Source organism: Actinia tenebrosa, unplaced genomic scaffold (genome assembly GCF_029948245.1).
Source record: "Actinia tenebrosa isolate PJP-AT-01 unplaced genomic scaffold, QUT_ActTen_1.0 PGA_scaffold8__29_contigs__length_14323225, whole genome shotgun sequence".
In the NCBI taxonomy this organism is placed as follows: domain Eukaryota; kingdom Metazoa; phylum Cnidaria; class Anthozoa; order Actiniaria; family Actiniidae; genus Actinia; species Actinia tenebrosa.
Window position 1 is genome coordinate 12173103 of NW_028292585.1, and position 236018 is coordinate 12409120.

A 236018-nucleotide genomic window follows, 5' to 3' on the forward strand; every position below is an offset into this window, starting at 1 on the left:
CATTGACATCAAGACTTCCGGTATTTGCACGACAGGTTACAAGTACTGTTTGATTCATCGGAATAATAATATCTTGTTTAGCAGTTTTCAGGTTACACAGTTCCGTTTGGCTAGTAGATTGTATAAAGTCAATAAGTCCCGCAACATTTTTACTTGCATTTCCAATGAATGAAGAAGATAACACAGAATTCAAGATATTTACATCAGTTCCATTTTGACTAACAAAGTTATTAACGACTTCTTCGATTATATTAAATCCAATGATAGGCAAATCAAGAGGTTTTTGTGATACCAGAAATGGTGTAGCTACATGGCAGGAATCGTTCGAATCATTCAGTTCAAAATCAATCTCTACCCATCCCACAAATGGAAATTGGGTTCCGTTAGCGGCTTTTAAGTCTAGTTTTGAATCACCAATAAGTTCTGACAATGGACGTATTTCTGCTGTCGGATAATTGGTTATCACAAAATCTTTTGACACTACAGACACTTGGGCACCAGTATCCCACAGTGCGTTACAAGGTACATTATTCAAAGAGCAAGAAATTGTGCACTTACTTCCAACCAGTTTAATCAGTGATGTCCGTTGCTTTGGTGTTAGATGACTGACGAATATTCCACTTTCCCACTCGGCGTCTTCTTCATTACTCGCTATCGTAGAATATTGGGACACGTCAATATCTGCTACTCCCTGTCCCTCGGTGGCAGCGGATGTCCGTTTCCCTGGTTACGCTGTTTACATCCACGAGCCAAATGGTCGCTCGAACCACATTTGAAGCAATGGTTACATTGGCTGATGTTTCTTTGTTCGCAATCCTTACATGTTTTTCTTCTTCTTTGATGTTCTTTCGCTGGCTTATCATTGTTAGGCGACGCACTAGATTTTGACTGTTCTTGGACCTTGGCATTTAACTCGGCTATTTGCGCCTGCAACGCTTCAAGAGTTGACATAACCTTTGACATTTCTCTGGCTGATTTTTGGCTGTTGTCATTTATTGAAGACACAGTTACTTTGTTTCCCGTGCGACTTGTGTTGAACTTTAGTTGCCTCTCTCCCTCCACGGAAACTATTTTATTGAGTGTCTCCATGAGTTCCTCGTCGCTGGATTCGCCAGTTTTAAGAACAAATCTGAATTTGTTGCGAACAGTCTCGTCACGCAAGCCAATTTCAAGTGCATGAGTAAACAGAGATTGTACCAAAGTTGCATCGTATTTCAGTGAGTCGTCAGCTTTAGATGCGAAGATTATTCTTTCCCTCAGTGAAAGCGCTCGTAGCAGAAAGTCTTGTGGGCTTTCTTTTGTGTCTTGTACTAGATTTGTTAACTCCTGGTATAGTTCCGTTGACGATTTCTCCCGGTAGTGTACCCTGATGATCTGACGAAGCTTTTGTAATGTGATCTCTGTCATCATTTCTAAATAGTCTTTCAGCTTCGAATTCGGGCTTATTGCTCGAATGACTGCATCGACTATCTCGTTTTCCTTATGTCCCCTCATTAAAGCATTGTCTATTTGTCGCATTAGTCCAACAAACGATACTCTGTCCTTACTGTCCCCTCCAATCGTTCCGGCTATTTTAAAATCTCTCCTCAGGTTTAAATTGAGTAATTCTCTCATGGCATTGTTTACACTATCCTGAGTCATTGGCGTTGACGCATTAGCAACGTTGGAATTGGTGATTTCCTTCGCGCTGTCTCCAGCTGCTAGTGGCGTTTCTTTAGATACAGAATTGGTGTTTTCCTTCACGCTGTCTTCAGCTGCTAGTGGTGTTTCTTTAGATACAGACTGCTCATTTTGAATCTCAGCATGTGTATTTGATTCCTGAGTACTGCTCGCTGCAACATCCACGTTACTCACGTTTTCGGACACGATCCCCCACACATCGTTTAGGAATTTTTGCAGGTCGTCCCCTTCAAATTCCTCGGTGCCCAACTCGAATCGTTCCCTCAGCTTCTTAACTTTATATCGGCGACTCGGTTGGCCGCTGATATCCACTTTAAGAAACTCCCCAAGCGTTGCGAGTTGATCCGCGTTCAGTGTGTATAGCTTCTCCTCGATCTTAAGCTCTAATTCCTCCATAGTGAATGTGTCCGATGATCAATCCTTATATAAATGGTTTCCAATACGTCTGAGCCCCCAAAAATATGTTAGCACCTCCAAAACGTACACAGATACTAACAAATTATAGAATCTTCTTGTCTCCTTTAATCGTACTTTTTTTGGTTCTTTTTGAGTCTACACGTGTCTACATGTATATAATATCTCATTACCATTTACGTCATTTTCACCACGTGACAGTGGCATGGATGGGGTAGTGGTTTACCGCTTATGGTTGTAAAATATGTTATGTTTATGTTCATAATTAGTAGGGTATAAGTACAAAAATGGAAAAATCGCGTGCGTTTGTCTTTAAAGCTGAGGAGAACTACTGGTTTCGATCCAGGACATTAGTCTAAATCGCTTCAGATTGGACAAAGTAATCAGATATGATCGATCGTTGCCATGATTACCAAATACGTATTATACGATGCAGTTATGAGCAATCTATTAGTTATTTATTTCGTACTTTTTGTTTTTGTAATTTCAGGCCGGTATTAGATATTTGATGAAAAAGAAGCCTCTGAATGTATCGTAATAATACATGTTTCGCTTGTATGAGCGTTGTTATGGATACAAAATGAACCTAATCAGCAAGTAAGTTTTATATTGGTAGTAAGTAGTACGTGAAGTAAATAGTGGGGAATATTTTGACGGCTTGCAGTGGGTTGTAAAATCAAAAGCAGAACTATTTCAGAACAGCGGAGCGGTCATAAACTAAAAAGTCTAAAATTTCAAGCCAATGCTATAAAGCAAATATTCTGGAATTGCATAAAAAGCCTTTTTTAGAAAAGATCATTATTTGAGTACACAAAAGAAGACAGATTTTAGATTATTAAATTTATTATGTTTGTCCCTACAAGTTACTACCGTTTATAGTAAAGAATGAAGCTGTATGACTGATGGGGGTATATGACCCACTGATTAAGTCAACACGGAGACAACTTTCGTCAAATTAGGGACTGTGCAATAATTATCGGGAGGGGGGGCTTCTAAAATTAATAGGGGGGGTCAAAAGTTAAATTGGGGTGTAGGGTAGGGGGGGGGGGGTTAAAAGCTAATTGCTTAAATATGGAGAGGAGTACTGAGTATCCTTTGTAATAAAAACAGTACAAGTCACAATTTTCTATACTGTACTGTGGTAAAGTTATGTCACATTTATTGACTGTATATAAGACAACTGACTATGTCATGTCTTTTTTGTTTTGCTTTGTAATAATTCTTCTAGCTTTATGTTCACGATATTTAGTGCTATGTCAAGGGTAAAAACAGAAGCTCCTTGGCTTCCCCAACAAAAAATCTCAAAGAAAGAAGATCCCTTAGGGGCAGGATTTGTCAGTTTGAGATGTAAATATTACTAGTGTCCTCATCAATATTGTCAAGTTGAGTTGTCGGATGCCATATATCTTGGCCAGGGCTGTATTCTTTTGCTGAAGGATTTCCTCCTAAGGAACTAAATATAACACATGCCCTTTTCTTTCTATGTTCTGTTGCCGAGAGGCGTTGGTGGCGATGTATTGGGGGGGGGGGGGGGGGGATGTAGTTATTTCATTTCAAAAAATGGGAGGGGTGGGAAGTTATTTTACGTTTAGCACAGAGGGGGGGGGGGGGATTAGTGAAGGTTTTGTTGCATGTTGCTTACCATATGTGCTATATTCATATATAAATAATGTAAACAAAGAAGGTGAAAAATATGCTGACCAAAACAAGCAGACACTTTTGGGAAAGATTTTATTTTGATGTGACCTGATTAAATTCACTTCGCAAATAATGTATTTCGCTCTTAGCATGCAACAAAACCTGTTTGAAATCGCTGAGTAAAAAGTGTACACCGTAGGCGGTTTTATTCAAAGCAGTAGTCTGAGTAGTCAAACACTGAACCCTGCTAAATAAGACATCTGGTATCTGATTTCAACAAATAAGCGGTATAGGTGTTTGTTTAGCAAAAGAAAAGAAGTGTCGATAAAATAACGCCATAAAGCAAGACATCACACCCTTGGGATTTGCGATGTAAATATATTCAAGCTCTTCATGTAAGTGGTATGGCTTTGCATAAATAACATAAACGATTTAATACTAGACCACACACTCAGTCCCCGGCAAAAAAAAGGTCTTAGATCAATACATTAATTAATATTTGCATCCCTGAAGCCCTAAGATCATTGTCGAGCTTCTGCTCCGCTTGTAATTCATTTAGATAAGGTAAGTGTAACTCAGTGTAACTATAATCTGGTAATATATAGTCGTTGTATATACCTTTATATTTGAGTAGCAACACAGCTGCAGTAATGGTGATATACTGAAACTCACGACTCTTTTAAGCTTCAATGCAACGATTCTAGAAAACCTAGCAATTCTAAATTCGGCAAAGATTATTGAAATAGAACGACAGGAATAAGAAACTGAAGATAAGCAAGATTGGCCGGCTGAAAGTTTTCAGAACGCAACAACTCAGTTTTAATTAAAATTCAAAAAATTTTAAATTCGGTACAATTCTTTTATGATGTTGAAGCGATTATTTTCATCTTATTTTCCAACAAACATTTGAAAACTGAGTATATATAGATCAGAGAAGGACTCAAAAAGCAAAGACATTAAATGAGATATCACTAAGGAGAGATAAATAATCTAATCGGATCAAGAGTGTTATTATAATTGTATTGAATTAAAACTTGGCGCGACATGGATTACTCATGAGTCACATGGCGATGAGCAGATGAGCCGGATCTAAAAACACCATAATGCAGTAGTCTGTTAATAGCTAGGGCTGATAAAAATGAGTGGGACTATAACTTGCAGAGAAAAGGGGTGGTCACTCAAAAAATGTACTCAAGATAGGGTGGTCAATTAAAAGGAGGCTGTGGGTAGCAGCAGTTAGGTGGACTCGCGAAGCGCCGACAATGCCAAAAATCACAAGTCGAAAAAACCCACCCCCCCCCCCCCTGGGGTTTTTGGGGGTCGGTAACCCGCGGAACAGGGGGTCTTGCGCGATCGGCCGACAGCGCGAAAGGTGCCTAACTGCTGCTCTGTTGGGGTCGCAAATGGAGGGAAAGATATTCTTTAGATATACATGGCATCCGTCAACGACATTCAAAACGAAACTGTGCGCAGGCTGGGAAATCAGGTGATGGATAACTCAGATGCGGATTTTGTCTTTGCGACGTTCATGGAGGGCAAGACAGACAAGACTATGAATCACGAAATGGCTGAAAGGATAATCGACAGAATGCCGGACGGCGACTACCGTTTGGAGTTGACGTTCGTGAAGTATTTGGATGGCGAGTGGGTGATAGAAAAGGGCCGTAATCCCATCAGGGCGTCTGGTAAGCAGAGTTTGTTCGTCTTGAATAAGCAAACGAGACCAGGGGCATTAGAGGGGATTGACATGTTATTCTATGAGGTCGCTTACCCGGTTACCGTTGTCATTTACGGCGCGTACGAGATTAAGGAGCCAGACGTTAAGAAGTTGCGACCAATGCGACATCCGGGTAATTGTGTTGCGAAGTTGGTAAGAGAGTTCTTTGAAGATTCCTCTCGTGGCGGTAAGCTTACGCCAAAAAGAAGAGAAGCCATCAGGAAATGGGAAAGAGATACTAATAGGACTGGAGGCTCCATTGAGAACATCAAGAAGTTAGAGACGGCCTTAGAACGCCGCATACACGTGAAGGACATTACTGACGGTCTCATTTACGAAGGGACGAAAAAATATGGAGGTAGAGGTGCCCCCATAATCATCTACCAACACAATGGACACGCTTGGCGAGAACTTAGGTTCCCCAAAAAGAAGGAAACTAAGGTTTATAAAGCGTCGCCGTTGGCAGAATTGGTCCACGAGAATTCCGTTTGGTTGATGGACGCGGAAGGAAGTCAGTTTATGACGCAGGATGGTACTCTTTACAGGCCTCTAGTAGAACACCAACGCATTCAAAGTGCTTGTGAAACCTTAGGGGAAGACTTCTCAGACGAGGTCCTTAGCTCTCGTAGTTTGGACTTCTTAGCCGCAAAGAAGAGGAACGGATGGAAGTCCACGCCTAAGGAATTCGCCGACATAGCCAAAGCCTGCGTAGAGCACGGCCATGGAGGTCTGTGGAACATGGAGTATGACGAGAACGAATACGTCTCCTTAGACATGAAACATTGTTACCCTGCCAGTTTTAAAGGCCTTGGGGATTGTAAGGAGTATTACGACCGCTACGGGCATCCAGACTCACAATTCTTTCGTGTGTCTTTGCCAGGTAAATACGACGCCCCAGCTACGGGGTTCGTGCGGTTGACCACGTGGAAGTTAGCAAAGGGCTTACATCCAATAATTTACGCGTGGTATGGGAAACATCTGCAGGAGAAAGAATGGATTCCCATACCCCTGCTGAAGTTTCTCGAAGAGCGCGAGCTTCTCACGTACGCAGCGCATGAAGCCATACTTTGTCACTCTGCATTTACGCAATGGCTTCCGGAGCATAACCCCACCGCCAGAATCGTCATAGGAAAGTTCACCCAAGGCGCAAAAGAAGGAGAAAAGCACATGCAGCGGCGTTTGATAACCGATGACGGAGAGTTGAGCTTCCTCGTAAAACGTGCACATGAGCAAGGAACTATGGTGTCCGTAGAGAAGTGGAATTATTTCATAGAAGGCCAAGGGGAACAACAATGGAATGCGTTGTGTTATTACCAAGATCATCGCCCGCAATATTACCATTTACGCGCCAGCATGCTCGCATATGCGCATATTAATCTATTGTCAATGCTGTTGCGGTTTGACAAAGAGGACGTTCCACGCGTGGCCACGGATTCTTTGTATGTGAAGCCCGAAGTGTTAGAAAAAATGCAAGAGTTTTACACGGAGGACGAACTCGCGGAAAGTGGTCAATGGCGTATAAAAGATGAAGAGATAAAAGCCTGGAGAGAACGTGTGGAATACCACGGGGAACACGTAAAAGGTGCCACCGTCCCCACCGTGGAGCCATTGCCATCCGTCGACGACCCCATTTCTTACCAACGCTTTTCGTACCTGTACGGGCCGGGAGGCAGCGGTAAGACCACCAGGGTTTTGGAATTATTTCCTCGCGTGAAGGTGTTAACGCCGACACACCGCCTTGAAAGAGAATTGACGGAGATGGGTTACGACGCGCAAACGTACCACAGCTTCTTTCGCTGGAACGGTCAAAAGTGGGTGCCGGAAGCAATACGCGACATACCCCCGGTGATATTATGGGATGAGATTTGCACCGTGCCATTAGAAATCCTGCAGGAATTTGTAGACTTCCTCCGCGGAAAGTGTCAAGTTATATTTGCCGGAGATCCATGCCAACCTCCTCCCATTTGCGGAGAAATGCCCCATAAATGGTTAAAAGGAATGGTAGACCATGCAGAGGAAATCAACGCCGACTACCGCAGCAAGGATCAAGTAAGAAACTTAAAGGCGGAACTTCGGGGCCTCAGTGATGCCGAGCAAAACAAGACGCTGCGTAAACGCATCCGAGCGAAGTCTTACGAGGACTTCCTTACCGCGTGGCATCCAGCGGATTTGGTGTTGAGCAGCAAGCGCGCAGCACAATCGCGAATACAGAAAGATTTGTTAAGCGTACACCGCGAAAGATTTCCGGGCCATTTGGTGCCCGTTTGCTACAAGCCTCGCGATACCCGCATGCAGAAGAGAGACGTGTGGGTGCCGGGCACCGACGTCCAACTGCGAAACGCGGTAACGCACGATAAAGCCTGGGTACCCATAGAAAAGGTGGAAAAAATAACCTCCCATCCAGATTGGCGCTTGGGCTATTGCATGACAGTCCACAGCGCGCAAGGGCTTACCATAAAAGAAACCTTATGGATCATAGACCAGCGGCTGTGTTGGAGCAACCTTATCTACACTGCCGTAAGCCGTGTGGAGTATGCCAAACAGTTAAAGAGAGCCTGGGGTCCGCAATTGCGTTACGATAAGACGCCAGAAGATATAGCAAAGGAGAACATTGCTAAGAAACTCCTTCGCTACAAAAGACACGACGAAGAAAAAAATATGACGTTCGACCTATGCGTGGACGACGTCTATGAGAAAGGGGCACGGTGTGCCAAATGTAACATACCTCTACTATGGAGGTTTGACCCAAATGACGATCAGCAGTTCTCCGTGGATCGCATAAATAATAAACGCGGGCATTGCAGAGGCAACGTAAGACTGACATGCCTAGAGTGCAATCGGGCGCGTGGTGCTGCGCTACTCTGAGTCTTTGGGGACTATGAGCAGCTCTTCCTTGACGAATCCACGACTTGGGCCATTTAGGTAATACAACACGGGTTGCCCTTCCTTGGTGACGGACTTCGAAATCTCATACGTTTCCAAAGACCAGTTAGGATCCGTGGCTCTCTTACTGCCACCTTCGAGTTCCCCCGGCTGATAGAGGTATCTGACCGCTATGTTGCGGGGTAGCTTTTTTTCCTTCAGTCCGACCGCCCTTGAACTTCTGACGTAGGACTTGTGTTCCACGTGTTTCTTTTTTATGGCATCCTTGGGTTTCATTCCCGTAGTCCTGGCCGCCTCGTTGTTCAAAGCCGCGATGACCTGGGGGAGCCGCTGTGTCCATTCCCTGTTGCGCTCGGAGGGATCTTCCAGCTCTTTCCAATACTGGTACCCAAAGAGGCGCTCGGCCAGGGTCTTATTGAATCTTTCAACGATGCTCTGACCCCTGTGGTACTCGGCTTCAGCTCTCCTAATCTTGGTGCTGTGGTCTTTCAGGGTCTTGGTAACCGCGCCCATGAACTCTGTCCCCGCATCCACTTGCAGCAGCTTAGGCCATTTCAAAACGCGCTTATAAATCCTACCTAGGGCTTCTGCGACTTCCCCAGAATCCTTGCTGGTTATGGGTTCGGCGTCCTTGTATCTGCTTGCGATATCAACTACGGTCAAAGCGTATCTATAGGTCTTTCTTCTCACCTTATCGTGCGGTAAGAAAAGCAAATCCGCCTGATGAACTTCATTAGGGGTATTTACGGTAAAGCTGGGCCTGGGAATGTACTTAGGCACGGGAAGATAAACCTGCCAGAGGGTTTGTTTTCTTAGCCAGTTCTTAGCCGTTTCTTCTGATACCCTGGCCGCGGTCGCGAGTTTCTTGATAGCTGACGCTCCTTTCCAATAGCCTTCAGGCCCATAGTAAATCCTTTTAAGTTTGTCCTCCAGGCGGCCCATTATATGAATTCCAAAACGAGATTGATATTGCGTCCGTTGAAATCCACCGTCTTTCCGTCCACCTTAATGGTGATGTTTATGCTTTCTACCAAATTAGACAAATCATAGCTCAAAGAAATGGGGGTGTATTCTACTGGGTCAAATGGATTACCTTTGGGCAGAAACTTGGACATAAGAGAAGACTTTTCTCCATTGTTGTAACTATGGACTAAATCGCAATAGACTTCGTAAGAGGATGCGACTTTCCATTTCACAGGTATGGCTGTGTTGGTAATCGTCTTGCCTGAGGCACATAATAAAGATCCCAATGGGTCAGACTTTCCAAAAGTCATTGAATAATTTGACATATTATGTTTGAGGGTCATTTCGTGCGGCAATCCTGTGGTGAGAGTATAACCGTGTTTTGCTAATTCCTTGGCCAGTGTGATTGGTGTATAATGTCCATCGGGCAGCAATACGGCTTGATAGTTAGATCCTCCTGTATGCTCAGTGACTATGCCCCTAATCAGGTTATACCAAGAATTGTACAAAGAGCAACTTATGAGCCGAACCTTATGGGCTTTGATGGGGGGATTCAGATAAGTGGTAAAGTTATTCTTGTCGCTTTCCAAAAAGACGATCATTATATTAGGGGCATTTTACAATGCCCACGCCAAAGCTATGCCTCCCGCCAGCCCTGCGACTCCTACAAATACCAGCTCATTGTCTTTTTGTTTCTTAGAAGGCTGGTAGTAATCCTTAAACTGAGGCTTTCTTAACCTAAAGTCGGGGTGTGCTTGCGCATAAAGTTTAAAGGCGTAGTCTGTATTTTCGAAGTTCTTGTCTGCTTGCATTTTGTCTTGGTAATTCTTGTCCAACCAATCCCTGTAAGCTTGTCTTTTTTCATTCCAAGCTGCCACGTCTCGCTGATATTTCTCCAGCGCTAAGTCGTGCCTCTTCCTTTCGGCGTTAGATTCTGCGTTTCTATCACCGCTAACTAATTTATCCAGATATCTACCACCATAATTAGCCCCTGTAAATGCTAAAGCTGCAATAACTCCACCTGCGACTAAGCTAACCATTATATGTTAGGCAGGTACTTTTCCTTCCGTAGGTAATCCTTTAGCATGATAGCCCCGCCTACGGCAGCGGTCATTTTAGCAAAATTAGCGAAGCTCTTGCTTGGGTCTTCAGTAAAGTCTTCTTTGAGCACTTTCTTACCCACCCAACCAATACCCGCAACGATGGAAGTAATAATAGCTGCTTCTTCAACAGTTTTCAACAACGCGGTCGACATTATATTACAAAGCGAGAAGGTTATTCCATTTCAGGGATCTTACTTTTTCTAACCTCCACGGGCGCGTGATATGTTGCGGCCTCCCACTTTACTTTTGGCTTCGTAGCCCGCCATTGTAAGTAGAGGCTGCCTGCTGCTATAGCAACTCCTAACGCGCCAATGACGTAGCCGGGATTCCAAAAGGATTCCTCTTCTTTCTCTTCCACCTTTTCCTCTTTCTTTGCTTTGTTCTTCCTGTTCATCTCCGCGAGCTTCTTTCCGGCAGCGACTCTGCCTGGAGATTTAGCCTTGGTAATCTTCTGCTCGGGCTGCTCTGCCTTCGACTCTGGTTCACTCATTTATATCTAAGGACTTGAAGGACTTGATAAGTACTTGAGAATGACTTAAGGACGACTTGACAATGACTTGACTAAGTACTTGACAATGACTTAAGGACGACTTGACTAAGTACTTGAGAATGACTTAAGGACGACTTGACTAAGTACTTGAGGTGACTTGACTAAGTACTTGAGGTGACTTGACTAAGTACTTGACAATGACTTGACTAAGTACTTACGAATGACTTGACTAAGTACTTGAGGCGACTTGATCAGGTACCTCAGTAAGTGCTGCCTGGAAGGCTTCTCTGTCCTTCTTGAAGTCCTTCCAAGATGTTCCGAAGGAACCTAGTACCTCCTTCAAGTCGACATGCTGAGCTACGTGCAAAGCCACAGAGGCGACTGCCATTAACTTACCGCACTTCAAAGACAACCAGCCGCAGGTTATCTTAAGTTCTTGGGCGATAACATAGTCATCTCTTATGTCCTTCTGTAGTTGCTCCACGTCGTCTATGGGCAGTGCAAGTCCAAGCAATTTAGTTGCAAGTCGGATAGCGGAGTCTGCTACGGCGTCCGTGGTCTTACTTGCAAGGGCGGCCTCGTACCTCTTATGGAACTTCTTAACCTCCTCTTCTGACAACTTATTAACCTGCTCATGGGTAAGTTCCTTGCCTATCATTTCTTTGCACTTTCCCGAAGACACAAGGACGTTAAGTTGTTCCTTAAGGTTACTTTCATCTAGCTGCGTGGGGACTTCATCTAAGAGCTGCTCAATGTCCATATATGTTAATGGAATACGGAAACCTCAAAGAAAAGATCATTTTGGAATGTTGGTGCGTCTTTAAATGCCGCATGTATTCGTGTAACTGTTCCTTGGATATCTCACCCCCATAGTCGCTTAAGATGGTTTCCAGGTCACTCCGGCTCGGAGTATAAAATACGACCAGGGAGCCTATGTTTTCCCTAAAGGGTTTAGAGACGCTGGTAAGCTGCTGGGAAAGCAACCAAACGCTGATATTGTCATGCCTACCGCTGAAGGCGAGTTTAACGAGCTCGGAAGTGCGTCTTTTTACGTCGTCCCCGCAGGCAATGTCATCCAATATGAGGAGTGTCTGCGTATCTTTAGGGAATTGCTTGTGCCAGAACTTCAAATGGCTGGATAACTCGTTAGGGTCTAAGATATCCACAAAGAAGTCGTCATCTTTCACTCCTATGCCCGTCCAAGTGCGGTTATTCACGTAGGTGGGGCATAATAGCACTATGTAGTCAAAGCGGTATCTAAAGGGTCCTAATAGCTGCTCTACCACGAACTGGGTCTTTCCGCAGCCCGTGGGTCCTACTATCAGAGCATTGCAGGGAATATGGTTCGGATCCATTATATATACGATGGACCCAGTGGAAGCAGTAAGAAGGATTGCCGCCGACGCAAAAGATAAAAGAGACACCATAGAAATGCAAAGGGAGGAGATCGATCGGCTGCGGGAGCGCGTGCAGGAATTGTATGATGAAATGTGCGGTCTGAAGCGCGCGGAAAGGTTTGGCGCGCTTTTGACGATGGCCGGTTGGGCGAAAGAAAGCATTAAGGACTTTATGCGATATCCGCTGTAGAGTCGTTTAAAAGACACCTCAGAATGTTAAGTATAAGGTTGTTAAATTGTTAAGGATGTGTGCGTGAGCTGCTTTAAAAGACACCTTAGAATGTTAAAGATAAGGTTGTTAAATTGTTAAAGATATACGTATGAGTCATTTAAAAGACACCTTAGAATGTTAAAGATAAGGTTGTTAAATTGTTAAAGACATATGCATGCTGCTTTAAAAGACACCTTAGAATGTTAAAGATAAGGTTGTTAAATTGTTAAAGACATATGCATGCTGCTTTAAAAGACACCTTAGAATGTTAACTATAAGGTTGTTAAATTGTTAAGGACATATGCATGCTGCTTTAAAAGACACCTTAGAATGTTAAAGATAAGGTTGTTAAATTGTTAAGGACTATTATTTCTTCTTTTATGAAAATATACCTAAGGATAAGGATATTTCTTTCCTTAAAAAAAAAGAAGAGATAATAGTCTTTAACAATATGATAACCTTATCTTTAACATTCTGAGGTGTCTTTTAAAGCAGCACGTGCAGACATACTTAACAATTTAACAACCTCATCTTTAACATTCTAAGACATCTTTTAAATGACTCATACGTATATCCTTAACAATTTAACAACCTTATACTTAACATTCTGAGGTGTCTTTTAAAGCAGCATGCAGACATACTTAACAATTTAACAACCTTATCTTTAACATTCTAAGACATCTTTCAAATGACTCATACGTATATCCTTAACAATTTAACAACCTTATCTTTAACATTCTAAGACATCTTTCAAATGACCCATACGTATATCCTTAACAATTTAACAACCTTATATTTAACATTCTGAGGTGTCTTTTAAAGCAGCATGCAGACATACTTAACAATATAACAACCTTATATTTAACATTCTAAGACATCTTTCAAACGCAGCTGTATGCTCCCGTAGACCTGTTTTAAAAGACACTGCAGAATGTTAACAATAAAGTTAAAAATACGTTATATTGTGGTTAAGGTACACTTAAGTATAAATGAACTGTTCAATGTGTAAAAAGGTGTTCAGCACCAAGCAAAGACTACAATACCACGTTCGTCGTGGCGTTTGCACAAAGAAACCAATTAGTAAAGTTTGTAAGGATTGTGGTAAAGAATTCAGTACCGTTCAAAAGATGCGACAACATCAAGACAAACGCATTTGTGGGCTTTGCAAAGGCTGTAATAAGGAATTTCCTAACACCTCCGAGCACCTGAAAAGGGGCGTCTGTGAACAAAGCAGACAGTGTGGTTTCTGTAATAAGATACTAAGCAGTCGTCAACGTTTACAAACGCATCGGAAAACACACGAAGTCAACTATCGATTTCTCTTTGGGAGCTACGACTTGGAAGGCGTGGATTGCTACCAATGTGCGGATATGATGAGTCGCTGCCCGCATAAAGAGGATTACTTAAGGAATCGCATAGATTACCATAAGAAGATAGTCCGTACTTACCCCTCTTTCGAACGCGCCGAAGGCGTTCCGTGGACTAAAAGGGAGTATTGGAGGCAAGAGTGCGATCGTTGTGGTTGCATCAGAGAAGAGGAACATATCTTCAACTGCCTCGACAAATAAACGTCCTTAACAATATAACAACCTTATACTCAACATTCTGAGACCCTTTTAGAATGGGGTTTGCGCAAACCCCATTCTCATTTATTATTAAGGATAATGAATAAAAATAAGAACCCCTTTAAAGGTATATGCTAGCCTACTTTGTGGCATTTCTGGGAGGATTCCTAATCACCCTTTCAATATATGGACTGTATTACGTGCGAACTACCAGCCGATTGCATTACGCCGCCGCGTAAAAAATACACCTGCCTTCATTGCGGCAAGGTATTTCTTGAAGGATCCCATCGGTGCTCCGCGGCAGACATTATGAATGCAGAGGACTCTCAGGCTCATACTTGACTACGTCAAATACCCACCTGCCATCCTTTTTACCATGACTCATAACATGGGTAACATCCTGCCCTTCGATGGCGTACCTTATCCTATCGGGCGCCCAAAGGGTGTATGTTCTTTTTTTATTCTTTAAGACCAAACGCAGGCGGTCCAAGTCTTCAAAGACCACATAATTCTTTATCTCATAAATCTCCCCCACCTGCAAATCCCTCCAGTGCGTTTGTATAAACTTTAACTCGTTAAATTTATCCTTGTCCATATATTCTATGAAATATCTTTAAGTGTGTTGCCAAAGTCTCCGAGGTTTTAAAGCCCTTACAACACCACCTGCAGGGAATTCGTAGGTGTTCAGCATACGTAGTGATCTCCCTGCAAATGACATCGTAGTCGCTGCTTATGAGCACCTTATAGCCGTTTTCTTCATACCTCTGTAAGAGCAGTTGCTGATCCTCAGATAACCTGCCATTGCCTTTCGGGGTCTTTAGCTCTATGCAGAATCCACAGTAATGCGTATGCGCATTCAAGATCATTAAGTCGGGTTGACCGCGTTGATATCCTTTCTGCCAGCACTTTATACGTTTGCCGTCCGAATCCTGCAGTTCACCTAGACCAGGGGCTATGAGCATTTGGGGGTAAAACTTGCGGATGTAGTCCACCACCTTTTTATGCAGGTCAAACTCATTTTCTATTTTGAATACCAACTTGTTTGGACCGTCGAAGCGCTTGTCCATCGCATACTTACCCGTCTTACGCAGCGCGGGTAGGACTTCCTCAAAGATCCAATCACGAAACTCCACAGCTTTGGGTAGTTTGGAGCTAAATATCAGTTCGTACAAACCAGGTTCGGATATAAACACGGAATGTGGCTGTGCGTTAGCAAGGGAGCGGTGATTTGGAGCCCCCCTTAGCTCATCCAACCTTTTCTGGTATTTATCAGAGACGTGTGCTCTAATTGCATCTCTGGGGCGCTCATAGCCCAACGCCAAAGCCACCTCCTTCGCTTTGAAGTACAAAGTTTCGCCTTGCACTATGCATTGCAGTTTCGTACCGTTGTTTTCAAATATTTGCAGCATGTATATCTAAGGAATATTTTAACCTTAATATGCAACACTCTTAAGTTGGTTCATTTCCACGCTCAGTTGCGCGTCAGACACGACGAAGACGTAGCAGTTTATCTTGTCGCTGTCGCCGGCACTGGTGTTCTTGGTGCGCTTGATCTCCAATGTTATGCCATCCTGGGTGTTTACTAGACGTAAACCCTGACCATGCAGGTCTTCGTCGTTAATGGTGCGCATATCAATCCACAGCGTGTACTTATCCTTAAAGAATTCCTCGGGGCTAATTTGGTCGCCCAACTTACGCTTTGCCTCCCTGTACACGTCTGCGGGCTTTATTCCCTGCGAGTAGACCTTGTTTGGAACGCCGTTGACATTCACGTTGACGTTGGTAATGTTGGGGTTATGAAAGGCCTCGGAGTCGCGCTTACCGGCCTCATAGGGTTTGGCAAACACCAGCATTAACCCTGTGAGACTTCTTCGGGGGAGGTTAATGCTTTGGTTGATAACCTCATCCGTCTTATCCAGGAAGCTGAACGTCTTATACATCACTACGTGGTCGTATAAGAATGCCTTCCCGGAGCTGTATTCCATGCCGGCGCTACGGGCCAGCTCTTCGCTGTACACGGTCTCATACTGTAATTCTAGATTAGTGATAGAATAAGGATCAACAGTCCCGCTAATTGCGCTGTCCATGCCTCCTAGAATGTTCGTAGTGTCCGCCAGGGTTACTTCAAACTGTAACTCTGCCAATTGTCTGGGGTAATACACGCCATGGTTCGTAATTACTTCAAAGTCCAAGGGGATAACGTACTTGGTACCGTACGCAGTTACTACCCTTGTTGCGTCTGCTACTGCGGTTGCTCCGCTGGAGTCAGTAGGCGCCGGGTTAGTGTCGCTGCGAAGCTTACGAAGGATAACGCTTCCGATTCCCTGCTCTATCTTTTGTGCACGGTCAAAGGCTGTTAGCCATAAATCTTTGTACGTGGTGTACAGATCGTACCTATTCAAATCCAAGAGGGATTCCCCGGCGAACTTGATTCTCATCTTAGAGACGAGGTTCCTACCCACGTTATTGACGGTATAGCGCTTGTCCTTGGTGCTTGGTTGTATTGCTAGGTCAAACCTTAACGCCAGGGTGCCAGGAACCAATACTAGGTTATCCGTTAGGCGGGGAACGCCCACATACAGCGTTTCTCCAGGCTTTGCGCTGCTGGGCGTGAATGTGACCCGGTGAAAGGTGCGTTCTGCTTTCAGTCCGCCAACCTGCTTAGGTAATACGTTGGGGTTTAACTTTGAGCTTATCATATATAATGGAAGTAGAAGGAACGGATTTTGATCCCCTTACCGAAGAAGGTCAAGTTGATATTAATGACGAAGAATATGAAACCCTGCTTCCTGATGACAATGTAGACCCCCGAGGCCTTTTTGATAAATTGCTGAGCAAGTATGGCGTCAGGGCCCGCGATGCTATGCGTTCTTTGAGAGATAAATTCAAGTCTAAGAACCCCCACACGCCCATTCCAGAATACTTACAAATGGAATCCCTTGGCGTGCGGTCGGACTTAATAGCGAACATCATCGAGGACCTAAGAGAGCGATACCCAAGCCTAAACCTGGCTCTTTTGGACATCCAAATAGGAGACAAAGGGCAAGTTCAAGTTAGAGAATCGGGTAGGGAAAAATGGCACAACCTGTATCAAAGGAAGAATTCCAGCCTGCTTAACAACCAGCTTCCAAAAGGAGTCACAAATGCGCTGGGAGCGCCCAACTTGACGATGCTAAGCACTTCGACTCAAAGGGATACAGAAGTTGCCAGGGAGGCCTTTGTTAGTCGCCTTTCACTGCCGGGTAGCGAAGATGCCCTCAGATCCGCAATCAGACTGCAAGAGGAGCGTCAAGAAAGACTTAGCCAATTGGGGAGCGACGAGACTGCTGAAAAGGAAGCACTTAAGAAGGAAATACAGGAAAATAACATAACCATCGATGACCTTACGCGACAACTCGACTACGTAACCAAGGAAGAAGGCGGTATCGTCAGTCGCTTCGAAGCCGTCCAAGAGGAAAACCAAGCATTACATGAACGTATAAGAGAATTGGAAGACGAATTCATGAAACAAAATAAACTAACTACTAAGAGCCATGCCGACGAAATCGTAGACTTTAGGAATAGACTTTCTAAGGCGTTGGACGAAAAAAGCGACGCAAGGAATCAGCTAAGGGCTGCTTTGAATGAAGCGGCGGGAAAAGACACGGAACTACAGCGCTTAGGACAAGAATTAATGGAGTCTGTTGACAGAGAAAGGCAATTGATGGTGGACAAGGCAGTGGCGGAGGAACAAATATGGCAACTTCAACAGGCCGTCGAAGACTTGGAGTACGAAATAGATCGACAGCGAGTAATAATCGAAGATCAAACTCGCCCTGAAGAAGAAAGGGAGGCAGCCCAAAAGGAAGTAGAAACCCTTCAGGAAAGACTGGCGGAATTACAAACGCAAATAGAAGGTAAGAAAAAGGAGCTGGGGCTTACCACCAAGGAAAAGATAAAAAGAGCCCTTTTGAAATATGGTCTTCCGCTGGCATTTGCGGTTGCTATTTCGAGCGTAGTAGGCGTGATCTTGTCCGCGCTTAAGGCTACAGGCGCGGGCGTAAAGAAATTAGGCAATGGACTAACGGACTTAGGGGAAAAAATGGCAGCCGGTCTTCCTGGGCTGCTGGGTTCGGTTGTTTCCTTGGCACTTAGGGCCGGCGGAGAACTGTTGAAGTTTGTGGGGAATAACATTTGGATCCTCGTAGTAGCTATTGGAGTGGTACTCCTGAAGAAGATGAAGGGTTAATCTTATCCTTGTATGTTATGTCGGGCTTATCGTTGTCGGGTGTCCGAGGCGTTCTCGACTGGGGATAAGTAAAGATAGTATTCGCGCCGCCCTGATAATGCGGAACTAGTGGTATAGCGGTCATAGTACTAATGGTCTTATGATGCCAGGTCCTGTCGGGGGTGTTAGCGTATCCGTCCGTGCTATTTATGAAAGCATAATAACCAAGATTGCTACTACCGTCAGGGTAAATCTGTAACTTAGCATACTTACAATTGACTACCATTTGAAACGTAGCCACGTAAAACGCCTCATTACTAAATGGATATGGCTGCGCCGAGAAATGAGTAGGACTTCGATTGTTGGTCAATGCCCTATAAGGAGCTAAGGGCTCATCATTCTCGTCAACCAACCTAAACCCTATGATTCCCGCCCGCCCCGAGGTAACGTTAATGCTACAAACGATCAACGCAAGACCTCCAACTTCAACCCACATCCCAATATCGAGCCAGGTGTGATCAGTATACCGCTCATCCCTTAAGTAATAAGCGTAATGGGCTTCCTTCCAATGTGGATTCATATATTTAAAGGCTAAGCACCGTAAGAGTGCTTATGGTCTTGTGGTTATAGGTCGTATCCCTTTGATTTTCTATGCTATTTACGCAAACGCTCCCAGTGTCGTCTACGCGTATTTGCAGCTTTACCTTCCCATGGCAATCAGCAACCATGTGAAAAGTCCAAGTCGTAAGATTCTCAGCGCTATTCGTTGGCGGCTCTACGGAGAAATGCGCAGGCTCCCTGTTGTTCGTTTTCGTACGCATAGGCTGCAGTACGCCATTCTCATCCAGGAACCTAAAGCCGACGTTGGCATGGCTGCTCGTGCCAATGCAAATACTACAAAGGATTAACTTCTTTCCCGAGTAGTTCAAATTCACGGACATGCCCGTGACATCAACCCAAGAGCTCTGGGTGTATTTTTTCTCGCCTGTGTAAGTCGTATAAGCACAATCTACTCCAGCTACGTAAGGGTTGTTCATCGCCATATATAATAGCTCAGACCAATGCTTGCAGCTGCTAGGCCGGCTTTTAGTAAGTTATGGTCATATTCCTCCTCCTTTTTAGGCGCTCGGTATGCTTCTTTCGTTGGCTGCACTTTCTTAGGTGGTCGCATATGGTGCACGTTTTTAGGCTGTTCGACTAAGTGCCTCCTAATGGTGTCAGAGTTCACGTCATTCACCCCAAACTTCATATCCTTAGTAGCTCGTTGAAGTTTGTTGTTGTATCCTACTACAGAACCAGTATTTATAGATAAATTACTAGGCATTAACCAACAACCCGGGGCTACTGCATAGTCCAACCTCGCCTTAGAATTTTGTATGGCTAGTTGGTAACGCTGTACGCCCTTGCTAATGTCGCCCTCCAAGATTGAACTTTCGAATAAGATCAAGGCTTCGGCTCGCGTTTCTTCTGCGGCGCCGGTATTTCCAATTATACTTGATCGGGTATTTACTTGGGCTCCAAGGATAGAATAAACGTAAGCTTCTATGCTGCGGTTCAAACGGGCAAGGCCGGCTCTAGTTAGTCCTTTACCTTCTGGGGGTATGAAATTAAGATATTGCTTCGTTTGCTCGTCGTTGGTAATCTTGATAATCAGCGGGTTAGCCCCTGCATACTTACCACCCTCGTCTTTGAACAGAGGTCCGTCTCTGACTTCCTTAGTGGTCTTAGCATTTGGTTCAAAGAAGGTGCTACTGTCGTGAGTTTCCTTATGATACCCGGTGTTCCATCGCAACTGCAGCGAATGAACTTCCTTATCACTTAGCTCGTGCCCACCAATCCCCCAATAAGCCCAAACGTGTCCTAGACCATTGTTGGCGCCCGTAGTGCATCGGACATCCTTCCCTACAACACCAAACTCCTTACAAAGTCTGTTATAAGCCGGCACGCTGTATTTGTTATCTCTAGGATAAAACGCAGCATCTCCCGGCAGCGCAACCACCCCCATTTCATGTAGTATTCTTCTAACCGTGAAGTGAAAATGAAACATAAATATTGAATTCTTCATCAAGTTTGCACTTACACCACAGCCGCCAGTGGCACACCAAACCGCAAAGTTCAACTGCTGCGGCCAATAACGCATGTTAGGACCACTTAACCATTCATGAGATTCCTTAGCGGTGGTATGATTAATGGGCACGTTTTTGAAGATATCTCGCACCTTTAACGGAAAGGAATGGTTGTTAGAGATCCGCATGTTCAACGTTAGGTCCAGGCTTGGATGTTTATTGAATGACACCGCGGGTATTGGATAAGTACTGGTACCCAGCAATAATTCCTTTGACCAACCTTGTACGGGTTTAGGCCTAGGCGTTACCGTGGGATGCTGCACAGATACCGTAGGCGTGGAATGCTGCAGCTGATTGTCTATTTGCCCCACCAGCGTAGGTTTCAAGTCCGCATTGCTGTACATTCTGGAGCCGTTATAGTAAATACCGTCGGGTCTTCTTTCAAACTTACTAGGGTCTGCATGTGGAAACATCTTCCTAAAGGCCCTCCAGTTCCAATAATCCCTGTTGTCATGATGCGGCTGCTCCTCTACGTTATTCCCAAAGGCGTCGTACATTAGTATATATAATGGATGTTATACCATCAGCACCTCCACTTTATCCCGATTTACCTAGGGAGGGACCTAACGAATTAAACGCCGAGAACTTCCGCTTGAATAAGGCAAATCTAATCCTCGCTTACTTAGAGGGTCAAACGAAACACTATGAGGAGGTCAGGAAAAAGTATGCTAGAGCCCGAAGCATGCTACATAAAATAGCGATAACTTCCGGCTCCATGTCCGTGGCGTTAACAGGCACTGGCGTTGCTACTTCGCTTACCGGGCCTGGAATAGTCATTGGCATTCCTTTGGCAAGCGTTGGAGCTGTCTGCGGCATTGTTTCCGCTGTTACGACAGGCATTATAAAGCAATTGTCCGGTAAGATATCCAAGCACGACACTCATATAGCCCTGGCAAGAGCAAAGGCTAACACCATCGCCGACTTGGTCTCCAAGGCTCTGCGGGACCGCCGCATAGACGACACGGAGTTTTCTTTGATCCTCGCGGAGGAAAAGAAATACGGAGAATTAAAGTCAGGCAATAAAAAAACCATAGTGAAAGATCTTTCCGAGGAATCTCGCAAAAAGATCTACCAGGAGGCAAAAGAGGAGCTCCAAAGAAAACTCGCTCAGTAGACATCTGCTTTGAAAAGAACGTAGGGGGATTTCGACTGCACATTTCATCTTCTCGGAATCCATTCTAATAGGGGGTGGTTGGGGTCTATTTTGTAAAATATTTCGTAAATTACGTCGGGGTAATAAGGAATATCCTTATCCAGCCGACAGAATAACCACTCGGCTTTTGTCATATCAGAAACCTCGGGAATAGACTTACCGGTAATTTCAGACAAAAGATAGGGAATAGCTTTGTAATATTTCCCTAGCTTTAATTTTTTCAATGTCTTTCGTAGACTTTGTGGGGTTGGCTCTTCTAAGTGGTCTATGATTTTCTGCGTGTCTAAATATACCGGATGTAAGCCTTGGATATGACTCATCCAGTCCCTGAAGTATTTCAACCTCTTATATGGCGTTTTCGTGCGACCTCCATTGGCGTAATACTGTTCTTTGGTAACATTTGGCACCGCGTTACGAATATTCTTACCACACTCGTAACACTGTGCTGACGTATCCTCCTCTATCTGCATTTTTTTACCACAACACCAAAAGGATTCTGGCTTGGGTACGATAACTTTAGGTCTTAGACAAATCACACAGAAGTCATTAACAAACTTCTTACATTCATGCATCGTATATTTATAAGATATTTTTACCTCCATTTGCGACCCCAACAGAGCAGCAGTTAGGCACCTTTCGCGCTGTCGGCCGATCGCGCAAGACCCCCTGTTCCGCGGGTTACCGACCCCCAAAAACCCCAGGGGGGGGTGGGTTTTTTCGACTTGTGATTTTTGGCATTGTCGGCGCTTCGCGAGTCCACCTAACTGCTGCTTGGGTAGTTTTGGTCTGGCACACCTAGCCGCATTGAAACGGCTACAACTTCGTCTTCAATAGCTCGATCTGCAAGCGCTTTTCACACATTGTCAGGAAAGGATTAAAGGTTTCAAAAATGATAAATTAGTTTAATGGTGACACCATAGAAATCGTTTACCGTATATTTTCTCGAAAACTAGACCTAAACTTTCAATGCGACTTGCATCAGTCGATAGTATTCATCAAGGCACCCAACATATTGCAATATGAAAAAAATGTATGAGAGCGTTTTCCAAATATTATGGATTTTTACTATTATTTCCAACGTGTCAACTTTATACCCTCAAAATCGGGACTTTCATTTAGTGGATTCAATATTTTTAGTAGCTAGAATATAGGTACGGATATAGACCCTGTTCTTATTGAGTATGAATCAAATTGTGACTTTCTTTCTTACGTTATGGATTTTTTTATATGAAGCTAAATGACCCCATTCGCTGTCAAAAGCGATGGAAAATATCGATGAAAGCGGCATTCAAAAAATCGTCGAAAGATTTTTTTCTAAATGAAGTCACTAAAAGATGTATCTTTTACGAATATTCTTCTTTAATTTCATATGCATTGATGGGTCTTAAGGCAGTAAAATAGAAATAAGTATGCTCACGACTATTTTCGCTCACGGCTGCTTGTTGATTATTCACGCTTGATTTCCGTGTTATTCCTTGTTGCGCACTGTTACGGCTGGCCGCACCGCTTACACTTTGCTGAGCTCTGTACAAAGTCTTTGCCGAGCTCTGTACAAAGTCTTGTAACGCCAGCAAAGCGTAAGCGTGGCTAAGTGTGCCAGACCAAAACTACCCACAGCCTCCTTAATAAGTTTTTTAAAAGCACACAGAAACATTGGAAGGGGTTCATCTTTATTTTTTTAAATTATGAATAATACGTGTGCAACAAATTAGTTTTAATTCTTGGTAGCACATCGTCCGTGTGCTAAGATCTTGCCATAAATGTACCATTGAAAGCTCCCTGCCTGGCGTCCTACGGTTAAAGGGCGCCGAATGTCTATTGGGCGCGGCTTTTAAATCGAACTAACTCTCTACTCGATCACAAAATCCTATATTTACTCTCCCTGGACGCCCCATAATGTATTGCGATTCAAAATTTAAAGTTGGCCGTCGTATCGTCGAAGTAGACATTATTACCACCCAATAATACTCGCTGATAAATAGTTCATGTTTGGATATCCTTTGAATTTCAGCTGTGAACGACACTTGAAAAAACAATGGCAAGAATGCTACCTCGTTCCAAGAAAACGATATTCATTTTCTTACTTATTGGCAGTAGTAGTTTTTATGTGTATCAGCAATTTGGAGGACAGAACAGCACTAAAAAAGAGCGAAGCCCTGGTATTCAACAGGACACATCAGGCCAAGAAGAATCGTTAGGAATGTCTTCTGTGAAAAATGGCCGGGGATATGTTGGTGATAAACATGGGATGAAGTGGGGTCCAGTATTAAGGAAAGGTGCTCATTTTGAAATGGATAGAAGTAATCTTGATGGGCGAAATAAGGCGGTTCCAGTTAAATTGGACTCTATAAATAACCAGGCAAAGAAACTGAAAGCAAAATATACTGGAGGAAAGAATGTAGCTGAAAAACGAACCCATCGAAACAGAAATGATGAATTCCGAAAAACCAAGCCTAACAGAGTTAATAGAGGGAGAAAACAATTTAATAGATATAGTAACGAGAAGAAACGTTCCCCACGTAGAGGAAGGGAGGGGCGAAAATACCAGAAAAATCAACCTAACGGGGGAACTGACGGTAAGAATCTCCCGGGTAGGGAGAGAGGTGATGTAACGAATTATAGCGGGGAAACCCATGACAAAAGCCGGATACATATACAATACGGAGAAGTAAATACGAGGAAAGTTAAACCAGTAAAACCTATCAATGATTTACAACAGGACTCTAAAATAGAAAACAAACAACAGAATAAAAAATTGTGCAACATTACATTCGAGTACGGCCAAATGTGTCCGACTCTGTACACGGATCTCGGCGGATACTGCAAGATAGACAAGAAAGTACCGGGAGGATTTGACTGCCCTGATATTCGTAGAAAAGGATATAATGAACTACGAAGCACTCAGCTCGTCCTCACGAGACTTCTAAAGATATTTGACCTGGTTGCTAGGAAACATGGCATCAAATATTGGATTACATCCGGGACTTTGTTAGGTGCTGCAAGACATCGAGGCTTTATACCATGGGACGAAGATGCTGACATTGAGATGACACTGGATGAGTACATCAAACTCTTCAAATGTTGCAAAAATGAATTCCCAGAAGGAATATTTTTTCAGAGCTCGGAGACAGATCCTTATTTAAAATCACAGAATGAGACGGAAAATCGCCTTTTGAGACACCCAGTGGTTGGGCTTTATCGACGACTATGGAACCCAAGGCTAAGAGACACGAAGAGTTGTACAAAGTTTTGTCTGGCATATGGTTGTGGATGGGCCGACGGTCTAATGATTGACATATTCATCGCAGAAGACACCATGCATCCATATCACTTGAGAAGAGTTTTCCCACTGAAAGAAATGTTGTTTGAAGGATTTCGTTTCCCCGTGCCGGGTAACTGGAGAAAAATACTGCAATACAAGTACGGGGATTACGACAAGGAGTTGGGAGAATATGATGAGAGGATACCTGAGGATAATTCTGATCCTTTATACAGTTGTGAGGAATTGAAGCAAGCGAACAACGACTAAGCATTCGTGAAAATACTTAATGATAGTCAATTAATGGTTTTCACAGCCGCCATTTTGGATGAATTTAACAAGATTCGACGCTAGTCTCTTTTGTTGTAGCATCCAACTTTACCACCGTGTCTTTTGTTATTTTGAGCCCCTGGGAATGCCTTGAAAACCAGCAATTGCAAAGTCATTGTTGGGTTCAAAAACTGTAGAAAATAGAAGCCGAGACCAAAAGATATGCTGGGAAATGACATCATTCACCATTTTCCATACATTGGTTCAACGGTCAAACACAAAGCGCTCAAGCGAGGCGCCAAGGTACTTTCAAAGGATTATTCAAATCTGAACCTTGCAACCTCGACTGAATGCTTTGTGTTTGACCAGTGAACCGATGTATGGAAAATGGTGACTTTTCCTCTGATGTATTCATTTGAGATACGCAGTCGATATAAAACATGTTTTAAAAGCCTCCATACCTTCTGTCAGTGTAACAATTTATGAACATTCTACGAGTTGTATCACTAGATACTTCTAATTAACATACTTCCCATGGACCATTTCAGTCTCAGCTTGTATGTTTTATATGATTTTGAACCCGACAATGATTTTTCAGTTGAGAGTATAACATAGAGTTAGCCTCCTTTGAAGACATTAGGGACCGACACAAGGAACGTCTGTAAAGGAGCCTAACATATGATAGGATCTTCCTAAGACAGACTAATTATTTATAGTTGCCTCAGGGGCAGATGCAGGATCTTGAGTGGATCTTTTCAAAATGTTGAACATTGAGAAACATTTTAGTCAAATTGGGCATTATTAATAGGCAAGAATTCTTTCGAGGGGAGGGGGGGTGGGGTTCGTTCACGAGAACCCTGTGACCACCACCTGGATCCGCCAACGTCCTTATCGTTTATACAACGTATAAAGAATAAAAGGAATCAAATTTGGGCTTTAATTGACCTTTATTCGTGGTGTGACAATGCTTTCCCAATTCAGCGTGACGCACCTCCAGGGGATTCATTTTCATTTGTTTTTACTCTTCGAAAAATTCATGAGTATCCCAAAGGATACGAAAGGAATAACGATGATATCCCGACGAGTTTCAAAACAATAGCTCTTCATTCCCCTAGAGGTTTGTCACGCTGAATTGGGACGGTCTATTGAGGTTTTGATAATCAGACTAGGAAAGAGTACACATTTTACCATATCTTTTACATCTGCATTCGTGCATCTATTGTTGGGCTGCAAGCATTTTCAAAAGAATCAAAAGACAAAAAATGGCGGTCATCTTGGTGCTTGTTGGTATCCACCAACATAACCGCAATGACGCAACGTGCAATCGAAAAATACTGTGTCTATATTGTTCAAAGTTCTATTTTATTTGATACAATAATATATTACATACTATATGTCTGTATGCTGTTACCAAACATGTTCAGTGTAGTGCTAGCTGTCTATGTTGGAATCCAGCTCGTCCAGGAACAAACGACATTTTTCCTTTAAACATTTGATGGCTTCGCACATCAGAATATCGGGGCGCAATGCTCCTGTCGACTCTATTGAAACTGCAAAATGAGAATAATAATGGTTAGTAAAACTAATGATACATATTCTTCCAACCCACAGAGACTTCCTTCGACTCCTGACCCTCCGCTCCCATCACGGAATGGATAGAGATGACTGTGAAAAAGGCAGTGCCGTTTGCGCGATTTTTCTAGGATTTTAATTGGGGAATAGTTATCTCGCGCAATGTGATTGGTCTGGCAGTGCCGTGACCTTGGCGTGACCGTGTTCGCGCCGTGTTCCGGGTTTTTGATTGGATGGGGAGTGAATTCTTGTGCTATGTGATTGCGCTGGCGTATGCTTTGCCGTGTCACGACCGTGTTCATGCCGTGAGCTTTTTACAGTCATACAAAAACTGCTCTAGCGTGCATCTCCTAGTGAGTTAGACAGTGCCAACTGGTTCGTCTGACGATCCCCCTCCCCTCATATCATGGGCCTTAAACACGCAGCAGCCAAGTGTATTCTCATGACAATAAAAACCTTTGTTTCACCCGCATAAATGTATTCTCAAGCGCTTGAATGCAAGGCTATACGCGTGGGAAAATCTGCTGTTCTACTGAGCTACCGCCTGAGCAAAGTATATAGACCTCTTCGGCTTGGGGTAATGTTTTCCCATTTCAGACCACGTGTCATTCCCTTGAGAATAAGATTCTTTGTTTGAGCTGTATATACATATTCATGTGTCCAGGCATCCCAGCCACTTTTTAGACAAATTTGATAGGAAATATAGGCTGTGCAAGTTCTAAATATAGGAAGTGAAAATATAGGAGTTTTTCCCAAAAATATACGCACTTTATAGGAGCTAAAATAGCTTTTCGGTGGCGTAACCAGGGATCTTGCAGGGAGGGTGCACAGGCAATGATTTATTTGCAGAACCAAATAAGCCATAAAAAAGACAGAACCAAACAAACGAAAAAAAACGCCCAATATGCTAAACAGTGTAAAATGTAAATGTATCACTCAGCAGTTGTCCTATTTATAGGAAATATAGGAGGTTTTCTGTAAATATAGGCTCTTTATAGGATCCTATACAAATTATAGGAAATATAGGATATATAGGAGGTCTGGGATGCCTGTGTGTCTTCTCATGTGCAACCGAGCGCAAACCTTAAACAAAGAAATGATACTCTAGGGAATGACGTGGTCTGAAATGGGAAAACATTACGTCAGAGCCGAAGAGGATTATTTGAGGGAAAACGAATGGCAAGCAACGGTTTATTCGTAGGGAATTTTGAGCCAGCAACATTAAATTACAGTGCCCGAAAACCTGCTGTTTTAGAAGAAGCCTTTTGCAGTTGCTTTTTTCCCTGTTACACTTGTTTTAGCCTTTGTATCAATTCGGATTTATTTTGGTTTTCGGTCTGTTTTTCAAAAACGTTTGCTAGGCTTTCCACTAGAACCGCCCACTTGATCATCACCCGTTTTACTCGCTACCAATTTTCTGAGAAACCAAGGAATGGATAAATTCTACCATCGTGACTTTATACTTACAAATAAAGTGATCCCGAATACGGGACAGTCGTACACGGTCTTTGAGATCGTCATGTCTCAGTACTTCTCTACTACATGTATCCCGTCTGGCATCAGCAACGTACGCACTTTTTACTCCTGTAAGACAGCAGTAGATAGTCGTTACCATTAGAGTGAAGGCATTTAACCCGTGAAATAAAAGATAGTAGTCAACGTGTAATAGTCAAATAGACACAAAAGAAAACAATGGAATTAGGGTCTACTAAAGTGTATTAGTCTAATATCTACTTCACGGGTTTAGTGAATTCACTCTATCAGTGTTGGTGCTGAGGTAACCACTTAAAATTCAAGGACTATTCAAGGAGTATACAAGGACCCAAAAATGAATTTTCAAGGAGTATGTTCAGCTAACTATGCCAAGGTTTTACACGGTGGTTGCACATGACCGACTTTCAGAATTTCCAATCTTTCTGACTAGATCTATTACAGAACCATGCAAGTAATGATCAAAGCAAAAATTCAAGGAGTTTTCAAGGAGTTTCGCTAAAATAATAAAATTCAAGAGCTTTCCAAGTGCCCTTGAAAACGTGAATTAAATTCAAGGAGTTTTCAAGGAGTTTAAGGAGTAGCACCAACCCTGATTAATTATTTGACAAGACTTCATTTAAAGAATTATTTTTCTTCCAGGTATATTTACAAATGTTATTAGCCAAGTATTCGCACGCAACTAGTGCATAATCAGGGCAACGGCTAGTGAGACAGTTTCATACGTTAACTAGAAACTACTCACATGCACGAGCAATCAGCCAACAAACGAATAACAACGACAGCAAACTACGTAATGTGTGCGTGGGGGGATTTTAAAATTCTTAAGCTTGGAGGATCTTCAAGGTTGTATGTTATCTTCATTCGTGATAGTATTTTCATAAGTTTTGACAACAGTCGCTAGTTGCATAATAGCGACTTTAAGATTTGCAAAATCTTCGACGGCGACGTCAACCGGAAGTGTAAATAATATCTCTTTAGGGTTCTGCTCATTGGAGATTTCATTCAAAATATTGTCAGTAAAGTCAACTCATCCACAGGGAAGATAGACTTTGAAGGCGCGAAACCTAAAAGTGAAATTATTTACACTTCCGATAGACGTTGCCGTTGCATAGTAACACTTTTTTACCATTCTCAATTGCTATCTTGATAACGCCTTCCGAGAAGCAAGAAGCGAGTTTGTCTGCGAGCTCATCTTCACAAGGTTTTGTGATCACTATTTCTGGAAGAAGTCTGTACGACGCTGTAGCTGTGAAAACAAGACGAAGGATCAGTACCAGGTATCACAAGCAAGAAGGGAGTGGGGCAAAAGAAGAGGAAACTGGAAGAGGGGGTTAGGTTGCAATAGTCCGCTTCACAGCTCCTTGCGCCATCTTGAAAGGTAGCCGTGGCTTTGCATCGAAGCGAGACAAACGGTGAGCTTGCAATAATAATAATAAATAATCTTTATTGAGGTTATCGCTGTCACCATAAGGTGATTTACAAGAGAGACCTCTAAAATAAATATATAACAAAAAAGAAAAATGAAGACTAAAATATAAATATATAAAAAATAACAAAAATGTAAATTTACAAATAATGACAATGTTAGAATGCAGACACTAAATGTGTGCAACACAGAAGCTAGGCATATTACCACTGAACTTTACAGTGCTCAGTAGCAATAGAGCAGAGTGTTGCACACATTCAGTGTCCGCATATCAAATAGTCAAATATTAAAAATAGATATTATATATGAGATATGAATAGGATTAATTAAAAATTATTAGTGTCGATATTAAAAACTATTTAAATTTCTTAAAGCTCTTTTAAAACTAGCTAATGATGGGCTTTGTCTAATTGATAAGTCTAATTCATTCCAGTCGTTTGAGGCAAAATTTGTCGATGTCCAGTGACCCCAGTTTCTAGTAGAAGCACTCTTACGGATATTGTTCTTAGATCTAGTGTTATAATTGTGTATGTCTTTATTAAATACTAAGTTAAAACGATGTGAAAATAAATCATTTAAACATTTATAAAGAAAAGTTGCCCTATGCTCGGCCCTACGTCTTGCAAGAGTTTTCCATTTCAGTTTATTCAGGGCCTCATTAGAAGATGATCTCATAGGTAAGTCTAGAATTATTTTTGCAGCTTTGTTGTGTAAAGTTTGAAGCTGCAACATTAGAGTGGAATTGCCCCTATCACCCCATACAATGTCTGCGTAATCAAATAATGGTAATACATAGCTGTTAAAATACAGCAATCTAGCATCTAAAGGTAGACAATAACGAATACGTTTAAGTAGACCTAGCTTCTTATTTATCTTGGAGAACATTTGATCAACATGATAGAGACATGTGAATAATTGTCAATGTGTTTAAAAAGGTCTCTATCATTGCAAGCTCACCGTTCGTCTCGCTTCGATGCAAAGGCACGGCTACCTTTCAAAATGGCACAGGGAACCGTGAAGGGGACTATTGGTTGTGACTCAACTCAACTTAACTGACTTGACTGAACCGACCGTAGTGTAAGGCGAGTTTGTTTGATGTGTTGTTCTCCCTCGTCACAAAGATTTTTCTTCGGATTCTCATTCTCTAGTATTCCTCCCACCGTAAAAAATTAACATGTATTAACTGAGTTGAGTGTTGTATGTGTAGTGGTAGTGAGTGTTGAGCGAAACTCATTGAAGAGAAGATTCTCTTCGGGGAGTCGGTTGTAAATTCTGTTTTTTACTTAAGGAGGCTGGAAAGTGTTTTGTGCCTTCACATTATGAACTAAAAAAATTATTATGGCTATAATATGAGAGCAAGTAAACCCGGAAAGCCAAAGACCATAAACTAAACATCACAATGAACATGAAAAATGACGCGAGACGTTGCTATGACAACATCAGAACCCTTGGTGTGCCATCAAAAATGTTTATTTAAAAAATCACAACTCAGGAATGGTGAATTTTTTAAAAACGGGAATACTTCAACTTTGTATCGTAATCTTCTTTTTGACAAAAAAAGAAAAAATTCTGTAATAGGGAACTATTCCAAACAAATTTTATTGATTTTTACGAATTCCCTCTTAGCCTCCTTAAATTATAAGACGAGATAAGTTCACTAAGGGAAAAGGGTGGAGCACAGGGGGTAGGTTGTGGATGAGGAACACTCACCGACAGGAGAGAACTTGGCATGATCTCTACCAATCCCCTTCACGGCATGCATCCTGATATCAAGTTCCTATAAAACGAACATTTGTTTTAAGGCTGGTTTAGACGGTACGACTTTCGCCTACAACTATCGTATACAACACGCTCGCGCCATCCTGCAACTCGAGTCGTAGCGTGTAAATCAAGCCTACAACTCGCCTACGACAGACGCGAGCGTGTTGTATACAATAGTTGTAGGCGAAAATCGTACCGTCTAAACCGGCCTTTAGATAGGATAAAGGTGATAGCTGGTGATACTGGAAAGCTCAGATTTATAAATTTAAAAGAAATAAGAACGTTTATTTTACTGCTGCACAAAATCAATCCCTTTATGAAAAGTCTTTTTTGAGATGATTGGATCTTTTTTGTCTAAAACCACAGGATACCGACAGCAGGTGTTAAGTTACATTGACTAGTAATAATGAAATGTCCCTCACCTGTCCGGGGCGCAGTTTTGCAATTAGAATATCATTATGTACTGGTCTGATATCTTGTGGTCCATACTGAAACATTAGTGAGACAAGTCTATCAAAATCCTGCAGCTGAATGCTGGCGACTCCCAACCTGACAACCTTTCTCGTGTTTGGCTTGTTAGTGAATTTTTAATGTAGGAAGTGATAATTAAAAAAAAAAGAAAGAAAAAGAAAAAAAAAAAAAGAAAGAAAAAAAAAAAAGAAAAAGAAATAGAAATAGAAAGATATTAAAAAAAAAAAGAGAAAAGATTATATTTGGCCCTGCGTCTTTGAGTGTTTTAGATATTTCATATTTGGTTATCAAACGAGGTATTTTCAACATTTTCTCATCAGCCTTAAGCAGAATAAGTGCAGTTTTTTCTCTGGTTACGCAAAGTATTATGTATGGGGACAGTTGAGAATTTCAAACATTTTGAAACATGACTTGACTTTGTTAGAATAATACTCAGATAAATGAAGTTCTGAGATGGAAAACCGATCATAGCAAATGCAATCCGCGTGGGTTATATAATTGTATCGTTGTTAAATATTTCATAACGCTGCGACTAATGACAATTTTCCTAATTTAATTTACGCTCGTGGCTCCAAATAAGAGAAATTAAGTGATATGCAGTTATTTTTGAATATTCCGGCTGACTTAGTTCACAGGGAGCCCAAGACAGTAATTGTATATGGTTAACGATAAACCACATTCTTCGAGGACTTTTTCGTATTTATTAATTCAAGAGGACAAAACAAATAACATCACTAGCGTGAAGAAGGTTTGCAAATGTGATCTTAATTAGCATTACAAAATGTGGGCAACTCATGCTTTGAATTTATACAAGAATCATTAATAGTTTGAAAATAATAATAGTAATAACAATAATAATAAAAATAATAATCATTATAATGATAATAATGATAATGATAATATTAATAATATTAATAATAATAATAACAATAATATAATAAAAAGAGGGTTTCATCCTCTATCCAAACACCTCGAAGTTCATTTTCGTACCCAAAGCTTTCTTAGCTTTCTATTCTAACGAAAAATCGATTTTTTTGGTGAGAAGTGTATGGGTACGAGAATGCTCGAAGACTCGAAGTTAGTTAAAAAACCTCGGCTCCGCACCGCACCTTCCAACTCACTTTTCGGTGTTTGAAAAATCGGATGAAACACTATTTTCATTCTTCCTAGCCACCCGCTTGCCTTAACGCCCGCTTCATGACAATAAAGATAAACATCGATATAGGTAGGGTTGCATTGTATGATGTACACGCCTCGTTCTTTACTCACTTCTCGGTGCTTGGAAATTGGATGAAACACTCGTTTCCACGCTTGATATATTTACTAGACGTAGTTCACTCTTCCTCTAAGGGGTTTCCTCGGTGAATTTCTACCTTTCAGTAGCAGCTCTGAAGCTGTTCAACACACTATTCAATTCTGCATAATCAGTTTCTATAGTTTTAAACCTCTGCTCATTTATCTAAACAACTTAAGATTTCTAGGTTTATGTCACGTAGAGAAAGTTGGGAAGTGATACTTTCCCAATCGCAAGTCGGTCTGTCTTCTGTTAAGGTTTTATTCGACTTTCTTGTACAATGCTTGTTTAGGCTTACTGGGACTGTAACTGTAGAACTGGGGCTAATTCTATATTTTACTTCTGCTTCTGTTTTTTCTTCTGCTCTTTCTGCTTCTAACTCAACTCTAAACTGAACTCTGAGTGAGCCCGTATTTAATGACTGAATTAAAATAATACGTCACATAACTAGTTTGTACTAGGTCAAACTAGATTGAACCAGTTAGCCACGCATGACGTAAGAGTTTGAAACAGGTGTTGACTTAAGGAAAAAGTACGAGCTACTCAGTTCTAGGAGCTGACCCTGAAAATCGGTCAATGGTGCTCGCTAGCCTAACTAATTGAGAACCGATTGTACTAGGAAATATTTTGAAGTTACAATTGGGGTAATTCTGAACAAGAGAACAGAAAAAGGCTTAGAAAGTAAAACATCCCTGCTCTTTTCTAGTGCGCATGTGCAAAGTTGTACATGACCAAAACCTGTTTTTACTGGAAAAGTACAGTAGATTTGCAGCTGGTGTTTACTGCAAAAAGTACTTCCCAATTAGAAGTGAAAGGCTATGTCAATAAACGAACATCCTTGACCTTCAGGTTCATTATGAATGACTCGCCATTGGTCAATGACAGGTTGTCTATCGACAAGTCATTAAAATAAAAGGTTTCACTTACTAACAATTATTGTTATTTGAAGAAGGTTTAGCAAATAAGTTTCTATTTTGAGATTTCGATTTCTGTTTTTCCCTAATATTTTCTGTTAGTAATATTTTTCCCTTCTACATTTAATGATTTATTTAAAGCTTAATATTTTAAACTTATCAAGGCGACCGAAATTTGGTTTTAAGAATGTCGTCGTGGTTCTCATAGTCAAAATCAGACTTTTGAAATGAAACGTGGGAGGTGTTGATTGGCGTTTTGGAAAACCACAGACCTCACCTTTCAGTCCTAGAGCGTGACTGAATATTAGAGCGTTTTCGTATGACTGTTAAAGGCTCAGCGATACCGTATTCGTGACTTGCCAGCGATAGTGATATTTTCGAGAATTGTGATTGGCTGATTTCTCTCTAACGCAATGTGTTGGTCCGGCCGATGCCATGACTAGTGTTTATGCCGTGTTTCGGGTGGGTGTCTGATTGAAGAGAGAGTAAACTCTTGCTTAACGGTGATTGGTTCGGCATTGCTGCAGCCTTGGCGTGGCCCTGTTGTGTTCGTGCCGTGTTTCGGGTAGTATCCCTCGCATCCGTTTTTAGTGTCGGTCGTCACGCAACGCTCCAAAGCGTTGCGCGACGACCGACACTAAAAACGGATGCGAGGGAGACTATGTTTCGGGTATGTGATTGGATAAAGAGCAAATTCAAGGACTAAATTACGGCTCAGTCCCGTATAAACGGAAGCCCTTAACAAACAACATTTTGATCGGTTAAAAAATTGGTCCGGTACTATGTAAACCACTCCTCTATTGATAGACTGTCACACATAATTAAGAATAATCGTTTGGGCCCAGAAACGTGTCAAATAAGACTTATATATTAGTCATAACATGAGGCTTCTGCCACATGATTTTAAATGAATTTAATCCAACCTTTCGTATCTACTATATCGGCGTTCCATCAGTATATGAACAGACGAGCACGCGCTATCCAAGCGCGCGCCATTAAATCACAATTCAAATCAGCCTATAATCAGCTGTAAAAATTGCTGTACAAATAAGCTTTAATTGGCTAACAGAGCTTCAGGTAGCAAATGAACGAAGAGCTTCTTCCCGCTTCTTCCCTGACACGATGTTATGACCAAAAAACGTTTTTATTTAGAAGCCTAGAAACCTCGGTAACCTCGGGGTTCTGTCCCTCCTTTTAACTAGTTGTCCAGTACAGAACACAGATGGAGTTGCTTAATATTAAAAAAAAAATTGAATTGGCCAAGTAAGCTTGACGTAGCCAATGAGCGAACGGCTTCTTCCTGTCCTCGTTAATGATTTACCCGCAACCGGAAGTTGAATTCGATTCCGCTCACATAATCATTCCGAACTGTATATTAGCTCGCATGGGATTTGAAAGGCAAAAATGAGGCTAAGAGTATCAATTCTGCTTAGCTTTTGTCTGGTTTTTGTTGTCTTTTTTATCGTGTTTATGGCTTCAGAGAGTAAACTGAGTTTTAATGCGTACACTCCTGTATTTTCAACGAATAATCCACTTGTGGAGCGGCTTGATACGCCTCGTGATTATAAGAAACCAGTGATTCAGCCTAAATGAATCCCAACTGCCAATCAACGACACCAACTTCGCCTGCACAGGAGAATTACTATTTAAAGAGGACGTTCTGCTCCATGAAGTTTAAAAATGGCGAGATGTGTCCACCACTGTATACCGATCTCGGAGGACAGTGTAGCGGTAACAGCAGTGGCTTCTTCAACTGCGTTGATGTCAGGCGTTTGGGGTCACACAGTCTAAGGCAAGCACAACTTGCCATCACAAGAATGCTTGGATTATTCGATAATATCGCAAGAAAACATAGTATAAAATACTGGATTACTTCTGCCACTCTTCTTGGTGCTGCTAGACACAAGGGGTTCGTTCCGTGGGATTCTGATGCCGATATTGAAATTCCACTAGACGAATATGAGAAGTTCTTTAGAATTGGAAGCGTCGATTTGCCAACAGACGTTTTCTTTCAAAACACCGAATCGGATCATAACTTGAGACCAAATGCCCAAACATACAAGGCTCATAAATACAAGGATATAGGGATGTATAGTTAGGTACTTGGAATCCAAGACTTCGAGATACGAAAAGCTGTTATAAGTATTGTTTGGCTCATGGATGCAAATGGCACGACGGCCTAATGATAGACATGTATGTCGTTGAATCTGTTCCTACAGGCTCATACCCTTTGAAAGAACTGCTGTTTGAAGGGCTGTCTTTACCAGTCCAAAACAACTGGAAAGATGTTTTGAAGAGTAAATACGGCGATGATTATATGGTTGTACCAGAGGAAGGAAATAAGAACAGACACCAGTGGGATTGGCCGGACCCACATCATAGCTGTGAAGAAATTCAGAAGCAACGATAACAAAAGATTTATTAAGACATCGTAAAAAAACAGTACGATTTTGAATATTTAGCATTGTTCTCTTTTATATAGAAACCTTTTTATTAATCAAAGGTGATTGGCGATGAAACTGAAAATAAACTGCAAGGCAACATACCACGACGAGAGGCGACGATGAAGTCGAGTACGAATTTAGTCTTTAAATAAAATAATTCTGCATGGAGTCCTCGAGAGTGTCTTAGTTTTCTCTCAAAAGTTAGGATTTGTTTTTGATATCATGTCATGGCCTTACTTTTCGTCATTGTATCATACATATCAAGATTCAGCGCTCAGTTACAACAAGAGTGAAGCTTTTGTTTCAGCAAAAACGACGGAATATTAATCTCATATCTACGGATTCTTTATGTTTTTTTTTTTTGTTCGTTTGGATCATTTGCTGGTGAAAATAAATCAATAAACCAGCCATACGCTACAGAAAGAAAATTTTCAAAAATCATACCTTCGCGAGTTTTAAACTAAGTACCTTGAAACTTCACATTTTTCCTGATTTAGACATGGTTTTTCCGGCTAAGGTAATTATTTTTTAGTTCAAAAATCGCGATGAAGATATGAAAATAAAAATAAAATCGAAATTTTGTATGAAAACATTCGTTGGAGGCATCTCTTCAGAAAAGGCTTTAATTCCTACAAAATTCACAATTTTCAAAAATCATGCCTTCGCGAGTTTTAAACTAAGTACCTTGAAACTTCACAGTTTTCCTGATGTAGACATGGTTTTTCCGGCTAAGGTAATTATTTTTCTATTTTACCTGATAAAAGCTTATTTTCTTCTTACAAAACATTTTCATTTTCGACACGTTAAAAACAACAAAGCTGCATATACACACAAACCTATGATTAGTCAAAATTATATTGTATCGAAAAAAGGAAAAGACCACTATAAGACTACTAAGACTTTTTCGCAAAGGACAGTTAGTCGTATCATGGAAATAAGGATCACACTAAAAACTCTAGCATTCGAAATGAGATCCCGTAAAATACACGAGAATTCGAAGATCAATGATTTGGAAAAACGTATTCAGGTTACATAGAGGTGTGTAAATATTATCATAGCTAGTTTGTAAAATACCCAGCTGAATGAATTAAAGATACAATTTGCATAACAAAAAAATGAAATGATGGCACACTCGAGTGGTAGCACAGTCAAAATGGTTATGCTTAAAAAAACGTAATGAGAACAGATAAAATATGAATGAAAAACAAGTGGCAAAATGTGAAAAAAGTGCACGCATAAAAAAGTGTTTTTAAAAAAGAAGTTTGGTTCAATTTCATTTCTGATTCAAAGATGATTTATACATATATACTTTTTAACTTTAAACGATCACAGCGCAAAATATCTATAATAGGTTTATGTAAGCTGTCATATCCCCTTGTTATACAAATACTGCTGATAAAATCAGCTGATAAAATTCATAAGTACGGCACATTTTTTGTTACTGAATACTAGATTGAACAGTAATTAACAACATACCATTTTAGCTTGCTGTGGGCTGGGAATCCATTTCATGTGTTCTGTAGTAACTGCACAATAACCAATAAGAAAATTTTAGAATTTTTATATTACAGGTAGTGGGACTGTACTGTAAGGACTAATATTTATCAACATCATATAAAATCAATAGAGGACAAGGAACCAAGTTGTCAGTGTTTCCATTGCTATGTGTTGCGACAAGCAGGTTAATTAACAGTATACATAGTAGCATTGATCAAATAAATCATTAGAGTACAATTTCCTTTACATACTCTCATGGCTTCCTGGATTGAAGGTAGATTATCGCTGATCAACTTGGCATACATAACTTTTGTCTCAATCAGCATAGCAATGAAAATAGTGGTAAAACAGTTTTACAATAGAAAGCTAGAAAGCAAAGAAGCATAACATTAATCATGGGATGATCTAAGAATTGACTTAAACACTGCGTATAAAAAACAAATATTGCAGTTTTCCATATTCTGCGAACTTGGTAGTTGCGAGCTGAACACTAAAATTTGTTTTTTTTTTGCTGCCGTCAATCAAAAATAATCAGTCAGCGCCTTTTATGTTTTTGAGTTGCGGCAGTGATAAAGCAATATCACAACAAGCAGTTGAACAACAACAGAATATTGAAAACCATAGTAGCTGACCATTTGGAAGTTAGACTGACGAAGGATTAGATTCATCATTAGTTCTCTGAGCTCCATGAGTCACATAAAGCATTAACATTCTTTATCTATTCCAGTTTATCTTTCACTCACCATTTTTGAAAAAGTTTAGTTATATTACTCCACCCAGCTTTCTTCCTGTACGCTTTTACTGTTCTTCTCCACGTTGTTTTTGGTCTCCACACTGATCTTCACTACACTGGCTAAATGCCACTATACAATCACTTTTTTCTCCTTACAACACTTCACATCCAATACCATCTTCACCTTCTTATCTCGTCACTCATTCTATTCATGTCTGTTTAATTTATTCATTGCTCACTCTTGCTGGCCATCTTATTGTCCAGATCATTTTTGAGCATTTTTTAATTTAGAAATTAAAATATTTGTCAGTTTCTTTTCAACTTTTACATTTGTTTGGTCATCTTCCAAGTTTTACATTCATGAAAGGGTTAATTTGTAAAACATAACTAAATTAATTATGCACTACACAGCACAAGACAGAGCTATGTCTATTGTTTGTCTATTGTTTCATTAACGTTACTTAGTACAAATTAGTGCTAATTATATTGTACTGTTTCAGATATATAATGTTGCACTCTATAATGTCTATAATGCACAACAGTTAAGTATACTTTCATTATTACACAGTGTTCAAGCTACTAATATTATTCATACTACAGTCAAACCACCTCAAGTGTGAACACGTAGAGGTCATTAATGACTTTATCTTTGGATTCTTGATTTCATTATTCGATTTGAAGATTCATTAATTAAAACGAATCTTCAATATCCAAAAAATAATAATAATTTGAAAATTCGATTAACTTGGCTTGTAGGCTCTTGTTTATAGCGCAAACAGAAGGTAAGTCATTAATATTACATATTCCTTGCACAAAAAGTTGTTTTTGCATTTTAGTTGCATATATGCTTGGCTTTTGTATACGCCATGCTTTGAAGATTCGTCTTCAATAATGAATGTGTCGAATTGAATAATGAAATCAAGAATCCAAAAATAAAGTCATTAATGACCTCTATGTGTTCACGCTTGAGGTGGTTTGACTGTAAAAACTTGACAGGTTTCATTTTTGTTGTTTTTTTGTTTTCATACTGAAACAGTTTAACCTCTGCTCACACTGACCCACATGGTAAACAAGCCAGACAGTCAAGATCATCCTACCTTTTGAATTAATGTATAACTCATCAGGATCTGTTGCATCTTTTGGTGCATTTTTATTTTTGGTACATTTGACTTTTAATTCAAATATTAAAGTTGAATCATCCTTGGGGTTTTCGTCGTCTAAAACATTAAAAATAAAATAAATATCTTTGCACTATTGTTACATCACTCTTGATTTTCACATCCAATCAATCAATATCAAATTTGAACTTCATTTACCTTCTTTATGAAATGAGAATTCTCTTGCATCAGCAATGATGGGAATAAGCCCCAATCTATGAGCTAAGACCTGTTATCAACAAGGAAAAAAAATAAAAAAATGAAAAATCTGATGCTGAAGTTCTAGTAGTGTTTTTCTAGAAGATATACATTAGACCCCTACTAACTGGAAATTGGTTATTGGTTAAGGTAATACCCTTGAAAAATTTTTGCCAATAACTTTGTCCTAAAATTTTGCATGGACATTAATATTATTTTATGGATATTCATAAACTGCAATAAAAATATGGGGTCACTATTCTCGTTTTTTTGCTAGATGCTCTCCAAATATGTTAATTTATGGGTTTTATAATAAAATGTGGTAGCAACTGGAAGCTGTAATCAAGAACCTTTATTTATAGTTAAAAGCACTTTTATATAACAAAAACACTTATAACTCAAAGTTTATACTTATAACTCAAAGTTTACTAGATAATCTATGCTATTAAATCCATCAAAGTCATTGGATGACTATATAATAGTGATTCTTGAACTATTAGTGAAAAATGCAGGTATGTGTGTGTCTATGAAAAAAATTGCACGTCAACTATTCCCATCAAAATATTTTAAAATCTATCCAATAAACTTTCCTTCATATTTTCATATGATGATGAGCATAACAATAATTCTCAAAAATCTGAAATAAAAAATGGGGTTCACCATTCTCATTTTCGATTTATCTTGGAAAAAAATCTCAAAATATCCAAGTGGAGACTGGGGCGAGTCTGATAAAAGTCTCAATCTCTCTACTCAAAAAATAGAAAAAAGTGAAAATCGGTTTTGAACATGTTTCTTATTTAGTTTCCGAAAGAAAAATGCCTAAACTTTGTTAGTTCCATGCTTTTAGTTGCATGCAAAGAAAAATGCGCAGTGCAAAACAAGGGAATTACCTTAATTCAAGCTTCCTGCTAACTTGGACTATATCCAATTTTCCTTGGATTTCACCTATTTTTTTTACTCATTTACTATCAGCTAACTCAAACTCCTCTCACTTTCTCTTGGCACAATTTACCCAATAATGATTGAAATTCCATGTTAAAAAATTTGTATAGGAAATTGCATAATCTCGAGTACATTTAGGTGTGATTCCAAAGTTTTCAAAATTGGACGAGCCTGTTATTAGGTGAGTTCAATTTGAGAACTTTAAAAAAATCATGAATATCTATAAATTCCGAATTGTACGAGAATAGACCCCTTGACAGAGATGTAGGAGCATAATCTTTAGTTGGGGTGGGGTGGGTTGTGAGGCTAAAAAGAAACTGTGTGAAAATTCAAAATGAGGTCAAATCTGATCACAATAAATGACGGCTAGGACTGCTCTCAAGCTATTAAGAGTTAGGAATTGGTCTGATTGATACAAGCTAACGTTGCAAATACAATTATCATTTTTAGGCTTTTCTTTAGGGTTCTGTTCATTGGGCAGGAGATTTAATTCAAAACATTTTCCTTAAAGTGAACTCATGCACAGGGAAGACAGACTTTGAAGGAGTGCAATCCCGAAATGAAAATATTTACGCTTTTGGTTGATTTCGCTGTCATAGATTTTGCAAATCTTGAAGTTGCTAATGTAATATCAAAATTCCGGGAATTTTAGGATAAAAGAAGCAGTATGAATGAATGCTGATAAGGAATTACCTCATCTTGAATAATTGATGTATTATTAAAGATAAATACTTTTTCCACAGCCATTGTAGGAACCTAGAAAATAGTGAAAAATTATGTTATTTATCAGAGTTATTATTTATTGTTATTGCTTCATATTACTGTAGCTTTAAAGTGTGCAATTAATATGGATAAGTAGTAGTCTCACTCACTAGTCTCTCTTACTAACGTACATGTACAACAAGGACATGTCATACTGTCAACAGACAATGGCAGACAATTTACAGCATATTCCAATAACAGTCCATTGAATATCACAACTATTAGTACTACTATTTGCTTGCTGTGATTCTCATCATTGCTGTCCTGCAGCTTAAAATCCCTTATGAATCATAATGATATTGATTCATAAACCTTGCTTTTTGATTGGCACCTGACATCACACAGCAGGTGCATGTTTTTTATTTCTTCATCTGTTCTGAAAAGAACAGCTATGTATTTTGTAAAAGAAATAAAACAAAATGTACCCACTGTGCATTGTGCAATTGAAGCTAAAAGCACTTGATGACTGATATTCACTTGAGAAGTGTTGAGAAGCAATCATCCCTGTGTGCTTTATACCTACACAAAGCATTTGCATGCTTTTTTTCCCTACCAGTGGCTTGCAGCTTATTTAAGTGTGTTGCAGTTGTAAATTGATAGATTGAAGAATGCAAAATCAGGGACTGCTTAAAGAGGGTCATATCCACCCACCCCACTTTTTCCTAATTTGCAAGTATGTCAATGTCATATGTGTTTAGTACCCCTCCCCCTACCCCACCCAACACCCTCACACATGTACACACTTTTTGAAAAGCTCCACAATCCTTGAAACTAATAACTGATTCACACACTCAGGGAAGGACGTGTAAGGTACCTACTTCCGCTATCAGAATCCTTCTGAATGCATTAGCAATGGATGCATCAATGCCTATCATATCAAACTCCATGTCATTGGATGTCATGCGGATGATATCGACTTTAAACTTCTGAAATGGGAAAACCATAAAATTGTTTTCTTTAATCTCAGAATGATCTTAATATCTCTTACAAGTAGAGTCTTTGACTATTTATTTGAACTGAAATAAGATATATTTCTTGGATAATCAAGCATTTTGTATCAAACAAAGAGGGCAAATAGACGTGCAATACATACTTCTTCAAACTTTTCTTCAGTCCACGTGTCGTCGTATCCAGAGTAACTACCAGGGAAATCCGTGCTGTGCGTCTAAATATCACAACAAATATACCTAGTGTGAATATATGGCGCATAAAGAATGTATAAAAATGTGTAAATGATACTTATTAGGTTTACTTACATTAATAACACCATGTTCTCCAAGACGAACTCTCGTTCTAATATCTTCGATGGCCGCCATCTTGGATCTGTAGAGAAGGGCTGCAAGATTTTGACGCGAGGAGACTGGTGCGGTGTGTTGATATTTGTTGACTTCCGGTTTAACGCCAACAACGAAGTCGAAGAGAAATAAGGAAAAATGAAATTATAAAAGATTGAAAAAAAGAAAGACAAAATTATTCACCTCTTTCAAATCGACGTCTGTAACAGATACTGCTAGAGATAACCTGTAAGTGCGGTCTGGGGGCCGTCAAGTCTCTCCCCCATTGCCTTCAGCTGATACGTACGATCCATGATACATATATTAAAGTATAGGTTTTACGGGAAACAAGTATCCCACGTTTTTTTCTCCCTTCATAGGGAAGAGTATTGCATATTTTTGGCGTCTTGAAAAATTTCCCCTAGACGTGCATTCGATACTGGTAGAGAAAATCGTACACTTTGTCATTTTTCGTTTCTTTTAATCATTAAGTCCACAGTTACTTTCTTTCTGTTTGATAAACTATATCTTCTACTTTTTCTCGTATGATTACGACAAGGAACTTCTACCAGCTGCTGGCAACTATTTTTCTGCGTTCTTTCCATCGTTCTACGTTCTTAAAAAACTATTTTTTAAATTTTATCTCAACCTGTGTATAAAATTTCAGAATGTTGTCATTATGCAGTCACTCATCTCCATACGGGACAATTTTGACTGATTTTGATACAAAGATGGCCCACCGAATAAAGTGTGACAGTAAATCACAGGTATCCCAAGCGCATGATTAGGCATTCCGAGGTCGAGGGAAAGACTGGGTCGACTTGGCTTTTTCAATTTTGGGGCTGTTTTAGGGAACTAAATAGAATTTTTCACTTGGAATTATGTCCCCCCCCCCCCCCCCCCCAAAAAACAGACCTAGATTTAAGGGCGGATCCAGCACAAAATTTTAGAGGGGGGCGAGGGGGAGGGCTAATTGAGTTTAGGGGGGGGGGGGGGGGGCTAATTGAGTTTCTTCCGTCAACACAACGGAGAACGATTAAAAGAAACTTCTAATTCTTCAGTTTTTTTGTTTTTTTTTCTGATGAAGGGGGGTCTTCAGCTCCCCTTCCCCCCCCCCCTCCCCGGATCCGCCCTTGAGATTTCAGGATAAAAATGCACTGAAATGTCAACTCGACCCAGTTCGACCCAGGAACGATTTTTGACTTATATTTAGTATGCTCATTACGAAATATCTTGATTTATATCTAACTCACTATGAATCTATCCCTATAAAAAATTATAATACGCGGTGCGAAGAAAAAAGATTAGTTTGAAATTATTTTTCACCGACAAAATTGTTTTGAGTCATGCGATTATTGAGTTGTTGATTCATAAGCCTATTTCAAAAAACGCTGTCATCTCTAAAGGCAATAGGCGATAGGTCATTCCGAGACGGAAATCCGTCGACTACGAATAACATTGCATTAAATCATTCTCAACACGAAGGTCCATTTTCTTGACAAGAATAACAAGCAAAAGCTGCAAGTCGTTCCAGCTATTCTTGGATCTTGGGATGACCTATCTTCTATTGCTTTTCGCCTATCGCCTTTGGGTATAAGAATGTTTTTTTGAAATAGCTCAGTATTATATTAGCCTCTATTGAATTCTGCTTCTAACGCAACTGAATAACGCCAGTATTTTTAGAACTAAAGCTTTTCATCAAATATTTTAGAAATTCATATAAACTCTTTTGGAAACCGAAGATTTTATCATGATACAGATATCGAATTTTCATTGAAAAGCGTTTTAGATTATTTCCCATTCTGCTTCAAGAGAGCTGTAGGTGCGCTCTTTGAAAGGAGACTGGGTACCATAAAAATGTTTCGTTTTACGGCGAAACAGCTGACCATTCAGATTGATGGCCCACAGTTCTCCATCAGGTGTAATAGAAATCAGTTCGAAGTTCCCGGGAACTTTCTTCCAATAGTTGCCCAGCGGGTAGCTTTCACTAACTCCATATCGACAAGCTATGTCCCCATTGGCGCACACAGCCCATACCACGTGACCACCACTGATACATACATCTTTAACATGCGTACCTGGCACAAGCTCCCAGGATGTTCCAACCTGGAAATTAGGAGCCACATTTCTGCGGGCATAGACATTGAAACGGTCATCTAATGCCCATACAATGGCATCATCAGGACTGACGGCTACTTTAACGAAGCGACAGCCTATAGATGGTTCTCCGTCGACTTGTAACCATACTTGAGACACAGTGGTGTCTGTCTTCTCTAGGTCTCCTATGCGCAACCAGACTGAGCCCGATTCGTCAACAGCCCATGTACACAGTGTTCCTGAACTAATATGGCAAACACGACCTACTTGGAAACTTGATAGTTCGACGACCTTCCAGTTCACGCCTTGTGGACAAAGGTCTTCCATGATCCCAAGACGTTGAACGACGCGGAAATTGTGTGAGATTCCCCACACTGTTCGATGTGAAGCAGCAACAAGTTTAAGCACGGTGTTAGATGACTCCACCGCGATTGCTCTACTGCCTGGCTTGAAGCATATCACGTCTCCACTTGGTTGCAATGCCCATAGGTTACCGTTACCCTGTACAGAGTAATACCCTCTGGCTGATATACACGACCAGAATACTGACTTAGCTGTACCATTTGGAGTAATAGACTGCCAATGACCACCCAGAAGGTGACCGCGCGCAGAATTCAAGGACCCATTCTTTCCCAATATCCAGATCCCTGCTCTAGGACTTGCTGTTATTAGCTTGGTCTCATCCACTCGGCGAACCCAAGACCACAGGGTGTCCAATAGGGTTTTATCTTGCATCAAGTATTGACCGAGAGAGACTTGATACCACTCACATCCCATTGGACTTTCGTGTGTTACTTTATTTGTGAACCATATTGATCCTTTGTTGTCTACAATCCATGACCAACCGTAGATCTTTAGACACGCCCATCTCGTTGGAATCCCTACAGTCAATCAAAAATATAAATATTTTGAGCGGGCATTAATCTTTTTAACTTGATTCTAATGTTTTCCCACTTCAGACCATGTGTCATTCCCTTGAGGATAAGGTTCTTTGTTTGGTTTGAATCCATATTCATGTGCCTTCTCATACACAACCGTTAACTAAAGAAATAAAAGTCACGTGCTTTGAAAACAGAAAATATTACGCCCAAGGTAAAGAGGTGTATGGAAAAGAAGAAGTGCGCTTCTCTGATCACTTCAATTCAATAGGACTAGCTGTGGAGTTGCACAACCTTATTTTGGTAGAAAAAAATTAAACTTTTGATGTATGATGAAAAGCTTCATGCTTACCTTTTACCACGTGCCAATTCTCCTTGTCTTTAGGATCGGTTCGGTTTAATCCTGTGATTTATCGGAATAAAAATATCAGTCAGTTGTCTCAAAGATTTGTCTTGCTGCCTTCATAAATGAACCTAGAAAAGGGTGAGATTGGGGTGTGAAAGTACTATGTCGTGTGAAAAGTGCACATGCATGTGGGCCAAGATATTGGTGGGGCAGGATGGGTTATGTAGATTCTTCCTCGCAGTCGTCATAAGCCTAGTGTCAGCCCCAGACCCTTTATCAAGGCTATACCGCTGCGAGTAAGACTAAGCATCGACCCATCCTTAGGTAAAGCTATTACTTTGAATCAAGTTTTACCTTTGTAGACATGAATGGAGCTGTTACTATCAACAAACCAAGCCAATCCATCCAAACAAGATGCTTGCATAAAGTTAGTGTTTTCAGCGATGGTTTTTCCTGACGTGCCACCTGGCTTGTCTTTCGACACGTCAGTCCTTATGAACACATCCCCATTCATCAGTATCATTAACACAACTGTATCATCAATCGCAACATGTCGTACGTTCTTCTCAACTGGCATCCAATCTGAGCCAGTCAGATTGCTATCCCGAATACCGGTACGAGCATATGCCTGGTATCTTCCATCGATACACCATATGACGTCACCAGCATTGTTCACAGCGATTGTTTTGGCTTGGCCTCCGACTTTTGTCCAGGAAATGGTCTCGAAGTGAGTTGGACAAAAGAAGATACTTTCATTGTTAGTTACGACCCAAATGTGCAAGTCTGACACACCAAGCGAGACAACATACCCAGAAGATGGAGTTTTGATATCAGACCAGCTGTCAACCAATAGATGAACGTTTTGACTGGCTGCTGAAGTGTCACTTGTTCTGGATTCCTGAGACGTCTGTGTTGTGTAGGTCCTCTCGATACCACGAATAAAGTCCAAGGAAACGCCATCAAAATCGCTGAACGTCCGAGAAGAGGATGTCCAAGACACAGCATCATAGAGTTCTTCTGCACCATCTACATCTAGACACACTGGAAGAGTTTCTTGTGAATCTGCCCTTGTTTTTTCCAAGGACAAAGACTCAGAACCAATGACAGTCATGCTGAAATCATCTGGTCTTTGTGTGTATTGCTTCCTTTGACCTGATGTTAATCTGTCGAATGATTTTTCTGACAACGAGAGATCAGACAGGTTTGATGGTGTGGTTGAATATATCTGGGGGAAACTGTGAGACTCATCGAGACCAACTGGACTCTCTTGATTTGTTTTCTCCGTTAAACTTTCATTACTACAAGACGTTGGTGTTTCATATTCTTGGCTTAATTCTCTGATGGGTGACAAAGTTTGTGAACAAGAATCCAAAGATGCTGTTCTCTCAATCGTTTCTGTTAAGCCCGTTGAAGGAGATAAATGCTCAGTTCTGCTAGACAAATCGTAGGGATCACTTCTAGTTGGTGGCTCAAGCTGATCGACAGATGATGGTTGTTGTGTAGTCGTAGTATTTGGATGTCCATCTCGTACATTAATGAGGGTTACTACATTAGGACCTTTTGGTGAATCATTATCGCTCGAGTTGTAGTTAGAAACACTTCGATCAGCAAAGTCTAGTTCGGAAGATATATCAGAAGTTTCATCATTTGCGCTGTCATCTTCTTTTTCGGGGGAGCTTTCGTTAGGTTCCACGAAAGAATCTGGTAAAATATCAAAAAATCTTCTCAATTTTGTAAACTCGATACCACAATGAAGGATCTCAGCAAGGCACTGACGATTACTGGGAATATTCCATTTTACAGTTCCGTTCAGTGACCACGAATAATAGATCCAAGTTGAGGTTGGAGTTGTCGCGCATGATATAAACTATAGTTTTGATATGCACTGAAACTCCAGCCTCGACTTGGAACTATTATTTGTGGTCACTGAACGCAACTGTAAAGAGAAGTGTTGCCCTATATTACTATGACGTCACGTGAAAATGATATTTTGCTTTCATAACACAACTAAGAAAACTGCGAAAAATTAGAACTATCAATTTAGGTGCAGGGTAAATTTAGTCCAAATTTATATCGTTCTTTGCCATATTTCCATTCTCTTAAAAACATGCTGTGACGTCATAGTGATATAGAGTAATTCCTATTGAGGGCTAAGTTGATGTAGGTCACCTAGAACCTTTTGAACTGAGATTTTTTTGAGTGGAGGGGTAGTATTTTTTATCATTATATCAGTAGTAAAAAATAAATAAATAAACAAACAAACAAAAAACAAAGAAAGAAAGAAAGAAAAGAAGAAAGAAAGAAAGAAAGAAAGAAAGAAAGAGAGAGAGAGAGAGAGAGAGAAAGGAAGGAAGGAAGGAAGGAAGGAAGGAAGGAAGGAAGAATATTACCATTCAGTCTATTGTGTTTCTTCTTGCTCGCACGCTTTGGTTTAAAGACAATGTCTCCATAGTCTTCTTCAACAACATCTTGGAGTTTTGAAGCCAGTATATCAAGTTCATGACCTTCTGCAACTGTCTTGTCTTGTGTTTCCACCAGACCAGATCTGCTTGAACAACTACTGCTATCTTCATCTTTAGAAATACTAGGATCACTTGTCCTGACAACCACACTATTTTCAACATATGAAGAATCCATCTGTCTACTAGTTCCAAGAATCCTTGAAATTTGAAGAAGTGGATTTGGCATTTTTGGGATGAGAGAAATCTTTTTTATGAGTCGTGGACCTTTCTGCAGGATATAAATTTCATGTCCTATAGTACTAACATCGATAATATTCCCATGGTAACTGAGATGGAAACAGACCAAGGCACATGGTGATGTGTCTAGTACCCACAACCTTTGACAATCCCAAGTGATGACAAACTGTCCATGAAAGATCTCAAGCCTGCCAAACTGAGGTGCTGTCGCAGAAGAGGGTTCAATTTTTGTAGCATCTGCTAAGGAGGGGGAGGGGAGAGGAGTAAGGGTGTGTATTCCAGGGGGGTAGTCATTCATCAACCCTTTGTACATTAGTGTTGCTAACACTTTGCCATTAATATCAGCTGTCCATAATCTGAGACCAGGTCTTGATGAATAGATGGTCAGAGGTGGCTCCTTTTCTTTCTCAAGTAAGAGCCTTGCTGGTGGGTAAAAACATGCACCATAACTTCCAGGGCTGATGAAAAGAAAAAGAAAAGATAATATACATAAATAACGAAAGAGTAATAATTGTCAGGGAGCATCAGATGCATGTAATGTTTGCCAAGAAACAATAGATCTTGTAGAAAAACCTTCAAATTTTATCAATACTCTGAAACAGCCTCTAGCTTGACATTATTCTTTAAAAGTCCAGGAATTCTTAAGCAAATAGCATTGCTTGACAATGAGAAATCCATGTAGGGACAGCTAGCTTTTTTTTACCTTTTCCTTTCCTTTTGCCCAACTTGTGTTGGTTGCTCAGTAGTAAAATTCCACAGAACAGTTCTTTTAGTCGTTGATACAAGAAGATTGGAATATGAGTAGGACATCTGGACAATAGGTGCATTCTCAGTGAACAAGAGAGCTGTTTGTATCAACTTAAAAAATAATCAGTTAAAATTTAATTCTTTGAATTTAACTTTATCTAGTATTAGTAAAAATACACAGGTGATTATTGAAAATCTCACATGCTGGTTGGTGGAGAAACTCACACTATCACACGATAATCACCTCCAGCGATAATCCAAAATGGCGGCCAGGTGTTACCAGAAAAAAATGTCTTTTATCTTCTTTTTTTTGAAAGAATCACCTGTGTATTTATACTAAAACAATTATTTGCCTCGGCCTCGGTGAATATCGGAGCATATTTACCTCGCCGCTCGAAGACTTGTGTCTTGGTAAATATTCCTCGATATTCACTTCGCCTTCGGCGAATAATTGTTAATTAATGCCCTTGACAATGTGGGGGGCTGGATTTGAAATCATAGTAGACTAGTTAGTAAGTATGCGACTGCATTGCTTATAGTAACAGCCAGTCATCAGACAATGTTTGGCAAGAATTGGAACTTATCCAGCCAAATCTTTGCCTTGCTGGTCATTTTGACCAGTAATGTTGAGCCAGAAATGAGGTATGATTAAGCTTAAACTAATTTTGTGATCAGTGATCAACTGACAAGCTGTTATTTTAAGCCCTGGACTGGGCCCCTCCTTTATCATAGTCCCTGGCTTAAGGATGATGCTGAAAAGGGAAAACAGATAAGAGGAGTGCAGTATAAGAACTTTTTAGAAATTACCATAAAAAGAAAATATTAGCTCTAGCAGTCGACTTACCTCAGGAGACTTGACAATGGAAACAGCTATTTGACCTGCTTCATCTCCACTGTACAAGATAGTCCCATCAGGACTCCATTCAACACAGGTTATTGCACTGGTATGGATACCAGACACTGGATAATACTCTGACTGTAAAAGAGGAAAAGGCTGTATTCATTGTTCATTCCCATTGTGAGTTTACGAGAAGAACTTTTCGATCTTTTGGTAGTTAACACTAAGAGTCATTCCTCATTATTTCAATTTTTTGTCGTGGAGAGAGTAAATCAAAGAACCAAGAAAAGAAAATATTTGTAACAATAAAAGAGAGAGCATATCAACACATTTTTAGTGCGATTGAGAATTATTGTGCAAATTTATAAACAATGTAAGAGTGGAATGGAAGAGTGGAATGGAAGAGTGGAATGGAAGAGTGGAATGGAAGAGTGGAATGGAAGAGTGGAATGGAAGAGTGGAATGGAAGAGTGGAATGGAAGAGTGGAATGTGAAGGAGGGAGTGGGGTGGGTGGGAATGACCAAAAATGATTTCAGAGTCCTGTAGTGATGCAAGTCAACTTTAACTACATTAATTAGCATGGTTTTCATTACCCATGAAAGAAAGTGTACTAATTAGAGTGTTATAGTCACAAAAAGACAATAGAAAATAAAAGGGTTATCGTGAAGTAGTGCTTAGTAACGCTAAAGTGTATTTCATGGGTTAATGAAAACCACAATATTATGCCCTATTTAGACATTTATACAAATATACATAAAATTATACTGCAATTTTCCATTTTAACTGTAAAATGATTATTACCTTTGGTAGTGCCTTTGATGAGAGGTAGTATGAGAAAATGAGTATAGCACCATTAGAATGACCACTTGCTAAGAAGCATTGTAAAGGTAATAGTTTGATGCAAGTTACTGGTTCATGGACAGCCTGCAAGATGGATAAAGTATAAAATGGGCCAAAAATGTTAATTACATATTAACCCGAAGAGCAAAAACTCATCAATGGGGTGAAAAGAACAGTAATAATAACAAATACATTAGCAAAATAGAAGATGATGAAGTTAAATTATTAAATAAGGACAAAGAAATACGTTTAGAGCCTTGTACATATTGTTGCATGGCAAAAACTAGATTGTGCAGTTTTGCTTATTCTTAGTTGCAGCTTAATGATAATGTTTTTGTATATTTTTATGCATAGTAGGCTTTTGTACATAGATCTTCTTTAGTTTGTCACTAGTGTTGAAGCACTTGTGATAGTGTATGCATGAGTTACTGCAGAGTCCTGTGTGAGAGTAACTTTTGACAAGGTATACAGTATTTACTCACATCACTAGAAAATCTTGCCAGCTTCTTAACATTACGATCAAAGAAGAAGATCATTCCTAAATTACTTCCTAAAGCCACAACATTGTGAGAAACATCAAAGCAGGTATACACAATGTCTACATTCCCTAGGTGGCTGTCATGTGCTTTTTCTTTCAGCGAACTGAATAAATGCTGGAAGCCATGCTCTTTCAGTCCACGTACTTGATCAACTAAGCCCTTTGGGCCAAGTTGGGCCTTTAGTGGTAAAGACTGTAGGAGATCTTGAAGAGCTTCATATTCTCTAAATACCACGTCCTTACCAATGATAAAATCTGCACAAGGAAAAGATAAATTGAGACATACAAAATTGGATTGCATTTTCAACCAATCAAAATATATGAAAAACAAATGCAATGTGATTGGCATTTTGCATTTCTATTAGTATCATTTGTCAATACCAGAATCCCTTGTACACTTTCTTTTGTTCAGTTTACAAAATGTTTAATCATTGCTATGTGCTGATTGAGACAACAGTCGTGACTGGGAAATTAGGCAATATGCTGCCATCAATCAGAGTACCTGTGAAGGTATCAAACAATACTCCAATTTTACAGTCCCATTGTCAGTGATCATGAATAATAGTTCCAAGTCAAGGCTGGAGTTTCTGCGCATAGAAAACTATACTTTTTATCATGAGCAGCACCTCGGCATGGAACTATCATTCATGGTCACTGAACGGAACTGTAAAATGGAGTATTTGTTTGGTTAATAGTAGTGTATTGATTGATTTCCCATCATGACTGTTGTATGGATCAGTGTGTCGCAATGAAAACGTTGCTAATTACACATTGTTTTGTTACTATGCTGTGAGGGTATAATGGTAATGTGTAGTTCCAGGAATATCCATACCCCACCCACTGAGGGGAATTGGAAATTCTGGAGGGGAGAGAGGTCAGAGAAAGAACAAAATTACAGAGTTTGTATGTAAGAGATTGGAATTTCCTGGGGGTAGTGGAGTACTTTTACGAATTCCCTCAGTGGCGGGGGTATGGATATTACCACACAATGCTTGTCGAATTCCAACACTTTGCTTTGCTTTTCTAATGTACAACCACTATTTCTACCATTGGACCTTTTTGTGGACCCTCTTCTTTGGGGTTAACTATTTTACTGATTTATATCATGACATGTTAAAACATGCTGTATTTGCACAGTAAACCAGAATATCAATGCCTTAAAATCCAATAAATATCAATCAACTATAAATACCATACATCACCATCGAACTTGTAATTAAAGCTTATTGCAATTAGACGTTATGTTTACTAGTAATCAACAAACATTTTATGGAGTTTTAAGTTAAGCTTATATCAAAAATTATACAATCGTACAGTAGCTGCAAGACAACCTGAATTCATTGTACCTAATATAACATGATATAGAAACTGTTAACCCTAAATATAATGTTAGTTTGTTAACTTTAATATCTTAAAGGGAACAATTAGGATCTTAGTACATACATCTCGTTAAATATTACCACATGACGTCGTCTGTAAAGCTATTATCCGTAATACTGCTATGTTTCTATGTCTCTTATCATTTTAAACCTTACCTTCCATTGTGGAAACATTCACAAATAAAGAAAAGTGGATTCTAGACCCTCAAAGCGTCAAGTTATTTTTCCATGAAGGTATTATGAGTACTTTTTTGAGAATAAATTTGATATTGTCTGGACGCCATGTTTGTTTTCGTTATACCAACTGAGCCCACAGATGGATTGGTCAGTGGAATGTGGTTCGTGCGCAATCTCCCTTCTGGTCCGATTAATTATTACGATAATATTAAAACTATGAATATTGATTTCTTTTCACTTTCGTTAATTTTTAAAAAATTAGTTCCATTTTTAATATGACTAATACAAAACTTATGGTGCTCCTACTAGTTCTAAACTGCTTACGAAAAGCCTTAGAATATCGAACAAAGGTGATCGAACAAGACTCCAATGTTGCGTAATTTTGCTAGCGGATGTTGCGAGCAAACTTGTGCCCAGTGTGTCCTAGCCGTGTGTTGGGACTGAAATCTCCAGCATACATGTATCTGCAAATGCTAGAAATATAAGAATTTCGTTTCAAAAACCTCTTTTTCCAAAACCAGTATTGACCACTCCGATCAGCAATACCGCTAATTGACCTTTTTTTTTAGAAATTAGTCATATACATGAATACTCCAGTTTCGAGTTCTCGTTGCTCAGCCTTAGTCTCGGTTTTGCGTTAAAATATTCAGCTATTCGACCAAAACCCGTGGCATTTTAATCAACTCGTATTGTTCCGTAGTGCGTACATTCCTTACTACACAATGGACCTTAATAAAAGAAAAGAACACATTTGTACACAATCAAGGCTAAGACTGAGCAGAGGCGAACTAGAAATGGGAGCATTGGTTGGTGCGGATTTGTGAGAAGCCATATGCCGTCCTACACAAAGAAGGAATATTTAACAAATTAAAATAATCAATTTTAATGTTGTTCATAAAATGTTAACTTCATTTAAAACCACCACTTTCAATTTAATTATATCTTTGATGAAAATCAAAAAAGTTCCCTTGTCTGAAATATTCGTCGTAAATTAACAGAATCAACTTTTGTTGTTCATATAATTTTGACTTAGTGATCATTTACAACCACCACTTTCAATTAATTTTATTATATGAATTTGATAAAAATTAAAAAGTACATATACATGATGTAATCTTAATGTTCTTAGTATCATTTCGACGAATTAGAATTAACGCTTTCAGTTTCATTATTTCTTTTAATTCATGATTTAAAATAGTCCCTTTTCTGAAAAATTTGTTGAGCCAATTAATTTATGCAGCTCTATTCTAGGACCGTGGAGAAACCCTAAAAGTGTGCATGGTTGGACTTGAGCATTTAGTAGATATTGTGTCTCTAATAGTGAAATGTGCAGCCCACGCGTCCCTTTGTTTGCGCGTTTATCAATTATTTATCGTTATTAATCTTTGATAGCTGATTTAATTTTGTTTTCGTTTTCAAGGAATCTCTGGGTGTGTTTATTATGGTGAACCAGCTCCCATCTACCCATCCAAGGACCAATGATGATAGGTTCCAGGTCATCTTCCTTTTCCTGAAATACAACACAAAGGCATTAACAAATCACGTGACCACTTCTCGTCAAGTTGAATACCAGATGAATGTATTCAAGTCGTGACCAGCCTCAGGGACCCTAATCTCCAGGCAGTCCAAACAAGGTTCCTGTGTATGGTTCATAAGGGAATGTGTCTCAGGAGAGAAAGCCTACTCAGGGGAGAAAGCGTTGCGTGACGACACTGAAAACGCCTGTGGGGGAGACTACAGAGACCCAAGCATGACGTTTTTTATATTATATTCTTTTACAAGTGATTGCTAACCAACCAATATTAATGGGGATATAAATAATTTGATGGAATTTCCTTTCGGTAATAATCAAGTATCAAGAGATCAGAACGCGTACGCAGAACGCAATTCGTCCGTAAATCACCTTATCGTAATATCTTTTGTTTAACTTTCTTCCTTACAGCTGCATTCATAATCAAATGACCGACGGCTATTGTGTGCAGCCTAGTTAATATTTAACTATGAGCGCAGTTCCTACACAAGACATCATCATTATCCTGTATGCTACGTAGGGCCGACACCGAGCACTTCATGGTTATCATTTGTGTTAGTTTCCGTAGCAATAAATAATATGTGAAGGGGTTGCTGGCCTCATGCACTCCTACACGAGTATTTCTGTGAAAAAACATTGTTGTCGCATGTCTGTTTTATAGTCATTGTGCTTGCGCATGCGCAATGGGAAGACTACATTATCATATTAGTTCTATTAAATACCCCTTCTTTCTTTCCAGCTTCTAGAGCATGTCTGTCTGTGTTAAACTTGTCCCAGTCAATCTTGAGGTTAGGATCTTTGGACGTGCGCATAAGAACGCTTTCCTAGTGATATAAAAAGATGACACGTGATTGTGAGATCAGATAAAAACAAGACAAACAAACAAACATGAAGGAACAATCCAAGACCGCTGAAATAACCGGAAAAGAGCGATCAATGGTCTACTTCGACGATAAGGTGGTCATCTTGCCAGGGGGCGAAACAAAGCAAAGATGGCGGGAAATATAGAGAGTTTCGTGCGTTTAATGAATATATATACATATATTTGTTTGAGAAGAAAAAGTCACGACAACATTTTTCCCGACAAGCCTGTTTCGTGAATTGCTTCACTCTTCAGGGGATTTAATGATAAGAATATTCGTTACTATCATTTATATAGAAAAAGTATACATAATTAATTAGTGGATGTAGTTTAGCTGTTGCGTAATAATGCTTTGTTTCTGTGGCGGCATGAAGATACAAGTTCGTTGCGCTTATTTAATGATGAGAGTTCCGGTCGATAAATTATTAGAAACTTTTCTTTAAGACAAAGGTTACATCTTTTGCTAGAGCTGTTGTAGGCGGAGCTTGAAGATAGGACGCGCCATAAAATGGAGTAGCTGATATTACCGTTCTTGAGAGTCCAGATGTATTTGCTGAGTTCAGTCGAGTTTTTATGTTGTTCGTGGCGGAATGAGGCGGTGTGGTTTCTGTATCGTGTTTTGAAGTCGTTTTCTGTGAGTCCTATGTATGTTGCGGTAGTGTTGTTGTCCTTTCTTGTGACGGTGGCTTGGTATACAACTGATGATTGGAGGCAGTTGCCATCCAACAACGGACTACGCATCACCATCGAAGCCAACAAGCAGATCATCAACTTCCTAGATGCTACTTTCAACCTAAACCAAAATACCTACCAGCCCTACATAAAGCCTAACACTACACTGCAGTACGTCCACCGTGAGAGCAACCATCCACCAATCACTACCAACAACATACCTGCCGGCATCAACAGACGACTGTCATCCCTTTCATCCGACAAAGCATCCTTCGACCAAGCTGCCCCTCCATATCAAAAAGCACTTGACGAAAGCGGATACCAGTACATCCTAAACTACGAACCAACCGCGACCACAAAACGCAAAAACAGACAACGAAACGGCATACTCTGGTACAACCCCCCATTTAGCAAAAATGTCAGCACCAATATCGGACAGAGATTCCTTGGCCTAGTTGATAAACACTTTCCTAGAGGCCATAATCTTAGGAAAGTCTTTAATCGTAACACCATCAAGATCAGTTACAGCTGCATGAACAATGCCAAACAAATCATTGACAATCATAACAAGCGCATTTTACATCCACCGAGAGACGACAACGACACCGCAAACAACACAAAGGACAAGAAAACATGCAACTGCCGACAAAAGAACAATTGCCCGCTTAATGGCAACTGCCTCCAATCATCAGTTGTATACCAAGCCACCGTCACAAGAAAGGACAACAACACTACCGCAACATACATAGGACTCACAGAAAACGACTTCAAGACACGATACAGAAACCACACCGCCTCATTCCGCCACGAACAACATAAAAACTCGACTGAACTCAGCAAATACATCTGAACTCTCAAGAACGGTAATATCAGCTACTCCATTTTATGGCGCGTCCTATCTTCAAGCTCCGCCTACAACAGCTCTAGCAAAAGATGTAACCTTTGTCTTAAAGAAAAGTTTCTAATAATTTATCGACCGGAACTCTCATCATTAAATAAGCGCAACGAACTTGTATCTTCATGCCGCCACAGAAACAAAGCATTATTACGCAACAGCTAAACTACATCCACTAATTAATTATGTATACTTTTTCTATATAAATGATAGTAACGAATATTCTTATCATTAAATCCCCTGAAGAGTGAAGCAATTCACGAAACAGGCTTGTCGGGAAAAATGTTGTCTTGACTTTTTCTTCTCAAACAAATATTCTGCTCTACTTCTATCGATGTATTGAGCACTGTTTTACGGAAAATTGATTCACAGATTTCTTATATATATATATATATATATATATATATATATACACTCGATTGCAGAAAGGTTGTAGTATACATTTATATAAATATCTAATTTATTCAGTATATTTAATGATATTCAAAAAAGAAAACTCGCTTAATTTATTATTTGTTTCATTCAATGAACGTCAAAATATTTTATTCTCGTGTTTTACATCCTACAGATTATAAATCAATTGGTTTTGAGGGTTAAAAAAGTAAAATTGCAATATGCATCTCATTAGGTATTTGTATACTACAACCTTTCTGCAATCAAGTGTGTATACATATATATATATATATAATGAAAAAAGAATTTTAATGATCATGGTTTATGATTTATGTAGCGCCCTTTCTATATGAATATAATCAAAGGCGCTTTACATTGAGTTGTGAATGACATTGCTTTTATGCAATTTACAAGCATGAGAGATGGTTAGTATGAAGTGGAGACACTGAGGGTGGTCACTGCCAGGGTTTCTTTACGTCCTTAGTGGTTCTTTTACGTCCCCCCGATGTTGGCTAGCAATGATGAGTGTGGAGAGACGGGACCGCCATTTAAAGTGGTCATCGTATTGTATGTGTGTCATCGTATTGTGTGTGTGTGTGTGTTTGTGGGTGTGTGTGTGTGTGTGTGTGTGTGTTTGTGTGTGTGTTTGTGTGTGTGTGTGTGTGTGTGTTTGTGTGTGTGTGTGTATGTATGTATGTATGTGTGTGTGTTTGTGTGTTTGTGTGTGTGTGCATATGCATGATTATGATAGCTTTACCTTTAGATCATAATATCCATTTGGTTTATCTGGGTTACACCAACGTAGATCTACACTCCAGCGGATTATGTTCGAATTATTCATCAAACTTATGAAAAATAAATATAATCAAAGAAAAATGAATTATAATGAGCTCCTGGAAAATGCGCGTGTGCATCATTTTTGTATACAAAGGTACGCGCGCTTTCAACTGTTATTGCTTTTGCAGGTTAACAGAATTTATCTACTTTTCCAGCATGGTTGCATGCAGCCAATAATTTTTACATGTAGACTAACCTACAATACTACCTGTAATGGCGCCGACAAACATTTAGCGATCCTATAGCGGGCAGCGAACTAGGTATCTCACGTGCACGCTCTCTGATGATTCTAAGTGACTATTGACCTTATGCTAAAAGCCACAGGAAAGGAAAAAGCATTTCCATTGCATTGTTTGAATCATCAATAGTCAGGATTTGAAAAAGCATGCTCACATTATAGTAATTTAGCAACATTTCATTCACTCTAACACAAATATATCTGAAAGTTACAGCGTTTGGAAATTAGGAGGATTCGTATGAAAATATAACAAAGAGATCATAAATAACAGAGGGAAACTTCTTAATAACGCACGCGCCATGTAAATTCCCGGTTGGGCTATCTTTAGTAACCGGATGCAGTTTAAATTTCACCTTACCATACGCCCGTGTGTCATCAACTTGCGCATGTGCTCTCCTTCCGTTTCGTTTTATTAGTTTTATTATTTTTGTGATCACTAATAAAACGAAACGGAAGGAGAGCACGCACGCAAGTTGATGACACACGGGCGTAGAGTAAGGCGAAAATTAAACTGCATCCGGTTACTAAAAATAGCCCAAACGGGAATTTACATGGCGCGAGCTTTATTAAGAAGTTTCTTCTTATTTATGCTCTCTTAATATAACTGATAACGTTGCCAGTCTTGTTTTCATTTTTTGTGTGTACATATTTCAATTTCTTGTAACTAACTTTAATTGCTTGAAACTATGCACATTTACTAATACACTAGTGATTTTTCAGCAAGAGAATATGAAGTTGGTAGCAAAACATTTATCTTGTGCACTCATACCTTCTATGTGGAACCATGTTGTTAATGAAGAGTACCCCACCAAATGGAACTTCACACAAGACTATGTCTTTCTCCATGTCAACATCTAATCAGAAGATATATTAAAACTATTTTTTAAAGATTACAAATAAAGCACAACTAATATTAGAACTAAATATATTTGTTTTAAAGGATAATGTAATCAATCCAAATGTCAAGACAGACATTGCAGAGTAATTGATGGAAGAATGCAGGAGAATAAAAAAGGAGATTTACCCAAATCTTTGACCATGTCTTCTTCTTTAAGCTCCACATAAAGAGTAGGACCAGAACAGCAATAATGCTTTGCTAAAAATCCTTTCTTGTGTCCTCCTTTTCCTACCTTCAGAAAAGGAAAATTATATATTTTGATATTTTAAAAAAGATTAAAAGAGTTTATAGCAATCATATTATTTAATAAGTGAACAGTACTTTGTATTTAATATTTTAAATTGTATATGCATCTAGGATTTTAAATTATCATTCTATCTTTACAGTGTTGGTTGGGAGGTTATTGGGGAAAGTTTTTCTATAGATCTTATTTAATCAATCTTGAAAAATTACGAGAGTTGCTCAAACTATACCAGAGAGCAGACGACTGTACTTTAATTTTCTATTATGGTTACTAGGTTTTTTCACAGCCTACTGTACCTCCATGCATCCATTCACTTTATTTGCATCTACAAATGGGATCCAAGCAGTTGCCATAAGAGTTTCATTAGCCTCATCAGACAGATAGGCATTATCTGAAAATACAAAACAAATTGATTGAAAAAAATATATGGTGGGTGAGGGGTGGGGGGACGGAAGTTATCAACCACAGGTATACCACAGCCACAACATTTCTACACTGACTTGCCTTGATGCCAGGGAACAGTCACTTGGTTATTCTTTGGAACCTGCAAGAAAACATTTAATTGAGCAATCTGAATGTATAATTTGGGGGTTTGCAGAATGTACAAAAAAATACCTTTGTTCTAAGGTTCCACACAGGGTGCCCAGCAATATCTGGTCCAATCATTTGCTCAACAACATTCAATAATCTCTCATTGGACCACAAGTCTTGAAATGCCTGCATTGGTAAGAAAAGTACATCACTTGTCTCATTATGCTGGCCAAAATCTAATAATTTTCCATTTCCCTTTTGGAAACCAATTTTTTAACTGAACAGTTTGCTTGGGTGGTGTGCACTGCTTAGAGCAATCTTTGGGAATCTTTGCATGACTGTGAAAAGCACAGTACCGTAAGCATTCCTTGCTGTAACGTTTTCTAGAATTTTAATTGGACACTGCATGAACACGGCACAGACACGATCAGGCCAATGGTCATGTCACTACCAGACCATAATCACATTGCACCAGAAATTGCTGTAATGCGTCACCTCTCACCAATGCGATCTAGTTTGAGTCCTTCATGGTGGGCCGTGGTGTCGTATGTGAGAAGAGTTATTTGTTGGTTCTCTCCTGTGGGTTTTTCCTTTGGTTTCTTTGTTTTTTGCTCTCTTCACAAAAATCAACTTCTAAATTCCAATTCGATCTTAAAGGAGTGATTACAAGAAGCAATTTTCTCTGCAACTTGTCTCGCAATGGTGTTGCAACAAAAGTTGCATGGACCATTGCAGTGTGTAGCCTACAGTAACATTGTAAAAATGTTGCAAGACAAGTTGCAGCAATTGTTTGTGTCTCAGTTGCACCTTGAAACACTCATGCAACTAGTGCCGCAAGGCTGTTGCAAGACAAGTTGCAGAAAAAATTGCACCATTTAAATGCGTCTTAAACGATATTCTTCATAGGGTTATAGCCTATCATATATCTCCTTTTAAACTATGAATGCGAATACAATTAAGTTGGTTCATGTTTATTACCTTTGGCATAAGTCCAATCTTATGGACAAGGATTGCTGCTCCGGGAAACTCTTTCTCTAACAGTGTCAATCTGTCATTAAAGGAGGCATCTTCATGCTTATCTGACACAAATAAAATTATAACAATATTATAGAAAAAGAATTAATAATTTTTGTGTACAATTAATTTATTCCCAACCCCCTCCCAAAACATCGATCATTTCGTAATTCCACAAAAAACAAGAATCTATAGTACTCTGGTCTTATATTACTTGTTATTTTTCCAGCTTTATAAAGTCTCTCTGCGACTTCATCAACGAGTGCATTTATAGCTTCAATGACGGGCTGTAACTCTTCGTCTGTGAAAAATTTCGTAACCAAAACATACCCCTGTAAAAAATGAAAAAAAAATTCAGTTACCAAGCTCGGCAAACATATGAGTACCCTTTCGTTGTATAAAAGTCTCGACTGTTCGACTACTGATTTAGGAGCATACAAGTACCTCGTCAAAATACTGCTGCAACTGCTCCTGACTTAGCTGTCCTGGTTTCCTTTCTTTAGGTTGAGTTGGAACAGTTGTGTAGATCTCTGGGGTTTTGGAAAACCGGGCCGGCATGTTGTTTTGGAGGCAAGCTCAAACTGTCCGGGATAAATAGACCACTGACAAGACGGACGGACGTTGTCACGAGACGATCACGGGACTTGTTTGAACAAATGATGATCTAAGAAATCTGCAGAGAGAGACAATAAAAGCGTTACGTACGTTACGTACTAGATTTGATATTTAAAAGCAATGTATAGTACAAAAGATAGAAAACATTAACATATGTACACAAAAAATATAAATATATAAATACACTAATTGAAGAATCGTTGTCGGGTTCAGAAACATAGAACATAAAAGCTGAGACCGAAAAGTCACATGGGAAATGACATAGTTATATTATAATTTATTCATTTGCGCCATCCATTCAGTCGGTTTAGAATGCCAAACGCGTATTAAAACAGTAGCCTCCTTTGCAGCCGTTCTTCGGCTCAAGTAAGCAGACGTTTGTGGGGAGGGAAACGTTGCGTGACGACTCTAAGAACGGCTGCAAAGGAGGCTATAAAAACAGTGGATGATGCCACGGGTCGCCGGTCACGGCATGCATCTAATTAACGTACTTCCCATGTGAGATTTCGGTCTCAGCTTCTATATTCTATGTTTCTGAACCCGACAACGATTCTACGGAAATACAAAGTATTAATTGAAAGAATAAACAATCAAAGGTACAGTGTGCCCTAGAATAACTAAAAAGCTAAACTAGCTAGGCCACAGACAAAAATTGATAGTTTTAAATTTTTAGGTTAGGGAAGGAGAGGACGATTGATATACTAGAGTACAAACACTAAAACTGTGCAACACTTTGCACTATTTAGTAGTAAATAGTGCTAATTAAAACTCACCGACTGATAAGTTTGGGCTAGGTACCAACGTGGGATCCGGTTTCGTGAGAAAACCTAACCCCCAGCAAGTAGGTAACCATGGCAACCGGGCCACAGCCCAACGCTGGTACCTGTCACACTGTGAAACAGTGGAATTCATACTTACCTATGGGGGGGGGGGGGGGGGCATACTTACCTTTACCAGAGGAGGGAGGGCAGGGGCAACTAAAAAACCTTCGCTGCAAAGATGGCATACAAACTAGCTAGCAGCAAACGCGCCCCGTGCAAGGCGCATGCGTGAAGAGGACGAGCCGCTTAAGTATTGAGCCGCAGGCTCAGACGTGGTTTTAACTTTGCCTAAATTACATCTAGCCTCATTTATACAATAGAAAACAATAGGATTAGCATGTAGCAGTATTTAGTGGTATTTATGTTACACACTTATAGTGTTTGTACTCTATAATAGAAAAAGAAAAAGGAAAATAGTAATTTTTTTTATTAATTTTTTTTTATAGAAATTATTATATCTATATATATAATGGAAAAAATGTATTAAGTCAAATAGGGAAATTAGACAAAAAAGACCCGGGGGGAGGACTCCGGGAAAAAAGTACCGGGGATGCTCGTCGGAAATTTTCAAAAAGACCCCTAAAAGATACCGATAGTCTTTAAAAAAGGGCGTGGCTGAATGATTTTTAACCCCTAAGAGCACAGGTAGCCCAAGCTTGGTTTCTGTGGTGTCCTGTCATAAGGAAATGTATGGGGATTCATCAAAAATTTCAATAAAATCATTAAAACGTGAAATAAAAGCATCGAAGTTTTACCCGATCATTGATAAATAACACTTCTTTCGCTCTGTTTGAATTTAGCCCGTTTTAAGATTTTTTTTCCTTACTGGTGGGGAAAAAATCTTAAAACGGGCTAAATCCAAAAAATAACCTCACAGAGCGAAAGAAGTGTTATTTATCAATGATCGGGTAAAGTTTCGAGGCTTTATAATTTCACGTTTCAATGATTTTATTGACTTTTTTGATGAATCCCCATACATTTCCTTATGACAGGTCACCACAGAAACCAACTAAGAGATACCACAACAAATAATATTAAATTAAAAGCGCCTAGGATAAGCCATACCGATGCACGCTTCTCTCCTTTTCCGACACCCTAAGAGATACCAGAAAATGCTGATTTTTAAAAATTTGCATTTAACACCCTAAGAGATACCAAATCGCGAATTTTTACCCCAAAGAGATACGACGAGCATCCCCTTCCACAGTCTCTCGCTCGTCCGTTCCGTCTCCACGCTTAGAGACTGTAACGGTACAATGACCGAAAGGACTTATGGACTTATTACGAACCGGAAGTGCAATATTTGAATCCTAGTTTTCAACGGAAAAAAATTAGCAAGCGCTAGACTTGACTTGGAGCAAAACTACTACCCTACAGAACATGTATCATGATATTTTTAAATAATAGTAATAATATAGTTGTAATGCCTTTTTCTCTTTGTCACATGTTATGAGCTGTGCTCTAATATGATCGTTGCACTTTTTGCGTTAGTTGCTTTAGGGTCAGGGTCACGCTATACGTGCAGGTCATAAACTTTTACTCGGACTGTCAACAGCTAGCTTTTGAGAATCAGTAAATGCGTGACCTTCGTACCGTAATTCCAAACGCTTAACTTTTGCTGCAAAAGGATTTCAGAAAAATGAATGAAGCTTTTGAATTCAACTCTGGTATCGACCTTCTTAAGGAAAGTTGCCCTACTCAGCTCACGAAATTTTATACTATAAAACGAGTTTTAATTTGACGAGTTTCTCCATTAAACCAACAGAACTAATTAATTTTCTCTTGACTATGCTGTATTGTGTTGTTGTTATATTATTCGGTAATACAGAGTTTCTTAGAGGAATTAGTTTTTCAAGAAGGGTAATATAAGTAAGAGAAAATGAACTAAGAGAAGGAATCCCCGTGCCTCATCATGTGCGCACTTTGATGCTATTTTTAGAATCCATTCTGAAAATATCATCAAATGATATCATTTATTTGATCGTTTGATTTTCTGCACGCGCATCAGTACGCGCACGCTCTACGCTGTTTGCTACCGTTTTCTTGCGCTTTTCTTATGTTCAAATGTTCAAATCTGCCCTCAAGATGACGATGTAGGTCGAAAGCTTTGGAAAATAAATGTAAAAATACTCCAGAAAGTTGAACAAATTACTACTTCCATTTCCTGTTGTATTTGGCAAGCTTTCGACGCGCACATTCACATTCAGGGCAGAGTCGAAATAACGAAAAAAAGCCCAAAAACGTAAGCAAACAGCGTAGAGCGCGCGCAGTAAATGCGCTAGCAGAAAAACAAATGGTTTAAAAATAGCATCAAACTGTGCACATGATGGTTACAAGGCTATATAGGGGGAATTCCTTTTCTTAGTTTATATTCTCTTCATATAAGTTACTAATTCTTCACAGCAATAAGCCCCCACTCACCTCGTGGCCCGCACTTCGTAGTTAGCCACTCCCTTGAAATTGTATTCCTGCACTCTACCACCATAATAATTTACCGTTATGCTTTTTTATGTATTAATTTATATTGTTGTAAGTGGAAATAAAAAACCTTGTAAACCTTATATACTGGATCGGCCATTGGAATATCCTGTTTTGTCTTTACCAAGTCATACTATAGGCTGGATGAAAAATCAGATAACCCACGTAAAATTTCGCATTAAATCTTAATGTATCGTCATTCTTTCCCATCGATCAAAACACCAAATAAACGCGAAAACTACTTAAAAAGAAACAAAGGAAGACAACTGCATAGAAAAATTTAGGATATATTCCCGAAAAATAGATGAAATTGAGGACACCAACACAATTGAAAATACGGGAAGCCTGCTCTCTTTTTTTATTTTGGTCTTCTAAATCATGAAAATCGTATAAACAATGTAGTCTATTTTTAATCTTTTTAGAATGGAATGGAAGTAAAATTTACTGTGTCTGACTCGAGTTCACTCGAAAACCGATATAGCACTCGGATTCGTTTTGCAATTCATGAATGCGATATCGGTTTCTCATGAATTCAACGTGGAATTCCCACTAATTTTACTGTAGAATCTATTTTTGTTGTTGTTGTGGTGGTGGTGGTGGTGTCGTTGTTTTTATTGTTGTTGTTGTTTGGTTGCACGATATGTATAATAATAATAATAATAATAATAATTATTATTATTATTATTATTATTATTATTATTATTTACACACGATAAGTTATATACAGCGTAGCTGATGTGGTCGTGTTCTAATCCTAGGTCCTAAGCTATACTAGTCCTCTCACTCTCACCCACACACATTCTCTCTCTCTCTCTCTCTCTCTCTCTCTCATTCTCTCGATCTTATCTACTACTAAGCTAATTATTACATAATTTAATATTTTGACTGGAAAGAGTTATTACATCTTTAGTTGAGATATGTCCTTTTTAAGTTTTTGTTTGAAAATAACGGGGCAACTCGATTCTCTGGTATTGTTGTTGAGCGCAGTTCCACAGTTTTGCACCCTGGTACCTTATTGCCTTTTTTCCATGATTGACTGTATGGAAAAGAGGCAATGTTATTTGGTTGGAACTACGTAGGGAGTAGCCAACATCTCTCTTTTTGATGTGGTCCTGCAGTTCCTGGTTGGAATCTAGGTTGTAGTAGCACTTGTGCATGAAAACACCCAGCTTGATAGTGTAAAAGGTAAGGTAAGGTATAGGTAAGCCAACCCTGTTTCGTCATGAAATCACGTTCAATATTGAACCAATGAAAGAAAAAAAATCTTGACTAAAATGTATATTCAAAATTCATCTGCTTTTGGATATTCTTTGGTTAAGATAATATCCATTTTTGTTCCTCAATTGATCAGTTCAATAAAAATATACATATTTAGGCACTGCCTAAAAGCGCAGCTCCCGATACGGAAGTCACAGGGAGAAAAATTTGAATGAAACTGAAAGGTAAAAATAATATCGGGGAAAAATCTTCAGTTACTTTTTATTCGAGATGACGATAATTTCTCCCATAATAAAAACCATGCAGTGAAATCGAATCGAAATGCACAATATTGTTTTTTGTTTGTTTGTTTTTTTGGCGCGAGTATACTCTCCCACTTAGGAATTTTGTACACAACTCACCACCACCCCCAGGGGCTAGTTTTGTTTTTGGAACATTCTTCGAAAATTTTTCCAAGGCCGACAGTTTTAGGCTTTGAATCTCTTTTACTTATAAAAATAACAGCGAAAGATAACTACAGATAATCCAATACAATATCAAGTTTAGTGAAATTTACCTTGGAATTCCCTCGTCAGCCAATGAATTTTACTATAGAATCAACTATAGAATCAACTATTTTGTTGTTGTTGTTGTGGTGGTGGTGGTGGTGTCGTTGCTTTTATTGTTGTTGTTGTTTGGTTGCACGATATGTATAGGTAAGCCAACCCTGTTTCGTCATGAAATCAAGTTCAATATTGAACCAATGGAAAAAAATCTTGACTAAAATGTATATTCAAAATTCATCTGCTTTTGGACATACTTTGGTTAAGATAATATCCATTTTTGTTCCTCAATTGATCAGTTCAATAAAAATATGCATATTTAGGCACTGCCTAAAAGCGCAGCTCCCGATACGGAAGTCACAGGGAGAACAATTTGAATGAAACTGAAAGGTAAAAATAAGATCGGGGGAAAATCTTCAATTACTTTTTATTCGAGATGAAGATAATTTCTCCCATAATAAAAACCATGCAGTGAAATCGAATCGAAGTGCACAATATTGTTTTTTGTTTGTTTGTTTTTTGGCGCGAGTATACTCTCCCACTTAGGAATTTTGTACACAACTCACCACCACCCCCAGGGGCTAGTTTTGTTTTTGGAACATTCTTCGACAAAGTTTTCCAAGGCCGACAGTTTTAGGCTTTGAATCTCTTTTACTTATAAAAATAACAGCGAAAGATAACTACGGATAATCCCATACAATATCAAGTTTAGTGAAATTTACCTTGGAATTCCCTCGTCAGCCAATGAATTTTACTATAGAATCAACTATAGAATCAACTATTTCGTTGTTGTTGTTGTGGTGGTGGTGTCGTTGCTTTTATTGTTGTTGTTGTTTGGTTGCACGATATGTATAGGTAAGCCAACCCTGTTTCGTCATGAAATCAAGTTCAATATTGAACCAATGGAAAAAAATCTTGACTGAAATGTATATTCAAAATTCATCTGCTTTTGGATATTCTTTGGTTAAGATAATATCCATTTTTGTTCCTCAATTAATCAGTTCAATAAAATAATGATTAACAGGAATCATACTAGAATCTGTATTGTCAATCCACCAATCAGCGTGAAGAAGATAGGCATTAATTGACAGGTCACGTTAGAAATCACAACGCGCTACTAAAACTTTACCCAACAACAAGAGGTCAGTGATAAATCCAGAGATAGAAGGACGAAATCACTAGGAAATGTCGCCTTTATCAAATATTTGAAAATGGCAGAGGCAAAATATAGCATAGGGCATTCAAGAAAACCAAAGGGAAAGATTGGAGTCGGTGGACAACCAGTTGTAAGTCAACGAATGCCACAAGTCGTCGTTTAGGCGTCTTGGAATGCAGTCTTGTTTGATGTTGTGGCCGGGTTTTCTAACTGTGATTTTCCGCTTCATAGCATAGCTGGGATAACGATATTGAACTTCAACCTACTAGTTCTCTTGGATCAGCTACTTCAGCTCAAAATACGAGTTATAATGGAAAAGATTCCAGCCGGCATGTGGTTGCACAAACGTGGCTTGGTGGTAGCAAAGAGGCATTCAACCCTTCAAGGAAGAAAGACAAAGATTCTTCCTTTGCTACGGCTAATTTTCTCTCGAATAAAAATGCTCCAATAAAGGTCACTGTGACTGGTGAATGGGCTTTACAAGAGTGTGAGGTAGGTACTTGAAAAGACGGGTTTTCTAGAGAGGCTTATGGTTAAACATTTTGTACAGTGTGAGTAAGCTTACTGTCAAATTTGTGTCGTGTATAGAAAGTGTAAATCGCTCTGCATATAACCACTGTTTGACTTCACTGTACTCATAAAAACAAACCCAAATCACTAGCGTCTTGACTAACCATTTGCTTAATTATTTCAAGTGGTTTCCTAGTTTCAAAATATTGTTCATATTGAAAATCGCCACAGGAATTTACAAACTGGACCAACTTGTTGATGAGAAGAGGCCGTTATCGACCTGTTTCTGATATTCGTAGATCCGTTGGTGATGGAGTAACTCTGGTTCATATGCTGGAAATACTCTGTAAGTACAGAATTCTTGACAATTAACTAATAATTTGATCATCTTAAGAAATTTCGTAATCATAATTATATAGTAAGATCGCCGTGATAAGGCTAGCAAATGTCATTATTGTAATCCCGACTTTATTTCTGTCAATAACACTTTTTTCTGTCATTGTTGCATATTTACGGTCTCTCTCGCTTCTTTTTTTGATAATGCAAGCATTATCTCTAAGATAACTCCAGGATTAGTTAGTTTACATTGGTTCAACGATAACACATCGTTGAAGCCACATCGATCTGGTTAAAGTGTTAAACACAGACGTTCTTAAAGTAAAACGTCTGGAAATGTCTTTGTACACACTAAGCAGTGGAATTATTAGAAGCTTGAGAGATCTAATATGTCGTGGTTGATTAGCCCATATGTTTATTTAGCGTTGCCGTGATCCAGCTCTTGGTTTGTTATTAAAATAAACCCCAGGAATCTAAATAAGGCCATGAGAGTCTAATTAGATATGGCAGTTGGATATTGTTTGGGGTCGACTACATGCCATGATCAGCATGATATTGTGGTAACTGACACACGTCCTAATTAATTTTTCTGCAACGCCAATAAAATATCTATAATTTGTTAATGATGATGTTAAAAAATGCGTAATATTCTTTTGTTCAGAGTTTTATAATAGATATTAATTTATCTATTAGTTAGTGATGTAATTCATGGTACCCACTCAGACAATTAACAAATAGACATCAGTTTTTTATGTGTCTGTCCTCTTATTGATGATAAATTGCATCATCAAATGGTCAAATTTATCTTGAATAAGAGGACAGACAAATAAAAAACTGATGTCTATTAGCTTTTTACAATAACAAAAACCATAAAAACTTCTGATTTTTAGCGATCAAAACAACCAATATAAAGCGCGCGCACTTGTTGACGTCAGCTTTATCTGTCTGTCCTCTTATTGATGATAAAAAGTAACCAATCAGTGCACGAGAAATTTTTAAGTTATTGTAAAATAGTTGGTGCATGCCAATCAGTTTTCCCAGTTAAAATCTCGTACCACAAACAACTACACAGTATCTGTTTTAAAGAGTTCTACTAGGATTATGAGGCAATTTTATTTTATTTCTACAGGACATACTATATTTATAATCAATTTTCTGTGATGAGAGTTCTAAATTCTGAGATATTCTAGATAATTTGTTAAGCTTGTTGGACATAGCAACGGTAACTAAGGGACTGTTCATTAATTATGCCTTGGAGGGGGGGGGGGGGGGGGGGCTGGAGGAAAAGTGGGGGGGCTTTGAAAAAAAATCAGAATTGGGAGGTTGTGAATTTTTCCAAGGTTTTTTTTCAATTTTTCCTCCAGCCCACCCTGAGGCATAATTAATGAACAGTCCCTAAGGGGAGTCAAAATCATGAATCACTGTAAAGCGTTCCAATAAAGTTCTCAAGTGGTGATGTCATAATAATTTAATTTCGCTTGATCATATTTTTGATTCTCAATTTGTATAGGAAGTCACATGATCTTGAATACAATTCTGAATTTATAGGTACGAATGATGTTTTGAAAGGTTTGAAAATTAGACGAGCCTTTAGGCGAGTTTGATTTGAGAACTTTCAAAACATCATGAGTATCTATAAATTCAGAATCAAACAAGAAGATTGTGCTATTTTTTGTTTATAATACACTCAACAAAACTGAGCAACTTAATTGGGACTCTACAGAGTACAATTTGGGAATTAATTGTCCTCTTGTCCAATCAGAATTTCAGAGTAATTGTGTTGAGTGTTTTGTAATACGAAAGAACTCAGCTTTCTTAAAGATATAATTTTCCCATGTCAATCGCTGTATTTTCAGTTCTGTTCCAAAAGTTTGGGACACATTTAGCATCCTAAACATAAAATTAAATGCAATATCAGGGAAAAAATAGGTAAGAAAGTAAGAAAAACATTTTAATAGCATTAACATAATTTATTACACAATCGCAAATACTGTAATAGAAGTGCTTGTGTAAGTAGACAGTGATATATTATATGCATTGCTATTTGCTGGCTATGAATTTGTAGCTGACATATTATTTGTATAATATTAATTCATTATGAGATATGAATTAATGATTATAAAAATTGGCATTTCACAATTGATAATTTTGTACATAGTTGTCACCTTCTAGTTAGTATGGCTTTGAATTAGATTATAATATAATATAATATAATATAATATTTATTTATAAAGCGCAAATACAAATCTGTTCTAAGCGCTAGTAAACAAACGACAAAGACAACGACAAAATAAAATAATTTACAAAGAATATGCTAATTTGAAGAGATAAGTTTTAAGTTCAGTTTTGAATGAGGCAAGACTTGATGCATTTCGGAGAGATATTGGAAGTGAGTTCCAGAGTTCAGGAGCAGCCACAGAGAAGGAGCGATGACCATAAGATTTAAGATTATAAGAATGTGCTGATAGAAGAACTTGTGATGCAGAACGAAGATTACGGTTCGGTTTATACACTGAAATGAGTTCCCGGATATAGATAGGAGATTGGCCATGAAGAGCTTTAAAAGTAAGTAATAGGATTTTATATTTGATTCTAGATTCAATTGGTAGCCAATGCAGATTAACGAGGATAGGTGTAATGTGGTCATGTTTATGGGAAAGAGTGATTATTCTGGCAGCAGCATTCTGTACAGATTGTAGTTTATCTAAGAGTTTGTTTGGTAAGCCAAAGAGCAGAGAGTTACAGTTGTCGAGTTTGGAGGATATGAACGCGTGGACGAGAGTTTCAGTTGTTTTCAAAGAGATGTATTTTCTTATTTTAGCAATGTTTCTGAGATGATAAAAAGAAGACTTGCAAATATTATTCACATGACGAACCAAAGTAAGATGCGTATCAAATATGACACCAATGTTCCGAGCATGCATTGAGGGCATTATCACATCAGAACCAAATTGAAGAGAAGGAAGAGTTAACTGTGGGCTGTGCTTTGAAGAAAATAACAGGAATTCAGTTTTGCCTTTATTTAGTTTCAATTTATTTGTAGTCATCCAAGCATCAATATCAGATAGACAGTTTTCAATCAGATTCATGGAATCATTAAGGGACAAATCATCATTACAGGAGAAAGGAATATATAATTGAGTGTCATCAGCATAAAGGTGGAAAGACATTCTGTGTATTCGGAGGATATCAGCTACTGGAGAAGTATAAAGGAGATACAACAAAGGACCAAGTACAGAACCTTGAGGTACGCCACAATCAAGTTGAAGGGCTTCAGAAGAAAAATCATCAATGGAAACAAATTGAAAGCGATCAGTGAGGTAGGACTTAAACCATTGAAGAGCTATGCCAGAAATGCCAAATTTTGTATGGAGACGATCTAGAAGAATTTGATGATCAACTGTGTCAAATGCAGCAGATAGGTCCAAGAGTAGCATGGCAACACAAGAACGATTGTCAATGGAGTGGAGGATATCATTTTGTACTCGAAGAAGAGCAGTTTCACAGCTATGAAATGTTTTGTATGCAGACTGCAATGGTTCATGGAGATTGTTCAGAGACAGATAATCATTTAGATTGTTAGCTGATAAACATTTTTGCTAGTATTTTCCTCGTATCATGTAATATAGCACTAATCTATTTAATTGTACCATTCTATGATTGGGATTAAGATATTAGATAGCTGTTTGCATTTAAATAGTATGAGAAAATACAAACATCCTTTTGTTATCTACTGAAATGTCATTATTGAATTCTTTTATTGTGTGGGATTATTTGTACACAGATGTACATATATTAAAGACATTAGAAAAAGCTGTTATGTCAGCTGCACTGATAGTGTTCTTGTATGGGTATTGCTATGTCCTTGATGAGCTTATTTCACATTCAGTCAGTAGTTTTATCATGTGGAATTTTGTCAACACACCAAGAACTGTTCATAATAATTGACAAGAAAATAAGATTTGAGTTGATCAAAAACAACTTAAGAAAATTGGTTTATCTATTAAGTATAATGTATCAATCCTTTATATCATCACTAATTCCACAGGCTAATATTTTGAAAAGCGGCCTTTGTAATTTATTTTGCTTTTTCTAGCTAGGTAGTACCATATTAATATTCAATAATTTTTTCTTTAATCGAGTTATTGTATAATTTTTGTTTGTTTTTCAAAATCTATACTGGTTAAAAGCTATGGCCAGCACATTGGGTTTCTTCGAACTGATCATTTGCTTCCATTAGTTAAGGTAGTGTCTTGTAACCAAATTTCTTTAAGTTATTTGCTTGGCTGGCAAGTGACAAAATGAGCCAATGACAGGATAATCCCTTCATTTGTTACTCAATTAACATACCCTTTGTCTTCTAATTGATTAAACCATCAAACATGACAGAATGTTTTGATGTAGCTTAGCACTGGCTCATGACTATTCACTGATCTCAAACTAAGATAACAAAGACATCTGAGATGAGAAACATGCTTCACATCATAATTGCACTTCAATACTGTACATGGTTCTTGGCATCAGAGTTATAAGACAAGTGGAGAAATAAGCAGTATGCTTTAACTACAATGCTAAAATGGGCTCGACGGAGATCATGTAAATACCTTTCATTCTTCATGATCTGACAGTACTTTTCGTGATGGTACTTGAAGCTAAATGCTCCTCAAGAACCAATCCATCACTGTTAGCTAGAGAGATCATGGCCAGCTTTAAACTTTTTGATTTTGAATTGAGTGTACTGTGGAGCCCTAGGGAATATTCCTATTACTGTAATCTGGTCAACGGTGGTTGTCATGTACCAAGATAACAATTGATGTAAAAGAATCTTGCATGGTAGCAATATTTGCTAATTGTAATGGCAGGGCTTGCTTGTTGTTAACAACTGTTTATGAAGGAAAATTTGAAGAACTTTCATAATATACAATTAAAAGATATAATATACAAATAACTTGTGTAGTGTTCTGAAATCAATATATTTTTGTTTTATCAATGAAAAAGCTGGAGAGAAGATTCCAGGAGTTTATGCTCGACCAATAACAAGAGCACAGAAAGTAGAAAACCTTCAGTTGTGTATGAGCTTTATGGGCAACAGAGGAATCAACTTACAAGGGATTTATGTAGGAGGTAAGTAGTATCAGGAATTACAAATTATCCAATTAAAAAATATTTATTACAATATTTTGACCACCAGTTATAATTTATCAGGGTTTAAACTACAGTGGTACCTCCATTAAGTGTACTTCATTTTACGTTGACACCCTTATTAAGTGGACACTAAAATTTGGCCCTAAAATGTTCTTCCTATACTTACTGTATAACAAACCTCAACAGACACCTCTGTTAAGCTCATTTGCTACATGTAGTTTCTGTTTGTTAACAAGCTTTATTAGACAGACTTACAACTCAACCCAAATGATGACTGTTTACTTGCACACTGTTTAGGTTCACTACAACAATCAATTTTTCTATGAGGTTTCCACTTTAATTTCGCTTCTTCATCAATTCTTCACCCATATTTTGTGAATCAAGCAAACCTCTGTTTCAGTAAGCAGACACCCTCAATTAAGCAGACTCCAGATAAGGTCTGGGTTATTTGCTTGATAGAGGTACTGTGATCTTTAAAAACTCCTAGAATTTGCTATCTATTTTAATTTAAACATCAGTTAAAAAGTGGTTTTTAAAAGAATTAATAGGATAGCCTAGGAAGGGCTGACAATGGTTACTGCTTAAAAAACCTGCACACAGTGATTGTGAATCAAATATCACTGATTGTAAATGCTGTAATAATCCTTGGATAATTTATTTATAACTTTACATAATATACTATAAAAAAAACCCTGGATAAGGAATCTGTTTCTCTCATTCAACTGAAATCTTTTTTTTGCAGATCTTATTGATGGAAATGTAAACTCTGTTTTGTCGTTATGTGGAAACCTAAGGAGAAGATTTGAGGTATTGTGTGTTGTTTCTATGGTAGCAAAGCTTTACAGCAATTTCTTTTCAGAGTTTTCATTAAGGGTTCAAGTTGATTGAGAATACTTCAGTAACTGAACAAAGTTCTATGGCTTAAACTATCATGGTCTTTTCCTATGCTACTTCAAAACTTAATAAGAATCCAGGGAGGACTCTTTTATTAGTATATGACAGGGTTCGTGGTACTCCTTGAAATCCTTGAAAAGCCCTGCAATTGAAAACACATTTTCAAGTGCACTTAAAAGCACTTGAAAATAGCAAAGTTGTTGGATACTCCTGGAATTCTCCTTGAAATTGTAACATATTTCAATTGTAACGTTCTTGTAGCTCCAATAATGCCAAGGCATTGGTATCTCATGATTTTTCCCATTATCTTAGTCAATGTTACTTAGCTTCAAAACTTTTCAGTCATTGTTAAAATAAAGTCATTAACTGAAATAATTTGTCTATAAATTGTTAAGAAAAAAATTGGAACGAAATGGTCCTTGAAAATAGTAATGTTAGTCCTTGAAAAGTCCTTAAAAAGTCCTTGAATATTGTGTTTGAGATGTAGTACGAAACCTGATTTGATCTTCTATTAACATTATTTCAAGACTTAATGAAAACCCTGATTTTTTCAAGAATTCATAAAAAATATGATTCACTGGTAACATTTCTAGGGAAGTCGAGCAGATACTCCAGAACAAACAAGACCAGCATCCTCAAGCTCAGTAAAAGAGAATGAACAACTAAAGTTATACAAGTTTACGAATGGTCATTTGGTAAATGGACTGAAAGGTACATTTTAAAAAAAAGTTTTGCTCCCAAAAATGCTTTGCTTAGCTCTCACTATAGACCTCTTTGTCTTGGGGTAATGTTTTCCCATTTCAGACTATGTGTCATTCCCTTGAGAATAAGATTCTTTGTTTAAGCTGTATACATATTTATGTGTCTTCTCATGTGCAACCGAGCGCAAACCTTAAACAAAGAAATAATACTCTAGGGAATGACATGTGGTCTGAAATGGGAAAACATTACATCAGAGCCGAAGAGGTCTATTGTGATTCAGTATTATTTCTTGTACTAAGTTGTTCCTCTTCTTTAGTAATAGTGTATCTCTTTCTATGTTCTCTAGTTTTTCTCTCTATGCTAAAATCTAAATTTCCTACTGGCTGATCTCAAATAGTGACATATAAATGATGTTACTGCAAAACTGAGGTGTCATGAAGTCTGCGAAAAATAAAAACATGCCTGTCAATTGCAATAAAACCATAAAACGCATTAATTTGTGGGTCACTGTCATCAAACACTTATTAGCAATATTATTATTTTTTCTTTTGGTGGGTCTGGAAATTCAGATTGTCAAGAGTAGAAGTGACACCTCCGTTTTTCGAATTTTCTAAATTCTAATTGCAAGGGTGGATCCAGGGGGAGGGTTGGGGGGTCGTGACCCCCCTGTCATTCCTGAGGTCAAATGGGCTTCCTGTGGTAAAAATGTGACTGGGATTCCTTTGCCCAGAAAATTTACCCCTGAGACCCCCCCTTCAAAAAACCCTTGATCCGCCCTTGAATTGGCTAAGGTTTTTTCTCTCTGATCAGCTGGAAAGTTTTTAAATTAAGAGCAAGAGCCTCAAGTGTGTTATCTACAGAGTATAAAAATCTAGTGATAATAATCTCTATAAAAAAGGATAATTTATCTAGGGGCTAAATATGTAATATTTTATTTTTTTCAGAGTTTGACAGTGAAGTTAAACCTCATGGCCATAGTTCAGGGTATCATTCAGAAGAACATTCTCCTACCCGGAATAGTGTTCCACAAGTTGGTTTAGAGATGCCGGGAATGATGATTGATACAGACACTACATTACGCACAGCAAGAACTGTACATCCTACAGATGTTATCGTGGTAAGATTGACTTGTTTCATCTAGAAATAAATATGTGTAAATCAATACTAAAAGCAACAGAAACACTTATGGCTCCGACAACAATAGCAACAACAACAACAGCAGCAATAGTAACAATGACAACAACAACGTCAACAACAGCAGCAGCGGCAACAATGACAGCAACAACAACAGCAGCAGCAATGGCAACAATGACAGCAACAACAACAACAGCAGCAATGGCAACAATGACAGCAACAACAACAGCAGCTACGACAACAATGACTGCAGCAGCAACAAGCAACAGCAATAACAACAGCAACAACGACAGCAACATCAAAAGCAGCAACGACAACAATGACTGCAGCAGCAACAGCAGTGGCAACAACAACAGCAGCAACTTCGATAGCAACGTCAACAGCAGCAACGGGAACAGCGACAGCAACATCAACAGCAGCAGGGGCAACAATGACAACAGCAGCAACGGCAGCAGCAGCAACAACAAAGATAAGAGCAGCAACAACGACAACAGCAGCAGTATCAAACCACATCAACAACAACATCAGAAGTCAAGCAGTGCCTTAACAGCTGCAGAAATATCACGAAAAACACCAACAACGTATGCGGCAATAGCAACATCAACAACAGTAGCAACAGAAGCAGCTTGCATAGGACTAATCCTTTTGCTTCTTCATCTTTAACAGATGTTACTTAATTAACATATTGCCCATTGTGTTGCAGTCGACGACAAAGCTCGATAGAAAGGCGGTGTACCAGAGTGGAGCTGAGCACAGGAAACATATAACATCTCCACCAATCAGACAGGTTTATATCCATGCAGTAATACCTTTATATCTTGGTTCATTGATTGTGCCATTATTTCCGAGTCTTTGGACCTTCCCTTTTGTTAAAACTGGAGTCAAATGCATGTTTTTGGGTGGCACCACAACAATTGTAATCACAATTGTTAATCCTGGGAATCACTTTAGATCCTGGATTGTATTTGGGGGGATGGGGGAATTCAAGATTTTTGTATTGAAACATTCCCTGTTGTTTATTTGAGAAGCATTTTAGATCTTCAAAATGTATTTTTTGGGTAAAATGTACAATTTCTGCATAAAAACGATTCCTGTTATTTAAATGCATGCTTTCTTTTCATGTGCATTTGTTCAAATCATTATGTTATCGGGTTTTTTCCAGGATCAAGAAGATTCAGATCTGATCTCACCTTCTGTTGAGGATAGACTAAGGTCGCTGTTGTGCACTCCAAATCCTGGGGGACAGAGCTTTGAAGAGGTAACTAAACTATACTGTTGTTTGTAGCCATATTACTTGCACGGCAATGCTTTAGGGATTTAAGTTTAATGATTCTATTCTTTAGGATACTGAGGATGAATTCGTAATTCCACCACGACGAACATCTGATAGCAGGGCGGAAGATCGTTTTGATGTGGAAGAAAGACTGAAGTCACTACTGGACGATGCTGCTGAAGGCTTCGATGAAGATGAAGATGATGATGATGATGAAGAACAGAGAAGGATTGAAACAATAAAAGAACTCGATGCTATTGGTTACATGGTTAGTATTAACTATAGCTATGATGATGATGATGATGATGATGAAAATAACGATAAGGCCAAACATAAAAAAAGTGTGTTTTCTGTTGCGCGACCAACCCTAATTTTCTTGCCGATTTTTGCCGACACTAATATTTTTTTTCATTCCCAAATGCACCACAAGGTTCTCATTAAGCTCATTTCCACTATTGTATCAGTTAAAAAGAAAAAAGAAAAAAAGAAAATCCGACCTGCCGACCCCAATTATTTTTCTCATGTAGCAGGAAACTTATTTTTTTGTTTGGCTTAACGATGAAAGTGATGGCTATGGCAATGGATAATTTTGATGGTTGTGGTGATGAAAAATGGTGATGATGTTAATGATAATGGTGATTAACGCAGATGCGAGTTATGGCGATGACAAAGTTGTTGATGTTAATGGTAATGGTGATAAACAATGGTGATGATGATGATGATGAAAATAGTGATGATGTTGGAGGAGAGTGATATTATCATAATGTTTATAATAGTTAAGACGCTTAATGATGGGACAATAGCATTTCTTAGCGCCTTGGATGTTTCAGTACCTCCTGTCAGAACATTCCTTCAGCTCACGTAACGTGTTTTCTTCCAGCCCAGCCACCCGTCAGATAAAATGCGAAACATACCTTCGAAAAACGAAAGAAAAGACAGTTTTACCGGCAGAACCAAACCGTAAGTCAAATTATTGAATATGGGTAATATTAGTAGATCAGATTTGGATGATATGCGCCTATATGCGATATGCACCGTGACGTGTCCTAGTTAACCATTGGATGATCAAAGAGCATGCGTGCTTGAGCGGATGCTGATTTTCTAACGTGGCCTTGCTGTTTTTTTACATCCATATGTGAATTACTTTGAAGTAATAGAAAACGCACACGCGTGCTGTGTGCAGTTATGAAGCACGCGAGGGTTGGCAGAACACAAGAGAAGTGTAAGGAGAAACTTTGACACTTCTCGAGTGTTCTGCTAATCCCCGCGTGCTTCATAACTACACACAGCATACCAAGCACGTTTTTTATTTCTTTTATAAAATGCAAATTACAATGACTGTTATATTAGATAGAATGGCGCAACTGATTGCTCGCGCGCGTGCTGTATGCTTTTATAAAGCACGCGCTATCAACTAATCAGAAAGCTAGATTTATAACAGTTAATTTATAAAAAATTACGCTTAGTGAGTGTACTTAATATGACCCTGTTTCTATCACAGGCGACATACAAAGCTCTCAACTCCACCCGCACTCAGAAGGGTGCAAAATGCACGCCTAAACCAATCATCTCAGGACAGAAATACAGACAGACAACGAAAAATGTCTGTCACAAAAGGACCTGGAATGTCTATGAACAGATCCACCATATTCTCAACAGAAGTACTAAAACCAGCACAACCGAACTATCACTCGCAAAATAGCAGAAGACCCCAAAGTTTCTACTCAGAGAGAGATAATAGAGGTGAAAGAACCCCTCCCCCCAGAGAAAGATCTTCGTCACATTCTGAATTCCTACAACAAGTTGCTAGTAGGCTTGAAAACGAAATGGGTTACCGGGATACGACTACGACCTCATCAGGGTCTATATCACCTGCAGAAACACCTATGTTACCAGAACTATCACCAGGCTCGTCTATAGCATCACTAGTGATAAACAGCTCGTCTGATTCTTCTGGCATGATAACGCCGGTTAGAAACTATTATAACAAACTCAAAGGGGGTCGCAAGTCTCCTCGACACAGTGGCACATCGACCCCAAAGAAAAGGGGAAGAGGAAAGGCAGGATCTAGTCATCTGTCTGGTGAGTGAAATAACCAAACGTTTGATGCGAAGGGAATGTTAAAGTTTGGTTATTAAAACTTTTCGTAGCTTTTATCGCATTTCTCTATGCTGTGCGAACTCAGAAACTGCGAGCTGACAGCCAGTAGTGTAAAATGTGCCGACTGATTATTTGTGATTGACGCAACAAAAAAACAATTTCACAACAAGGCGTTGACATTTCTGAATTCTCAGAATATTAAACCGCAGTAACTGTGCAACTACTTTTGAGTAATAAGGTTTCTTTGTTACCTTTTAGGTCATGGAAAGGCTAGAAGTACTAATGACTTAGAATCAATAAGAACACAGGTAATACATGTGACTTCATGATCATGATCATCATCTATTCAAGTCTCCTCAAGCAATCTTTTCCGTGAAGTACGCTACTGTCAAACTAACAGGATCTTATTTCTGCGGCCCCTTTTAAGGAGGTCAATGAACGTCAGTGACTGGCCCACTCGCGAAGCCTGTTCTTTTTCCTGTCCTGTCTTGTCCTTTCTCTTCCACTCTTCCCATCTTTTGATTTTTTTCAAATATCCAGGCTTTGAACGATTAAAATAAACAGTGCGCCAAAGCGTTGAAGATTGTGAAAACAGTAAACGCGTTCAAGGCTTAGAAAAAAAATCAACCTTGCTTTGCGAGGGTAGCACTATTAATAGCCAGTGGCTTACAAATCTATGACCTTTGTTCCATGATTGAATTGGAATTTAGAAGTTGATTTTTATGGAGGGAATTAAACTGGAGAACGCGGAAAAAAACCCTCAAAGCACAAAGAACAAACTAGAAACTCCACTCACTTACGATGCCGAGTCCGGATAACCGAAGCTGTGTCGCATTGGTGAGAGGCGAGCGCTCTCACCGCAACGCTATACGCTACCCCTGCTTCCCAAAGAGGAAGGCTTTAAATTCCCTTTTGCTGTCCAAGATGGCTACTGTAATGCTGTCGTGCAATATCTCTGATGAGATCTGACAAGTCTAGTGCAAGGCAAAACATAAGAATGTGCATGACTGTATAAATCAAAACAATACGAGACAGAAGAGAGCTTTGATGTCTTGTATGGTTATTTTCTCAGATCCAGTCACTGGAATCCATGTACAACGATGTGCTTTTACTGTTGGATGACGGTATTCATGATTCTAACAAGAAACTCAACGCGAAAGACAAGAGTGCTGGGAATCAGAAAACTGATGATTTGAGAGGTTGGTGGATACCCTATACCATTGTCAGCATAATCATTCCCACTGTCGTCTCTATAATCGTCATTATCATCTTCGTTATCGCGTTTATCTTCATCATCATAATCACCGTCATTTCGGTCATCATCATTTTCATCAACTTCTTACGTCTTTATCATCCTCATAAGAATTATCACCAGCTACTCCATCATGATTATCAACATCATTTTCATCATCATCATCTTTATCATCTTTATCTTAGCCTCGTCGTTATTTCTTAAGATTTATTATGAACAAACTAAGCATTTTTGACACCTTAATCATGGAATACTTGATTTGTTTTCTAGCTGGCATCGTTGCCTTCAGCAAACAACGATCAAAGGACATCAAGTAAGTACTGTACCTTTTATCGCTTGCTCAAATACTCCAATCCTAACCAACCTTTTTTTCCAGGGCTGTTAACAAGAGGTTTGTTCGACTAGAATCCCATGTTGTAACATTAGCTAGGAGCATAGTTCATTTATTTTCTGAGCTGTGATTCCTATACTGTACCTCTTATCGCTTGCTCCAGTACTCCGATCCTAACTAACCCTTTTTTCTCAGGGCTGTTAACAAGAGGTCTGATCGATTAGAATCCCATGTAGACCATTTATTATCTAAGCTGCGATTCCTATACTGTACCTCTTATCGCTTGCTCTTATACTCCAATCCTAACCAACCCTTTTTTCTCAGGGCTGTTAACAAGAGGTTTGGTCGACTAGAATCCCATGTTGTAACATTAGCTAGAAGCGTAGCTCATTTATCATCTGAGCTGCGATCCCAGGCAGCATTAAGTGAAGATCTTGAGATAATGGGTAAAGAAATCAATAGGTTGAAAACCTGGCAGGAAGAAAACCAGACAAAGATAATTGGTGGAGTCGGACAATCTGCACAGTATGCTGTCAATTTGAAGAGAGTCAATAAGTTAAGAAAGTAAGTACTAAATGTATGGGTACTTATGTGAAACGATTTTGAAAAAAGTTAACCAGTCAGTCTGAGAGCAAAAAAACAAGAAAACATTTAAGAAAATTTTAAAAATCTCTAGAGAAGAAAACTTTTGTTTTTTGGCCCCCTGATAGGATATTAGTACAAGGGGTCTATAAATGAATAGGGTGTTGGAAAATGGGAGAGCGAGTTGGAAAATGGGCCTCATTAATTTGGCAATGATTAAATAAATGGATGGGAAAAGAGCAGGACGGAAGGGAATGAATAATGGAACGATGAAAAATAACTCTCTGTCTGTCATTTCTTTCAGGATATTTGGCGAAGAACCCCCTCTACTGGTTATTTTCTTGAAGAAGCTCGGATACGAGGTTAGAATAATGGGTAGTACGTTCATGTTCTAGAAACAATAGAACGACAATAGAAGAAAAGACAAGGCATACAATATTAAACAATATACTGCTATACAATACATGCATTGTATTCGTCTAGAACGTGAACTTATTACGAATATGATAGTCACTTAATGAAGCTATCATGCAGTTGGCTATTAAATTCATCCGCTCAATCACCCTGGCCATCATCATCATCATGATAAATGATAAACAACCATCGTTATGCAAAAGCATGACATCATTATCACACCTTGTTATCACAGTGCCGTAGCACGGCTTGAAAAACTGCAGAGATGAGAGGGGGGGGGGATAAACTCCCTTCGCAGCACAAATATTTTATTCGCTGATTGGCTAATTCATTCATCACACAACACCACCATCATCAACCCGTTATACAGATCAAAGTTAAGGTTTTACTTGTCATCGTTGTTTTCAGAGATTTGCGCCTAATTTTGGAGCAGAACAGATAGGAATTCTAGAGCTGCCATACCTCAGTGAAGAAAGACTACAGAGCCTGGGGATACCTCTTGGGCCTCGTTTAAGAATAATGGAAGAAGCTAATAAATTATTAGCGTAAATTATCAAAAGATCTGAAGGGACTGAAGGAAGTATAAAGAGATAACCAAGAGAAGATATCAGAGAATTATTACTACGGCCAATCTTGCCGCGTGGTGACCATGAAAAAGTCATGGTTTTTGGAAATCAGTCCTTATATTATACAGCTAGAGTGCATTCAGTCAAACTGTTGAATAGTTTACGTCACCTAAATTAGATAAGTAAGTTACTATTTTAGCTGACGTCACATAAATTTGAAATTGCTAGTAAACAGCTACTGAGGTCAGGGGGAGAAACGATGATACAAATGAATGTCTATTCACTCATTCTCTGGTAAAACAACACCCCGAATTAGCATGATCGGTATTTGGCGCTCTTTTACTATTTTAGGTGACTAAATAGTTATCTAAGTTAGATACATTTATCTAACTAATCAACAGTTTGACTGAATGCACTCTATCATAAAAGAGAGTTAAGTAATATATCTAATGTATAATATCATTATTATTTCTACTATAAATAGTAATAAGTAAAGTTAATAATAATAATAAATAATAATTATTATTATTATTATAAGTTAGGCTTTGATACAACTCATAAATCACGTGACCTCATACTATATGGAATCAATCGACTATTTCATCTACATTACTAAAGTATGTAACATTGACCTTCAAATTGGTGCCTCTAAAATATTTGTTTCATCCATAATGGAGGTTTTGCACCATCACGTGCCGGCGCCATGATCCAGCTTGGGCTGCCTGTGGTGAGATGGCAGAACAATAAAATCCCTTTGCTCTCGGGAATTGAATTCATTTTCATGTAAAACGATTGTATTGTTCCTGGCTGTCGTCACGTGATAACGTAAAAGCTCTATAGAAGACACTAAAGACATTTGTCATCCAATATGGAGGATTGTCATCCATCTTATTTTCATTGAAATAGTCACGTGTCTAGTTAGCCTATACCGGGCCCGTATGTGCAAAGGGTTGATAGCGCTATCCAACGGATAAATCCTTATTCAGTGGATAAGTCGATGCTGTTATCCAATAAATTTATCCACTGGATAAGATTTATTCGTCGGATAGCGCCCATCCACCCGTAGAACTGAGCCCTGAATGTAATCGGCGCGATCCGGGGTGGGGGGGAGGGTTTGCACTTTGCGTAGATATAAATATATATATGTATATATATATATATATTTATATATACACTCGATGGCAGAAACGTTGCAGTATACATTTATACATATATCTAATTTATTCAGTATATCTAATGATATGCAAAACAGAAAAATCGCTTCATTTATTGTTTGATTCATTCAATGACTGTTGAAATATTTTTTTCTTGTCTATTAGATCGTACAGATTATAAATCAGTTGTTTTTAAGCGTTGGAAATGGTTATTTTGCATTATGCATCTCATTAGATATACTGAATAAATTAGATATTTGTATAAATGTATACTACAACGTTTCTGCAATCGAGTGTATATATATATATATATATATATATATATATATATTGATTAATATAAGGATCAATTGATGATAATATCTAAAGAACTACAAATGAAAGAATATGATTTTTCACACAATTTCTAAGTAAAAAAGACTATTTATTTTTGTAACATGTTTTGTATTTCACATTTTTTAAGCTGCCCGTTCTATAAAGAAAATATGTGCTCCAACTCGTAATGAAAAAATCAACTGATTTATCAAATAAAACAAAGATAGTTTACAGTGCGACTACATTAACCAAGGCACGTCTTTGACATTGAATATTACAGGATAAGTAATGTTTAATAAACGAGCAGGAGTGTTTTATCGGGTCTAAAACCACTCGGCTGCGCCTCGTGTTTTATACCCGATAAAACACTCCTGCTCGTTTATTAAACATTACATAGTCCCCTTCACAGTTCCCTGCGCCATCTTGAAAGTTAACCGTTCCTTTGCATCGAAGCGAGACGAACGGTGAGCATGCAATGATAGAGACATGTGAATAATTGTCCAAGGTGTTAAAAAAAGGTCTCTATCATTGCAAGCTCACCGTTCGTCTCGCTTCGATGCAAAGGCACGGTTACCTTTCAAGATGGCGCAGGGAACTGTGAAGGGGACTATTCTGGAATTTACTCTTAACTGTTTCGTGTTCACTTCTGATCATACAGACACGTATAACGCAAAATATATGCTTTTAACGGGGATAATGTGAAAATTAGTGCAGATTCTATTGTTTAAATACGCAATCGTGTTTGGCTAATTTGTATGAAAATTTGACTGGGTGGTCTTAGGCTTACCAAACGCTAATAAAAAGTGTTTGAGTTAGAAAATACTTGCTCAAAGAATCAGTGAGCCTTCTTTAATTTCCGTCTGGGTCAGTCGGGGAAGGAAAGTGTGGTGGGCACTCCGTGCAAGTTTTCATGTAGAAATCTTGTGGCTCGGTGTAGTGACAGTCGTTGGGCTGGCTGCAGCGTGGCGCAGGGCGAGTTGGACATCCCCAGGGTGCAAACTTCTTGGCATCTTGTATGTTCTTGGGTGCTTTCATCCATTGAATAACTTGAGATACCGTTAAGATCCAAACACCATCCTTGCTGCTAGCATAGTGTAAGAACTTCTTCATGGCGTCCATGTGTCCTGTGGCTTGCGAGAACCAGGCGGAGTGAGCGTGCATGCCGAACGGAGCCCTGTTGGTGTCGTAGTGGTAGTCAAAATTCCTTACAAGAATATCGTACCATTGGCTACCATTTGCTGTTGGTGCACAGCCATCCATCATTGAATTACACACCGTTCCGTCAGCATTCATGATATCTATGTTAGGAACAACCCATAGTCCTGGATAGGAATTGACGGGGCACTGTCCTATATTGCAGTCCTGTATAGACTTGTAGTCCAGTGTATATGGGTACATGGGTGGTTTGTAGTACTTGCCAGTCGTCCATGACAGGTCATAAGTGAAGTTGTTTAGGTAAAGCGTTTTGTATAGGTTTTCTGCAACGGCCAGGAAAGGTGCTCGAAATCCTTGGACAGCATCAAGACCAACACCTGCGAACCTAGCAGTAAACAAATCATTAGAACATTAATTGCTTCTTTGGGCTATATATTTAATTTGAATCCGAGTTAGAACAATCTTTTTTTAGTTCAGTGCACATATCTATTTTAATTGAAAAATGAACTAAGCAAAGGAGCTGGAGTAATCTCAGACAAACTAGGGTTGTATTTCAAGGGAAATCAGTAAGATTCGTTGGATGCTGAATTGCCCTATTTCACTATGACGTCACATCAAAACAATCTATTGTTTAAACGCAACGGATCACGGTCGTCGGAGGGGGTCAAATCAACGCAAATTCACCGAAAATTTTTCTAAAACCCGTATCAATCCACGAAGAGAAGTAGAATAGCAAGCAAACGCTCAGAATATTTTTTAGTACATATTAACACATATTATATCTGAAAACCAGGCCATTTTAGATTAAACTGTTTCGCTAGGAGCAAATTTTGTTGAATTTTCTATTGGATTTGGCGATTCTATCCCCCACATAAACAAGCAGTGACGTCATAGTGAAACTTCATATATAGTGGCGTATTTGTGGTGCTAAAAATCAGGAAGGAAGAAATAACAAATGAAGCAGAGAAAAAAGGAAACTAAAAAGAAAAGTGAAAAAGGAAACAGCTTGTTCGTGTCGACCTTTCACATAAGTTTTAAATTTTTAAATTTTCTCTTGGTCATTACATATGACCCCCAACCCAATAAAAAACGCACGTTCTCATAAATGTAAGCATAATTGATCACCTCGGTATTTGCTGGCGGTGCATGTTAGCGCAAGCAATCAGAGATAAAAAAACACGTTCCTCATATAAGGAGTCTATACCCTATAAGCATTTTTTTACTTTTATTTAGACTCCAATTCATAATCAAAACAATTTATAAATTACTTAAAACTATTGTAATTTTAAATATGTATTTGATTATGAATGAATAAACAATTAAAAAAAAAAAAAAAAATTATAATGGACAGCTAAAGGCCGACCTCCAACAGAGCGCGACGAACGTACGACATTCCACAGCTTGTAGCTAACTGACCTTGTATTTATTTCCGGTCTCTTTACTGCACCCACCCTTTTATTTTGTCCTTAATAAATCAGTACTGACCTGTGTAAAATTTCTCTCTCGCCATTGATTTCATTCTTCCACATTTCATAACTTCCATGTATCCAATAATCTGTGGGTTCCTGATGAGTAACTGTGTGGTCTGCTAGTTCATGTCCCTTGGAGTACATCGTCTCGGCGAGAAAATAATTGGTGTAGTTATGACAAATGAAAAAAGTACCCACACCAGGGCAGCCATTAGGATTTTTTAACCCATCAAAAGCTTCAAGATACTGCTTGTAATTCTCGGTATTGATATCATCGTCAAAAGTAATTATAATAATTTGGGGAGTGTCTTTGCGTTGAAGGCCTCCAGGAGGATCAAAGTTATTGCTACAACGACATTTAGGAGGCAGACACTTGGTAGAATCACAAGGTTTGGCTTCTTTAAACTGGAACCTTGCGTTGACTATGCAGAAAACCAAATACAGATGAAAGCCAGTGAGGATAAGAGAACCCATGACAAGCTGTGCTTACTGCTGCCTTTGCTTGACCTGCTTAGGACTGAGGGTTCTGAAAGATTTTCACGAATTTATTTTAAATCTTTTCGTGACGTAACCTCGAAATTCCTCTTCCGGCGATCCTAGAAAATGAACTTGAGAACCCTTTGTTAATGATTTTCTTGACAGCTATATAACAAGGACATTATTTGTTACGTTTCCGAAGTTTCCACGAAGAACTTCCGGTTAAAGTCTCTCACGTGATTTCGAAGAAATATTATCAAAAAGTATTTATAGGGGAGGGGAGGGAGGGAGTTAAAAATTTGTATTGCAATTTTTATTTAGAAATTAAAAGCAAGAAATGAGAACAGTTCTTTTATCAAAGTAAACTTTGAATAGGATTTTTGGGTGCATGAAAAGATAATAATCAATCGAAAGAAAATTTATTGAATCCAGGAGTTTGCGAGTATTTTTTTACCCTCCACTCCCTGGGGATGATATTATTACCGCGTAGACTTCAGCCGCCGTACCTACTAGTGCAGAGAAGACTTTTACGTTTGTCAGAAGACATAACCAAAAATACAAGATGTGCATGTATTGAATTCAATAGAATATCGAAATGTCAAGCAATAAGGATTTAGTTTCCTTCTTGCCGAGCAAAACTGCAAACGTTGTGTAATTCAAAGATCAAAGAATCAAAAGATTGGTGGCTGACATGTAGCCTGTCTGCAAAGTGAGCAAGGATTTTGGTAAGTTGTTTTATAAATTTTCCGTTTATTCCTCTATTAATCTTCTCTCCTACCTGCAACTAAGTAGGAAAGATTTGTCTCTAAGCTTAGACGAGAGTTGAACTAGCTCGCAGCGAGTCTTTAGGTTTTCATGTTTCCTATTTTGACCTCAGTATATTTATATTTATAACCAAAAATATATTGAGTAAAATAACCATTTGAGAATCTAAATCCTTTGATGATCCTAATTCTAAATATTCGAGTTCAATTATCGATATTTCTGGTATTTGAATGGCGCTTTCGCATGGCTTATTAACTTTGAAAGCTAAGATTCTTGACACCCTTGTGGCCTTACATAATAGTAAGTTGTATTTTCAAAGGAAGTGTTTATTCATTGAGTAGCTTGCTGGTCAGTAGAGTATTCTTACTAGGAGTCGAAATCTATTGCTGCTAGGGTTTTTTTATCTGAGCTGATAATCTAGAATTCTTTTCTAACTGACCATCAGTTCACTCGATAGTAAATATGAAAAATGAAAGAAATCATCTACGTTAGAAAATTATGAAAATTTGTGAAATCCCTACACACAGAAAAAGATCTGGAAAAGAATTTTAGGTCTTCAAAATTCTTTTGAACTTAATCACACAAACACGAAATGGATAAGTGTTTATATTTAATTCGAAAATTTCATCACATAAACATGAGAATGCATGTATTGAGCATAATGCATGAATATGATGAATATTATATAATGAACTGGAAGCCAATCAAAAGTCGATGTTTTATTCCAAACATAATCACACAAACGTGAGAATGAACTGGGAAGCCAATCAAGTGTTGATATTCCATTCAAAATTGAAGATGAAAACATGAGAATCCATGAATATGATATTGGCGTATGATGAGAAAATACTGGGAAGCCAAACAAATGTTGATGTTGTATTCCAAAACATAATCAAACAAACATGAGAATGCATGAGTATAATATTGGTGTATGATGAGAAGATACTGGGAAGCCAATCAAGTGTTGATATTGCATACAAAATTTTATCACACAAACATAAGAATGCATAATTATGATTCCAAAATTTTTCCATTCCAAAATTTTATCACAGTCAAGAGCATGAGAATGCATGAATATGATATTGTATTATATTAACTAGTATATAATGAGAAAATACTAGAAGATACTGGGAAGCCAATCAAGTGTTGATATTCCATTCAAAATTTTATCACACAAACATAAGAATGCATGAATATGATTCCAAAATTTTTCCATTCAAAAATTTTAACACACGAGCATGAGAATACATGAGTATGATATTGTATTATATTAACTAGTATATAATGAGAAAATACTAAAAGATACTGAGAAGCCAATCAAGTGTTGATATTCCATTCAAAATTTATCATAAAGACATGAGAATTCATGAATATAATATTGGCGTATGATGAGAAAATACTGGGAAGCCAAACAAATGTTGATGATTTATTCCAAAATTTTATCACACAAACATAAGAATGCATGAATATGATTCCAAAAGTTTTCCATTCCAAAATTTTAACACAGTCACGAGCATGAGAATGCATGAATATGATATTGTATTATATTAACAGTAGTATATAATGAGAAAATACTAGAAGATACTGGGAAGCCAATCAAGTGTTGATATTCCATTCAAAATTTTATCACACAAAATGTAAGAATGCATGAATATGATTCCAAACGTTTTCCATTCCAAAATTTTAACACAGTCATGAGCATGAGCCTTAATTAAGTTACATTGGTTGCCTGTACAATATAGAATTACTTTTAAGTTACTTTTACTTGTATATAAGGGTTTAAATGGTCTTCTGCCATGTTATTTATCTGAGTTATTAAGTTATCAGAAGTACTCTATATCATTACGTTCCATTAGCAAAGAACTTTTATCTATACCTAATAGCAATCTTAAAACGTATGGAGACAATGCTTTTGTTGTTGCTGCACCAAGACTGTGGAACAATTTACCGATAGAAATACGAAAGTCTCCATCTGTGTCTGTTTTTAAAAATTCGCTGAAGACACATTTGTTTAAGTTAGCTTTTAATTTATAATTTTACAATTAGTACAATTTTCATTGTTTTGTTTCACATATTTTTACATCTCATTTTTTATTTAGCTTAGTTAATTATATATTATTTTTATTAGTGAGCGCTTTGAGCAATTAGTGGATTTAGCGCTATATAAATAAACATTATCATCATTATTATGAGAATGCATGAGTATGATATTATATTATATTGGTATATAACGAGTAAATACTAGGCAGCCAATCAAGTGCTGATATTAATGTGAGCATATACAAAATTAATATGACTAATAAGTGTATGCTGAAATTAGCTGAAAAGCTAACATTAAGGTGTTAATATTTTTTAAAGAAATTAATCACAAAAAATGAGTGTGCATGAATACATTTTATATCAGGGTCTATATACAGAAAATAAACAGAAAACTAATTAAAGGGTAACTAGTATTTTGTCATGAAAATGTAAATATTATATAAACTGTACTGAAAGCTTTTATTTTTCTAAATAACATGAAGATAGGACATCAAAATATATAGCACGTATTAATGAATAAATAAATCATTTGGAAAACTATTTTAAGCTTAAAAATTGTTAAAAATTGTTATAAATATAATACTGTCTAGCATACGTATGCAAGAAATGAAAATAAAGTGCAAGCCTTTCTGTAGTTCACGTTCTTGCATAACAAAACAAAAAGCCACTAAAATGCAATAATTGAAATATGACATAATGGAAGCCAGTCAAGTGCTTTATTGACCTGAGCTTTATGGAATTCAAACAAAAAAATAGAATATGAATATTAGATATAGAAATATATGAATAATATTATTTTACACCTATGCTAAACAAAATAAGATTCATTATGTTAGGAAAATATTGTACTAACTTATAAAATAATGAAGCTGCTTACATGCATGTAACATCAGAAAGGGTTTTTAAAACACACTTCATAAAAATAAATAAGAATCAAAGATTGCATGAAGAAGCAGTAGAAGCCATTTAGAGAAGTGTTTATTTATGATATTCAAAGATTTTTTAAATTTCAATTTGGTCCTTTAATTTTTTTCAGGTGCAATGATTATGGAAATTGATTTACTAAAAAAATTACGAGGTCGATATGAACAATTATTTCTTCCACTTCTATCATATTTTCTTTATCATAGTCAGACATTATGAGATTGGCTTTTAGTAAGATTGACACTGAAGAGGTTTTCTTTATTTAAAAGTCTATTTGAAAAAGGCTTATTTGAGATAATCATTTTTGAGAATGCTTGAAAACCAAATGACTTGAAGTGGACTAGTATTTTATTCATTTTGATTATTTCTGGTTTTTTTCCCTCCAGAATCATGAGTGTAACAAAGAACTCAAACACTGGGTATTTACACAACCTTTGTAGCCGAGGTGCAGTAAAGGAAATTACTAAGTACCTAAAAGAATCCTTGAGCAGTGCAAACCAATTAGAAGAACGAGTTGGTTTCCTTGGTTACACGCCTCTGCATGAAGCAACGCATGGAGGACATGTATCTGTGGTTCGATTGCTACTGTTGTATGGAGCAAATCCTAACACTACAGCTAATGGCTTCTACACTTGCCTGCACATGGCTGCATCCATGGATAATGTGGAGTGTGTCGAGGAATTGATCAAACATGGGGCTAATATTGAAAGTCAGGATGAGTTTCGGAAAACTCCTTACGAGACTGCCGTCATCCATAGATGTAGACATACTGCACAACTCCTTAAAAGTGCAGGTAATTTAAGATCTTTAGCAATTATTGCAGTCTATTAATTTTCTTAGTAAAAACTATTTTTGGGCTTATCAATTTTATCGTTTTATTAATAATGTAATGATAATAAATTAGTAATGTCCTTTTCAAACTATAAGCATGCAACTTAGCACCGGACATTGGACATTTTTACGGTAAATTAGTGGTTTTGACTAGAGTGAACGTTCAATCTAGCTGGAGATGCAGACCGATTCTTCTGTTAGGACGTGGAATATAAAAAATTATGTTCACTCTAGATTTAAAAAAGATATGTTCACTCGAGATTATAAACTTTCAAGCATATTATGCCAGGGTCAGAAATAAGAGTGAAAAGTGAATCTAATCAGTGGTGGGACAGTAACAGTGTGACACATAGCAGCTTTTATTTTGTTTCAGCGATTTTCACCTGACAGAATATTGCAGTGGGTACATTGTATTTTTCTAGGTTTGTAGTATTTGAAAGAACCTTTCGTCCAACCAGACTCACTAAAGGCTGCATGTCAGGTCAATCTGCCTGATCTGACATATGACAGCCTTATAGAAAAAAATATTTGCAGCTTTGGGCTATTATTTTCCCCATCTCAAGATAGCACATTCATGTGTCATAACCTTGAAGATTATTCCATTCTCCAAATTTGGAGCTTGTAAATGACAGGTTAAATTTTGGGATAAAGGTAGAGATTATGCTGTCAAATGTAAAAGGAAAGAGGCTTTTAGTAAAAGGATTAAAGTGAGGAAAACATTTTGCTCTTGCCTTCGTTAGGGATTATAATGTAGCTTAATTAGGGGATTATATTTTCTAAATCCATTTTTCTTGTCATATGAAGGGCATGGAAGTACAACAGCTCAATGTAATTCTGTCAAATAGTAATGTATATTAACAGTAATGATAAAAAGGTAAATTATACACCGTGAAAAGACCGTCGACGAAGGACTAGCATCCGAAACGTTTTTTCGTCTTTTCACAGTGCATAATTTACCTTTTTATCATTACTGTTTCATTAGAAACACCAACGCAGCTCACACTAGTTTTTAGCTAGTTATCACTTGTAATAAGTGACTTATTATAACATTGAATAAACATGACTTATGATCTTCTTAAATGCTCAACAGAAATCAAAAAGATGGCCAAAGATAATGACCCAAGGTTAAAAGAAACAGTAAGAAACCTCAAACCAGAGGACATCTCTCCAACATGTCTACAAGAAGCCCTTGAAATCGCTTGTCAAAGAGGTCATGTTAATGCAATCAATTATATTATCTTGGCTGATGACAAAGAGACTCTTAAACTCAACGACTGCATCCAGATTACATTAAGATTCAACTATGTACAGGTATTTTAAAGCAGTTCTTAACTTATTCAGATTTCTCCAAATATTTTCTCCAAGTTCCTTCAAAGATTTCTCAAGTTTTCTCCAAACAACCTCTGGACTGATCTGAGTTGGGATACAGCTAACTCACATCTCAAATTGGGATTTAGAATGTTTGAGGGAAGAAAAATTGGGGAACATGCATGGAGAAAAAACCCTCAAATCCATAGGGGAGATACAACAAACTCTACTAAAATGTGATTTTCAAAGTACAGGAATCGAACCCTAGGCCCTAGAAAAGTGAGCTAAGCACATTTACTATGAAAGCTGTAGCAAATTTTTGATTCCCTAATAGACCCGTTTTGAATTCCAAATTACTGCTGTGTTTCTTGATTACAGACTCATTTGCAAATGAGTCTGTAATCAAGGAACACAGCGGTAATTTGGAATTCGAAACTGGTCTATTGTATACATACATGCATACATATTTATGTTATTTATTTTTTTATTGTAGGCATTGTCTGTGTTGCTAGTTTGTTTTGCAGCACAAAAAGGCTATATTGAGATGCTAGGGTATCTGTTAGATATTCCACAAACACAACAACGAAAAGATGCTTCACTTTTACAGCTTCCCCATTCAAAGATGTGTCATCCCCACATTAATTACATCAGGTAAGTATTGCAGCATTTGAATGGCTTCCATCCTTATTTACCCCAAGTTACTGCACTTACACTGTAGTACAGCTTCCCCATTTAAAGATGTGTCATCCCCACGTTAATTACATCAGGTAAGTATTGCATTTGAATGGCTTCCATCCTTATTTACCCCAAGATACTGCACCTGTACAGCTTCCCCATTCTAGTCATCCACACACTAATGACATCGGGTAAGTATTGCATTTGAATGGCTTCCATCCTGATTCACCACAAGATACTGCACTTACACTGTAATACAGCTTCCCCATTTAAAGATGTGTCATTCCCACATTAATTCCATTAGGCAAGTATTGCATTTGAATGGCTTCCATCCTTATTTACCCAAAGTTACTGCACTTAGTACAGCTTCCCCATTCCAGTCATCCCCACATTAATGACATCAGGTAAGTATTGCATTTGAATGGCTTCCATCCTGATTCACCCCACGTTATTGCACCTGTACAGCTTCCACATTCTAGTCATCCGCACACTAATGACATCAGGTAAGTATTGCATTTGAATGGCTTCCATCCTGATTCACCCCACGTTATTGCACTTATAAAGCTTCCCAATTCAAAGACTTGCTGAGTAAATAACTCACTTTCAATTATTGATATAGCAAATATCAGAATCTTCAAAACAGATGATATTATTGTTTTTTTTTCATAGGAGCTACCTAAAGGACAAAGAAATATTCAATGTTGCTGTCCCCATAAAGATAGCAACTCACAAAAAGCACAAAAATGCCACAAGGATTCTTCTTCTCTGCACCAACTGCGACAAGAACACCAAACAAATAGATTGGAGAAAACTGGGTTTACACGAGATTGATCCTTCATGGTTCAAAGACATTAGATGGGCAGAAAAGCTTTTCTTACTCCACAATATGCTTTCAACCATACCCAGTAATATCATAGACTTACACAGGCTTTGTAGGCTTGATCTTCAAAACAACCAGCTGCATCGAATACCAAGCGGCCTGCTAAAAATGAATTGTTTAAGAACTTTGAACTTGTCGAAAAACAAGTTGACAGAGCTTCCAAAAAAGTGCCATTGGTCACCGTCTCTGAACACTCTCGATCTAAGTGATAATTTTTTGGACTCTTTGCCAGAGAATATGGGCAGAGCAAAACTCAGAACTCTGTCTATTGCAAGAAATAACTTTTATGATGTTCCTGCCTGTGTTTGCAAGATTTTAACCCTTGGAAAGTTAGACTTGTCTGGGAATAGGAATCTAAGAGAACTGCCCAAAGAAATGGGTCGATTGACTGATATTTATTCTCTGAAACTGGAAAACCTTGATCAGGTGAGCTGAATGGAACTAGTGTGTCAAGTCGTTTTCAGGGGTGGATCAAGGGGGGTGTCCTGTGCTGCACCCCCCACAACGCCGCTATTACTCACGCTTTTTTGATGCAAAAGAAAAATTTACGATGCATATTATCTCTATATACATTTCTTCATTTGGTACACCCCTAAAAGATTACTGGATCTGCTCCTGTACTTGGTGACCAACTTTGTTATTTATCAAAAGCTTGTTGTCATTGGAAATAAAACGCAGTGAAGTGATAAGTTTGGTTAACGTTTGAAATCTTGTCATATAGATCTCTTTACCTTAGGCGTAATTTCCCCATTTCACCACGTGTCATATCCTTGAGATTAAGATTCGTTGTTTGAGTTGTAGCCGTATTCATTTGTCTTCTCATGCACGACCGTTAAACCTGAAGAGATCTATTGGGTGACGAATGCATGGGAAATGAGAAGCACCGGCTTAACACTCCCATATTAATATAAATTTAGGCGGAGCTCCCATTGTTTTAGCCACAGGGAGCCCAATTAAGATAAAAATGACGTGAAAAAAAGTAACATTCCCATTTTGTAACCTCTTTTGAAGGTAACTGATCCCCCAGACGAGATCAAGAAGAACGGTACCAAGACAATCATGTATTTACGTGCCAAACTACGTTCATCTAAAGGATATTATTCTATGAAGTTGATGTTGGTTGGTCGGGCTGCCCAGGGGAAAACCACCCTAATGCATCGTTTGATGCTTGACTACAATTACAACCTTAACAGCTGTACTAACGGTAAGATATGTTGGGATCAAATTTGGCAATATGCAAGGATGATAGAGCATTCGCCTCTTAACTCTAGGGCTTCAGGCTCGAATTGTGGACAAATTGTGCATCAAATGTGAGCACTATTTTGTTAGGTCTCCTCCTTGATTCGAGGGTTTTTCTCCAAGTTCTCTAGTTTTCCTCCCTCTGCACTGAAAACCTAACACGCTAAATTCCAAGTTTGATCAGCCTGATCTTTCTGATTTAGATCAGCCTAGTGGTTATGTTGTTGTTTACCCTAGAGGATATCGATAAAATGTGCAGATGTTGTTGACTTGAAGGAAAAAAGGATCTTGGCTGCGTGTTATCATGAGCGGGATTGCTCTTTGTTTAACCATAATTGAGGCACGATGACGATCATCAACCACCAGCATTGTCATTGTCATCAATATAATATTAGAGAAACAGCATCAGCATCTTGATTATCATGATCAGCCTCATCTGCCCTAGCATCACTGTCATCGTTATTATCATAGCTCATCATCACCACCACCATCATCATCCAATCAAGATCATTATCGCCATGATCAAAATCATCATCATCATCATCATCACCATCTCAATCGCCACCAAGAGAACATGAGTTCATGAGAATCTAATTTCAATTCCAAGTCATAAACTAGCTAGTAAATTAGTACTATTTATTTTCTAGGAATTTCAATGGAAGAATTTCGTCTGAGGAAGGATCTGTTCCACAAAGAGTACATCTTTAAAGTCTGGGATTTTGGTGGCCAGGAAGACTATTATGCGACTCATCAGTGCTTCTTGTCTACTCTCTCACTTTATATCCTTGTGTGGAATCTAGAAGAAGGCGAAGAAGGTATAGCCAAGCTGGAAGGCTGGCTGGACACCATATCCGCTCGGGCTCCTCGTTGTTCATCGTTTATTATCGTGGGGACGCATTTGGATAAGATTCGAAAAGACAGAGTGAAGTATGACGAGGGCTATGTCCGTAGGATGCACGCGTTGGTGGAACAACTGCAGAATCAGCCCAAGTACGCGAATATTGATTTCAAGGCCATAAAGGAGGTTAGCTGTGCAGTGGATTCAAGAGAAGGTATCAATGTTGCATGATAATATTTTCTTTATTTTTATAATTCAAAACAAAAAACAAAAACAAAAAAAACAAAAAAAACACGAGGACGACGATACCAACAGCACCATTACCACCACCGCTACTTTATAAAAACAACGATTAACCACAACAGCAATCTTTATTTTTATTATTCCAAAAACCAACTACGACGACGATACCTACAGTACCATTACCACCACCGCTACTTTATAAAAACAACGATTAACCACAACAACAATCTTTATTTTTATTATTCCTAAAAACAACTAAGACGACGACGACAATACCAACAGTACCATTACCACCACCGCTACTTTATAAAAATAACGATTAACCACAACAACAATCTTTATTCTTATTATTCCTAAAAACAACTACGACGACGATACCAACAGCACCATTACCACCACCGCTACTTTATAAAAACAACAATTATTCACCCCAACAACAGCAGCAGCAAAACCACCAGCACTGATGCGAGCTTCATTTACCCCAGGAGTAGAATCGGCAATGTTGTCATTGTCATCATCGTGTTATTGGAAACCTCAGATAATCACTCGAATTTGCATTAACGTCGTATATCCTTTCAAATTTGTCAGTCAAGATGGTTACAATTCACAAAATCCTACCCCCCCCCCCCCCACCCCCAATGCCTTGAAAAATGACTAGCCCTTATCTTTTGCTTATTACTATTGCCTGTTACAGGTATCGATGACTTAAGGATCACTGTTTATGATGCAGCTTGTTCAATGCTGAAAACCGATGGCCCCCAAACGGTAAGTCGGGATCAATATCATTGTACATTGTACCTTGCGTAGCTTAGGCGATCGAAGAGCGGACGATGGATGGGTTAACGTGGGAGTAATGCTTGGAAGATAGAGGGTCGTGTGGATGGATGAAGTCAGGTAGGCAAAAGGATGGATGAGGCCCGATCCATACGTCGCGCTTTCATGTGCCGAGCCTAATATCCTATTTTGGTCGACACAATTACAATAGGATCGACGTTGATTCATACGTCGCACCTAATGTGTTGAGCCAAATAATACTCTGAGCATGAGTAAGCGGTAAAATCAGTCAGCGGAATTACGGTAAATTGAAACAATTCAAATGAAAACAAACATGGCGGACGATCAACTCCGTGCTATTCGACATGCAAGGGCAAGAAGGCAAAATATTACGGCAGTCTATGCTGTTACTTGTTAGCAGAAGAAGACATATAGTCAGTTTCGCTGTAATGCTGTTGCTTCTTTCCTTACAAAATGGTGTTTACACTTCGGGGACCGCTGCGAGATCGTGTCGCCGCCTCTCAAGAAATGCCGGGTGGTGCACATATCCGCCGCCATCTTGGATCTCCCAAGACCGTATCGCGCATACTCATTACCAAATACCGCTGCTTTTTAGGTCCGAGCTCACCTAATTTTAATGTACGCATTTGGTTCGGCACAACAGGAGCTCGACGTTTGAATCAGTGTCGAACTTTTGCCGTGCGGCTCGACTGGCGCGGTCGAGCTCAGTAACGTGTCGAACCTAATCCAGTCGTGCCGAACTTAATTGATTCATACGTCGAGCCTTTCATGTGCCAAATAGATACTATTAGGTTCGGCACATGAAAGCGCGACGTATGGATCGGGCCTAAATTGGTGAATAAATAGGTTGATAGATTGATGAGTGACTGGGTTGTCGGTGCATGGACGGACGGGCGTGCAGACCATGTCTTAACAGTTGAAAATATTTACAAACTACAGGTCTTAAAACTTACCTTTTATTGGCACAATCAAAAACTCCCAACTATTTTCAAACATTCTTTTCAGTATGCAAAAAATATACACAAATACAATACACGTTACGCTTCAAAAGATAATTTCCATAAGCCTTTTTTTCGTACTAACACCGGCAGACAAACTTTTCTTTCAATAGCAACGATTTTTTTGCAGGATCTACCCCCTGAATTCAAACAAATGTCTACAGACTGTTTCAAAAAAAGGGTCAAACAATATCTTTTAACCAAACAAAATTCATTCTGTGGAAAAAACTAAATCATTTCACTTTCAATATTCGTCTTCCTCTTTATTTCTCGTTCTTGTTATGTCTTGTCGCTTTGCCGTTCACATTTGTGACCGCTTTTCTGCTGCTATTTGTGTGTGTGTGTGTGTTACTGTCTGAAGCTACTGAATAAGATTGTAACTTAATTGCCTAGGGTCTAACTTTGAAAACCTTACGGTTCCTTTAGCCTTTAGTCATTTCCTTGAATGTAAAGCATTTTTTCCCCTTAAGATATAATGCAAAATAAAACTAAATCAGAAAGAAAAAATGCACTAATATATATATATATATATACATGTAAATATTTTAAAATATGGAAATGGCAATAAAGATTATTATGATGTGTGGCCGAACAGACAAACGGAAAGATGAATTTCACGGAAGAAAACGTATTGATAGATGACTGGCTCTACCGGTTAGTCATGGAGTTTTGCCTGTTTTATTAAAAATAATCACGATGGCTTTTTCTATTGTGTTCAGGTATCTGTGATGGGAGAGCTGATACCTCACAGTTACTTTCTGGTGGAAGAGCTTGTCCAAAACAAGAGAGACGAACTCAAGACAATGAACAGGTTACCCATCATTCATCGAGAAGCCTTCGAGGCTCTTGTCACAGACACAGTTAGAAGAGACTCCGATGACGTAGAGGATCCTAACGATATCAAAGATGTAACTAACTTCTTAAACGAGAGAGGTAGGAAAAATGCTTTGAGTCCATGCTCATTGATTATAAAAGGAATACTGATGTTGTTTTATCTGACAGGTATTATTATGCATTATAATGACCCTAACCAAGACCTTCAAGACTATTTCTTCCTCGATCCTTCCTGGCTGTGTGATCTTATGGCTCGTGTTGTCACCCTCAAACAGGCCAATCCCCACATTGAGAACGGTATACTCCACCGCGACAAATTTCAGTTCATCTTCAAAGACGAAAGATTCCCTTACGATAACTACCCGCAATTCGTGCGCCTGTTAAACCGCTTCCAGATCGCATGCTCACTGGATGAAAACCGGCTTCTTGTGCCATCAAAACTCCCTGAAGAAAAACCCGAGAAGATAGTCGACATCTCTCTGCTATTTGTCACTATAAAGCGTAAACATTCTCTTCCGTTCATTCCTTATGGATTTTGGGACAGATTTATAGCACGATTTTTGTATTACACAGAAGATATGCTAGCGTCTGGACTTGGCAGGCTTGGCAGTCCATTAGGGCTGGAGAACCACAGTCGTTTTATCGTAGATAAAAGTTGCTGCAAGTGTCCTCTTCACACAAAGAATGGTGATTTGTTGGCTACTCCGGTCTCCCAGGAAGGTGTTTCTATCAGCGACGATGACGAAGAAATGGTCGACGAGATGGACAACGATGCGGATGAGTTTGCTTTGCGTGGTGTCTACATCAATGGAGACAGCGAGCAGCAGCACAATGGAGTCTGGATTAATGGGCAGTGGTTTGGGAATGCTGCTTCGGGCAGCAGAAGTGATTCTGATGTTGACTACAGCACCGATGAAGATGAGTGTTCTAGCTACGGTTACGGCTCACAGAGTGATCACTATACTCCGAGAATCATCCGGTGTAAGGATTCAGCTTCTGGACGGAACGTGATAAAAGGAAGTGCACATCACAAGAAAAGCAAACGATCAGACAAGAACTCACAAGATCCTCTTTCTCAAAGCTTCAACGAGGCTGCTCTCAAAAGCGGTAGCCGCATTGTATCCCCTCCTCCTTCGAAATCAAATTCTCTTCCATCGTCCTTCCCTGGTGATTTCTTCGAAAACAAAAGTGATAGTGAACAAGGGGTTCAATCAAGTCCTTCCTTTGGGGAGAGGTCTCTGAGTAGCACGAATGGCGGGATTGGTTCATTTGAGGAGGGGAACCAAGCAAGTGAGACATCAGAAGATCCAGGCCAGTCACGTGATGTTCCTACTCAAACCTCATCGTCGTCTGGTTCGAGTCTTTCAAGTCAATCATCAAACGGAAAACCCCAGTCAAATCTTTCGTATGATGAAACTTCTTTGCCTGACACTGATGGCCCGACTGGATCCTTTGAAAACAGCGATTCCTTGCATGGCAGTATTTCTTCAGATGCTTTCAAACAAGAAGATCAGTCAAGCATCTCAAATGATGTCAATTATCATGTTGCTGCAAATGGAGATCTTTCCGACCACATCCATCCTTCGACAGGTGTCCATCAAGACATTGAAGCAGTTAACAATGATCATGATACGTCTAAAAAGTTTAAAGAAAGCTCCTTGCCTATCAAAACCCAACCATTTCGTCAAGAGGAGAATCACCAGAAACGTTCTTCCAACGTTTCAAACGTTGATATCACATCATCAAATCCACTCTTGCCGAGCATTGAACGATATCTGAATATTGAAAACACTGCAAAAAGTGGTGAAACTCCACGATCGCATCCAGAAAATCATCAATTTGAATATGACGCAGAAGTCAGCGATAACATCGTGACGACACCTTCAAATGATGTCGAGGGTCGAGTAGATCTGGTTGAGAAAACTGAATCTTCTGAAATGCCAGAATCTTCGTTCGATGAGAAAGAAGACGCTTTGAAATCGTCTCAACCAATCAACCCCAAGAAAGACGAGCTACTTGTTAAGCAAGGTCATGAGATAAAGAGACAATCGAGGGGTTCCCATATTTTTCAAGACCTTGTTCACAGCGATGACTGTCCATTACACAGTGACTTTCCTTTTGACCAGATACCGGACGTTCCTACTGATCTGAGTACACTTATAGACAATAAATTCCTTCATTGCTGGCGCACGGGGATATGTCTACATCACCCAAAACTCTTCTTTTCCATATCAACCAAGCCTGATCCAAATGAAAAAGGTCGAGCATTAATTGAAACAGAAGTCAGTCCAAGCCGTGTGGGCAGAAGAGTCCTTAACTACATCGTAGACCACATAGATACCCTGACTCGGGAATGGTATCCGGATCTTTCTGTAAGTGATGGCGTTGGACCTAAAGTGAGACAGTTTATTCCATGTGTAATCTGTGAAAGACTAGGCTTTAAGCCCTATGACTTCTCTTTCGTCGAGTGCCAAAGACAGAGCTCAAAGTCAGACACCATCCCATGTCCAAATCACAGCAGATGGGACCTCAACCTCCATCTTGTGTGCCCAGATATAATGCTACAAGATGTCGATCCTGACTTATTGCTGTCTGAAGGAGAAATAATGTATAATGAAAGTGAGTCCAATCTCTTGGGTAAAGGTGGGTTTGGAAAAGTGGTTCGAGGAAAATGCCGCAACCAGTTGGTCGCCATTAAATTCTTCATTCAAAACGACGAGACAGATCCCTTGAAGCATTACTTTGAGGCAAGAAAGGAGTTGAATGTTCTCCGCCGAGTCAGACAGCATCCATATCTCATCAGTATCGTCGGTGTTTGTCTCAGACCTTTATGCTTGGTTCTGGAACTTGCTGAGAAAGGTAGTCTACAAGAGTCTCTGTTCAGCTCGTTGGTCATACATAGGATTGTCTTGTACCGAGTTGCTTATCAGGTCGCAGATGCCATCTCGTACTTACACTCACTGGGTGTCATCTACCGAGATTTGAAGCCCGAAAACGTTCTCGTTTGGTCTTTAGATGAAAGGGATGATCTTCATGTTAAGTTGATCGACTTTGGAACTGCTAATTTTGCAACGTCCACTGGTCTGATTTCTTGCAAAGGCTCACTTGGTACAAAAGCACCAGAAATGCTTGACCTAAGAAAGGAAGGATACACTATGCAAGTAGATGTGTATTCCTATGCAATTCTGTTGTATCAGATGGTACTCCGAAAACAACCTTTCCTCGAGATTGACTCGGAGGCTTCTGTGAATGCAGCGGTCACGAGAGGAGAGAGACCAAAATGGAAAGACTCGAAATTAACAAGATATGGATTTCCAAGCCTGACGGAGCTTATGCTTCAGTGTTGGGTGAGCAAACCAACAAGGAGACCAAGAGCTGAACAAATTGCTCAGCAAGTACGTATGCCTCCCTTCCAAGCGCTTCTTGGTAAACAACCTATTCCTTCTCCACAGTCTGTGCGTCATGCGTGTGTTGTACCCGACACCAAGGAGTTATGGCTTGGGTGTTATGACCATAAATTGAACAAGATCCTCATATTCGACTGTAATAACTTGGATTTGAAGCATACTTTCTCTGTAAGCAGTTATCAAGACCATGCTTTGCACCAAGTCCAGGCTTTGCACCACGTCGGTGATCTGATGCTAATTGCTTTCAGAGGTTTAGACGTGAACGTCCTTAATGCTTATTCCACATCTCCTCGCTACAAGCTTGTCTGGAGCATTCTGTTGAATGAGCAGGCCACTTGTATTGCCTCTGACGACTCATATGTTTACGTAGGGATGAACGAGGGCTATGTTCGGTGCATTTGCAAGAAAGACTTCAAAAAGCCCGAGAGGAAACGAAACGACCGCATGATCAAAGTTGAACGGCATTGCGTTCTCTCCATGATTGCCACTATCGAGAAGCTCTGGATTTCATCCAGCAAATACATATTTACCTACTTCACGAAGACTGCCGAGATGGAAGCGTTTGACATGGAATCAATGTGGTATGGGGGTCCCTTGGGGATGGAGATGAAACCTCAAACTCAAGTCTCCCATCTGACTTCATCCTTTGATAAACAAAGTGTATGGAGCACTTGTAGATCTGTGTTGACAAAATGGTGTGTGGAAAAGAGACGGACTCTTACCACGATGGACTGCGCTCCTGTGATCCAGGCTATCAGCAATAGTTCTGTGCTACAGGAGAGTGATACTTGTATTGTGTGCATTCTTCCTGTGATGGACACAATCTGGCTGGGGACAGCTGGAGGATACATTTTAATCTTCAGCTCGGAGGATCTAAAGCTTTTAACGTGGTTTCATCCCTTTGGAGAGGTTCGTACGCTTTCTTACTGTATTGGTCCAGGTCCTTGTGGAACAGAACAATGCTTTGTAATCAGTACTGGAAAAAGCGTTCGGGCTGAGGGGTTCGGAACAAGCAACCCTGTGGTCTGCCCACTTACCCTTGAAAGACTCAGAGAAGTCCCGGACGAGTTATCCTTCATGGCCACAAAAGAGGAGTCTACTAGAAGCAGGCGACGAAGCACGGGATCAAGATCTACATTCTATCATCCAATAGGAAATGAAACGGAATTAATGTCTAAATGTTCTATGCTGGTCTGGGAGGCTTTTCCGGCCAACGTGTTTGAAAGAATGGAAGCGAAAAGTGGAAGATGCCCACTAGTAATTCAACAGGAATGTCAATCCGGTGACTAAATAAATAATATACAAATAGAGTACAATTATTGTTACTAAACCTTGCATCAGACGTTTTTAAAAGTATACATGTGTGACGCAAAAAATAGTATAAAAAGATGAAGGTTGGTCACATAGTTTTATAAATGTGCAATGATTTTATGGTCACTGAGATTCCTAATAGACAAAATGCTTTGCCATAGAAAAGTGAGCAAGAGACTAAAATATGTAACGCCTTACCATCGACGAATGTTTTACGTGCCGAAACTGAAGACGTGTTTTTACATCGAACATTTAGGATTACATTTGATAGGATGAAAATAGTATGAAATTATATGATACGTTGTAGATCAGCCACGATCAGTTTTATGAATGTACAATGATTTTATGCTCTCGGATATCACAGATTCCTAATGAACAAAACGCTTTGTAGAGAACTGTGAGTGGTAGATTTATAAAATGCCATACGACGCAAGTTGCGCGCACCAAAATAGAATCATATATGAATGTATAGAGTAAATAAAACATTTAAGATTGAAATCCAAGTTGTTAATTATTCAGCTAGTCTTCTGATGTGAGAGCCAGCCTTGAAGACGAAGCAAAGCCGGGCATTGAAAAGACATGCTTGCCTCTTCTCATACTCATTAATTATTCATCAGGACAGGAGCCAATTCCAATGTTGTATTTGGACCACGTGATGCTACTGGAAACTAAGAAAAGATTCTGTAGTAACTGGAACAAAATTAATTTAGTCCTAGGACTGAATTAATTTTGTTCCAGCTACTTTAGTCCTAGGACTGAAATAATTTTGTTCCAACTACTTTAGTCCTAGGACTGAATTAATTTTGTTGCAGTTACTTTAGTCCTAGCACTGAATTAATTTTGTTCCAGCTACTCCAAGTCGAATAATTTATGAGCATGAGAAGTCATTTCAAAGCCTCCTATATCGGACTGGACGGGATTTCAAGTCCGCGCAATTAGTTCCAATTGAATTAGTTGGAACTGATTGCTTGGACTTGAAATCCCGTCCAGTCCTCATTGGAGGCTTTGAAATATTACTTCGTTTCCTGATCGCCTGGTTACTGAACCCATCTAACCTGAGCGTAGTTAAAAATCAGAGCAAATTCTAAGAATTTTTTAAAAATGAAAGATTTAGACGCTTGCAAAGGGGCTGTGTATATGATAGCATATTATGGGTTTTAAAGAAACTACTAATATAAGTTTGGCATTCAAATACTCCAGTTTCGATTTCTCTGTTGCTCAGGTTGAGACTCGATTTTGTGCAGAATATTCATGTGTTTTCCAGTGAAGGTCCGTGAAATTTCAAAGTGGTTGTATTGTTGAAGTTCATTTATTTATTTATTTAGCTTCGCCAATTAAACACCCACACACAAACACACACACACACACGTTATATATAAATATACACATACATAATTGCTGGGAATCCACTATAGCATGTGTCATCAATTACAGTGTGGTACCTTGCATATATATTTACATTTATGTAAAATAAGTTATAAAAAAAGTTTTTTTTTTCATTCGTTAGCCTGCAGAGCAGGCGTTCTTTTGATGGATTTGAGAGGAAGAATCGGGGTTTTGGGGTTCCTGTTTCGACGTATACCAAGGGCCCGCGAGAAAAATGGTTACAATTCTCGCTCGTTCCAAAGTTCCCCCAAAACCCCGGTTTTTCCCCAAACCCATGCACAAGAACGCCTGTTTTGCAGGCTATTCTTTCGTGTGTTTTTTGTTTTGTTTGTTTGTTTGTTTGTTTTTATTTTATTTATTTATTGTTTTGTTTTTGTTTTTTGTTTGTTCTATCCTTCCTTATATGAGAAAAAAGTCAGTAGCAGCCGGATGGAGGTGCTCTGCAAGCCACGAGCAGTGCTGCATTTCGAACAGATGGACTTCCATGTTCGAGGATCGTCCTGGTCATACACGCGGTGCAGGGCATGGTGGTAGGACTCCACCAGGAGAGATTTTTTGTAGGCAGTCAAAGATACGTTCTTAACTAGTAGATGTTCTTGTAGAGTATTCCACATTCTGCATGCTCTAACGAAGATGGAGCCCTGTAGGTGACTGTTCTGCATCTTTTCTGATTGAACGTTACTTGCCGTTACTCTATGCTCTTGTGGTTCTGCCTGTATCCCTCATCCCTCATGAAAAAAAAAAGAAAGAAAGAAAAACAACAATGCATGCCTTTAAAGAAGAAAATGATGTATAAATAAGAGATGGGCAACAGTTGTGCATCCTTTACTTTACCGTTGGTATTTGTGAATCTTTTGACGCTGATTCGAGACTGCCCAAGTGTAAATGAGTCTGTAAGGAACCAGGTAAGGAACAGAGGAAATTTGGAACTCCAAAAATTTCTTTTTTTCTCCGAACCTGCGCGCGCTTGAAAATGCGCGCGCTTTTGAAAATGTTGTCTGTTGCCATTTGTGAAGTGCGCGCGCTGCCTGTCTGTTTACTACTACAAATAACGCGAGCTGCGGAAAGAAGAAGGAAAGCCTAGATCCGGCTGCGATTACATAGCACAACTTGCTTGTTCTTAACGATTCTGAACTAGAAGATTTTATGGAGATCATTACAGATTTAAATGACTGTGCTGGCGATGAGTTAATAAGAAAATACAAAGAAAGTCTTCAAAGCAAAATCGTAGAGCTGCAAAATGCTGTGGACAACAATGACAAAAAAGTCGTAGAGATAACTGAGAAGTACATGAACGAGATAAACCTGAGAAAAAATGCCGAGGCAACGGCGGAGGATACCAATTCCAAGATGGAGGAGTTACAGAATGCTCTGAATTCCTTTCAACAGAGAACAAGTGCGTTAGAAAAGGAAATGGAAGCTTACAAATTAGCATTGCAGGAAAGAGATTTGCAGTCTTCCAACGGTTCCCTTGGTGAGGAATTTAGTGTGGAAGGCGATGAAGCGCAGCAGGAACAGGTATTGCAGTTTTCACAAAGCTCTCTTAATGAAGAAATCTTTGAAGAAATGGTTGATGCTGAGCATGAAGAAGCGTCGCGACAAGATGAACTCCGTGAAAAATTCATTGAACAAATGAATAGAGCAGTGCACGAACAAGCCCTAGAGCTATCCAAGTGTTCATTAAGTGATGCCCTCCTCAATCAACTGGAAGATCCAAAGAACATTAGGGAATGCGAAATCTCCTTGTCTTTGGCGGTTCTCTCTGAAAAACTCACACAAGAGCGGCAAAACTCCTTCATCCTTGAGGACAAAGTAGCCGAGCTCGAAAAAAGTTTTCACGAACTGTGTGAATTGAAAGAAAGCATAGTAGAAGAAGCCGAAAATCACGAAGAATGGCTAAAAGCAATGCTCACTAAAGAGAGAGAGCAAAATGAGAAGCTCAGTAACGAGAGTGATAGAAGGATAGATGAGCTGCAGGAAAAGCTAAAAGACGCCCTCGAAATAAACTCACAGTTGATGAAATGGAAAGATGGAGTTTGTTATTCTTCTAGCTTCCACGAAGAGACAGAACAGAGATACAAGGAGATTATTGCGCAATATGAAATTGAGCTTGAAGAAGCAAAAAGAGGGTTATCTGATATTCGTAATGAGTTGCTTGCTCTGCGCAGTGAACAAAAGCGCAGACTGGAGGAAGAACGAGAGAACGAAATCTTTACTTCTACGCCTCAGAAACACAAACCACCACCATTAGGATGTGAAGTTTCTTTAAACGAAGAAATTCGTCACGAAGAAGAAGAAGAAGAAGAAGAAGAAGAAGAAGAAGAAGAAGAAGAAGAAGAGAACGAAATCTTTACTTCTACGTCTCAGAAACACAAACCACCACCATTAGGATGTGAACTTTCTTTAAGCGAAGAAATTCGTAATGAAGAAGAAGAAAAAGAAGAAGAAGAAGAAGAAGAAGAAGGAGAAGAAGAAGAAGAAGAGGAAGAGGAAGAAGAAGAAGAAGAAGAAGAAGAAGAAGAAGAAGAAGAAGAAGAAGAAGAGAAAGAAGAAAGAGGGGGAGAAGAAACTCCAGTTATGAAGCTTAAGTATGGAAATCAAAAATATCGAGTCAAGCTAGCGAAGTTGATATGGAATGGAATGGAGAATCTGTTAAATTTGTGACAAATTATTCATTCTTCCGTCTTTGAATGGCTTTGGAAACGAAAATTGTCGTAAATAAATGGATTTAAAGCAAAACTTAAGTTGAAATCATATTTGTTCTAAAAATGAGAAAGGAAGAAAATACTAAAGAAAATAAAACCCTATCCCTGAATGACCCAAGCTGAGGCCGGCCTTTGGGTAGCCTCCTTTGAAGGCTAACCCTAAAAGGCCGGGGAAATGGGTATCCCTTCTACCAGGGACAAGTTTTCTCTAAAAATCCCTCCCCTAAGGACGCCTGCAAAAGAGGGTACCCACCCAACCGCCCCCACTAACCCCACACATTTTCATTATTCCGAGTAGGCATGGAGCGAGTACTTCCAAATATGGTGCATGTTTTCCAGAGTTGAAAAATGGCGGAAAGCAGAAGGGAAGGTTGGCTGACCTCGCACAGTAATACGGGAAAAACACACCTTTTTCCAAGGTATGTTACCAATATCTACACTGTTTTAGCTCTTTTAATGTCTCACTCGTACTGTTTGTGATTCTGAGGCCGTCACCTTCAAAAAAATAACAAAATAAAGATCCCTTGATCATATGACACCGGTTCGTGGCCAAGGAAACCAATACAAATTCTTACATAATTTTGCTCTTGTTTAATGGTTATTTATTTATTTATACATCTTTTCATGAAAATATGTATGGAAATGATTCGATTTTAAAGTATTCTTAACTTTTTAATGTATTTATTCGCTTACGCCGGAATGTTGCTAGTTTTCAATATACAGTAGGAGTATGATTGATTTTAAAACATACTGTATTAAATAAAAAAAAGGTCAGTCATTCAAATTTTTTTTTTTTTGGCTTTATAATGTTCTTATCGAATTAACCACATTTGCCAAATAGAATTGCAGCTCAGATAGGGTAAAACCGTCTCGAATTTTTTCAAGAACGAGAGCGTAGTTTTTTTCCAAGCCGGACCCACTTTAAATTATCTATGAATTTAACATATGATTTTTTATGATTTTTTAAAAATTATTTTTCCACTTGTTTTGCAATTTGCTTTGTTTATTAACAACCCATTTACCATGTGCATGCTTGGATGAGGTAAGCTTGACATCAGAATACCTGACAATGGACAGATATAGAAAATACCACCTGCTTGCACAGCCAACCAGAATACACAATTTTTAGGATACCAGACAGGTGAAAAAAAGTTGATGTACCGTATGTTTTTTATTTTCAAGGAATGCTGGTGTAAGAGGTACAAGATCCCAGATGCCTGAAAACAGGAAACTGAACACTTATGCTAAGTCACTTAATAGGTACATGCATTTAGTTAAAATCTAAAATTTCCTGGTCCAAGTAAATACTTAGCAATTGTTCGCCGAAGGTGAAGTGAATATCGAGAAATATTTACCAAGATGCGAGTCTTCAAGCGGCGAGGTAAATATTCCCCATATTCACTGAGCCTGAGGCGAATAATCGTTTTAGCATATATCAATTTGTGTTGTGTACAGGGTAACTTACTTTTATATACAATAATACAATGAAATGAACAAAAACTTTTAGTTTGCGTGACAAATTCACGCAAAACTTTTAGCAAAACTTTTAGGCCATACTTCGTTGCCTTTTTAGTATTGATAGGAATGACATTTACTTTCATTTTTCTATTTCCTCATTGGCAATTGTAGCAAAATGATTGCCCACAGGTGCCATTTTGTTGCCATCTCAATATTCCAAGATTCAGAGGTGAATATTGTACAATATTCACCTCCGATTAACCAGTGAGCGCGCACATTCTTAGGAAGTACACAAGTTGGTATATGCTAATATATTTTATACCCACTCCTCTGGAAATTCCATTCTACAGTGGGAGTACCTCAAAGAGGAAGTATTTTTTCAAAAATACTCCCATTCCAAGTTTGCCTTTGCTCTTAGCCTTGATTGTGTACAAATGTGTCTTTTTCTTTTTAAGGTCCATTGTGTAGTAAAGAATATATGTTCTACGTTACAATGTGTGTCGATTAAAATGCAGCGGGTGTTGGTTAAAGTGCTACTATGACGAAAATCGCTCAAACTTGGATTCAGCTGAAACTTTCCTAAGAATACTCTTTAAAGGTCCAATAATCACTGTATGAAGTGTTTTATCGATATTCAGTACGAAAGTATGATATTTTTACGATTATTTTTTGGAGTCTGTGACGTCATACACTCAACATCAAACATTGCTACATATATTTCTTTGTATATAAATCCTTAATTTATTTTATTCCTATGAAGCCCAAAGGGTGGCTAATGTGCTTATTTCACATTACTTGTGACTATAATCTATATTTTGGGGTGTTTGGGTATTTCTTTCTCCCTTTACTACTGATATTTTGATCATAAACTACAAAGAAATGTATGGAGCGATGTTCGATGTTGAGTGTATGATGTCACAGACTCCAAAAAATAATCATAAAAATATCATACTTTCGTCCTGAATATCGAGAAAACACTTCATACAGTGATTATTGACCTTTAAAGAGTATTCTTAGGAAGTTTCAGCTGAATCCAAGTTTGAGTGATTTTCGTCATAGTAGCACTTTAAATACGTGAATATTTTAACGCATAGACGTGACTAAGGCTGAGCAAAGTTTAAACTGTCAATGTATTGTACTATTTTCTTGTCTTTTATCCTAAAGGAATGGAATAGATGCTGGCAGGCTGGAATCATATTGGAAGCACATATGTGAACAAGAGGATAATAGTAAGAAGAGGAATAACAGTCTAATGGAAGATTTTGAAAGAATTGAGCAGGAAGTGTCATTGTTAGATACCAAGACTCAAAAGTTGAAAGACCTACGGGTGAGATATTATTAGTTAATGCAAAGAACTTTCTTTAAGGTAAACCACTGTCTCACTTGTAGTTTTCTTGTAATATTTATTAACTGAGAGGAAAGCAAGTTCCATTGTTGTGATGAAATTACAGCAACAGTTTCAAAACAATGCATTGTATCAACATGTAGTGTACAGTTCGCTTTAGTATAGTAGAGTGAAGTCATTTAACCTCTGAAATAGATATTAGACACTTGAGTAGACCCTAATTTGACTATAATTACACATTGACTAGTATTTTTCTTATTTCACAGGTTAAGTGCCTTCACTCTCCGCACCGGGTGGCTATACCAACACACATACATGTAGTGTTTAAGTCATCTCTTATTCAATTTCAAATTAACGACACCCATGTCATTCCAAGTATTTAATTGCTAGTCATTATCACTTCCCACTTATGATAAAAGCCACTTGTGTGCAATTATATTGACATTATTGCTTAGTATATAGTCACCCTAAACATATTCTCCCAGGTAATATTGTTTATTGGACATTTTGTTCAGCTTTTTTTGATTCCAAAAAACTGAATTTCCCCCCAAAAAATAATTTCATAATTTATGATGAACATTTTATTGTACTCAGATAAATAAAATAATACTATAATAATAATGTTTTTCTAGGATCAATATAACAGTTACATTAATAAAATGTACCCAAGATGGCTTGACGAGCTGAAACACCACAGGCATCTGATGCAACAAGAAAGAAATAGTCTCCAATACCAGGTATTATACTACTTAAGGCTTCATTCAGGACCATAACAATTTTTAAAATTTAGACACCAGTTACAAATATTATTGAAGCAGTTTAAAAAAATTTGAAATGGTTTGAAAATTTTGAACCCAGGTGAAATTTAAGCCACAACATTTATTTATTTGGATTAAGGCTTCAAGGAATCAAGTCAAAAGACCTGAAGGGCCAACTCAATTACCAGACCATGTAGAGCCAAGAGAGTTGGGCAGGGGGATAGGACCAGGTGTAAGGGGATCAAACCATGTGAGGTTTATCTCCCCAGAACAGCCATCTCTATACCAGCAAGACTCATCTCTATATGACAGCCAGCAAACAAGGTCCCAGGACCAGACCAGCTACTATGATCAGACCTCTACCCAAGGTTATATAGACTCCACAAGATATAAAACCATGGACTGGGATCCCTACCACAGGGACCCCAGTTTTGATTATTATCATTTTGGACAATTGTCTTCTTTGAGGAACCCACATGGTCACATGAATCAACAACCTGCAAATGTCTTGAGGTTTTCTACACCATATTTTCCTGGTCATAGCGGTCCTTTAGATCCAAGGAATGGCTTTAATCAGTCATTTGATATGTCATACTTGAATCGTGGGTACGAGAGGGGACCACACCCAAGACATCCTAATGGTGGGTCACCAATGATGTACCAGTCACCTGGTAAATTACTCTACGATGAGAATATGAGACCAGCAATGCCAGGACAAGGTACAATATGATGCCGTCAGTTATGTGGTAGTCAAATAGCAAATATTTCTGTCAGTAGATGTCAGAGTAACCATTCTGTGGAAATGCCACTGTTAAATCCTATTTATTTTGTCATTTCCTTATTTTTATGGCAAAATGGGCAGGATTTGCATGTTTATCTAAGATAGTACTTAATTGATGGGTTGGAAGCATTCCCAAGAGAGTGAAAACAAAAGAACATGGCGGCCATCTTGGTGTGGTTACTACTCTTCACAGTAGACCGAGGTAGTTGTGATTTTTTAATCGCCATCGTAGCGTCTGTTATGTTATCCGCAAGTACATTTCAAATCGACCACGTGATGCCAATGCTGTACCACGAGGACAAGTTTTTTACACCACGTGATTAAAATTTGACTGAATTTTGATCACATGGTGTAAAAAACTTGTCCTCGTGGTACAACATTGGCATCACGTGGTCGATTTGAAATGTACTTGCAGATAACATATAAGATGCTATGAAGGCTATTAAAAAATCACAACTACCTCGGTCTACTGGGAAGAGTAGTAACAATGGATGCTAATGAGAAATCTTTTGTTAAATGGTACCAACATGGCTGTGATGACCTAATGTAAAATTGAAAAATAGGTGGGCATAATGTTTATAAACATTGCCATTGTGCTGTTAATGTGCCTCCATTTTAACAATAGGTGTTGTCAATTTGCTTCATGATAATCAACCAAAACAAATCTTGTTATCATATGTCCACCTATAGCAAATATAAGTTTTGTAGGTGTGGGTCAGATGAGAATCATTGAGAATTATCAAAAATGTTATTCTATTTTCTGTTATTCTTAGGTGCTCCACTCAACCCAGAAGCTGGGGTGTCTTATTCTATGAGCTATGATGAAGGAGATGGTCCAGTTAGACAACCAACTCAACAGCAAAGGTCACCCAGTGACAGAGAACAAAACACGGTACATATATATATTTAGCAATCAGTCGTCAAGCCCAAATGGGTTATAAGAGTGAAAGGACTAAATTGTTTTAGTCAAATCCAACTAATCTAGTTTATGGGTAGCATGGATGGGGTACACTGCTAACGCATCATGTTTCACTAGTTGGATTTGACTAATATGTAATATCTTGGGCTCGTAATAAAATGTAAAATAAATTAGATTTTGAGAAAATGCATGAATAGGTGTCAGTAAGTTGTCCATAGATGGTCGATATTGTGTAGTTCCAGAAAATATTCAAACCCACAAAGAGGAAATTTGTAAAAGGACCCCCATCCCCCCAGGAACTTCCAATATTCTTCAATACAAACTCTGCAATTTTGTTCTTTCTCTAACCCCCTCCCCTCCAGAATTTCCAATTTCCTCAGTATTTTCTGGAACTTGATACATTAGTGATTTATAGGTGGTTGGTAGATGATTGGTAGATGGTCAGTAGATGTTGGTAAGTGGTTGGCAAGTAGTTGATGAGGTGTCAGTTGTATAACAGTAAAATGTATATTGGATAGTGGTTGGTAATGTAACAGTTGTAAGGTGTGAGTAAGTGGTTGATAACATAATGGTAAGATGTTGGTACTGCAAGCCAACCACTTACAGTATGTGCATTGTACGATGCGGCTTGGTCACAATTGTCAGCTGAAACTTCTATTCAATGGGGTTGAAACACAAGTTCCATTACTACTTGACTGTAAATACAAATGAACAATTTTGGTCATGTTCTTTATTTTATTCCCAGTCGCTAGCACAGTCAGAGTGTAATAGAAGCATTCATTCACCATCCACTTCCCCATATGCAAGAGATCCTCCTGAGAAGCCTCTGGAACTAACAGCTAACAAAAAACCTGTCAAACCTGTACCTTCTGAAAAAGAGAGACCACTTCAGGACCATCAACTAGCATCCAGTGATGAATATACAAGTCCTTCCCCTCTTGATCTAAATGATCTACGACCTGTTAGTGATAGTTCTGCTCAAGCCAATGGACAGACAGACAGAGGGCTTTTGGATGTATCTAGGAATGAGGGAGATGTAGAAGATAATGAAGATGATCAGCTTGATCTTAGTGAGGGATCTTTGAGTCTTAGCTTGGGGCATACTAGTGGTAGTGATATAAGTCTACCAGATGAAGGGGAAACAAAACATATCAAAACACAGGAAACCACCACTGAGGATATGACAGCGAAACCCTCACTGACTGACAAGCCAGGAGGCTTAATACACAAGGCACATGGTAAAGATGAGATGAAAAGGCCTTCCAACAATGACAAGCTACAAGAATCTGTACCACAGGAATTTCACGAGGAGAGGAAGACTAAAACACAGGGAGCCCAAAATGATGTAACAAGAAAACCTTCACTTACTGGCAACCTTGAACATATATCAAAGGGAGCCCATGATGTTAAATCTGAGAAAGATTCTAGTAAGAACATTTCTAGCAAAGATGAGGATGATTCTACAGACAGCATTAATACTGACCAGAATACCAAAGTATCAGACAAGGAGGCGTTAGAAGTAAAACAAACAATCGAACATCAAGAAGGCCAAGACAAGGCAGACACTTTTCCTGCTGAGAGCATTCCTAAAGGTAATACAGCTCCATTAATTGACACTGTAAACAAGAAGCCGTCAGTTACCATACAGGTGCTGTTGGCCCTGCTAAAAGTGGTAGACGCTGATATTGAGGTGTCATTTAGTCCAGAGACAATATACCGCGCACCTCCATGTAGCCAGGCAATGAAGGAAGATATTATAAGGTATGAGGGCTATTGGTCAAACACCATTATCATCTTTATGTTTGTTGCAGTGAATGCTTAGAGCGAGCAACATCACATACACTCAATTGAAGAATCGTTGTTGGGTTCAGAAACATTGAACATAAAAGCTGAGACTGAAATGGCACATGGGAAATGACATAATTATATTATAATTTATTTATTTGTGCCATCCATGCAGTCGGTTTAGAATGCCAAACGCGTATTAAAAACAGTGGATGATGCCACGGGTCACCGGTCACAGCATGCATCTAATTAACGTACTTCCCATTTGCCATTTCGGTCTCAGCTTCTATGTTCTATGTTTCTGAACCCGACAACGATTCTTCAATTGAGTGTATGTTAACAGAATGAAAAATATTATTCATTGTACGGATTATAATAAATGATACTTTAGTATTTATTGCCTCACATTTGAAGTTCATTCTACTAAAGACCCAGGAGACCCTCAATCATGAAACAAGTTACAGTAATTAGTATCTTTATCTTATATGCTTTGTTGTAGGTCTGCAGAGAGTGATGACAATACACTTGATGCATATGACCCTAGTTCTATTAGTATGATAGTATTAGAAGAGCTACCACTACTAATCTGGTCGTCTCCTTCTGGCTGCCTCATCCAAGATCAAGTATTGTTATCTGGAGAAAGATATTTAACACCAAAACAATTGAGGTGAGTAAGAAATTATTTTTAGAGCATATTTCCTTTGACCGAAGAAATTTGAAGGGGATCAACATCCGTTTTATGAAACCATAAAATGACCTTTGGGCTGATCTAAGTCAGGGTGCAGCTGACTCTGAACACATGTTTCTATGTTTCTATTCAATCATTACTGGTAAACAAAGAAACAACACTCAAGGGAATGACACATGGTCAGATCTAAGTCAGGGTGCATTAGACACGCACGTGTTTCTATGTTTCTATTCAATCGATACTGGTAAACAAAGAAACAGCACTTAAGGGAATGACACATGGTCTGATCTAAGTCAGGGTGCATTAGACACGCACGTGTTTCTATGTTTCTATTCAATCGTTACTGGTAAACATAGAAACAACACTTAAGGGAATGACAACTGGTCTGAAATGGGTAAACATTACGCTTATCTGGATAGGACAATGTTTTTATCCCTCCACTTTGTGTTTACAGAGCGATTATTGAACCCACCTTAGTACCTCTCTGGGACGGCCTATTGCCTCACATGACCAAACTGGTTGAACAAAATGTACTAGCAGTAGATGAAGCGGTCAATCTCTTTGCTAACCTACTACTAAAACAAGATTCCAAATGTCGTCAAAAAGTAAGCTTCCAAATATTTTATATTAATTGAAATATAGTATTCTAGTAGATCTGATTTTATTTAATGATATATATAATGGAGGGGGGCAGCTATAAGGGTATATAACAATGACCTGGTTAAAGTACAGAACTATAGAACTATTGCTCAGCCGCAAGTGTGTCAGAGCTCAATTTATATCATAACTTCGATTATCATAGATTTTTGCCCGTTTACCTAAAGACAAGTTGCCAATTTTTTGTGTACTCATTCCTTATCTGTTTGAAAATATACGCGTTGCACTTTGCAGCAAAAGTCTGAAATGAAAAATTCAAAACTTCACTGGTTTATTAACTTGTTATTGCCAGGGCGTGAAATTCCACGAGGAATAACCTCACTAAGGACATAAGGCCAAGGACATAATTGCAGTCGTTTTTTGTGCGTTTATTAAAACATCACATATTTACAAGTTGTTTACTACAGCAGAAGCGATTAAATATCACATTGGCTATATTTCGATATTTATTCCATGCAGCAGGCTATATTAACATTTATCGATTGATCAACCTTCAAATGTTTGTATTGATTTGAATCTAGATTATTTTTTCTAGCGTATCTCTTTTTCCACTTTCCTCACCAACGTCGTGGTCAATGTACCACTTCATTCGCATTCTGAATTTTGTCCTTTTTTCTCTTAATGTAATAATTGATTACATTAATGGTTCTTCTATTCTAGAATAGCTAACTAATGGCAAACTCCATTGTAGTATAGCTGTCCGAACTGTTTTACTTCCGGCCTTGTTTATCTGATGACGTACGCCACGTGATCCTAAGTTTTCCCGCCTTTCTGGTTGTTGTGGTGTTCAGTGGAAAATGTCTTTAGGAACTTGGATTTTTAGGCAAAGGGTTTTTCATTATGTTTTTCCCGCCTTACTGGTTGTTGTTGTGTTCAGTAGAAAATGTGTTTAGGAACTGGGATTATTAGGCAAAGGGTTTTTTAGTGCGTATGTGTGTTTGGAAGGGAAGAAAACCACTGTCCTTTTTTCTAAACGTGTTTACACCAGTTTATGCCAGAAATACCCAGGAAAACAGTTAGTGCTAGTTATCTATAAATATCTGCCACAGCAATACATGCAAATATTCACCGAGTCTTTTCAAGGCTCGGTGCTTGGATCAGTCTCAGTTTTACTGAATATGTATCGTTATTTTTTCTCTCTGTGTCGTGATGGTTATCGGTTGCGTTTTTTGATGTACTTGAACTCGTCATCCATGTCCTCGAACATATTCTCGAGCCACGTTTTCTGCTGTTGTCGCAAGAATTCCCACGGTGGAATGAGGTGAACGATATCCAGAAGATCTTTCATGTTGCGTACTCTGTACAAGTGTGCATCTGTGGAGCTCGCCAAGCCCACTATCTCTGCTATCCCCTTAAGGTATTTCCCAATTGCAATCACAAAGATCTCTATCCCCATATTCTTGAGTCGAAAAGCGTTGTATAAAGTCTTTGGTTTCTCGATATTTGATTGTCCGTCTGTCACAATGAGAATTCGTTTGTAGCTTAACCTTCGATATCCACTTTCTCTTTTGAAAAAGAGTTCTGTGCGGCACTTGTCGAGAGCTTCCTGTGTGTTGGTCCTGCCAGGAATGTACACGGTTTTTCCCAGGTTTTTCATGGCTTGTATAGGGTACGTAAAGTTGTATGTTATGTTTGCGGTCGTGGAGAAGGTAATGCCTGCGTAGAGGGTGTCGTTTTTCGCTCGAGTTATAAGAGTCTGCAAAGCAAGGAGCGCGTTTTTGAACTCTTTTGAACCGACAGAACCAGAAGAATCCAACACAAAAACCACGTCATAGAAAACGCCTTCACTCGAGGATCTTTTGGTCAGTCTTTGGGGAGCTCGATTCAGGAAGTATTTCATTAACTTCCTGGCTGTTACTTGCTTTTTGGGGATATACTGGTATCCTACATACAAAATAAGAAAAAAAGAATTACATGACAATTAAATGTAATGTATGAAATGTTTGTTGACACTATTGCCTTCACCACCCATTATCATCACTATCATTATCATCACTATCATTATCATCACTATCATTATCATCACTATCTTTATCATCACTATCATTATCATCACTATCATTATCATCACTATCTTTATCATCACTATCTTTATCATCACTATCATTATCATCACTATCATTATCATCACTATCATTATCATCACTATCATCATCACTATCTTTATCATAACTATCATTATCGTCACTATCGTCATCATCATCATAATCACTATCACTGTCATCATTATCATCAACATCATTGTCACCGTGTCATCATCATGACTCATCATCGCTATCATCATCATTATCATCAATTATCATCATATGACTATGACTATCATCACTATCTCTGCCTCATCATCAATATCATTATCATTATGATAGCAGCAGCAGTAGTAGCACCATCTCAATTTTAGTAAAATTTAGGATAGACTTAATGAATTAATTACAGCTTTATCAGTGAGTTCGCTTACGACAAAACAAGCTATCAAGGAATTTTAAAATTGCTGTCCGCCTTTTATTAAAAAAAGTAATGCACCTTGAATGGCATTCATTTTTTTCGCTTTGGTCAAAAAGATCAGATATAAATAACATTTGAAGCCTTGCCGCTCAAGAACTGCTGACATACAAAAGTAAGATGCGATGCTTCGGTAATGAACAGTTTTGGCTTTCTGCCCTAGAAATAATTAGAAGACCTTGACTTTTATTCGAAAAGGACTTGTTGACAACCCAGGAACTATTTTAAAGCAAATCTAAAAACTCTAACAACACTGGAAATTAGTTAAAGTCGGATAGAGTTATCTAGATGCCTAACCTGTGAGATCTCGGCTGTAATTCTATTCCGGATTACCTAGGATTCCCGCTCTTTTTTGGCGGGAAAATATTGTTGTTCGTAAGAGGATTATGAGTATGCTAGAACAGGGGGAGCATTTGATTATTTTAATTGGCTGTCGCATTCGAAGAATCTGATTGGCTGTAGCATTTGAGGCATCTAATTGGTCGTAAGATTTAAGACACGTATTTAGCTGTAACAGTTGATGCATTTGATTGGTTGTAACATTTAAGACATATGATTGGGTTGGCACCTAACATTCGACACGTGATTGGATATAGCCTTATTACTGATAAATCGAGTGAGCATCACTTCAGATATAATTACTGACTTCTGCCTTCTCATAGCTGACTTGCTCTTCTTAACATTGTTATCTATTATTATCTGTGAGATTGAGATTCGTATATCTCGGGAAGTATCAATTATTCGAGGGTGTGCCTATGCCTTAGATAGCGATGAGTACGCCCTAGAGGAAGAGTTGCTCTTCTTAACTTAAGTATGCTATTATCTGTAAAACTTAAAAATAAATAAAGATTAATTACATAAAGATACATAAATATGACAATCATAATAAGCGTTAGCGTTAGGAGACCTGGAGGAGCTAAAAAAAAAAATTAATCAAAGTCAGGTATCCTACTCCTTTTATATTACATAAAGAATCAATAATTTTCTGCAAATTATTAATTATTCGTAGGTGGGCCTGGTCCTACGATAACAATTGACCACGCTCTAGTGCAAGGGTACTATTATCTGTAAAACATTGCGGCAAATTATTAATTATTAGAAGGCGTACCTGGTCCTACGATAACAATTGACTACACCCTAGTGCAAGGGTACTATTATCTGTAAAACATTGCTGCAAATTATTAATTATTAGAAGGCGTGTGTCCTAAGATCATGATTGACCCCGTCCTAGTGCACAGGCTGGTTCTGTACATCGTGTAATATTTCGGCTATTCTAAGTAACTGAATGTTTCCCAAAAGATACGGTATCTATTTAAGAACACAGGAGTGCTGAGATTCAAATAGTTGAACAGTAGGAGCTGATGACATACTAAAGATTCTTGGCGGTTTAAAGGGTACCCCTTAAATCAATATGTACATTCATGCTGTGATGCAACATCCTTTTGCTGGGTAGAAATGCTTGGTTTTATGTGTCGATATATGAACTCGAATGTTCCTTTCGTGTTATCTGATAGCAACTGTAATGGAATAATGCATTCAAACCACTACAAAGGGAAGATGATTTTCTCGTTATCAGTATATGAATATGTTTTGTTTTCTCTCAGAATTAATTTTGTCTTGAGTCGGAGATTCCAGATAGCTCAAGGGTGCTCTCCTATATTGGCGGTCAACCCCTGTTGTATCGTGTCAAGGATTTGTTCAAGCCTTCACCGTACAAATGAAGTAATGTTTATTTTTTCTGTACTAATGAATGTTTTAAATATATATTTCTTAACCTGCACCTTATAATTAACGTATCATCGTTATCAGGCCTCGAGTACATAAGTCTTAATTGGTTCCGTTACCCTCGAAGTGCGGAGCTGTACAAAGCATTTTCGACTACATGTCAAATACCTCGTTCCTCGACTATCTGTTCTCTTCCGCTAAGGCGGTAGGTTAGAGTAAAAAACATGCCAAGCCGTCCTCTCTTCTTATGTCTTTCTCTCTCTCCGATTCCTACACTCGCTATCACATGTGAGTAGAGTTTGTAGGGTCTCTCCCTTAATCCGAGGGTGTTTCTCCGGGTTCCCTGTTTTCCTTAAACGCCAAAGTCTGGTTGTATGTGCGAGTTAGCATTACCCTGACTTCAATCATCCCAGAGTGTTATTACGAGGTGTTGACAAAATGTGAATTAACTCTGTGATATTTACTGGAAAATCGCGCTAATATTTGGCCACATTCCTTGTCGCACGTCGTCTTCTCACCCGTTTTTATCAAGAGGTCAGGCTAGACATAATCGTCGTCTGCATTCTTAACTTTTCGCTGTAATTGGTACCTATGCGGGCTGCTGGGAGGGCACTGAGGCCCGCCAGTCGTCCGTCTGCCTGACAAACAATTCCTTGTTTCAATTTACTTGATAATCGCTATTTGATAGAAACCTGAATATGTACCCTTTTGTTCCGTAATAGAGTATGCATGCAATCTCTTGCAGTATCAACTTTGGTGGATGCATTGATTAAATGCAGTGATTCTTCATAGGAATAGGATATGTAAAGCCCCGTTTACACTAGCAATTTTTTTGCGATTTTTTTGCGATTTTGTCCATAATAAATAATGGTAAAGAATTTACTTGTAAAGTTTTTTTCAGGATACCAAGATTTTCCTAGACGAATGTCTCTTTTGAAGGATGAGACAAAAGATTTCATATTTCCGAAAATTGCCACAAAAGTCGCAGCAAAATTTGCCGCAAAAATCGCCAGTGTAAACGGGGCTTAATAGTATATCTTATTTAACGGGGAACTATCTTATATGTGACTTTGTAATTATTAGCTATTCAGTTGATCATTCACGGCACAAAGTCTATCTATCCTACACGAGGGTTCCCAGCTCTAGGATAATCTTACTGATGATATCAGAGCTGCAGTGATTTTGTAATAGTATATCTAATTTAACGGGTAACTATGTTATATGTCCATCCGACAAGAGGGTTTCCAGCTCTGGAACAATCTTACTGATGATATCAGAGCTACCACCAGTGAATCTGCATGTGTATTCCTCGTATCATGATATTACACAGAACCTTAACTGTTACTAGAACTAAATTTTCCACAATTTTTCTCAAGTTGTGATAAGTTACCACGACAAGGGAGATCGGTATCGGTGCAGTATTGCGTGCGGAATGTTCATCAGCTGAATCGCAAGTTTTCCATAGCATTCTTTCTGGTTCACAGCACATGGTCAGTATTTGACCACCATTTGAAGCAGATAATGAGACTCAGAGATTTTTATCAGCTAATTAAAGCTCAGCAATTTAAGAAAGGCATCCCAGTACTGCAGTAGCAACCCTTTTCTTGACTTGTTGTGTATTTTTGTGTGGATATTTCTATTTATCTCTTTAGTATCACCATTATTTGAGGGTTAAAGGGTTAGATATGATAGCTGATTTGCTACTGAGCCCTCTTGGTTTGGCTTGAGGTCTCTGTCTCCTTTGATTCAAACCAGGGGTTTTTTTCCTGGTCTCCGGTTCACCACTCTCCACAAAATCTAACACGTTAAATCCCGTGAGTTAGCCATGCCCTAACACCCTCTGCAAAATCTAACACGTTAAATCCCGTGAGTTAGTCATGACCTAACACCCTCTGCAAAATCTAACACGTTAAATCCCGTGAGTTAGTCATGACCTAACACCCTCTGCAAAATCTAACACGTTAAATCCCGTGAGTTAGCCATGCCCTAACACCCTCAGCAAAATGTAAAACGTTAAATCCCGTGAGTTAGCCATGCCCTAACACCCCCCGCAAAATCCAACACTTTAAATCCCGTGAGCTAGCCATGCCCTAACACACTCGACTCTGCAAAATCTAACACTTTAAATCCCGTGAGCTAGCCATGCCCTAACACACTCGACTCTGCAAAATCTAACACTTTAAATCCCGTGAGTTGGCCATGCCCTAACACCCTCCGCAAAATCCAACACGTTAAATCCCGTGAGCTAGCCATGCCCTAACACACTCGACTCTGCAAAATCTAACACGTTAAATCCCGTGAGCTAGACATACAAGAACCATCCTCAAAATCTAACACGTTAAATCCCGTGAGCTAGCTATGCCCTAACAAAAATCAACTCTTAAATTCCAATTCGATGACGGAACGAGGGCCACAGGTTTGTTAGCCACTGGCTATTATTAGTGCTACCCTCGTGAAAACATACAAGGACGGTTTTATTTTATGCACATCCTTCAGTGTTCGATAATGTTTTTTAAATATTCAATTATTCGATCTTCTTCATTTACAAAATAATAGAATAGAATGTAAAAATATAATAATATGAAAAGTAAACTCGATCTTAACTGAAAGAGATTTGATTCTGTTTATGATGTACGCTTTAACCCCTTGAGTATCTTGGCAAAATGTTTAACCTTCACATATTGACTTTTCAATTCGATTGGATTTCCAATCAATGGATTCTTAATCTACCAAAACAAATTTCAGTGAAATTAATAGAAGAGCTAATTTCTTTTGTGGAGGAAGTAAAACCGGAGAAACTAAAGCAAAACTCTCAAAACGTAGAATAGAACCAAGAATTAGTTTTTCTCTTGGTTAAACGGGCGAGCAGCTTGATAGTTTTCTATTTTAGTACTTACAGCGCTCCAAGATGCGCCATATATTTTTAGCAAAATACCTGAGATTCCTACCAGAAACCTACTGATTTGAAGTAGCTAGTGTTGTAAACAGTTAAGCATATGAGAAAACCATTATCCCCTGTTTAGAGTACTAATGAACTGCACAAGAAGTTTGGATTTTTTTGATTTTTTAATTTTTTGCTAAGATCAATCAGGACTTTAAGACTTATTTAAATAACTAGCTCTATTAGTGTCAAATTGTTTATTTCATGCAAGTTTGTGCACTCTAATGTCTTTTATATGCCCTTAGGGTTTCATTGTTTCATTGTTTTTTTACACTTTATATACGATTGCTAGTCTCCTTATGATTCACTTGATGATAACGCGTTGTAGCTTCGAAACCTCGTCTTTTTCTTGCGTTATTTAGCTTTAACTTAATGAATTTTAGGAACATTTTAGCGTTTAATTTTGGTTCAAATTACAAAACCATTATCGCTCCTTTAAATCCGTTAAATAAATAAAAATAATTTATCGAAAATATGAGCCAGCCAAAACGGATACTGTCAGCACTTAAAAACATGGTAATTAATGAAATTAGCTAGGTTATTTTTCCGTAAAAAGACACGCAGAGTTTTCCGTAAATAGACATGTATTGCTTCTGAAATACGGCGAAAAGACTGCTGCAAAACGGCTTCGTTTTTTATCGAACTGCCAGCAAATTGGCAGCGAGTTTAAGGTAACGTTTGAAAAACAGAGTTTACTTTCTGTTTATACCATTTATCAAGTGTTTTTGAGGTCTACCTTAATCTTGTTAGCTCTTCTATACATGTCACATCTTTAAACCCAACATTTTTCTGCGCATTTCTTCATTTTCCAATTCCTTTAAACCTAGCTTCTCAGTTACCTATCGATTCACCCTCTAGTCAAAACATCAAAATAGATGAACCTAGTCTTACATGGGCATATGAAAGGTTATTACATGTATATGCCTTGTTGACAGGGTTTATTGTTACTATTAGAGACAACCTTTCTTGGTGAGACCTTCTAATTACATTACAATTCAATTCAATTCAATTCAAAAAGTTAAAAAAAAAAAAAAGGACAAAACTTACGGAAGATAGATCAGTTTATTTTAATTAAGTATTTCTAGTGTATCGCTGTTGTTACAGCTTTGTCATGTCAATTGAGAGTCGTATACATAGGATATTTAGTGTAGTGGGTGTGCGTGACAGTGGGCAAAATCGGAAACCAGTATACATACACTGAATTTGTATCCTTCTATAAAAAATGTGATTTATTTATTTATTTATTTGTCATTGCTCATACTATGTAAGGCTCTTTTAAGCAAACTTATATTTGATGTAAAATGATATTGATGTGGTATTTAAAATATACTAAAAACATGTCGAGACTTGTGCCTTTGTAGGAATGGTGGAGTAAAAATAGTAGTATATCTAGTACAGACCACCCCTTGTAGGCTTCGCATCAAGTGTAAGCTGTATTTTCTGAAGTGTTATCCATACTTACTGACAACAAAAGAACGTACAATTTTCAGTTGTGGTATAGTCCTTTTTGTACGAATATAGTACAACTAACTATAGTTTTGCTTTTAAACACATCGAGTATTTTTGCATAACTTCGGGACTAAGTTTTCGATATTAGTTAACATTGACTTAATAGTTGAAGAGTGAGACTGTAAGCCTCGAGAATGCAGGTCAAAAGGGTAAGAAAACGAGTGGAATTCAATGCTAAAAAAAGCTTGCCTTTTAAAGGAAAAAGCAGAAGTAATCGAAAGCAATGATGCGTCTATGGAATACCTCGAGTTAATTAAAAGTCTAGGCATTTTTTACTTCAATTTTCGCTTATTAATCTGTATCTAAGCTTTGGACATAACTCGGCATGTCATCACGCATCGACAAGTTTTTCCCCCAGACTTGTTCCATATTACAGCTGTGTTCAATGAAGTTCATCAATGGGTTTTAAATCGACTGTACGCCAAAATGACGCAGAGTTTCTCATCATGACAATCATACTTACGATCCAAGTAGTTCCTTCCGTAGTTTTGCCATGGTTTTCTCTCCCAGATACCAGACCAACAAAATGGCAGCACTAGTGCCATTAATACAAAGATTATAGCAGCTTTAGCCATTGTCTGATGCGAGATTATAGCGCTGTAAGCTCGTCTAGTGTCCGCCCTCTGTTCTTTTCTACTCTGGCCCACGACGGTCTCTATTTATATACTCGCTTTCCTATTGACTTCACACGCAGAGTGGTAAGCGATTGGATGGCTCAGAATCGGGTTTCAATAAAAGTTCACCGTAAAATGATCTTGTGCGTGAGTTGGACTTCGCTGAAAGAGAAATAACACGAATGTTCTAGTCGAACGCCCGTCGGAACTACTCAATTTGTCAACCAGACTATTTAGTCATGAATTGACTTCAACATCTTGAATTACGCTATAAACTGAGTCGACATTTAAACATTATTGCTTGGTGCTTTTTAGTCTTACTGATGCTGAAAAAGTAACTTCATTTTTGATTCAAGAGAAAATTAAGGTGATTGTGTTAAAACATCTGGTCTAAGAAACAAGGATAAGAACGCCGTCCGCCATAGAGAGACTGCAGTTTTTAGTTTATGTAGAAATAAGTTGTAATTGCCTTATATTAAATACTGTAAAAAGTAAATTTAGTCTGCGTAAACTTTGTCTGAAATGGCAAACGTAGTCTGATATGACACAGAAAAGGGCATGTCCTTGGCATACTGTTTTTCCATTTCAGACCACGTGTCATTGAGGATAATATTTTTTGTTTGAGTCGTACCCATTTCATGTGTCTTCTCATGCGCTACCATTAAACAAAGAAATGATACTCTAGGGAATGACACGTGGTATGGAATGGGAAAACAGTACGCCCAAGCCACAGCAGTCTGTTGATTTACGACTATGAATTTACTTGCACTTTTTTCATGAATTTGGAAGAAAAAACATAATTTTCTGCATAGTGAATAAAAAAGGAGTGTGTTTTCACGATAACAGACGAATTTTTAAACCGTTCAAAAAGTTGTACGTTTAGACCTTCCGTTCATACGAAACTATGAACGAACAAAAATTCACACGCCGAGCCGTATGGAAAATTGGTTTGACTATCACTGATAAGTACCGTATCAAACCCTTTTCCGGCTAACTTCTCGTACTGCAAGCCGAATAGAAAATTTCCAGTACCGTCAGAAGACCTTTCTGGCAAGCCAGTATGCTTTGCGCATGATCAGATAGAAAACCACTAACATGATAATTGATCCGGTTCCGTATAGGGAGAACGTACTTTTTATACAATTAAAGAGACGGTTCCGTGCTATTGGTATGTACTGGTCAAATTTTTGAGCGGTTAAAAACTCGTTCGGTACCGAGTAAACGCATGCAGTCCGTACAGTAATTTCAGCAATGTACGCCAGCGTTCATATCATATTCATTTGATTAGCGTTTAGCATGGTGAACAATTATTTTCACGCAGTTATATGCGACGCCCAGTGTTTGACACCATATATCTCCTATTAACTTCATAGTAGTGTTCGCCATCCAGGTGCCTCTGCTATGCTAGCGCTTTCTAAACGACGACTCGCTCTTGCTAAAGATGATTGATTAGAGTGTGTTGTCGATTGACATCAATTTAAATCCTGGACGAATCATTCCAAATTTGCTAATAATACAGTCTTACCTCTATTAGCTCAGATCTCACATTTTTCACGCCTTCCTATATTCACAGTAAAAGGAACCATTTAGCGGACATTTCTATTAACGAGCGGACGCGAACACTAAAATACGAGCATTTTGATGAAAAAAAGATATCGACTTTACTATGGTGACGGCTTACTTCAACAGTTTTTTAAACCAATTATTGGAAGGTATACTTTTAACCAATATATATTGTGTGAATTAAGCAAACCTCTGTTCGGCGGACACTCTCCTATTACCGGACACCAGACAAGGTCCTATAAGGGAAACGAATAGATATGGCACGTGTGAAAGACTAATATCCAAGCCCTCTGATTAGTTTATGTGAATGTTTTTAACTGCGCTTTGATTGGCTTAAAACTAAATCCATTTTAGAGGCATTTCCCTGGTGTTTTTATTTTTAATTAATTTTATCAAAGTTCTGGAATTATTTTGTCCTAGTGTGTATCGGCACCTTTCAAATAAAACTTGCGATCCTACTTCTGTTTCTGTTTTTATAATACACTCAACAAAATTACTCGATTCTGATTGGACAAGAGGAGTACAATTAAATTTAATAAAGTTGTACTCTGTAGAGTCCCAATTAAGTTGCTCAATGTTGAGTGTATTATAAACAAAAAATCCCACAATCTTCTTGTACAATTCGAAATTTATAGATACTTGTGACGTTTTGAAAGTTCTCAAATGCAACTCGTCTAAAGGCTCGTCCAAGTTTGAAAACTTTCAAAACATCACTCGTACCTATAAATTCCGAATTGTACTCGAGTTTGTGCGATTTCCTATACGAATTCGACGACAGTTTTTATGAATTTGTTTAACAATAAATACACAACTCACGCTCTCATCTGCACCTTAGAACTACTGCTGTATAGTTATTCCTTCGTTCTGGAGCGTTCTCGTTTTTAAAGGTTAAAACATTTGTATTATCAAACAAGTTTAACTGTGTTGTACCTTATTCTAGAAGATTCCATGGCCATCATGCCATTCAGTGGTTCATTGAAGCTATGGTTAAATGTAGAAGGCAATTCGGTGCTTGTAGTTGGGATGAAATGCCAGCAGATGCTGCTTGTTTTATCCGATATCTAATGAACTGAAGATCGTAGATTAGAAAGCTGTTTTAGTTAGAAGTGCCTGGGTTAATGAATCTGTTTTTTTTCCTCTTATGAACCTGTCGTTTGATAACACTAGAGGGCAAGAAGGGTTCAACAGTTACGCTCAACTACATTAATGAATGGTTGCAACTGTTTTTTTCCTCTTATGAATCTGTCGTTTGATAACACTAGAGGGCAAGAGGGGTTCAACAGTTACGTTCTATCAGATTAGTGAATGATTGCAACTGTTTGTTTTTTTCACTTAAGAACCTGTCATTTGATAACACTAGAGGGCAAGAAGGGTTCAACAGTTACGTTCTATCACATTAATGAACGGAATGATTGCAACTGTTTTTTTTTTCCTCTTATGAACCTGTCATTTGATAACACTAGAGTGCAAGAAGGGTTCAACAGTTACGCTCTACTACATTAATGAATGGTTGCAACTGTTTTTTTTCCTCTTATGAATCTGTTGTTTGATAACACTAGAGGGCAAGTGGGGTTCAACAGTTACGCACTAGGTGGGAATGGTAACTGTTTTTTTCTTCCTTTTATGAACCTGTTGGAACCACCCCATGGCCCCCATGGCTTAGCGGCGAACGCGTTTACCTCTCACCAATGCGACCTGGGTTCGAGTCCCGGCGGGCTCGGTGTCATATGTGAGTAAAGCAAGACAGCACAGATACATTGCTTGGGCTGCCTGTGAGTAGAGTTGTATAATTTGTTGGTTCTCTCCTGTGCTTTGATGGGTTTTCTCCGGGTTCTCAGGTTTTCCTCCCTCCGCAAAAATCAGCTTATAAAATTCTGATTGGATTTTTTTTTTTTTTTTTTTTTTTTTTGCCATTTGTGCGGAGAATCCCTTGTGGTTGTAACACGGATCTTTATCACCTTCGTAGATGGCTTACGTAGTTAATTAATCTTAGTATCCTTAAATGACCTTTAAATTTTTACAAACGTTTAAGATAACATCCAGTTATTTGAACAAAATGAAAGAACCAATTTCAACGAAACGTCGATGTTATTGCTGTTTAATGATCCCTCGGCGATAAAAATGATTGGTATGGCGCGTGCGTGGAGAGTAGCATGGATTTTCGAACGAGAAAACGTTGTATCACTCATTTACACCATTTAAAACTCCATTCAAACGTTAAGAGACGAGGACTCACATTTCATTTTTTCGCTTCGGCATGCACGACATCTCGTATATATTCGTATCATTTTTCTAATAATGTTCATACTGTTCGCGTTTACATTTATGGTGATTATAGAACTTCTATTAGCACCATCAAATCCTACTAATAAGGATGTGCAAATCTTGGCAAGTAATTAGTAGCTTGAGGGAAAGAGTATTGAATTGATAGCCGTCTTTGACGGATTATTTTTGACTCTTTTCTCACACAGAAGCAGTGTCTGACCTTGTATCACATATATACTTTTCAATGGAATGATTCCACTTCAGGTTCCAAGTACGTCTACTTCGCCGTGTCATACATTTAGATACCTAGACGATATTCCAACCATAGTTAAAATATCGGTGTTTTGCACGCGGTAGATTCCAATTGTTAATTACATAGATAAACAACGTTATTAAAATTTAATTGTCCAAAAAGTCTTATACTGTGGTGCAATAAATGTTAGGATAAATTTATGAAAGTGTGTAGCAGCGGCTGCACCAGGTTTTTATATATTTTTTTTAATTTGAATTTATATTTAAAGTTGTTTAGATTAAAAAAAAAAAAAAAAAAAAGATTAAAAACCAACATCTTCTATGTCTTAAAATTCGGGCTTTTTACTGGATGTTCTACCGTCGTGTTATAGCTGCAGCTATAAGATAACTGTCATCACGAAACTACTCGATATTCATTAAGTAATGCGATGAGCAAGACACGTACAACATTATATTAATAAACGCATTTACGTCAATATTCTCTGACCTTTTATTGACATCCAGTGGATTTGACGTTTGGTTGACAAATAATGTAGGAAACGACAGGAAAACACTGCAACATCATTATCTTATAGAACCTTCCACATTCTATGCTCGTGTTAACCTTCGTAGCCAAGTTCCCCCTCTCCCCAATCCCACTCCCCTCCAAAGAGCCTGGGTACACAGGCTTTGAACCTTTATGGACAAGATATGAGCCGCTAATGCGCTGCCTCTCACCAATGCGACCCAGGTTCAAGTCCTGCCGGTCTCGGTGTTGTATGTGAGTAGAGTTGTTTGTTGTTTTCTCTGATGTGCTTCGAGGGTTTTCCTCCAGATTCTCTGGTTTTCCCCTCTCCACGAAAATCAACTTGTAAATTTCAATTCGATCTTTTGGCTTTCACTTAGTTTGGAGCCTAGCTCTGTTGTGTTTGTCCAAAGCTGTGATACAACAGCTAAAGCTTACGCGACAGTCATGTTAACTGTTTGGCAATAAGTCAATAGCACATGAGGCCGAAGTTTTAGTCAAATCCAACTAGTCAGTCAAATATATAGATGCAAACAAGTTTGGAATAGTCCCCTTCACAGTAGCCCGCGTGCAGTCGGACTTTTAACAGTCAGGTAGAGGTCGGCTGCACGCGGGCTACCTTCACAGTTCCCTGCGCCATCTTGAAAGGTAGCCGTGCCTTTGAATCGAAGCGAGACGAACAGTGAGCTTGCAATGATAGAAACATGTGAATAATTGTCCAAGGTGTTAAAAAAGGTCTCGTCATTGCAAGCTCAACGTTCGTCTCGCTTCGATGCAAAGGCACAGTTACCTTTCAAGATGGCGCAGGGAACTGTGAAGGGGATTATTAGTCCATAGCACATGAGACCGAAGTTTTTGTCGAATCCAACTAGTCAGTCAAATATATAGATGCAAACAAGTTTTGGACTAAATTTAAATTTGATGTTTTGGTTTTCAATGCCTAGTAGCTCATCCAATCAGAACACAGCATTGATGATAGAACGTTGGATTTGACTAAGGTCCATTAGTGTGATCCTTGTTTTGACACCTATAGAAGAAAGCACACTTCAACATCTCTTTCTTGCGGAATGAAGTGAACTATCAAAATTTAAAATCTCGGTGTTTGAAAAACCTTTTCTGGCAACTAATGGAATAAAAGGGTATCGACATAACTGAAATTGTATTAAGGAAAAAACAGTCGAAAATCATTTGCTCCATCATTACTCGTCCAACCAAAACTTGTGTCTCGAACTGAACGAGTTCAGCAACGAAATAGGTGGGTGTGGCGGACAGGGCAAAAAAAACCCGGTTTTTTGGCCTTTCGCCATAAGGACAGCTTTACGTATTTAAGCTCAACATTTTGTAATCACGTTCTTTTGGAGCCAAATAGTAAAAAATCAAATGCGACCAACATTTATTGTATGCGTGTTTGAGATATAAAGCCGTGTACTTTGGGAGAGGTGATAATTTGATCAGCAGAAAAACTGACATTTTCGTAGATTTACTCTAATAATTCGACAAAATTTCGTCACAAGTTTTCGTGCAGCAGTGACACAAATGAAACGCTTAAAAATTTGGAGTATTAAAATCAGTTAAATAAAAAAATCGTGAAAGTAGAGGGCTTGTCGTTTTTCTGCCCGGTCGGTGGGTGTACGATGGGGAAATTTGTATTTAGCTGTATTTAGATTACCGACCATAGAAAATGCTTTTTGAATCCAATAAAGCAAAATGATAAAACCTATCGTTAAAATAGTTAGCACATTAACGTCACAATGGTAATGCTCAAACATTGCGTCTACCTATTGTGCCTCGTAACGCCTCTGTGAAACTTGTCCATCTCGCAACTCACAAACGTTTCAGCTAGAAGTTTCAACGTGTAGCCATAGTTACTATGGTGTAACAGTGCCTTTAGAGCCTAGTGTTTCAGCGTCTGCGCACATGTACAACCAATTAGTTGTATAGGAGCGAAGCCTAAAGTTAAGTGTGATCTTCAATTGTGATTGACACACGCTACAAAGTCACGTATAACTGCTGTGCTTAATGAAAAACATGTTTCCTTGGAGTTTACGACACGTAGTGGATATTTTCGAAAACGAAAACTTTTTTTTATTCCGTTTTCAAAAATAATAAATAAATAAACAAATAAACAAATAAATAAATAAAACAAAAATAAAACAACAAAAATCTCGCAACCACGAGCAGCGTTTTCGTCCGGCTTCAAACGTATCCGTTTTCGAAAAGTTGCGTTTTTCAGGCAATATATATATATAAAGAAATATTCTGGACAGGGGCCTAAGAATTACGGTCTCATTTGTGTCATTAATTGTAAAGGCGAGATTTTAGATTTCTCTGATTACCTGTGACAAATTCTTTTAAAATTATTATTTTTCTTCCTCTTGGGTTATTATCAGCCAGATGGAATCTTAGAAAAAGTATTAAGCTGCAGACTCGTTTGTAACGTCTTCAGTACAGAAGGCGTCACTGTTGAAAATCAATTTGACTGACCAAGTCCATGTGGGCAGGACGTGATTAGTCAGTACTTTGTCAGTAATGAGGTCAAAGCTTAGCTAGAGAAATGATTCTGTTGTACGTAAATACGGCTTAATTTTGCCAGACAAATCTCTTAAAGGAAATGTTATAAGAGTCGTGACGGTGCGGTCATTCGAGGCCTTTCTTCATCATCATCGTCATCATCGCCATCGGTTTTAGCAGCGCCATGGGTCGCATAAGGCCTTAAGGCTGTTCTTGCAGCTTCGTAATCTTTCAGCTTGTTACCTCCATGCTACTAGATATTTCACGTTTGGCGTGCTTTTCGAAAGCCGTGACGAAGCGGATATTCGAGGCCTTTCTTACAAGCTTCGTCATTTCAGTCCAGCTTTTCACCTCTAGGCTACTAGATGTCTTCTTCATTGTCTAATATACTTTTTAATAGTAATAGTTTGGCTTGCTATAGGAAGTATTTCAGATGTTTCTTATTTTCCTGTGGTTCTAGTTTTCGTCTCTTGCCTGACAGAAATTCGTTATGTTTATAAAAAAGGACTTTCAGATCTTAATAATTGTTAGTTTTGGACCGTTGCCTATTAGCAATAGAGAGTTTAAGATAAGACCGCTACGGTAGACTACTACGGTTGAACGCGTCTGGTGAATACTGGATCGAGCATACCGTATGCGGTTCAGTGGTCGCAAAAAATGATATATTTTGATTCGCAACCGAGTGCTATCCGAGTGTTGGCTAGCAGAAATGTCGTTTGAAGATATAAGAAATGCAATCGTCATTGCCTTTGCTGATGGTATTTTGAGAGAGGATGAGTTCTTGATTTTATATGAAGAATATAAACCCTCTAATCCTTCTTATCCATTCTGGAAATACGACTCCTTTTGCTTGGATGACTTGAGTTCTAGCGAGTGCGAATCTAACTTCAGAGTCGCAAAAGAGGATATACCAGTGTTAGGGAACCATCTGCAGCTACCTGTACGCTTCGTTTGTTCTCAAGGGACTGTCTGCAGTGGATTAGAGGGCTTGTGCATGCTGCTAAAGAGATTGGCCTACCCTGGTCGGTATTACGATATGATTCCTACGTTCGCTCGTCCAATACCCGAGATAAGCATGATAACAAACACTGTGCTTGACTGGATTTATGAAACTCATGGTTTCCGTTTATCCTCCTGGAATCAACCTTTTCTCTCCAGAGCATCTCTTCAACGATATTCAGAAGCCATATTAAGAAAAGGCGCTCCTCTAACGAATTGTTTTGGCTTCATTGATGGGACTGTCCGTCCAATATGCAGACCCGGCTTACACCAAAACGTAGTATACAACGGACACAAACGAGTTCACGCGCTAAAGTTTCAAGCATTAGCACTTCCAAATGGTTTGATAGCCAATCTTTACGGTCCAGTGGAAGGGTGCCGACATGATGCAGGGACGTTAAGAGACTCGGGACTCTTGGGAACCCTTGAAAGAATAGCTTTTAACCCAGCAGGGAACGTTCTCTGTGTATACGGTGACCAAGCCTACCCGCTCCGCCCCAACTTGATGTGTCCCTATCGCGTTGGAGATGTTCCTGTTCTAACACCTGATATGAGGTCTTTCAATGAAGCTATGAGCTCAGTCCGAGTCTCCGTGGAGTGGTTGTTTCGCGATGTCTCGAACTACTTCAAGTTCATTGACTATAAGAAAAACTTAAAGATAGGATTAAGTGCAGTAGGAAAGCAGTACATAGTAAGTGCATTGTTCAGAAACATGCTCACTTGTTTGTATGGTAATACAACCTCTGAGTCATTTCAAGTTGAGCCTCCAACATTAGCTGACTATTTAGCATAAAGCGCATAATATCCTGTTGGAAACATTGCAACGCTCTTCTGTTTGTCTGTTGTTGTTTTTAATAGAATAAAGTAGGTCATTACACCCCTGAAATAGATCTTATTTAATTTGATACATTTTAGTATACCCCAATTGAAATTCCATCGGTTACATCTATTTTCTTGGGTTTATTAAGCCTTCTGGTAATACATCTTCATAATTACATTAATAATTGTTATATTATAATAATAGTTACTATAACCTGGTCCAATTGACTATTAAGCCTGGTTCACACGAGCAACGCAAGTGCAAACGCAAACGCAAGAAAATGGAAAGGTTTCCATTCTTTCATTTTTAACGTGTGAACCGTACCGGTGAAAACGCAAACGCAATACTACAACGCAAGCCAGTCCTTTCGTTTGTTTGTGTATTTGCGTTGCTCGGGTAAACCAGGTTTTACACTTTGATCAGTAATAAATATTTACAAATACTTAAAATTATTCAATATATATTCACAATAATATTATTTCTATAAGTTGAATAATGCAGTTTTGAATAAATAGCTTACATACGTAACACACGCATCTTGGTTTCTCATACTTTAGTTTTGTTTTGTGACTGATATACTGTACGATATCGATAAAAGCATTTCTAATAGAACAAAAACACTAGCTAGTGGAAAGTATTATTAAAGTGCGTTTCACATTACATTAAGTAATGTAATTTAACATACAAATCCAAATAAGAACCGAGTGGTTTAAGAGGCAAAAACTTATTTTGCTAGTCTTTTGACAATGTCAGCCATAAGTTGCATCTGTTGCTGTTGCAATTTGTAATGTTCCTTTTGCTGTTCTGCTTGAAGACGCATTTCTTCTCTGCGTAACTCAAGATCTTGCTTTCGCAGAGCGGTTTCTACTTCTGTTTTTTCAGCCAAGTACTGCAGTGCTTCTGACCCTCCTTTTCTTGTTTTACGTCTTTTGGTCAACGCCTGCTCTACTTGGCCGTTCCCCTCTGAACCCGAATCACCACCTTCACTACCACTCTTTCTTGTTTTAGACCATGTTTCCATTGCATTGTTCCTAATGAATATGGCATTTTGTCTCTTTTTTTCCTGATTTTTTTCATCCCTTGCAACTTGGATCAGCGGAGATTTCATTTTTTCGACTATTTCTTCCAATATCATCTCATTTTCTGTTTGGTCATCAGGAGCAATGCCACTTGCAGACTCTTCATTCCTGCTTTTTTTCTTGAAGTCTGCCAACAATTTGTTGAAACGTTCCCTCACACTGCGTTGATCTCTAGGTTGACTTGAGAAATGAGCATAGCAGTTGATCCGTTCTGCTACTTCTGTCCACCTAAGACCTGCTTCTTTAGTCCCAGCTTTGTAGGCAAAAGGCTCGAGGGATACTATTTGTCGTAGAAGAAGTCTATCTCGTTCCTCTGTCCATCTAAATGTTCCACTGTAAATGAAATAAAAAAAGAAATAATTTTTTTTTCATGCCCTAAACATAATTGAATACCAAGTTATAGTAAGCGAATGATTAAGTGCAAATATATTGTACCCATGAAATAGAGAAAGGGCTTCCATTACATCTGTGTAATAGTTTGCTGACAAAATCGCAAATTTAATTTAGTGCAATTTTTTTTACTGAACAAAGACTAGCGAGAACTAATTAGTGCAATTTCTTAAAAAGTGTCTCACGGATATAAGGAAAATACTCTAGCAAAGCACCTCTCTCAATATATTGCTCATAATTGATTAGTGCCAAGAAAGACAAAACTTTATTAAACTATATTTTAACAGAAAGAACGACACAAGAAGGAAATGAAAAAGTTTATCAACATAAGTTTTTTTTTCCAGTGAGGATGTCGCAAGTGCATGGTTGGTTTATTCCATGTTAGATGCAAATTAGTTGTTGTTAGTCCAGCAAAATATTTCATGGTTTTAAACTAATTGCATTCAAACAACAATAATGATGACAATAATAATAATAATAGTAATAACTATAATAACAATAACAATAATAATAGTACATTATTTTCCTACTTCGTTTCCTAAGTGTCGTGGGATTGAAAGTACAAATATAAAAATATTTTAGAGCGAACGCTTGTTGCAATTAAAATAAGGTGATGTGACAATCAACCCCAACTAAGAAAAACATTTTAATGGACTTTATTCTCTCTCTGCATTAACTCTTGTGAAAGAATTACAAAGTAGTTTTGATTGTTTTTACTTACTTATTGCGAAGAGAACCGGTGACATCCGACTCCACACGTGGAACATTGCATGGACTTGTGGAACTAAAAAATTGCGATATTACAGCGTGTTAAATTGTAGCAAGCTATACAATACATTCTCCTAAATTTAACCTGATATACGTACGCATTTGCCAAAAACTCATGATAAACACTCACCAGTTTTCATTTTCTGCATTCGGCGAAGCCATGGCTGAAATAGGAAGCCAAAATGATACCGGATTCACGGCCAGCCACTGCATGCATGAATTTTCATCCATGCGCATTGAAACTCGTCCCAGATCACGAACCGCGTTCAACCGTAGTAGTCTACCGTAGCTGCCCTATCTTAAACTCCCTAATGTCATTATAGTGACATACATAGTTAATGCTATAAAACAATCGCGCTTGAGGCATAAGTGGTGAACTAGCCAGGAAGTGTTCCTATTACCCATTCTAAGGCCGGTGGTTAGTTAGGTTGTTTGTTCGTTCGTTCGTTCGTTCGTTCGTTCGTTCGTTCGTTCGTTCGTTCGTTCGTTCGTTCGTTCGTTCGTTCGTTCGTTCGTTCGTTCGTTCGTTCGTTCGTTCGTTCGTTCGTTCGTTCGTTCGTTCGTTCGTTTGTTTGTTCGTTTGTTTGTTTTTTAGTCAGTTAGCTTGTTAGTTTATGTTTGTTATTCAGCTTATTAGTTTATTTGCTTGTTTGCTTGTATATTTGTTTGTTTGTTTGTTTATTATAATGATGCAAGATATTCCATTATTATTTTGTCACATTTACGATCAACTAGTGTTCCTTCTATCGTCTCTTTTTTTCCCGCTCCTGATCTCCGTAATTCGGTTCAATAGTGTTTCAGTTACATGAAGTACATCCTTCATAATCACTCTAGATAATCCCAGCTTAAATGTATTAGAATGACCATTAGCCATTAAAAACCTACTTGCAATCAATCATGAAGCCTATTCGTGCAATATTTCATCGGATTAAATGTTCTGATAATGTAACTTAAATGAGTCATAGCGAAGATTAATAAGCCAGACTCAAGACTGAAGTCCTTGGACTGACCCTTTAATGTTCGACAATCAAGACCGCTCCATCAAAGGCTGTAAGACTGTGATGATATGATCTTTTTAATAGGGACAATTATTTGTAGAATGTCATCGTTTAAAAGAGCTAATTAAAAATGTTACTCTATTATTACATTTTCCTGGTGCGATGTACGGTTGAGATATCTTGTCTGGTCGGTATGGGTACTTTTTTTATCTTAATTAGATAGCGTATCTATGGCTTTTTGATACATTTAACGCCTTTTGGATGGTATGTGAACCCGGAACCTTTCATCTTGCCTTGCAATGATTAGACTGTTTTAATCCAGTGTTTTTTGTTTTTTGTTTTTGTCTGCTGTACTGTTTGTAATTAGTCGTTTAGGCGTAATGTGTGAATTTTCCTTAGTGACGAAATCAATAAAATAAAAATAATAAAATAATAAGTTTCTCGCGCAAAATGGTGCAGGGCAAATGTTACTCGTCATCACTGTATTTTTTTTTTTTTTTTGCTCTGTGTAAAACCTCTTTTTTTCTCTTCGGAAAACAAAAAGTTAGGCGCGAAATAGAGACACGCAAAACAGGGATATGAGAAACTTGCTCTTTCAACTCGTAACGCAAAAATGTTGGCCATAAGCTGCACAACTTTGTTGTACATATTGCCTTGCATTTTTTAAAGGCAAGGCTGTTCGTGGGTAATGACATCATGCGAATACCATGGTATTTGATTCATCACTTCCAATCAGCAATCAGAAATGCTCAGATGTAGCGATATCTTCCTGTTAAAAGGCTGCTATCAATCTTCGTCGGTGTTGTATCTTTGTTTGATAGGTATGTGTTATTATAATTGCATTGAGATTAAAAACTTGCCTTTGATTACGAGGAAAGATTCGGATTTGATCACTCTTAGACGCGACCAACAGTATCTTTTCGCACTAAAGAAACCATCTTTTTACCGCTATTACCCCAGAGATAAAAGTTACCGGATTCATTAGGGGTCATTGTAGGGTGTTTATTGACTAATAGAAATTAAGTGCTCCTATTGAAGTGAAGATAGGTTGCTGTATTAAGTCCATTTTACCGGCCAAGACAAGATAAAATGTCTGACATAACATATCCTCTGTAATGTAGAACACAGGTAAAGGCCCACGCAATGTAAAGTGCGTACTGCGATATATATATATGAATCTTTTAATATGATCTTACTAAGACAAAGTTACTTGTCTGATATATAATACGCCTCTGTAATGTACAACGCAGATAAAGACCCACGCAATGTGAGATGCGCTTTATATGAACTATCTATTATAAGGTTCTAAGGCCTAGGGCAAGCGTCGAACTTTCCATGCACCGAACTCATCAAAAACAATGGATAACAGGTGATAATGAGGCGGCATTCTTTGATGTAATTAAGTTCGGTGCATGGAAAGTTCGACGTTTGCCCTAGGCCTAAGATTATGAAGTGGCTTGTACTTAACTAAGGTTTCAAGGTTTTTTAATTTCCCAGATAGCATTTCTTAACATATATTATTATTTATATAATAGATTTTCACGAACGCGCGCTCTGATTGGCTGAAAAGCTATGTTTTATCAGAGTATAGAAACATAGATATGACGTCAAAACCATGTTTTCTATACGAAATTAAACATAGAAATTACGTCACAGGAATTCGGCTTTTCAATTTAAAGCATTTTCACATTTTAAATTTAAAATATTCATTTATTTTTATCAAGAATTATGTCTTTCCTCTAAAAAAGGAAAATTTTGAAGCGTTTTGAAGCACATTTGATTGTTGGTATAGCTACATTTCGACGAGTAAAGCTTTCTTTCGTTTGTGCTGCGACTATTACAATGACCTTATTTCGCTAAACTAGAATCTTTTTGCTTGACCGTGATGATGTTAGAGAAGTCAAAAAATAATTTAAACAATTTTTCATAGTCTAACAAGAATGAACAAATCTATTGTAAGAAACTTAAACCGTAATTTGTTTTCCAATAGCCCGAGACTACGATTACAAAATATACTACATACGCTACTATAGTTCAGGGTCAACTAAAAAAAAACAAGTTTTCCAAGTACTGCACTGCTAGCTTTCTTCCAATTTTGAAGATCAAGATATTTTTCAGTCTCTCGGCTGCTTGGCATTCCAAGTGTTCATAAGCTGGTTTTCTCGAGTGTTTGTACAGATTAATGTAATTTCCTTGAAAGAAACTTTGCCAATAACTTTGTCCTGAAACTTTGCATGGACATTTATTATGTTATTGACATTTAAAAACTGCAATAAAAATATGGGGTCACCATTCTCGTTTTTTCGCTAGATGCTCTCCAAAAATGTCCATTTATGGGTTTTATAGTGAAATGCGGTAGCAACCGGAAGCTGCAATCAAGAACCTTTATTCACAGTTAAAAGTACTTTTATATAACAAAACGTACTTATAACTCGAAGTTTACTAGATAATCTATACTATTAAATCCATCAAAGTCATTGGATGACTATGATTCTTGAACTATTAGTGAAAAATGCAGGTATGTGTGCCTCTACGAACGTCCAAAAATTGTGCATGTCAACTATTCCCATCAAATCTATGTATCCAATAAACGTTCCTTCATATTTTGATATATAAAGCATCGAGAAGCATCGCATTTATCAAAAATCTGAAATAAAATATGGGGGTGACCATTCTCGTTTTTGATTTATCTTGGAAAAAAACATCTCAAAATAGTCGAAAACTGACACTTTTCCGAGTGGAGACTGGGGCGAGTCAGATAAAAATCCCAGTTTCTCTATTCAAAAACGAGAATAAAGTAAAAATTGGTTTTGAATATGTTTCTCATTTATTTTCGAAAGAAAAATGCCTAAACTTTGTTAGTTCCATGCTTTTAGTTGCATGCGCAGAAAAATGCGCAGTGCAAAACAAAGGCATTGCCTTAAATGTCCATTTAACGATCTGAGCTTTGAAAACGTTTTTCAAACTAGCTAAGCCTGATCTATTTGTTAAATAAAGTATATTATATTATAAAATAATAATGATAATAAAGAACAACCCAAAGGGTGAAGAAAATTGTTCTGTACCTCAAAATACCAATTTTATTTATGAAATTGCATGGGAAAGACCCACGCAATGTAATTAAGATGCGCTCTATAAACCTTCTATCAGTTATAAGAATCTAGGATTATTAAGGGGTAAGACGAAGTTAATTGTCTGACATACGCCTCCGTAATATAGAACATATGTAAAGACCCACGCAATGTAAGATACGCTCTATAAACCTTCTATCAATTATAAGGATCTAGGATTATTAAGGGATCGTACTAAGACGAAGTTAATTGTCTGACATACGCCTCTGTAATATAGAACATATGTAAAGACCCACGCAGTGTAAGATGCGCTCTATATACCTTCTATCAGTTATAAGAATCTAGGATTATTAAGGGGATCGTACTAAGACGAAGTTAATTGTCTGACATACGCCTCTTAATATAGAACATATGTAAAGACCCACGCAATGTGAAATGCGCTATATATATTAACACAGGAAAAGGCCCTGCGCTTTATGCGAACCTTCTGTTATAATGATCTAGAATTATTAAGGGGATAGTACTAAGACAAGGCTACTTGTATGACATACGCCTCTGTAATGTAGAACACAGCCAAAGGCCCACACAATATAAGATGCGCTATATAGCAGACCTTGTATTATAAGGATTATTAAGGAAATCGACAACTTGTCTGACATTCATTAGCCTCTGTGATGTAAAACACAGGTAAAGACCCACGCAATGTAAGATGCGCTATATACAAACCTATTATAAGGATTATTAAGGGGATCGACAACTTGTCTGATATGCATTAGCCTCTGTGATGTAAAACACAGGTAAAGACCCACGCAATGTAAGATGCGCTATATACAAACCTATTATAAGGATTATTAAGGGGATCGACAACTTGTCTGATATGCATTAGCCTCTGTGATGTAAAACACAGGTAAAGACCCATGCAATGAACCATTAGCCAATGTAAGTTGCGTATGGAACAAAAGTAGGGATTTAGGGGGAAGTATCTTGTTTAATCCCCTAGCGCCGAAGACCATTGTAAAGGGGGGGGGGGGGGGGTTCACTTTGATCTGTCGTTGTTTTATGATTGTAGTCGAACTTGGGCTGATATCTATTTATTTATTTGTTCATTGTTTTAGTTTCAGACCTTACTGATCACCCTTATCAAGGGAATAATCTCTGGAGAGTATGGTATTACCTCGCTAACACCCACCAATGATCCAGCTGAACCACATGTTGATAACAGTTCCAAAATACCCCAGAAAGATGACAGTCTTTCAGTTGCATCTGATGAGAGTTCGACTTTAGGTTCAACTCCTCCTATTTACGACAAAGAGTTGTAAGTTGAACCCTTTTCCTTCTTGCCTTTCAATAGACCTAAATTGTCTTGGTGCAATGTTTATCCATTTTTACTATGTTTCGTTCCCTAGAGAATACGATTCTTTAAAGTAGTTTTGTTACCTCGGGACCTCGGGATGTCCTAGCGGTTATTTTAATTCAACCATGTGGCACTCCATAGCACTTGCACACCTTTCTATCTAATCTGGGTAGCTTCAAGCTTCGATACCTAAATGATCACATTTTGATATAATGGGGATAGATGGGTTAAGGTGCGCATTCTGTTCTGGTAAAAGCGCGCAAGGTTGGCGGTTTTGAAGGACACACAGGTGTGGCAACCCATAGATAGCACTCACATACCTTTATAGATAACCCGAGCTACCCTTCAGTACTTCAATGGTTACATAGGGCGAGATAGTTGGTAAAAGCGCGCACACTAAAAGATAACTTGAACCGTACTGGTTGTTTTTTTTTGTCTTTGTTCGATAGACCTCAGTCCAAGGAACAACCATCAGATGCTCCTGCTCATTCACTGGAACGTACTCTCTCTTATGAAGACGACTTCAAAGAAGATGACGTCCCTCTTACCGAAACCGCTGCTTATCGCAAGATGATGTCAAGTGCTCAGTCCACTGTTGATGATTTGAGTGACAGTGAAGGTAAAACAGATCCCAAGGGGGAGGAGGAGAGTGAAGGAGACGACGATCTGGAAAGAACATTGGCTCGTAGTATTTCTCCACCCGCGACGTCACCAATACAGCGGTCTTCTACTAATAACAAGACTACAGAGGAGAAGAAACCTGGAAGACAGAAACCCAAACTTTCCTTATTTGAAGGTGGCGCAGGAAGCCTGGGACTGTCGTATGGAAGTGAAGACTTAGGGGATAGCTTGGGTGGAAATGAGAGTGGTAAGCTTACATCGTCATGGAAATCGAATGTTAGTGATAAGACTGCATCTGTAGTATCTGATGAGGATATCTCACCTCCTTCCTCGCCTGACCTTGATCTTGAGCCTGCGTACATACCATCGGCTATGGACAGCGGTAATAAGAATGAAGAACCTGGAAAAACAGCAAGCAAAACAACTACAAAAATAACAAGAAAAGCAGGTTAGTAATACCAGTTATTGTATATTTATAACTATATTATTTCTTATTCATCGGGTTGTAGTATCTGATACAAAGCCGATGAATACCTTTAGTAGGTCGATATCTTGATACTGACCTAGTAGCAGGTCAATATCTAGAGAGTAACCTTGACTTTGAAATGAAAAATGCTATATTCGTTACCATTTCAACGTATCCGATAACCAGGGTTGTAGAAACTCGCCTCATTTGAGGTATTGCCTATGATCAACCCCGCTATATGGGTCGAAAAGGATACGTTTGAATGTTCATCACATCACATGAGTAAAAACATTGAAAATGACGTAATCATGATCTGCGCATGCTCCCTAAAACGAGAAAATCATAAAATGTCTGAATGTTCTGAACGAGTCAACACTTAGGGACCGGTCTTTATTTATCGCCAATAGACCCCTTGCAGCACTTCGGAATGTAGCTCAATTTGGAGCGCACATAGCAATTGGTTTCCAATTCTCAGAAGATTGATTTTATTTTATTTTGTCTTCCAAATTAAGCTTCTTTGAAGCCGCATGCAAGGGGTCTATGAGAGGGAGAGGAACACTGAGGCAGCAATTAATGACCGGCATTCCACGGGGCACTCAGATTGTCTCACTGCATCTACCTGGTAACAAGCATTACGAAAAAACCTGTACACGACACGAAAGCTGACATCACTAATCAAAGGGTGTATGAGCATTTTTTCGTGAAAGGGATTTGATCATTTTAAATCATTTTATGGGCCTTACATTTTTTATGGGATTGACAAACAACGATTATGTTCATATGTTACCAATGTTTTATTAGGGATGCCATTTCATATACTACTCTTCCCAGTAGACCGAGGTAATTGCAATTTTTTAATCGCCTTCGTAGCGTCTGTTATGTTATCTGCAAGTACATTTCAAATCGACCACGTGATACCAATGTTGTACCACGAGGACAAGTTTTTTACACCACGTGATCAAAATTCAGTCAAGTTTTAATCACGTGGTGTAAAAAACTTGTCCTCGTGGTACAACATTGGCATCACGTGGTCAATTTGAAATGTACTTGCGGATAACATAACAGACGCTACGAAGGCGATTAAAAAATCACAACTACCTCAGTCTACTGGGAAGAGTAGTAATAAGGTTTTCAACTGGGTCCTAAATTAAACAAGTACGTAACATAAATAAGAACTTAACTTACGAATAAATTAAAATTAGCTGATTCAGTCGAGTTACATAGCGAAAAAAAGGACTTGAAAGTGTCAATGGTAGTGGTATTTCTTATACAAAGAGGGAGTGAGTTCCATTCCTTTACGGCTTGATATCATCAACGTTGAGAGGCAGGCCTTCTTGGTGTTCTTTAGTTTCGGTCATCTTTGCTGAAGACGTCGCCTTAGGCAGCAATACTTCAATGCAAGGCTTAATTAAACTCTCTTCGGTAGTCCCCGTGGTATTTTACATGTATCCGAATCATTTAAAATAGAATCAAAAAGAATTGAATATCCGAACTAAAAATAGCATACTAAAACCATGCTCAATCGACCTTCTAATGTGGTAATATGTTGACCAATTTACATATCTTCAAACTTTATATTAGAGACAAAAGATCTTTTATTTTAGGACAATTAATTTTCACCAAATCTTATTACAGACGACCGTCACTATTGTCTCACAGTTTCTTGATAGCATCCTCGGGAACCCGGGGGTAAAATTCTGTCGCCTCTTTCTCGCTTCCAGAACTTTACTCCTGGGTTCCCAAGGATGCCTTGCCAAAGAAAACAGTTTAGAAATGATATAATATAGAAAGAAAGAAAAAAAGAATGGTACATCGAATCAAGATTGAATGTCATTTCCACTCTATATGGTTAATTTATTTTTTTATCTTGATTCGTGAAAAATTAACGATACTAGTTACCAAAGCTTCACTGGCCGTTGAATCTGTTGAACTATTTGTATGCGATCAGGGATATGATGTTATACTAGTGGTGACCTTCTAAAGGACACTAACGAGCCTTAAATAAAATAGTTGAATAAGCCTGAAGCGAGATGACGTTTTACCCCGTCTCTAGCCCATAATCCTTTTCACACTGCTTTTGTTCTCTAATTATGACTATTGATCCTGTATTCTCTAAAGAATCAAAAAATTTAATATGAAAGAATTTTAAAAACTATTATGGTATAGAGTCGGGAGTAAAACGTCATCTCGCTTCAGGCTTATTGCAGCTTATATTAATTACCGTCCCTTGTTTCGTCCTTATTTTTACGAGAGTAGCACTTAATTGCCAGTGACTAACAGACCTTCGGGCGGCCTCGTTCCATGAAAGGATTAACCCTGTTTAAATGAAAGCATCTATCTATCTGATCGGATTGGAATTTTGGGAGTTGATTTTCGTGGAGGAAGAAAAACCGGACATCCGGAGAAAAACCCTCGAAGCACAGGAGAGAACCAACGAGCAACTCTATTCACTCACGACACCGAGCCCAGGAAAAGTTTATAGTTTATGCATATTGTCTGCTAGGTCTGCGAATCGATTCTTTAATAAGCTCCTTCTTTTAACATGTACTCTTGTTCCTCTGCTATCTCTTTTTTCCTTCTGCAAGGAACACCATAATCCTCGTCCCAGGCTTCCACCTGCTCCACGGTCTGGGGCATGGGACTGTAGAGCGTTTCGGGCAAAAACAGAGCTGCAATACCAGCTGTAAAAGCCAAGACTCCAAAGATAATAAATGGCAGATGGTGGAAAAAGTCGTTCTAGAAAAGTTAAAAATCATACTCATTCGTTGGTTCGAAGTTTCTCCCATTTTACTATTTTTCCATCATATTATACTTACGATATATACGATGTACGGGGCAATTATTGTTCCAACACGAATCATCATCGACCCAACTCCAAGAGTAACAGTTCTAAAATTAGAAATTAGCAGTGTTTTTTTAAAATTTCCGTTTCGTTGCAAGTCGAGCTCAGTTACTATGGTTACCTGAGTAGAGTTGGACTCAGTTCGGATATAAAAATGGCCTTCCCAGTGAGTGCTGCGTAGAAACAGAAAACACCAATGACAGCGAGGGCCTTGATGGTGGGGTTTTCACCTGATAAACATCAAATATTCAACAATTATTCGTCGAAGGCGAAATGAATATTGGGGAATATTTACCAGGCCGCGAGTCAATCTTCAAGCGGCGAGGTAAATATTCTCCATAATCACTGAGCCTGAGGGGAATAATTGTTTTAGTATAATTTTAGACTTGAATATCAGAATAAAGTCGAAATTCAGGATAAAAAACGTTTTTTAAAAAAACCTCATAATTCCCGCTCGAGCAGTGTGATTATCGTCTCAGAATCACTGGTCGCTCGACCAATCACAGCGCGCGAAACTCTATATTCAAATGTAAAATTATAGTAATACTTAATATTCAAACATTTCGTCGAGTGCTTCTATTATTATCGATCCAGGTCCAGGTTGTACGAAGGATGGATAGCGCTATCCAACGGATAAATCCTTATCCAGCGGATAAATCGATGATGCTATCTAATGAATTTATCCACTGGATAAGATTTATCCGTCGGATAGCGCTTTTCACCCTTCGTACAACCCGGGCCCAGGTGATTAGAAATGTAGGCACGCAATGCATTGTTTGTCACAAAGAAAATTTCCAAGTAACTTCTATAATCTCTTGTCAAAACGAAATATGTTCCACCAACAACGACGAAATATGCTATTTCATAAAATATATTTGATAAATCTTTCCAAGGATGAGTTTGATTTTCTTTATTTACGAGTAAAAGCTGTTGTTTATTGAGTCGAAACCTGGAACTAGCTAGGAAATACTGAGCACCGAAAAACGTGTTCGCTGATTGGCTAATTCGTTCGAGCTGTAATGGTATAATATGGGAGAAACACATATAAATTACCTTTATTATTCGGGACAGCCAAAACCACGAAACATACCAGACCACCAAGTATCATTATAGCTGAGAAAGAGAGTCGACGGCCACACCTGGAAACATCATATCAGATCATTAATTATGTATAAAAGTCTGCAGCAGGAGCGGATTTAGGCCCACCGCCTAAATGAAGACAACTGCATATTATAACATTTTTGCATTTTTAAGAATCACTCACCCATTATTCCTTTTTTTTGGGGGGGGGGGGGGGGGGGGGGAGTTCTGCAAATCGTTGCCTGTGCACCTCCCCTGCAAGATCCCTGGTTACGCCCCTGTGTACAATTTCGTTAGTTAACTTTTCCCCGGATATATGGTATGCACTCTATTGTTTTTTGCTATTTAAAAATTATTGTGACTCGTAAAAAAATATGTTAAAGATCTTTAATGACACTAATTCGTTAGTTAACTCCTTAATGGATATATGGTATGTACTCTATTAATCTACTTACTTCTTAAAGAGGAGCCACACGAATAAAAGGGCAGGAACGCAAATCAGAAACATGATCAACACGTTGAGGTGAAACGATCCGCCGAGATTTTTGGCGTTTAAAGTGATGCCAAAGAATACGATACCAAGGACGAAGCTGTAAGAGTAAAAGTCGAAATAAAATGAAAATGATGGCAGAAAAGTTTTCGAGAGAAATAAGCCTGAAGCATGATGACGTTTTACCCCCGTCTCTAGACCATAATCCTTTTCACACTGCTTTTTTTCTTTAATTATGACTATTGTTCCTCTATTGTCTAAGGAATCAAAAATTTTAATATGAAAGAATTGTAAAAACTATTATGGTATAGAGTCGGGGGTAAAACGTCATCACGCTTCAGGCTTATTGGTGCAAAGATTTTGCCAACTGACTCATAAAACCGTTGAGCTATTTGTTTTCTCAAAGGCCCTCACGAGAGATGTTAGGATTTAGTCTTTAAGGACCATCATCTATACACCAATCTCGCATTCATTGTTCTACCTCCCTAGTTACTGTTGCTAAGTCGGACAAACTAAAATGCGTTCTTGGTATACAGCATGGAGCAGACACCGATTGTTGAAAATTGTAAATAATGTCTTAGAATCAATGCATTCTAAAGCGGGTACATTAAGAGAAAAAATCGATAACTACTAACAACTCTTATGAATTCGAGTTTGTTGGTCGGACATTCTGCATTCCATTGGGAAAACTACCCATTGTTTGGATGGCCACTCATACATAGCCAAGAACCGTCTATTGACAGTTTATTTACCAGTTCCAGGATAGGATCAACATGCGTTTTCTCATTTTAGGTGTTCTGATAAGATCCAGTATCCCAGATTTACTTTTCTTCGCCACCTTGATTTCTTTGATAGTTGAGGCCAGTTGGTCGGAATCGACTTTAATCCCGCTAGCTGAGGCGAAGCTTTTTAAGACTTCTAGTGCTTCATCGAATCTTCCTTTGGCAATGAGCCATGGAAAGGATTCTGGGAACCATCTTGGAACAGAAAGGAGAACGTCATTCAGTTGACTGGCCTTTTTTTCTTTTTCGTATTTGTTTGGGTTTTTTTCTTTTTTGTCTTTAAGACAATGCCTAGGGCACTAGCTCGTATCGATAATAGTCCGTTTGCATGATGGCGTCATTTACTACAGCTACCAAAATGCTTCGCAGACTTTCTTTCCTATTCAAGTTTGTATTCCCTCATGAGAATAGTAAGACAATTGGTGCTAATTAACTGAATAAAGGAAATTGTGCAAGAGAGTCTGGTAGTGGCAGTAAATCAGTGACGCTATGATGCAAGTTAGTGTCCTATTCTGTCAATGATATAAGATAATTTCGTAGACGCTAGTATTATACTTATATATGTTGTTCTTTTTATTATTGTTTTTTTTTTTTTTCGTCGTCAATTTTAATGTTAGTCATGTTTGTACTGTATGTAAATCGCATGGAGAGGGAATATCAATTGGGACGAAAGTTCTGTTTTCTTCGCCAGTCGAAAAATTTGTATGTCTCAAGTTTTATAAAATACATATGTTTATATTGTGACAAATAAACTAAACTAAACTAAACTTACTTCCATAACAAAAAAAGAGGTACGCAAGGCAGAGAGATGGCTAGCATGAAATAGCGCCAATCACGTATTCCGTAAGCCATCGACGCCAATAGAACTCCTCCAAATGCAATCGAAAGATTTGAGATGTTACCAATAGCAGTACGATGAGTGATGTTTGATATTTCCATGGAGTACACTAATCGTATCAAAAAACAACCCGCATTGGCCAGGCCTGTACCAAAACGCATGACAGCAAAGAGAGTTAGACTGTTGGCGAAGGCGGAACCCAAACCGAACAAAAACTGTTGGATGATCAAGTGGAGATTATTGTTTACACACACGGATGGATCCTGGTCATTCAGAAAAAAGGAAGGAAGGAAGGAAGGAAGGAAGGAAGGAAGGAAGGAAAGAAAGAAAGAAGGAAGGAAGGAAGGAAGGAAGAAAGAAAGAATGAAAGAACAGCGCATTCTGTTTCGCAAACACATATTGTCAAATGTATTCTTTCCAAAACCAAAACGTATTCTCAAATCAAAAGGTATTCTCAAACGTATTCTTACCATTAGAAACAGGCTGAGGAAAAGAGTTGTTTTCCTTCCAAAGTGGTCAGATATTTTACCAAACCCAATAGCACCAACGAGAAATCCAACACTGTAAACGGACTGCGTCATGGCTCTCAAGTGAGCACGGTCACAGATAAGGTTCCACTGAAATCATAACATCCAAATTTATGATACACGGCAAGAGGTCATAAAATATAGAAAGAGAAGACTGTCCTTGGGATATCTTCATTTCTCGAAAGTTACTTTTTAGGAGATATGTGGACCTCTTAGTAGGAATAACGTCCAGTTTTAGTAGTCTATATAATCAGCGAATCTAGTCGCTGTGTAGCCTTATTCAATATGGATCTCAAGTCTGACTAGTCTTTCCCTTTCCTCATGTTACTTGTGTACGCGCATGTACCGTGTTCAAAAACTTCCTAGTATAAATTAGAATATTCCAACGGTGAAAACAAGTAAAGTCGTTTGCAACTGATTATGTGGTAAAAGAAGAGGACATCATCAATGGTTATGAAATAAGTGCATGACTTGACAAATCGTTTTGATATACATCGAGGTAAATAGTAAAACTAACCTCAGAGACAGCACTGGAGAATTCATCCGTCATAAACACGTAGGTACAGTTTTCACATCCACACTGGTTAATCCGACAAGAACTGCTAACATTCAGTTCATTCGAGACGCACTGATAATTCGGAGGAGCGCCGTAATAAATAAGAACGAAATGTTGAAAGGAACTCACGATACCCGTATAGAACATGAAGGCGATGAGAAAAACAGGATATCGACCAAACCCACCGATTTGACTCCATAAATCTTCTAAAACTACTTGGTGGGATCTCTTCTGATGCTCTTCGGCGCTGTTCATTTTGCTAACTAAATTCTACCGTGAGTTGAAAGCATAATATTCTTTATCTGCGGTATTGTATAGAAGCTCGAGTGAGACAATGAACTTCCACAGACTTCGTAGACTGCATTATGGTCTCCCTGGAGGAGACTATGAATTAGCACTAATGAAAACGAATTAAATACTATACAAACTGAAGAAAACAAAAAGACAAAAGAGGAACAATCTAGTCACGTAATGCTGTAGATATAGAAGAAACATTCATTCATTTATTATTTCTTTTTCTCAGAGTTTTAGTTTTATCTCTTTTTCAAATAATTCACTTTAACGTATTTTTTAGGAAGAAAAACTTTGGGGCCAGTCATTAGTTATCGCTTGGGGGAAGGGTGATCTTAGGTGATCATGAATCTCTATGATGTTCCCGCAACATAAATCCTCTGACCTTTCGCTCCTCCCAAATAATGGCCGTGTCAGTGTTTTGAAAACCTCAGGCTTCTTGGTATTTTGTATCTTGATTGTAAAGCCTGGTTCTCACTTGCGACGCAAGAAAACGCAAGCATAAACGCAGACGCAAACATAACACAAGTGAGAACAGACACGACGCAAGCGCAAGCTGACGCAAGAAAGAACAAAACCTTCCGTAGCAAACTGCAAGGATTAGCCATTCCGAGGTTGAGGAGAAAACTAGGTCGAGTTTGCAATGTCTAGTGCAATTTGGGGCTGTTTTAGAGAACGAAATAGACGCCATCTTGGAAATATGTCCCCTACAACAACCACAAAATGCAAGACGATAACAACTAGACCCAGTTTTTCCGTCAACCTCTGAACAGCTTATAGACCTCTTTCCCTTCGTGCGCAAATTGCTCCGTTCAGACCACGTGACATTCCCCTGAAAATAGTTATTCTTTGTCATGAACATTTTAAAGGGGCACTTGGATGAAAACGCCCCAATTTTTGAAAGTCCGAATAATTGAAGTATATGAGGATAATATGACTCAATTATGATTATGTAAACCAGATTAGTGAACATTTTAGTCTGGGAGCCACTTGCTATTGAGATATTTTGGTTCAAAAGCAGAAAGAACAATAGGGTTGAGTAAATGAGATCATTAGCATTTAGATGCTGAATAAAACTGATAATTTTTATCCGCTACATTTTACTGTTAAGAAAGTATGTTGCTTGGCTACTATTGGGGCCATATAGATACGTTTAACTAAGTTTAAAGTCATTTCCAATTTTTAATCATTTTCATCCAAGTGCCCCTTTAAATATTTACTGCAATCTCGTAGCCAGAACCTGCGTTTCTTCTGGCATGCGGCGAAGAACGAGGGCTCTGGCATAAGCCTTTTTTGCGCAGTTATTATATTACTTTTAGTGTTACGATATTAATATACATTTCTTGCTTTCCTCAGAATTCTGGAATCATTCTGACACCGAGTCAGAGGTAGATTTACAACTAAGTACTGGTGCAGCGGACGCCGAAGACGATGACTTTGACTTTTACGGTTAACTTTAGGCAAGAGAATATTCTCTTGTATTATAGGCCAAAGCTACAAGCTCAAGACGGAATATTTACTGATCCGCTGACAAATCAATTCATTTTTAAACAAATCAATGGTTCATCTTCGTTATAAAATATATATCTTTAATTTTCTCGTATTCTTTTTTTCAAAAGAATGAATTTTTAAATTTATGTTTAATTTCAAAAGAATAATAAATAAAAAGACAATATAAATGCCTTGTTGTATTGGGCAACTCTGTCTTTTTGGCAGCCTTCTCTACTCATAATAAAATAAGGTGAGAAACAGGGGGAAATATAGAGCGTTTTCACTCACGTGAGAAGGCAGCAATAAACAATAGAAACTTTCTGCACAGTATTTGCATAAAAATAGAGTTCAATTCCCGGAGGATAGAAAATGTATTGTTTTGGTACCCCATAATGGCCGCTGTGACGTCACGTGAAAACGCTCTATAGCAAAATTCATTAAAAAGCGCTAAAACTCCTTGCATACATTGGCAAAGATTAATCACGTGTGTGTTTTTTTCCGAGCTCGAGTGACGGTGTTTGTTGAGGTTGTCATTTTTTACTGGGATACCTGTGATATCACAGTCGTAAAATGCCTTTGTTTTTTTTTTGTTTTTTGTTTTTGTTTTTTGTTTTTTTGTATTTTTTTTTTCTCCGCGACAAAATGACAAAGCTGCACAATAGTACCCAGGGGTCTTCAGGAACTTACCCAAGACTATCATGTACCAGATGTCAATAAATGTCACTATGTTGTCTAGTGATTATGAGAGGGCAGAGCTAGCAGATCAGGTTTATATCTACGCATGCTCTATTTCATTGACCGCCGTAATTCAAGACAGCCGAACTAGAAATATTAATTTATCAATTTCGTAAACAAGGATTTCAAGCCTAGAAGATAGCGATTATTTCGAAGTGATTATTTCTAAGAATTTTCGATGAACTTCATGGGCAAAAGTTTGTTTTGGTTATCTATTCATGATTCATCTACTCGAACAGTATTTTCTGCACGAACAAGCGAAGATCGATGAGGAGATCAGGATTTCAAGAGTCCGCAGAATTACGAATTCGTTCAGCATGACTCGTTATTCTTTTGAACTTGACAATATAGTCTTATATAGCCTATATTTATGTATTTATATTACTGAACTGTTGCGGTGGATTCAAAGTCTACTCACAAAGGAACATGAGGTACATAGCAATATTTATTTCAAGATTATATTTGATTTACCGCCGTTTGCATTACTACGCGGCCATCCCAGACACAAGTCGCGTCGTGTAGTTCGCAATAGACTGCCGTTAGTCAAACACCTCATTCTACTTGGATGTACTCAAACTCTTTGTAATCGCTTTCGGAACTTTCATTCGAGATATCTGACTGAGAAAGTTTGATAGAAAAGCCAACTCACTGATCCAAACGTATATAAATGGCGTCAACATGAATGATTGACATATTGCAAACTACACGACTCGATTTGTTTCTGGGGTGGCCGCATAGTAATGCAAAGAAACAAATTAGAGAGGTTAAGCTTCTCGTTTGCGGCAAACGTGAAACGTCAGTTGACCATTAAAAAATTCTTTAGAATTACTGAAAAGGAATCGCAAAAATCTCCAAGTAGTAGATAAACAAAAGAATACTGGTCTTTGTCGAGAAAGTTTGCAAAAGGTAAAGTGAAATGTAGGGAAACGATGAAAACGTGGTCACGTTTGCCGTTTGCAGGAAGAAAAAACGGGAATCTTAATCTGCCTTATATCTCATTTTCTACGCGCGCACATTTAAGGGTTTGTTCTTTGTCGTTCGAAGCGTTATGATCTCCTTTAATTTTTCTTCAAAAAATGGCGATTCATTAAAAAATGTCGATCAATTATAAAATGAGATTGAGGAAATATTAGCCTGTATTTAAGTTTTCAATGAAGCATTTTGATTTTAAAGCGAGCCGTGCGAATTTGCACGCTTTTGAAACGTGGTTGCACAACAATCTAATTACGTATGCCAAAATCTGGATCGCGGAACTGGAATTGGAGTTACAGATTGAGTTATTCGATGAGTTTGATGATGGCATAAACACTCTGCCTACAAACGGCTTTTGACACTGTCGTTCGAAATTTTGCAACTTATTTTTACTTCTCCTTTAGATTCTTAGAGACTCTGATACTAGTAAACCGTCCCAACCAGGGTCGGTTTATCATTTCTTCGAGACGTCACGAATGTACTTTATAAGTATCAAGAGAAGATCTCTTATTTCTTACTGGTGGGGGGGACCCTTAAAACGGGCTAAATTCATAAAGTAACCACACAGAGCGAAAGAAGTATTATTTCTCAATGATCGGGTAAAATTTCGGTTTCAATGATTTTATTGAAATTTTTGATGAATCCCCATACATTTCCTTATAACATGACACCACAGAAACTATGCATGTTGAAACCCAGGGTACCTAATTAGCGCCCTGTTGAAACCACGTCCTCCAGGTCCTCCAGGTATCCCAGGCCCCGTCCACACTATGCCGGATAAATTGGAATCCGAAACTTTCACACCGAAACCGAAAAAAAGTTTTCCGTCCACACAGAAAAAGAATAAAATGTTTCGCGTCCACACTAGTCCGATCAGAGGCGGCAAAAACACTTCATTGCACATCTGAGCATGTGCATCAAAGCTGAAATTGAGCCCGCGGTGAAATTTTAGCCTTCCCGCCATGTTCCCATGACAATCATGACGTCATCGTATCCGAAAAAAATCGGGTACGAAATATTCTCCGTCCACAGGTTTTCCAGAAACGAAGTGACGGCTGCAAATTCTCCCACTGTTGATGATCTCTTCGGTTAACCCAACCCTACTAATGGCGGCCAACCACTTTCTACGTCGTTCAATCGACAGCTCTTCTGCTCCCTCTCCTTGACTTTTTCTAACCGATGGAACACGAAAGAGGGAAATTCCCTTATCACGAACACTCCTGGTATGACAATTGACCATTAAACAAAGAACCATTATAGAAAATTTGCTAAAAATATTGACTTTTAGTCGCTCGCTTGTGATGAATATATTTTGTTTACGCTTAGTTGTGCACCAATATGGCGGTTAGCAACCGTTGTCATGCACCGAGTCACGTGGGTGAAAACCGACAATACGGTTAGCCGGCGTTATCAAATTGTTACACTCTGGAGACCGTATTCGAAAAAAATCGTGTTCGGTGAAGAATTGTTTCGGATTCGCCAGGACTAGTGTGGACGGTAAGGCCTAACCGAATAAATAAAAACTCGGATTCAAATTTATTCGGCATAGTGTGGACGGGTCCCTAGTCTACCCTGCCAACCAAACAAGGTCTCACTAACAGACCACTAGCAGCTCAGCCAATCAAAGCGCAAGATTTGTGATCAGTGGTAAATCATGCACAGACTCTCAACCAGTCTTACTTCTAACCTCATCGGTAGAGGCTATTTCGCGAGACTCAAAACGACATCCCGAAAATGACGTCACCTTCGTGTTCCCGACGGATTCGCTCCGTCGTACCGACTCGTGACGTGACCAACAACAAACAAGATGACGCCGATGCGTTTCTACTACCTTTCTCTGTGCTTTTCTTATAGCTTTTCTTTTCTTACATGAGGACTACCTCCAAGTTCCGTACAAAAATAAAGGTGAAATTTTAGGCAAAGTATTTTAACAGCAATTGTTTGCAAAATCGTAACAATGTTTTATTATTGTGTCATTTTGGGACTCACGAAATAGTTGTTTTAAACTTTGGACGTTACTTCGCGAGTTCCAAAATGACAGCGCATAATTATTGTGTCATTTTGGGACTCACGAAATAGTTGTTTTAAACTTTGGACGTTACATCGCGAGTTCCAAAATGACAAGCTTTTTTAAGCTCAAATTTTCTCTTAAAATTCACAACTGTACCTCGAAACTATATCCTTTTAGACTTCAGTTTTTTTAATCGATTTACATCTATTTTCATAAACATGCGACCTCGGTGCTCCGGGTTGCACGCTGAAATTTGTTTTTTTTCGCTGTCGTCAATCAAACCTAATCAGTCGGTAACTTTCATATTTTTGATTTGCGGCAGCGAAAACCCAAATTTCAGTGTGTAACTGAAGTTGATGATGCAATAATGTAGGCGCATAGGCTCGTAGGCATGTAGGCGCTTACAGGCTCCTATTCTTGGATGCCTGGAGTGGGAGGGTGGGGGGGGGGGTACTCCTATAAATGGACTATACGGGGATGATGCGATGAAGAGGGTATGGTTTTTTGAGCTTCTTCTTTGATCCAGCCCCGCCCCTCAGAAATTCAACATCCCTATGTGTGTGTGTGAGGAGAGGGGCATGGATAGTTTCTGGTACTACACAATGTTATTTTGTTAATTGTTCATCATAACTAGTATCAAAACTACCTCATAGTCTGAAGTAGGGCAGGGCAGCCAAACCTTTTAGTATTTTGAACCAGAAATCTTTGCTTTTTAAATGAAAAATGATCACCATTGTCCTGCAAAAGTGTGGATAGATTTCTTTAGAGAGAGTTAAGAGAGACATTGACTTGTTTCTATTCATAACTTAAGTACCTGCATCTTTTCAAGATATTGCCTTTTATCAGCCTTGTTTCTGTCAATACCATGATGACAGCCATAGACCTTTTATGCCATTTATCACAGATGGTATGCCATCAAACTCTATTCTGCTACAAATTGTTGATTTTTTCGAACATTTGTTTTGGTTTTATTTTTATATAAAAAAGATTTAATAAATATCTTTCACATGTAGATAGATTGATAAATCATTCAATTAATTCTATTTTTATTACTTGTTTTATTACTTGTTACAGATAAATATTCCTATCGACTATGTCTCATTTTCTCATTGGACTCTGAAGATGACTTACACTCAGGTTGTGGAAATGTCAGTCACCACCAACTACAGTCTTTTTCAAGGCTACACTCACCCGGACAATCACATTTCACACCAAATTCAACTTATTTCTTTCATTTTTCTCTTTCTGTTCTTTCACTTTTGGTGTAATGCAAATTCTTTTAGAATTTTTCATTTCATTTTCCAGGTTAAGCAACATGCTATTAACAAATACTACAGAATGTCTCTGTGATCCATGCCATGTGTATATAATGTCATAACATCTTATAAAGAAAAAAAGTTAATACATATATACTATAAAAATCATTTATTACTACAGTAGTCATAGTTGTGACCTTATAAATTAGAATAATTGTTCTCTTGAATTTTTTCCGGGGACTCTGGGAGGAGGAGGGTAGAGGGAAGGAGAAATGATCATGGAGAGAGCTTAGTATTTTTTTTGTTAAAAATGCCAACATACCTTTTCTTGCAAAATTCTTGCAGTAAAACACACAGAATTTACTTGTTGTAGCAGTTTCAAATTGTCTAAACACCTCTAAGGCTTCAAGCTCATTCGAAACATAACCAAAATCAGGGGCGAATCCAGGATTTTTTCAAGGGGGGGGGGGGGGGGGGAGAGGGTCGTAGCATTGATTGAGGTGGTAAAGAGATATAGCAGACCAAAGGGTTAGGGAGACAATTATTTGCTGCAGGTGAGCATGGTTGTTTCAGGTCCCACACACGGCGTATAGAAAAAAAGGCGAGCAAAATGTGCCCAGCACCCCTGTTTTAATAAAACTCGCAATGCTGTTGGTGTTGTCATGAAAAATTATGATAATAAAAAATCACGATGGCTCTCATAGGGGTGGTCGCAACTCCCAACCCCCCCCCCCCCCTCTACTTAGATTTGCCACTGAAAATTTGTCTCCAGAGATGTGAAGTTATTCAAATGATTCAAAATATAGTCCATCTCCATCAAGATTTTTACCACATTTCCCGGCAAATTTCTGAAATTTCCACCAAAAGGACCATCCATCATATTTACTTCCGGTTGTCAATTTCCTTCACGCGAAATAGTGTTCATAACTTTGTTTACATTACTTCGCATGAATCAGGCTGACATTGTTTCTTCTTTCAATTAATGGCTAGAAAACGATTTTAATAACAGAAGGTACGACATTATTGAAAGATTCTTATTTTTATTTCAAAATTAATCACGATTTACACGTTCAAACACTCAACAAACGGCTTCAACACGACTTCAACATGGCATGATTTCCGGTAGCTTCACTATCGAGACAATCATTCCGTCGGGAACACGAAGGTGACGTCATTTTCGGGATGTCGTTTTGAGTCTCGCGAAATAGCCTCTACCATCATCATCACATGTGTCTTGTTTTCCGCGTGCGAGTGGTGGTATTTTCATCCATTGTTGAGGCTTTGAGGTTTTTTTCGTGGATTTTTCCTAATTTTAAGAACAAAAATGTCTAAAAGAGGAGGCAAACCTGATGTTGAGGATGCAAAAGATTCCAAACGACCGGTTCCCCCCATAGCAAAACCGATAAACATGATGGAATGGGTTGATAATAACAAAGATTCGTTCGTCCCTCCAGTTTGCAACAAGCTTATGTGAGTATCTTTATCGACGTCCTGCGCAAGTTAAAAGATACGTCTTTACTCTAGCTTCTGGTTTTTCCTTATACCAGGCTTGTACCTTGAAATGTTAAAGATATGTATTACTTAACTTGCTCAATTCAAACTGTAAATTTAGCGTGCGAACAATTAATCCGTGAAACACTAATTACTAAATAGTACAAAATAGTGCTAATTAAACAATAGAAAACAATGGAATTTGAATGAAATTGTGCTATTTATTATCGCTAAAGTTTCACGGATATATTGTTTGCACTCTATTGTTTGCACTCTACAAGCTTGAAATAATATAGTAAAAATTCCCAGGCTTTATTGCAAAGCTTTACGAGCTTTACGAATTCTCTGCCTGCTAATAAATTTTCCTTTCAATATTGATTATTTTGCTACCTGCATACTCTAGCTTGTCTAGTTTATTTGAAGCATTTGAGCTTTGCAAATTTAAGCGCCAATTTTAGACACACCGTTTGAGTTAGCTGCACACCTTATTAACACTAGAGACTTCAAATGAGCACCATATAAATGATCTATATACCCAATGTAATGCATACACATACATTTGATTTGCTAATGTAATAATGACCACATTCTGTTTAGAAAGAGAAAACCTTAGTTTACAAATTACTATGCATAAGCAAGATATGAATCACAAAAAATTTGAGACTAGGATGTCGATGATTTTATATTGTCTAGATCTATTAGAATAATTCAATTATATTCTCAAATTGTAACTCATTCAAGGTATGCATGAACTTACATATTCCATTATAGCTTGAAATAATTGGTTCATTCAAGTGTGATTCCAGCTGTCTAGAAATATACCCCCTAGATTTGGCAAAGCAATATATCAGCACACAGGCAGTTTTCTAAGTTAAAAGTACTGTATATTCAATGAAACCTTCTCAAAAGTATCGTGGAGGCAAGGCTAACATGAAGATCCAAAAAAGACACTTTTTTTTTCGTGATGGAGTTTGCTTCTAGTCTTGTCCTGTCCTATTGTTGGGTTCTACTGGAGAACCCCTTTTTATTTTCCTGTCTTTGTGTGTAATGTGCATCAGGAGAATCACTAGTTTTCAATAGGATTCTTTCTGGATGACAGCACATGCATGGTGGTTAGTGTTTGACCACCATTTGGAGCAGATAATGAGGTTCAAAGACTCATCAGCAGATTGAAACCCAGCAATTGTAGTACTAAGCATTGTTGGTGGCCATGGTATTATATTGATCACTTTACTCATGTTGTTGTTATTATTACCATTATCATCATTATCATCATTATTTCCCTGCTGACAGAGTCTTTTTCTTTTGCTGGATTGGCATTCTCGAGGAAAAGGAGACTCATCACAATCATCACTTTTTCTGTTGTACATGCGTAAGCGTTACAATGCAATTAATGAAATCATGTGATCAATATAACAATTTTTTACAAGGGCATTTTCATTCTTTGTTTTCTCCCACTTCCCAAAAAAGGGGAGAAAACCTCTATGTATTCATTGGATTTTCATATCTATTCAATCATTTGTTCATTGTATATTTATTATAAAGGTATGGTGCTGGCCAGCTCAAGGTTATGTTCGTAGGGGGTCCAAACACAAGAAAAGACTATCACATCGAGGAAGGAGAAGAGGTGCAACAAAATAGCTTTTTAAAATTATTCTAAAAAATTCAAGTTGTGCTGCAAGCTGTGTGACAGAAATTAAATTGCACACCAACAGCTTTGTAGCCCATTTTCTAACGACTAGCTATATGTGATTTAAGATGTCTGGCTTGTCAACCAATCAGATTTTGAATCGAAAACAATAGAATTCGAGTTACATGCGTTGAAAGTCTAAAAAACCTATTTAAGGAGATGAAATGATGAAAGAAAAAGAAATTAAAAGTATATTTACACAAATAAAAAATAAAATAGACTCAAGTGTTCACAGTTAGAGTAAAACAACAGTAATTGTTTTTATTTTCTTTAGCTCTTCTTCCAAATTAAAGGGGACGTGTGCCTCAAAGTGATAGAAAAAGGCAAACCAAAGGAAATCCTGATCAAGGAGGGAGAGGTACCTATAATAATGTGTATGGTATTATTGCAGGGCTTAAAATACTCAGGCAGTCTTGATCACAACCAAAATAAGTTTTAGCTTGGTCATACCTTGTTTCAGCATGTGATGACTCAATGTTACTGTCCAAAATGACTTAATGCAAGGCAAAGATTTGACCGGAAGAGCTGCATTTCTGGCCAGACCTTGTCTGATGAGTGACCAATACTTTTAGTCCCTTTAATGTTAACCATATAATTCAAACTTCATATCTTAGTTCATTCATTTTTTCTTTAATTTAGATATTCCGCCTTCCCGGCAGAATTCATCATTCGCCACAGAGATTTGAAAATACCATTGGTCTGGTGATCACAACTATACACAAAAATGAAATATGATGACCAATTTGAATATTAACTATCGTTCTGCACTGCTGACTAACGCCTGACTAGCCTCGTGTCACATGAAAAAAGCATTTTCACATATGTATGAAAGGCTAGTCAGTTGCTAGTCAGTACAGCACAATAATTAATAGTGTTATTCAAATTGATCGTTATATTTCAATTTGGTGTATTATCTTATACATTCAAAACACAGAAAGTTATTTTGTCTTTCTACCATATATTTTGACTTGCTAACATGTTATAAGAAGGATGACTCTGTCACTTGAAAGGTAGGGGGGGAGGGGGCTAAGGGCTAGATATCTTTAGTCTATTGTTTATTTGTATAGATCTGGCAGATATTACTCTTAAGTAGCTTTCCTCATTCATATAATTCCCTCGCCTGCATGCATAACTAATATGATATTTAGTCTAGTAAATGGTTCTATATTAATTCTTTCTTTGTTTTTAATCTACCAGGTAATAGAGAGAGAAAGACTTGCTGAAGAGTATGATGGGCTTAGGTACTAGCTATTATTAGTATTATTTTAGTCATCATCATCATCATCATCACTGTTATTATATATTCATTGGAGGCTTCTACACATTTCATATCGACTGTGTATCTCAAATAAATACATCAGAGGATGACTATGTCATTTCTATGTCATTTTGAACCTGACAATGCTTTTTTCATGATCGACTGAGTGTATTCTAAAGCCTCATTACACTACAATGTGAGAGAAGTTACTGGAGAAGCTTAGCACAACAGGGGTTGTCTCGCAATTTTGTTTTGCTAAATTGCATTTAGCAGTTCACAAAGTACAGTAGAAATCAGTTCCACTTTTTGCAACTGATTGCAGCAACTAGCAACACCATTGCAGTGCATTATCCTTCCAACAACATTTCTCACAATCTTAAGGCATAGTTTTCAAGAGCGCGTGCACACATTTCTCATATCTTTCCATGGAGCTAAAAAATGTCACAAAAAAACATCTCACCTCGGCAATTTGCAAAACTACATTTTCAAGCATTGCGAGACAAGTTGCTGAGAAAATTGCACAGTGTAACATGACCTAACAATATACATGTATGTCTCCAGATATTTTTGTGAGGATGGTGTTTCTGTATTGTGGGAAAAATGGTTCCATTGCGAAGATCTTGGAACTCAACTTGGCCCAATCATCAAAGAGTAAGTTTACTTTCACTCAATTTATTATCATGAAACAGTAATGAGAAAAAGGTAAATCATACACCGTGAAAAGATGAAAAAACTTACTGACGATTCGGACGCTAGTCCTTCGTCGGAGTAATTATCATGAATTGTTAAGATATAAATTAACCATAATATTCGAAAGACCTTATTAGCTTGGGTATATGATTGTTTTCTCATTTCTGGCCACATGTAATTTTCAAGATTAATAATTTATTCAATAGAACTTTTTAGCTTCGTTGTTTGTTGTGCACATTTCAGACCATATAATGCTACTCTTGGGAGTTGATTCTTTCATGTCTAAATACATTAACATGCTAGTTCGTCATAGAACAATCTCAAGAGAATGTCATGTGATCTAAAATGAAATGTGTAATTTGCTAAAGTCTTCTCATTCTCAACTTTTAAACAAAGAAATGTTTGAAATGGGGAAACATGACAGTGTATATAAGAGGGTCTATTTTTAAATCTTTTTGAAGGTATTTTGCATCTGAACCACATAAAACAGGAAAACCAGATCCAAGTTAGTATGCAGATATAATGAATATTCGTATAACATGAAGTCTTTATAATGATAGCTTTTGAAATCATGTCTTTTGGTTGGGTGATGTAGACTCTCTTATGATTCATGTTGAAAGCCATTTGGCTGTCAGTCAAAATACTATCCATCCAATCAATTTGCATAATGTTTTCTGGAAGCACTACAATCACTAAATTTCATTTGATTTGTTGCTAGGCAACATATGGGATGAACCTCCCTTGAAAGTTGACACTGAGACTGAACTGCAACCATCATTTTCTCTTAAACAGGTTTGTAATAAAATTTATCAGTTGCTTATATTATGTTATAGGATAATTTATATTATGTTAGGATAGAAGCACATGGGAGAACAGTATACTTGTCCTGCAAAAAACTATAATATATAATAGTTTATATAGTAAACTCGTGTTCCTAAGCTTGCTTCTCATGCTCTACACCTCCCAGCGTGTGTATATATCACAGTTCAAACACGTGTGCACGTTTTACATTCCTTAAAACTATATTTTTTTAGTTATAGCCAAAAGACTCACTCAGTCACTATTGTATATATCAGTGGTTGCAGGATAACAAAGGTGATTATGAGAACGGCAGCAAAGATGTGCTCGATGAAGGAGAAATCAAGGTAATGCACCAACATTGTATGTCAACCATAGGAACTCTAACTGAATAGGAATTCTATCCATTTTCTTCAGTTTCCTCTTATTCTTCCTTTCTGTTCCTTTCCTTTATCCATTGCGATCTATTCTATTTTGGTATTGTATTTTATCTAGACATTGGAAATTAAATTATTTAGCGTATAATTTACAGCAAAAATAACACAACTCCTTGTGGATGGGAATTTAACTAATGGACGTCTGTATTCTAGTCAGATCCTCTACCCCTGAGCTGCAAGAGACTCCTAGTAAGCTAATGGCCTCGGTTGTCTACATCTTATTGTAAGACATTAGACATTATTTTGTTGTTTTGTTAGGTGACTGTTCATGGGGCTGGTGAACAGACAGGCACTTCAAAAGGAGAAACTTGGCTTTGGCATATGGTGAATATAATTTATGTTGGAATTACTTTTTTGTTATTCCCTAAAGTATGCTCATCATGCAGTTCCAGAAATTTGTACACTTCCACTTCCTCCTCCAAGAATGTCCAAAAGAATGTGCATATTAAAACCCTCCCCAGACTCTGCCCATCACTTGGAAATTCCAACCAATAGTCCCTTTCACAGCTCCCTGCGCCATCTTGAAAGGTAACCATGCCTTTGCATCCAAGCGAGACGAACGGTGAGCTTGCGATGACAGAGACCTTTTTTACATACCTTGGACAATTATTCACAGGTCTCTAGTATCATCGCAAGCTCACCCTTCGTGTTGCTTTGATGCAAAGGCCCGGCTACCTTTCAAGATGGTGCAGGGAACCGTGAAGGGGACTATTCTCACAATATGGTGGAGATGTGGATATTTTGTAAAACTAAATGCAGTAATGTGTAGCTGTGTCAGAAAATATCCATACCCATCACATAGGGGATTTGTAAAAACACCCACTACCCCAAGGAACATTCAATTTTCTTCCATACAAACTATGTAATTTTGTCCTTTTTTCTGACCTCCTCCCCTCCAGAACTTCAAAATTCCTCTGTGGGTGTGGATGAAGATATATTTTCTGGAACTAAACAATGTGACCTCCTCGGACCCTCCCCACCCCTTGGAAATTCCAAAAACCCCTGTGGGTGAGGTATGGATATTATCTAGAACTACACAATATACCCTCCTCAGTCCCTCCCCACCCCTTGAAGATTCCAATCATCCTCTGTGGGTAGGGATGAGGATATTTTCTGGAACTAAACAATATACTTCAATACCCCCTGGTGTTATAATCACAATACCAAACCAGATGTGTTTGTACTTTGTTTTCGTCAATTTATTTAGTTCTTTAGAAATTTGAAAGCGAGGTAAAGTACCTTTCGCTTCGCCGCCATATTGGAATTTCTAAGTTGTTCGTAACGTGAAAATGCATCATTGAGGGAGGGGTGGGTTGATTGATCATCACGTGATATGGGTTTCTTACACCTCCAAATCTGAATGACAAAATAGTGGATACCATCTCTGACGTAGTATCCACTAAAAACAATATCCACTTTACAATCTATATAATTAGTCACAACAATAAAAAGCCAGTATAAATCTGGCCAAATAAGTGGCTAATCTCTCACGGCCAAGAAACAACAGGAATTTTTACCCCGTAACCCTTTCGAGATTAGTTTCGCTGCTGGCTTTGCTCGCTGCAATTAAAAGGGAAAAATATCTTTCAAATGGCTATAACCTAACTAGAAAACTCCCCAGTTTATTTAGGCTTTAAGCATAATTTACATGTATTGTAAAATAATAATAATTACCTTAATATGTAAATGTAATAATAGTTCATTTTTATAAATATAATTAAGTGTAATAATTGTGCCAAATAAAACTGAATTGAACTGAATTGAATATAGAACAGCTAGGTATCATCATGATACTATTATTTTGTAGGAGGGCAAAGCTAGTGTGGTTGTTGGTGATGTTACAAGACAGATGGAGAAAAACAGTGTTGTTATTATTCCTACTGGATCGGAGTGAGTAGTTGGACTAATAATGTTGGTATATACTTATAGTATGAATGGAATGAATGAATGGCTAAATAAATGAAATATTATTAAATAATGAAATGAATAAGTGAGTAATTAGAGTATTTGTACTGGATCAGAGTGAGTTATTGTAGTGTTGGGTATGGTATAAAGGTAATAAATGAATCATTAATTAATTAATTAATGACTTAATGAATAAATCAGTATGACTGCATGATCGAGGGAGTAGGTGGTTGTGTAAGTGAAAAAGACCATAGACCTTTTTACGTAGTGTTTAATAAACGAGTAGAAGTGTTTTATCAGGAATTAAAAACAGGAGGCATAGCCGAGTATTTTTAGACCTGATAAAACACGATCTGCGAGTTTATCGAACGGCTTAAAAAACTCATGATGTATGTTCTCATATTGTACTGAATTCTTTACGAAATGAACCAAGTTTGATAGAGAAAATCCAAGTTAAAGTTTATGCAAATGAAGACGAATCTATATCAGATATAAAACCTCCTTCATGGTCATGAATTCTATTGGGTTTCCTTCATGAATTATTAATGAGTTTTTTAATTTGTGCTTAACTTTTTTGTTTTTCTTTTGTTTGTGTCTTTAGGTACAAGATAACAAGAGAGGAAGATTCTGTTGGCATCAGTGTCACAATGGATCCTGAAGCAAACAAGTGATATAATCATGACACAATTAAGATCAAAAACTTCAAAAACTTTTGATAGTCTTTTAACATTTCTAGAATATTAGCCCATGCTAAGCAACTGTGTTATTGTAGAATATATTAGACTGTGAGAAATGTTAAAAACATCAAAAAGAAAGATTATAGAGTGCATGCACTAAAACCGTGAACATTAAATGGTACTAATTAGTACTACTTCATGCAGAATCCTTTGTTTTCTATTGTTTAATTATCACTATTTAGTGCTAAAAATTAGTATTTGTTTCACGGATTTAGTGTGAGCGCTCTATCTTTTTTGCAATACATGTTTAATTTCTATTAAACCTCACACACTATCAAACTGCATTCAAAATGCAAAATGGAACAATATTTCCAGTGTAATTTATGACCAATAATTTACATGATCTAATCATTAAGAAATATGTTATTGTTAAATACATAATACATCTAGTATTTGTAACAAAATGATCGTTCTCAGATCACCATTGCTGTTGCTGTACTACCAATTCAGGAAATCCAGTTTCAGCATCCATTTGTCTGTTGAAAACCAACCAAGAACACTCACCAATTATGATTTCAGCAGTTGTAAATACAATCATGTTCCCCATCACATGCCCCCCTATGACGTTACCATCCTTGTCTGATAATGATGCATGAAGATGACCATTGGCTGATAATGTTCCCACCAGAGATACTATTTCATAACGGTTGTCATGTAGTTCTTTAATCTATAAATAAAGTACCATATCTGAATTATTGTTATATATAAAAAAAAGTTTGGATTTCCATAAAGAATAGTAGGGCTGCGCATCGTACTTATATATTAAAAGTTTGGGTGCACAATTACATTTTGCATTTAAATTTTAAAGAATAGACCTGAGTTTGAAAGTCAAAAATTGTAATTGACCAATGTTTCTCACCCTTGCTTCCCACCCTGTCTCCCCTCCCTTAAGGCCAAGGGAATGAAGGTCATAGATTTGCACCCGAAAATTTTTTGAAACACATGCAGCTGTTTTTCATTATTCATTATTTTCTTAAAAGATGCTTTTAGTCGTTTCAGACATTTCCAGATGAAGCTACAACGAACAGTTTTCATAAACCATGAACAGGTGCTTGATGAAGCAGGAAGCCCAGATCAATGGCTAATCTAATGACTGGCAACCATGCCATCATATTTCTAATTTTTGCTTTGCTTTATTTTGCCATTTTCTGTTTTTCATAATATTCAAATTACTAATTTAAAGTAAGTGATGATTGACTCTATTTTTTTAAAAAGCTTTATTTTTATAAATAATGATTTTTTAGTAAAAAAATGAAAATTTTGTGCTGTATCTTGCAGGGCCATGCGGGCGGTGGAAGACAATCTATAACTTTCATTCCCTTGGCCTAAGGAATATTTATGCACACTTTCTTCAAGTGGCCATGGGTGGGAAGGGTATAGACTCCATGGAGGACAAAAATACAGAATCCCACCAAAGGAGTCTCCATAGTAATTTAGTTATTTTCATAAATTTTATGTTAAAAAACCTGAGTATTGATTATCTATTGTGGTGGAACAAAAAAAAAAAAAAAAACGGTTCTACCTACCCCCACCCCCATGAGAGAAAACAGCAAAGTTTAGTCAAGAATTATATTTGAATTAAACATATAAAAATATATAAACTATTAGATATTGGCTATTGTCATTAACAATATCTTATTCAGAACGTAGTGTAAAGAAAACAACGAGTTAAAATATAGAATATATCTGTAAGACTTACCGTGTTAGGGGTGGTGGCAGTCGCGTTAGCCATTCGTAGAGTAGCACTCGTAACACTTCCAACACACGACAGAACAAATGCTGCTTTAAGATTATTATCTTCTACGAACTTTATTAACATATCTGTAATATTATCCCCTGGCTTTAATCTCAGCGCATAGCATGTCAAAGGACTTGGACCTGGCTGGACTGAACTCTTTACGTCCGCCATCTTGAATTGAGTCGTATGGAAAACTGCCCGCAATGCATTATGGGTTAAATTCAATTTATTTTTAGTTCTCAAAACAAAGATGGAAATAAAATAAAATAAATCGTAAAGTCATTTATTTGTGCTTTTGCACTAGAAGACCTCAAAAATAATAAGCTCGCACTAACTTGACAACATTTGGCAATGGTTTTATTTGTTATACTTCTATTTCTAAAAAGATTTTTGGGGTCCAAGACGGAAAGGAAACATGAGCATGTATTTTAACGAGAATAATTGATGGAATTGTTTGATAATGCCCGACTCGAATACAAGTAACACTGAATTGATATCTCAGTATTTACTTCGTATTTGTCACGAGAATTCTGGCAAAAACAGATACACTAGTCATTCTATTCAAGCCATTTTTAGTGCTTGGTGGCCCGGCTCTTTAAGAGCGGCCAAGAAAAAAATTAAAGCTTTCTACAAACAAAGAACTCTCCATCAAATATATTAGTCTGGTGTAGCTGGCATAGTCAGTTTAACGACAAAATAAAATCACATGGTCTGAATTGAACAAACAACGAAGGTAAAGAGTTCTATATTTGACAAGTTACTCTACCAAAATTTTCGTTTAGTATTGTCCGCATGTCTAATACTGAGGGGGGAAAACAACTGAATAAAATACTTTAACTTTCTACTTTGGCTATTGTGATACGAAAAATTTAATAAAACTTAAACAAATAACAAGAAATTCTCTTACAAAGAATTCCAAAATTACAAAAATCTTCGTAAGATTCTTTCTTCCTAAATAGACCCAATTTAAATTAATTTATATCCCTTATTTTTCCCAAGTGTCTGATTTTTTTTTTTACATAAACCGGCAATTTCAGGTGTGTTTTTACGCATTTGAGTCAGTAATTAAGTTCCTCCTTTCTTTCAAAGGATCATGGGATAGCTCGAGAAGAAATTAGCAATGAATCCCGAAGTGCATTGCGCAACTAGCTGCACGACAAAAAGGAGAGATTTCAAAGGAAAATTACATAGAGCTCATCCCTCATTGAAAGAAAAGAAAGACTTAGATAACCTCTACACCAGGTTAAGTTCTCCACTTGTACTGGAGCTAGTTTTCTTAAACTCATTAATAATTCATAAAGTCAATGACCAATGGCGGCTTTGCATTGTAGTCGCATGTACGCACCTTGATGCTTGATCGAAAAACGGATCAAGACACTGGTCAAAACACTGTTCACTTTTTTAGTCTCAGGAGATTCAAGAACAAATGAATTATGATGAGACTGGGAAGTAAGTTCAAAAACTCGTGCTTCGTGTTTGATCAGGCCATCCAAACACCTCATAACAAAAAAAGCATCTTTCATCTGTTTCTCGAAGTTTGGATGCTCTGATCAAACACTCGCTCTCGTTTTAATTTGATCTGTTACGTCACTATTGCAGACAAATACTATTTCATAATAAGTGCTTAGTTCCAATTTCGGGTATTTACAAGAAGCTTTCTTAAAGCTAACGAACAATTTTACAGACGTTTTTAGGAGGAAAAAACAAAACAAAAACAAACGTCGTGGACGTCACTTGAATGAATCCAGTAATATTTTTCCATTTCAGACCATGTGTCAATCCCTAATGTATGATTTCTTTGTCTAATGGTGCCTTATGAATACCACTCACACAAAGCATAGTTAATAGAGGGGAACATGCACAAAGTCTTAAAAAATCTTATTTTCAAGATCATGACACGAAGTCTAAAACTCGGATGGGAATACAATACACCCAATACAGAGGGGAAAGTGCAGGCCCTAATCTTGAGCTAGAAGCATGTGCTACCTGTAATCAAGTAGCCAATAGGCCAAGTTGAAACGTCAGTTAAAGGTTTGATAAATTTACAGTTTTTGCGCTGAATAATTAATGATAATAGCATAATTAGCGAGATTTTACGGACCTGCTCTTAAACCCGCTATCACAGTTTTTCTCCTTTGGCAAATATATCTAGAACTTTGAAATGTTCCTTGACTGTCCCTTTACTGATTTGGTCAAAAAAAAAAAATAAATAAATCCTACTTGCGGTAATTCCCTTACTATAAACATTCTTTTATCTTATAGTAGCGTATATAAATTCCAATTTGAAATCCTATATTTCCCATTTCGAGGTTGATTGAATTGGACTGGGTCTAGTTGGCATCGCAGTGCATTGTGGGACTGTTTTAGTGGACATATTTCCAAGATGGCGTCTATTTGGTCCCCTAAAGGAGACTACAATGCAAAATCCAACCAGGCTATCACTCAACCTCGGAATGACTAATAACACACTCTTTACGCAATTGCAAATTGTTATCGTTGAAGGGTATTATTTGATAATGGTCGAGTTTCAGCGATAACCCAAAAGAGAAGTTTAACTTGGCCCGTGAAACAAAATTGTCTAATTAGTGACTAACAGTCGAAGTAAAGAAGAAACAAAAACAAAACAAAACAAAACAAAAATGGACTTCGTGTCTACTACTATGTATAGACCAAATTCAAAACTCGCACCGATGTGAGGCTTCAGTTGCAAACAAAGGGATCTGGCGTGACTCAAAGTAATCTGGCGTATTCAAAAGTCACGAATCACGCCATATTCCTTTGTTCACAACTTAAGCCTCACATCGGTGCGAGTTTTGAATTTGGTCTATAACGTTGACTATTCTTTCACAGGCGAAGAAAAATCACTCTCACTACATGCAAGAGCATTGACTGATAAATATTGAATGTTTCAGTTGGCTAATAATGTATAATTAAGGTCAATAGTCCACAGCGCTAAGCACATGCCATCGTCTGACTGGTTTTCCTTTACCTCCCGTCATTTCCTTCCAGTGAGACTCTTCGTCCTCTCCTGTGTTGTCCTTGCCCATGGAAAACCATCCAATGATTTCTTTTCGTCGCATTTTCTTAATATTAACAACGGAGAACATTAAACTGACGCTTGGTAATTCAAACTCAATGATTTGGAAGACGAATGTTTCGTTGAATTCTGGGTCGTACATGCTACGGCGAATGGATGTCTTGCTCTTGGATAACTGCTGGCCAATTGAGTTGAACATGGCCACTTTGACGTAGGTATCTGAATTAAAAAAACAACACTGTCATACGAGCCAGTCGCATATATAGGGAGGGAATAGCTGCTCCAAACTAAAAACCAAAAACACTCTGAGTAACTGAATTATTTCCCATGCCGTAAAACAATTGTATTGTCCCTGCCATACAACATGGCTGCCATCATGTCATCGCGCAAAACCTCTATCACAATAAGCTTTTACGAATATAGGTCGTTTAGATTAGTTTATTCATTACCACTACCAGAGTCCTTTGCACACTTTTTTTTTTTTTGTTCTGTTCAGTCTGGCTATACTCACTGAGGGAATATAAATGAATCAGTAGGGAAGAAAATGAGCGGGAAAGTATTTTGGGAGCGGGTATCAAATGAAGCATTAAAAGGTGTAATCAGTCGAATCTATCACCACTAAACAGTGGTTTCAAGTGAAGGTTGATATTTCCATATATTTACGATATTTTATCAAGCCCAACATGGAATTGGAACAGCATTTCGTGGCCATTTAAGTGACTTTATGAATTCGATCAAGACCTAAAAACGAAATGTCCTCGTGTATGCTGCGCGCGCATGTACCACGCGCGCGGCGTCCTTCAACTGGGATTTCCTCAGAACGATTGATTAAGTAAAATTCATTGCAAATTGGTTGAGATAAGCTAATGCAACTCTGTAAAACCAATAAGTCAAAAGGAAATTTGCCGCGCAAGTGCTTGTAAAGGGATCGTTCTAGCCAATCCAACCCAGCTATTAGCAGTTCTATCGATAGCGCTCAAGACATTTCCCCCCGTCCATTAGAAGCGCCTAGCGCAAATGAAGCCTCGAAATAAGTTCGTTGAAATATTTTTAGCACATTGTACATATATATAATGAGATTGGTTTGCGATTAGTAAAAAAGGTCCGGAAATAGAGTTAGAATAGCTGGGTGATTATCGCGATTATAAAGAATATTTACGATAGGCTTCGTTATTTTTAATTATTCTGAAGTAAAATTAGAATGTTGGAGTATAAAAACGAACTGAATGCTGCGGTATGACGTCCTTAAGAGACACAATAGGATATTTTCATGCTTGGAATGTTCTAATTAAAATCTAAATAATCTGTTTTGTAGGGGAAAAAATGATAACGAAACAATTGGGAGTCAAAATAAAAAATAGACAGATCGAACCCTGAAACAACTTCTAGGCTGATTTGAGTCAGGGCACGGCTAACTCACAGATCAAACCCTGAAACAACCTCTGGGCTGATCTAAGTCAGGGCACGGCTAACTCACAGATCAAACCCTGAAAATGAACCTCTGGGCTGATCTAAGTCAGGGCACGGCTAACTCACAGATCAAACCCTGAAACAACCTCTGGGCTGATCTGAGTCAGGGTACGGCTAGCTCGAACATCCAACCTTGAAAGGGTTCGCATTCAGGGTCGGGGAGCGAATAATACATTAGCAAAATTCTTCGGCTTAATTATTTAGTAGCTTAGTAACGTGTAAAATGTTCCCCCTGTCCCCAGGATTCTCCAGCAATTCATGATCTTCTCCTACACTATTTCAAACCTGAATGAAAACCCTGCTAATAGTAGATTTTGCAATTATTACACCCGAAGTGTACACGGCATAACATTCTGTAAAAATTTTGAAATCAAAACACAAGAATCCAACTGTCTTGTCGGGGGCTGAACAAAACCTAACCTTGATCGGGAAATGTTTAACGATCGATATGTGGTCGTCATACTTCCAACATATTTAAGTTTTTTAGAGAAAAATCGCCCTCTTCTTTTTTCTTTTTCTTTATCTAGTTTTTATTGACTGAAATTATTCCCTCCTTATTCGACGCCGCATATTTTTTCCGCGTTTTATTTTTATTTTTTATTCATTTTTCATTATTTCATTACGTTTTGTATTCAGCTATTTTATTTTCCTTCTACACATTTGTTAGTTATAACCACTCAAGCTGGCGTTTATAATGATTGAATTCCCATCGACTCCTCTCAAATTTACTTTTCCATTCATATTGTTATCTTTCTTTTATTTATTGATGAAAAAAGCTGTAACTTCTCACAAAAGGTGCTATAATCTGTAATTCTCACATGATCAAGTTCTAAGTCTTTTCAAATTTTATCGATGTCTACTGTTTTCTGTTTAGAGTGTTAGGTTTTGCGGATTGAGGAAAATCGGAGAACCAGGAGAAAAACCCTCGAATCAAAGTAGCGAGTGGTAAACCTAGTACTTGAGCCCTAGAGGCTGAGTTAGAGTCTACTACTTAGAGGTAGAAGGAGAATGGGCGCTGTTATGCCAGCTATCATAACTAGCGAACCAATATTATTGAATGCAAATATAACCTTATCCTTCGGCAACTTCTCTTGTGTAAATATATCTTGGGAAATTTAATATCTAGATGTAATGCAAGTTGGAGCCGGACAGGCAGGCAGGCTAGAAGAGCTAAATGACGTCGAGGAGGGAAATCACTGCGGGTTTCGACCCATGATAACAGGCCACAGGGGGTTTTGTTATGTAGAAGTGAATAAAAAATATTGAAAATACACTTGTGTAGGATTAATTATTATGTAAAATGGAGTGAACAAAACATAGCTATTTCCTTTGACCTAAAAGGAAATAATTTTTATGGATAATGTGCAACGTTATGTAGTCGTATCCTGTCAGATCGCTAAAAGATGTTGATGCATGCGATCTTGAGACTGAGTGGAATATAATAACGATGACGACTTAGAATGATAATCCTGGTTACCTAGCAACCAATGAAAATGACTGATCAAAAATAAACTCGAGTAAGACAAGAAGCTTACTTTAACCATTTCATTAATCTGACCGCTTTGCTTGTGATTGGTCGGTTTTTAATCGTACTTCATAGCCTCGTCCTGGTGCCCATTACCATCGCAACGGCCACCACGTGACCTGATTTATACAATTTTTTTCTGAGGATTGACGTCATGTCTTTTCATTATGTTATAGTTGAAGACCCTTGATTTATACTTCGTTTATCTTACGTACCTATTTAAACAAATTTCCCTTGGATTGAACATGGTTTATTTGGGAATAGTCAAAGCTTTTAAACTGCTTTGATCCTGGTTTGACAAATACACCTTTTTTAAGGGTTATTTTACGGTTTGCAGGGTAAATCACCTCTTTAGGAAAAAGTCCCAAGCTATTAATGAAAATGCTTACGGTAAGCTGACAGAATATAAAGAGAAAAAGAGGAAATCACCAGGATCCACTAGGTGTTCTTATTGAGAATCCCCATGATTACAACCTAAACATTAACATGACATGATTAAATCGACCACTTTTAGAATTCAGAGTTCGAAAAATGAAATGAAATGAAAAGAATGAAGGAAGGAAAAGGTAAGAAATCAATAAAAAAATTCCGTTTAGATTCATTGGAGTGTTTTAATGATTTATTCTGAATTGGTTACCTTGGTTACTACCAATCCCCGGTTAATAAAACTGTGCAGACTTTTTTTGTATTGGGTTAATGTTGGTTAATAATGTTAATTAATCATCATTATCATCACCATTAATATTATTCATTATTATTATTATTATTATTATTATTATCTGGCTTAACAAAATTTAAGCTAAAAGACAAGGCATCAATGAAGAAAACAAGTTATTGCGAAAAGAAAGAAAATAAAAATAAAACCCAACAATTATGTATTTGTTTAAAGGTCGTTTATTCCTTCCATATTTCATAACCCTTTTATACAATATATAACGTCCTTAATCGTCTTCCCACGGTTCTTTAAAGTAAAAAAGCTAGTGAGTTATATATTTTTTTACTGATGTCAAGCTAGTAAAAGGGAACATTGCTTTAATTTATTTTATCTTGAATGACATGGAATTAATCTTTTCACAAATCGTTTGAAGTAGAATTAATAAATCGATGATTTAGACATAAAATATAAGCTTGGAGTTTAAAGTGCAAAAACTGAAATAGTCCTCTAGCTTATCGATTTTGAATAGCAATAAATCCTATTATCCCAAAAAACCCTCAAAAAATGAGTTATTTATAGTAACAACACGTAAGAATAAAAGTCAGTTAAAGTCGTTTACATTATTTATGATTAGCAGACGACCACATCGCGCGATCTAATCGACTTTTTATCTTTATATTCTATCTAATGATTAAATTTTTAACTCAACATTATAGAACTAAAAATTGGCTATAAATTTTTGAATTTCACTCGGCAAATTTGATTGATCCGAATAATCTATAATAAAAGAAATTGTCTTTTTAACGTTAGCGTTATCTATTTTCTAAAAAAACCCTACATTTATTACACATATTACTTCTATTTCTGGAGCTTCATCGTTGTGTAGACCGATCATATATGCGCATGCTCATATCTTTTCCGTGGAACTAGTTAAAGCTCGTGCGCATGCTTCTATTTATCGGCGCGCTATTTTGCAAACAGACTTTTGAGCCACGCTAGCGGTTAACTCCGTTTCACTGCTCAAAGTTCGAGAGCCATCTAATACATTTTACCAAAATTGGCAACAACTTCTAAGAGATCAAGACCAAACGAAAACTTTAAACTACTAGTCTACACAAAGACGAAGCCCATAATCATTAATTTTCTTAAAAATTTAAATAAAAAACTTTTTTTTTCAAAACAAACACCTAAAAATATGTTCGTAAACGAATGATAAGAAATGTTTTAAACTGTTATTTTACGATTTACATTACCCATTTAATTTTTTTACGAAACGGCTGCTTTTTTTACTTGTTGGAGGAACGGAAACCAAATTTTCGCGCATTTTTTCTGGTTGTCTAATTTTTCGATCTGATTTTAAAACTGATTGCGTTTCTTGTTATGCTAAAAGAGACTGAGCGATTTTATTTTTTTATCTTTAAGTTGATTTGTGTTTAGTGAGTTATTTATTCAGTTTAAGAGTTGTCGTTTACGAATGAGCTTAGACTATCCTTTAAAAGGCGGTCATTGGCTGATTTACACATAACTTCTAATGGCTGTCATTGGCTAATTTAGATGGCGTCAGTTCAGGTCCACTGCAGTGATTGGCTAATTTACAAATGAGCGAAGATCTGTAATTGGTTATTAATCTATGCATCGGCAAGCGTATGCCATTGGCTAATTTTTTGTTCCTTTTGTTGTATCATGTCATTCCATTGGCGGATTTCTTCTTGGCCGCTATAGTTCTTTCCCAGAGCAAACCAGCCGAGCATTTCTTTTTTCTTTCTCGCCTTAGATATGGCGATTACAGAGAACATCAGAGTCATTTCAGGTAAATCTTTCTCTGAGATCTCATAAACAAAGCTTTCATTATACTCTGGATCTGCCATGCTTTTTCTTATCGTAGTTTTACTTTTCGCGACTTGCTTTCCCGATGGCGAAACTAGCGTCACTTTGACATATGTATCTGTTAGTGAAATGTGAGAAGAACTATTAAGATTTTGTGCTGTGCGCGGGGGGTGCTAAAGAATCAAAGAAAGAACAACAACACAGAATGGTTAGTAGAAAATATAGATAGCTTGGTTTTCTGCGAGCATGCAATTAGCGCCATTCAGTTAGAAGTCATTATCAATGTCTAGCTGAACAGAAGACCAAAGAACATTCAAGTTATCATTAGTAAATGGTAGCATTATAAAACAGATGTCGGAGTCATTTGAAGGTTGGATAGTATGTGCGTGGTATTGTGGTACAACTCATTTTAGTCATGCAGACAATTCACAAGATTAAGAACGGCAGGCAGGCAGGCAGGTGCCTTAGATAGATGAGGAAACAGCATGCAGATAAATTAGGAAATTAGGAATATCGCACGCAACTACATTACATCACGATAGACACACACACATTTATCACGCCAATGAAGCAACACAATGCACATATCTATCAAAGAATGAAACCTTTGAACATGAAATAGAATATGCTACACGCACACACTTTGCCCACGAACCATGCAATGCACCGTACATGTCAATTAGTGAAACACGATATGCGCATTTATCACATGCATATATTAACCAATCAAACACGGCATCTTTCACCAGAAACTAAGCAGCCACATGACTGTAACATGACCAGCGCATGCACCTGACACGTGACTAACCGGTCTTCACCTAAGAAACTAAGCAGCCACATGACTGTCACATGACCAGCGCATGCACCTGACACGTGACTAACCACACGTCACCTTAAAAGAAACCTTTTAAAAAAGAATGGAAAAGCAGCCACATGACTATTACATGACCAGCGCATGTACCTGACACGTGACTAACCATACATCACCTTAAAAGAAACCTTTAAAAGAAGAATGGAAATAAGATAAGGAAAAAGGAAGAGAGCAAGTATTAGCAGGTCAAGCCTATGATTTAAAACGTTTCGGCTCTTGACACAACCAGCAGATGGTCTGCCAAAGTCGTTCTTTTCCGCCATCATGAAAGCATTTACAGCGGTTATGCGTTGGTGTGTCTGGCGAGACCCGTGGTTTACCATGAACAACACTTTAGATATATAGATTGTTGTCAAAAAACAAAACTGCTTTGCGCTAAACAATATTTGTCATTGTTTTGACCGGCACAACTTTGAGGTGGAGAAGACTGATTACTGAAGATATTGCATTAAAAAAGCCTTTGGCTTCAATTTGATCAACCACATCCGCCCACGCAGCTCACTGATGTCAGACAATTAAGGAACCAAGAGGGCGCACTAATCAAAAACTCAAGAGAAGATAAAGATTGAAGGAAAAAAAAGGTTATGCTATAATATTAGAAAATAAGACAAACATTATAAACCATCACCAGTGTTTAGAGCTCACCTTAAAGAAACAGTTGAAGCAGTTGATAGCTACATTGTTCTTCACTTTGGACGCTTAAACTGACCTCTCGTATTTCATCGTTCTTTCCCTGCGATTTTTCTTTCATTCATTTCATTTACTTTTTTCATTTATTTAAAATTTAAAACTGGTTTAATCGGTGTACTGAATTCCTATAAAGACATATCCGCTTCCAAAACTTTATTATATTTTTTGAGGGATTTTTTTAGCACCTGATGCTTATTGAATTTTTTATTTTTTCCAGTTATATTCCGGTTGCCTTAATATTCCCTTTGAGTGTGTTAGTTATTGACTTGGTAGTTTTGTCATGTTTATCTTTTAGCTTTCATTGAAGTCTTTGAAGCTATTGAAGAATTTTTTTTTAAACCGTACCCAACCGAGCACTGAATCACAAGCAAAGCGTCTCAGATACCTCTGGTATTCATAAAACTTAGTTTCTTTGGATTCTAGTCCAGTTAAATCGAATTTGAGTACCATTAAAACCAAGTTTAGTTATGTAATGCACAGTTGAGCAAGCGCAAGACAAGCTTTAGCAAGTTTAGATAGACTCAGTCGGTTTATAAGGCGTTAGTTGAGTCAGGAATATAAGGAATACATTATAATGAAAAACATCATGTTATATATCATTGGGAGGGAAACCAGTGGTGACATGCTTTGGTATTCGCTAAGTTCCATCAAGGTGACCTAAGTTAGTATCATAGCAATATCTTCATAATATATTCAAGCACGGGAGTCACTTGACGCATGCGCATTAGATTACTCAGTTGACGCATGCGCGGTATAAAGCTTTCTGCGTTGATTTGAAGCAAGCGTGATGAAGGTTTCCATATGTTACCCCATGCACACTTTTAAAACAGCACAATGAATGTGCCATCGTCGGCTAGAGGCAAAATATTAATCATATGCTATTTGCCAGATCCACTGATTTCATGTCTTCCCTACCACCCTTCCCTCAAAGCATCCCAATGATCTCACCTGGTGCTCTCTGCATCGAGAGGTTGCGTAAATTACTGGCCTTCAGTACTTCTACAGTTAGCCGGCCAGTGAGGGACTGGTAACAAAGAGAAACAAGAAGTTCTGGAGCGCCACTTTGTGCCATTGCTAATGAAGATGATGACCCATATGAACCAACGCTTCGTACGCTAGCTGTGTCAGATAAATCATACATAGAATCCGAGCCCTGAAATTAAGAAAATCATTATGTACATGATTAGGTGCATCCGTAGTTTTTTATAGGTGTTTTTGATATTATCTATAGTCTCCTTTGCAGCCGTCATTACTTTCGGTCCCAGATCACGGACCCTATGCACCAACCACAATGGAGAGGACCAATAAGGATCTGGTCCCGAACCTAAGGACGGCTGCAGAGACAATATAATAATAGATGATATACAGTTTACTTCAATTGCAAATATATCAAGAAAGCTGCAAGAAAAGACCTAAATGAAACATTGGCCCGCATCTTTTAAAATTTGCAGCACGCTGCAAAAAATAAAAATAAATAGATAAATAAATCACCATTTTTCTTAACAATCTGATTAAGGACGGAATGTTACTGATCATGTTGGACGCCTGGTATCCAACATGGTGGAAATGGATCACGTGACAGACTCAGTGCCAAAGATGACTGAAAATGAATCATGCGACTCATTAACAGACCTATTTGTACAACGTTTTACATTAGTGGCAAACACAGTGTGCAATTAGCCGAACTAAAGGCAGACAGTTAGCAACAATCAATGATAAAATGAACTTAATAGATCCAGAAAAGAATATGTTACTGCACTTAGAAGAAACTAAAATCTACCTGAGAAATGATGTAAAACGACTGTAAAAATGAATGCGAAGACTGTGGATGAGAAGATCTAGAGAAAACTAGACTTTGTAGACAGATTTATCAGTTATATTATTCGGCACTCTCTATATCTCAAACGATGAAAAATCATCTCAAAGCTTAAAATGTATGCGAGACAAAGGACTGAAACTTGATGGATTTGGGAGAATAAAAAAAGTAAGACGTAAAACAGGCTTCTTTGATCGGGATAAACTAAGACAGATAGGAAGGAATGATACGATAATCTTAATAAGATCATTATGAAATAAAAACTGCTTTTAAAATATCTAGGAATTAAAATATATATATAATCAAGATTGGAATTCAGTCGAAACGAATTCATTTTTGGTAAAACGTTGAAAATGATATTCATGGAATGATTGAAATTTCTCAGTTTTTTAGGTGACAATAATGCACACACAAAAAATCAAATTGCACCATTGAAAAACCATCTACACAAGATGATATAAATAATATCTAAATAAGCTAATTAATTTAGGTTGTTGAGCAAAAGCAGGGACGTATTTTAGCTTTGATACTATACAGAACTCTAGGTAATACAAGGACAAACATTCCTTGTCTAAATAGTTAATCATTTATTCAAAAGGCGACTTGCCACATCTGAGTTTTGCTATTAGATATGTTAAATGCAGTTTATTTCGTCTAAAATCCTCTAAAGAGAATAGAATTCACAGAATGAGAAATTGATAAAGCGTGGGAAGTCTAAAGTAAGAGTAAATAATAAACGTAGTCTTTCCCCCTTAAAGATAAGGTAAGTAAGAGGTGTGTGCACTGAACTACACGGAATAGCCGGTTCGATTATTATCTATAATTTTCGTCTACGATTTCAATGAATGCATTTACAATACAGCCTTTACCTACTACACTCCAATTTCGATTTTGACAGATGTCCACGAAGTTGGTCAACACTGAGCTCGTAGAAAGAAACTATAAACTCTTCGCTTTTATGATATTTGAGTTCAGTTATGCGTTTGTGATCAGACAGCGTTAGAAAGTGAATTATTTATTTCTTAGTTTAGATTTGAATTAAGCGATAAAGAGTTCGCATCACATTGGCTTGTTTTTTATCGGAATGTTGAGTGTTTATTTTCGATTACCAAATGGTGTGCTACGTTGGGGAAACGATGTGGTGCTAGACTAGATCGTACAAAAGCAAATTGATTAATCCAATAAACACCGCTATGAAAAATATAAAAAACAAAATACCGATAGGATATGCTAATGAAAGAGAGAAATAGCTGATGAATGAAAATGAATAGTGAAAATAAGACTAAAGAAACAAAAAATATAAAAAAGAGCGATTCAATTCTATTTCTTTCGTTTCGATATTTTGTCATTTCAGTTTAAGCACTTCCAGTCAGCCTTTGCTACGAAATCATAACATTTAATAAAAATAACAATAGCCCACCCTCTTGGCAAATGGATAAACGAATAAATGAATATGAATTAAACAAACGATGAAATGATGAATGGATTTATGAATAGAAAATGAATGAATCCCCGATATTGATATATGATTGAAATTCTCGGCCAAAAGTAGGAAGTGAAACGTTGAAAAATTCTCTTAAAACTGAAGCACAAACAAGCGGTTTAAATTCCACAAAAACATTTTCGATTTTCATTCACTCGCGTTTAGTTTCAAGCGAAGAGGTATAGTTCATGAGCCGATACGGATCCATACAGTTGCATACGGGTATTATCGGGATCATCTTAAGCACAGTTTTCTCCATCGTTTAACACACATTTGTTATCGATATTGCTTGAGATTTTTCACAACAGAGATAAAAATGAGTCAGTATCAAAACGATTCATAACTTTATGCTAATGTCTTCACTTGACTGCCATCATTCATTCTTTCATCTATCTACCCCTTCTTTGTTTTCTTTTCTTTTTTTTTCTTTTTTTTTTTTTCTTTTTTTCTTTTTTTGGCTTGGTTGGGGCAAAACAACGGAAACCACGACCTTATATTTAAACATTATTTCTTTTGATAAACTTTCTTTGTCATTTTGTTTTTCCATTTTTTTATTTATTTATTTTAACTTGGTGAAGAAAACAAAATAATCTCGCACCACAAGAGATTGATAAACTTTCTGTCTTATTTTATTTATCCATTTTTTTTTTAAACTTTGTAAAGAAAACAAAATAATCTCGCACCACAAGAGATTCATAAACTTTCTGTCTTATTTTATTTATCCATTTTTTTTTTTAACTTTGTAAAGAAAACAAAATAATCTAGCACCACAAGCAAGCATCAAGATGAGTTCCTAGTCTTCTGATCTTTAAAAAAAAATTTTTTATGTATTTTCTTGGAATAGCGAATTAAATTCAGACGACTTAATGACACTGAAAAAAAACAACAAATGACCCATAATCACCGACAGAGAAAAACATTCCAAGCACTAATAACTGTAGCTTATATATGAAAATTAAAAGCTGATTCAAAAGGAACGTTTCATCGAAAAACTATGTACTTGTCTTTTGATGAGATTAATGAGTAGAGAATTTAAAAGTTTGGTTTTTGGTATAATTTGAAAGATGTTTTCCTTCGAGGAAGGAACTTAGTGATAGATCACCCACGTTTGGCATTCCTCCCACGCCTTTGTCATATTCTGTGAATCAACGGCGTTCAACGAACCACTGGAAAAGGTTTCGTCCATAGAATTAAAACAAAACAAAATGCAATTCTTCACGTCTGTGGTCAATAAATTACACTTTCAAATTTATATCTATGTAGAAACATGAAATAACTCCACGAAAAAACAAAAGATTCAAAGAAGCGGTGAAGTTATTGACCAAGTGTGACGCAGGAAGGTTTCGCGGGCAACTTATACCCCGGATGTGCAAAAATGAGCAAAATGCTTAGAAAGCTATCTTTTCTTTTTCTAAACAAAACAAGCACCTTAATGAACCACGGATCAGTGATTCTCATATGGACTTTAAGAATAATTACACAGAGGTTTAACCTCAGATCACTCAAATGCTCGAAAGACAAGATTTCAACCCGAAGCCAAAAAACCTTAATTAAATCAAAGTTTAAAATCTCGAATATAATTTTAATGGCTGGAAAAATAACCATGTCTAATGCAGATATAAAAAAAGAATGCATCTTTCTTATGGAACTCTACTGGGCGCCAAATTCAGAAGATAACTTTTGTTTTCTCTCGACTGAATATTCCAACTTTTCTCGGCTGAATGATTGAGTACTTGACAGGACTGGGAATTTGCATAACTTCTGAATTTTTTAATTATTTTTATGTGTCGCTGTTTTTTTTGTTTTTGTTTTTCCCAACTTAAAATTTTTTATTTTTTAATTACAAAAACACTTTAAAATGATATTACAGCTATCTAGTTGATTCTTTGGACTCTTAAGGCAAAGATTTGGCCGTCTTTTTATTTGAAAAACCACTGAATTGAAACGAGAAGATGAATCGATTGAACGGATCACTGCTCTCAACACTGTAGTTATAGTTGTCAGTGTTAGTCTCCAAGGGAATTACTATGGAATTGCTGCCAATTTCTCTGTCGTTATTTCCTCAATTTTTCAAACAATAAAAAAGCCAATTTGTTAATTTTTGTAAGTAAAGTAAGAAGTAAACTGCAAGCCAAAGAAAGCGTTGGTACTTAGAGTGTAATTTGGTTAACACTCTAGGAGTGTTGTTAACTAACATCGAACAGTTAGTTTGTACTTACCCCGATCGCATTTCCCGGGGTAAGAGTTCTCCAGAGGCCAGCTCCGTCCCCATCCAACTCGAACTCAGGAAGAACAATATTAGTTTCTCCTAACAGCTTATCTCTTCCTATTCGTTCATGGCCGTACAGTCGTATTCTTAGAGTATATTCGTGCATCTCACTCTGTGGTACACGACTGAACACGAAAGTCTCCTGAAAGTTAGGATTAGTTGCGGGTTTTGTCTTGGTTTTGAATCTTTGCTTTTTTGTAGGCAATAAAACAATACGAACTTGAACAGTCGAAGCCCCACCACGTTGCTTGGTAGGGACGTCTTCGGCGCGAATAATATTGACCGTCAGTTTTTCAGATGTTGGAGCATAGCTAGCGGATACTTGTATCCTACCAGCATTAGAGAGAAGATCATCTCGCCCATCAATGGCTTCCCCATATGCTGAAATAGCTCTCTGAGCACCTGGGCTATAGTCGGAGTCGGAGTATCTTCCATAACCACAAACCGAAGCGCTTTCTCCCAAAGCCAATTCGCCGTCAGACTTACTCCCGCTAGTGTTAAAGCTACTTCGGCGACTCGTTCCTTTTGACGAAGGGCCTAAGTAATCATCGTCGGTCTCGGTACCGTATGCTTCGCCGAGTTCGGCGTAGTCTTTCTCGTTGGGTCTTTCGGGAGGCTCAGTCTTGAAGAAGAATCCTGCCTTTAAGCATTGATAAAGAATCAATAGCAACAGACAGCATCCACCGATGACTGCCATAAAAACTATGGCAGGTATAGGAACTAGAAATCAAACAAAACATCATTAGAAACAAAGCTTACAGATCTTAAATTCGCAAGTTATTGAGATGGGAGAATACGTACGGCCCATCTTGGTCGATGTGGACACTTTCCCTCACGATTCTGTTCACTGTGTTCACATTGTAAGCAAGCTATCTACGCCCGTGTAGAGCAGTGTTTGCTACGAGACTTTCTCATTAGTCCTTTGATCGCCAATCTATGAATTATTTATTCTCGACTTCGCGAGCACTCGATCAAAACACGACCAGGTGGCAGAGACAAAGACCGCGCGAATTACAAATGCATTATACAGCTCGTGTAGTAATGACGGCGAAGACGGACGAAATCCGCGCGAGAATCGACTTGATTTTGTCAACCCTACATAAAAGACACTAAAAGAAAACTCTTAGACGATGTGTTTCGTTAAAAGCAAAATATGAATATAATAAAAATAGCCCCCAAGAAGTTTTCTTTGTGATTTTTATTTAAATGAAGCGCTTGGTTGAGCGTGACAGTTGTTTTGTTATCAATGAAAAACACGGCATGTGATTGGTCAACATCGAGAGGAAGCTCGCAATAATCAATGAACAGTGTGACAACACAAAACAAGTGTATTCCGGAATGAATCTCATCAGAGAAAGAATGAATTTTCTGGCCCCATACATACATCAAAGTTATATATATAAACGACCTGGGGTAGTGATAATCACGAAACAAAAGCTATATTGCCGCACGTCTATAATGGAGTTTTTCTTTTGCTATTTTTAGTTTCTGTGAGCTATTTTTTGCCAATCCATCAATGTTCTAGGAAGAAAAACCGGATATGCCAGAACAATAAAACACTTTTAGCGCACACTTTTTCTCTCAAGGTGGCAAATGTATACAAATCAGTAATTTTTTTCTCTAAAATCGCAATTACCTGAACACCCAAGAGATTTTTTTAGTATGCAAATCAAGTCCACTTAGGTAGAGTGCTGGAGATTTTCACCAATGATTTACACGCTAATCGTACGCGCGTATAATATCTAGGTACAAATAACATCCGTGTTTTTTTTTTCATAATATAAAATATTTTTTTCTTTTTGCCAGTCTGCCGATTCGAACGAAATCAAATCGAGAACCACTCAACTGTTTTGTAAATTTAATATCATTGAATCGGATATTTGAATTCAGCATCGCGTATGATAATGAGTTTCTCATTTTAGGGCCTTGTGGCTTTCAAAAGTTAACCGCATCTCTTTTATCTCCAGTCATAGGGAATTTTTTTTTAAATTAAAGCTTAAATCCTTGAATAGATGTCATTGTTCCTTATTTAACGTAAGTCTAACAGGTAAGAAATTTACATTGAAGATAAAATAGTACGTAAAACAAGAGCTGATTAAAAACGAAATATTTAGAAATTGAGAAACACCTTTTTTTTGTAATACAATAGGACTTCGTGGGGTACTGCATTAGTTAGTTTGTGTGTGTGTGTGTGTTTAAAATTTTAAAAAAAAAACGTTAACAAAACAAGAAGAAAAAACATTGACAAAGAAAAATCAAAAAAACTCCAGCAATCCTTTTGATGTACTGTGGAAAACTAACTAGTCATCTATCAACCTGAATAGGATATTTGATCGTAATTACCAAAGTGCAGCTGATTTGACTAGGTTTTCTGTTTAATGGCGTATAATTTGAATGCTTTTAATTCTATCTGTGGAGGTTTGTTAGTTGGATTTTCAAATTATACACACAGAGCGGTTTTGTGTAAGCTTGTACTGTCTGTTTCACAAGATCGGATTGGTTCCGCATTAACTCATTTTAATCTTTCTTACTATTGTCCTCTCTTCATTATTTTTCTTTCTTTTTCTTTCTTTCTTTCTTTTTCTTTCCTTTTCTCTGTTTCTTTGTTACTTCTTCATTTCCTCTTTGTCTTCGATCAATTAACTCTTTTTTTCTTTCCCTTTTAATTCATTTCCTTCACCTTCATTTCTTTCTTTCCATTTCTTGTCCTATCGTTTCATAAGCATTTCACACGCATTTCATTTCCTCTCTTTTCCTTTCTTTTCCTTTACTTTTATATCCAGTTCTCTGTTCCTTTCGAGCCATTTCAATTATTTTTCTTTCGTTTCCTTGATTTTCTTATATTTTATTTATTTAACTTAATTTAATTTAATTCAATTTCATTTCATTTAACTTAAATTTATTCTATTTATTCTATTCTATTCTATTTATTCTATTATTCTATTCTATTTTCTCTCTCACTTTTTTTGATTTCGAATCTCAGTTTTCTATTCCTTTTTTACCATAGTTCATTAGGGATAATTCAACTGCCCAAAGCATACTCATTTTAAATGAAAAAGAACAAAATCCCCGATATTTAATTTATTGATTTATTTCTATTGCTGAAAATACCTAATAAATCTGAACCAATTCAATTCATTTACGCGATCATTTCCTCAGTTTCCGTCAGCTTGGTTTTTATTGCTTGTCATTGGCTATAATGCCTGATATTATTCTTCCATGGAATAACCTTTCCAATACTAGCTTGTCTCATCACCTCCTTAAATCTTAGTGAATCTTTATCTTCATTCATAGCTACGTCATAGCTTGAATTACTTTTCTATAACCGGTTGCTTGTGGTTTGTCACGTCCAAAGCGTATTAGTTTGCTGTTTGCTCATGTCCTGAGTCTAGCTAATGCGACCGATAATGTAAACGCAAATCGAAATCATCCTCAATACAATTTTTCTAAAAGCAGTTAGTCGACTTCTAAGTTTTTTAAAATCCGGTTTTATATAATGGTGGACATGACTTTCTTTAATAGAATAACAGAAAACCCTTTTTCAAACATGCTAAGCCTTTTACACCACAAAAATGCTACTAGAATTTCAAGCGACTCCTCTTGAGCAGGATAGAGAAGGATCACTCGGAAATGCTAGACAATATTGAATGAAGTGGTTGGAAATCCAAGGGAAGAGTCTGTATAAGAGAAAGCAGGGGAATATCGAGCGTGCAGCAACATAATTGGTTAGAATTTTCTCCATTCTTCCGTCATAAAACAACAGGAACGGAAATTAGTGATAGGCATGACGTCATATCAACCGTTACCAGAAACTTGACGTCATTTTCCTTATCTTTAGATTTTGCCTTCCGTCGGTCGAACAAAGACTGATAACGATCTCATTTCGCATGGCATTCTAAATAGCAAAACCCTTCAAACAAGTTCAATCACGTGAAGGCAGCCATGTATAAGGAAAGAACAGAATGTAGCGGAAACTATTTGGTGAGCCAATCAGCGCAGCGCACTGATTCTAAGAATAGCTTAAAGATTCGGACAAACATTGCATTCTGTTTAACCGCTACGAGGATTATACGAACCGATTTTATTATTTTCACTTAAAGTTACAATAATAACCCATGTAAACTAAGATCAACTGCGATCGGCTGTGAAAATCATCTGCTGAAAGTAAACTTGTAAGTTTGTTTGTCCAAATTTCGCCTTTGTCTTCGTTTTTATGACGTCACGGTTGCGCTACGCTATTGTCCTTTTATTTTATTATGACGAAACCTGAAAGTAATCATGGTAGAACAGCCACCATATACCCTATATATCGTAGTATAAACACCGATTTATAAAGCCAGACAATGAGCAGAACTATCAATTCATCTTTCTTATAAACAAGCTGTTGTAACGTCATAGTAACATGAATATGACATTTTATTTATTTCGACGCTTCTGTCGAGAAGGGGTTGGCACGTTCCACCAACGTCTGGTGGCCCCACACCTCTGGTGGCCCCTGTCCCACTTTCTCCGCGGCAATACAACCTGTGATTACGAAACTTGGCAGGGATGTAGTCACGTGCCCTGTCAGTCACCCCAACGATTTTGGGTGTATGACGTCACATATCACGTGACTTGCTAAGATAACATTATCGCCAGTTTTTGAAATAAACCTTTTTTGACGTTATTGCACTACCAAAGTCTTTGTATGCTAACGCCGATGGTAACCAACCCCCCTGGCAGCGTGACGTCACAGGTCACGTGACCTATAAGTAGCGTTTTATGGCTAAACCATGACGATAAAAAGGCCATAAAACTACTTACAAAGACATACGATAGAAATCGAACATTTCCCATGCCGTATTCTTACACACCTGTGGTGACCCCATCGTGCCAAACGTCTGGTGGCCCCACGTCTAGTGGCCCCACTCACCTCTGGTGGCCCCTGTCCCACTTTCTCCGCGGCAATACAACCTGTGATTACGAAACTTGGCAGGGATGTAGTCACGTGCCCTGTCAGTCACCCCAACGATTTTGGGTGTATGACGTCACATATCACGTGACTTGCTAAGATAACATTATCGTCAGTTTTTGAAATAAACCTTTTTTTGACGTTATTGCACTACCAAAGCCTTTGTATGCCAACGCTGATGGTAACCAACCCCCCTGGCAGCGTGACGTCACAGGTCATGTGACCTATGAGTAGCGTTTTATGGCTAAACCATGACGATAATCCGTCCATAAAACTACTTACAAAGACACAAGATAGAAATTGAACATTTCTCATGCCGTATCATCAGAAAAAATCTGTTAACATTTGGTCAGCTACGATTTCAAGCTCACCCCCCTCATGTGAGCCCATACATAATCATGTCTCAAAAACACGGTTTTTGGATCTTTTCTCAAAATAATGACCATCTAGGCAAAAAACAGAAGTGGATTCAGTTAATTCAACTATTCTCGGACTGTATTATATGGTTTAGATTGAATTCTATTGGAAAAAAACACTGTACTTTTTGAGTTGAATTTACGCTATTGGATGTATTTTACAAGAGAAAATGCATGACATAACCGGGGTCAAGCTAGAAAATCGTCTCTCCTTGAAATAAAACAGAACCTGTCAAAAAACTGAACATTTTGATATAATTCATAGGAATTTGTTAAAATTTAGAACCGTATTTTTGCTGATTTTATAAACTCATACTATCTGTTGGCCTATACATTCGCCTCTTATGGTTTCTTAGGTTTCGTAGCCTCGCATATGAAACTTACGCTTAACAAAAGGTCAACAAAAGGAAACTGACGCTCACGCCCCCTCCTAAATCACGGTCAAACACGCAATTTTGAACATTTTTTTGTACATTTTGTTGGATATATTCATCTCTTCTAACAATATGAAAAAGGTAGCAACGGAAAACGATAGAATAACATCTCCTTTCAATGTTTTTAGTTTTCTGGATCTCGTAGATTATTTTTTACCCCGGTCAATTTGGAATTTTTGATCATCGGTGAGGTCAATGTTTGTATGGCTTTCCTCATATTTCAGCACACGTACGTGCACAAAAACCCCTATAAATAGCTCCAAAATCAACAAATCAAAAAGGTAGCAGCTGAATTGATTAGTATATGGAAAAACCCGCATTTTGATGTAAAACAGACCCACATTCGTAAGGATTTTACGCGGTCAAAATGAATTCGAATGTTATACTTCTTGCCTCTCTCGTACTGATTCTCTTCGCTGCCCCTACTGTCGAAGCACTTGGAGAGCAATCTTCCGAAGGAGGTTCGAAAGGAGCAGAATTTCCTCATTTTTTCCACGAAATCAATAAGTAAGTAGCGTTGGAATTGATTTCTGGAAATGCGCGGGAATACTATAGTTTTAATTATGTTTCCTAATTTTACAATTTCAGCTTTCTGATTTATACATTGTCGAAAAAAATACAACGCGATGGTGGAGAAAGCTATGAGTCGGCATTGAAGACTATTGTTGAAAAGGTTCTGGACGAATCGGGTCTTAAAGGGATCACCGTCAACAACAGAATTATCAGTGCGATCAAAACTCAAATTTACAATTTACAAGCAAAAGTTAAAGCAGCACGGTTAAAAGGCGGTGGCAGGTTGGCAAAGAAAATTTTAGACTCGTGGAAAAATGGAAAGACCTATCGGTTCAAAATATATTACAACGAGTTAGATGTTGGAAAACTTAAAGAGGAAAATAGAGAATTAAGGAAAACAAAAAGAAAACTTGAAGAATCATTAGTCCAAGAAAAGGTTAAAAAACTACACGAAGAAAAACTCACGGACGCCTTAAAAAGAACAGAAAAACAAAGGAACTATTATAAGAAACAATTCAGAGCAATAGCGCTAAAAGTTGCCAGAAAACAAAACAAAGTGAGAGGTCCAGAAAAAAATAAAACTTTTAATGAATACTCCCCACAGCAAAGGACAAGAATAAGATCTAGTTTGAAAGAACAATGCAAGACAACACTATCCTTTCTTGGCCTTTATAATTTTATGGCTACGAAAGTTGAAGTTTTTAATCCTGATACCGGAATGTTTGAGACTTTTGAGCTAGCTAACGAACAAGATATAGATTTTACTAACGCCCCAACAAAAGAATTGACTAGTGATGACATCAATGAACTGAATACCTGGTTATATATCAAAGACAAATTCAATCTTTCCAATGAAGCATGGAATGAACTTGCTCAAAAATCCAAGGAAATTTCATGTCAATATAAAATGGTAAAGAGGATGCAAGCATTAAATGGTCAATGGGAAGTGAGGCCAGCCCCTGGTGATGCTGAAGGTATTCAGATTGAATTTGCTAAGAGTTTAGAAGAGCAAATACAAAGGCTACAGAAACAGGGAGAACTGCTGGAAGGAAATACCATACAGGTCAAAATCAGTGGTGATGGGACTAATGTTGGAAGGACTTTAAAAATGAAAACATTACTTATACAATTTTAAACGAAAAAGATATTGCTATGGGAGAGAAAGGTAATTATATACTAGCAGTCATAAAAATACAAGAAGATTATGATAACTTAAGAATATCCCTTTCTGATCTTACGAATGAAATGTCTAAATTAAAAGAAATTACTGTCAATAATATAACATATAACATAGAATATTTTCTGGGTGGGGATTGGAAATTTTTAGCTTTAGTTTGTGGGTTGGGAAAGGCAAACCAAGATCATGCATATGCATATGGTGCAAGTGCCCAAGAATGGAAAGGCATGATACTACTAAAACATGGTCAATTAGTGATTCAAAGCAAGGAGCAAGATCCCTTGATGAAATATCTAATCATGCCAAGTCTAAAAAATTTAATTGTAAAGCTGTTCCTCTCTTCCCTTTTATTCCTATTGATCATGTAATGATTGATAACTTACATTTATTCTAAGAATATCAGATAATTTAATTGAGCTACTGATTAGAGAACTCAGAAGGCAGGATGCAGTTGACAAGCTAAAAAAATTTCCAAATGGATTTCAAAGGGATAAGTACAAGCACATGACAGGCTATGAAACCTTTCTAAACAACACTGGAATATCATTTTCATGGAAAATCAACAAAGATACTAAAAAATTAGAATATAGAGATCTAACTGGCCCTGAAAAACTTATTTTATTTCAGCATATTAACTTTTCTACACTTCTTCCATTTTATGACAAATGTAATGATCTTGAAAAACTCTGGATTGATTTCATAGAAATCATAGGGGACCTCAAACTTACATTTTCATCTGAGGAAAGCATTATCAATTTGAAATGCAAAATCAGAAATTTCTTCTCCTTATTTCTCTCTTTGTATCAGGCAAAAGATGTGACACCCTATATGCATGCGCTGTATGCCCATGTTCCTGAGTTCCTATCACTGTACAAGAATCTCGCATATTTTACACAACAAGGGATGGAAAAATTTAATGACAATGCATCGAAAAATTATTTTAGATCTACCAATCGTAGAGGTATTTCTGCTTTGAAACAACTCTTTTTAAAGAAAAACAGAATTCACTTCCTTGAAGCAGAAGGCTGTGAGAGAGTTAAAGCCACATATCAATGTAAAAACTGCTCAAAAAGCTGCCATAATATTAAGACTTGCACTGAGAAATGTGCAAACTGTGGCTTTCAAACTTGTTGTGCACATCTTGAGAGAGTAAATAATGTATGGACAAAAAAATGCCTAATTGCACAATAAAGTTTTTAATAGGTTATTCACTGGGTATAGGGTATTCACTGTGATGATCAACATTCTAACACAACAGTTAATGTGCTAGATATTTAAACATACCTTGTATCAAAAATGATGTTCTGAATCTTCATTAATATAAATCAAAACATCAATGTAGAGCTATATTGCAATCAAAACAACAGTAAAAAATATTGCTTCTTCAGACTATTATATTGCCTCTAAAAAAATATGTATATATTAAGCATAATCTAATACCAAAATTATTAATTATTGGCAAAGAAATGTATTTTTACTTATTCCATTGTTGTTAATTCTTATCTATAATTATGTAATTATGTTTCATCAAATATTTTTTCTCAAGTTATTTCTAGTATTATGAACTAAATGTACTGTAATTGTAACGATTTCCATAACCACGAACAAATGTAAATACAATAAAATTTCTTTCTTCAATCTCAGACTTCACATATTGATCTCCAATTAACTTATATTCTACTATAGGATTAGATTTTGAAAGCCAGTAGCGAACTGTTCCTTTAATTACAAAGGCAAAGTCTCCATTACCATTAAAAATGCGCTCATCCCACTTTTTATCAAGGAAATTGTCAATGAGTCTGTTGGATGGTAGCCCGTAAATAGTCTTTTGTCTTTCTTTAATACCTCTTACTACTGTGGCAAGTGCTCCTTCAAACACATCTGGCTCAACCCTAAGCTCTATGCGTACAGCTGGATCATCCCTTCGACCAGAAAACAATTTTCTCTTGATTTCCCGATATAATTGTCCATGGAATATTTCTTGTCTATCTCCAATTGAATCTGCGGAAGGTATATTCAGCTTTTCATGACGAACAAAGGGAAAGCTTGCTCCATCTCCAAAAGATTTTCACTCGTCATACTTTGTACTATACCCAACATAGTGGATTTTTATTCGCTTCTTTGACTTATCTACCTCAGTTACTACCACGTCATAAAGATTATTGTCTTTCTTTGACGATTTTCTTTGCTTTGAAGCAAAATCCGAGGAAAATTCCTGCATATACCTCACTGGAAATTTTGACTCACGTTTTACACGAGTCGTGTCCGCCATTTTGAAAATCCATATATGGGATTGATTCGCATGCGCAGTACATTAAAATGTGTCCGCGTAGGCCTAGGCGCTAAAAAGAGCAAATGTTCATAAATGTATGGAATAAGTTTGATATGAAAACACGCTTACAACTAGTTAGCGAAAGAACAGAAGATTTACGGGTCATTTAGGATGTTTTGTCACGCAGTTTACTTGTGCTATATAACTTTACTTTTAAGAACAACCTTTTGCTTTGGAAAGAGAGGAAAAAGACCGAAAAGAGCAAATATTCCAAATGTATGGGCAATTTTTTCCAATGATTCCGTTATATACTGCTATAGTAACCATGTAATTTCCCATCATGAAACGCGATTTTTTATCCTATGAAAAATCGTGATTTGGTAAACTTTATTTACGGATACTCGATCGTGAAACTGAAATATCAATTTTAGAATCCTACCCCCTTCCCCTTATTACTATTATTATTATTATTATTATTATTATTATTATTATTATTATTATTATTATTATTATTATCTCGCAATCACCAGATTGTTCATTTTGTCTTTCATCCGAATCTCTTTTACATATAGTAAGTGGATGTCAACACTATCTCGATCGCTTCACCTGGCGCCATAATTCTGTCCTCAACTTTATCGCCTCATCATTCAAAACCATTGACAATTCTACTCTCTATGCTGACCTTGATAATTATCACAGTCCTTCAATTATAACTGGCGATAGTTATCGCCCTGACTTGATTTTAAAAACATCTAGTACACTCTATATATTGGAACTTACTGTTGGCTTTGAATCAAACGGCCTTAAGAATAATGCTGATCGTGAGAAGGAAAACATAAAAAGCTTATTAGTGATTTAAATAGTGATTATAGCCATGTAAAGTTTGTTAATCTTTCAATAAGTTCCCTCGGAGTATTTTCTAATGATTGTGCAACATTTATTGAAATGTTAGAAAATGTAGGTTTCGACAAAAACTAACGTAAATATGTAATAAGGAAAATTATGAACATTGCTATTCGAACAACCTATTATATATTTTGCTGTAGAAACAAAATCTGGGATAACCCTGAATTGATGAAGTTTTAACTTTGGCGTTACAACTAAATGTGAAAAAAAAAGTATGATTAATGTTTTTTTAGTATCTTTCATGTACTTAAATGTAAAAGTTTCAAGAAGCTAATCGTAAATTGCCTATATATAGCGAGATTTACGATGGAATTTGGAAAACATAATAAAGTTTACATTATTATTATTATTACTATTATTATTATTATTATGCGGGAGGGTGATAAATTGTGTATATATAGTCATTATTTCGTAAAAATAAACTTGAAACTTGAAACTTTGAAACTTATTATTATTATTTCGTGGTTCTCAGTCAATCAAAACTGCGGTGATTATCACATAGCGTTAAATATAATATTTCAGTGCCCCCCCTCCTCCCCAAAAATTTTCAGCTTCCGCTGCCCCTGCTGGTTAGTGCGCGGTCTTCTTTGCAAGAGGTTTGACTCGACTTCCATTCAGTGACCACACATCCTTGTTTCGACTTCTTTCCTTTCCGTGTAGCTTTAATTAGCCTTAAATACCCTTAAAACGGAGCACTGATGGAAAGAAGGAGCGAAATGAACGCACCATCGCCCTCAGCAAGTTAATTAGTCAATGACCATTACGACCGACGTAAAATAAGGACGCTTTACATTTACCTTTTTATGCATATGGAAAGCTAAAGAAATCCTTACCGGGGATTTTCCAACGAAATCCCCTTATTATAACATTTGTATATAATTTTTTTAAGCTTACGAGTTTTTTAATGTACCAAAACACTTCAGTGCAATAACATCAAAAAAAGGTTTATTTCAAAAACTGGCGATAATGTTATCTTAGCAAGTCACGTGATATGTGACGTCATACACCCAAAATCGTTGGGGTGACTGACAGGGCACGTGACTACATCCCTGCCAAGTTTCGTAATCACAGGTTGTATTGCCGCGAAGAAAATGGGACAGGGGCCACCAGAGGTGAGTGGGGCCACTAGACGTGGGGCCACCAGACGTTTGGCACGATGGGGTCACCACAGGTGTGTAAGAATACGGCATGGGAAATGTTCGATTTCTATCTTGTGTCTTTGTAAGTAGTTTTATGGACGGATTATCGTCATGGTTTAGCCATAAAACGCTACTCATAGGTCACATGACCTGTGACGTCACGCTGCCAGGGGGGTTGGTTACCATCAGCGTTGGCATACAAAGGCTTTGGTAGTGCAATAACGTCAAAAAAAGGTTTATTTCAAAAACTGACGATAATGTTATCTTAGCAAGTCACGTGATATGTGACGTCATACACCCAAAATCGTTGGGGTGACTGACAGGGCACGTGACTACATCCCTGCCAAGTTTCGTAATCACAGGTTGTATTGCCGCGAAGAAAATGGGACAGGGGCCACCAGAGGTGAGTGGGGCCACTAGACGTGGGGCCACCAGACGTTTGGCACGATGGGGTCACCACAGGTGTGTAAGAATACGGCATGGGAAATGTTCGATTTCTATCTTGTGTCTTTGTAAGTAGTTTTATGGACGTTTTATCGTCATGGTTTAGCCATAAAACGCTACTCATAGGTCACATGACCTGTGACGTCACGCTGCCAGGGGGGTTGGTTACCATCAGCGTTGGCATACAAAGGCTTTGGTAGTGCAATAACGTCAAAAAAGGTTTATTTCAAAAACTGGCGATAATGTTATCTTAGCAAGTCACGTGATATGTGACGTCATACACCCAAAATCGTTGGGGTGACTGACAGGGCACGTGACTACATCCCTGCCAAGTTTCGTAATCACAGGTTGTATTGCCGCGGAGAAAGTGGGACAGGGGCCACCAGAGGTGCGTGGGGCCACCAGACGTTGGTGGAACGTGCCAAGCTTACTTGCTTCTGTCATTCAAATTGGCTGTCGGCGATCTCTCAAATCAGATGCCTACAATTAGCCATTCCGAGGTTGAGGAAAAAACTGGCTGGCATCGACATTTAAGTGCATAGTGGAACTACGGACGTATTTCCAAGATGTCGTCTCTTTTGTCCCCTAAAGTCCCATAATACACTGCAATTCCAACCCGACCCAGTTTTTACCACATCCTTGTAATTGCTAATAGACACAAGAACAACCTATTGATTGATAGGGCACAGGGTTACCAGTAAATCACAGTTTACACATACACACCTGTTGGGCTGTACGGCATTGTGCATGCGTAGCCAACTTGCCCTTCTTCTACACAATGTGACAATTTTCATTCATAAATCGGTACAGAACTGAAAAAAGAAACAAAAACTTATATCAGCACCATATATAGCCCCGGGTATTTGGTTTTCGCAAGCCAAAATGGCACGGTAACGATATGGAATTTCTTGAACCAATCGCAACGCAGCGCGCGACGTTTTTCCGATCTGATTTTTTTTGGGGGGGAGGGGTCAAAAAATGTAATTGCGCACGTATTTTCTATACATGTTAACAGAGCAGCACGACTATGACTGATACAGCTCAGTGATACGCTGGTATACGACCATCGTGCTCAAAACCAGTCATTCCTGAATCTTAAGAGAAAGTACAAGAGCAAATCAAAAGCCAAGACAATAGCACAGGTAATAGACAGATGCAGCATTTTTACATCAGATCAGAGTATCGAAGGTTTGAAGAGACGTGCGAGCAACTGCAGTACACATATGATGATAACTGAGGTAAAACAATTAAACGTCACTGTCAATCGAGCGACTAGAGTATGGGTGATAAACACAACAGAATGGCACGGAAAATTATGTCTACAAGAAAATAATGAAGCTGGGGCCTCTTGACTTCTACTTGTTTCCACGTGTCAAACAACATGTATGCCTAGCACGGCTATAAACTAAGAAAAAATAACTACAGTCAAAACGGCTCAAGCTTATTCCCTAGTTTTGAATCGGCTATTATTTTGAATTCTGAGTCTTCGTATTCTCAGAAAGAATACGAATATCTGAATGATGAAACTAATTAATTCCGGAAACCTAGGAGGGACTGCTTGAACACGCCGTTTTAACTGTGACAAGTTTCAATTTCACTGACTAAAAGAATAGCAGTTGCTAAGGAGACCTGACAAAAAAAATTTCATGTGGTAATGACCATCATTATAAGGAAGGGCGATTGAAGAAATGTCTTTTGTTTCCTGGCATAATTCTAGGATTTCCCCCTTCTACAGTGACTGGCCAAGCCCGTCTGAGTTTACCAAAAAATTCAGCGATGCATTATAGACTAACAAAATAAATATCAATGTATGTCAATGGTTTAACATTCGACCTTGTATGTATGAGAACAATGAACTTCAATTATTCATTACTTTCGTAGGCTTTGTTTAACGTCTTCACATGATACCGATCTAGATCACTCATGCTTTGGTAAAAACGAAAATCCTGTATTTTTTTATCCTACAAATCGCATCAGTATCGGTACCAGCACTTGACAAGTATTGCACTTAGCAGTACAGAAAAATACTAGAAAATTAATAGACTGATTAAACAATTGGAATTCCTAGGGAATCGCTTTCGCGTAAGTACAGAGTTAATAAAACATTTTCATCAATTTTCCAAAATAGTGATGGAGTTACACAGCATTAATATTATCAATAATTTTCTTGAAAATGTCTCGAATAGCTTTGCATGCGTTTGAATAACAAGTGTCAGATGCTAATTAAGTATCTGAAGAAAGAAATGATAAAAAATGGAATGTCTCAATGCAGGATTTGATCTTAAATTTAAAAAAAAGCATTTCAGAGGAATCGCGAGACGTTGTTATAGCATTTTATGTTCTTAGTCGAAAAGTTTCGAGTTCAATATATCATATTTACTCAACGATTGAATGCAACAAATTCACTTTTTCACCGACAGAAGAAAAAAAAATAGTCGAAACAAATTTTGTAAAGCTGCAATAAGAGAAATCAATGCATGCTTATGTCGGAAGACCTCGAATGATTAAATAATATATTTACTTTTCTTGAGCATCCTTGATCTCATTCAGGTGGTATTTGATGCTGTCTAGTAAGGGCGCGGCAAACAGAATGGGAATAAAATAAGAAAGGATATAAGAACAAACTGATAAATAAAAAACACCAATACCTTGCACTTGCAAGACATTCCTAGACCATATAAACCCATTTCAAGGCCATGTCTGTTTAGTATTCTCGACAAGGTGGTCTGATGTTGATGTGCGATGCTTTACCATCTGGCTGCATATCGCTATAATCACATGTGAAACTAGAAAGGTCCACGACCGCATAGCACCAGGGCCTCGGGCCATCCAATTACAGCCATGCACTGCCAAGCACCGATAGATGGTCCATAGCACAATAAGACTAGTGTTGATGAATGTACTAGACTCTGTGGGATGTTAGTCCTGCAATTGAGCGTCGACTAAATGCAAGTAGACTTAAACTGTCGCAATTACTGATTATTGAAGCGAAAAACCAACTCCTGCACGAAATAGCACATTTTAAAATCAAGAAAAGAGAAAGAAAATCCTCTCAGGTGCAGAAATAAAGAAACTAGTTGTTATTTTTCAGCACAGAAAGATTAGCAAGCTTATTCCCAGCGTGAATCAGATACAGAGGTTGAACGTGTGATGATAAAGCATACGGCGAAAATCGACAATTTGAGATTATCTCAACGAAATAATCTGTCAGAAATCCAAGTATAAGCTTTAATTTCTTTTATAGCCGATGGTCTCATAACGATTAACAACTAACGAAAGTTATGTTGGCAATTAATTTTTGATATTTTTTAAGTGCTTTAGACTAAAAATGTAAAACTTAGGACGTTTATTTTCCTAAGGGGGAAAGCCACAATCCAAAGAAAAATTACGTTTACGTCAAACCACAACGAGCTATGAAAATATTTAATTATGTATAAGTCGCAAACAAGAAAATCATAAAGCACAATTAAAGCTTTGGTTCTCAGAAGCAAATATTCATCGCTTCCGGAACCAATATGAAGAAACACTTATAACTCATAGGGAAAAAAATCAAAAATAAAGATAAAATAGATTGGAAATGGTATTAAATAACATGTAACAGAAAATGCAGGAAATTTTAAAGATCTTATTAAAGAGAACGTCGCAAAAAAATTCATAGTTCTCGTTTTGTAAATTGCTGTTCGTGAGCAGGAACAATATATCTTTTGTACGGTTCATTTCCAGGGTTGCATATTTCACTTATATGCAATTTTGAGGCTCAAATCAATTAAATCAATTATGTTATTTTTTATCAAATTATTTATTACATATTCATTGTATTTTACTATCGTTGCTTATAACACTTATAATATAATATTTACAATATTTCATTAGATTTTATAATATAGTTTTATATTTGTTTTTAGACTATTTATTAAATTATTAGAATATTGCATAATTTTCAGTTACTGTATTTCATAATTTGTTAAGTTCCTACAGTTATAGTTTTTATGATTAATTTTATATTTTATTATATTAATATTATTTTATCTAATAATATTTTTTGATTTTTATTATTTATAATATATCCTACAATAAAAATATATCTATAAAATATAAAACTATTTTTATTATTTTTTAATATTAACAATTTTTTTTTATGAAATAGGCTTTATCGATTTGTTTTTTTATATGTGCACGTAAATTATAATAATATTATTATTATTAATAATAATTACAATAATATTAATAATTATTATAATAATGATAACAATAATGATTACGATTGTTATTATTCATATTATAAACCAAGCTTCACCCATCGTACATTCACCCATCCATTCGTCTTATTTAACTTGAACAAATTTTATTGAAGTTCAAGTATATTCTTGAAGTTATTATATTGTCATTTTTACAATAATAGTGTGAAGTGAGTGTTCTTTATTCAATAAGATGGTAATGCAACTTTATAAGTCATAACAGTATTGTCCATCATCCCAAGTACTATTTCTTTCTCATTATTGATGTTGGTGCACAAAACAGAATGAAGCCATTCCTTTGTATCAAGTTTTTTAACAAGTTCCTGCTGTTGAAACACCATCAAAGCATTAAAATGTCCAGCACACAGCAAGAAATCAGTGCCATTTGCATGCCCATCACCTGGAAAGGTAGCCAAATGGGTCACCGGCAACTGAACACTAGCATAAGGTTGCAGCTGAAAATTACTCAATATGTATATACTTCCTCCTTCAGTTGCTATGGCTACCTGAGGCTGTCGGCTGGATGTGATGCTCTGTTGCCAAGGACTCCCAAAAGATTGAGAAGGTGAAAAGAGCTGGGGAATGATAGGAATGAAATATCCAGGAGACATAGCAGTCACAACAGATGTTACCTGTAGTTTGAAGACAACCATTCCATTTTGTAAAATGAAGAGGTTTTTGCAGTTATCTGCTACAAGGAGGTAGTTAGCAGGTGCTCCACTGCTTGTTGGTAGTCGCACAGATAACATGCACTTGACTGAAGTGGACAATCCCAATTGCTAAAAATATGAAAAACCAAGAAAAACATTTAGCAATCGCTGTCATCAATATCAAGGCAAAGGCTTGCAAGGTTCTTATATGTACAATATACTTGTTTAAAACTTTTCATAATTTCATATTTTGTATCCTCTTCTTTTTCCTCTTAGATGTAAATCTGTTGCATATTTTAATCAATTTTGAATTTAAAGCTATTAATATTATTCTCATTTTCATTCTTCATCTTTCATTCTTCATCTTTCACTCTTCTTCTCATTCTTATTATCATAATATAATATTATCATCAACAACATCATCTGCATCATATATTCATGCATCATCATCACCATCATCCTCATCATCTCCATAGCTGTCATCAAAATCATCAATATCATGATCAGCATCATCCTCATCATCTCCATAGCTGTCATCAAAATCATCAATATCATCATCACCATCATCCTCATCATCTCCATAGCTGTCATCAAAATCATCAATATCATGATCAGCATCATCCTCATCATCTCCATAGCTGTCATCAAAATCATCAATATCATCATCACCATCATCCTCATCATCTGAATAGCTGACATCAAAATCATCAATATCATCATCACCATCATCCTCATCATCTGAATAGCTGTCATCAAAATCATCAATATCATCATCACCATCATCCTCATCATCTCCATAGCTGTTATCAAAATCATCAATATCATCATCACCATCATCCTCATCATCTCCATAGCTGACATCAAAATCATCAATATCATGATCACCATCATCCTCATCATCTGAATAGCTGTCATCAAAATCATTATCAATATCATCATCAGCATCATCACCATTGACACATATAAATTGGTTAAAGCGTCACTAATACAAGCACTATCAATATGAAGGTCTCAGTACATAGTATCATCAATCTGAGTACAGATGTGTGTGAATTCTTTATAATAATGTATACAGTGTACATAAACATTCACCAAGGTAATACACTCTTATTATGATGACTGAGTGTAAGTCAGCATCCAAATTCTTCTACAATTGGTATAAACATGCCTTGTGCATCTGTTTACAAGCATCCTGTAGTCTGAGCTTCCACAGACTGCCATAGGGTGAAACTGCAGTAACCGTACCTTCATCATCACCCACGACTATAGCTAAGTTCCCAGCTAAAACACAAATCAAACTTCTAACTTAAAGATATAAAAACAAAGTCAAAATACAATACTTTCAGATAATTTCACTCAAGCTCAGAATATAACGAATAGCCCCTTAGACCTTCCAACCCTTTGGAAATGCCATTGCCCCCCTCCCTACCCCCAGTGAAGGAGACATGGATATTTCCTAGAAATACAAAATTTACCCTCATCCAACCTTATCCAGCTTATCCATAGGATAGTATGAATATTATGAAAAATATACCCTTCTAAGACCCTCCCTACCCCTTAAAAATTCCAATTCCTCTCTAAGGTGTTTTTCTGGAAACCTCCACAATATATCCTTCTTATACCCTATGAACCCATTGGGAATCTCCGTATGTGGAGAGGTATGAATAATTTCTGGAGCTAAACAGTATATCCTTCTTGTACTTTTCCATTCTCCCCTCTTTGGGACATTTTCTGGAAATAACATGTACATATTCCTCTTTGCATTAGGTTAAATTCAAATTCGATCTTGGGATATATTCCTGAAGGGATTAACGTCACATCTCCTTTCACGCTATAATACAAATAAAATTGGTTATGTTATCCATAACTGAACTGCAATCTACTGTGTTAACATACCAAAGTCTTCATCAACAGTTAGTGCAGTTATACTGCCATGAGACAAGACTCTTCGATTCAGTATCTGTTCATTGCTGAATATTGTAAGCATTCCTTTGGAATCACCAATTATCAGATCTGTGGAGCCAAACTTAGTCACATTGTGGAGGTGAAGGCATTGTACTGGTCCTCCTTTGCTTTCAAGTTTAGAAATTTCCTATAGGAATAAAAATCGGGAAACTTTCAAGTATATTCGAAATATAATATCACTATCACAATCATCATCATCATCAAGCAGTATGATACATATACAGATACATATGCATTACAATATCTTAAACAGCATCATCCATTTACATCACCACTGTCATCATCATTATCATCATAATTATCATCATCATCATCATACAAGGTATCATGAATGAGAGTACAGACATGTGTATGACAACATCTTAAACAGTGTAATCCATTTACATCAACACTGTGAATATCATTATCAAGATCATCTTCATCATCATCATCACCATCATACAAAGTATCATGAATGAGAGTACAGACAAATGTGTATGACAATATCTTGAACAGTGTAATCCATTTACATCACCACTGTGATCATCATTTTCATCCTCATCCTCATCATCATACCTGAAAGTTCTGTGATTGAAGATCCTTAATAGTAGTATAGACTCTGATTGTTCCATCATCACCACCTGTTATTAAACAAAAATCTGGGTATCTGCAAAGAAAACAACCAACATTAGAAACTCCCTTTTTTGATGTTCCTTCACAGCTATGTTTGTACATATAACATGGTTCCAATAGAAAAAATGAGTAATTTCTTTTTGTTAAAGTTTTTGATCTAAGGTTATCAATAAAAATAAATATAACAAGAAGTGGGAAGGATTGATGATGTGCACTGCTGATGCATCAATCATCTCTCACTGCTGGTTAGTAGGTTCCCTCCTATGCTTCGGAAGGTTTTTCTCCAGATTCTCCAGTTTTCAACCCTCAGAAAATAAATTTGTAAATTCCAGTTCACCGTCAAGTGGCTCCCTACTCTTTGATGAAAAATAAATTAGGTGGTTTTGATTTTTAGTTTTGATCTTTTTTAGGGGGGAGGGGAGGGGGAGAATCATCTCCACAGGAAGCCCATGAAGTCAAGCTACTGAATCGAAAAAATTAATGCAATAAATGAGAATTAAAGAAAACTTAAGTATTTAACGTCTTCTTATGAAAAAAATCATGTTCAACGTAACTATTTAAAACAATACACTTCAATTCAAAGTTTGGGATTCCTGCGTTACAGGGTATTAGAATTTAACTCGTTAGGCGTTACTCGCAAATCAAAGCTGATAAACGAACCGTTGGAAGGAAAAGATATAACTAGCTAAAAACTAGTGTGAGCTGCGTCGGTGTTTCTAATGAAACAGTAATAGTCAGGTGGCTAAGTGGTCAGATCTATACATAGCAGACAAAAGCACCAAAATTGGCATAAATGTAGATTAGAGTATGGTAATCAATATTAGGACCGGTGCCCATTTCAATCTCTTCAGGATTCCATATTAATTGGACTTTAATTTTCTGAAAAAAGTCAGTTATGGGCTCCCTGTGGTCAATATCTTAAAAATGTGGATTTTGGCCGATATTCTTTTTAAAATTCATATTTTTGATTCCAAATAGCTAGTACTGTTTGCTATTATCATTTCCATTAATAAATATATTTCAAACATCGAATAAATGGTGAGATTTCAAATAAATGCTTATCAAGCTCATACCCAGTCCTCAACTCAGTCATCCAAGATAATAGACAAACAAATACCCATTTTCTTCTAAACGTATGGCGATTTTTACATATTTCCCCATTTTCGATACTTTTAAACTTTCATACCTATAGTTTATGCAATTGAATACTATCTTGTATGATATGTACTGTATCTTTGATTCAAGGGAATCTCAAATAGATATTCCTAGATTATACAAATGCCAAATTTCTATCATTAATGTGTGTTACTCCCATTGCATTGACACTTGCAAAGAGGAGTGCAGTCTAGGCCAGCCTTCACACATTTACATCTGGTACACTGCTACTTGCATGCACACTTTAGTAAATAGCCAGGCAAATTGATCAGGAGAAGGAATATCCTGGTTGCTTATGTCACTCGTCCAGATACCTGCATGGAGGATAACTTACTGAAGCTCTCTTAATATACTGCAATAGTGCATTCTAGAGACAAAAACGTTGGCATTAACAACGGTTATGTTTCTAATTATATTATTTTCAATTGTCTTACCTGAGTAGGAGGAATATTGCCAATTGCTCTGTTGTGTCTACAAAACAGATCCATTCTCACATCGTTGATGGAGCTCAAGGGGCTAGACTTATCGTACATGACGACAGTCATTCTTTCAAGCTCATGGAAGTGGGTTGAATCTGAGGTCAGCTGCTGAAATAGATGTATAGCAAGGAACTCCAAAGTGGGTGTCACATTGTCGTTACAAAGTACCCAAGTCCGGGTACCCAAGCCTGCCAGGCAGACCGTTTGCCTTCCACAGAATGAAGACGTAGTGTCGCAGCCGGTAATAGCGTGGAAAACAGGGAGGGAGCGCGACTTCTGTACACCAAGGGAAGCACAAATCCTGTTAATGCTAAGAACTTGAAGTTTCTTCCCATTCCAAAGGCTACCCAGATATCCACGTCTGAATTGACGGCTTTCATGTCATGGAACTTCCCAACAAGAATCACCACGACATCTGTATCCACAGTTCTGACAAGAGTTGTGACGGTATCTTCAGTGTTCAATGAATGACGCATTTCTACGCTATTACCGGCTGCGACACTACATCTGCATTATGTGGAAAAGGCAAACGGTCTGCCTAGCAGGCTTGGGTACCCGGGGAGGCACTCCCATATATTGAAGGGCGGGGATGCAGGCTTGGGTACTTTGTAACGACAAAAATTCAACCCACTTCCATAAGCTTGAAAGAATGACTGTCGTCATGTACGATAAGTCAAGCCCCTTGAGCTCCATCAACGATGTGAGAATGGATCTGTTTTGTAGTTTTGTCTATAGAATGCACTATTGCAGCATATTAAGAGAGTTATCCTCCAGGAAGGTATCTGGACAACGAGTGACATAAGCAACCAGGATATTCCTTCTCCTGATCAAATTGGCTAGCACAAGATTGACGACGTGTGGACGCCTGTTTAAATGACCATTTCAGAGGTGTCAAAGGCTTGCCAGGAATTACACCATTTGCTGTTCATAAACCGCAAAGGAATATTCATTGAAGCGAAGAAGCATTGTCATTAGAGCGAACAGGCATACAATAAGGCAAACGGAGTCTCAATAGTGCGATTGAACTTTCATTAAGAAATTTAGCATTGAATTTGACAATCATGAATATGTTTGCGTGGGTTCATTAACGTTTTCAAACTTTCATTAGCGTTTTGAAGCAGACAATAAACCACAACACTTATTCAATACAACGTTTTGGACATTTATTTACGCAATACAAAATAACTATATTGTGCTTCTACGATTGTACATTTTCAAAAACGAAAAAGTGAATTTATCCTTGAATGTGTTCTCTATTTAAACATCTTGGACGATATGTTTGCATGTGGTTGTACCATTTTATGCATTTCTGTGGATCTTCATAGACCCTCACAAGACGCTATCTGACTTCATTTGCAATTTGGTTTCTTTGTTGTGCCATTGCAATATCCAAAAAAGAGGGATTAAAAAACTCAGAACTGACTTGATATTTATACCTAACGGCGCTTTGTTTGTACGAAGTCATGTTCACGGCTTGTAAAAAAAATGAAAAGACAGTTAAAATCCTACAATTCCTGGTGGAAAATATACTTATATCGTATTGCGTAAATAAATGTCCAAAACGTTGTATTGAAAGTGTGTTGTGGTTTATTGACTGCACCAAAACGCTAATGAAAGTTTGAAAACGTTAATGAACCCACGCAAACATATTCATGATTGTCAAATTCAATGCTAAATTTCTTAATGAAAGTTCCATCGCACTATTGAGACTCCGTTCGCCTTATTGTATGCCTGTTCGCTCTAATGACAATGCTTCTTCGCTTCAATGAATATTCCTTTGCGGTTAATGAACAGCAAAAGGTGTACTAAAGTGTGCATGCAAGTAGCAGTGTACCAGATGTAAATGTGTGAAGGCTGGCCTAGACTGCACTCCTCTTTGCAAGTGTCAATGCAATGGGAGTAACACACATTAATGATAGAAATTTGGCATTTGTATAATCTAGGAATATCTATTTGACATTCCCTTGAATTGAAGATACAATACATATCATACAAGATAGTATTCAATTGCATAAACTATAGGTATGAAAGTTTAAAAGTATCGAAAATGGGGAAATATGTAAAAATCGCCATACGTTTAGAAGAAAATGGGTATTTGTTTGTCTATTATCTTGGATGACTGAGTTGAGGACTGGGTATGAGCTTGATAAGCATTTATTTGAAATCTCACCATTTATTCGATGTTTGAAATATATTTATTAATGGAAATGATAATAGCAAACAGTACTAGCTATTTGGAATCAAAAATATGAATTTTAAAAAGAATATCGGCCAAAATCCACATTTTTAAGATATTGACCACAGGGAGCCCATAACTGACTTTTTTCAGAAAATTAAAATCCAATTAATATGGAATCCTGAAGAGATTGAAATGGGCACCGGTCCTAATATTGATTACCATACTCTAATCTACATTTATGCCAATTTTGGTGCTTTTGTCCGCTGCGTATAGATCTGACCAAAATTTTGCACTTAGCCACCTGACTATAATGATGAAAAGGTAAATTATACACCGTGAAAAGATGAAAAAACTTACTGACGTTTCGGACGCTAGTCCTCCGACGAAGGACTAGCGTCCGAAACGTCAGTAAGTTTTTTCATCTTTTCACGGTGTATAATTTACCTTTTCATCATTACCGTTGGAAGGAAACATGCCAGTCTTGTGTTACTAATAGCAAGGACGGCCAATAGGAGGCTAACAAGAGTCAGCTAGGTAGGAGGAATATTGCTAAATTTTCTAAGCTTATTACACAACTATGACTTAATAATGCAACGAAACTAGATTCTCTTACCTAAACGGCTTCCCAACCGACAAAGTGTTAAAATTATGGTTCAGTTTATGCGTTGAAACAATTTCCATTTGAAAGGAGTCTTCCTGTACATGTCCGCCATGTTGGACCGAGTCCTTCATTTCTCGAATTTATCGCTCGGAAAACCTTTAAAAAACAGCAATTCCTTTCCTAAAGTCCTACGTCGTGATTTATAATACTGTAGAATATCTTTTTCGGACGAATAAAATTGTTTATGTCCTACTCAGTTGAAGTTGAATGAACTCGCGCGCTTTTTATGTCTCGGAGTTTTTTCGGAACTTATTGTAAAAGTTCGGAAGCTTGTCGTGAGGGGTTCGGGTTCTTTTTTGTTACTATGGAAATTTACGCCTTGACGCCTGGAACATGTCAACACACAGCAAGAAGCATGGCTGTTAGCACTGGAGCATTTAGAAGCCCTCTTTACGAGCTCAAATCTAAGTCAGGAACAGCACCAGCTTATGCCAGAAGACCTGCATCACATCTACCTTTTGTAAGTATCTTTTTGAAGCAATTTATTTTGTCGATCTGATTTTATCAAAACTTTTATAGCACGTTTTGGAAAGTTCCATTGAACTGAAGATAAGCTTCATCAAAGATGCTTGTGTTCTTTAATACTCTTTTAGGCTGGTAGAAGAAGTAAAAGTCCTTATAATTACGAGGAGCCCGTGACAGATAGAGAAGAATGGTGGAGATCTACTCTTAAGGTATCTGGTCTTTCAGTCATAATTAGCTTATTCGCTAACAAATTATATGCTATTGTTTTGATTTTGTCAAACTATTATGTATAGGTACAGTTTTTATAAGACAGAATATTTTTTTTGGATCTCCAGGATACTCCAGTGCCTGGGGCATATGAATCAAAGGATTTTGTTAGAGATATAAACTCTAATCCTATCAAAGCAACGTATGGATTTAAGAATACTGGACGCAAAAACAATGCAGATCCTTCAAGGACAGGAACCACTTTAATGCCTGGACTTTATAAGCATGTCACGGAAGTAGACAAAATGGACAAAAAACAGATAACATATAGTTTTAAATCATGTGATAGATATCATACTCCTGCTGCATTAGTTGGTTACATAGACAAAGTAAGTAAAAAATAATAATTACTGAATACACTACAATACTAATTAGCAATTAGTCGTAGAGCCCAAATTGGCTATTGACTTAATTATAGGCCATGAATTAAGGCGAGAGGACTAATCGTTTGAGTCAGATCCAACTAGTCAGTCAATTGTGCAAACAAGTTTTAAATGAAAGTAAAATTTAATGTTTTTGTTTCAAAACCGGCACTTTTCGCTACTATACTAAGTAGGCTATTACTTAGCTTATCAATTCAAAATGCAGTATTGATGATAGACTGCTAGTTGGATTTAACTTATTTTAATTAGAAGCAAAAAAAGCTGTGAATTCTTATGAATTTCTTGAGTATTGAGGCTGTTTAACAAAAATTAGTCAGGGGTATAGGTGGAGAGGGAACATGATTGTTGGGGGCTAGATGGGGGGGGGGGGGGGGGGGGGGAATGATGACTGTTACCACATCCATAGAGTTTATTTAAATATTGTTTTGTCATCTTTATCTTCAGGAATTCGTGAAGAGCCAAATAAGCCCTACTACATATGATGCGGGGTATAAATATGTTCCTAAGCTTCCCTCAAAGTAAGTCAACAATAAATTTAAAAATGCCTGCATGCAGGCATGTTAGGAGAATGTTAGGTGAAATACACCAGTCGAACTGATCACAGAGTGTTTAGTTGTTTTGCCGCTAGCCCTCATTCCCAGGCTCCTGCAACCCAACTTTTGCATATTTTTCTGTCTTTTGATCATGACTAAAGTAATCATTATGATATACGTGCGGCCTAAAAGAAACAGAAATATGCAAAGGAAGGATAAAAACAATTTCTCTTTATCACCGCATTTGCTTAAAGTTCTTTCAAGCTTCAAAAATGCTTAGGGCCAATCATTTTGTTCACTCATGTTTTGCATGCTGCATTCACTGCTCAGCTGGAAGTGTGTAATGGAGCGTTTCTCAGCACTTCATGAGTGTTCCAAGTGGTAACTGCACACAGCACAGCAAGCAAGGTTTTTAATATCTAAAAATACAGAAAATACTTGGAACAATAATGGACCCTCCCCAAAAGTATCATGGAATTGAGGCTAATATGGAATAAAAAAAGAAATCAGAGAAAATTAAGTATAATATACAATACACACTGATACACGAAAACTGGTTCCCACAAAACATATTTATCCATTTATTTGTCCGTATAATATATGTCTTTGATATGTTTTCCAGACATCCAGCTTTTAAATCCCAAGTCAATAGATTTCCAACTGTTTACTTCAAAGCTGTAAGTTATGGTATATATTTTTTCACAAAACTGTATATCATGTCTTCTTGTCACATCCTGAGTTCCAATCCCTTGGAAATTCCAATCCTCATCCATATTGGGGAGGTATGGGTATTCTCTGGAACTACATAATATTCCTTGCTTAGACACCCTCCCCACCCTTTGGAAATTCCAAACCCCCTCAATAGGTGAGATATGGATATTTCTCAGACCCTCCCCAAATTCCAATCCTCATCTATGGGAAAGGTATGAATATTTTCTAGAACTACACAATATACCCTCCTCAGACCCTCCCCATCCCTTGGAAATTCCAGTCATCCTCTGTGGGTAAGTTGAGGATATTTTCTGGAACTACACAATATACCCTTCTCAGACCCTCCCCACCCCTTGGAAATTCCAATCCCCCTCAGTGGGTGAGGTATGGATATTTTCTGAAACTACAGTACACAATGTGACCTCCTCAGTCCCTCCCCACCCCTTAAAAATTCCAATACTCATCCATGGGGGAGTCTTGGTCCATTGTTTTCTGGAACAACATAATATGCCTCAAGCTCCTCAGATCCCAAACTTTGGAAATTCCAATCTCCCTCCAAGGAGACAGTATAGATATTTTTAGCACTTAAACAGCGCTATTTAGACAGACCTTTCCTGGAATGTAAATACAAATTCAGAACTTATTTATTTCTGCAGAGACCTGGTCCTCCACCAGGGCAATATAACTTGTCAAAAGATGCCATCCTACCAAAAGGTCCCAACATATCTTCATCATTCATATCCAAAACTCCAAGGTTTCAACAGCCTCATGTACTGGTAAGCCAAAAGATTGTTATTTGATGTTATTTATCAATGAAAGTTCATGTAGTTAACTAATGTGGTACTAAGTTTGTATGTTTGTACAGTTATCCCACCAACAGAGAACATGGAGCACACCAAAAAAATATGAGATATGAGACACTGAAATACAAAAAACGGAAAAGGTGGGAGAGGGGGCTTAGATTTGAAAAAATAAGAGAATAGTAAGCAAAACGGGAAAAGAGTGTAAGGCTATAGCCCCCAGTTCCCTCCCCCTTCCCCCCCCCCCCCCCCCCCCCTCTCCTCCGCTGGTCTGACTAATTAGTGTGTTGCTCATTAGTAGTTGCTTTGAGAGAACCCATGCTTGCATGTCACTTACATCACAAATCACTCTTCCAGAGCAGATAATGAGATGCAAATACAATGCTTAAAAGTAGATTGTAAATAATACAGAGTATACCACAGGTCTCCCAGTAATAATGCTAATTTCTTGTTTTGATATGCTATCTGTTATGAACCAGAAAACACCAGGACCCGGGACGTATGACAAGACATTCCAGACTCCAATGCCGGCTACTATCAAGAAGATGGGCAGAAGTCATGGGCTGTTTTTTACTTGTGGTGCCTACTAAAAAGAAACAGTGTTGCAGACAGCATGGTGCTGAGTATAGTTTGTGGGTTGCTACCCTGGTTCAATGAACAACAACCACAAACGTTAGGGTGTTATCGTTGTATTAAAATGGTCGAAATAATGGATTTAAAAATGATAATAAAAATGAAAAAATTAAACCAAGTTACAAAGGAATGAAGTGGCCCATGTAATAGGGGATCCAGGTGTGGTTCCATAGATACCCCCTTTCGTGAAGCCGATGTGCGCGCGGCTCCTAACATCCTTTACATGTAATACCCTCGCATCTTTGCACTCGATCTAATCTAATCTTTTGCATTTGCTTTTACAAATTTTTTAAAACTTGAAAAAAATTGACCGAAATGGAAAAACGATTATGTGATAGACAGCACAAGCCAAGCATTTTATTTACAAAGTTGAATAAAATGTCCAAAAAGTTTTTTAAAGCATTGCAAACTGGTATTCTAAGGTGATGGGGTTATTTTAAGGAAAACAAAACCCTTTCAGCACTAAGTGACGTCCATTGTCATTCAAAAATATTATAACACGGTTGAAGTGCTCTAAGTGCGTCAAACCAGTTTGATCGTCACAGTATAGTGAGCACAGAAAACCATAGTGCCGCAAAACAGTTCATACGAAAGTGCTTATTCAAAAATATGGATGTCACAGAACGAGTGTGACAAGCCATACCTTTAAATGATCTCGGACATCTTACAGACAAAGGTCAAGACAATGAGACGGTTTGCTTAACATCATGTTGTCTGAATCACGAGCGTAAAGATGTCAGCAGCAAACAAAATACAAATCCGTATCCAAGAACGGGATAAGCCGTGCTGTTGGTAAGTTTTGAAACATTTCATATTTTTTTGATGATAATATAAATATATACAGTAAACACAAAGCCACTTTGTATCTTTTAGCTTAGTCATGACTCCTGAAATATCATATTGTACGTCAGGCATGGACTCGCCAAAGTGTCCAAGTCACTGAACACACTCCACTTGAATAATATGTACTTTTAATGAGGGCAGATGATAATTAATATCGCCAATATAATTCTAGTAAGTCGGCCTTGTAGTTACACAAGTCAGGATGCTGTGTGTTTAGCATTCTCGCATTCATTTTGACTCATTTTATGATTAATGCGTCATGCCATGGAAGACTGTTAGCAACGGTGAACGACTTAAGTTTAATTGACTGATAATCCCTTAAAAAAGAACCTATTAAAGCTATACGTCATTGAAGTATCTTAAGCAAAGGAAAATGTGCTCTTCAACGCTTGCTGTACAGCAAAGCGAACGGAAGTCGATGGAGTCTTCGTAGTTAATTGATTGTTGCAAGCATTTCCAAGAGAGTCAAGATGACAAAAACATGGCGGCTATTGTGGTGCCGTTTACAATGGATGCTAATGAGAAATATTTTGTTAAATGGCACCAACATGGCCGCGTTGACGTTAATGTGCAATCGAAGAATAATTTTTTTTCTTCTTCCGCGGTCGTTGGTATAAACTAACACATCACATCACCAAGTATTTTTTTCTTCACCTCAATATTAAAAGTCATGTATTGTTGGAAAATAAATATATCTGTATGGAAAACTATAACATGCATATTACATATTAACCTCTCAATAACGACCACCATTGGTCGCCTGTCAAATAGATGGTCGGTTTTTTGGGTCAAGGGATTATGTTATTAGTACAATAAAATGTGATATTTTTATCTACCAGAGCCTTAATGGATCGCAATTATTTATTAAAAGATGGAAAAAGAGAGAAGGAAGCGGCAGAGACTTCATTGGAGAGGATAAGACGAAGCATTGAGGGCGCTTTAGAAAAAGAAAAAGAAACTGTGCAGAAAGAGGCTGTTAACCGATACATAAGAGATGCTTCGTTAAGAATGAGTTTGAACCTGCCAATCAAACCAACAAAAAGCCATTTAAAAGAAGATCAAAATCACGAACAGAAAAACACTTTGAAAGGAAGTGATTATAAATTACCCAGCTTGCAACACGGTGATGGATCTCCAATCAGAAGGCCGGTCCCTGAACTACACATGCTCAATACTGAAAATCCCGCTAGACCAAACACTTCAAATACCAACATGTCTATTGATACTTTTTCGCCCAGCCCAAATAAACCAAATATACGGCTTCCTCCTATTATCATAGATACAGGACAGCAGGAAAAAGGTGGTAAAAGAAAACGAAAAAAGGACGAGTCTAATGAGGTAAATAAACAAAAGAAAAAGTCCCCAGAAAGGTTTACCGGTAAACCTGCAAAGACACGGTTAGAAAGTGTTTCTCCTACTGAGGAGGATTTTAATGTTGTTATGTGCGGCCGTTCACCTAGAGTAATTAATGAAACCAAAGAATTATTTGTATCCAAACATGGACGCTTTAAAAGCAAATAACGAATATCAGAAGCATTGAATTTCGCATACAGTAAATCATACCGTGCATTTGTACAATGCAAAAAAATATATACACCTAACCAAAACGAAACAATAAGAAAACAAAAGACATATACATTTTTTATTACGTAAAGGTGCAGAATTCTTATGGTTAGGCATATATATATATATATATACACACACTGCGGTTTGTATAAACTTTGACCATTTGTGCATATATACAAGTATATCAAAAGTATATCAAAAATTGTGTGATATGATCCCTGATATTGTTTTCGAGTTGTCTAGCACTAGGGCTTTCTGGAAAAAAATATCAGGGGTGACATGCCATAGTTTCTGATCATACTTTTGATATACTTGTATATATATATAAATGGTCAAAGTTTATGCAAACCGCAGTATGTATATTTATATATATGTATGTATGTAATAAATAAAAATTTGAACTGACATTTCTGCAAAGTCAAACCTTATTTTGACATTATACACTTTTGACTTGATCATGAATGTCTTACTGAGTGAAAGGAGGAGGGCTACAAACATTTAACAAGTTTACTGTGTATACCCCAGCTTTCCACCCCCCCCCCCTCCCCCACCCCACCTTACCCCCAATGACAAACGTACCTTATTCTCGCCACAAGATATAAGTGCTATTGTTGGCAAAACGGTCTGTCGCCGAAAAGGGATAACAACGAATTATACCTAAAATGTTTCAAGATATCATGCACAAATTTATGTTAATAGTGTTCATCGATTTAGACCTACGGTTGGGTGCATGGATTTTTAAATGCACTCGCCTCTAAATTAATAGCACGTATTTCAGATTCAACTGGTTGAGTTATAGCTGAGAATTGTTTCTAGTCTTTCTCTATCTTTAATACAATCACCAGACTTTAAGTTCTTTGCCATTTCATTGGCCTCTTCAGCAAATGTTCTAGCTTTTTCTTTGTTCCCCATTTCATCATGTAGATGAGCTAACCCCTCCTTCACCAAACACTTGTACCTATGATTTTCTTTAAGATTGTTTTCTGCAATGGTTATTGCCTTCATGAAGTGTGTTTCGCTGTCTTCATATTTTTCCAATTTCCTACAGCAAATGCCTTTGTTTTTCAAAAGCAAAATCATATGGGTTTCTGAATCACTATTCAAGTCGGTCAACATATCAATTGCCTTATTATAAATATCATTTGCCTTCTTATAGTAGTCTAGTGCTTGCTGCTCATTATCACCATCTCGCAATTGAGCATCACCTTGAGTCAAATATCCATCTGCAATGTCTTTAAAACTAATAGCTGTCTTTATGTGTAGTCCTAAATGTTTCTCATAAATGGCATTCGCCTGCTTATACTTTTCCACTGCTTTTTTGAAATCTTTCTTGCCCTTCAAGCTGTGTCCTAGCTCCAAGTTAGCTCTTGTATAATCTTCATTCAGCCTGGAATCGTTGTCTTCCTTTTCCATACAAAACTCGATGATTTCTTCAAAAGCCTTGACTCCCTGTTCATAATTTCGTTTGTAAACAAAGTAACGTCCTTTGGCAGAATTGTAGCATATTTTAGCTCTGTCATCAATTTGTAAGCCACTCTGGTATACTTTGTCAGCCTGTTTCAGTAACTTCTCATATTCTTCGTTGTCACCTTTTCTTCGAGCCATATGGCCCTTCCAACATAGTGATTCTAATTCTCGACTAGGCAAGTCGTTCTTCTTGGCTAAGGTAATGAAGTTATCCAGCAACCTTCCTAGCAGATCCCAAGAGGTGCAGGCCACAAGGTACAAAATAACGTTAGTCAGTTCATCTAGTATTCTCTTAGTGTTTTCCATTCTTGTTTCATTCAGATCCACAGGAACACAAAGCGAAAGTTCCAAAGCTTTCTCGAAATTTTGCCTGTCTTCACGGAAAGCACTCAAAGATTGCTTACAAGAATCTTTAGTCCAGTACAACTTTGTATTTTCTAAAAGTAAAGACTGAAAATAACTTAGAAAATTCAATTTTCCTTCTTCAAGAAGATATTTGTTTTTTTCCGCATTGCCATAATCAACAACAAACTCGTGAATAAACGGATGAAGACTATATTTTCTTTTTTCGCGTTGCAAAAGACTTTTTGCATACAGTTTCATAAGCACCTGAACTGCATCATCCAGGTCATCCACTCCCATAACTGCCAACGCGGAATCAACAGCAAAAAACCTTGGAAAAATCGTAAGCCTTACTAAATGACCACGCAACGTATCATCGAGTTTTTCAAACGATAAGGAAACGGCTTCTTTCAATTTTTTTATATTTTCCACTGGCTTTGATAACTTCTTGATTAATTCGTCAGTTTTGTAATCGTCCAGCAAAGGGATGACAATGCGTAAAGCAAGCGGTATATTGGAACATAACTTGACAATCTCTTGTTTACGGTCGTTAGTTAATTCAGACCTGCCTCTTGTTTCTTCTGAGAGAACACGGTTTATGAATTCTAAACTTTCATTTTGTTCAAACGGTTTGAGAGTTATATCTTTCCTAGGCACGTCAATGGCGTCAAAATTCAAGATTTCGCGCGAGGCAATCAAATAATTTACATTTAGAGAAGAAAATTTTCTTAATTCTAGCAGAATCTTTACGAGGCATGACATACCAGATTCACAGTTGGCATCATTTCCCGTTCGTGGCTCACTGCTGCTCAAAACATGTTCAGCATTATCCAACACAAGAATCACTTTTCGGTCCAAGTTTCTGGCCCAGATATTGAGTGCTTCTCGGGGTTCGTTTTCGACTTTTGTACCCCGGTATAAGGTGTAATTTATGGTCTTTGATATCTCTTCTTCAGTTGCTTTACAGCGGCACAAATCAACAAAGTAGACAGTTTTGTTATGTTCATAAACAAGATGCCACGAAGCTTTCTTGATGAGGGTCGACTTACCGATTCCAGCCATACCGTGGATTAACACATAAGGTATGTCATCGATAGTTTTTGCATCTATAATTTCTTTCAGCTCTTCTTTTCGGGCAATAAAAATTGAGGGTTCGTCGGGAATGCAACTCTTAACTGTCTCCTGTTTCTTTCGATTTTGAAGCTCCTCTTTTATCTCCTCAATTTGGGCATGGTTGGTAGAGATTTGAGCTCCATACTCGTTTATTTTCTCCTCTAGGTTCTCTATCCTGTGCTCGTGATCGCACAGTGTTTTAAACCGTTCTTGGATTTCAGAACTGTCATCGATCGGGGTAACTTTGAGTTTCTCTATTTCGTCTTCTGGAAGACCCAAAGCCATCAAAGGTGAAGATAGTTCGTTCCACAATTCTTCAAACTGTTCGTCACTGATTCCACTTCCTGGAAGATGTTGAATCTTGTTTCTAAATAACTTGATTCTTACAATGTTAGCTTCCTTGCTCTGGTCTGAAGGAGATGGCTCCTTTCCCCATCCTGTAGGAGGAGCTGTTAGACTACAAATGTTTCTCAAAAGTAATGTCAGTAGAGTGATATCAAAGGTTTTTGAGTCTGGTTGTCCATCAATGGGAAACAATAATTCGATTTGACTAGGAAAACATTTCTTCCTGAGATCTGTTTCGTGGGTTTTCAGGACGCCAGGTAAAGCACTGTTAGAATGGATGCCGTCGAACAGTTTTCTTAACACTTGCGATCCTCCATCCAATAGCAATCTCCTAAGCCTCGTACCGTTCGTTTTTTCCTTCGTGCTGTCATCACACATTCTGCTCGCGATTTCGTTGTGAAATTCCAATCGTTTCTTTACATTTTGCGTAGACCCCGCACCTTCCTCGCACGATTATTATTCCATTTTGTGATCTCTTTGAAATTCAACTACGCCATTTTTAAAGCTATTCAACGACGCCAGACTATTTACTAAACTGTTCCAATAATGAAGTTTGACAGAAACCCAGGCTAACTCTATAGCTGTTGAATGAAATTCGACAGAGCTAGACTACGATTTCTCAGTCGAAGGATATTCAAATTACACTTTACAAATTCTGCCAATGGACCAATGGTAGGCCTTGGGTGAAGAAAACACCTGTCACTGAGCTGCATGTCTAGACCAAATATTCTACCTAAAGTAAGTATAGTAATGTGTGCAAGAATAGCAAGCATATGAATAACATTATATATTATGAATGCTATGAACTCGATTCTTTGACATGTTTTAGAGAACTATGATATGATTTAGTGTAGAAAATTTCAAATCGTTGCATTGTTTTGTTTCCCGAGTTGTGCGAATCTTATTTTCTAATCGGTAATCCTCACCTTACGCTGATAAGGTGTCTGAAAAATCAGAAACATTTTTGCTCAGTAGCTCTACATGGTCATAAGGATTGTTTTTTGATTGGCACCAAAAAAATACTTTTGCACCAGCAAAATACACGCGGTTGCAAACGAAGAATTGTGGGGTTTCAAGGAGGCTGTGGGTAGTTTTGGTCTGGCACACCTAGCCGCATTGAAACGGCCACAACTTTGTCTTGAATAACTCGATCTGCAAGCTCTTTTCACACATCAATGTCAGGAAAGGAGCGTTTTCCAAATATTACGCGATGAATATTTTCATGGACTTTTACTATTATTTCCAGCGTGTCAACTTTATACCCTCAAAATCGGGACTTTAATTTAGTGGATTCAGTATTCCTAGTAGCTAGAATATAGGTATGGATATAGGCACTGTCCTTATTGAGTATGAATCAAATTGTGACTTTCTTTCCAACGTTATGGATTTTTTGATATGAAGCTAAATAACCCCATTTGTTGTCAAAAGCGATAGAAAATATCGATGAAAGCGGCAATTAAAAAATCGTCGAACGATTTTTTTCTTAATGAAGTCACTAAATGATGTATCTTTTACAAATATTCTCCTTTAATTCCATATGCATTGAAAGGTTTTAAGGCAGTCAAATAAAAATAAGTACGCCCACAACTATTTTCGCTCACGGCTGCTTGTTTAATATTCACGCTTGACTTCCGTGTTATTACTTATCGCGTGCTGTAAGTTTTGAGCGTACTTATTTGTACTTATTTTGAGCGATGAGTACGAGTACGAGTACGAGTACGAGTAAGGCTAAATCGTAGTCGATTTCCGATTCTTTACAATCTAAAGTTTCAATCTATTTTATACACGATCAAGACCACAAAGAGATAGTGCCAATTTTTAAAAGTTTTAACTCGGACTCGTTCTCGTACTCGTCGTCGGATCTAAAGGTCTCGATTAAAGGAGACACAACAACCACGATGTGACCAGACTCTAGTGTATATTTGTAGTCAAATACGAGAGGCAGAGCTTGATAAATTAGAGATTTGCCAAATCCTGATGGAAGATTGACAAAAATATCTTTTTTCTCTTCGACTAAAGTTTTGATAGCCGACTTCTGATGCGCATTTAGATCAGGAATACCGAACTTTGAAGACAGGAGGCCAAACATGTACACTTCTTCTATGAACGAGTTGAGAATGCGAAATAAAAGCTGCACGGTGATTGGTCAGATCAAAAGTCCGCGAACGGTTCTCTACATATGTAAACCGTCTTGTGATTGACCAAACAATGAGAAAGGAATCTAGTTCGAATGCAAGCAGCCGTTTGTGGGGAGGGAGCGTTGCGTGACGAGCGACACTAAAAACTTATGCGAGGGAGACTATATGTTGGGTGCCTTGATGAATACTATCGACTGGTGCAAGTCGCTTTGAAAGTTTAGGTCTAGTTTTCGAGAAAATAAGCAGTAAACGATTTCTATGATGTCATCATTACGTCATAATGAAAAGTCCGCTTTAAACTAATTTATCATTTTTTAAAACCTTTAATCTTTTCCTGACAACGTGTGAAAAGCGCTTGCAGATCGAGTTATTCAAGACAAAGTTGTGGCCGTTTCAATTAATGCGGCTAGGTGTGCCAGACCAAAACTACCCACAGCCTCCTTAAGGCCCTAACACACGATTCAACTCGTCTGCTGCTTTTAAATAAAATTTGTTACGTTATATTCAGTTAACGGCCGACCGATTTCATTAACGAGAATCACTTTTTGACCTAGTCTCCTACGCAGCCGCTATTAGTGTCCAAGCGGGGAGTGAGCGTGGCGTGACGACACTGATAGCGGCTAACAAATGTTGTCGAGCGAAGGGTAGCGCGAGCTAGAAAGAAAGGAGAAACCAGAAGGAAAGGAGAAGGAGAAGGAGAAGGAGAAGGAGAAGGAGAAGGAGAAGGAGAAGGAAAGGAAAGGAGCAGAAAAGGAAAGGAGAGAAGAAGAAGTCCAAGAGAAGAGAAGAGGAATTGTAAGATGAAGAGGAAGAAGATAAAAATAATATAAATACAAAAAAACAAAAACAAAAACAAAAACAAAAAACAAAGAGGAAAAGGAAAGAAAAGGGAAAACATACAACGAAGAAAGCAAGAAAAATTTCAAGCAAGCTGTGTGCGGAAAAGAAAAAGAATAGCCATGTCATGTCATGTCAAAAAAAAAAAAAAAAAAAAAGCAAAAAAGCATGGCTTGGCGCTCCTCTTTCAAGGACAGGACATCAGATTAGTGCGGGAAGATGTAGCCACCCTTGCCGTTGCACACGGCCTGGTTGGCTTGACGTTCATCTTTCTAGGACAGGACATCGGATCAGTGGAAAATGCAACCACCCTTGCCGTTGCTTAAATAGTACGCGGCCTGCATGGCATGGGGCTCCTCTTCCCAGGACAGGACATTGGTTCAAAGATACGTCCACCCTTCCCGTTGCTTTTGAAATATGCCGGCATGCAAGCGCAAGCACTGGCCAGAGCCGCCATTACACTTGTCAACAAAACAGCCTATAGTCGTACTGATCTAATGGCACGGCTAACTCACAGATCGATAAGCGTGGAGGTTAGAGGGAACCGAGAAACATAGAAACAAAATCCTTGACTAAATAAAGGGAGAGGCCCAACATTACCGGGTTCGATATTCTTCCTCACGTCGGTTTGGGCAACTAACAATAGATTACTTGTTATATACTCTTACATATCATTAAATCATCACCCGTGGGATTTATGGCCACTTCGAATAGCGCGAATAGATGACGACATGCACTAACAGGTCACGTGACCCTACCTCCCTTGAAGCGAGCAACTGTGTTAAAATGAACTTCAGGAATGAAAAGAGCACCTCAAAATTAGTAGGGTGGCGGAGTTTTAGCTCATAAAAAACGAAAAAGGAGAAATGGCATTTAATATAAAATCAACTGCTCGTTTTAAGGGAGGTAGGGTTACGTGACCTGTTCAAGTCAGAATAAAGGGTCAATTTCTATACTTTTCTTCTATAAACGCATTTCATGTGCTTTTATGTATCTTATTGTGAACTAATGACTGGGTGACTTCGTTTTAGTGCACTTGTCAGCCATCATGAGAGAGTGGTGTATTAACGTACTTCCAATGTCTCATTTCAGTCTCAGCTTCTATGTTTTTGAACCCGACATTGATTTATGATTTTTCAATTGAGTTTATTGACAAACAAATAATTAAAGTAAAAGAAACTAGAATTACACGTGCAGCGAAAAGTTGAAGCCACATAAATATTTTCAAACTAGAGTGAAGTCATTTAACCCGTTAAATAGATATTAGACTAATACAATCTGGTAGACCCTAATTCCATTGTTTCCTTTTGTGTTTATTTGACTATTACACGTTGACTAGTATTTTTTATTTCACAAGTATTAGGTATTAATAAGGGTATACTTCAACAAGTATTAGGAGTGTTCACATGAAATCAATCGTGCTATAATAAGATAAACAAATTTCCTGGGATATAAAAGGATAATGTACCTAACTCAGTTGATAAATGTATCATGTTTAATGATGTCTTTTAACGTGTTCAAAAATAAAACTGTGCTGTAAAAACACGTTTAATTTGGAGCAAATGCTGTTCATTTTATTATAGCTCTGCACGCAACAAATTTTGTTTATTTATGAAGAAAAAATTTTATACTACCTTTTGTGTCAAAGAAAATCAACTTGCACACGGAATAATAAAACGCTAGCCTGCGTAGCGGAGCTTTTTTGGGGAGGTTGGGGAGAAGGAAGGGAAAAGTACCCCCTAGTCCCCCTCACGTTTCTTCTCCCCAACCCCACCCCCAGCCTCCAAAAATGCCTCTACGCAACACCGCGGTCAAATGTCTGCGCATGCGAAGCACCGTCTTAAGGCGCGCCATAGTTTTATTTGTAAACGTTAGTATATTGTCGGACGGATGAGTTCAAAGTCAATTTATAAGAAATTCCCTGGATATTTAAGCTCAATATTTTCCGTATATACTCTCTGTCATATCCTCAAACTATTCTCGGTTTACACTTTTTTTATTCGTTTTACATTTTGAGAAAAACGCAATGAAAGTTTCCTCCTTCGTGGTTTTAGTAGTAATCGCTACGAGTGTCAGCTTTGTGTGTAGCTACGGTTGTGAAAAAGCACCAAAAAGTCGGTCCCATAAAGATAACTGTTCTTCAGGAAGCCTTTTCAAGGTAAACTCGAAGTTAGCAAGGGCTGGACAAATTCCAGAAAATTCTAGTCTGTCGAAGGCACAAAAATGAGATAGAAAAGATCGAAGACAATCGCTGCTCTTTTCCTTGCGACCAGCATTCTACAACTTTAGTCCCGATACCTTAAAGAATTTTTCTGCAATTGATGAGCATGGGAAAGGAAAAAATAAAACAGGAACTATGTGGTGTACGAAGTGTAGAAAAGTCGTAGTTAATAGCAGGGCTGTCAACCCCCAAGATATTCAAATCTGGAGAATTGATAGGGAAGGGAAATGACGTCACAGCGCGTCAAAAAGCGCGCGAAAAGACGTCTTTCGCTTTGTAACATTTGATGTGATTGGTTTATTTCTGACCAATCAGATTATCGTTTATATTACAATGGCCTGCATGCTTGCAAGAACAGTTTATGAGGAACGTTTTGATTTCGTTAGCGATGTAAAATAACACAAACAACACAAAATAATTAGAATTTTAATTATGGTTGTGAAAGTCGAGTCTCACGAGAAATGGTCAGCTTCGGCGATTATCCGGGAGAATTGAAACTCTAATCTGGAGACCGGGAGATACGGTCCAAAATCTGGAGACTCCCGGTTTATCCGGGAGAGTTGACAGCCCTATAATAGTTAACTGATTCAGTTTTCCCTGACGATGGGTTTGTAACCCGAAAGCTCGGAGCAGGAATATAAAACTAAAAAACGTGGATGAAACAAAAAATTAGTAAATTCTATATTTGTAAGGACCTTGTAGTGAAGTGTTCTTTTTGTTTAGAATATTCCAATGCTGTTATTTGAAGGAAGCAGTCTGATGGCCATGCTTGTCATTTTTGAAGCAGAGTACCCTGGTGGTAATTGTTACAATGTGTTATAAATGATGCATCATAGCAGGGTACTCTCCTTCAAAAATGACAAGCATGGCAATCAGAAATGATCTGATTTCACTACTGTTTTTTATTAACTATGGTTTAGTGGTGTTCAATTTTCTTTAAAAAGAAAATTTCAACTTTTTCAACATTTCAACTTGCATTGTACCACCACAATGATGAAGAAGATTATACACTCTACAACCCTACTTTGATGAAAGACTTTGTAGATGAACATTCTCCTGGACTATTTGACATGATCCTAAAAGATCCAGCAAAGAAAGATGGTACCTTCAAGAACAGAGAACTGTTGTTCTTCTCCATATCATTGCTTACTTCAGGTAGTAAATATTACTTTACATTTTTTCATGTCTAAAATATCCCTTTTACAATGAAGTGTTCAATTTCAATTTTACTATTATTTTAATAGATAAAAAACTTCCCAATAGACCCCTTCACAGTTTCCTCCGCCATCTTGAAAGGTAGCCATGCCTTTGCATCGAAGCGAGATGAACGGTGAGCTTGAACAATTATTCATGTCTCTATCATTGCAAGCTCACCGTTCGTCTCGCTTCGATGCAAAGGCACGGCTACCTTTCAAGATGGCGGAGGAAACTGTGAAGGGGACTATTGCAAAAAGACATGGGAATTTTTTTGAATAACCATGGAACATCGGGCCTGTGCTGGGATACAGTATAGCTCCAAGAACTGTAGATACAGCCACAATAGTCAACTACGGAAGGACTACCCCACTCTCCTGCATCGCAAGATTCAAAATGCTACTAAGGTTTGTTTTTCTTTTTTCTAGATAAATCAATTTTATATTAATTTTACCTCCTAATTTTTTTCTATTTGTCTGTTTACAGAAACATTCCTTTATGATGCTCTTACTTGATGATTTTCACAATATCTATACCATTAGATTACCAGACACCAGCCTCAAACTGTCTCTTGCCACCCACATGGTCTCCTCTCTTTTAGAAAATCCAACCTACTATTCCAGCTATTTGTCTATCTCTTGAAAAGGACAACATTCACTCTACACCTAATATAGTCATAAATGGTATATCTAGAAAATGTGTTTGCACATGTATCATAGGGACTGTTTTGAGCAAACTTTAAAGAAACATTGTCCTCGCTGCTCTCAGCCACTCATGAACAAATTGGATAACCTGACAAATTCTTTTAACACATCTCTTCTTTTGCCTACAAGTACATCTAACAGTATCAATAACATAAGTTATAATGAGGAAAATGAAGACAGTCCAGATAAAGTTCCAGATATAAACAGTCATGGCCCTGACTATTATGAATCCACAGATTGGAAGAACCATGTTGAAACAGTTTTAAATACATTTTCTGTCCCTCAACCTTCAAGAAGCTCAAATGCAAGTGCAAATTCTTCTGGCTCTCTATCTGGCCAAGGAACTCATCATGCCCATGTATTATCTGTTTCAACTCAATATGGGAAGTTCTGGTTATTTGAAAAGCAGATATCACAGTCCACACTTAATGGAAGGAATGGCTTATAACAGCATGCACTTTCATCAATATCATTCTTTCAAAGTGTTATATAGCAAACAGAAATAGAGGATATTATATGGGCGCGCGGAGATACGAAATTTATTTTCGAGTGTTGAAAAGATCTCTCACGAGTGAGCGCAGCGAACGAGTGAGAGATTTTCAACACGAGAAGATAAATTTCGTATCTCCAAGTGCCCATGTAATATTCTGTTTATTATATAATTATCAATAAAGTATGTTTTGGCTTTTTCAGGCAATTCTTTCCGTGTATTTTTGAATAGCCATCGCAATGGTGTTATTTTCACACGTGAAAATAACATGTTATTTTCACGTGTGAAGATATCAATTTTTCGAAATAGAGAAAAATAGATATTTCATTGGTAATTATATAATAATGTTTTTTATTACCAATCCCTGACCAAACAATGTCAATATTGTGGCAAATGGTAATCACATCCTGTATCGGAAAGGGCAACAACATACATGATCAAGTTACTGGTGGGCACCCAATTCACTTTTCTGTATCTGAGGCAGTGATATACATCTGTCTAATCATTCATTTCAAGGAATTACTGTTGATGATTCTTTTGATGTGGATTTTATTAATACAAATCCAGCTGTCCCACAGTCGACTTCACTGGCATTCTTTTTGCAAAGACTAATGTTCAAGAACCCAATATAGCAGCCATCATTATCATCAATGGCTAAATGTCTGTGTGTTTAATTGGCCAGGCAAATAACATTCTTCTCATATGGACAGTCATCTTCATGGCAATAACTAATTTATGGAGCATTGGTTGGTAAGACCACCCTGCAAGATTTAGATGGATTGTTCATAAATGCAAAACAATATATAAGCAATATATAAACAATATATAACATGTGTACAGTAACTTTTTTTAAGAAATAATTATATCCATACAAAATCCATCGACATTGATATTACATAATAATAATAATAATAATAATAATAATGATAATAACTTTATTAACGTGTCTTTCTTTCTAGCTTACAATTAAGAAACTAATTGGAGACACCTATCTAACCCTAATAAAAACCCTTAAACTCCATAGTTAATTGTTAGTTATTTCCTATTTACATTCCCACCCCAACACCATCTATTCCCCCCTCCCCCCACTCTACCCTCTCCCCTCCAATATCCCTAGTGCAACTGGTATGTTATACATGAATTGTATGTGTAGATAATAAAATAATAGCTGTGTACTACAGATTTGCACCCCGGCCAAATCAGATGCCCCACGTCTATCCAGACACTGAAACTACTATCAGGACATCTGAGTTTGCAGGTATGGAAAACTGCAGCACACTGCATTACCCATAAAAATTAAATTATTCAATAGAACAAGTAGAGACATGAATTAATTTAGACACAAAAAGCAGTCTTTACACTCCTGAGCAGAGATAGTTATGGCCAAGTCCAACTTCCTTTCTTCATTTTTAAATATGTTAATTGATTCAGCCATTTTGAGCGATTTATCAAGCTTTGACCAAATGAAAGGACTTATATATACCTTATACTGTGCTTCCCATATGTTATAGTGTTAAATCTTGGTATTGAGAAGTCATCTGAATTTCTAAGGTTATACCTACACCCATTGCCATGGAAAAGGTTTGATAAAGTTTTGATATCTTTACAGTTTTAGTAAAGTTCTTGTTTGTAATTGTAAATTTATTTCTTTGTGGAGTGCTTAATTAAGAATACTTTCTATGGATTCAGTGCTGGCCCTGCAGCCTTTAAAAGTCAAGTAAACAATCATATGTATTTGACTTCAATTCAAAAGTTTTTGACAAGTATTTTCATTGACTGACGCTTCTTACCACATAAAGGCTTAAGATAGTATATCGTGTCCCAGCGGTACATATCTGCACTGTAGTACGATCGATCAATCAATCCTATAAAATAAAGCATGATCAACTCACCTTCGGCAATCTTATATAAGATCATTTTCCTTCGGATTTTCTGGTTTCCTTCAAAAAGTCAATAGGAATATCCTCTGCTGCGGACATTTTGTGTAATTCACTTATCTTCCACGACATAAAAGGGAAGAAAATCACAAAACAACGTATGCAACAGGGCTACAATCCAAAAAGATCGACGAAAAGAAACAGTTTACTCATCCAGAAAAACATGTAAGATTATCCGCCATTTTGATTCTAGACCTTCACGCATGCGCAGACGTTTTACCGCGGTGTTCCTCTACGCAGGCTATGAAAGGGGGACGATTCACCGTTCCGACTAAATATAGCAAACCCCATCACCGTTGCAGCAGTTTTCCCAATGGAAACTAAAAGGTTTCCCCAGAAACAATTACACAGTGTCTCTTTTAAGGAGTAATATAAAATTCATGAGGCAATTTAGTCTAATTTTTGCAGGACAGTAAACAATTGAAACAGTTTATAATCAATTTTCACCAGTTTTAAATTCTAAGCTATTCTAGCTGATTGGTTGAGCTTGAGGGACATAGCAACGGTAACTAAGAGGAGTCGGAACCACTAATTCCTCTGAAATTTGTAAATGACGCAACATTGTTGCGTGACATGTTGCACGACGTTGATGCCAGTTATTATTAGCTTCATCTGCGTCAGGTTAGAGTGCACGCACTAAACCCGTGAATAATATTTAGTACTAATTAGTAGTAATTCATACAGAATACTTCGTTTCGTATTGTTTGATTATCACTATTTAGTACTAAAATTATTATCATATGACCCGTATCTGCTCGGGCCCGCGATTTTTTTCCCTGTATCTAATCTTATAACCCTCCCGCACTAATTCCGGCTCTACTGGGGTTCAAAACAATTTTTTTTAAATAACGTCAAAAAATGATTTCAAACCCCAAAAGAAGGATATTATTTTCTTTTTATCTCAGATTGGGAATCAGCGCAAGGGGTCTATCGTTGAATAATTGGATTAATTCATTAATGAATGAAAAAGAATCATAATTTTTTTTTGATAGTTGAAGTTGTAGGTGTTACAGTGGGACTATAGGCCACACCCAAACAAAGTTTCTTAAAAATTGAGTATGTAAGCAACAGAATCCGCACGATTTTTCATATATTCTCTTTTGAGAGCATATATTCTTAGGGGTGGATCCAGGGGTGGTGAAGGGGGTGCCTAGCCACCCCCCTTTTGCTTAACTCTCTCAATATTTCATTAGTAAGCCACCCACTCTTTTTCAAATTCCTGGTAAAATTTGGAATTGATTTTTTTTTTTTTTCTCTCTCCCCTTAGTCCTTGCGATTACCCATACTAATAGACAGAGGCTATCAGTTATCTTTGTAGTTCTCGATTGATTCATGTAGGTCTAACATTTTGTTGTTTTCATTTTAATATAGGCCATAGGCCATAAATAATATCACCAACATTTTTAACTCCTTTAGCTCACCGAGATTACATGTTTTCCCTCTAAACCCTAGAAGGCAGGAGCACTCAAAATCATTGATTTTGTCGGAACATTTGCCGAGGCTCTGGCATGAATTAGGGCTGCAATCATCGAAGTCTAAAATAGAAAAAAAGAGGTTTAGTAAAGAATATATTAGAGTGAATATCATATATCCGTGAAAAATTTGCATTTGCATGCACCAATAGTAAGTTCAGTAAACCTCAGTAGACCGTAGACCTACAAAACTTTGCACTAATTTGTACAGTTTTGTTAGTTAACTCTTCGACGGTTATATGGTATGGCACTCACGTTTTTAAAGTCTATTTTAACGTACCACGTTCTAGAATTGCCCCAAGTCTCTTTCTCAGTTTTGTTTTCTAATGTATTCCTTCCTCACTGAGTTGCAGGAGTTCCTTCTTCCTGTGTCAACCTTGTTGCAACTAGGTGTATTTATTTATTTATTTACTTTTATATAGGATATTTAAATTTAATTATGTTTGCTATTATTATATTAAGTATTCAAGGGTAGGGGTAGATCTCATAAACTTTAATCATATTTTAGATTGTATTGTAGTAGATAGGAGGTCCACATCAGCGAAAGCTGCCATACCTTAACCTTGTTACAAATAAAGTATGTATGTATGTATGTATGTATGTGTGTGTGTGTGTGTGTGTGTGTGTGTGTGTGTGTGTGTGTGTGTGTGTGTGTGTGTGTGTGTGTGTGTGTGTGTGTATGTAAGTCGGCTTCTCTTGTCTCTCGAGGGGTTTTCAGTTTATTTTTAAGAATTTCAGACTTGATTGTGAGACTTCAGTCTATGGTTATATATATGGTAAAAACACATGGATCAATCATATATCACAAAAATCATATATTGGTAGGAAAACTAAATAACGTACAATATACGGCTTTCCTATCTTCAGGAAACAATAAGAATAAAGTCGTAGAAATGCTAGTCAGTTCACTACTTAACAACGTTATAATCCAATCTGCATGCAGCACTATATCTACTGATTCTTTTGAGTTTTAATGCAAATTCTTTTGAGTTTTACTGTGCATCCCCCAGCTTTCCACCCCCCCCCCCACCCCACCCCACTATATCTACTGATTCTTTTGAGTTTTAATGCAAATTCTTTTGAGTTTTACTGTGCATCCCCAAGCTTTCCACTCCCCCCACCCCACCTTACCCCACCCCACCTTACCCCATCCCCAATGACAAACGTACCTTATTTTAGCCACAAGATATAAGTGCTATTGTTGGCAAAACGGTCTGTCGCCGAAAAGGGATTACAACGAATTATACCTAAAATGTTTCAAGATATCATGCACAAATTTATGTTAATAGTGTTCATCGATTTAGACCTACGGTTGGGTGCATGGATTTTTAAATGCACTCGCCTCTAAATTAATAGCATGTATTTCAGATTCAACTGGTTGAGTTATAGCTGAGAATTGTTTCTAGTCTTTCTCTATCTTTAATACAATCACCAGACTTTAAGTTCTTTGCCATTTCATTGGCCTCTTCAGCAAATGTTCTAGCTTTTTCTTTGTTCCCCATTTCATCATGTAGATGAGCTAACCCCTCCTTCACCAAACACTTGTACCTATGATTTTCTTTAAGATTGTTTTCTGCAATGGTTATTGCCTTCATGAAGTGTGTTTCGCTGTCTTCATATTTTTCCAATTTCCTACAGCAAATGCCTTTGTTTTTCAAAAGCAAAATCATATGGGTTTCTGAATCACTATTCAAGTCGGTCAACATATCAATTGCCTTATTATAAATATCATTTGCCTTCTTATAGTAGTCTAGTGCTTGCTGCTCATTATCACCATCTCGCAATTGAGCATCACCTTGAGTCAAATATCCATCTGCAATGTCTTTAAAACTAATAGCTGTCTTTATGTGTAGTCCTAAATGTTTCTCATAAATGGCATTCGCCTGCTTATACTTTTCCACTGCTTTTTTGAAATCTTTCTTGCCCTTCAAGCTGTGTCCTAGCTCCAAGTTAGCTCTTGTATAATCTTCATTCAGCCTGGAATCGTTGTCTTCCTTTTCCATACAAAACTCGATGATTTCTTCAAAAGCCTTGACTCCCTGTTCATAATTTCGTTTGTAAACAAAGTAACGTCCTTTGGCAGAATTGTAGCATATTTTAGCTCTGTCATCAATTTGTAAGCCACTCTGGTATACTTTGTCAGCCTGTTTCAGTAACTTCTCATATTCTTCGTTGTCACCTTTTCTTCGAGCCATATGGCCCTTCCAACATAGTGATTCTAATTCTCGACTAGGCAAGTCGTTCTTCTTGGCTAAGGTAATGAAGTTATCCAGCAACCTTCCTAGCAGATCCCAAGAGGTGCAGGCCACAAGGTACAAAATAACGTTAGTCAGTTCATCTAGTATTCTCTTAGTGTTTTCCATTCTTGTTTCATTCAGATCCACAGGAACACGAAGCGAAAGTTCCAAAGCTTTCTCGAAATTTTGCCTGTCTTCACGGAAAGCACTCAAAGATTGCTTACAAGAATCTTTAGTCCAGTACAACTTTGTATTTTCTAAAAGTAAAGACTGAAAATAACTTAGAAAATTCAATTTTCCTTCTTCAAGAAGATATTTGTTTTTTTCCGCATTGCCATAATCAACAACAAACTCGTGAATAAACGGATGAAGACTATATTTTCTTTTTTCGCGTTGCAAAAGACTTTTTGCATACAGTTTCATAAGCACCTGAACTGCATCATCCACTCCCATAACTGCCATCGCGGAATCAACAGCAAAAAACCTTGGAAAAATCGTAAGCCTTACTAAATGACCACGCAACGTGTCATCGAGTTTTTCAAACGATAAGGAAACGGCTTCTTTCAATTTTTTTATATTTTCCACTGGCTTTGATTTTAACTTCTTGATTAATTCGTCAGGTTTGTAATCGTCCAACAAAGGGATGACAATGCGTAAAGCAAGCGGTATATTGAAACATAACTTGACAATCTCTTGTTTACGGTCGTTAGTTAATTCAGAGCTGTCTGTTGTTTCTTCTGAGAGAACACGGTTTATGAATTCTAAACTTTCATTTTGTTCAAACGGTTTGAGAGTTATATCTTTCCTAGGCACGTCAATGGCGTCAAAATTCAAGATTTCGCGCGAGGCAATCAAATAATTTACATTTAGAGAAGAAAATTTTCTTAATTCTAGCAGAATCTTTACGAGGCATGACATACCAGATTCACAGTTGGCATCATTTCCCGTTCGTGGCTCACTGCTGCTCAAAACATGTTCAGCATTATCCAACACAAGAATCACTTTTCGGTCCAAGTTTCTGGCCCAGATATTGAGTGCTTCTCGGGGTTCGTTTTCGACTTTTGTACCCCGGTATAAGGTGTAATTTATGGTCTTTGATATCTCTTCTTCAGTTGCTTTACAGCGGCACAAATCAACAAAGTAGACAGTTTTGTTATGTTCATAAACAAGATGCCACGAAGCTTTCTTGATGAGGGTCGACTTACCGATTCCAGCCATACCGTGGATTAACACATAAGGTATGTCATCGATAGTTTTTGCATCTATAATTTCTTTCAGCTCTTTTTCTCGGGCGATAAAATTTAAGGGTTTGTCGGGAATGCAACTCTTAACTGTCTCCTGTTTCTTTCGAATTTGAAGCTCCTCTTTTATCTCCTCAATTTGGGCATGGTTGGTAGAGATTTGGGCTCCATACTCGTTTATTTTCTCCTCTAGGCTCTCTATCCTGTGCTCGTGATCGCACAGTGTTTTAAACCGTTCTTGGATTTCAGAACTGTCATCGATCGGGGTAACTTTGAGTTTCTCTATTTCGTCTTCTGGAAGACCCAAAGCCATCAAAGGTGAAGATAGTTCGTTCCACAATTCTTCAAACTGTTCGTCACTGATTCCACTTCCTGGAAGATGTTGAATCTTGTTTCTAAATAACTTGATTCTTACAATGTTAGCTTCCTTGCTCTGGTCTGAAGGAGATGGCTCCTTTCCCCATCCTGTAGGAGGAGCTGTTAGACTACAAATGTTTCTCAAAAGTAATGTCAGTAGAGTGATATCAAATTTTTTAGAGTCTGGTTGTCCATCAATAGGAAACAATAATTCGATTTGACTAGGAAATTTGCATTTCTTCTTGAGATCTTCTTCGTTGGTTTTCAGGACGCTAGGTAAAGCACTGCTAGAATGGATGCCGTCGAACAGTTTTCTTAACACTTGCGATCCTCCATCTAATAGCAATCTCCTAAGCCTCGTACCGTTTGTTTTTACCTTCGTGCTGGCATCACACATTCTGCTCGCGATTTCGTTGTGAAATCCCAATCGTTTCTTTACATTTTGCATATGCCCCGTACCTTCCCCGAAATTCAACTACGCCATTTTTAGAGCTATTCAACGACGCCAGATTATTGACTAAACCGGTTCCAATGAAGTTTGACAGAAACCCAGGCTAACTCTATAGCTGTTGAATGAAATTCGACAGAGTTAGACTAGGATTTCTCGGTCGAACGATATTCAAATTATTATTTATAAATTTTGCCAATGGACCAATGGTAGGCCTTGGGTAAAGAAAACACCTGTCACTAAGCTGTCTAGACCAAATATTCTACCAAAAGTAAGTATAGTAATGTGTGCAACAATAGCAAGCATATGAATAACATCATATATTATGAATGCTATGAACTCGATTCTTTGACATGTTTTAGAGAACTACTGAAATACTGTTCCGTTACAAACGAAAGCAAACAGAAGTGAGACTAAAGAAAAATAAAGGTTGAGCGAAGGGTAGCGCGAGCTAGAAAGAAAGGAGAAACAAGGAGAAGAAAAGAAGAAGAAGAAGAAGAAGAAGAAGAAGAAGAACGAGAACGAGAACGAGAACGAGAACAAGAACAACAAGAACAAGAAGAACAAGAACAAGAAGAACAAGAAAAAGAGGAAAAAGAAGAAGATAAAAATAATATAAATACAAAATCATAATAGTAATAATGATAATAAAATATATATAAAAAAAGGAAAAAGAAAGAAAAGGAAAAACATACACCGAAGAAAGCAAGAAAGATTTCAAGCAAGCTGTGTGCGAAAAAGAAAATGAATAGCCATGTCATGTCATGTCAAAAAATAAATAAAAAATAGCCTGCATGGCTTGGCGCTCCTCTTTCAAGGACAGGACATCGAATCAGTGCGGGAAGATGCAGCCACCCTTGCCGTTCACTGTTTATAGTACACGGCCTGCATGGCTTCATGCTCCTCTTTCAAGGACAGAACATCGGATCAGTGGAAGATACAGTCATCCTTGACGCTTACTGCTTATAGTGCACGGCCTGCATGGCTTGGCGCTCCTCTTTCAAGGACAGGATATCGGATCAGTGGAAGATACAGTGAAGTGGTGTATTACCGTACTTTCCATGCCTCACTTCAGTCTCAGCTTCTATGTTTTTGAACCCGACATTGATTTATGATTTTTCAATTGAGTTTATTGACAAATAATTAGAATAAAAGAAACTAGAATTACACGTGCAGCGAAAAGTTGAAGCCACATAAATATTTTCAAACTAGAGTGCAGTCACTAAACCCGTTAAATAGATATTAGACTAATACAACTTTTGGTAGACCCTAATTCCATTGTTTCCTTTTGTGTTTATTTGACTATTACACGTTGACTAGTATTTTTTATTTCACGGGTATTATATAGGTATAAATATAAGAGTATATGCTTATGCAAATGCTGTTCATTTTATTATAACTCTGCACGCAACAAATTTTGTTTATTTCACGAAGTAAAAATTTTATACTACCTTTTGTGGCAAAGAAAATCAACTTGCACACGGAATAATAAAACGCTAGCCTGCGTAGCGGAGCTTTTTTGGGGAAATTGGGGAGAAGGGAGGGAAAAGTCCTCCCTAGTCCCCCTCACGTTTCTCCTCCCCACCCCCACCCCCACCCCCAGCCTCCAAAAGCGCCTCTACGCAGGCTATGAAAGAATGACGATTCATCGTTCCGACTCAATATAGCAAACCCATCACCGTTGCAGCAGTTTTCCCAATAGAATTAAAAGGTTTCCCCAGAATCATTTTTAAAGAGTAATCAATTTTCCGCGACCAGTTTTAAATTCTAAGCTATTCTAGCTGATTGGTTGAGCTCGTGGGACATAGCAACGGTAACTAAGAGGAGTCGGAACCACTAATTCCTCTGAAATTTGTAAATGACGCAACATTGTTGCGTGACATGTTGCACGACGTTGATGCCAGTTATTATTAGCTTCATCTGCTTCAGGTTAGAGTGCACGCACTAAACCCGTGAATAATATTTAGTACTAATTAGTAGTAATTCATACAGAATC

General features: G+C 37.7%; 21 protein-coding genes, 1 long non-coding RNA gene and 1 pseudogene across 27 annotated transcripts; 11 read left to right on the forward strand and 12 right to left on the reverse strand.

The window, feature by feature from the left end:
* The first annotated feature begins 23747 nt into the window (after positions 1-23747).
* On the forward strand, positions 23748-25341 carry LOC116308737 (uncharacterized). The gene has a single exon (XM_031719217.2). The coding sequence runs from the start codon at positions 23748-23750 to the stop codon at positions 25074-25076; it is 1329 nt and encodes a 442-aa protein (XP_031575077.2). The 3' UTR covers positions 25077-25341.
* A 663-nt stretch (positions 25342-26004) lies between these two features.
* Positions 26005-43069, reverse strand: LOC116308735 (DNA-directed RNA polymerases I and III subunit RPAC1). The gene is made up of 12 exons (XM_089040792.1): positions 42998-43069; positions 42835-42906; positions 42560-42667; positions 41673-41735; positions 39999-40068; positions 39780-39899; positions 37929-37978; positions 31752-31817; positions 31279-31345; positions 29269-29388; positions 28116-28232; positions 26005-26626 (listed from the first exon to the last, which is right to left on the reverse strand). Exons 1-12 carry the CDS (start codon positions 43055-43057, stop codon positions 26508-26510), a joined length of 1032 nt encoding a protein of 343 aa, XP_088896918.1. The 5' UTR covers positions 43058-43069; the 3' UTR covers positions 26005-26507.
* LOC116308734 (uncharacterized) lies at positions 35138-36620 on the forward strand (annotated as a pseudogene).
* Positions 43070-44018: 949 nt separating the features above from the next.
* On the reverse strand, positions 44019-53671 carry LOC116308733 (tectonin beta-propeller repeat-containing protein 2). Its single transcript, XM_031719213.2, has 9 exons — positions 53535-53671; positions 51944-52254; positions 51423-51545; positions 50627-50758; positions 49739-49893; positions 48727-49493; positions 46691-48037; positions 46343-46393; positions 44019-45993 (listed from the first exon to the last, which is right to left on the reverse strand). The coding sequence occupies exons 1-9, from the start codon at positions 53539-53541 to the stop codon at positions 44801-44803; spliced, it is 4086 nt and encodes a 1361-aa protein (XP_031575073.2). The 5' UTR covers positions 53542-53671; the 3' UTR covers positions 44019-44800.
* A 751-nt stretch (positions 53672-54422) lies between these two features.
* Positions 54423-62651, reverse strand: LOC116308732 (uncharacterized). Its single transcript, XM_031719212.2, has 12 exons — positions 62470-62651; positions 62115-62343; positions 61885-62002; positions 61635-61735; positions 60741-60842; positions 60630-60669; positions 60422-60516; positions 60008-60113; positions 59753-59837; positions 58666-58753; positions 55809-55910; positions 54423-55065 (listed from the first exon to the last, which is right to left on the reverse strand). The coding sequence occupies exons 2-12, from the start codon at positions 62226-62228 to the stop codon at positions 54934-54936; spliced, it is 1083 nt and encodes a 360-aa protein (XP_031575072.2). The 5' UTR covers positions 62229-62343; positions 62470-62651; the 3' UTR covers positions 54423-54933.
* Positions 62652-68462: 5811 nt separating this feature from the next.
* On the forward strand, positions 68463-84837 carry LOC116291995 (uncharacterized). 2 transcript variants are annotated; one of them, XM_089040833.1, is made up of 18 exons: positions 68463-68630; positions 68732-68992; positions 69242-69356; positions 74345-74470; positions 75234-75298; positions 75979-76096; positions 77032-77204; positions 77925-78008; positions 78384-78479; positions 78565-78762; positions 79375-79454; positions 79996-80576; positions 80853-80902; positions 81667-81793; positions 82117-82159; positions 82502-82741; positions 83064-83121; positions 83582-84837. In XM_089040833.1, the coding sequence occupies exons 1-18, from the start codon at positions 68556-68558 to the stop codon at positions 83720-83722; spliced, it is 2631 nt and encodes an 876-aa protein (XP_088896959.1). In that variant the 5' UTR covers positions 68463-68555; the 3' UTR covers positions 83723-84837. The 2 variants fall into 2 exon arrangements, with proteins under 2 accessions (XP_088896959.1, XP_088896960.1); XM_089040834.1 differs by lacking the exons at positions 82502-82741; positions 83064-83121; positions 83582-84837 and adding an exon at positions 82223-82408.
* Positions 84838-85296: 459 nt separating this feature from the next.
* On the reverse strand, positions 85297-88517 carry LOC116305836 (chitin deacetylase 8-like). Its single transcript, XM_089040835.1, has 2 exons — positions 87849-88517; positions 85297-86748 (listed from the first exon to the last, which is right to left on the reverse strand). Exons 1-2 carry the CDS (start codon positions 88304-88306, stop codon positions 86058-86060), a joined length of 1149 nt encoding a protein of 382 aa, XP_088896961.1. The 5' UTR covers positions 88307-88517; the 3' UTR covers positions 85297-86057.
* A 225-nt stretch (positions 88518-88742) lies between these two features.
* LOC116305837 (uncharacterized) lies at positions 88743-105895 on the forward strand. Its single transcript, XM_031715809.2, has 10 exons — positions 88743-89034; positions 92425-92831; positions 93960-94180; positions 94671-94828; positions 95522-96158; positions 96744-96936; positions 97619-98023; positions 98747-98817; positions 100565-100778; positions 100848-105895. Exons 2-10 carry the CDS (start codon positions 92429-92431, stop codon positions 105374-105376), a joined length of 6831 nt encoding a protein of 2276 aa, XP_031571669.2. The 5' UTR covers positions 88743-89034; positions 92425-92428; the 3' UTR covers positions 105377-105895.
* A 3941-nt stretch (positions 105896-109836) lies between these two features.
* On the forward strand, positions 109837-153915 carry LOC116305839 (uncharacterized). Its single transcript, XM_031715812.2, has 12 exons — positions 109837-109907; positions 110671-110748; positions 112111-112273; positions 112924-113028; positions 113189-113768; positions 114604-114722; positions 115495-116510; positions 117034-117201; positions 117677-117827; positions 143504-143703; positions 144192-144811; positions 153592-153915. The coding sequence occupies exons 1-12, from the start codon at positions 109837-109839 to the stop codon at positions 153687-153689; spliced, it is 3369 nt and encodes a 1122-aa protein (XP_031571672.2). The 3' UTR covers positions 153690-153915.
* Positions 118227-127220, reverse strand: LOC116305840 (collagen alpha-5(VI) chain). Its single transcript, XM_031715813.2, has 2 exons — positions 127017-127220; positions 118227-119763 (listed from the first exon to the last, which is right to left on the reverse strand). Exons 1-2 carry the CDS (start codon positions 127126-127128, stop codon positions 119033-119035), a joined length of 843 nt encoding a protein of 280 aa, XP_031571673.1. The 5' UTR covers positions 127129-127220; the 3' UTR covers positions 118227-119032.
* Positions 134820-136137, forward strand: LOC148905194 (uncharacterized). The gene has a single exon (XM_089040697.1). The coding sequence runs from the start codon at positions 134973-134975 to the stop codon at positions 136053-136055; it is 1083 nt and encodes a 360-aa protein (XP_088896823.1). The 5' UTR covers positions 134820-134972; the 3' UTR covers positions 136056-136137.
* Positions 136203-138623, reverse strand: LOC148905195 (uncharacterized). Its single transcript, XM_089040698.1, has 3 exons — positions 138450-138623; positions 138273-138335; positions 136203-137494 (listed from the first exon to the last, which is right to left on the reverse strand). The coding sequence occupies exons 1-3, from the start codon at positions 138554-138556 to the stop codon at positions 136807-136809; spliced, it is 858 nt and encodes a 285-aa protein (XP_088896824.1). The 5' UTR covers positions 138557-138623; the 3' UTR covers positions 136203-136806.
* Positions 147101-152199, reverse strand: LOC148905196 (organic cation transporter protein-like). The gene is made up of 9 exons (XM_089023955.1): positions 151906-152199; positions 151332-151478; positions 150796-151076; positions 149994-150218; positions 149207-149341; positions 148725-148810; positions 147793-147901; positions 147646-147718; positions 147101-147565 (listed from the first exon to the last, which is right to left on the reverse strand). Exons 1-9 carry the CDS (start codon positions 152197-152199, stop codon positions 147350-147352), a joined length of 1566 nt encoding a protein of 521 aa, XP_088880081.1. The 3' UTR covers positions 147101-147349.
* Positions 153916-157133: 3218 nt separating the features above from the next.
* Positions 157134-158878, forward strand: LOC148905197 (uncharacterized). The gene is made up of 2 exons (XR_016121808.1): positions 157134-157338; positions 158519-158878. It is a non-coding gene; the product is annotated as an uncharacterized LOC148905197 (long non-coding RNA).
* Positions 158879-159902: 1024 nt separating this feature from the next.
* On the forward strand, positions 159903-168398 carry LOC116305843 (3-hydroxyanthranilate 3,4-dioxygenase). Of its 2 annotated transcripts, none has more exons than XM_031715814.2 (12): positions 159903-160170; positions 161737-161818; positions 162156-162239; positions 162521-162607; positions 163079-163122; positions 163701-163790; positions 164291-164334; positions 164548-164621; positions 164906-164974; positions 165323-165388; positions 166872-166954; positions 167571-168398. In XM_031715814.2, the coding sequence occupies exons 1-12, from the start codon at positions 160025-160027 to the stop codon at positions 167638-167640; spliced, it is 939 nt and encodes a 312-aa protein (XP_031571674.2). In that variant the 5' UTR covers positions 159903-160024; the 3' UTR covers positions 167641-168398. The 2 variants fall into 2 exon arrangements, with proteins under 2 accessions (XP_031571674.2, XP_031571675.2); XM_031715815.2 differs by having other exon boundaries at positions 159906-160170; positions 162521-162583.
* On the reverse strand, positions 166318-169643 carry LOC116305845 (uncharacterized). The gene is made up of 2 exons (XM_031715817.2): positions 169406-169643; positions 166318-168373 (listed from the first exon to the last, which is right to left on the reverse strand). The coding sequence occupies exons 1-2, from the start codon at positions 169613-169615 to the stop codon at positions 168125-168127; spliced, it is 459 nt and encodes a 152-aa protein (XP_031571677.2). The 5' UTR covers positions 169616-169643; the 3' UTR covers positions 166318-168124.
* Positions 169644-170894: 1251 nt separating this feature from the next.
* LOC116305838 (synaptotagmin-16) lies at positions 170895-186188 on the reverse strand. Of its 2 annotated transcripts, none has more exons than XM_031715810.2 (4): positions 185889-186188; positions 185038-185807; positions 180468-180672; positions 170895-172700 (listed from the first exon to the last, which is right to left on the reverse strand). In XM_031715810.2, exons 1-4 carry the CDS (start codon positions 185893-185895, stop codon positions 172381-172383), a joined length of 1302 nt encoding a protein of 433 aa, XP_031571670.2. In that variant the 5' UTR covers positions 185896-186188; the 3' UTR covers positions 170895-172380. The 2 variants fall into 2 exon arrangements, with proteins under 2 accessions (XP_031571670.2, XP_031571671.2); XM_031715811.2 differs by lacking the exon at positions 170895-172700 and adding an exon at positions 176355-178076 and having other exon boundaries at positions 185889-186183.
* Positions 186189-190829: 4641 nt separating this feature from the next.
* Positions 190830-194966, forward strand: LOC148905198 (uncharacterized). The gene is made up of 2 exons (XM_089024083.1): positions 190830-191395; positions 191477-194966. The coding sequence occupies exons 1-2, from the start codon at positions 191256-191258 to the stop codon at positions 192534-192536; spliced, it is 1200 nt and encodes a 399-aa protein (XP_088880209.1). The 5' UTR covers positions 190830-191255; the 3' UTR covers positions 192537-194966.
* A 6777-nt stretch (positions 194967-201743) lies between these two features.
* On the reverse strand, positions 201744-209515 carry LOC116299470 (uncharacterized). Its single transcript, XM_031708129.1, has 5 exons — positions 209231-209515; positions 204748-204838; positions 204124-204319; positions 203396-203508; positions 201744-202356 (listed from the first exon to the last, which is right to left on the reverse strand). Exons 1-5 carry the CDS (start codon positions 209347-209349, stop codon positions 201763-201765), a joined length of 1113 nt encoding a protein of 370 aa, XP_031563989.1. The 5' UTR covers positions 209350-209515; the 3' UTR covers positions 201744-201762.
* A 94-nt stretch (positions 209516-209609) lies between these two features.
* On the forward strand, positions 209610-213188 carry LOC116299459 (protein STPG4). The gene is made up of 7 exons (XM_031708118.1): positions 209610-209738; positions 209872-209952; positions 210079-210339; positions 210838-210911; positions 211549-211603; positions 212294-212413; positions 212917-213188. Exons 1-7 carry the CDS (start codon positions 209634-209636, stop codon positions 213025-213027), a joined length of 807 nt encoding a protein of 268 aa, XP_031563978.1. The 5' UTR covers positions 209610-209633; the 3' UTR covers positions 213028-213188.
* Positions 213189-213619: 431 nt separating this feature from the next.
* On the forward strand, positions 213620-215934 carry LOC116299462 (uncharacterized). Its single transcript, XM_031708120.2, has 2 exons — positions 213620-213862; positions 214753-215934. The coding sequence occupies exon 2, from the start codon at positions 214760-214762 to the stop codon at positions 215432-215434; it is 675 nt and encodes a 224-aa protein (XP_031563980.1). The 5' UTR covers positions 213620-213862; positions 214753-214759; the 3' UTR covers positions 215435-215934.
* A 101-nt stretch (positions 215935-216035) lies between these two features.
* On the reverse strand, positions 216036-219369 carry LOC116299463 (uncharacterized). The gene has a single exon (XM_031708121.2). The coding sequence runs from the start codon at positions 219122-219124 to the stop codon at positions 216260-216262; it is 2865 nt and encodes a 954-aa protein (XP_031563981.2). The 5' UTR covers positions 219125-219369; the 3' UTR covers positions 216036-216259.
* Positions 219370-226862: 7493 nt separating this feature from the next.
* On the reverse strand, positions 226863-234188 carry LOC148905199 (uncharacterized). Of its 3 annotated transcripts, XM_089040889.1 has the most exons (4): positions 230909-234188; positions 229689-229802; positions 228121-228195; positions 226863-227091 (listed from the first exon to the last, which is right to left on the reverse strand). In XM_089040889.1, exon 1 carries the CDS (start codon positions 234020-234022, stop codon positions 231110-231112), a length of 2913 nt encoding a protein of 970 aa, XP_088897015.1. In that variant the 5' UTR covers positions 234023-234188; the 3' UTR covers positions 226863-227091; positions 228121-228195; positions 229689-229802; positions 230909-231109. The 3 variants fall into 3 exon arrangements, 2 of the variants coding, with proteins under 2 accessions (XP_088897015.1, XP_088897014.1); XR_016121852.1 differs by lacking the exons at positions 228121-228195; positions 229689-229802; positions 230909-234188 and adding an exon at positions 228223-228661; XM_089040888.1 differs by lacking the exons at positions 226863-227091; positions 228121-228195 and having other exon boundaries at positions 229614-229802.
* Between the last annotated feature and the right edge of the window lie 1830 nt (positions 234189-236018).

What these genes read in the sequence shown, in the direction of transcription:
- LOC116291995 (XM_089040833.1), top strand. Translation starts at nt 68,556, where the DNA reads ATGGCAGAGGCAAAATATAGCATAGGGCATTCAAGAAAACCAAAGGGA. An exon ending in TTTGGTAAATGGACTGAAAG is followed by an intron (nt 76,097 to 77,031) that starts GTACATTTTAAA and finishes TATTTTTTTCAG; the next exon opens with AGTTTGACAGTGAAGTTAAA. An exon ending in TAGAATCAATAAGAACACAG is followed by an intron (nt 80,903 to 81,666) that starts GTAATACATGTG and finishes TTATTTTCTCAG; the next exon opens with ATCCAGTCACTGGAATCCAT.
- LOC116299470 (XM_031708129.1), bottom strand. Translation starts at nt 209,349, where the DNA reads ATGAAGGACTCGGTCCAACATGGCGGACATGTACAGGAAGACTCCTTT. An exon ending in TCGGTTGGGAAGCCGTTTAG is followed by an intron (nt 204,839 to 209,230) that starts GTAAGAGAATCT and finishes TTTTCTTTGCAG; the next exon opens with ATACCCAGATTTTTGTTTAA. An exon ending in TTCAATCACAGAACTTTCAG is followed by an intron (nt 204,320 to 204,747) that starts GTATGATGATGA and finishes TTATTCCTATAG; the next exon opens with GAAATTTCTAAACTTGAAAG.
- LOC116308732 (XM_031719212.2), bottom strand. Translation starts at nt 62,228, where the DNA reads ATGCCGGCCCGGTTTTCCAAAACCCCAGAGATCTACACAACTGTTCCA. An exon ending in AGATTGGACTTATGCCAAAG is followed by an intron (nt 60,843 to 61,634) that starts GTAATAAACATG and finishes TTACCAATGCAG; the next exon opens with GCATTTCAAGACTTGTGGTC. An exon ending in AAGTGAATGGATGCATGGAG is followed by an intron (nt 60,114 to 60,421) that starts GTACAGTAGGCT and finishes CCTTTTCTGAAG; the next exon opens with GTAGGAAAAGGAGGACACAA.
- LOC116305837 (XM_031715809.2), top strand. Translation starts at nt 92,429, where the DNA reads ATGAGTGTAACAAAGAACTCAAACACTGGGTATTTACACAACCTTTGT. An exon ending in AACTGGAAAACCTTGATCAG is followed by an intron (nt 96,159 to 96,743) that starts GTGAGCTGAATG and finishes CCTCTTTTGAAG; the next exon opens with GTAACTGATCCCCCAGACGA. An exon ending in TGCAGTGGATTCAAGAGAAG is followed by an intron (nt 98,024 to 98,746) that starts GTATCAATGTTG and finishes TGCCTGTTACAG; the next exon opens with GTATCGATGACTTAAGGATC.
- LOC116305840 (XM_031715813.2), bottom strand. Translation starts at nt 127,128, where the DNA reads ATGGCTAAAGCTGCTATAATCTTTGTATTAATGGCACTAGTGCTGCCA. An exon ending in CGGAAGGAACTACTTGGATC is followed by an intron (nt 119,764 to 127,016) that starts GTAAGTATGATT and finishes TTTTGTATGTAG; the next exon opens with GATACCAGTATATCCCCAAA.
- LOC116299459 (XM_031708118.1), top strand. Translation starts at nt 209,634, where the DNA reads ATGGCTGTTAGCACTGGAGCATTTAGAAGCCCTCTTTACGAGCTCAAA. An exon ending in CTGCATCACATCTACCTTTT is followed by an intron (nt 209,739 to 209,871) that starts GTAAGTATCTTT and finishes ATACTCTTTTAG; the next exon opens with GCTGGTAGAAGAAGTAAAAG. An exon ending in CAACTGTTTACTTCAAAGCT is followed by an intron (nt 211,604 to 212,293) that starts GTAAGTTATGGT and finishes TTATTTCTGCAG; the next exon opens with AGACCTGGTCCTCCACCAGG.
- LOC148905196 (XM_089023955.1), bottom strand. Translation starts at nt 152,199, where the DNA reads ATGAACAGCGCCGAAGAGCATCAGAAGAGATCCCACCAAGTAGTTTTA. An exon ending in GGCTGTCCCGAATAATAAAG is followed by an intron (nt 147,902 to 148,724) that starts GTAATTTATATG and finishes GATGTTTATCAG; the next exon opens with GTGAAAACCCCACCATCAAG. An exon ending in CTGAGTCCAACTCTACTCAG is followed by an intron (nt 147,719 to 147,792) that starts GTAACCATAGTA and finishes TTCTAATTTTAG; the next exon opens with AACTGTTACTCTTGGAGTTG.
- LOC116305843 (XM_031715814.2), top strand. Translation starts at nt 160,025, where the DNA reads ATGTCTAAAAGAGGAGGCAAACCTGATGTTGAGGATGCAAAAGATTCC. An exon ending in ACATCGAGGAAGGAGAAGAG is followed by an intron (nt 161,819 to 162,155) that starts GTGCAACAAAAT and finishes TATTTTCTTTAG; the next exon opens with CTCTTCTTCCAAATTAAAGG. An exon ending in CATCATTTTCTCTTAAACAG is followed by an intron (nt 164,622 to 164,905) that starts GTTTGTAATAAA and finishes TGTATATATCAG; the next exon opens with TGGTTGCAGGATAACAAAGG.
- LOC116305845 (XM_031715817.2), bottom strand. Translation starts at nt 169,615, where the DNA reads ATGGCGGACGTAAAGAGTTCAGTCCAGCCAGGTCCAAGTCCTTTGACA. An exon ending in CTGCCACCACCCCTAACACG is followed by an intron (nt 168,374 to 169,405) that starts GTAAGTCTTACA and finishes CTTTATTTATAG; the next exon opens with ATTAAAGAACTACATGACAA.
- LOC116308737 (XM_031719217.2), top strand. Translation starts at nt 23,748, where the DNA reads ATGTCTTCTGTGAAAAATGGCCGGGGATATGTTGGTGATAAACATGGG.
- LOC148905199 (XM_089040889.1), bottom strand. Translation starts at nt 234,022, where the DNA reads ATGCAAAATGTAAAGAAACGATTGGGATTTCACAACGAAATCGCGAGC.
- LOC116299462 (XM_031708120.2), top strand. Translation starts at nt 214,760, where the DNA reads ATGGATCGCAATTATTTATTAAAAGATGGAAAAAGAGAGAAGGAAGCG.
- LOC148905195 (XM_089040698.1), bottom strand. Translation starts at nt 138,556, where the DNA reads ATGCGCATGGATGAAAATTCATGCATGCAGTGGCTGGCCGTGAATCCG. An exon ending in AATGCAGAAAATGAAAACTG is followed by an intron (nt 138,336 to 138,449) that starts GTGAGTGTTTAT and finishes GCAATTTTTTAG; the next exon opens with TTCCACAAGTCCATGCAATG. An exon ending in ACCGGTTCTCTTCGCAATAA is followed by an intron (nt 137,495 to 138,272) that starts GTAAGTAAAAAC and finishes TTTCATTTACAG; the next exon opens with TGGAACATTTAGATGGACAG.
- LOC116299463 (XM_031708121.2), bottom strand. Translation starts at nt 219,124, where the DNA reads ATGTGTGATGACAGCACGAAGGAAAAAACGAACGGTACGAGGCTTAGG.
- LOC116308733 (XM_031719213.2), bottom strand. An exon ending in GGGCAAAAGGAAAGGAAAAG is followed by an intron (nt 49,494 to 49,738) that starts GTAAAAAAAAGC and finishes TCTTTTCATCAG; the next exon opens with CCCTGGAAGTTATGGTGCAT. An exon ending in GAAACACAATAGACTGAATG is followed by an intron (nt 48,038 to 48,726) that starts GTAATATTCTTC and finishes ATATTTTACCAG; the next exon opens with ATTCTTTCGTGGAACCTAAC.
- LOC116305838 (XM_031715810.2), bottom strand. An exon ending in CCCCGGGAAATGCGATCGGG is followed by an intron (nt 180,673 to 185,037) that starts GTAAGTACAAAC and finishes TCTTAATTTCAG; the next exon opens with GGCTCGGATTCTATGTATGA. An exon ending in CTCGATGCAGAGAGCACCAG is followed by an intron (nt 172,701 to 180,467) that starts GTGAGATCATTG and finishes TTTTTAATTCAG; the next exon opens with ATACCTACGTCAAAGTGGCC.
- LOC148905194 (XM_089040697.1), top strand. Translation starts at nt 134,973, where the DNA reads ATGTCGTTTGAAGATATAAGAAATGCAATCGTCATTGCCTTTGCTGAT.
- LOC148905198 (XM_089024083.1), top strand. Translation starts at nt 191,256, where the DNA reads ATGAATTCGAATGTTATACTTCTTGCCTCTCTCGTACTGATTCTCTTC. An exon ending in TTTTTCCACGAAATCAATAA is followed by an intron (nt 191,396 to 191,476) that starts GTAAGTAGCGTT and finishes TTACAATTTCAG; the next exon opens with CTTTCTGATTTATACATTGT.
- LOC116305836 (XM_089040835.1), bottom strand. Translation starts at nt 88,306, where the DNA reads ATGGGTTCTCTTATCCTCACTGGCTTTCATCTGTATTTGGTTTTCTGC. An exon ending in GAGAGAGAAATTTTACACAG is followed by an intron (nt 86,749 to 87,848) that starts GTCAGTACTGAT and finishes GTTTACTGCTAG; the next exon opens with GTTCGCAGGTGTTGGTCTTG.
- LOC116305839 (XM_031715812.2), top strand. Translation starts at nt 109,837, where the DNA reads ATGGCGGAAAGCAGAAGGGAAGGTTGGCTGACCTCGCACAGTAATACG. An exon ending in TATGCTAAGTCACTTAATAG is followed by an intron (nt 110,749 to 112,110) that starts GTACATGCATTT and finishes TTTATCCTAAAG; the next exon opens with GAATGGAATAGATGCTGGCA. An exon ending in ATGAAGGAAGATATTATAAG is followed by an intron (nt 116,511 to 117,033) that starts GTATGAGGGCTA and finishes GCTTTGTTGTAG; the next exon opens with GTCTGCAGAGAGTGATGACA.
- LOC116308735 (XM_089040792.1), bottom strand. Translation starts at nt 43,057, where the DNA reads ATGGCGGCCATCGAAGATATTAGAACGAGAGTTCGTCTTGGAGAACAT. An exon ending in GTTATACATTAATTCAAAAG is followed by an intron (nt 37,979 to 39,779) that starts GTAGGATGATCT and finishes GTTATTGTGCAG; the next exon opens with TTACTACAGAACACATGAAA. An exon ending in CAAAACTGCGCCCCGGACAG is followed by an intron (nt 31,346 to 31,751) that starts GTGAGGGACATT and finishes TTCGTTTTATAG; the next exon opens with GAACTTGATATCAGGATGCA.